Here is a 255,903-nt window from a genome sequence, read left to right on the forward strand (position 1 = left end):
TTGGCTGGGTGTAGAACATGATTCATAAGCCTTTCACAAACAGCAGGGAAATAACAGCTATTCTGACTGCTATTGCATATATTTTTGGCTTTAAAAGCCCATCTACCGTGTCAGTTAATAGTATCAATTTGAGCCAAAAATAGCTCTCACTTTTTCATTTTTAATTACTACATCTGTTACCCCATTTAATCTTGGCATAATAAGAAAATTGGACATTTCCAAAAATAATACCACACATTATTTCCAGGCTCATGACTGAACTGCCACTGCGTAGCCGGAACACAGACCCCCAGAAGGATTTGCAGCAGTAAACAATGCTTTTTCTTGCACACAAATGTTTATAGTGAATTGCCAGATGTTTTTCTAACTAAAGATGCCTTTCTGGCATCTCTAATTTGACTCAGTCACATAATTTGGCTCTGGTCCCTGAGGGGATAGGAGCTGCTGATGTGCCTGGGCAGCTCATGGTGGCAGACCCACGGTGTAGCATCCTTTGCTAAAGAGGGGCATTAATGTCACCCACGGGGCTGCTCAGCCCTTGCCCTGCTCCCTAGCAGGAAATGGCTGCATTTTTTGGAAGGGGTCGTATCCTGAAGTGCAAAAGGGCCATTCAGATGAGTGACGCTGGGTGTACGTGGAGCTGGGCTGGAAAGGCTGATGGGACAACAGGCACCAACCAGTGCAACCTGACCATGGAGGGGTGCAGACAACAGCCTCACTCTGCAGCCTGCTGTAGGAGAGCCCAGGAGACCTGGCAGAGGCAGAAAAAGAAATGCAAACCCTTGGGCTGGCATCACAGCCACATCCAGCAGCCTGTGGCACGGCAGCATCAAAATACTACACATGAAAGCAGCCCAGACATTCCTCATCACAGACAGACAGACAGACAGACAGACTGGTATCCTTATTATTAATTATCTGTGCTTGGGTTGGTGGTAAAAACAAATGGCGTTTGTTTTTCAGCACAGGACTAACAAATATCAACACAGGACTAGGCTGGAGAGAGAAGAGTTCATAACAAAAAGCGTCAGTTCAGAGGGCTCTTCTGATTCTGCAACAGTGCTGCTCTTGAAGTTCTTTTTTTTTTCAAGGAAAGATTAAAAAACCTTTTCCTTTGGTTTTCAGCACATAAAGGCACAGCAAAGAATGCTGGAAGGGCAATGGTTGTCTTTCCTGGCAACTTGAAATCTATTTTGACAGAGCAGCTAGAAAGAGTATTGTAACATTTTCTAAGTACAATTTATTTTATCAGTTGTTGCTGGGACCTCGTTAAGTTTTTAAGTAATTTTAAATGAAAAAAAATTCTAGAATTATTTGTGGCACTTACTTTTTGTTTTCATCTGCCTTGGAGTTTTTTGGAAGTTAATAAAATCAACCTGCATATCTCAGTAATTGTGTTTACAGGAAGCCAGGCTATAAATTATGATTTCTAGCTTAATATTCTAAGTTTACTGTCTTCGATCGCTCATTATCCAGCCAAAGCACTTTATTTTTGCTGGAAACTTCAAATAAATTCATAGATTTATTTGCACCTATCAAATATGTTAGATGAAATGTTTATTTTCCCTCCTTTTAGTATAATAAAGTCTGTGGGGAATGCTGGAAGATGGTTTTCTAGATAAAGCAGAGTAGAAGCAATGGCAGGGGAGAGGAAGCAAAATATTGAGAGCAGGGGGAAGGAGAGACTGAGCTTTGTTCAAATAACTGGCTCCCACTGGCAAAAAAATCCCAACAAAACAACAACAACAACAACAAATACAAACCAAAACAAAAAACCACCACAAACAAAAGACAACTCTCTTGCTGACAGTTTAGTGGTAAAAGCTTTGAGAGATTTGTGCCTTTGTGCAGTCTTGATGGAGTCCCTGTGTGCTGCAGCCAGCTGAATTAAATGGCCATATTCTTCACATGAGCATTACAGCTTATCTTTTGCTGAGTAGTGAACTGTAATAAGTGGATGTTGGATTTGAATGGGCTGCTATAAGGTGGCAACATCAAAAGAAAATAAAACATCCACTAGGAATCAAGGCTAGTTTATCTGACCCCAATATTGCCTTTATAAATGTTCTCCAAAAATTCTTGTCTTGATTTGCAGGGATTTGAAAGCTGCGTTTTTGATTCATCAAATGAAATTATCAGAAGGAAACTACTTCAGATAAATACATCACTTGAAATGTTGATGAGTGCATTTCTGGCATTCAGGGAGCATTTCAATCAGCAGTGAAAAACATACCCCTTTTAGGTATATAGAGGAAAGATTACAAAACTCCCCCATCATGGCATATCAAAAAGACAACTAATATATATTGGATTATCTTTGACAGTATCAGCAATCAGATACTGGTGATTAGCTGGAAAAACATATTTGATACATGCTACAGGCTGTGTCTATTTCAAGACAACATTTTTTAAAAACCAAAGATGCATTATGGAAAAAAGATGCTCAAAAAGTTCATTGGTTTTGAGCTCAATTGATCACCTGCTACAACATACAGTAGGTGACTGGCACAATGCCATGGGCCACATCCTGGCCCCCTCAAAGCCCAAAGAAGTTCTGAAATTCATTCAGTAAACAAAAAAACCCCCAACCCTAATTCTCTTGTTCAGGCAAGGCTGTGGCAGGGCTGAAGAGCAGGCCCTGACAGCCCACCTGGGGCAGGGATTGGTGGCCCTGGGCTGTGCTGAGATGGGCTCCCAGCCCACGGGCAGGGACATGAGTGCCCTCGGGACTGAGGCACATTCTCAAAGACCCTGCCTGTCACCACAAGATATAAATATGGGATTGAAATCTTCTGCTTTTACCATATAGGAAGCAGTATGCATCCTTACTTGCAGGACATGAAGAGAAAGAGGATTATAAAGGACTTTGAAGTGATGCTACCTGGTTGTCTCTCTTTTCCTTCACCAGGCAATCCCTTTTTAAGTTACTACATTTCATTGATGCATCATCGCAATTCTGTTCTTGCCTAAATCTGATCTTGTGCATGCCCTGCTGCTCCTTTTCTTTTTTTCTGACTGTGCTGTTTGATCCATTTCTCTGACAGTTCAAACTAGAGAGTCCTTTGTAACATCTGAGCTGAGAGTGTGTCTGCTCACAGAAAGAGTTTCCCAGGCTTTATCCATCCCTGTAAGCTGTTCAGCTTTTTTGTTTATTTGTTAGTCCCCTTTTAGGAAGGGTTTTTTTGTCTGCTGCTTTTCCAGAGGTGTGTAATGGTTACTAAACCTCACCTATTTCCTACCTGTAAAAACAATAAGACTTGAAAGCCACACGTTGCTTCTGTGGCCTTTGCGAGGAGACCAGAGAGCCTATGCATGCTGGTCCTTCTGCTACAAAATAGTTTCTTAAGTCATTGATGGTGACTCTGGGAGAAGCCAAAGCTTGGAAATGAAAAACATTAATAAACAGCCGAGAAAGCAGGGGATTCTTAATACAATGAAATCACTGATTTAATTACGATATTTTTCTTGGTGGCATTTCCCACATTTTGTCCAATGGGAAATAAATTAATCTAAAAGAGATTTTTTTAAAAAAAAAACCCTAACTAGTGGTTTGAGGCATAAGAACAAATTATTTTTATTTTAAACTATTTAATGAAATTCTGAACTCAAAAGTTCAAATATTCTTTAAAGCACTAAACTTCTTTATCTATCCTTACTGAGGACCTGCGGTATAAATATTCTGATTACTCAAGGATAGCATTTGTTTTGCTGGGAGCAGGGCTATGGAGGACATAAATAATACAGCCCATTACAGGGTCTGTTGTAGTGGAACGACACTGAATGGTGCAAACACTGACACATACAGTATATATTTTCTGGTCTTTTCACCTCCTCAGGTTCTACATGGATTCTGTCACAAATGAATAATACTTGCTAGACTGGGTGACCCCAGAAATATAGGGGTCTTCCCTTTGCATTATGTTTCATTCCACCTGCAGTTTTTCTTTGCTTTCTCTCTCTCTCTCTCTCCCTCTCTCTCTCTCACTCTCTCTCTTTCTTTTTAATGAGTTACTCGACTGAATTCTACTTTGGCTTTGTATCTGTGAAAGCACCTGTGTATTTTCCCTCTAAGCCAATGTCACTGCTCACCCAATCAGCCAGACTGGTGATCCAGTGCCATCATACAACAAATGTTGCACAAATCACTGTACTCACAAATAGTTAATGTCAAGAGAAATATGGACAGGAGCTTTGAAGTCTCTTGTCATGGTCAGGGCTGATGGACAAAATTTCTGACAAAATATTTAATTTTCTCAGAGAATAATGATTGTTGAGATTTCAAACTTGCCTTTCATTAAATTGCAGAGAAGTTCCACATATTTAAAGGTGTGATAGCTCAAGTAAAGGAGCTGCATAATACTATTACTGCTAACATAAAATAATTAAACTGAGGTGTTACAAGAAACCAGTGTGATTAAACTCCATTATTACTTATACGAAGAGATTTAAGTAAGGTTTAGAGGCGGCTGAACTAGAGTACCCTTGGACTAGACATCTCCATCTGAGTGCTAAGACTCATTTTACTGGTCATCCTGGTCACTACCTATTTCAGCAAAAGTTTCCTTCAGAGTTTAGGTAGAAGAGAAGGAAATTAAGGGCAATAAAAAGAAGAGGAGGGAAACTAATACAAGTAAAGGACATACTATCAAAATGCTGTTTGTCAGTCTATACAAGTGGCACTTTCAGGCAAGGGGGTCAAATCCACTTAAATTATTCCACACTGTTGCATGTTCCAGAAGTAAATCCAAATACAATCTTAAGACTTTGTGGACAGATAGCACAGACAGTTTTTTGAATATGTTTCAATGCACGGCACAGAGTGTAAATTCCATTAGACCTTTGCATTGTCTACAGACATGCTCAATGGAACCCTTTGCTTCCAAAGAAACACACATCTAACCTGTAGTGTTAGATGCCCACTGGCTAATCTAAAAACTACTTGTAAAAAAACTTCAGAAAATCTTTGAACTAGCAGAGTGTGGGATGTGAAGCCTGTACTACTGGCTACTACTCCCACTGTCACTGAGAATCCCAAGGGGCACAAGCACCCGTGGCTCTTTGGGAGAAAACTCACCATAGGGATCAGAACACAGAAATTGTTGTGACTCTCGTCCTGTTTGGTACACCCAGAGGCAGCCAGATATTTGGAAGAATATGCACCAAGTGCAGCTATGCATGGAAACATGCAAAACATAGCACACACAGGTTTTGAAAGCGTTAAATGAGCAGAGTGTGACATGAGCACTGTAGCTGCATGCTCTGCAAGATCTGCAGTGCCGGAATACTGGAGTCAGCTTAGAAACCACCTTTCAAAAGGATCTGGTAAACCTGACAGCTGCCAGTGACAAATGACATCTTTTTAAGAGCAAATACCCTGCTCTGAGTCCCCAAGTAAAATGTTAAGTGATCTGCTTCAGAGCATTTTTAGTAGAACAGACTGGTCAGAACATCTCAGAACAGGAGATGCTGAGCAAGTAGGGAGGGAGTGTGAGGGAATGGAAGGAGCACATATTTCTGTCAGACACAGAGATGTAAATAGTTTGTTACTGCATTCTTGAGTTGAGTGATTAAGCCCATGTTAAAAACTGTAATTTGTAAACAGATGGCTTTACAACCCTGCTGCTGCTGCTTGCAAATAAACAACACCAAGTACCAACATCAGCAGAAATAAGTTCTTCTTTCGAAGACCTTCACCAGAATAACAGCAAATGGCCTGTGGGTACATTCAGTCTTCCTTACCCGTATTGCTTGGGAATCAGTTGCCACCCTTCAATTTCTCATGTTTACAAGTTGACATGCAGCCTTTGACTCTTACTGGAAGAGATGTGCTTCACTGAAGATCAAAGAAAAGCTGGTTTCAGACTGCTTATTTTAGATTTGCAACCACAGGCTCAACTAGAGCAAACAAGAGCAGGAGGAGTGGCTTTTAGCCAGCCTTGTAGTAGGGATATTTCCCAGAGCATTTTGATGAGCATTGAAATGAGGTGACACGTAGTACCGCTACAATAAAGGCAGCCAAATATTCATGGTGACTCAGACAGATGGTCTTAGAAAAAAAAATTGTGTATATTTGAGCACATTTCAGAAATCTAGAATTTGTCAGAGTTAATTTAAACATGGGTAACCAAGTCCCTGGCCAAAGCTGATCTGACTTCTTAGGCTTGCAGAAGAGACATTGTAATTGCCAAATTCAGGCTGACCTCTGGGATATCCCTCTTCTCTTTTTCATCAAACACTTACAGTAAAATGCCACTTTCAGATTTTGCAATAATCCAGAAATGCACTCGCTGACCTGAGTGCCCCAAATGCCCCTGAAGAAGGCTCGCTTGTCACCAGTGGCCACATCAGACCACACCAAGACCAGCTTTCCATCTCCTTCCCTGACTTGGGACCTTAAAGACAGCATGAAATTGTGCTGTGGACTCAGACAAGGCATGACTCATTTCCCAGGTAGATGTTCCTTCTGACCTATTTCTCCTGTCACTTTATAATCTACCATCATCGGTTCAGGCCAGTGCCTGTGGCCGTGGCAGCGCCCCAACCTCAGTGAACAGCCTTTAGAAACAAAGTGGCTCCAGTGCCAACATCAACACAGGGTTTTTTCGTTAGTCTGTATAAACTGTCTGACACTATTTAAAACTCATTTTGACAAGACCTATGGAAAACAGGCATGCTGGAATAGGGAAGTAATTTAAAAACACACCTTCTCTGCTTCTTTCACCCAGAAATCCTGCCCCAGGAAAGCCCCTGTATCCCTCCCCTGACCCCCTGCAGCAAAGCCAACGTGGTCCTCAGGGCACTGGGGTGAAGGCCAGGAGGGACTTTCAGTTCTTTCCAGCTCTCCCGAGGAGAGGTCAGTGCCTCCCCCATCCCAGGCAGGGCCTCGCAGGCGGCACCCCCGGGGCAGGAGCCCCACTCCAGGGCCGGCACCTCCTGCACCCGAGGGCAATCGCGGTGCACAGCGGGTAAGTGCTCGCTAGCAAGAATACCAAAATGACAACTCCTCTCTTCATCCTTACTGCATAGATGAGAAAAACAGAGATAAAAAATCATGTCTCCCTGATAAACTCCCAGCCTTAATCACACATTTTCATCAAACACGGTGTTTACCTTCACACTTTTAAGGAGAGCTCTGGAAATGTGGTTTTTAAGTCTTGTAGATATGATGACACAACACAACACAGGACACTTTTTCCACTGTTCTGTGAATGATTAAAACAGAACATCCAAAGTACTACTTACTGTAATACTAATCTCCCACACAAAGACTGTCTCTCTTCCCCCAAAGTGAATTATAGGCTTTGTAACTAAAATAGTGAATCAATTTGCAGACACCAGAGTAATTGATAACTTTGCAATCTTCTAACTCTGTTAGGTTATTTAATGCATATATATAGACTCCCAGTTACTAGGCAGCATTTATATGTGAATCCATATTTCTTGCAACTATTTGTTATTTTATATTAGGAATATAATTTTTAGAGTTACCTAAGTTATCCTCTGGGATCCTGATGCTATTGACAAATTCTTTATTATTTTAGATATGCTGTACTCTGTAGAAAAAGAATACTTTAGCAAAGTTTTTTTGGCATACATTGCAGTCAAGGGGAGTCATAATTTTGAAAGAGAAATAAAAATGAAAACACAATTAATTTTCAATTATAGCACATTGCATTTGTACTATGGTTGGTACTAGATTTAAGGGTCGACACAAGAACCTGCAATAAAATACATAAATTAGATATGGTTTGAGCCCAATACAGCAACATCCTTGAAGTCCTTACAGGTTAGTCTTCAGAAAAGTGATTCTAATGGATGCTCATCACATTAACAGTGAAACTGTAGGACTTGTAGTGACTGTGTCACTATCAGCTTCAATTACAATATTTTGTCTCTGGCCAGGTGGATCAAAATCTGTGTGATTTTAGTAACCAAAGTTTGAGGAAGAGTATACTCTTTTTTTTTTTTTTTTAATCCAACAGAATCAGAAAGCTCTTTTTCCTGAGCTGCACAGTCACTTATTTTGAGAGATGGATATACTTGGAACAGCTCCTGATACTGTGATATGTCTAATATCCTGTGACATCCCATCCTTAAGGAGAAGGGAGCTCCTGAGATTAATAAATGCTCACTTGAAAAAAAAAAGACAAAAGTCAGAGGATCTGCAAAATATATAGAGTTTATTAGTAAATTACACACTTGCCATGGAAACTGGTTAGTCCTTTACCTGCCAGTATAAGCACACAACCAGCTATCAGCGTTTGAGACATACACACCAGCCCATTATCTTCTGGGCTTCTGCAGTATCAGAGGAAGTAAACACAAGGATAAAGTAAAAGTACCCTTTCAGTTTATTTTCAATGAACCTGGTATCTATTGAACAATTTATTTAAAAACAAAAACAAACCAAAGCTTTCTGAAACCATTTAAGTCATCATCTGTTACCTCTCCCTTGATTCTGACCACAAGAACATGACAGATTTATTTTCTTTGCATCTTGTTTAATTAACATGCCTTTGGAGAAGCAGTGGCAGTGTCAGCAGGGACCACACCTGACAGTCACTGAATTCCAGTAAGCATTTTCTGTCCTCCTGCAGACAGGCTTTATTTGACAAGTGATCCTTAATGGCTGACTAATATGCCTTGGGTCATATTTATGGCTAGCACAGATACTTGTAGAGCAGATATGACTTACTACAACATGTGCCACTTGTAATTTTGTAATGAAAATCTCATACTCACCAAGAGAGGGGAAAAAAAGAAACAAGCAGCAGCTTCATAAAGGAACATCTTTCAGGATGTTCTGCTTAGGCAATACCTAATTCCAAGCATAGCAGCATTTTATTTTCATTTGGACAGAAGATTATTACTTTTTGAGGCAGGAATGCTTTGTGTTACAGAAATGCTATAAATCAAATGCAGCAAGTTTCCAATAGTAACACACTCAAGAAACACTGGCTATTTAAGAGCAACACAGCCCTATATGTAATGAACTGAAAAATTGAAATGACAGAGTCAGTGCCAAGGTCTCAGCTTTTTCCTTATTATCCATGTTGTACAGTAATAGGTGAGATGAAGAACAAAAACCATCATTGTTTGAATCAGGAGCTCTCAGCACTGTGGCTTTCATGCATAGGTCACCTACCTGCTCTCAGGTTTAAAACTGTCAGCAATTATTTTAAGTTTCTGTGAAGGAAAAGGAGCAAAGAGGCCACACTGCCAGAAAAGCAAAAGCTGATAGGAGCTCAGCTCTTCAAGAAATACAGAAAGTATTACAATAGTTGTCTTGAATTCTTGAGCCCGATCATGGCACCACCGCTCACTCCTGCCAAGGAGCTCTTCAGAAGGAAGAAGCCATCTTACTAGAAACCTGGAAACTGAGAGATTGCTGTTGATAAACACATAGTACTCAGGCTTCTCTTCTTCATCCACCCACTTTGGATTCTTCTTTTTCTAGAAAAATCTATTTTCATTTATATTTTATTTGCAAGTGATTTATTTAATTTGAATGATAAAGAGAAGGTTTAATAGGAGCAGTAGGAATTATTGACTCTCATTGTCCAATAGGGGAATGAATCCAATCTGTGTTTTAGATTGAAGCCAAAATGTAAAGGTTAATTTTTACAACTTTATTTTAAAACAAAATCTCTTTGTAATTAATGATAAAAGATTACCCTTCAGTCTAATGTTTTTCCTTCCATGAGGACTTGTATTTTCTTAAATAGCTACAAAGAAAGAAAGCTATCCAATACATTTCCTTCAATAAACACTGGCAGTAATTTTTTGTTGGGTTCCATGTATTGGAAATATGTTTATCCAAAGCAATTTTTAAGTATTACAAAATAAATAAAGTATAGAACAAGAGGACAAGACTGATTCTACGTAAATAACTCATTGTCTGCTTATAAAAAAGCTTTGTAAAAAGCCATGAGATGCGGGGAGAAAATAAAGGCAACATACAAAAAATCAGAAAAATGTCCTTAACCACTAAGAGGAAAGGCAATGACACTAGTTTGTCACATATCACAGACAAAATGCAAAAAGAAGAAAGTGACTGGAAATTAGGGGGAAAAGCCATTCTCGAGTGCCATTTGACCACTATCAGCAGCTGCACTCACGCATTTTGAAGGACATCAAGCTCTAACGGGCCACCAGGGAACCTGTCTCACCATCCATTCCCAGGCTGAACAAATGCTGATGCTGCAACATCTCAGAGGAGGAGGCCAGGCTAGGCTAACAAATGACATGCAATTTTATGGCTGTCTTTAGTGCTTCTTGAAGGTGGCACAACACAGTCTGCTGAGCTCAGAGCTTTGTTACATTAGCTCAGGACAAGGCAAAGAGGCTATCAGCTCACCCCAGATAGAAAAAGATCAATCATCTGAAGAGGGCCTACTAGGAAAATCAAGACAAGCAAAACTTTCACACTGCAAATTTTGCTGATAGCCAAGGTAGGATGATCACACACCCCTTTTCCTGGGCCAGTCTTTTTGATGTCAACCCAATGAAGATGATGATGCACAGCCTACATTTACATCTCTTGAAATCCTTGCCCAAATGAACACTGAGTTTTGTTTTTCAGCAGCAGGAATGAGGTAAAGAAACAGTCTCAGCATGCCAGGGTGGCTGGGACAAAGCCAGATACAATGTGAACAGCCTGTGGCACATGCTTACATGGAGAAGAGAGGCTGGCACAAAAGGAAGAACAGCCAAGCAAAAAGAGTTACAGCCTATGGTGGGAGGAATGGGATCACTCACCCTAGAAAGAGATGAAAGTGGAGGCTGAGGGGCCCTTAAAATGGAATTTATTCCTGGCCTAAGCTTCCTGTAATGCACATAGCATTACTTTTAGCTTTTTCCTCCATGCAACTTACCAGGAATACTCTACCATTTTTTCTTTTATTGTTATCAAAATACAGAAGTCCTAGTGAAGATTCAAAGGAAAATATCAGATTGATAAAGGTATTTAGGGTTATAAAAATGCAGATGAGCACATGAACAAACAGATCCACCTTTTCAGATTTGGTGCACAGCTGCTTTCTACCTTATATGAGCCGGCAATAGAAAATCTGTCAAATCTTTTCAGCTTTGTATTCCTTGTATTTTTCCATTATTGCAAATATCAGATGGTAGTTTTACAAAAAAATCCACAAGTAGTCACTGCCCTGAGTTTTACTTTATTTTTTAACATTATACGTTCTATTGAATATACAAATCCAAAAATCTGTAAGGTCTTTATGCCTGTTCTTCCAGGTTGTAAGATTGAGAGCACACAGATGAAGCATTTCCAGAGAGTGTTATTATTTCTTCAGGGTGTAGTTTCTGTTGATTTATATCCTCCAATGTCCTTGGAGAATGCAGTGTTGAAATGAAAATAGATCCATCTCATGAAGTTGTACTTACTACAATATCAATTAAATTAGTGTGTGGGTAATGGAAAAGAGACTTGAATTGTAATTACCTTCTTCAACTCTGCCTTGGAAGTATATGTTCAAAGGACTAAACAAATTGTCAGTATCTACACATTTGCAGAGTAACATGAAAGATTAAATCTGATACCAAATTATCCTGTCTACTTTATGCTAGATTTAATGAGAAAATAAAGTATTGAATATATTCTGTCAATACACACTGTTAGCATTTTGACTGCAGGGTATAGATCCATTTGGTCAAAGTACTACTCATGTTAAAGCATAAACGCTTCTTTAATGTAATAAAACAGACATCCAAACCAATTTTTTTTATCCAAGAGGCAACAAAGCCACGTCAAGGGAAGAGGATCTTACATCGTGAAAGAAAACACAAAAAGCGCTGAAGAACATTTATCATGAGATCCATCACAGCAAAACCCCCAGAAATCTTTTAAAGCTCTTATGAAAGAGACTACAAGCTGATTTTGACAGGCTAGTTTTTTGCCAAGTAACTGCAGATTATCAGTTAACTTAGATGTTAGGACTGACTTTAAAGGCTTTTCTTGCTTGCTAATTCTCTGACAAACCGATGGGCAACAAAGTTTGAGAGCATCATGTATTCTATTGTGTGTGACTTAAATAACAAGGTAGAATCTTTGCAGGTGTTAACATATTTGATTCAGATTAATTCACAAATTACTTACTTCAACTGATCTTTGCTGTAACTGCATGCTAAAGTTTATAGAAGACTTAATTGCTAGTAGGATGGACAATTGTTTACCAGAAAGACTCTTTATTCACAAAGAAGTTTTAATTATAATGCTAGGATTTGAAAGTGCAAGAGGAATGAGCCCACAAATTGATGATGGTGGTGATTTTTATTCAAAATGAAAGGCTTCCTGCAAAGTTAGCTGATCTGACAGTTGTTTAAAACAATGCCTAGAGTCCTCTAGCCCTCAAGCATAGTCATTCCATGTATTAGAGAGTACATAGAGCCCCATCAGGACAAATGAAATTGAGTTTAGGCAGTACAAGGATAAGAAAAGCAGGCTTCCTTACAGAATTCTCATAATCTGAATACCTTTCTTTTTAATTCAACAGAAAAGGAAATTTCCTGTGGTTGAACTCTACAAAGAAGCTATGTCTCAAGGCAAACACGGCCAACCTCTCAATACTACAGCAAGCTACTTGACTTAGCTCCGGCTTTAGAGATCAAGACAGTCATCAACCAATTACATTTGCCTCCACAAACATTTAACTTCAAGGAGCTCTACAGGAAACAGCCAAGCAGCTCAGCTGAACTGAAACTTCACATGCCCTAGCTACTATTAACATAGTCATAACCAAGGAGAAGCAAGCAAACTGTTGCGTGTATCTCCAGCCACTTCACTAATAAAGATTAAAGCAAGTGTTACAAGAATAGTTAATCTATTTCTTTTGGACTGATTTTTCTGTTAGCTTGACTTTAAAAACCAAAAACTGATGCTTCATGTACAAGCTAGCCAGCATGTTCCTCACAGTAAGAGTATCCATGCATAACAAGGTACCCCAGACATTGTTTCAGCTAAACAGAGCAGGGTGCACAGGTCTAGATAGATGATACTTCTTCCTTATAGAAATCTTCAATTATATTAATCGTAACTTCATTATTGCTGAAAATAAAGCTAGGGAAAACAATCTGGGATGCCAAATTCTCACAGCTCTGTAGGTCAGTGGGTTAAGAGGCTGTTGTGTTGGGAGCTGCACATACCAGCAAAAATTATGCCTATCTGCACAAGTGGAAGAGGAAAATGGGGAGAATTATCTTTGCACAGATGTAGCAAAAAGATCATAACTAGAGAGAAAAAGTTCCTAAGAGTAGAAGTAATTAATCCCTGCAAAAGCTCATCTAATGACACGGTAAATTCATCACTACTTGACTGCTTTAAATAGTGTGTTTTCAAAAGATGAGCTCCATTTCAGCTTCAAAATATTAAACTCTACAGGATTCACTTACATAAGTGGAAAGTAACTTTTTCCTTGGTAGAAGTTCTTAGATAAAGTTTTGTGGCCTCCTGTCAGGCAAACAGCCAGACCAGGCCATTGTAATTCTACCCCCCTCTTCCAGCCTCACAAAATTTAAGCAATATATATTTTATAAGCAGTGTAGGAGGGAGAAGTGAAATTAGTAGTATTTATCTTGAAGGCAAACTTAAAGCTTCTCTCAGGCAGCTGTTTCCAGAATCCCAAATATATTTTCTTAATTCTTAAGAAAAATGCCAAAGGCCTAATTTCTTTTTTTGATTTTAAGCAAACTATTCTTCCTTGTTTCAGAAAAGAAGGCAGAAAATTCCATCCTAGTAATAATTAAGGGAACAAAACTCATTGTTATTGAAGCAAATGTGCTCTGATACAGTATTAGCAAGGACACATACAACTCTTTACTATAAACAGCAAGTAAATTCCTTTTCCTTTCAGGTATTACTGTTTCTTTCTCCAGGGGTTGAAGAGAGAAGGTAATTCCACAAGGCTTCTCAAGATTTTAAAGCAAGTTAGCAACACACTGGATTGGGCTGAAATTTTTGAAATTTAGCTAGCAGAGTGGTTGCCAAGAAAATCAGCTCGAACACTGGTCATTCTGGCCTCAGTCTTGGATATGAGGCTTCCCCAGCCCAGGAATGCCCTGCCTGAACAGGCAGCGCTCTAGCCAGCAGCTCACACTAGAAGGTGGCTTCAATGAGATGTCTGGAAGATGAATTCCCACCTTCACAACTATCTCTAATGTAAAATAATGCTCTTGGTAGTAAGTAGGTAGTGCTGTAGCAGCTCAGGATGCACAGAGCAGCATGTAAGGAAGGAAGGAATCCCACATGCAGCACACAAAACACCCTTGCTGCCCTTCACTAGGACTATGCTGTGCTTACTCCCACTCACCAACAATGTGGTGGCATCTGATCAGCACTGACCCTGAGGGTGGTGCTACCCCTGAAATCGGTGATGTTCCCATCTGCGTTTTCTTTGTTCTTTTGAAGCTGGTCATTTATATTTCAGTTCAGCCAGGCAATGCTTTGAGATTTGATGGGAACATAGGAAAAATGCAGCATGATTTACATGTACTAAACTTGCAGGTCTGAAGTAGTGCCCTAAAATTAGACTCTTGCCAGTGATAATCACCATTCCTTTCTCATTATATTTTCACAAGATTATTTCTATGACAATACTTTTAGGAGGGTTGATATGAAAATGTCAAAATGTAATCTCATTACAGAAGATGGGAATGCAGCTAAGGACATGAACTCTTGCAATTACATCTTTGAAAAGGCATAGACTGCTGTTATTAATAGGAGTTCAAGCCAATTTGAATTAAATGCATTGGATATTAATTTACATCTACTTAAAACCAGGATACAAAGCACATAGGAAACATTGCTTTAACAATGTTTATTTTTTAAGACACATCAATTTTGTATTATAAACCCACTAAAGTATCCAGGCAACTAACAATATGAAAATCAACCACACAATGCCTTGTTTGAGATTTGATGGGAATCAAATGGGAATCGCAAGAAAATGCAGGAAAATGTATTTTACATATAAGAAATTTATAGGTCTAAAAGGGGTGTCTGAAAGTGGTCACTGAAACAAGGTTGTAGCAGGTCAGGGTTTATTTCTTCTCCCATGTAACAAGTGAGAGGACCAGATGAAATGGCCCTATAAATTTTTTCTTCATGGAAAGGGTAGTCAGACTTTGAAACAGGCTGTCCAGGAAGTGGTGGAATCACCATCCCTCCAAGGTTTTAAAACTGCATGAAAGTGGCAGCTGGGGATAAGGTTTAGTGGTAAAAAAAGGTGGTGCTGGGTTGATAGCTGGACTCAGTGGTCTTGTGAGTCTTGTCCAACCTTAATGATTCTATGATTCCATAAAAATGAAAGCAACTCCTTCCCTATTTGCGACACACAGCTGTGCCTCACGTAAGCTCACATTTCCTGAACACAGCAAGAACAGTTTTTTATTTACAAATGCACAGCGAAGCACTAAACATCTTCCACCAAAGCAGTTCACTGTCAGATTTCAGCAGGATCATTCTCCCAGAGATCTGGGCAGCTCTAGCAACAAGCAGATTCTCCTTGCAGCTGGAGAAGACATTCCCACTCGTGCATGGCAAGGAGCTCTCCCCTATCACCAAGCCAGCCACTGTGCTCTGCTAAATTCAGTGATGCCCTCTAATCCCCAAAAGCACCCACTCACTCCTGCTCCTGGCTCCCTTGCACACTCCCAGCTATGGCAGCACTGCAGTGACAATGATCTGCAGAAATATTTTTCCTCTTGCTTCCTGCTCCTTGAATCCCAACTATCCGTGAAGCTGAAGAACAGCATGAGGTCCTGAACATATTCTGAGATCAAGCAGAAAAACTGGCAAATTAAGGGCATTTTAGCTACACATGGCTGGGAATATTAGCATTTCTGTCTCATAGAGATCCTTTTTGTTTCCAAAAGGATGTTTGTTAGCAAAACTAATTATCTGCATCATCTAAAGCATACTTTTAAGAAGAATGTTTTTCTATAAAACATGCCTCAGGTGACAGGAAAATGTCACTGAATTGAAAATAAAAAGCATGTCTTATCTAACAAGGGATAAGCAAGGAGAGTCAAGTTTTTTTAGGGGAAAAAACCTAGACTACTAGAATACTGAATATAGACAAAGTTTAAGATAATTAGAAGCATTTTCATGGACTGGGCTTTACAATTTTTCATTAAATGAAAACCAGATGATGCATTTAAAAGGTGGTACATTGACTACTATAGGGCAAAGGGACACTTATACTTCGAACATGCATCACACAAATAAGAGTGAATATTTTAGAAAATCACCATGATTCTGCTTTTCTCAATTTGTCTTTCAGGGTTTTTTTTTTTTTTTCTTCTTAGACAGAAATAAATAGAATTAATATGCAAAGAAAGTAAGAATACTGTGAAATTTAATAATGAAACACCCAAAGGATATCTGCTAATCTCTGCTAAAAAAACATCTTTACAACAGTAGGATTTCTTTCAAGTGTTATTTTGTTGTCTTAGAGCAGACATGAAAATTTCACTAACAGAAAAAAATGACGGAAAGACACTTTAAGGATGAACAAAACTTGTCCTAGTAAAACTTAACATACTATATGTATTTAAAAATAGCAAGGATATTATAGCTAAATCAGTAACTAAAATAAGCAACCAGCCATGAGAGAACTTGAAGTTTTCTAATTATCAGAGTGCTGCTGGAACAACATCACGATTTCAAGCAGCATTGCACTAAGCACTTGGTCACCTCAACAAGACAGCACAGGACTGCCACCTTGTGAACAACAGGAAACAGCAAAGCTGCATTAACAGGACAAAATTCAACTGCCCCCAGACAATATAGAATACTTTTTCCTTACTTTCTAACAGAAGTAATCCATCTTATTTATCAACCCTCTACAAAATTAACAGAGAAAAAATATTTCAGCATCACTTATACTATAAAATTCTTGCTAATTTTGAACAAGAACATGTTATCAAAGTTAAAAGGAATGAAATATAGAATGCTCAAAAATAGCAGGAAATGCAGTTCACAGCACAAAGGATTATCAAACTTCCCATCTTGCTAAATAACAACGTATTTTTAAATAAAAATAAAAAAATATTCAAGTGTTTGTATTTTCCCCACACTTCAAAACAATTCAGCCATGCTGTCACTTCAGCTATTTTTATTATGGCAACAGTTACTGAAAATCATCTTATTTCTAAGAAAAATTAAAACTGAGCCTTTTTTTCAAAGTGGCCATTATAGAAATGTTAGCTGTGCTATTTTTTGCTTTACCTTGAATACTTCCAGACATGAGTGTGATTTTATTCTAAAATAATAACTAATAAAATTTACAAAAAATTAACATTTAAAAGCTGTGGTAAGAAATTTCATTTACACCTGCTGAGATTTAACCTAAAGTCATTACTGTTCTATTGAATTTAGAAGACCTTGGCAGGATAAGCAGGATGCATACAGCCCTTTCTGCATGTCTTTAAGGAAAATGGCTAATAAATTAGAAACAACTATAATGGAAATATTTCAGTGGCAAAATACTAAAATCCACTTTTCAATGAATTTCAAGTGTTACTGCTATTTGTCAAAGTTCTAGGAAATATGATGGAATTTGAAAACTTTTCCTTATGACCAATTCTGATACAAATATACCCCCTCTGATTTCTGGACTGACTTGGCTAACATTCAGTATTACCTGCAAACACCCTCAGGCTCACAGGCAAAAGTGAAAACGTAGCTTTATTCTATAAACAGTCTTCTCTCATACTCTAGTAATTCATCAACTTCCCTCTTTAAATAAACTTTTATAAATTCAGCCTGCTTTCAAATGAGTAAAACATATTAAGCATAATTGTACTTTTAAACTAAAACCTGTAAGTATAGTGATAAATTCCATTATAAAATATTATGCTATTTCATAGTACTGGTGAAACAGCCCCACCAGGCTGCAGACATCTCTTTTTGTGTAATTTTTCCTGTGTCTCCTGGGGTGGAGCTCATTAGAAAGGTACTGTGCTCTAAATTTTGGTGGACTTTTCTGCACTCACTTTTCACAACAACAAAAAAGCTTTAAAATTGTACATATTTAAACTGGTGCTTTTCACCTGAAACACAGCTGCTATTTCTGTTAAAAACAGGAAGCATGAACAGTCTCACCAGAGTTCATCATGGATGGCATTTGAAACAGTAAAAATGGACATGCTGGATAAAACACCTGTAGATTACACAGGGATCTTTGAAAGGGAATTTTTTTCCTCAAGGGAATTAACACCTCCTCCCCTACATAAAACCAGAAAAAAACTTTGGATCTAAGATACAACTTGGAATACTAGACAGAGCCCCATGCCTTTCCATGTTACCAACTCAGTATTTCACAGCACAAATGAAGTTGCATTTAAGCAGGCAAATGCCCTTCATCTTATGATTTTATTGGCATGGCATACAAAAATCAAACTGGAAGCAGAAGGTACACAAGACTTCCCCTCCCAAATCCGTGATACTGAAATCACAACACAACATCCTGGACTCTGCCAGAACCACGGTGGATTCTTCAAAAGCAATCCATTTCAGGTTTCATTGTCCCTTCAACTTGAAGAAGCAAATGGGGACTGATTGAATAACTTTCCCTATAGTATACACTTACAACTTACCAGGCTGGCAAAAGGCCAAGAAGCAAAAAGGGACCTGGAAAATACCTTAAATTCAATACAAACACACCTACTCATTGAAGAGTGGCTCGAGGGTTTCCTTAGGAGAAACAGGGTTGGAAAGGCGTTGACCAGAATCTGAGCTCACCACACCCATCACAGTACTAGGACAGGGAGGGAATTAGAGCCAGGACACAGCTCCAAACTACACAGTACTGAAGTTTTGGACACTGCTCTCCCCTGCCACATACTTTAGCAATCAAATATTTTTGAGACTTAATAAAGTAATTTACTGACAGGAACCATTACAGCCTTCATTTACTCTGATGATAATGCACACCAGATGCTTTTAAATATATATACATACATACATAGCATTTTACCTTTGTCAAACAAAATATACACACCCAAGTTCCATTAAACATGAAAAATACTTAAAAGAATACTTCAATAATGCCATTATTACTTCTTGAAGATTTTACATTAAAGATCTTTGAAACACTTAGTGCAAATCAGGAATGCACTCAGAGTCGATTTCAGCAGAAACCTGTGAGCACAGAACCACAGGACATAAAAGCTCAAATATTCAAGAGGGCTGCAATCCACTGCATGTTGCAGTATGACATCTGTAAACTACTCCCTTTCTAACACGTCACATTATCAAGTGCCATTTATGTTTTATTGTACAGTAACATTCATTCCTCCAAAGAAGGTGCATACACATAGCATCCACTGTGTTTTCTAACTATCAGTTTGAAATAAAGTGTTCAAAGTGCTCTAATGATTTAAGAGCCTACATTCTGCTTACAAAACTAATATAAGCATTTACTGACAAAAAAAGTAATGAAAATTCAGTGAGATGTAGGAGGCTTTCAAAACATTGTACTTTAGTGTAGTGGTTCATACTTTGACCACTAGTAAAACTAAAAAGAAATGGCCTAAGGAATAAATATGCGTACAGATAAATAAACAAAAAGGTTGAACAGGTTGAAATTCTTCATTTGTAAAAGAGAAAGTTCTGAAACATACTTATAAACTATACCTTCAAGGGCATGTTACATAGTATTTTATTACCATGAAAAATGACAGTAAACATCTCCCTTATTTTACATTAATTACAGAAAGGTGGCCTTACATTTCCCCTCATACTGAATTTTAAAATTCTCATAAATTCAATATATGGAGTATCTTCACACCATAACAGATATTGCATTTGGTTGCAACAAAGAGTTTACTTCCCAATTCCAGCTAGGGAAAACAGTCCTTACATGATGCAAAACATTGTATCATTCCAGAGTCCAGTCCTGAAACAGAACTGTGTTTTACTACAGATATAAAAGTATCAAAAAAAATTACCACATAAACCTCTGTACTTCATCACTATTTTCCCATTTGAACGTTCTGTTTAGAAAAAGATAAAAAGTTACAGCATTTACTAAAATAAAAAAAGCCAGCTCCAGAAGTTGTCTATACAGAGACAGAAATGGAATGTTGAGCCTATATATTAAGAATGGCAAAATAAAGTAACGAAATTCTAGCAATTTTTGAGGAACTGTGACTGCTAATAAACATACAAAATACATTAAGATCCAGAATATTGATTTTGATTTTAATGTATCAGCAAAACTCCAGCCAGCAAATATATAGAATGGAACTAACAGGTATTTTACAAGCTCATGTCTTTGGAACACTTTTCTCCAGACATAAAATGTATAATGTCTGTTATCTGCTAGTAAATACTTATGGACATAGGTAAATCTCCAGATCAGGAATAAAGAGATGACAGTGATTAAGCTATACTGCACAGGGTGCTTTCGCAATGACAAAAGGAATTTCCTGATTTTAGTAGGGGTCAATAAATGAAGGAATGAAAAAAAACCAGTAAAGGACAGAAAATAGAACAGCTGAGGAAAGTGCAAACAGGCTTCATGACTACTTCTATCACCAACAACTATTCCACCATTGATGAAAACAAAACCAAAGAAGATAGATACTAATAAGATGTAAGGCCAAGTTAAAGCAGTAAGTGTAACTAAGTTTTTAGGTGACAAGAGATATTCAACAAGAAACTGAAGCATTCTGGTCAAATCTGAAAATGATCCTTTCCTGGAAGAAATCTTTTCGTCTTTCTTTTTCTGCAATTCAATCATCCAGGCTTCATTTAGCTTCTTGGCAACAACATTTCCAGCGCAAAAAACTGTCCACACAATATTCGTCTGACGAAACATGAAGCCACAAAATCCAAGGAGAGCAGAAGTTTTATGGTTACCATAAAGGCACATTAAATAGGAAAAAAGAGTGAAAAATACTGACCCTGGATCTGTATAATAAAGGAATGTAAAAAAATAGAGGGTGGGAAACATTGCAAGAGTTAATGCCGACAAGATTCTCTGGAAGCCAGACACAGCCTAAAGAAGAAGCAGAAAAATGTGGTTAGACAATGTCCAAGAAAATAAAATAGCGTATTAAAAGAAAACTAGTATAATTCCATTAAAACAATTTAACATCTCCTATGCTCTTTGTTTCCATTACTGCACAAATGCTACATTTTTCTTAAGCTCCTGCTATGTTAATACAGTCACACAATGTTAAAACCCAAGTGAAAACTACAGAACATTACTGAAGGTGAATTAAAAATATGGCAAAGAAAAATACACCAACTTCTTTCATATGTCAGGTGTGCACATATTTGTGGCATTAAAATCATGGCGGGAGCATAATTGCTCCCCTACCTTGGATAAAAAGGCTGCACTAAGGGGCAGAAGAAAATAAAATCAATGGCTTATGCCCCTGCAATCTCATCATCAGAATCTTTTTATCTGTGAGACAACACCATTCTGTGCCTCTACTGTCACCTCTTTTGAACCCAGTCCACAGAGAGTCCAATTCCAAGTTTCTAATCTTTGATGCAGCTGTTATTGTTTATAATCATTGTAATTCATCAGTCAGAAATTTTAAAAAAGGTAGGAGACCGTGCAGTTAAAAACTCTTCCCAATTATTCCATTTACTACACAACACCACCACAAATCACAAGGCTAAAAAATGTTGCATGATGCTCCTGAATGATGTAGTGCAGGGTGAAACAGCCACTCATCACCTTACAAGAGGAATTGAGAAAACACTCAGGTCAAAGAAATGTCCAAGTACCACTAAACGCTTAGCCTACTGTCATTAAACTTTTTTCTTACATTTATGTTTCTACTTCCAAGTATAAAATTGAAAGTGGAAACTATTTACATAATCTAATTCTGTACAGTGTTATCATGTGCTTAAAAATGAAGAGGTTCTTCCAAAAGAAATTTTCTTTATAGTAAAGGAATCCTTCAGTTATCAGGGAACAGGAAAAATGTTTTAAAGTTAAAAGTCAAACTAAGCTACTTTACTAACGTGAAGGATTTTAAATAGGCCATTAACCACTAAAACGATTTCTATACTGCAGTGGTGGATGCTCCAGAATTTTAAATATACAGCATTCTTGTATCCAAGCTGAGCTGTTATGGTCTGGATGTATGGATAGGTAAAAACTGGCTGTATGGTGAACTGGTCACCAAAGGACAGTAACAACCCAGGTACCACAGGGATCAATACTGGGACCTGTCCTGTTCAATGGCGTTATCAAAGACAAGAAAGCAGCACTGTCACCAAGTCTGTAGTTGACACTGTATGGACAGGACCAGGCAATTTGCTCATGAGCACAGGTGCGATCCAGAGTGACTCACACAGGCTGGAGGAATGGGGTAACAAAAATATGATGAAATTCAACAAGGACAAATCCAAATGCCTGCAGCTGAAAAAGAAGAAATCCCCCTAAATGACACAGGCTGCTCACAGAGCAGCTGCAGAGCTGCTGTTTCAAGTTTTGTGAGTACTCTTAAGCAATGCCAACTACATGAACATTCAGACCTTTGTAGAGTTAAGTCTGCATATCTACTAACTTTCAATAAGACTCCTTCTACATATGTACAAGAATGAATTTTAAGAGGATTGCACTTCGTGCAAAAAAAAAAAAAAAAAAAAATTAAAAAAATATTAGAGAATAGGAATGTGCCATCTTAGCCAAACTGGTGGTGGTACTCGCAGTTATATAAAACTGAGAACATCTCACATACGTAGTGAAGGGAACACATACCAAGCCAATAACGTTGCTTGTACAAGTGCATAAAATTATTTCACTTTGACCGTACCTTACTCTTCTGATGGATTTTGAACAGAAGCAAATACAGTAAATAGAAGTTCCCAGCACTGAAGAGGAGATTGATAAACCTGAGCATTCCCACAGAGCACACCACGCTTCCCGTCCACCCGAGGAGCCACGCCGCGGGCTTCACCACTCCCACGGAGAGCAGGTACAGGCCGGGCAGCGTGGTGATCATGGGGTCCCACTGCAAAGCGACACACACAGCGTCACGGAGCCGCCGGTGACACGGGCCCCGAGCCGCGCCACGGCCCCACCGCCCCGCCACGGCCCCTTCGCCCGGCCCGGAGGCTCAGACAGCTGCTGCCATTGCTGCCCTGACGGTTCTGAACTCCGTGTGCGCGGCCCGGCGGCCGCTGCTCCACCCGGTACCAAACCCGCGTTCGGCCACCTCGGCCCCGAGCGGCCGCTGCGCTGCTGCTGCAGGGCTGAGTCCCTCCCTGACCTGCAGGAAGCGGCCGTGGCAATAGGCCTGCGCCTGCGGGACGTGGAACACCTCGTCCATGTAGGGCCCGCGCTGCCGGCGGCTGACGGCCGCGAAGAGCAGGCAGGACAGCAGGAAGGCGCCGCTCATGGCCCCCGAGAAGCCGTAGGCCTCGGCCCGCTCCATGCCGGCTCCGCGCCGGCCGCGATGGGGCCGCCCTTCCGGGGCGGGGCGAGCGCGGCACCCGGCCGGGCGGGAAGGAAGGGGCAGCGGCTGCAGCGGGGCCGGCACTCGGGGGATCGCTGTAGGAAGCGCTGAGCCCCCGGTGTGAGTGGCCGCGTGTTGTTAGCGCTGTTTTCCACGGGCCGAGCGGCGCCTCCGTGCCGCCCATACCCTGAGGCCGCCGGGCGCTGCCGGGATGGAGCGAACGCACCGGCTGGAGCTGTTCCCTGACCGCAGCGTCACGCTGCTGCTCTTCCAGCGCGTGAAAAATGCCGCTGCTCTGCGGAAGAAAGCCATGGAAGGGTGCATTGACGGGGCACTGATAAACCCTGCGATGGTGAGGGAATGCGTGTGCCGCCCTGTCCGAGTGGAAATGCTCGTGGGAGCTCAGGGAAGCTGGCCCGTGCTCGCAGTCGCTGGCACTCGAGCTGCTTTGCGCGACCTCCGGGCTCTGCTCAAGTGCCCTCATTTGAGTTCATTACCGTGTCCTACAGCGGAAGGGTTTGTCTGTGTAACACAGAGCCTTGGCAAATTTGGCCGAAAACATTGTTTTGATTAATTTCACATCCTGCTTCGTGGAGTTTAAGTCTGCTTCGTGTGTAAACTCGAGTGCTAATTAATTCATGCTGTCAGAAATTTACTACTTGGTGCCTTTGACCTGTTTAATCCATAAATAGTTTCAAGATTTAGGCGCTTTTTTTTTTTTTTTTTTTTTTTAGAATTAGGCTATCAAAATAGGGTCAGGATTTTTTCCAGATTTCAAAACAGTAGGTTAAGTCTGTATAACTCTTTCTGTTGTGTTTTACAGATTGTAGATCCTTTTCAGATTCTTGTGGCAGCTAACAAAGCAGTGCATCTCCAGAAGATAGGTAAAATGAAGACCAGAACACTCTATGCAGAAATTATTTTCAGCCTTTCACCAAGCAACAATGTAAGATTTATTGAACAAATTTCTGTTTTGCCAAACAAGCTTGCTAAGATCCACACAGCCAAATTAAGTATATGTATTCCTTTAGCACTCTACCTGGCTACTAGTAGAAGGTTTTAATAGTTATTTTTAATAATACTAATGTGCTGTTGTGGTTTGTAGCTTGTCAGAATTCCATTAATGTAAAATGTCTGTCAATTTATACTGTTGGCGTATCTGGCACAGTAACTGAAAAGGTTCCTTATATGTAGTAAGAAAGTGACTCACAATATTTTAATTTTTCTCTCTTTTTTTCAGATTTCAGATGCGTTTAAAAAGTTTGGCATTTCAGACAGTGACACAGCAGTGCTCATTGTGCTGGTTGTGGATGGAGACAAGACCGTAAATCTGGCAGATATAGCATCTCAGGTGGAAGGCCAGCAGGTTTCCCTAGATGAACTCCCCCAGCTAACAGACACTGCCAAAGTTAAAAAGGTGTGTGGCCAAAAGAGAAGACTGACATAGAGAAAAAGGACAGTTTATTTAGTTGTCTGATTAAATATCAACAGATATAATTAACTTAGGATCTGAATTTCTTTAGCACAACTGCAAACTTGTTTTAAGTGGACCTTGCTTATTTCTTAGAGTTTTTTCGTTGAAACAAGTTTTAGTTGTCACACTCTAACATCATAAAGTTTAAGTCTTCAAATTATTAATGTAGTCAGGGAATTGGAACATAAAAATAAAATCCTAATTGCTGCCTACCATCCAATCACTTTTGATTCCTGTTTTTCAGGCAGATATTCATTTAATTAAAAAATTCAGTCATGAGCAGTTTCATAAGCTTAAGTACATAGATAGTCCCAGTAGGGTTGGTTGAAATAAAAACAGGTTAATTAGCTGTTAGGAGCTGTGTTGGGGCATTTGTGCTCTTCATGCTAAATAGGTATTTTGAAGCATATGTCTCCTACATGATAAAATTCAAGTAACTTAAATCTTCTTTGTCATGTCTGTCAAACTATTGCTAGGAGACATAGGAATAAAATTGGACCAATCAGCATTTAACATGTGGAGCTAAAAGTGCTGCTCACCTTCAGTTTTGTAGCTTTCTTTGTTCTTGCTGTTTCAGAATGAGCTTCAGTCCAAATTTTGTCTTGCAGTCCCAAGAAAATAGGAATTTCCAATGTAAAAGTGGGGGAGAAGGGAATAATCTTTTCTTGTGTACAAATTTTTAGAAGGTGTGTCATCAGTTTTTTTCTTCCTTATACATATTTCCTGTTTTTCTTGCTGTTTTTTTCTGCAGATCTACAAAGTTACTCCACAGGAAGAAAAAATCGGCACTTTATTGGATAGTGTTGTTTGCAGAATGTCAACAAAAGATGTTTTGTGAAAATGTGGAAATAAATTCCAGAGGAAGTGAAGTGGTACTGAGTAATTTGATGACATCTGAGCTTTAACCAAGCTTGGACACAAGGGTAACCTGAGCTGTGTTATCAGCACAGAGAGCATGCCAAGCAGAATTTGCTATTGGCATTTCTTCCTTTTTCTTGACAAGGGAAAATTGGCAGTACTTTAAGCTGGAAATCTATACTTTTGTCTTTTGTCAAATGTTTTGGTAGTCCCAGAGAGGGTTCAAACATTGTAAATAATTTTTATTGAATGTGCTCTGATTTGTTTTGTTTTGGCAACCTGATGGAAGATATACTTTTAACAATACTATTGCCAGAAAAGTCATCTTTACAGCCCAGGTATTTCTGATGGGCTAGAAAGAAAAAAATTTCCATAAACAATCAGCAGCATCTCTCTCTTTGTGCTGCTGGGACACAGTTGCTGCCCGCCCTTTGAGGACAGGAGGAGGCAGAGGAGCACCGTGCTGGCCAGTGGCAGTGTGAAGCAGGGGCATCAGAGATGTGCTCAAGGAAGGACAAGGACTGTGTGGATAATGCTGTGGTGGTGTTAGCACCTGACAGTCTGATGTCATCCACTGCTGGCTTTAAAGGATAAGGAGTGGTGCTTTTACTTCATAACTGATATATGCATGGTGATGTTGAACTCCTAGAGCCTGGTTCCAAGTGCAGAATTCATGGACAAATTTGCACCATAGTTTGTATCCACTTAAATTGTCAATAGAGCTTACACAACATTCTGAAAGGACATAAAACTTGTCTTGGTTTTTTGAACCACTGCTAGGAAAGGCCATCAAAGAGAACTAGGAGGACTACTGATTTCCAGTAGTCACCAGATGCAACAGCTGTGAATGTGTTATCATTTAATCACATGTATGCATCCTATTAAGTAAAACTACTGTCCTAATTAGGTAGAAATCCGTACTGTTTGTTATTTTTACGCTGTATTGTTTTTCTGTGATGTGCATAAAACTATAGCTCTCTGCATTTTTTTCCTGATGTTTTCTGAGGTATTATGATTTTTGTTCTTAAAAGATCTTTGAAAGAGAATGTCTCACATTCTTACACATACATTTTGAAGGAGAGGTAAGTCTTAGAGTTGAAATGTTGTCCCAGACAGTAAACAGACCAGTGAACTGACAGACAGACCTGGTTTTGTCTGTTTCTGTGTTTAATACAGAAATGTACAGCTTCAATTTTTGCATTTTGATTTTAGTTAAGTCTTCCCTTAGTTAAAACACAGTAGTACAAATACCATCCTATTCTTACCAACCAGACCAATGGCAAATTTAGTTACGAAGTACTAAGGGAATTACAAGGTTTACCAAAGGATTAGGGACAAATGGCTGTGCTGACTTCTTGCATTGAAGATGGCTTTACAGAATGCATCATCCTCTCTAAAGGGAAGTGTGAGATGGTAGTAAAAAATGGAGCTTAGAAGAAGTTGAGTCTTTAAAAACAAAAGTGTGTCACACCAGCTTGTGAGAATGACCATGGAAAATAAGAGACTTGTTTTCCATTTCTGACAGTCCAGTTGGTACATGGAATATATCATAAGATTTACTGGCTGAACTACAATGTTTTTGTTAGTTTAAAATAACAGCAGACAGGCTTACTTAAACCACTGCCTTTTTTGAACACATGTAAACCATCTGTCTGGTCTGTTTAATACAGGAGAAATAGTAATAAATGATTGATGCATAAAAGTTTTGACACACAAGTTCCAAACTTGGGTTCCCAGTTTCTACTTCTCCATCTATTTAGTTGGTGTAGAGACATTAAATAGCTTGTTACTGTTGACATAAGTTAAATTGTGATCTACTGTGATACCCAAATGAGGTACTCTCATGGGTGCATTTAGAGGAAATTATTTTGGAAGCTGAAGTCCCAAAGTGTCATTCAGTCAGGCAGATGATTTGGGTCTGTTTGCATTGAAGACTATGCCCTGCAAGACAACAGGTTTTCCCTAGACATGGTTGCATTATCCAAGGTAAATGAGATATTTACAGAAACTGGTAATAAAAGTAGATTTTGTTCACCCTGCAAAGATACAGTTGTCTTTCTGAAAACATTAAATATTATTTAATTTAGCTCTCTAATGTTACTGTTAAATCAACCAAGGCTGTTTTCCAGGAAAGCAAAAATTTAAGAAAAAATATATGTTTTTCAAAACATTTAATGTTCCGCAGCAGTCTCTTCTGAACTTTCATAACTTACCTCCTCTTTCACAAGGTGAAAGAGGAAACTGAAGTGTTTTCAATACCTTATTTCAGCCTCCAGTGCTTCAAAGGCATGATTGTACCTGCAGAATTTATGAATTTAACAAGTAAATGCTACATCATGATATGTGGTCAGTTGTTCTTTTTTTTTTTCCCTTGGTGGGGGTGCATTTGGGATTTTGTTTTTGACTTCCAGTACACTTCCATTGCCTGTCCCACAACCGTGATCACCAGGGGTTTTTGTGCTGCTGTCAGAATATGTAGGTCCCTTTCCCATCTCATGTACTTCAAATGTATATTGACAAGGGAGAGCCCATCTTTCTGTGTTCACTTGTAATGTTCATGCTACATGTTTAATGACTGGGTTCCTATGTTCTATGACAATGTATTTAATGTGCTAATCATCTGTTTTCTCAAGTATTCCTTTGTGTGCTGCTCTTTAGGGAGCATCCTCAAAGCTGCTCCCATGTTAAAGCATGCTGAGATGGTGTCTGCCCAGGTGGGGTAACACTGGAGTTCAGCGTCAGTGAAGAAACACCAATTCCAGCCACCTCACTGCCTGCTGAGAGCTGACATGGGGGTCTCTGGTGCTACACAAACACTCTGGAGCTCTTCTCAGACACATTTCAGTTTATATACCCCTCCTGATTATGGATGGATACCAAAATGGGGTACATAATACTTCTAAGAATTGCGTTGTCTACAGGTACTACCTAATTACAAATGTATCTGAGTGTGTAAAATGTATATCTCAGTTTATCTGAGACGTCTAAGTACCTTGCAGGGTGTTGTTTCTTTTTGTTTCTTTTTGATGGAATGCTATGTATTAGTTTAGGCAATGATAAAATTTGGTGTTTAAGCTGAGTTTAGGCTCCCAAGGCTTGGACTGTTGTCTCCAACAATAGTCTCAGAGCTGCCAGCACACTAATGTATGCTCCTCAGGAGTAGATAACTAACAAAGAGTTGAACAGAAACTGACAACTGGCTCTATGTCCAGAAGGCTTGCAGTTAGTCTGAGTGGCATTACTTCCCTGAAAATGTGGCAGTATGGAATGCCCCCCATCAGTGATGGGCTGATGTACGTAGAAGCTGGTGCTGCCATGAGATATTAATGAATTATGGAAAAGCAAGTGGTGGTTACAGATAAACATAGACAAGATGAAGACTGAGGCAGCTGGTTCTGTGACAAAAGATTCACAAAAGCAGCTTATTTCATAGTTTTATTCCTGAATTTACAAAGTCATTACCATAGGTTAAAAATAATGGATGCAGGGTCCCATATAAACTCTCTTCAGCAGCAGAGATGAGAATTCGATTTTTTCAGTCTTCTTCCTTTGCCAGCAGGATAGCTGGGTTTGTTGATTATTTTTTTCCTGTGTTGTTGTGACACGGCAGATTGTTTCCCTTCTTATAGTGTATGTTTTACCACGGCTTGGGACAGACTTAGCAGAGGTAGAGACTCGACAGGTTCACAAATGGAAAGCTGGGGTGGACATACAAAACATTGACCAATAAAACAGAAGTTGAACTCTTCTTTCTAGAATATTGTGCTTAAAGTTTCATACACATGCTGAGGGTAATAAAAATATGTACAGGTCAAACAGGCCTCTCTTATTCACAAAATCATGTTCTGTACATGGCTTGTTAAATTGCTTCATAGATTCACCTCCACAAGTAGCAGCCATTTAAGCGGTTTCAAGTAAACTGAAATATGCTGAGACCATTTTTTTGTAGCTCTTGAGTATGGATAATTGACACAAATACTTCTTTAAATATTTGACAAAGAAAGTTGCTATATTACTGCAGTAAGGATGAATCCTTTCTTGACCAGGCTCCCCAGAGTGCCAGTAGAAGGATCATGATGATCACTGTGTAAAGGGTGTGCACTGTAACAAGATCATCTCCATGCTGGTGCTTGAACCCAGAGGTACTGTGCCAGTTCTCACTTTTGTTTCCGTTAGTTTTCTGTCTGTGAGCACGGAGAGAATGTATCCTGGCATAACAAAAAGCAATATTAAGGTTAAAAATTATTATTCTTTATTAACAGTTCAATAATGTTTGTAATGAAATCCGGAGTGTGCACTGAATCATTAGCTAGATTTGGGAAAAAGCTCTTCAAACTGTCTGGGCTAATAAAATATTTTCTATAACTGGAAATGCAAAACATTTACCAGCCATTTGGTATTTCTCTCCCACTGACAGGCACAGAGACTGGGTATGGGCTTGTCAGAGAAAACACAGTGCTCTTACTCCTCACTAATGATACAGATAATTGTATGAGAAAAAACATACCTTTTCATTTTGCAGGATCATGAAAATGGAAGGGTTCAAATAAAAAATTACCAAATCTGTAATCCAAATCTGTAATCCATGGGAATAAGCACAGCATGTGATCTTCCCATTCTGTTCTGGCATGGTTTTTTATCTGTGCTTTTCAGAGGCTACTTTTGTCAAGGTATTCATTAAGCGAAGATAACAGTCAGGAGTAACTACGCAGAGCATATCTGCAGGATTCTCTGCAGTAACGTTTGACATTGCTTTGTCACCTTTCCCTAAGGGTTTGAAACTAGAAGTATTCACCTATGGCAACAGACCTCCAGTTATTACCTTCACTGAAAATTGCCTGCCAAGCCCCCCAGTGCTATTTTTTTTTTTTTTTTAAGAGAAAAGAAATGAAATGAGAAAAGAAATGTGCACAATTACATCTGAACTGGAATGCCAAAAGGAGATTAAGTAGCTTGTGATTTTCACGTTCATTAGTAAGGGGTCTGAGATGGATTAGATATATTGCAGGTCTGGTTCATACGTGTTCCTGCTGTTAATATGACAGAAGAGTAGAGATTACCACAAATGTTAGCACAGATAGAGCTTATGACTAAAAAAGAACTTTAAACCAAATATTACATACTTAGGCACACTGGGAAAAGAGCTGTCAAAACTGATTTGTTAAAACTGAAAGACTAGGAAATGCAACCAAAAGGGAATTCATCAATAAATCAGAAGTTCTACTGTTCAGCTTTTACAGAAGGTAATTGCAGAATTAGACATTCAACATTTGTATCAGGACAATCTGTCATTTGTAGTTACAAATCAAGTAACACGGTTCAGGATCATTTGGGAGCATCATGCGAAGACCACGAGAGGAATATTCTGCCACTAGTTTGCTTTTCTATTCCTACCTGAGGGAAATGCAGTATATGGAGCTTACCTTCTGCAAGCATTCATGGTGTCTGGGTGATTGCGTTCCCACTGCGTCAGATTTCTTCTTGCAGAGAGGAAAAAAGCCTTTTTTATCCTCTTGCTTCCTTGCACAAAATGAGAAAATTTTCTCTCAGTACCAACAAAAAGAAAATTCCTTCCAAGCCCACCAACTTGATCAACAATAATCTTGGAATGCTTCTTATGTGTCAATGAAAGCTCTCAAATTAATGGTTTCTAAAGCTGATTTTGACACAGTTCTTCAAGAAATTCCCTTAAGCAGTTCACAAGGCAGGTTATGAGTAATCCAAATGACTGGCTTCTTTAAGCTGCTGGGATCTCTTGTTATAAACAGTAGCTTGCTGCTGAAGTGTTGCCAAATTCATAACAAGACAAGTAATGCACAGATGGAGGGTGGTGGTGATGAAAAATGCAGGATGAGCTGTAACTTAGAATTACTTTCTATGAGATCACAGGCTATTTTGGGGTAAAAGTTAGCTCCTTTCTACAACTGCAATTTGGTTGAAATTGCCTGGAGTGAAATTGCAAGCCACCATCACTTACATGTGCTCTAATACTCAAATAATTTTAAGAAAAAGCAGATGCCTTTAAAAAAAAACTTTGACTTTTATAATATGATCACATTCAATAAGTAGTGAATAAGCAATATATCACCACAAACCCCCACATTTTGACATCTAGGGTTAGCAACAGAGTCACATACATCCTATTATTCCCTGACCACCTGGAACCATTAATTACTAAGGGCTGTGCCAATGCAGAATTTCTCCCAAGCTGGGTGTTGCATGATCAGCTGGGTTAATGGTGGGTTGCCCTGTAATGATTTGTAGGGCTTGTAAACAAACACATATAAATTTGCAATTTATAAAGACAGACCAAAACCCTTCTTTCCCAAAACACTTAATTGCATCATCTTTAACTTTAAAATAACTGTATTTCTCATTTAACGGTTACTTTCAGCTTATTGCCATATATAATTGCTATTAAGACAAATCTGAACTTGTAGTTCTGGTGCATTAGCCTTTCCTTCAGATATGTCCTGGTTACAGCATTTATGTTTTTATATAAATAAATCTGGTTCCTTTAGTTTTACTAAAACAACTACTAATTTCCAATGTGTTCTGGAAAAATCACTTACGCTCCAGAAAATTAAGAATGAATTTATTGACCCATGTGACTAAAACTGTGTTACTGGAACCAGTGAAGCTATTGAGGACAAAGATTCATTCTTCATTATTAGTAATATATTAAATATAGAAAAAACAAATATTACAATGACTTGGAAGAAGAAATTCAGACATCAGTAAAGAATTACTGACTTGAATCAGTTTTAACTTTTTCAGACCTGATCCTGAGAATACAGGAAGTTACAACTCTTGGATTGGGTTTTCTTAAATAACATATCCAGGGATAGGTGCAACAATAAAAGCTGTATACTGTTCTAAGGATACTGCAACCACAAAAGCCTGCCAAGGGGAGCACGGCACTGCCCCGGGGTTGCTCCATCCACACCTTTCTGCTCAGCACCACTCGTCTGCTTGGCAACTCCAGTCCATTTGTTTCACTTTTTTTCTCTGACTTTGAGATTCCATTTGCTTTCATGAAAGGAAATTCTTCATTTTGTGAGAGGAAATGAAATCTTGCGATTTCAAACTATCAATTCGGCAAGGTTTGGTCTATTTTCCTGCACTTCATCCCATTCCATTTTCATTTTTCCACTTTGGTTCAGAAATTTCAACAATGAAACCTTGAAAACAGAGAAGAAACTACAACGAACTCTGGAAGGGAGATATGATAAAGTGCAAGTGAAAAAAGAAAGAAAATTTGGGAATGCAGTGACTCGAACCAAATCAATTGGGACGAAAGGAGGTGCAGTTGCATATATACTGCTTGTGGGGCTCCCATGAAAGGTAAACAATTACAAATGGTCAACTGGAGAAAGGATTTGAGTGTATCTTACCTACATGAAAATCTGCAGGTTATGATTAACTATTCTTATTCAGCTGGTAAATTCCAGCTGATTGATTTAGTCATCCCAAAATACTTAAAACAGAATACATCACGGGCATGCAATTTCTCATGCCATGCACACAGTATGAGAAAACCCTAAGTGCTGCACAGCGTTAAATGTTAGAAGAAATGCGAAGAGTGGTGTTTTCCTAGTGGTTTTTACAGACACGGTCCTACTTTTAAAAACTATTCTAACAGGCTGCTTTAATGGGACTGACAATAATAGTCTGTAGCTGGGACTGACATCCACAAATCTCTATTCCTTATGCCACTTTAGGATTATCTATATATCCCCTTCACAAAATCACAGAATCCATTAGGCTGGAAATGACCTCTGAGTCCAACCTTTGACTGAATACCACCTTGACACGGAGACCGCGGCACCAGGACCCACAGCCAGCCAGTCTTTCCTTGAACACCTCCAGGATGCCTCCACCACCTTCCCGGGCAGCCCATGCCAATGTCTAATCATGCTGTGATTAAATTCTTCTCATGTCCAAGATAACCCTCCATCTAGCTTCATTTCTAAAGTTAAGCTACTAGGACAACCATATCCTGCAAGGGTGTCAAGGAAACCAAAGGAAGCCACGGCAGCCGTCACGGCGGCTGTGCCTGGAGTCACGGCACACGCCGGGACGGCCTCATGGTGAGACCCTCTGCAACGCCCACACCCTGCTGAGGCTTTCCCTTGCACTGCTGCCACCACCGCGGCTGCGTGGGCCGGCCAAGCAAGGACGACCCGCGGGGTGACGCACCACGGCCAGAGCCCGCGCAGGGGTGAGAACGAGGCGCAGGGAGGCGGTGCGGCCTGCGCAGAGCAGCACAGCAGCTGTTGGAAGCCTCTGCTAACTACAAGACCCAGAATGCACCGGAAGCGCCCGTGTATCCTTCGAACCTGCCAATGAGGGTGCGCGGGGCGCGTCACGTGAGCGGGGCGCGCTTTCCAAGTCCGGGCGGGTGCGCGGCGCGGCTCGTCCGCGGTGGCCGTGAGGGGCGAGCGGTGAGTGCGGGGCGGCCCCGGCGGCCCGGGCCCTTCCCCAGAGCCCCAGCCTGGTGCACGGAGGCTTATTCTCGTTTCCCGTTGCGGTCAGGGAAGGGGGGTGGGAACTGTACGAGCTCGCCTGAGGTGGGGCGTTGGGCTGTCGGCGGGATGGTGAACTGTGTGGCATCCCATAAACCACCTTTTCGGTGGTGCCCAGCGACAGGACGAGTAGTAATATTAAATTAAACTAAACCATAAGAAGTTTTATTTCAGCGTGGATAGGAACTTTACATCGAGGGTGACAGAACATCGGAATAGCCTGCCCAGGGAGGTCATGAAGTCTCCCTCTCTGGAGATATTCCTAATCTACCTGGAGGCGTTCCTGCGTAACCTGCTCCAGGTGACCCTGCCTTGATACGGGATTGGTCCAGATGATCTCCAGAGGTCCCTTCCAACCCTGACTACTCTGTGATTCTGTGTGGTAGTCCCTAAATATGAGAGTCTTCAAAGAGAATGTTTACCTCCTCACTAATTCGGCAGTATCATTAAAGTCTGTGACTATGTTGTTGGGTTTTGGGGAATTTTTAAACCTCTTGCACGTCTACTTCTATATCTTCCAGGTACTATGGAGGAAAAAAAAGAAATGTCAGCACATAGCCTGGTTCACTTGAGTGAAGAAAAACTGGATATTTGCATGAGCAATGGTAGGTGGAGAACATGTTAAATTATTCTCTAGGTAGTATATCCCCTGTTACAGGTCAGGAGAGCTCAGATCAGTAGACACTCTCTGCCTTTCATCATGTTCTGTTTACTCACTTTCCTTGGATGGGCTGCTGTTGCCAGTCTCGGAAGCCTCCTGAGGACCTTGTGGATGGTGCTAAAGCTTGTGTAATAGTGACTGATGTCATCAACTGCTCTTCTATATATCTAATCTGAGCTCCTTCTTTATCCATCAGCTGCTGACTTATTTAGTGTGTACATGAACTAATAAGAAAAGTAATCTTTCTCACTGGCTCCTGCTACTGTTCTGTGGTAGCCTGAACAGGAAGAGAACTGATGAATGGGATAAATGCATTGTCACATAGCTCTAGATTATATGTTCTCACTTATTTTGATTGGAGGCTGTTGTTAAGGTGCATTCCATGTTGCTGTTACAGCTGCTTAGCAATTACCATTAGGCTGTTTCATGATATTTGGGCATATCACAATTTTGATCATATTTGCAACTGTACCTTAAATTTCTTGGACCTAAAATATGTTTTCCTAAGTTTAATATTTTAAACTTGGTAGCTAAAGCTTTTTTGCCAGCTGACATCACTCACCAAATTGTTAAAGCATAATGCAATAATTTTCATTGTAAATCCGTGCTGTGACAAAACCCTTTTTATAGTTTCAGACTTTCCTCTTCTAACTGATGAAAAGTTTGATTTTGACCTTTCACTGTCTTCAACAAGGTAAGTTACTTAAGTACTGTGGACCCTTCAAAATTGGCACATGTAAGGTGCTGGCCTAAATTATTTTTCTTTGTAGTGGAAATGAAGATGAAGTTTTTGTTGGACCCATGGGACACAAAGAAAGATGTATTGCTGCCAGTATTGAAGCAAAAAAGTGTGTGTCTGCTTCTGATGATAAACTCACGTGGAGCCCACTTCAAGGAGAGAAATCTGTGGAAATTTTCAAAGAAGCTCATTTGTTGGCACTGAAAATAGAGACTGGAAGCAAGAACAAGGAGACCAAAACAAGTCAATCAGAAGAACAGGAAAACAAGGTTGTAGAAACATTCGTGGAGGACTCAGAGTCAAAGCTGAAGATACTGAGAAACAAAAATATAGAAATAACTCCAAGGGCTGTTAAACGGGAGACATACTGTGTGCAGGATAGCCCAGCATGTCAGCTGCCGCCTTGTTTTCAGAAGGCATCGCATAAACTTGTGTCAGATGGCGAAGTACATGCTCTTGCTGCTCCTCCTAACAGAAGCCCTGTTGTGTCCCCTACAAAGCATGCCGGTTTGCCCCTGACAGAGGAACAGAAAACTAAGGAAACGAATACAAAGGCGATTGGCAAACCACGAGTGGCAAAACTGTCATCTACTTTTGGAAAAAGCAATTTGTTGACAATTGACAAGGTAAAGTCAGGTTCTGGGTAACGTTTTCTTCAAGTCAAGTCTGTGTTTTAGGAATATTTAACCTGTCTATGATCTTTTATTTTTAAAAGTGAACTTTAATCTTCTGACACTGCTCTACCTCTTAAGATCCTTGGTCAGAAAACATAAGAAAAAAGAGAGGGCAGGTACTATGGTATAGTAACCAATTACTTTGTCAATTATGACAATAGAGCATTTGCAGGTAAATTTCTTTTGAGTTGTGTTCTTGTTTTGTGAATACTATAATTCTTGGCTTCTTTTCTAACTGGATTCTGATACTGCTGTGTTGCTGGTAAAATTACTACGCTGTTACACTTCATGTGTAATTTTACACTTAATTTTGCACTTAATGTGTAAAAGTGGTTTTATTTACTGTTAATCCTTGTCAATGGAAGTGTATTCTGGGATAACAAGGAAATAGTTGTGTGAGTCACCTTGTGAGCACAAATCCTAGTCTTTAGATAGAATATCTTTTGGATTTTATTGCTCTACACTTTATAGCTTAGGCTATAGTATATATTACAGATTTTACTGAAGATGTGCGAGGGGCTTCTTAAGTACATATAGAAATTACACGACTCTGATTTTCCTTTGTAGCATAAATTTCTTCTTGATTTTGTGTGCTATAAGAAAAGACATTATCTTAAATGCTTTAAGTGGGCAAATTACACCATGCTGTCTGAACAGTTTGCATGATGCAGTCTGCTATTGTAATGTCTTACCTTTTGGAAGCCAGAGTAAAGTAGAAGAATAAAAAATGGAAAGTCCAATATAGTTGTAAGGTACAGCTGTTACAGTATGGAGATGAATGTATGATGAATATGATTATACGATTTGTAATGATAAATTGTTGCAGAACTGCCCTTAGGTTGCTGTCCAGTATCTGAGTTCAAGCATGTCCTAGAACTTGGCAAGTACACTCACTAGACTTATTCCAGATTGTATCTGTCTGAAGACTTCACTGGATTTGGAGGTTTCTTCATTGACTGTTGTCTCTGTTTCTTAAAAGAATCAATGTTAAAAGCTTTACAGTGATTTCTAGAAGCACTAGGAGCTTTTAAAATGTTGTATTGAAATTTGCAGCTCAAACAAGGAAAAAATACTAGCATTTCTACAAAAAGAGACTTGAACAGCATGGGATCATCTGAAGATGTAATTTCTGATAAATCCAGTATTGCTTTAGATGTCGCTGAGTCCTCGCTCAGTAGCAGTTCCTCAGTGCAAGACACAAAAGTCCTTCCTGCACCAAGTAAGGTAATGGCAAGCCTCCTTAATATGAAAAGAACTTCTGTAGTATTTGTGATGAAAATAAATGGCATATAGTTCACTTTCTAATTTAATTTAAAGCTGTTGTGTAAAATGATTTTAAGGAAAATTAATCAATGTTTTATATTTGCCATTCGTAAATGTGTGCTCTGAGTCTGTAACACGTGAATGTACTTAAGAGCAACTACAAATTGGTTGGATTAACAAACAAGCCTTTGTTTTTACAGCACTAGCTGCAGGTAAATGATGAGCAGTTTCCTGTAAGAAAGTTTTTGATGTGTAGTTAACTATACCATATGAAAATATTGCCATAACTTGCAAGAAGGTAATATACCTACAGCTGTGTCAGTTGCTTTGAAGGTTTAAATGCTTATTTTAATGCTGGGTGCCACTTCACTGAACCACGGAGTTGTTGAGGTTGGAAGGGACCTTTTGAGGTCTTCTGGTCCAATGCCCTGCTCAAGCAGGACCACATGGAGTCATTTGCCCAGGCACATGACCGGACAGCTTTTGAATCTCTCCAAGGGTGAAGGCTTGGCAACCTCATAGGGCAGCTGGTGCCAGTGATTGGTGACCACTGAAGAAAGAAAAGTGTTTCGTGACGTTCAGAAGTAGAAACTACTGTTTTACTCTGCCCATTGCCTTAAGTTATGTCACTGGGCACCACTGGTTACTGTCTTTTCAGCTATTCCTATGTATTGAGAAGCTTCATCTTGAGCCTTATCTTCTCCAGACTGAGAAGTCCCAGTTGAAAGCTCCTTATGTGGGAGATGCTCGAGTCCCTTAATCATTCTAGGGGTCCTTGGTTGGACTCTTTCCAGTTGCTCCAAATCACTCTCATACTGGGGAGCCTGGAACTGTATGGAGATCTTCAGGTGTGGGCTCTCAGTGCTGAGCAGAGAGCAGGATCACCTCCCTTCACTTGCTGCCAATGTCCCTCCTTGTGCAGCCTAGGATACTGTCAGCATCCTTTGCTGCAGGGGTGCATTGCAGACTCATGTTCAACTTGTCCACCAGCGCTCCCAAGAGCTTGGCCTGCAAAGCTGCTTTCCTGCTGGTTGGTGCCCAACATATACTGGTGCCTGGGCTTTTTATTCTTTAATTCCTTTAAGTCCATACTCAAGTTTGTGGCAGGAATAAAAATAACTGCCTCCTAGATCTGATGTTCCAGTTCTGTATAATAATCCTGATACAGTGATCTGTCTCTAAGAAAATTCACTTTTTAAAATGTAATCTGAGTTAAGGAGCTCCTCTGTAATTCACAAGTTCTCAAAGTTACAATACCAAGACAAATAATGGCAAAATAATGTGTTAAATAGGCATTTTCTTTTCTTTTGATTCAGCCTGGCTTAAGGAAGATGTCATATCTGAAATGTCCTGGTGTTGCCAGTGGTCTCACAAGAAAGACTACTTCATCATCATCTTCCTCATCAGTTTCTGGCATGAACTCAAGTCTTAATTCAAGTTTACCCATTTCTCCTATAGGCAAGAAAGGTAATCACTTCTACTAGATTTGTGCCACAAATCACTTTTGAAATAGCTAAAGCATTTTCTGGACTTTGGATTTGGAAGTGTTTTAATGGTGTTCAGTACATTCAAGCCCTAAGAAATGTTTTGTATGGAGAATAAAATTTTCTAGGCTAGCCCAGTAAATCCCTGTGGACTAAAGAAAAATGTTAGACAACCATAATTTGTAGATTGACTAGATTGATACAAACCCGATGCCTACATGTGAGCATCTGACACAGCTAGAAAGGAAGAAATGCTCCAGGAATTCTGTTCCCCTTATGCATGATCTCCTCTATTATAACCAAGAATGTGAGCTTCTGAATGCTCTAACGTCTGCCTGGAATTAAAAGAAAAAACAAAACACCAAAACAACTGAAATTTGGAAGGAAGGTGGAAGGCATTATTCCACATTTCTGTAAGCCTAAATAAATGATGAGCTTTGTTCAAGCAGATGAGAAAAACACCTATAGAGAGATGACACAGCTAAGAGGCTTGTACTGTACTGAGACCATCAATTTGACCATTTCAGTAAGCCTCAAAGGATCAGAAAAATAGTTTCCTAAAAGTACTGACATGTAAGGACTAGAGTTCTGGTGCATCTATCAAAATACCAAGTTTGAGCAAATTTTTATTTTGCACCTTGTTTCTGGGAGATCAATAACATATTTTTAAAAGCTTAGTGAGAACTATTTTATGCAATAGAACTAATCAAGATTCAGCCTGCTGATAAAAGTAACCTACAGAGTAAAAGTAAGAACTTTACAGAAATCTGGGAAAAATGCTTGTGTGGTAGTTTAGCCTGTGGTGTTAATCAGTGTAACTCAAACTATTAGTTCCTTGAAAAGCTGCTTAAGGGAATAGAGCCAGCTCTGCTGGGAGTAAATGCTGAAAGTAATTTGTATCTGCAAGCTGTTTTGGCATTCCTTGAAGAATATTCTTTCACTTGATTGCAGTAATTCAGGAATTTGGTGAGTAGACTGTAAAATAAAATTGCCACAAAATTTGAGGAATAAATTTTCAGTAGTCATATATATTCTCATTAAACTTGAATTGTTTGAGCCTAAATTTAAATGCTGCAAATTGCTATTTTTTCTTTCCTGTGTTAGTATAATTATTCTGCTTAGTCAAAAACTCCAGAAGTACAACTTTCTATTTCAGGAAAATCAAGCATGTCATCAAAAGCTAGTGTGAGTGGCTCTAAGCTTTCATCTGGTACAAGCAGGCTGGCCCTTATCAGACCCACCACAGTGTCATCTCTGCAGGCTGCCAATACTGAGAAATCCAGGAAGCAAGTGAGATCAGCTAGTACTCCTAAAATATCTAGTGCTGTAAGCCTGGCTAGATCTTCAGCTTCTGCAGCATCATCTGAACCTGCAGGCAGTGGAATTCAGAGACCAACTTCTGTTCCCAGTCTGCAGCAGCTATGTCAGCAGAATAAAGATGGGAGTTCAACAAAAGCAAGCCTGTGTCCAAAGCCCAAAGCTAGAAATTTGTCTGTGTCCACAAGTCAAACTAAGGCTCCTGTGAAGACTCAAGGTAAGCACATACTTTGTACTATCTGTCTTCTATTTTGATTATTAAAAGCAGATATTACCATGAAGATTTATTTGTTTCATTACATTTCTGCCCACCATTAGGAAGGAGTTAGTATTTAACTGAAAGATAACTACTCTAAAAAAAGAAAAGAATCTGATAGCAATTAACAAAACTTTTCTCTTTAGATGCAGCATCAAACAAATTGGCACCAAAAGCAACACCGTCTCTTGGATTAACATTTTGTGGCACACCTGGAAGGTATGGCTTCACTGAAAATTGAATGCACTGAGGCATCCTTCTTAGCATGCAACGTGGTTGGGTGTTGCAACAGTCTTTTAAAAGTTCTAACTTCATTGTCTAGTCCCTTGAGACCAGCCAAGTTAGATGTGTTGATGCCTCTTGGAACCGATTTAAAACAAGTCAAAACCCAAAACTAAACCAAATAACTCCTCCCATCCTATTCAGAAGAATTTTCTTTTGCAGTGCTAAATAGACTAAAATAATTCATAATAAAATTCTTATCAAGTAAAGCCTTTATTATGCTTTGATTATCAACTTTAAGGTGACTACTGTTCCCTTACTGACCAAAGGGAAATGGATTCTTTATTGTTTGGTAGAACAGTGTTACTCAGTTTCTAGAAGGTTTTGGCTAAGGCATGTTCCTCTTCTAGTGCCGTGGCAGTCAGCACTCCTCTGAAAGCCTCAGAAGATAAGATCTTCCAGAGTTTTTGTTTTCCTGAGAAGTCCACCACCATGACTCCTGCCAGTGTGAAGCGGTCTGGCCTCCCTACACCTGTGCGTCGGCTCTCAGGGTTCCCAGCAGTGACTCCTAAAAGTGTACCAAGAATGGCGTTTTCTCCACATACTGCATCTCTTCGGCAAAGCTTCAGCTTTTCTACCAAAAAGGCTTTTACAGCATGGTAAGACAGAAGTCTTCATATATGAAATGAGTATTGTAGGCACACTGCCTCTGGGTGAATTCTAGTGATGACTCTTGGGTTTCAAGGCCCTCTGCTAAGTGTTAGAATAAAGCATTTGAGCATAGAAAAGCTGTATAGGCCTAATAAAAATAACTTGTGACTGGTAAAATGCTATAAGCCATACTGAGGTGAGTCAATATCTAACACTAAAGAATTACAGCTTTAATAGGAAATTATTTGTATTTCTTGAGCAAGGGAAAAATTTAAGACTTGTGTCTGATGCTCTGGTGTTACTTTGCTATTACCTTCTGATGAAGGGAAATAGCTGATTAAAATGCATATTTCTTTTAACTTTTGTTTTATATTGTTGCCAATGGCCTGTAAAATTACTTTTAAAGCATCAGTCAAAAAGCCAAGGATTTTATTGACTTGAACTTTATTTTCTGAGCAGCTTTACATATGTTTTAATTCCGTTTTTTCTGTGAAAGTAATGTTGCCTACTTCATATTATCTGCCCAGCATCTTCATTCATGTATATGTATGCAGGCTTGTCTGGTGGCTGGTGGAGAGGAACTGTGTTAAAGTAGGAATGATTCATGGCTAGAAAACCGTGTCATGTTACTTAGGCCAAAGGTCTCAAGTAGTCTTTTCTCTCAAGGAAACAATTATTTTGTCTACAATGACTTTATGCTAATCAGATTACAGCCTCTTGTCCTCCAGCCAGTGTCAGTACCTCCTTTCAGCAGGGACTGAAGTGGGTTGCTCAGTGATACATACACAAAATCAATTTTTGCTAGCTGTTCCAAACTAAAAAAAAAATAACATCCAAGAAACCTTGTGTGAAGTTTAGGCTGGATGGAAATGTCAAGCAAGATTAAATTCTTCATAATCCCATATTTTTTTTGCATGGGTAGGCTACACTTTTTCTGTAGAATGAAATGTTTTGTATTTTGTGGGTAACTAGCATATATTTGAGAAAAATATGGGAAGTGTTTTGGTCATTAAAGCTTGGGGTAAAAAAGGAGGAAATGAGGTTAGAAATCGGCTTGTCAGTCTTTAGTAGTTAATGCTGATTAAAGAAATCAATTACCACTGCTCTTTTCCCTAGTTCTAAACAGAAACAAGAGAGTAAGACACAGACATCTTCAGAAGATGATACATCTCCTCCACCTGTGCTACCTCTTGTACTTAGCTTCTCACCAGAGAAAACTGCTACAGAAGGAGTAGAAAATGCACTAAAAGAGGTGAAAGTACAAAATGAGCTGGCTGAAGTACAAAATGAGCTGGCTGAAGAGAAACAACCTGAGGTAAGAAATGACAATACATTTTCCTACAAAACTACTAAGTAAACTGCTTGAATTACTTCAAGATAAGGGATAAGTAAGGAAATCACTTCAGTATACATGAAGTTAAAATGTGTTAGGATAATGAAATAATAGAATATTCTGAGTTGGAAGGGACCCATCAGAATGAAGTCCAGCTTCCTGCCCTGCACAGGGCATTCCAGGAATCACAGCAAACACTTTTTGAATTGTCAGGCTGGTTACTGTGACCACTTGCCTAGGGAGCCTATTCCAGTGCCCAACCACTGTTGGCATGCTGTTTCCTTGAGTCTTGTCACTGATCATGAGAATGAAGAGATTGGCACCTGCCCCTTTGCTTCCCCTCGTGAGGATGTTCAAGACCACAGTAAGGTCTCCCCTCATCTCCAAGTTGAACAGACCAAGTGCTCTCAGCTGCCCCTCGTAACGCTTCCCCTCCAGACCCATCACTATCCTTGTTTCCTTCCTCTGGATGCTCTCAAATAGCTCAATGTCTCTTTTTATATTGTGCTGCCCAATTGGCACCACGTGCACCCTCTAGTGCCTATATTTAGCACTAAGCATCATATGTTCAGTATTTCTATTAAGTGTGTTCCCATCTCACAGGCACTGTCAAATACTTGCAGATTGTATATTAAATTTCCACTTTTGGAAGAGTGCTGTGAAATCCTTGTAGCTTCAATTAGAAAAGTAGTGTTGCAGGGCAGTTTGTGTTGCACCCATAAAGCTCCAGGGATTTAAAAAACCCTCTAAACCCAAAACCCTGCTGTAGCTAAATTCAGTCACCTAAAAGGAGCATAAATCTGCATATAATGAGGGAGGATTAAACCCCGAAGTCCACATAGCAGTAAACTTAAGTGTCAAGTTAATAGTTTAGTGAACACTTCCCCTCTCTCAGAAAAGTAGTGGCTTCATGTTGAAGCCACAGGCATTAGGAAGAAAGGACTGAAGTTGCAGTTCTGAAATATGAACCTGACCAAGTGGCTATTGATTTACAAATACTGAGGCCTTTGGATTGATTGATGTAATTGCATAAGTATGTTCCTTGTTAGCTTACTTGGTGGCATAAAGTGTGTTTTAGACTTGGTGGCATAAAGTGTGTTTTAGAATTGCTTAGTACATGAATGGGATTGTTAAACTGGACAAAAGGATAACTAGAGTATGAAGCTGTAGAGAATGGTTTATATGGCTAAATAACACTGCACAATAATTATAATTAAATAATTTAAGTATTAATCTTCTGTTTTAAATTCAACTCTACTTTTAAGTGGAAAAACTGTTTTATGCCCCAAGGGATCTCTTTTGCTTTGTCTTACTGTATTTTCCCTGCAATGCCAGGCACTGGCAGAGCAGGAGCTGAGGTTTTTACACTGTGTGCAATGAATCCTGCCTGAAAAATACCAAGCTGTAAGTTAGGTCTGATCTGTGATTATTACAGCTGTATAAGCCAAATTGATTGCCTCAATGTATATGAAAGAAACTTTGTAATCAGGAGAGAAGACCTGATTTTTTTTTTTTTTTTAAAGGCTTTACTGCTAGATATTGGAGCAGACAAATCTTTCCCACACACTTCTGAATGTGAAAGTAGACCTTTGATTGACCTTTCCAATACTCCTGAAGTGAGTAAGATTGCTTCTCCAAAGCCTGTGTTATCTGGGCAGATAAAGGTAAGTTTTATTCAAGTCATCTGGTGAAAGTTATCTTAGCAGAGAAATGTCAGCTGGCTGCATACCCTTGTCTGCAGAGCAGTCCCACAAGACTGTAGGAATTATTTAATATTAGCTTAATATGATACACATAATTAGGTGCTCTTAAGAGAATGTCATGTTTAAAAACAAACAATGTGTTCTGAGCTAGAGCTCAGTGAGCAATCTGTGAATAGGAGGAGGATGGAGAAAGAACTTAGTACTTAAAGCAGTTGTTATAGAATAAAACTGTTCTGAAACAGGAAGTGAATGCTGCCTTCTGTAGAGTTGACATGCTTATTCTTGTTTGACCTTTCTTGCACATTTTAATCAAAAAAGGAAGGATGCTTCTCCTGTTTAGCTCCTGTCCTTAACTGGAAGATGTGTGCTGTTGGAATCTGCTCTAAATTTTACAATAATTTGTGGGCAAGTTATTTTTTATACATTAATGGCCTTTAAGATCATTGTCAGGTGAACACTGGTAACTATGAGGATGCAGCCTTTGACAAAAGATGTAGTTGGGCTGAACTGAGTTATCAGGCTCTTCAAATTTTGTCAAAAGAGGAGTGTTGCAGGACTCTGACTTTGGGGGGCATGTTCAGAGGAGTTCAGAAGTGCTGTGTCCTTTCTGGATGGCACTGTCACTAGAATATGCATAGTAGTTAAACTTACAGAAGGCTTTCAGGTTTTTAAGGTAAGGATGGGCAAAACCCACCTTGTGAGAAACTTGTGCTTGTCTAAGAATGAACATGTTTTTAAAAACCTGAGTACAAAAGCTTGAGTGTGGTGCTCGTATTTGTGTTCTAGATACTAATAGGAACCCTAAGTACTTCAGAATGACATAGATTATAGCTGCTAGTAGCTAGGCACAACAGTTGACTACACTAGCTAAATTTTACTGTTTTTCTTTCAGCTAATTGATTTGAGTTCTCCTCTTATCACTCTGAGCCCTGATGTAAACAAAGAAAACCTGGATTCCCCTCTACTCAAGTTCTGAATTTGAATTGAAATGAAGAATTCTTAGCAACTGTGATCTTTGAAGTGTTTTTGGTGTTATTCCTCACTTGAATAATTTTTTGAAGATGGCTGTGGAGTGTCTGATGAACTGCATTAACAAAATCGAATTTTAACAGTCTTGATAGAGTCAGAGTCTGATAATGGTTTTGTTCATGGATGTGCTGCAATGGATGTGTTTAAACTATGTTGCACAAAGGCTAAAAAAATCGAATTGGAATTACAATTTCTGAATTGGAAACCTGTCTTCTTACTTCCTACCGATTGTCATTTGATTCCTTTCCTCTATGTACAACAAAGTTTTAATTTAAAATAAATGATTTTTTTTTTGCTAAACCTATACAAAATAGCTACTTCTTATCGCATGCTTTGCATAGACTTTTCTCGTGTTTCACTAAGAACCGTGTTAGGTAAAAACTAGTGAACTTCAGGGTGGCGTAGCAAATTTGGAAAGAAACAGTTTAGTATTGAATACCAGTAGAATAACTCAGCAGCACCACCTGAATTTCTGTGATGCAAAGGAGAAGATAGCAGCTTGTTACTGCCAGATGGTTTAGTCGTAGCTGCCCCCAGCTGGGATAAACTTTGCCTTATTCAGGGATAACTGACATGAAGTAATCGAAGGTAGATGTTTTCTTCTGCGTTTCCCTTTACCAAGTCACGGTGCTGCCCCGGGGCAGTGGGAGGTGTCGGGCCGATGACGAGTGCGTGTTCGGGGCGGGCTCCCGTGCTCCTTGCCCGCCGCTCTCCGCGGGCCCGCGCGGTGCCGCCTCTGCCCGGCGCGGCGCGCAGGCGCGTTCCCGCGCCGCGCTGCGGGGAGCGCGGCCGGGCGGAAGCGGCGGCGGGGGCGATGCTGGCGGCCTATGGCCGCCGCGTGGCCTGCGCCGTGTCCGGCGGCGTGGACAGCGCCGTGGCCGCGCTGCTGCTGCGCCGCCGAGGTGCGGGGCTGGGGCAGGGACGGGGACGGGGAGGGAGTGAGGGCGGCGGGGCCCGGCCCTGCCCTGCCCTGTGTCGTCCTGCGGGGCCCGCGCGTCCCCCCTCGGTGCCCGCGCAGCCGGGTCCGGGCGGCGCCTCCGCCGTGCTCGGCCGCCCCTCGGGCCGGTGGGGCGGCCCCGGGCAGGGCACCGCGGGGGCCGCAGCATGGCGGTGAAAGAGGGGCGGGGAGATGCGAGTTACCGTGGCGTGAGGTTGTGAGAGAGCTTGGGTTAGCCATTACCTAGAGAAAAAAACAACTATACAGTAAATGTACTGTAAAACGTAGCACAGGGCTACTCGCATCTTCGGTAAGATGCAGTTACTAAAGCCATTCTTAAGAAGCACAGGTTTTGTGTCCAGGCTGGAAGAATTTAACTTTCTGAGTCATTCTTGCCTTCATTTCCAAGGCTATGAGGTGACAGGTGTGTTTATGAAGAACTGGGACCCTCTGGATGAACAGGGAGCTTGCTCCATTGACAGAGATTGTGAAGATGCTTATCGGGTGTGCCAGAAGCTTGATATCCCATTTCACCAGGTTTCCTACGTGAAGGAATACTGGAATGAAGTATTCAGGTAGAAACGCATTTACAGTAGCTGGTCTTTCAGTATATTAGTGTGGTATTGTGTTACAATGAAAAGTAAGAATGGACAGGTAATGAGCAATGGCAATTCGTTGCAGTTTTATCAATGCTAAGAGAAACCCCTGCAGCCTGTTAAATATTGAGGGATTATTTATTCTCTCATTTGTATTTAAGGTCAAAACTTATATTTTGCTTTAACATGTTCTTGTGTGAGCGTATAGAAATTGCTTTGTTGCAGCTTATTTCTTCCACTACTGATTTACTGGCCCAGCCTTACTGCAACTTGAAAAAAAAATTAGTGGGGTACTGTTATTGTGTGTGTGTGTAACTTACATGGTGCATTTTACATAATGGGTGCTGAATCCAGTTTAGCACAAAATGATTGTGACCTACCTAGCCTTGCTTCTTTAAACTTATAACAAATCTGAAACTGTTCTCCAAAGAGGGTGCTCAGATTTTCTGTGAATTTGTTGTACTTTCTATGAATTTGTTGTACTTTGGGGAAGTTCTACACAGGAAAAGCTGAGGAGTTTTTTTGGAAGGTAGGACAAGAAGGGGCACGTTGGTATAACAGTATGGTTTATTTTTATGCACTGGACTTACGTACATAAAAATTGTTCCCTGATCTTCATCATCCCCCTTTAAGTAGAGCTGTTATCCCCTTATGTGAAACCGAGGAATAACCTGGTTATGCTACTTGTACTCCATGTTGAAATGACATCAAGCTGAGCACCAAACTTTCGGACAAGTCAGTGAGGAAAACAGCAAAATAGCTCTTTTCTGGGAAAGTTCACTCCATTTTCCCCCTTTTGGTGTGAGAATAATTAAGTGCTACACAACTTCTTGGGGTTTATTAGTACAGTGTTTCCTAACATTCTGTTACAGGTGTCTTGGTTTGTTTCAGAATCCCTTTTTCTTTACTATCATCACTGATCTTAATTTTACTTTTCCTCTGTATCTCTCTTTAAAGAGTTATTCATCATAAAATAACTTTTGTAACAGTAACTGTTCCAGGTCTTGTTTTTTCCATGGTTTGTGCAAAGCCTATCTCAGTTCTTTCTGTTAGAGAGAGATCCAGTAGACACCTTTCATTGCCCTTTCTCTGGTTCTGTGCTTTGCTAGAAGGTCTGAATTGATGTGAAGGTGGCTGTATGGTGACTCCTTTATAGAACGCCTAGGGTGCCATAAGAGTGTGGTGTGAGGCAGCTCTGGGTAGACCCAGGTGATTTAATTATTATTACGAGTTGTAGAATTCAGAACTTTTAAAAAGTTGTTAGAGAAAATAAGAGATGTGTTGCTTTATTTTCAAATTTTTAATGTAGTGTCACATGATAAGAAAGAAGCAATTTATTCTGTTTCAGATGGGAAAAAGTAAAACCAAATACTAGGATTACTAGATTCTTTTAAATCTAGTCTGTGCCCTCAGTTCTTCTTAAGTACAGTGGCTACTGACAGCAACCTGACAAACAAAATAATGTAGTGATAAGGCCTTTTGGTATCTCGGGGTAGTGTTGTATGCTGGTTTAATTTCATTAATTATTATTTCAATGTTTTCAAGTGAATGATACTAAGTAATTATGCAGCAGTGTAAAACTTCAACATAACTTCGAGAAGCTTAGAATTTCTAGGAAGAAAGAAAAAAAAGGACAGGAAAAATATCTAAAATTAACCCCCATGAGTGACTGCTTATGGTGACATTATTGCAGCTGAAGTTACTGTCTGTTCAGTTGAGACACTCCTGGTGTGTACCACCATATTGTCCCACTGAAAAATTAAGCAGGGTTGTTTAATTCTGAGGGTAAGTATTCCATGAGTGATGAGTAAGATGTGCACAGTAGGCAGCCACATCTGCCCAGAGAGAGTATTAGTTTAATAAAGCAGGGTTACAAGATTGTAAGTGATAATTTGTCCCTGTCCTCAGTGCACTTGGGAGAAAATCTTGCAAGCATTGTTTTTTTGCACGTTAAAAACTAATGGGTATTTTATTTCTAACATAAAATGTTTATAGTGACTGGGTCTTCTCTGGGACTCAGCTTCTCATATTTAAATACTGTCCAGTTTCTGATAGTATTATGCATGTTAATGATTCTGGTAGACATTTGAGTCTTTATTTTACAGTGACCTCTTAAAAGAGTATGAATTGGGAAGGACACCTAATCCTGATATTTTGTGTAACAAGCACATCAAATTCAACCACTTTCTGCATTATGCTATGGATAACCTTGGTAAGACATTTTCAAGTGTGTCAATACAGAGTGTGTGCCATGGAAGTGCTTAAAGGGGACAAACTCTTTAAAGGGTGGGGAAATACATGAGTTCACCTGCATGCTTATCTCATATTATTGACTCATGTCAATAATAGCGAAGTATTTGCTTTTAAGACTGCTTTTACATAAAGAATCATGGAATGGTTCAGGGTGGGAAGGACCTTTAAAGGTCATGTAAGTCCATCTCCCCTGCCCTGGGCAGGGACATCTTCCACTAGATTAGCTTGCATATATGTAGGAACAGACTTACTTTGTGGACATGCATTGACCTGACCATTAAGTTTTACATTCTTAGGTGGTCCTTAAAGTACAAAAGCACAAGTGCTGACATGCTGGTGAATAGTTTTCATTATTTAAATAGCAGGAATACAATTATTGTCTAAGACTTCTCTATAGGTTTTCTTCTTTCATTGCTTTCTGCTTTTCTTACTGTATGTTTGCAATCATGTTTTCAACTGTGAATTTCAAATTTGTGCCTTTACTTTATATTTGTTTTTTCTTTCCTTAATAGGAGCAGATGCAATTGCTACTGGGCATTATGCCAGGACCTCACTGGAGGATGAGGAAGTGTTTCAACAGAAATATACTAAAAGACCGCAGAAGCTTTTCAGAAACCGTTTTGAAGTTAGAAATAGTGAGTTGTGTCTTCATTTCATGTTTTGTCCTACATATGAAAGAGAAATTTAAACTGCATTTGGTGTCACAGAATTTGTGACCTCATACACAATGATTACCCCAGCCTTTGTAGCTGGTTTTTTGTGCTAAACAAGGTATTTACATTACTGAAAATGACCTTGACTTTTCAAGCAGTACATACTCTTGTTTTAAGAGTCAGATGAATGTCTTATATATGGTGAGAAGCATGCTATACCCAAAGGGAAAAAAAATATGTAAACTAAGGCTATGCAAAGGTGCCACAGTGATGATTTTACATTACAGATTCCCTGCTTTCATTTGTCCACCCCTAGACTTAAAGGGGTTTATTTGTTTCTTTGTTTTAATTTTACTTCTGGAAAGTTGAAATGGCCCCAGCTGGACCTATGGTGTACGTATGTGACAGACTGTGACATACAGATGTTGTGTTTTGTGGTGGGCTTCCTTACCCTGTGACTGAGATTTTGTATCACCAGTTGTGACTGAGCTGTTGGCCTGTAGTTTGTGTTCAAGCCTAAAAACACCTAAGTATTGTTTGTACAACAGCAGAGCTATTAACTTTTAAAGAGAAGGGGCAGAACGTGATTGAAAAACTATACTGATTTTATTTCATCTGGGTAATCAGGAGATTTCATCCATTTTAAAGAAAAAGGTGAAGCTCTCATCTCTGAGCATTGGTAATAACTCCTCTGATTGATCAAATTATTGATTTCTGGTAGGGTGATTTCAGGGCAAAACAGTATCTTTCTGAAGAACAGTATACAAAAACAAAGTATTTGAATCTTCATTCTCTCTTTCACAGGAAATGTGAAAGTTGTTTTTTTTTTTTTGTATTGTCAATGTCCTTGCCAGTGACACATGCACTATTGAAATAGATGAGGCAGTGTAAGTCTTTGTAAGATTCTGCATAGTACAAAACCAGAATCTTCTAGATATTTTTAGTGATGAGAAAATATCGAAGTGTTTCTGTTAGATTTTGAAAAACATGTAAAATACTGTCTCTAACATGTATTTGAAAATAATTAATCAGAGATGTTGATTGTCAAACAAAATACTGAAGTAATTTGAATTATTAATAGTAGTTATGTTGAGATGTTTTATGTATTTCACTTTGCAGCTGTGAAACTCCTTCAAGGCGCTGACCTCTTTAAGGACCAGACCTTCTTTCTAAGTCAGATTTCGCAGGATGCTTTGAGGAAAACCATCTTCCCTTTAGGGGATTTAACAAAAAGTTTCGTAAAGAAGATAGCAGCAGAACATGACCTTCATCATGTGCTAAAGAAAAAAGAGGCATGGTAACACTTAACACTTTTGATTTGTATTTATCTGTAAAACAACTTTCCTGAGCTTTTTGAACTTTAACCTGTGACAAGGAGTCTGTTTCTTATAGAAAATAATAATACAATAGGTTGGGAAGTATTTTTCATAGCTGGCTACTTCCTTAAAAGTACTTTTAGGAGCTTGTGGTTAGTTGTGTATTTTAGTTTGCTGTTTTATCTCAGAAGAACTAAGATGAAAGTGAATGTGTCGGATGCTATGAGCCTAAAGGAAAGCATCCTCTATCACAGCAAGGGAGAAACTTTTGTTCTTTATTCTCCATAGCTTTTCAAGCTTCCTCACTTACAATTATTTCTCACTGTGTCTTTAGAAATTGGATCATACTGCTTTTCCACAGTTACTCTTTAAAAAGAAAAGTTATGTTTCTCTGAGAACTGAAATTTCATGAGTTGATCTTAAAACCTGTAATGCAGACAGTAGTTATGTTGCTGATGCTGCCTTGATTGCTTTTCATGCTTATATTCAGCCTCAGTAAATGGATGTTTGAAGAATGTCAGCAGTAACTGGAAGGAAAAGAAAAGCCTATTTGGTTCTAAAAATGCTTGTCTCCAAGAGATGAACCATCACTGTATCATTTTGTTACTTTTGTACTTTAATATGAAAGAGAAGTCTGTTTTTAATATACATACAATCTAGTCACCAGGGTTAATGTTTTTATTGAACAGATGTTTTACTTCCTATTATCCCTCTTACTTCTGTGCTTACAGCTCTCACTGATTCTGTACAGAATTAGTTTATCTATGTTGCAGCAGATGTTGTGGATTTGTTTATGAGATGCCTAAGATAGTTTGGGATACATGGGAGGGCAAAAAAGTCTTGGGCAGTTTATTAATAGACATTATTTCAAATGCTTTTCTCTGCTTTTGTGTACTCAATTCCATGTTTCTTTTTCAGAGTATGGGGGTCTGTTTCATTGGTGAAAGAAACTTCGAAAAATTCCTTCTTGAGGTGAGCAACACTAAATCTCTGACAATCTTTTTCTTCTGGTGTTCAGTTTTTAAAACACTGTCTGTAGAAAAAATCTCTAGCAGTTTGTGGCCCTCTCTAAGTAGCAACATGCCACCTCCCTTTGCAGTCACAAGCCTAGTTAGACGCTGACACCCACAGCCTGTAGGAAGCATCTTACCCCTCTACCAGCTGTCCCTCATTTTCTGGAGCAAAAGAGGGAACGTGCACTCCTGTGCCTGCCAGGCTCTGACAGGTGGTTGGAATGTGAGAGGGACAGGGTGCTGGATCCTGCTGTCTCCTGACATTTGTGAGGATAGGGGAAATGAAGCCTAGAATAACTGCTCATAGGGACTGACCTTCCTGCTTTTCTCTGAGAGCAGCATCAAGGAGGAGTCAGTAAGCTGCTTGGGCAGAGTTTGCTTCTTGAAGAGTTATTTTTCAGCTTTGAGAGAATGTAGTGACAGAATTTGAAATATACTATGAGGTTTTCTTGGGCTGTCTTGTGATTTAACTTTTCCTCTTTGTTAGTATTTGGAACCTCAACCAGGTAACTTTGTTTCCATTGAAGATAAGAAGGTGATGGGAAGACACAAAGGTAATTGGCTTACCCACCTTAATAACTTACTTTTAGATACATGGAACAATACCACTTATATTTGGAGGAACACGTTTTGGGAAATTCCAGAGGAGTCTACAGGTTTTACCTGGTTTGTTAAACCATGGAAAGTTTGCTGTATACAATAGTAGAGCCTTGAACTATTAACTGATTCTTGGTTATTTGTTCCGTATTGCAAGAAATCAAATAATTATTAGGGTTACTCTGTTGATATTAAATAGTTGTTATTTTAATACCAAGAGACCACTGTTCATTTAATACCCTCAAAATGACTGCACTTCAGTTGCATGTTCTTTAGTGCCTAAACTTTGCAGGAGGAAATGCACCTCAGTGATGGAGGTGCAGGACATCATCAAACATGGGCACCTTAACTTTTCCTTTTCTCCTGTGTGTTATTCCTTTGCTGTCCTCAGTTCAAGCTGCCAGAACGGAGTTCCTCTCCCAAGTAATTTATGATAATAGGATGTTATACTGGTACATAAAAGTAAGGGAGACTGGCAAGACTGAATGGTAGTTAACCCACAAATTGAAACTGAAATAAATAAATGTATGTCTTTTATAAGACCTAAGAATGCCACAGTTGAAATTGATTGATTTGTAATCTTCAGTTTGCGTTTCAGGTACAGACGAAATTTCAAGTAGATGTTAGTTTAGTCTGTGGCTGGCCCTCTTCTCTAAGACAGCTTGGTTTGTCTTTCTTTGTTTAGTGGTAAAGTTCTGGGGAAATGATTTTAATGTGTTCTTCTGAAAGTAAAAGATGAAAATTTGCTAGCAGCATTCCATTTTCATGTTTCTTTAGGTTGGTTCCTCTTCACAATAGGCCAGAGGGCTCGGCTGGCAGGCCTCAAGGATGCTTGGTTTGTTGTAGACAAAGATGTCAGCACTGGAGATATCTTTGTGGTGAGTTAATTAGCACTGGGTTTGCAAATGACTCATGCATGCATTTTGTGACTGCTGCTGTATGGAACTTGAGCCTAACCTGGGCAGAATTCTTGGCTTGCCTCTTGGGGAAACCAGAACCAACTAGCATAGCATCAGCAGATATGAAACATCTTTTCCAAACAGGCTTTTCATGAGCACCAAGTTGTTTTAGATTTTGGCAAAGAGCTTTTCCAAGGAAAGGGGAAATACTGAAAAGAATCAGCCAGTCTCTGAGCTCTCATTTTCTACTCTGAAGCATGAGGGTTTTATCTTAGTTATTATGATGTGGTTTATAAAATGCATATTACCTTGGTTTATGATATATTGCTGCTTTGCTTTTCTAATAAAAGAGTGAGGAGCCAGTGACAGAGTTTTACCATTTTGAAAACTGAGGCAGAATATATATATATGAAATAATAAATAATTGGTGTGTTAATGGCTAATTATATGAGGTGATGCAGAGTTCTGCAGCTTGCTAGCATTTCTTCCTGTTCGTGCAGTTGTTATTCTTCCTGGATACTGATGTGATTATAATGAGGTGTTCTGCTACTTGCTGATATGCCAGTGCAGGGGACCATAATCAAATGAGAATTGAGAAGAAACAGACAGGAACACTAAGAAAAATGTTTACGTCCTGCAGCAAGTTTGTCAAAGGCAATGCCTTTGTTCATTTGGGAAGCTGGAGAAGAGGGAGGTAACATCTTGTTGAGATAGGGTAAAGAAGGTCATATTTCTGAACTTAGCCTGAAGAAGGCAGAAGTGCAATTGGAGGGAAAAGAAGAGAGACATGACTCTGAGCAGAAGACTGAGAAATCATTCAGGCTTGCTTTAGCCTTATTTAAGTGCTATGGCTTCTTCTGTATATCATGCTTCACTTTGCAAGTTACATGCTCTTTGGCAAAAACATCAGAAATAAATAAACGTATTTTAAGGCACCATCAAGAGATCACCCTGCTCTGTACAGAGACCTCCTGAGGACGAACCGAGTGCACTGGATAGCAGAGGAACCCCCGGCAGAGCTCGTTAGAGAGAAGATGATGGAATGTCATTTCCGATTTCGGCACCAGATGGCACTGGGTACTCAAACCTTGTTTTTCTTTTGTCTTACTCAGTTGGTGAAACTCTGGTAGTGCATTCATGTATCTCTGCAGTAATAGTGGATAGCTTTTGGCTTCGCCTTCCTGTTTCTGCAGTGTTGTACAAAACAAGTCTGTGCAGTAGTCTTGACTTACATCTGTTTAGCCTTGGTTTTCCAAATTCTTTAACGTGAACATAATGTTTAAATGTCAGGTGTTTGATCATTTTCTGCTCTAGTGCCTTGTGTCCTGACTCTAAACCAAGATGGGAGTGTGTGGGTAACACTAGTGAAGCCAGCAAAAGCTATTACACCTGGACAGGTAAGATATTAGTAGTAGTTTTCCTTCCATTTTTGTGTTTCACCTTATCTGGCTAATAAAACAGAGTAGTTTTTTTGTTAGCTGGAGCAAAGTAATTAATTTATTTACTTGTGAGAGTGGTTAGTTCTATTTTGACTATCAGCTATTTTCAGGGAGATTGTTTCTAGTTCTAATGATCGGTTGTTACCGGTATAGTCAAAGAAACTGGCTTACAAATTTAGAAATACTGGTAATCAGTTGTTTATGGAGAAATGGAAGCTGAGAAGAGGTGCTGTGCCTAAAAGGGATGCCTTTTAACATTGCCCATGTAAAGATATTCCATCACATTCCAGCACACTGGCTCTCATGCATTCCCTGCATCCCTTCTCCCAGCATGCATTCTGCCCACCCTCCCCAATACTTGGGGGCCTGTGGGACACATCAGGAAGGAAATATCCTGAGAACTGTTTGTAGTGGAGAGAAGCTGAGAGGAATCCAGCCAGAGCTTATGAGAGGCATGAGAAGCTCCTGAGTGAGAGGAGCTGCTGAGCCTGTAGCCAGGTTCTGTACTGCCAGGTGGTGTGACAGGGCAGGAGACCTGGGCACCCCTCTCCTGCAGCAACCTGCTGAGCACATCAGGGAGCTCCAGTTGCTTCCTTGCAGATGGTCTGCTGCCATAGTCCTTGGGGCCCTGGGGAGGGTCCAGTGAAGATGCAGATGATATTACGTATGTCATCCCCTTTGGAAAGGAAACTTTCCAGCACAATCTGTTCCACCTCAGTAACTGAAGAGTTTTGAGATAGCCTTGTAGAAGTTCATGATGAAATTTCCAACATGTTCATAAATTTACACTCACATGAGCTTACAAATCCTCTGTAATTTGGGGGGTTTTGTTTGTTTCAGGGTTTTTTTTAAGATTTAGAACAGATACAAATTGCTCACTGTCCAGTGGGTCTTGCACATCCTGCAGTTGCTCACCACGGTTTTTGCAGCTGCTAAAAAGACTTTTCCCTGTGTTTATCTTGTAGTTTGCTGTGTTCTACAAGGGAGACGAGTGCCTGGGCAGTGGGAAGATCCTGAGGATGGGCCCATCAGTGTATACCTTGCAACAGGGCAAAAACCGAGAGGAAAGCGCCAAGAAGGAAGAGATTGACAAAATAGAACCAGCAACATAACACCTGGGATTGTTTATTGAAGGACTTTGGAGAATTTGCTGCCTATTATCTATAATAAATGCAGTTCTTAAGGCCAGTTAACCAGACAGTCCCAACTCTTGACTATTAGCACTGAAGGAGTTTAAAATTAAAGCCAGTCTGGTGCAATTTTGCTGGACTGTATGGTGCTGTTTATATTAATACATATCAAGGGATGTCCTAAGGTGTTCTGTAATAGTAGTTACACATGCAAGAATTTTAATATAAAAATCATGTCTGAAATAATAAATCTCTTATGCATAAGTGAAATGCTTTTTTTCCCCTTACTTAAATATACCTGTCCCTAGTAAAGTACATATGTTATTTTACACTAAATCTCTGTTTGTGCTTTGAACTGTGGAAGTAGAATGAATGATGTTTAAATTCAGCATTCGGAATGGACTGGGGCAAAAGATAACGTGTTTTTCATTTTGGATAGTTTTATAAAAAATGCTTTGGAGTCTTAAACTGTATTAAGTAGTTGCTTCAGATGTTTACATAAATCAGAATTAGAAATCTTAGGGGCTTAACAGTCTTGAATGTTAAATGTTTTCATACAACTGACTAATTTTCTGTTAACTGCTGAGGTCTGAGGTTGTTTCGTGTCTCCTGGAGAAGAGAATGCATTGTTGTGCTTGAGAAAAATGCAAATTCACTGCAATTTCCTTACTGTGGATCAAGCTTAAGATAGACCTGATAATGATTGGGTCTTACCATATCTTAAAATGGAGTGCTCTTAGGAAGAGCTGAATACTCCAACCAAATTAGATACGTTTATAAAGACTGGGTACATATTGAGGATACCCCAAGCTTATCATAAAACTTCATTGCAGCAAGTTAGCAAAAATGAATTCCTGTCTTTCAGCATGATAGTAGAAGGTAGCTGTTCCTGAAGGACAGTTACGCAGGAGCAGGATTTCCTGGTGGTGTAGAATTTTGAGATTTTAACTGGCAGTGAGATCCCAGCTTTGCTGAGAGCTGCTGAGCCAGTGTCTCATAGCAGGAAAGGTTGACCATGTCCTGCTTGCATCTCTCCCCAAGCTGGCATTGGATGCAGTGAATGTCAGCTACAGCACCTGCAGAACAGAGGCTTTTTACTACTGCTGCCCGTTTTTGTTTGAGCATCCTTAACATTGGACACAGCAGTAATACAGGATGGCTAATGCAGAGAATTCAGAAGTTAACTTGCTGCTCTTTGGTAGAAACCTCTCCAGTTATGGTCTCCATTAACTTTGTAGGCTCAGAGGACTTAGATTTTTGTCATCAGAAGTGAACCTCATGGCTCTGCTAAAGAATGCTCATCTGAGGTGGAGGTGAATATGGATAATGTTTGGTTAGTACAGATTCACTGTCTGAGAAGGGTGCAGGCTGCAGCTCAGCCTCTTGCCATGATGACAGCAAAGCCCTTTGACTTGATGAGGTGATGGCTGCTCTTGCTCCCAGTGAACCTCACCACACTGCTGTGAGTTGGAGTTGGTGGGTGTTTGTGAATTTCAGATTGCAAATAGCTTCTTGCTTGGGATGCTTCACAAGAGGCTGCATGTGTCCAGCAGCACCACACTTCCATGTTGAAAGCAGCATTTCAAAGCAGCTTGGAAACAGGGAGGTAAAGGAGTGAGGTGAGCAGGGGTTGGTGCTGGGTCAGGCTGCCATGTGCCCTACAAGGCTCATGACCATCGCTCACATAGCCTTTGCCAAGGCTGGAATTTGCCAAGATCAAGCTTGAATGGGGTAAGAGCACTCTGGCAGGTCCATTTTCTTTTTAAATCTATAGCAGAAAATTAGCATCAACATGCTTTTTAAAATTCGTTGACTTTTCACTTTTTATTGGTCATTTCTTCTGCCACTTGGGCAACAAATTGCAAGCAGGTGATTTCACTTTCAAATTGTCATTAAGCTTTTCAGGTCTTGAAATACTTGGTTTCAAAGACTCATGTGCATAACTATTTAGAAAAGGACTTTTTCCTTCCAAAGTAGAAAATGTGATAACAAGATTAGGATCATGTAACTGAAAAACAACGACTCATGCCAGCTAAGGCTGGATCTGAATTGAAATATCTGTTGTGCCCCTTGAATGTATTTGAAACCTGTGTTTCTAAGTGTAAAACGGCTGAGAAATTGCACTCCAAGTGCAGTTTGATTGCAGAAGTGCTTGTGTAAAACCTGTCTTAATTGCACTCCTGGTTTTGCTCCATTGTGTCAGTGTTCTTGCCCCTGCTCATGCTGGAGGACAGAAGTGTCCCCATGCAGGGAGAGCAGGGCTCTCCTGTGATTCTGTCTTCACCTGTTTAGGATCTTTGGAGCATTGAGATGTTGCACAGGTGTGGTGAAGGGTTTCATTTGCACTATGGCAGCACAGTACAGTCCGGCAGTAAAAGCATTGGCTCTTAGTGTTTGCACTGGCTTTTAGGGCTGAGAGAAGCTGTCATCCTCCCATTTCAAACTGAGTGTTCACTCTCCTTAGCTGTAGACCACAGGGAACAAAGCTACTGTTGTTTTTATAAAGCTTTATTCCCTTCCTCCTTATTAGAGTGACTCTATATTTTTAGCATACTTACAAGTGAAAAATAACATATTTTTGGATGCAGCGTTTAAATTTGTGCTTTTGTATATGTGAATATTGAATCCAGCCCCTCTGGACAAGGCTGAGCTCTCCCTGGAAGCTGGGAAGGTGATGTGTGCAGCCTCCTGTGCAGACTCTCCCCCGAAGGCAATGAGATGGGGCTGGAATGAAGGTTCACAGCCTCTGCTGCTGGATTTCAGGATCATGCTGTTTCAGTGTAAAGGATACAATTTCCCCTTCCACCTTTATTCCCAAACCAGAATTTTCTGGCCTCTCTTTGTCCAAAAGAACCCTTTCAGCTTGGAGGCTTCAGCACAGGAAGGGCCGATGGAGGGTCTGTGCTGTCCCTGCTTGCGCGGGACCCTGTTGGGTTCTGCAGCCAAGGACGGCACCATGAGCTGCAGGAGGATCTCAGAGCCACCAAACAGCCTCGGGCTTAATTTTAAAAACGCTTTCTCTGCATTTATATGTATTTACATACTTTAAAGCATTGAACAAAATGAAATTATCTATGATAAGTGCGATAATCACGCCAGTGATGCAGGGAAGTGGTGTGCCATTTCCAGCTTCAGCACCAGGAGGCACCAGGGCATCACGGTCATCCCTCCCAGCCGTGGGCACCATCGCCGGGAGATGGTGGCAATTAGCACACCAGTAATGGTGAGTTTTCCCCTTTTGTTTTAGATTTCTGCTGAGCCAGTCCGTCGGAAGAATTGCTCCTCGGTGGGTTTGCTCACGGCAGGGATAAAGCTGCCCAGAACTGTCAGCACAGCCATGAGCCGGCTGAGAAGCAGCACCTTTTAAGAGCCAAGCTCTCACTGGGGCTGTGCAGAGACCATGGCACAGGTCAGGCCAGGGAAAACACTTTTTCATCAGAGTTCAGGTCCTGCCTGCCCGCTTTCCCCTGTGCCATGCTGTGCAGGTCATTTGGTTCCTGGTCACCCTCAAATTTCTTGAATGGGTGGAGGTAAAAGGGAGATGTATTTTTTTTTTTTTTTCCTGTTGAGAACTAATACCAGATTCTCACACTTCTTTGAGTATGTGAAGGTTCTGATGAACACTGACTTTTAGGGTTTTTCTTTTCTAAAATGCCTTGCTTTTTACTACAGGCATAGCACCAGCTACAGAGACTTGAGAATGCAACAAGTGAATGGACTCCTCGTTCTGTGCAGGTTTGCAGCATACAGAGTAATGTTTTAAATGCAAAAGAGTGCAAAAATGCAAAAACTCATTGTGCAAGTTTAAGGTGCTAGAAACAATGAAATACATGGACAGATACCCCTTAAACAGACCCTTCCTGGAGAAATTAGTATTTTTCAGGTGGCTGCCCCGCTCTGGACTTTGATAATTCGGTGGCATCTTTCCTGTTCAATAGTGCCATTTTTGAGGAGGCTCCCAGGAAAATATCAGTCTTGTAATTACATCATATCAGTCCCTGTGGGGAAAAAAGCAACAGAAGACCTACTTCCAGTAAGATGATTCATCAAGGGAAAAGTGACCTGACTACTCTGTCCTGGATTTCTCCAGAAGTGCTGTGGGGGCTCAGGACAGAAATTCCTCTGGTGCTTTGCATTCCTACAGGGCTCCTGTGCTTGTGTCTCTGGGGTTGCATGAGCTGGATGTAGTCTGCAAACAGCACTGGTGGCAGTTCTGGCTGGCAGATGGGACATCTGGGTTGTATCAAGAAACTTCAGGTTGGACTCCTAGACAAATGGTGAATTCTTCCTTTTCTCCAAGAATGCCCGTAGGGAGGAAAGAGAGTCTAGATGTATGTAGCACTGAGTTTGTGGGAGCCAGGTGTTTCATCCCTCTGTGCATCCAGTTCTCTTTTTATTTCAATGAAATTTGATCAGAGCAGACACAGGAAGTTCATCCACGTCCTTGGGAGTAGGGAAATTGCTCGATGTACTCCTCTTGCCTGTGGCAGGTACTGTGGAGATTTCCTCTGTCTGCCTCCCAGTCTGCTGTGCTCTCCAGGGCCAAAGAACACCAGCACAGCAGGAAAATCCTGGGCTGTGCCCACTTCTCATGCAGCACAGAAGGAGAGACTGAGTGAAAACCAGTGATGGAACATTTCTTCTCTCATTTGAAGGACTTCAGTGAAATTTGCATCTAAAAAAGGGCAGCACAGATCTCTTTGGAAATCTGTCCATCTCAAAGGCTGTGTCCCCAGCCTTGCTGCAGCTCCTGCCTGGTGGCAAAGCAAATTCAGGTGATCTGGTGTGGTCTCATTACACTGGACGAGGCTTTGAATGAAACTATAAACATCAAAATAGGATGGACTGTAAATATAAAATGGACTGGTATGCAAAAAATAGGATAACCAGCCAAGTAGCATCTGGTGGATTTCAGATTGGCGCTGGATTAAAGATAGTTTTTATTTTAATCTAGTCACTTAACTACTCTTCACACATTTTTATCTCTCCTCTCTGAGAGAACACTAAGGACTCAATAGGCCACGTCACACCAACAGCTCCATGGCTGTTAGCAAATTTGCTATACGTAGTGAAACTGTGTGATCAGTCTATTACAAGTTTGAAAGCTGTCAGGTGAGGCTTTTAATTTGAAAATAATTTTACCTACTATTAGTACTTATTCATATAGTAACACCTTTAGAAATAAATCAGAATAATCTACACTGGGTTTAAATATTAAAGGTGTTTTATGATACAAGATTGCTACACTTAGTTTTACGCCTACCTTTTAGGGTGAAGGAGACAGCACAAGAAGAATCTGTGAATTGATTAGTAGCCAGGTGTTGAGCCTTATTTAAGACACAACCATTTCATGGAGCAGAGACTGTCCTCCTGTGGTGTGTCTCCTCTGCACCACAATTCAACAGCGGTGCTTGAACTCCAGAGCAAGCAGGGGAACTCGATACCGAGAGGAGAGCTGAAACTGATGGCTTTGAGAGCAGGGACTGATGACTTTTAAGGTGGCTCCCTGCAAGCTGCCAGAGGAGAGCATCACTGATGGATCAGGAGAAACATGTAAATACTGTCTAAGCACAATAGATTGATCCTGGGAATTAGAGCAGGCAGCTCTGCTCCGGTGCTTCTTGCCACAGCTGCCCAACCCTTTAATTACAATGGACTTCTGTAGCTAATGCTGCTGTTCTGAGCCCCTGCCATCAAAAGCCAGCCCAGTGGAGGCCGGGCTTGAAGCTCCTGTGTTAAACCTCCTAAGAGGCATGTTTAACACAGATGGAGCTTGCAGAAAATCCCCAGGGATGCACAGTGTGTCTGTATCACCACAGAGGCAAACTAAACACTCTGCAAGAGACAGGAGTGCTCTGTTGCTGCCCTGCTCCAGCAAAGGAGCAGCCTTGGCAGAAGCTCCTTTGGGTTTACCTCAGCTGCGGTGGCACTGGCTCTGTCACGTATCTGCCCACAGGGAAGCGATGCAGACTTCCCTGTGGATGCTTGAGGACCTGCCCTGTCACTGAGAGAGCAAGAAAGAAAATATACAAGCTGCTTTTGGGTTGTGCTTGGCATAACCCAGATAAGATCAGCCAGGAAAATGTTTTTCCTTGGACAGCCTGGTGGAGAAATCTGTGTGTCAGGTGTGCTCTGATGGCAGCTCGGTCCCTCCTGACCACCTGCTCACTCCCATTCCTTTGGCCATTTTGTGCCAGCAGTATGAACCCTAACCCCTAAAGCCCCTAAGCCAATTAGGCTTTTCCCTGATCCCTTCTATCCCTGAAACCTGTGCTTCTGCAAGTGAAGGAGTTAACCATTCTAGGCGTTTCTGTTTGTTTTATTCAGGAAATAAACATGTAATAAAAGGTATTGATTTTTCTCAAAATCAATGCCCAATTTACTGTTTCCCCTGGAAACCTGTTCACTTTGCTGGCTCCCAAGCACAGCAGCTGCTGCTTTCTGTGGGATTCAGTGGGATGTTCCTAACCTGAAGGGAATGGATCATTCACGAGGACCCTCTGCTTCAGCTGCCCTGTTACACAGGACTTCCCATGCTCACTGTTTTCTTGAGTATATGAATATCTTACAAAAACACAGACCCAGCTCAGTGTTCTCCACTTGGGAAGCACAATACAGGCTGAACATGCAAACAAGACCATTTAAGACGAACTTCTGAAGAGCTTCCATCAAATGACCAAAATCAAGAGGTTTTTCCTACACACTAGCCCAAGGGGTTGGTGGTTTTGCAAACTGTTATATCTTTAGAAGGGAAAAGCCCCAATCTGTAAGAAAAAAAACACAGCAAACCACGCAGCTGGTTGCACTACAACTATTTTAATGAAAGAGTGGCAGCACCTGGAAAGGCAGAGCTGTGAGCTCATTTCTATTTCCTGGGTGCATCTCATGTAAAATGATGGCGTTGTGGAGGTCAGGAGGGGCTCCAGAAGTCAGGGCGTGCTGGGCAGGGCAGCCCTATCCCAAGAATGGTCCTGGCACACGTGGCAGCTGTCAGAGAGACAGGGAACCTCTCATCTTAAGCACAGTTCTCTCCCTAAGAAGTGTCTCCTGACCCAGTGCAGAGGCTGGGCTCCCACAGCACCTCCATGAAGCATCAGTCCACAGGGAAATCAATCTGGGCCTCCCTTCAAATAAAGGCAATACGTTCAGACTGTGCAAAATTAGAGTTTGAAGGAGTGGATACTCTATTCAGAAGTATCTTTGAGCAGAGGGATGGCAGCAGCAGATGTCTGACCGAGGCAGAAGGGGACACACCAGAGCAAGCACAGGGCTCCTGGGGGCACTTACAAATGCTCTGAAGTATTTAGAGGACAGTCATGAATTGACACAGTCTCTTTGCCACACACACTTCAGCTTAATCTAATTTTCTTTAATACAGTGCTTGGCACAGTGGATAAAGGAGCAGCAGATGGAACATGTCTTCAGTAAATGGCTTGATACTGCCCCACACTCTATTCCCATACACAAAACGCTGTCAGTGCAGCTGACATTAATCAATATGAGGTAGGTGCAAAACTTGCTTGGTGAGAAGTGTTACAAAAGCCCTCTTGGGCTTAGTTTTAGTTGGCATTTTCATTCATGGCTTGAACGACAAAATAAAAGGTAGCTTGTAAAGGTTGCAGATGCTGCCTCCAGGCATCCTCATGGGCAGGACCAAAATCCAAAATGAGTATGAGAAACTGGAGGATGGATCCAAAAATCAATAGACTAAAGTGAGTTCAGTACAAATTGCTTCCTTTAGGGAGGAAAAGTGAATTGCACATGTGCCAACAGGAGCATAAAGGCAGGGCAGAACCTCTGCAGAGGAGGCTGAGGCCCAAATGCATCCCGGACTGCTCCTGGCACTGCAGGTGGTGGACAGTGGTGATATCTCACCAGGGATGCTGGGGATCTCCTTTCTGTGATCCCCCAGACCTTGGCAGGAGCATCCTCTGCAGCTGCTCAGGCTGTGTGCCTGAGCATGGCCTAAGGATTCAGACAAACTAACTCATCATCCTCGGAAATACTATTGCAGGCTATTGGCAATTCTACTGGAATTGTTTAGGACTTTTAGACAGATCTCCGAGTGTATTTGAATATATTTGAGTATGTTGAGTTGTTGAAGGGGCTGGGCTACATGACTGCTTGTGTTACTGCAGCCTTACCATGCCATGCTGCTGCCAGTGGTGCATCTCCTATGGAATTTTTTTCTACAATTTGCTTAGGCCAAATATCATTGTAAAGATTCAGACAGGAAAAGTGAATGAAATGGATAAGTTTTTTTAAATTATTTCCTTTTTTGGGGGGGTGTGTTGGCAGGCCTACTGCTTGCATTTTGTGGGCTGCTCTGGTCTCTTCTCTCCCTGCCACCACCAAAAAGGTTATAGGTGACCCAGTAATGGGGTGAAGAAGGGCAACAAGGAAGGCTAAAAGGTACAGCAGTGTTTCTACTGATGGAATAGAGATCCAAGCTGCCCCGATGGAAAGAGATTACTCAAGTGCTCTAGGACAGAGCCTGTCTCTCTCTTTGACCTGGAGAAGGTGACTGAGAGATGATTCTCACTGCCTCTCCTGCTGCAAGCAGCAAAGGTGTCCATTGTAGGGGACAGGAATGAAGCTGAAGGAAGAAATCCTCTTGCTGCTCGTGACTGAATCACGCAGATTCAGTTGCAGATTCAGTCACAGATTCAGATCAGATCAGAAGTTTAAATGGATCCAAAACAAGAGATGTATGAGGGAAATACGTGAGCTGCTGGAGACAAGCACAACCCCTCCCTCTGGGAGGCCCTGAGCTGCAGAGAGCTGGGGACTGTGGAGCCTGCTGGGGCCACCTTGCCATGTAACGTGTGGCTGATAATCCTCTTTTCCTAAACATATGCTGGAGGTTGCTGCTGGAGACAGGATCACAGGCTGGTCTCTCCCTTAACTAACCTGCTTATGTAAAAGCCTGAGGCTTATTTCTGCTTCTCCACAGAATGGTGAACTAACACTTGAGAAAAAAACCTCAGTGTTCCACCAAATAATTCATTTGTACAATAAAATTAAAACCAGTTTCCCTTTGGGAAAATTATTTGAGTTTGTTTAGTGGCAAGTTTTGGCAGAGCTGTTTCCAAACTGAAGATCCTGAAGATTTGATTTTGCTCCAAAATCAGTAGCCACCCTCTCTCCACCTGGCTTCACACTGGCCAGTTGACACGGAGAAATACTTTTATTTCCAGAAAGCTGACAGGACGTGCAGGTCACACGCTGGGGGATGCATGAATGAGGACTTGCACAACAGCCTGGAAAAGACAGAGCCTCAGCTGGCTTGGGAGAGCCCAGGGTGGAGCCCAGACTGTCAGAGAAGGCGCTTGTCACTCACTGCAGGCTGTCGTGGGCTGGCTGCCGCTCCCCTCAAGCTGCTCTCACGTGTCCTTTTCGAAATCTGATGCTTTCCTGGAGATCTGCTTTGCCCCAGGTTAGCAGAGGGCCTTTCTCTTCCACGGACCATTTCCCACGTCTGAAAAATTCTGCAGTTTGGACTGAAATGCGATGCACTCTGTGGCATCCTGTGCCAGCACGGGGCCCTGGGCTGCAAGGGGGGTGTGCATTGGCTGGTTGGTGCTTTACAGCCTCTGCTGCCTCAGTGAGAGATGGCTCCCTGGATGTTATTGCTCCTGCTAATCCCCAGGAGATGCCATTTGGACCCTCATCATCTGCGCTGCACTGAAAAATAAACCACCAGTGAAAGAATACAAGTTCAAAAAATTTCTTAATTTATTGTAAATTCTCCTTTCATCTGTGCTGCAATTCCAGTGTTCCGCACATTAATAAATATACATTTGTTAAAAAAACAAACAAACTTCCAGTGTCTAATCTGCCATAAAGCTTTTAAAAAGTCATAAAAATAGGTTTTAATTTTTTCGTCATTAATACAACTGACCCTCATTTACTGCGACAATTCCGATGAAAATAAAAACTACCTACATCTCACTGGGACAAAATATACATACACAGATGTAAGAACAACTAGCATGGGTTATACACAACGCCTGAGCACACAGCCAAGTGCCAGACCCTTAAAACATTCAAAATTTCTCTTCTGTCAGAAAATGTCACACGGCATGTTGCATAATTTTTAAAGGAACAGCCTTTCTTTCCTCCCTCTCCCCTTCCAAAGGCTCCTTGACACTTTGAAAATGCATAGGAATATAATGAAACTGAGATTAGAGTATACAGCTTCTCATCTTTTCCTCAAGTCCTACATTTGATTTAGCCCCGTTTTCTGTTTCTTCCCTTTCACACACATCTGCACAAACAACAGCCAGTATTTTCCCAACAGGGCTGCTCTGGTGAGCAAGGAGCTCCTGAGAGCCTTGTTGGCAGAGAGCAGGCACGGGCACACCGCTGTCATCCTTGGAGTCACCTATTCCCACCACGGCAGCCACCAGCTGAGCTCTGCCTCACACTGCTGGATGCAAGCTTTCACATCTTACTTTTCCTCTTTTTGTAAACATTGCAGGAAGGTGAAGACAGCAGACAGGTCACATTTAACTTTCCTATACTCCTGAAACCAGCACATTTTGTGGGAAACATGAAAACTTAAGCCTTCCACGAGCTTTCTGAAATATCAAGAAGGCCGGGGCTTTGTCAAAGAGCTGGGCAGTCAAATCTGGACATCTTTTAAGTCTTGTAATTGCTTTGATTAGCAATGTGCTGAATCCAGTGAGCAAAAAAGGGAAAAAAAATACTGCACCTGAGGCAAAACTTAAGCCGTGGAAGGAGGGCCCTCTCCTTGGGACATGCAGAGTGCTGGTTTGTTGCAAAGCCAGACCAAGGTCAAAACCTACCATACAATCACACCAATTATCTTCTTGTTCTTGTTAAGGGAAATACTGATTCGATTTCTTCCGGACAAGGACTGTGTTGAAACTTTACACAAAGATAAGTGTAGGCCTTAAGTTCAGGTCCTGAATACTTCAATGCACTTGTGAGAAGAGATCAAAATACCAAAAAATGAAAAAAACCACAAAGTTTTGCGAGTTTTAGAAGAGGTTAGGAGAAAACTATACTGTGCTCTCAAAGTGTTCCAAAATCTGTTAACAAAACTTATAAATTATAGTCACGGATTTTGATGTAATCTTTACTGTATTACTTTGACAACTGCATTGTGTCTGAAGGTGGCCTCCATGCGAACCTCAGTCACTTATCAAACGCCAAATTCAAGTAAAATTGTGCAATGTTCATATAAAAAATATCAAAACATCTTTTTAATTGATTTCCTATTATCAAATTAAGATCAGTATAAATGTAAAATATACAAAGGAACTTTTTTCTTTAGCAACACCATACAAAATATATAAAAGTATCTACACTTTTTATATATATATATAAAGGATTTTTTTTTCTTAAGACGATGTGTCCATCGGGGTGTGGGCAGAGACGCTGGCTTAGAAACCAAAGGACACTTGTTGCGATATTCCTCCCTAGAGCTCAGCAACCTCAGGGGTTCACGTTGTAGCCATCAAAACTCCACAAGAGACACCTCCTAGTGCTTGTCTTCAGGCTTATTGTAGGTCCACTAGGAAACAGTGTGTTTTTCCTTGGTTCTCCCCGGTAACAAGCAACCCCTGCAGCACAGTCTGCACCGTGCACAGGTATCTGTCCATGGCAGTGCATCCCTGTGGCCATTTCCATGTTTTAGCATGGGTTCCTGTGGGAGGAGCGTACCACACAAAGCCCTTATTGCCAGTGCAGCTGGGCACTGTGTCTGTACCAGGAGCAGTCAGGAGTCTGCCAGAACGTGAAACCACGTGGGAATCGATGCCCACCTCATCCTCCTCACCCTGTGGCCACTCTGACGAAGTCCGAGGCGGGCAGGCGGTGACCCTGCGGCGAGGAGTCGGAACCGTGCAGAGGTGATCACAATTTCCTGATGGTTCAAATTGAAGTTTCATTACTGCCTCTGTTAGTGAGAAGAAGCGATCATGCGGACTTAGGGTTAAACAGGCACAGGCAAATCACTCCACCCAAACCCACCTAATTGTTTTCAGTAAGGGCTCATGCTCTATAAAGTTGCCATGCCTTGCCAATCCAATGCTTACAAGGGGGATGCTGTCCTGGAGGGGAAGACCAGCTTGGAGAAAGTTTCAGGTAGTATACAACAGAAATGCTTTAGAGGAATTTCTACAGAGGACTTGTATTTGTCTAATGCTTTGCTGAGGATGCAAGGCTCACACACAGATCTTACAAGCTGTTAGAAGCCTGGTGAATCAGACAGATTCATGCAATCTGCTGCCAACAGCAGAGCTTTCCATTATGCCAAAGCTCTGGAGATAACACAGTTGCTTAGCACAAGCTGGTGAGTTATTCTCCAGCAATCACTGTGTTACCTGGTAGCAGCTTATTCAGTAATGGCTTATTCAAAACATCCATGTTTCCTGGCTAACCAGGATCTATTTCATCAGCCAACTCCCAGCAATCCAGAGATGTGCTTTTAAAGTGAGGTGGGAATGGTCTGTGCACCCAGACAACAGGACTATTTAAAGCCTGGTGGGACAGTGCCAGAATTAAAGCTGAATGAGAATTTTTCTCTTGGTTTGGTGAAAGAATAAGACTGTTATTCATATTAATAAAAAATGAGACTATATGTGTAAAATGCCAAGAGAGACTTTACATACGGCCGTTGTCTTAATTCGAAATGCAAGAATTATGATGAGCAATGAGGTTTCTGAGAATTCCCTTTGGCTGAGAGCTTGCTCAGCCTTTTGTTTATATTTGATTCAGTTTACAATGGTAGATTCACACACTGATTGCCACGCAGTAGGTGGGAATCACACACCTGGTAATTTAGGATCAATAGCTTGGTTTTCTCTCCAGCCTTGGAGTCTCCCGCCTCAGCCATGGTTTCCCTCTGCCCGGATGGACACTCACACCATGCCCCCCACAGCCTTGTGCCTTTCCCCACCCAGGTCCTGGCAGGGTGGCAGGGCAGAGTGAGGCTGCTCCTGTCCAGGTGTGCCAGCACCACATCAGCCTGCCTGTTCCGAGCATGCCAGGGTGACCCAGTAGCAGGTGTCTGTCACAGCACCTTGCCCGTGATACCTGTTTTGGCCTTCTCATGACTGGAACACCATGGCCTGGGGACATGCTACAGGCAAACCATCAAGACAGTCACTGGTGAAGGGCTCTGGCCACTCACCAGAGGCAAGTTTTGCTCATGTGTGAGTCTGGGGTTGGCAGGTGAAGGGTGAGAGCCGGAGGTCAGCCAGAGTATCCTGATGTGGCACTTACTCTGAGTCTGAGGTGTCAGCATGTCCCGTTCCCACGTGGAGGCTCATGGCCACGCCGTTGAGCTGGTCTCGAGACTGCTCCCTCCGAACATTTTTTACTGTTACCCCTGAGTCCGAAGGAGAGCGGACCCCCTCATTTGTCCCTAGGGAAGTAGTCCTGGATGAGACTGTGCTCTGATTGTAATCCGACAGCTTTTCCCGCAAACGATTCTTCATATTCTTATCCACCAGTGGGGGAGGGTAGGTAACTTTATTTTTTAGGATGCCTGTTAAGGAAAAGAGGGAATAATAAAATTTTTAAGTGTATCAGTAATTTCATTTATCAAGTTAACCACATGCAAAATGTTACATTCTCTATTTCCTACTAAGATTTCTAGTTTGGCACTTCATTTCATAACTCAAAGATTAGATTTCAGCAGCTACCTACTACCTGGGTGTATCTGGCTACACAGGTTAGAGTGATTTGGAAAGTATTTTTCCCTGACAGAGCTACCTTTTAAACTAATTAATGCTTGTTAACCCCCCAGTCTCCCAATCCAACTGTGAGGCTGGGTGGGCTGTGCTACCTTTCCTCTGTTCCGGCTGCTGGTTATTCTGGTGGGCCAGAGGTCTGTTCTCCTTCTGCTGCCCTTCGTTCTCCTTGTCCTGTGGTGCTTCATTGCTGTGGTTCACCTGGTTTTCCCTGTGAAGCTCTACGTTGACCTTGGTCTCTACTTTGAGTTTTTGTTTCCTACCGGGGTCCTCGCCATCGCTGGCTGTTACGCACTCTGTGGGCCAATAGGGTTTCACATGATTGGGAAGGGTATCAACTGCAATGCAAAAAAACACTAGCTCAAAAAACACTTTTGGTATTTTCTCTCAACCACTGCCTGTCCTCTGTGGCTGGAGAGGAGCTGTGTATCAAACCAGAGCAATCCTTCAGTTGGTTCTTGCTGGACTGCACTGCCCTTGGGGTACATTAAATCCCCAAAAATTCACCTGGTAGGATGGCAGGGTGTCCAAACCCTTCCCAGAGTGAGGTTGTCAGCTCCATTATGGAGAATTGTGAGGCAGACCTGTCCTCTCAGCTGTCCAGGGTCAGAGATCCCTCCTTGGGGAGGTTGGTTTCTGAAGGCTTAGGGCACACCTCAGCCTTCAGAAATTATGTTTGTCATTCAAAATTGCCTTTCATTAGGACAGGATCAACTATGTTTAGAAATGCCTGCACCCTACCACACAGAAATTATATTAAAGGTCAGTGATTGCCAACTCTTTAGGTCCAGGCCCTCCCCAACACCAATGCCTTTATTGCATGAGGAGAGGCAGGCATTTCCTGCCCTCAAAAGAAGTGACTTCCTTCTCCTCTTTTTCATACGAGATTTTTCTGTTTTGGTAATGCCATGTCCAAGTGCTTTGGGGACCTGCCTGCAAAGCTCACTCTGCCTTAAGGCATTCAGCATTCTGTGTGACTCTGTGTGACTCAGAACTCAGTCACCCCTGTGAACCAGCCTTTGGAAGAAGAAAGGTCTTGAAGCTGGAAACAAGGATCTCTACAGAAGCAAGGCACAGAGGTAGAGACGCTGCCTCGGTTGCATGGTAGTGTGGCAAATTCATCCCATCTAATCTAAAGCTATTTCAGAGCACCACTGCCCTCCCCTCGCACTGGGGGTACCTTTGGGTGTGCTGTGAAGTGGGCCATGTTCATTGTTTTTGGAAGTAGATGTGTTCCACTTCTTCTCTGTCTCGAGGCCATCCTCCTCGCTGTCCGATGAATGGGAGGAGGCGTAAGAACTGCTGTGCTCATCAAGGGACAGCTCGCTGTCAGAGTCTGAATCGTGCTCTGCAAACATGGAGGGGGAAACACAGTGCTGAAAGTGTAAATAGGAGCTGAACAAATCTACCTGACAAATACACAAGGAGAAAGGAAAGGCAGGCATCTGGTTCAGGCCATGACAGGAATGAGCTCTTACATCTCTAAGTGTATATAGGATAAATTCAGAAGGACTGCAGCACAACCACTGGGAAGCACAACCACTCAGTTCAGCTAGTGGGCAGGATCTTTTACACGTACAGGACATGCAGAATAGAGAGGGAACATATTTTCCTCTATTTAACATGCAGCACAGTAACTCTATTGGATCTCAAGGAACACAACACACAGGCAAAACAAGGTATCTAGAAATACCAAGAACCTGAAATGCACTTTACTTAAAAACTGCTACAAGGAAACAAAATGGAATGTTAAGACCAAAATGAAAGGAAATCAGACAAGAGGCACTTATTTTTTTGTACAAACCACAGAGCGGTAAAGGAGAATATTGCCCCAAGGTCTCAAACATTAAAATCTCTCCAACCAAAAATCAAGAGCAATAGTATGTAATTTGTGAAAAAGAAAGGGGACTCCATAAACTGTCAACAGCTGTGACAGTATCAGATAAAAATTAAACCATCACAAGGAGCAGACACATGATACTTCTATTCCAGGATTTCCTTGTAAGGCAGCCATTGCATAGCTTGTTATGCCAATAGCATAATGACAATGAGAACATTGAATTATTCTAATTATTCTTCCTGTTACAGAAGACTTCAAAGAAAGTGATGAGAACAAGGTGCACAAATGGGACAAAGCATTTAGAAATTATTCTTACCATTGGATTTGGATGGATTCCTATGGAAAATGGAGGAATCTGCTTCAGTCTGACCAGCCCTTGCTTGACTTGAGGATCCACTGAGTTTATGAGCAGCCTCATCCCTTTGAGAAGAAAAACAGAGAACAACCTTCCTGGTCACTTTGCTGTTCTCAACAACAAGGCAGATATGAGACAGCTGCAGGGGAAGCCAGCCAGCCTGTGCTTGACTGCACAATCACTTTATAGAGAGACAGAGGTGTATCTATCTGCCTTCTAGCACATGAATCACACTCTGAAAAAGCCTAAAGCTAATGAGCTAAACTGTGCTCCTTGAGACACATCTGAATTATAACAGGCAAGCAGCACGGCCCATACAGGTAACATCACTCTTAGGTTAACAGCTGTGCTGTTGGAACCCTGCCCTGGAGACACATGCAACAGAAAATGCACCAAGGAGAACGACAGTCACATGAAACAGAGTTGTTAAGACATAAAGCACGTAGCATTTGAACCGGAGTGCTGGTTTCCACAAGAACAATAAAAAAAGAAAGGCAAGCACCTGAAAGCCATGCACCTGCCACCGGATTACCTGAGAATATAAGCAAGGTAGCTATTGTGGCTCTTGGCTGACCTGACGGTGCTTTCTAGGGAGACAGTGGATTCCCCCATAGTTGTGCGATACATGTTTGGCTCTTCTATGTATGTGTTGTTACAGTTGAGAGATCGCTGAAAGGGAAAAAAAAAAAGACATAAAGAATAGTGAATGATCCTTCCAGAAGCTCATGTTGCCCACAAATGTATTAAGTTTCAAAGAACCAAATGGGTTTCGATGCCAGGGAAAATAATTATTTTCTCTCAAATGTTTAAATTAAAATAATAGTCCAAACCTTTGAGAGAAGCCATTAGTAATCTTTATATAAGTAACTGAAAGCAATCATTCAGTTCACTTAATTACAGACAAGCCACCCATAAGTTTATTTTAGGTAACTTCTACCAGCAAGAGGAAGTTTTTTCTCCTAATGCTTTTTTCTTACAGTTAACAATGTAGCTCTTGTAGCAGTGGAATCATCTGGAAGAGGTTTCTTGCCAGTTAAAGTGTTCTTCAAGTGCTTTCTCACTTCTTTATTAAATACGCAGTGGAAGAAGAAAATGAACAGCCCCTGGATAATTTTAGAGAGAGGAAAATGTAAATGCTTCACTAGTACCACATTGCAAATATAGATATTAGAGAACAACCATTTTGAAACAATCCCTGAATTCTAGTTTGTAGTCCATGATGGTGAATTTCAAAAACAATAACTATTTTCTTTCTTGACTAAAATGGCATCCTAGCAGTTCTTCATAATTTGATTCCAGTTTCAAAAGTGCATTCAAGACCTGGGAAATAGATACAAAAATATGCATTTCTCCAGAATTTACAGAGCACAGCTTGATTTGGGAAGAAATCCAAAGGGAACATCAATGTCCCACTAGAAAACATTGCAGAGATTTTAGAATTTGGGATTTCGGAGCTTTTACACAGATGATGACAAAAAATCAATAGCAGCACATGAAAAATATCACAGCCTTTAGTGAAAACCTATGGATACAGGCAACTTCTGTGAAGGGAGCTCTTAATAGTGAGTCTAGGAGAATTTTAGAAAGCCTTGTGAGACATGAAGAGGAACTGGAAGCAAAGAGTTGCCTAAGTTCCTTGGTTAAACTATTGCTCTGGTGGGAAAATCAGTAAAGTCCCCAGGGCTGGGCAGTTTTTGGCTGCCAGGAACACACATTAACAGCTTCTGCTGGGGGCAGGGCACACACACGTGTGTGCCTTCAGATGTACTTGCTCTGAGGGAATAATGCAGCTGCCAAATTGTTATCAGCTTTGGTTGGACACACAGGATAGAAAAGCCAATACTCATGAAGCTGCAGCTGTACCAACATCATAAGAAGCCTGAATTTCATGATTTCAGCCAAAGCAATTGACTTAGAGTAACTTTAAACTTCAAGCTCACTTTCTTAACATTCAATCAAATGCGATCTTAGCTGGCACTAGCACTTTGGGATTATTCATTAATAAAATTCACATAAATGTCTCTTTAAAAATACAAGTTCAAAGAAAGCAGTGATGTGAAATGCCACATACCACTGTGCCTCCCTGGGCAAGTTTGGAGAATTCCAGCTGCTGACCTTTGTCCCTCTCATCAGCTTTATCTTTAATTTAATTTTATTTTAGATTTGTGGAAGCCTGGTTTTACAGCCTGAGTAGGTGCATTTATTTCAGAGCACTCTAGTTGCAGTGGCAAAATAACCTTGCTCCAGGCTGACCTATCTGCTGTGCTTCCAGGGCACTGACAGCTGTTTCCAAAGGAGACCCATCAGACTTTGTTTTCTCCACAGCTGCAAGTTCTGGCTCGTGTGCTGCAGCTGAGTGTCCTGCAGAAGCTGGGTTGGTACTGCAGGCAGTACTGCAGTTACTGTCATCCTTGGTCACATTCAAATTGTGACCACGTGAAGCACTGTGACTACATGCTAGACCTCCTACAAATAACTATTTTCTGCATCTTTAATCAACAACTGTGTAAACTGGGACAGGCAACCCAGGAAAACTCTGATACAACTCACATTGTATTTGAAGATCCTTATTTGTCTCATTTCCTTGAACAGTAACTTAATTTGTGAAAGCCTTGAACTTGGAGTCATTGACTCTGGGTGAAATATAGAAGTCTCTCTTTTGTGATAGCAACAGCATGACTTAACAACGAGCACACAGAACAGGGGAACAAAGACTTTCTCTCTAGAAAGACTGAAGTATAACTTCTGTGCCCACTGTCACAGGTTACTGTGGTACTGCACTTACCTTTAGAACGACTAAAAGCGAGAGACATAATTACTCAAAATTGTAGTTTTGGTGAACAGAATACCCTCTCCTTGAGAAGAGAAAGCAAAAGTTGCCCTTGAGATCTCTGTTCTTCTTAAGTTAGGTCATGCTGAGCAGGTTTTTGGAGGTCTGGGTGTGGCAGTGTGCTCACCAAGTCTACCACGGACAATATGCTACCCAACTTACCTGCAGGCAGCTGAAAATGGCAAAGAGATAGTGAAATGTCATGACATCGCTGTTGACTGCCATGAGCCCCAGCAGCCAAGTGGCGCTGATAAGCAGCAGGAGCAGGAACGCTGTCCGCAGCACAGAGCTGTAAAACAAACACAGATGGACATTTGCAATGTGATGGGATACAAGAGAACAGCCCAACTTCTCCCCATGCGTGCTGTTATGTGCCCAACAACTTGGCAACTGGAAAAGTTGGAGTTTTCCCTTTGGGAAAATTAGGGCAGTGTTCACCAACTCCCAGTTTACAACTCTCTCGCAGCAATACTCCACAGCTTAGCATGTTCATGTTAAAAACGTGATTTCTTTCCAAGTTCATTTCCAAGACTTTCCTCAAACAAATCTGACTGTTTTACAAGCCCATGCTGTTCAGCTTTCATGACTCTGAGGAACACATCTGGGCATGTAAATGGCCATGTCCATCTCATTTCAGATTGTCAACTTCACTCTCACATTTCTTCCCAACGTTACTACCCAAGGTTTTGGATTGAGGGCACTCAGGGAATATTTATTTGCTTAAAAAATACAATTTCCACAGACACTTTGAAAAGACAAACAAATCTAGTGGCAAAAGTTTTATATTATGAATAAAATTGCTGCCATTAGGTAGCAATTATACTCCTTGGTTTAGGGAGACTTACACCTCATCCTCAACACCCAGACACTATCGGGGTCAGGGTTCAGAACGCACAAAGCTGACAGCTGCATGGAAACTGGGGCTGGAAAGGGCACGCCAAGGAGAGCATGGCACTGCACCAACATTGCTCCTTCCACACTTTTATTAACTGGACCACCCATGCTGCTGGGGAGCTCACCCTCAGATTCTAGTTTTCATTAAGCTTAGTGTTAGTGCTAGGGTTCAGAGAACCACAAAGTCTAACTCCAGGGACACCAAGGGTGGAAAAGCCATGCCAATGTGTACACAGCACCCTACAGTCAGAGCTGAAAAAAATAATCAAAAGCAGCCATTTGAAATCTCACACACTACCTCGTTGGGGAAAAAAAAAAACAAAACCAAACACAACAACAACAACAACAACAAAAAATCCAAGGGGTTGTACTACCACTACCTAATCACATTTGAGTTCACAGGTAAATTCTGAGCTTTGGGCAAAACAGATGTTAATGAGAACAGGCTCAGGAAGGTGGCAGGTTGCAGCTTGTGATGAGCATGGGATGCAGGGAGGCTGGCCCTCAGCATGGGAATGTCAGTGGGTGTTTGCCATGACACAGCTGGTAACCCAGACACTTGAGAGGGGAGACCTTTCTGAGCCATGGACAAGCACAGGGAGACCCAGAATTATGTCTACATGGGCATGCCATGGGCAGAGGTGAAGTGACAGTGTAGTAGAGACTATAATGAAAGATCTGGAAGGACTGCACTGATACCACCTGGAGGATAGATCTTTCCCTTCTCCTGCCTACACTTGGTGGTGCAAAGCATCATCGTGGAAGTTTTACAGGCTCTCCAAGGGAACCCCAGGAGTGGGCAGAGTGAAGCTCCAATTGCCTCTACCAACACTCTCTTCCAGAAAAAGCATTTCTATTTCCTCCTCCAAAACTTGATTTTAGGCAATTCTGTCTTTTATTATTTCTGGTCAGAACTTCTACAGGTGTTTGAACTCAAACTTACATGACTCCTGTTTTTTCAAATGAACGTTGCCTTCTTCTGCATGATGCTTTCATTGCTAATATAAAGATGACAGTGTTTATCTGAAAGGGAAATTGAAATAACAGCATGGATTCTTTCTGCACATTTGCTACAGTTCTATTTTCAATAACAATGCCATTTTTATCCTAAAATGGTTTGTGGCACAGAGAATATTTTTTGTTCAACTTACAGGTCTCTAAATTCCAAGATTCACCTTGTTTCAAGGCAACATAGTCAAGGACATCCTGGCACTTGATCTGGATGAAACTCAGTAAGACAACCCTATACAAAGATGCTTGAGGGGAAGATAAAGCCTCAAGAATGGCTGTCCTTGTCCAAATCAGTGCCCCCCTCAGCCCAGCATCTTGTTTCAGTTGGGTCAAACCAGAATTTAGGAATATATACTAGCAGAGCATACAGTGATAATCACTCTGAATAAACCTCCAGTCTCCACTGATTTCCATGTCAGCTGGGATGTACTGGGTTGGTGGTGCATTTGTACTTAATCACTCCTAGTGAATATTAATGCTGAGAATTTGTCTCATCATTCACTTTCCAAAACAGTGTAGAGTTTTTACCACTGCCATAGTCCTGTTTCTAGGAATTTCTAACTTAAAATGGTGTGGAGAAATGATGCAGCTTGTCCTGTTTCTGCTGGATCTCCCACCTCCTGCTACTGCTTGTGTTGGACAAGACCTTGAACGGTTGGGTCCACAGCCATTTTCTCCAGACTAACACATTATTACAGGCTCTTTCTTTCCTTCTTCTCTGCAGCTTTCACTTCTCTAGGCTTAAGACTCCTAGTCCACTTGTTGGTCCTCCAGTGAGGGCTGTCCTGTCTCTGATGACTTGTGACCATAACCTACACTGCTTCCAGGTCTACTTTTTGAGGCAAGGAGACCAGAACTTGCATTTGGCATTCAAGATAAGAATCAAACCATGAATATTTATCTTCTGATGTTACTTTGAGGGAGAAGCTGTAAGGGAAAAGTTAAACAGCAGTCCATTCTTTTAAATTCCTAAAAGTGGAAATATTTAATATTCTCTTAGGACTTCTGGATGAAGTGACTTGTTATGGTTCATTTTGTTGATTTGTTTACTAATCTCACAGACCAACCCTTCAAAAATGGAACAAAGCAAATGAGAAATATGTTTCTGGTCATACAGCCATTGCTCTACAAGCAATCTTTGTACAGGCAAGCAGCCCTCTGACTTGCAGAAGCTTAGCTCATACCTTATCTATTTAAGCAAAAGATGCAAGCTCGAGTACATTTGCTTCAGATGTAAAGAACAAGGTTGCTTTGCATGACTACTGTCTGACAAAACTTACGAGAAAAGGTAGCAGTAAAGAAGAGACAGTTCTGGATGCCAACTCCCGCTACTTACAACGACAACCATTACGATGGGCCCAGCGAAACTCCAGATCAGGGTGTCATGAACAGACAGCCAGCAGAAATCAGGATTCCCATAGCCTTGTGGATCTAGACCAACAGCAAGCCCTGTGTCACAAAATGGAGAAAAAGTAAATCAGAAAGGTGCAGCCTATAACCAAATGTAGTTTCAAATAAACGAAATTATCATAGCAAAAGTTATTCAACAGGAAATTCTGTGAAATCAAACTTTTGTAAATCAAAATCTTTGTCCTGATCACTTTATATCAAAAAATACTCAGAGTTTTGCCAACTAGAACAAAGCTCAGCTACATAAAAATGACAACAAATGCAAGTCCCAAGTTAATTCTGTTTCAGCAGAGTTTTATAGTCATTCTCACATAGTGTGAGCCTTGAGGGTAAGTGACATGTTGAGGAATTTCAATAAGCCTGTGCAGCAGAATGACATGAATCATAACTGAGGAGATGTCTACGCTATGAAAAAAGTGCATTCTTAACTTGCTGTCATTAAAATAACATCAGAGACAAAGGAATCTGGGAACTTATGGGAGTTAACTGCTTGAGCTCAGGTGGGATTCATTCTGAACTGCCATCCCAGGTACCTCACTTTGTTTTCTGCACTGTCTGAAATGGAGTTAATGCCCCAAGGCAATCAAGTTAAAAACACGCCTTTTAATATTTTATTTTTCAAAACCTGGCCAGTTCCAAGGGAGGGGGTCTCTGAGCCCAACATTCACCTGCTGATTTACAATGCTTAGTGACCTACACCTCGCCCATATGGTGATGGACTGGGATTTGCCCTTGACCTGCAAAATCATACAACTATAGAATTGTTTAGGTTGGAAAAACCTTTCAAGTTAGGTGTCCCCTGAGATTTCTTTTCTCCCCAGCTCCCTTAGCTGCTCCACATCAGACTTGTGTTCCAGACCCTTCACAGGCTCCTTTTGGATTTGCTCCAGCATCTCAATGTCTTCCCTGTAGTGATGGCCCCAAAACTGAACTGATTCACAGCGGGGCTTCACCAGTGCTGAGTACAGGGGCATGCTCGCAACATCCTTTTAGTCCTCCTGAGTTGCCTGCTTTTTCCTCCATTTTTCCCTTGGTTCCAGCAAAAGCTCCCTCTTCATCCTGGCTGTTCTTGCCCATTGGTTTGTCTTACACCACATGGTGATGGCCTTTAGGATTTTCTGCTTGAGGAATGTTCAGCCTTCCTGACTGCCTCCCAAGAGACTTTATGAGTTATACCTCTAAACTGGCCAAAGTCAGCCCCGTGGAAGTCCAAGGTGGAAGTTCTGCTGAATCCTCACCTTACTTGTAAGAGAATTGAAAACTATCACTTTGTATCACTGTGTCCAAGACAGTCTCCAGCCATCACATCACCCACCAGTCCTTCTCTGTTCACAATGAGCAGATCCAGAGGGGTATCTCCCTTTGCTGGCTCATTCATCAGCTGCATCAGGAAGTTCTCTTCCATACACTCAGGAACCTCCTGGACTCTCTTCTGCTGTGTTGTATTCCCAGCAGACACCTGTTAAGTCGCAGTCCTCCACAAGAACAAGGACTAGGGATGGTGAGACTTCTCCCAGCTGCTTGTAAAATATTTCCTCTGCCTCCTCATCCTGCTTGGATAATCTGTAATAGACTCTCACTGTGGTATCTGTCATCTCGTCCTTCCTGATGATTCATACCCATAAACACTCAATTCTTTTATCACCAGCATCAAGCTCTACACAGTCAAAACACCCCCTAACACAGGTAACCTATGGTTCCTACGGTTCCTAACACAGACACACCTGCATCTTTGCTGACACATGGATCTCCAACCCCTGCCTCCACTGAGATGGCAGAGGGAAGGACTCACTAGCACACTATCCCACAAACACTGGCATTCTGCCCTCAGTTGCCTCTAGTGAGCTTGGTTTTATCCTTTTCCCCCTTCAAACCTAGTTTAAAGCCCTTTTAATGAGCCCTGCTAATTCCTGTGCAAAGATCCTTTCCCCCTTTGAGACAGGTGCACCCTTTGTGCAGAGATCTTCCCTCCTCAGGACACAGAAACTGATCCCTGTGAGGCCGGTGCCATATGGCAGGTGGCTGCAGCGTGCTGTCTGGGCACGGGGCACCCACGGTGACGAGCGTATGGCTGTCTCAAGAGGCAGCCAAGGCTGATGGCAGGGCTGCTCTCTGCAAGGAGGGCTCATGTGCATTAGGAGTCATCCTTTTCTGAATTGAGGCCTGCATGCTTTGATGAAGGGACACTGAGAAAGGGAAAGGTAGCTGCATTTCACTCTTGCTGCTTAGAACTGGCCCACAGCCAATACTCACATCTGGTACAGGCCCATGGTCTATGAAAACTAAACTGGCTATTTGGCAAAGCAGTGGATATTGGATCTGTTTTCACTGAAATGTGGAATGAGATAGGACTAGTCTCCCTTCCTGCTCCCATTGGCCCTTCCACCACCCCCTTCAGCAGTTGCCATCCAGAAAGAATTAGCCATAAACGATTAAGGGACTATAAAGTATTTTATACAGATGTAATTCTGTGGATACAGTCTGTTTCCCAGGACTGGATTTCCCCATTAATGGGATTCTGGCTTTCTGAGTAATTGGCAGACAGCAACATTTTTTCAGTCTCAAAATCCTACCCTAAAGTTCTCCATTACACAAATGAGGCAAATTGCAGTGTTCAGGTACATGGTTCAAATATTACTGCAGTCAACAACATGTGAAATAACACTTTACTCAAAGGCAGAATTAAGCCAATGCAATGTAATACTGAGAAATATTTTGGCACATCAGTTGAATGCTGCAGCCTAGCTGCCCTTGACAGACTGAGCATGCAGGCTGAGTGATACCTTGCTGACGTTTGCAGGAACAGGGGCTGGTCCTACGGCCAAGAGTCCTGTGGGGACCAGCACCCATCCCCAGCACACACACAGGAGGGTGCCAAGGGATGCAGGAGAGGCACATTTTGACCCTTCGAGCTCCTGAGAGCCCAGCAGCCTTGTGTGACTCCGGCAGCTGTGGGGCAGCCTCAACTCTCTCCTGATTCATTGCTTTCCTTATGATTTGAAAAGTGCCAGTTTTGGGGGGTTATTAGTTTTAGGGCTGCATAAGAACCTGTTTCAACACAAGCACTGCAGTCTCCATGGCAAAGCAGTTCCTGCACACATATGTCAAGCAGTTAGCGTGCTGCCACGGAGACAGGCAGAACTGGGGGGGGTCTTGCTGAGTGCCAAATCCAGCCCTTTGCTCCTGTGGCAAGGAAGTCATAAAACCCCTCTCCAAGATGGATCAAACTACACTTTAAAATGAGCAAGCTTAAAGCGAATTTAAAATGTTCCACTATCACTCCCAATGGAGGACTGTTCCAGATCCACACTCTTTTTGATGGCTGTAAGCCTTCTTCCAACTTCTATTCTATCCTTATTCATGGAAATTTGCATTTCTATGCTGTGATTAAATGTGGTTCTTCCCCACTGGAGTGCTCCTCTGTAAGCATTTTACTAAGTTTTATCCCCCTCTAAAGGTTCCCTTCTTCAAGTAGCTTGGTCCCATCACAGATGCCTTAGGACCACTATGTCCCAACTTGAAATGAATATCAGTTCTAGCATAGAAAGTAGAAAAAAATAATACACAAAAAGCCACTGCTACTGTAGTGTAATTCTGGGTTGTTTTTTTTTCCCTTCTCAGGATAGCTATGGTGAAGATGAAATGGTGTTTATCTTTAAAATAAAAAAGTCCTCTGCATGTCCCAAGACTAAGATTTCTTCCCATATCTAGACTATATCACTACTAAGAAAAATAAACAATCCTTCTCCATAAAGCAATTTAAATAATGTTTAGGATTCATGTTATGAAGTTGGAACCTTTTTACTGTTTAGAAATTAAAATTTATAAAGAAGCTTATTTAAAATATGTACTGTAACAAGTTATCTAGAGGCAAGAAATCCTACATTGTGCTATTTATGATAAAACAATTTTCTCTCCAGATGATTTATAAGCCTGGAAGGACAAACTAAAGGCTTAGTTTTCTTTATTCTTCATTTCACAAAATCCCCTGACTTTCTCAGTAATAGGGATCTGACTTTTTACTTAAATAGAACTGCAAGTTCAGTAGATTCAGAGATTAAATTGCAGGACACAACCTGGAAAGTTTTAGAAGTGCAAAATAGTTCCATATCACAGAGAGCATATCTAAGTAGAAAAATGTAAAAATGGTATGCTTGTGATATTTAAATTGCATAATACTGCTGTTGAGAAGTATTAATCTTAAATTAATCTGAATTAATTTAGATTTCAAGAGAGAAAGTAAACCTGAAGCAGAAACTCCTTCAAAAAAATCTTTTGGAGATGAGTTCTGAAATGTAATTAGTTTTTGTTATTTAATGATGCTTCTTTTCTGCTAGAAATGATGCTGTCAAAGATCTGATTGCACTTCAGTGCCCTGAAAATACTGCATTAGTCCTGTATGTACTGATAAAAGTCACATAGGTCTGAAATGCTTCAGTTCAAGGACAATTTCTATTTTAAATATCTGGGGTACATCTAAATGGGCAGAGCCTTCTGGGCTGTGCTTTCTGCTATAAACTGATAGAAGTAGAAATTATTTAGGCACAAAATTATATGGAAAAACTTACCAGCTCCCTGAAGAGAGAATTAACCTGTACCGGCCTACGCCGTGATTTGGTATTACACTTTCTTAAAACACACAGAAAAAAAAGAACAAGTACGTATTTTTAAATCTAACTTGTTCCATAATATTTTTGCAAGTGTACATGAGTGATAGCTATTTGTTTGATCTCAGAGACATCTAAACCTCTGCCATTGCTGACAGTATGATATTATCTGTAAAAATAAAACTAACTGGAAAAAAGTTAACCGCCTGCCTATGATCTGTTTTCCCATATGGCAACAGATACATGCTGAAACAGTTGAACCAAAAAACCCCACTCCAACTGTTCCATGAAGCACAGTTCCTGAGGAGCTGTCTGCCTGAATTAACACAGCGCCGTGTGCTTAGGGAAACACTGGAAATGTCTACGGCAAAAATAGGCACGGCGAGGGCGGAGAGGGATGTGCTCCTATAGATCAGTCTGGATCGGTTTAAAAGATTACTGCCTCCAGTTTTTCATCCCTTTTCCTCAACTGGAAGTTACAGCCTTTGTATCTGAAATTAAGTAAAAGGCAGCTCGAGTATTCCCAGCTTGGTTTTATGCCAAATAAAACAGCCATTGAAATTCCCTTCAAGAAGTATTTGCTGCTGGTTGGCAGCAGGCAGTGGAATGTCCAGGGAAGGGCGGTACTGTCCTGTGGGCAGGCAGCACTGCTTCTGACACCACTGCAGCTACCTCTGAGAGACCGCGTGCCCGTATCTGGAGGCACCAGCGCAGGGAAGGAAAATTTCTGAAAGCTATTGGCAAAGTTGGTGAAATAAAAATATTGTTATTCCGAATAACAAGTGTGTGCAATTATGTTTCTGTTATTGGATAACCATCAGGATCCCTTCAGCTGCGGCAAACAGATATTTGGTAAACAGATCTGCCAAATGTAGGCGCGCTTCGGCTAGATGTGGCTTGGTGCTGCCCTGGTTCAGCAAAACACCCATAGCTGTCTGGGAATGGGGTAACTTCCCTGAACCTGGCCAGTGAAGATGGCAGGGAAACGAAGCTTTTTTGGGGTGGTTGAGGGTACCTGTTATGATGGCAGGAATGCCCCAGCCAACAACGTAGTAGAACCGCATGTGCCCGAAGTTGATGTTCCTCACTTCAGTCAGCATCCGGTAGATGTGGAGCTGCTCCACAAACATCCATGCGAAGGTGCTCATGTAGAAATAATGCAGGAGGATGGCAATCACAGTACACACAAACTGCAGAAGGGAAAGGGCAGGGAAATTAGAGTTGCTCTTCTGAATCACAACCTGGTGAGTCACCGGTTCCCCCCATGTAGCTAAAGGCATGTGTAATAAAAAGATTTTGGCAGAATTAATATGCTGACTTTAAGTAAGTTTCTCAGAGTTTAAGAAGAGCTGCTCATGCCATGAAAGATTTTGCTTTTTTAAAGTAAAGTGGATCACTAAGCTCCATCAGGCTGAGAGCATCAAAAATTAAGGACCTGCTGAAACCAGGAACCAGGTCCACAGTGTGACTAAAAGTAACAGCTACAATGGGCAAACTGGTAGCTGAAGTCATCTTTGTGATCTAATAGCCACCTTGAAACCTATGACCTTCAGATACTTGCATTTCTGTAACACCTACTAACCAATTTTCTCTCCCAGCTTAGCAGTTTGATGAGTGAAAACAAGAACAGACCACAAGCACCTGACAGCTAAATTGTAATCTTGCAATTAACCTTCTCCTTTCAGAAGCAAAGCAAAGGATTTTGCCAAGGATCTGTTGATAAGCCTGAATTAAGAGAACTTTGTGCAACCATTCAGTTTTTGTTTGAAAATGTTTTACATTGTGCTCTGTAACCTTTTGTTCCCAGGCAGTACTGACCGTGCTTTCAGACTTTGGCATGACTTTTTAGTGATTTTTCATGGTGTAATGCTCAGAAATGTACATTTCCCTGTTTAATGTACATTTAACCTCTTTGCTGAGCAAAAGAATCATACAAAGCCAGCTTTCTGGATTCACTTACCACATCAGTGTTATTATAACACCAAGCGTTATTGAAAATGTGGCTCACTAAATAAACTATCTTCCCTCTATGTAAGTAGTGCTTTTCTTGTTCCTATTCTCACATCCTAATGAGTAGAGTGCTGCCTTGAACGTTACCTTTTTCAGGTAAGAAAAAAGAAAGAAAATAAATCACTTTCTATCAATAGTCCAGGGAAAGATTAAAACCCCACCCAGAAATGTGACTGTTAATTTACAGAAACCCATAAAAGCCAGGCTGGGTGCCAAGCAGCACTGCATTATTTGTGCTCCAGCATTCTTAACCTCTTTATGTTCAACAGTGCATGACTCGTTAGACAACTCTCATTCCATACAGACAGATGAATAATTGTCTCAAGCAGACATGGCTTACAGCCCTCCTACCTTCTCAAATTGACTGGGTAGGCTGTAAGGAGCAGCTTTCTGCCATATGAAATGCATTCTGTACATTAAAGATCTGTGAAAATGGTTTAAAGGTTTGGGGTGTTTCACTGAGTCCTGGTAACACTACAGGACATGACCACACCGTGAGCCCCAAAGCATGAAAATGAGAAGGAGCAAAAGAGAACATTCTCACCAAGTGTAACCATTAGGATTTGTGGTATTGGTGTAATGAACCATTTCAGTACTTTTATAAACCTCTGCTTGGTGCTTCATGATACTATGAAAGGAATCTGGAAATGAGGAGCCATCATTTACTGCATAATTTTTGGTAAAATTCTGTAGGGATGTGGACTTGGCCCCCAACTTCTCAGTAGATATGCTGGAGAACTGAACAGTATCAAGCCCTTGGTAGTGAAATGCAGTGAAAAATGAGTGGTGTGCTCAGCAAGGCGTGGGAAAGGTCAAGTTACATGGAGTGCTGTGTATCAATTGGCAAGGTGAGCTCCTTTCAGCAAAGTTATTTTAGTATGCAAACATTTATATAATGAAACAAAGACAACACAAGTTCACACATGACATGAGACCATATCCCAGAGGGCAGGTCACTGCAGAAGATCTCACCACAGCAGCAGATAAAGGACCTGAGTTCCTGGTAAAGGGGAATATTGGTATATGGGATTAGAAGTGATGCAACCAGCTGGAAAGCTTTATCCAGTTTGGCATTCACAATTTTTCAAAAGGTACAGTGGGGGAAGAAGCCCAAAAAAACCCTCAACAGACTAACCTGAATCTTAGACTTTGAATAATTTCAGCAGCTTAGATTTATACAGTTTTCCAAAAGAAACACTATTAAACAGAGGTTTCCTGGCAAAACAATTTTTATAAGAGAGGTCTCTCAAATTTACTAGGAAAAGTTCTTGTCAGCATTCAGTTACTGGAAGCTGAAATTAGTCAAAGTCAGATACTTTTTAAAGTGCATGTTATGGCTCAAGTGGATATTTGAAGCCAGAGTGACAGTGTAGGATTAAGTTATAGAGCAAATGAGCCTGTGTGTTTAGGCACCACAGTGTCACTACCACGATGGTGATGATATTCATTGACTTTAGGCATATTCTCCTATTTCTGCTGCTTGGACCATGTGAAATCAGCATGATTTTTTTTGTTGTTGTTTTGTTTTGACCTCAACACTGTACATCCCCCTCAAAAATTAAATTGAAACATGTACAGTAATGAATTTCTAGAAGATAAATTTTCTTCACAGGTAATCCCTAGAGTAACATTCTGGACATTTTTCCTACCTATTAAGGACATACATTTTATTTCATGACATCCCCCATCTGTGTCCAGCCTGTTTGGCACAGGTGCCTGTGCAGCCTGGGAGTGCTGGAGCCCTTGTCTGTCTCTTACCTGTCTGAATGGCAGCCACGGCTTTTGGGATGGGTGCTACTAAGAAACAGCAGCAAGACTACATATAATGCCACATGGTTAAGAGACCAATGAGGTGTTAAGTACAGAACACACACATTTCATGTGTGGTTTATATCTGTCTTGTACTCAGTCTGTTCATAACTTGCATTACGTGACATGCACAATGCTGGAGATCCTTGCACTAAGCTTTTCCAACAGGTATGATGGGCTGAAGCCAACAAACACTGTGGCTGGAAGGCACAAAGCAAACTGACAGGTCTCCTAGTGAATCTTGGACGTAGCAAGCTGTCCCATGCCTGGCAAGTGGCTTCCCCAGAACGGTCAGTGGGTGTAGAATGTGCATATTAGCACCTGACCAGCACCACACTGCTGACAACCTGTGAGTCAACACCAGGAGCCATTTGGGCTTGGGAGGTATCTGCTGCAGGAGAACCTGGAGAGTTTCCTACTGAACAGACAAAGCAAGACAGAAAACACACTGATGGAAAGGAAGGGAGAAATCAGTATTCAAGGTTCAGTTCCTGGGATAAACCTTCAACAGGGCTGCTGCCATACATTCTCTGAAAATAAGGTATAGTCCTGTATAGTCCTATTGCCTGCCATTGCTATTAATGATATCAATCACACATGGATATACTAAAAATCTGATGTTTTTCAAGTAAGTGTTGAAGCCAAAAAGAAGCCAAAAGGAGAGAAAGTGAAACAGATGGGATAAAGCAAAAGCTGCAATATGAACCCCCTGATTTAAAGCTTGAGAGCAACTCCAGCAATGAACACAGAGTAAGGCTTACCGGGTTTTCAGTCTGGTTGATTCCAATAAGAAACACAAGCTCAGAAAAGAACAGGGCAGCCACCAGGTTTTTGTGGATGCTGTGCAAGTTGGAACGTAGTGTGCGGATCAGGACCAGCAAAATGAAGGTGATCAGCAAAGCCGCCAGCGAGATGGATACGGTTGTGTAAGTGACGATCTTCAGAGGAAGCACCTCCCCATTCTGTAGAGAGACAGCTTGACAGGTTCTCTTGGGGTTTCCCTTCCTTTTCCTCCAATCAAATCTACTACTCAGAATGCCAATGCTTTCATTACTACTGAGCCAACATACAGATTTACTTAGGGACCAAAAGGAGTGGGTGATGCCACCTCTTTCTTGCTGAATATGTTGAGTGTGTATGGGCAGCACCCAGAGCATGCACCAACCAGGTAGGAAGCTCCTTTCAGCAAACTCAATGGCAGGTGCTGTCAGGCATGGGCAAAACGCTTCTGACACTGGGACCTATCTGCTGACAATGCCCTGAGTCACACAAAAGCTCAAGCTCTGAGTCAAAGCCCTTGAAAAGCACAGTCTCTGAAAATCATGAGCCTGACATCACCCACCTCTCGTTTAGAAATGTCCATCAGGACAGCGAAGCTGGTTATGTGGTTGCACTGGCAAGCGATATGGCTCTGGTTTCTGGAAAACAGCTCACACCCTCTCGAGGACCAGGCACCTGTCCCTCCAATCCTGTGGGGAAAAAAGGCATTTCTGAACACCATTCTCTGAGCTCCCCTTACCTTTCACTGCCCTCTGTGGCAGCTTGTGCTGCAAGTACTAGGACAGAATTATTTATCGCTGTCACCTGCCTGAAACAGTATCATCAAATTAAAAAGGTCTTCAGTTGAAATAGTTTCTGATAAAACAGCTGGCTTTGATGCTCAGATTTTTTGGGTTTATAACAATCTGTTTTGAGTTAAAACAAGCAAACAAACAAACAAATCTAAAAATTTACTTTTGGGTCAGTGACCACACAACCAATATGGGAAAGAGATTGCATCGAACATAATGTCAGTAACTAAGGTAAATAATGCCAGAACCACAGAGGGACACATGTTTTTGAGTCATGTGAAATATGTTTCAGCAATAATATATAATTATAGAGTTCCTCTGAAAAGTACATAAAAAAGGTTAAAACCTTCTTAAATAAATAATATTTCATATCAGGAGATCTCTTATATTAACAATGGGGAGGAACTGCTGCCTCAAAATTCTTTCCCGTGCAGTTACAGTCAACTCCAGTAACTTCAGAAATTATTTTGTATCAATATTAATTATTCTGTTCTGAAGTTAATGATTAATAAAAATAGTCTTGCACTTACTGAAAGATTTTTCAGTTAGACATGACTAGACCTGTTTTTCATTCAGCAATAAAATATTTGTTAAATTTTAATATCACTTTCTCTCAAAAAGTACTCTCTTCCTGAAACTCTTTCATTACACGCCACGGAAGAGCTGCTTTTCAATTGTGGCTGTAGGAAGACGTAACACAGATAACAATGCCACTGAAATTGCCAGCAAATAGCTAACAGATGAATCACTTTAGAGTTAATGAGTTATTCAAGCTCATACAATGTTTAAATATTTATGGAAAAGGACTTGCTATTCCCTCACAATCAACAGATTGACGGAGTACATACAAGCAAAATCACTACTTCACGTGGGCAAATGGAAGTTTATTACTGTGAACATAAGAGATTTCTGTTGCATCCTCGATCCTTTAAATGACATAATCTCCTAAAGCCTTTAACTAGGAGGCACACATTCCCTAGATTAGTTTGCTGTTTTATTTCCAGCACAGGATATTGCCTTTTAATGGATTTTCCCATTGGTTTACTAGAGTTTTTGGGTTGATAGGAAACAAGTAACAGCTATTCCTTTTCCCGTGGGCAGACCATGTCATCCTCTTACTGTGTACCTGGGTTTGTAGCTGGAAATTGAAATATGTATGCAACAGTTACAATATTGTGAAAGCATAATATGAATGTGGTTACCTCTCAAAACATTTTCCTTTGTTTTATCCACATTCTTGAAATATCTCCAACAAGACTGTGCTGTTTCCACAATGCCATAAAACCAATGAAAATCAGCATATACAGTTCCAGCTCATATAATTTTTCTCATTTTCAAGAAAATGTCTTTATCTTAAACTTTACTGAATACAAAATACCTAAATGAACTATTTTCAGAACATTTCATCTTTTTCCTAACATTTCCCTCCTAGAGAGTCTAATACTCTGTCCTTGTATTCTGCTTCTATGTTACAATTGCTTTCCAAAAACTGAAAAGGTCTGATGTCCCAAAGAAGGCTGTCCCCTTTCCCTCCAATTTTTCACTAAAACAAATAAAAGCAAATCCACAATAGTTGATGAAATGAAAGTTTCTTACCCATGCAACTGCCTTTGCATTGACTTTTGATTCAAAAATTCATAATCTTTACTCCTAATTTTATCTGCATAACCTCAGACCTCTTTTCTCCCAAAATGAAGATTTGATTTTCTAATTTTTTGCACTGGCCCTGGCTGAGGCACGAAGGGTAGGTGCCTGCTTGCTATCTACTCTGTCCATGGTCACTGGAGTGTTACAGGAGAAGATTCAGCCCATGGAAGAGTTGAATCATCTCCCGAAAATCCTGACTTGAAGACCTCAGACAAGCCATGAATTCAGACACTGGAGTCGGACCATGCCTGTCCAGACATACATCCGTGGGCAAAAGCATGGGTAAATACAAAGTGTGAGATTTGTTATTTCTGGGTGAAAATGAACCCTGCAGAAAGACATGACAGCACTGTGTTTCTTAGAAACTGCATGGCTAATCCATTGTTTGAGGAGTTATGATAATTATTTTCATTTTTCTCAGGTCGGTGGGAAATGACTACATGGCTCTATTCCACCAAAAATCAGTTGTCAGTTGAATAGACAGACCAAGACAGGGTTTCCTCCAGAATTATCCTCCCAGGCAGGACTTTTCTGCTACTCAGTTGGCTGTCACTCAGAGCCCTAAAGTGAGCAGGAGACGTACATGATGGAGTGATTCCAGAAGACACAGACAGGCTTCGTTCTCTCCTCTGTTTCCAGCATGGCATACTCCACTATGATGGGCTTTTCCACCAGGTTGGGAGGAAATGCCCCATCACTGTGAATGGCTGTGCTCACTACAGGTGTGTTGATGATAGGGCGATTTGGCAATCTGCAAAAGGAGAAAAATTGCACAGTGATCTACACACCCAAATGCAAAGCTATGTTCTGCAAATGGAAGATTTCCGTTGCTTCTGCTCAGAAAGTGAGGCAGGCGTACCATCAGCCTTCCATAGAGACGTGTTTCCAAAAACTGCTGGCACTTTTGGCATAGTTATTCTCCCACAGTGTGCCAGAGGAGGACATGAGACAGTACTGTGGTGATAGCAGCACTGATGACATTTGGCTGGTATAAAAGCAGCTCTGTCCCCCCCACACATCCAGAGAGTAGAAGAAGGGATCTGAACAATTCACAAACATGTCTGAAGCTTACCTCAAGCTCCTTCTGTCAGGATCATAGTTTTCAGGCAGGAGGTGTCCCAGCGATCGGTATATAATGACCATGGCAACAGTATGATGTGTCTCAATGTCTGGGTGTCGCTTCTTTCTCTTTGCAAAAGCACTCTCATGGCTGAACACATCGCTGTTCAACTTAGAAGGTATTTTCTGATTTGAAGGTTTCATTGTAGGCACTGCTATGGACACAAATATTAAATTCTTCGCACACAGCTTCAGGGCTACCATTTAAATGGGTAATTTTGCTTTGCCAAGATACAATAATATTAGAGTTGTTACAACTCCAGGCTTAGAGCACTCAATATACTCCTAATGTTATATTCAATATTTTTAGCAAAATTTCAGCACAATTCATACTTATATAGCCAATAATCAAATAACCATTGAACAGTGAAAAGTCATTTAGTCTAGTTATAAAATAAGCAATTTCTAAGCTAAAAGGTCCATAAGTATGTAAGTACCCCATGCATAACTTAAGGAGAGCATTAAAACATTATGCATGCTGTTAAATTGCATGTACCTTTATATATGGCAAAACTAGCATCAATGAATACACCAACTATTCACATAAGAATTCTCCCTGCTAATTCAGTCATTTAATGAGCTTTCAGTTTTGGAAGAGTCTCTTAAAATTCCCATTCCCTTTTTTCTTACAGAGAAGATACAAATCAGAGAAGCAGATACACTGTTTCTGAGCAAAAAGTCATAGAGCTGCATTAGCTTATCATGTATTATTTTCTGAAGAGGTACTATTTCCCCATTCAGAAGACATTCAGCCATGGGACATGTATTGAACTTTGAGTTACCCTCTCTCCCTTTGCCCAAAAAACCTCCTGGTGCTTTGCAGCAATCCCGGGGTACTTCAGAGACACTGGGAAGCAGGTACTCCCCCATATATTCTCCCTTATCACCCAGCTCAAGGCTTTTTCATTGCCGCCTAGTTCAGATAGCACCTCTCTCTGCTCCCAGGTTTGAATTCTCTGTCTCTCACACCACCTCCCTCCATCTCTGCAGGGACTGGAGGAAGGCAGCTGTGGGACTGCAGGCGCTGGGCAGCCGTCCCATCCTGTACTGGTGGGAACAGAGGCAGAGCATTTCTCCTGCTTTGACAGGGCTTTGAGGGGCTGCAAGCGAGACCTGACAGACAGGTACAGCCAGTCCCACAGCCCCCATGCCTCCATCGCTGCCGGCAGGCAAAATGCCTCAGAAGTATGCACAGCTGCTCCATCCCTAAATAATGTTCACTTGTGCAGACGCTCACCCTGCTCTCACCCTAGGACCACTCTGCTCCCTGAGGATCAATCACACTCCCCGGGAGCTGGCCATAATTGCTCACCAAACAGCAGCAGAAGGCTTTTACCTTTCCTTTCTGAAGGTCTGAATAAAGTATCAGGGAAGACAACAGATGACTCCAGATCTTTGGGGTAATCTTCTTTAATCTCATGAAATCGCGGTATTCTAGCTCCCGTGAAATTAGACTTGTCAAAGATGTCAACGGCAATAACTAGGGGGGATAAAAGTTTCCGATCACCACAGTGAAACATTATTGAAAGGTTAAAATGACTGCACAATGCAGATAAAAAAATTGAACACCAAAATAGAAAGCAAAACTTTTTTTCCATTAACACCTTAAAGTTTATGTGTCAGCATTATGTTACATTTATCAAACCATATGTTTATTATTCAGTGGAAAAGAATGCACAAGACAGTATCTTATACGATGAAAACACTACTGCAAACATTGGAAATAAAGAATCATAAAACTGTTTAGGTTGGAAAAGATCTCCAAGTTCAAGACGAGCAGTTAACTCAGCAGTGCCAGGTCCAGCACTAAACCACAGCCTCAAGGGCCACATCTACATGTCTTAAATACCTCCAGGGATGCTGACTTCCCTGGGCTGCCTGTTTCAATGCCTGAGAACTGTTTCAGTGAAGAAGTTTTTGCTAATACCCATCTCAAGGTGGATCACTCTGCTGGTACCTCTCCAGCAGCAGCTGACTGGGGTTTCACAGAGGCTTTTCCCTGGCTGTTGTTCAGTGAGTGCTCCTCCTTCACAGAGTTTCTCCATGTGCTGCTGGCTTGCTCCAGTGTGTGCTGCATGTTCCAATTCTAGACTCGGTTTTTAATGGGAAGACTAAATCTACTGCATCAAAAACATAGTTCTACATCTGTTGGATTGTGAAGTCAGCTGAACAAAGAAAATAACATGCATTTTATCTGGGACTACTCCTTAGTCCTCCACTGGCAGTTCCTCCCTAGCTTACCTCATCATCTCTGCCTGTTTAACTGCCAAAATACTTAAAAGCAGTTCAGTTGGCTTTAACTTTCTCATTTAAGACAAGTCACTGAGTGCCAATTTACATGTCCTGGGGGTGACCCAACACCAAAAGGTGTGATCCTCTGCAAATTTCTGTGTGAAGAAATATCCACTCTAAGACCTGCAAATTCCCATTCCTTTCCTAGTTTCTAACTAACTCCCAGATGAGCCATTAGGAAACTCTATTAACACCATGTTCACCTGGAAAAACTGTTCAAAAGAAAACAGACCCCTTTCAGGCCAGAATTGCCTCATCCCTCTCAAGCTCACACCTCTTTACACAGGAAGAACTGGTTGAAAATAAATCATGATTTACAACCTGCAAGAAATTCTGGGGCTTGTTTTCATCTCAGTTCAGTTGGGTTAAAATCCTAAGCACACTTATTTTCTGAGTATGAAGATAAAAATATTTTGATTCTCATACTCCTGAGTCAAAAGAAATTATTTCAGTTTTGGTTTATTAAAGAAAAATCAAAGTGTTTCAGTTTGGCTTAGTTCAACAATAATCTATGCCCTGTTGAGGCAGGATGCTGCAGCCTTTGTAACTTGACTGCCTCATGCCTTTGATTTTCTGCCCCTGTGATTGTGGGCACAAAGCCTTCTTGGGACAAGGTTTGTAGCCGATTCAAATTCTTACTATAGCAGCAGGTGTAGTTGGGAAAATAAGGCAAACTTTTGGCACATAAGCTTTCTTCATATCTGAAATAAACACAACAGCTTGAAAAGCTAAACACAAGTTCAGGCTGATATAGTTTAGAGCACCTCTGAAAGAAAAACCAAACAGCAATGCTGCTTGTGAGGGACTTCTGAAGGTCAGCTGGCTCCATCTCACCTCCCTCTCAGAGCAGGACTATCACCAACACTCCCCCAGCTCAGACTGTTTGTAACTGGGAAGAAAATGAAATTCAGAGAGCAGGGGAGAAAATGAGGAAATAAGCTGAGCAGACTGTGGTTGCTGGGCTTCACCTGCATATGCACCTCAGGGATGTCCATGAAATACATCACAGTCCAAAGTGCAGGAGCTGCTGTTTGTTTGTCAGAGGAGAAATTTCCTGAGATAGGCAGGGAAGGTGTCTTGGTATGCCTGATGTTTCCTTCTCAGTTTAGACTAATTCTGGATATTTTGGACCCCTTGGATTTTGCTCTGATTTTGGGTTTTGCAAGACTGGAATGGTGTTTGAAGGATTGGTGATTCTGTGAGAATACCTTTCAGCACAAGAATCTCAACAGATGATGATTTTCTGGATAGGTTCCAGGTTAGGAAAGCATGTGAAAATCAGAGGCAGAATCACAGAATCATCTAGATTGGAAAAGACCTATAAGATCATTGAGTCAAACCTTTGACAGATCATTACCCTGTCAACTAGACCACAGCACTAAATGCCACATCCAGTTGTTTCTTGAACATCTCCAGGGCCGGGAATTCCACCACCTCCCTGGGCAGTCCATACCTATGCAAGTAAATTTGATAATATGCAATAAAGTCAATAGTAGGGTTACTTTTTTTTGTACTTCAGTAACTCTTCAGGTGGTGTTGGTGTGATTCCTCCAAAAATGAGATCTACTACATTCAACTATGTTAGCTGGTCTCAAAAGGCATTACCTTTATTTACAAACTTAGCCCTTCCTACTACCTCTATACTGCTATGACTGCAACAAAAACCCACATGAAGCAGTGGCATGGTCCAGAGGCAAAACAGATCAGACATGTCCCAGGAGGCCTCCACGGCAACTGAAAGATATGGATCAAGGCTCAATGGATTTGAAACTAATGCAATCATTTTTCTCAGTGGGTACTATCCAAACAAATAACTAGCACCTCTAACCAGCACATTTTTAAGACTGAAAAAAATGGCAGTTTTCAACACAGATACTCACTCATGTTAGCGGCAACAATGACAAAAGGTCTCAGGTAGGTTTTTTTCATGTTCTGGGCCACATTGTTGAAATACTCCTCATAGTGCCTGAGCAGGTGAGCGGTGCCACCCTCTGTCCGCTGAATTTGCTCCCAGTGCTCCTTGTTGCCAGGGTCCAGTAAAGCACTACCCACTTTGATAATATTCTGAGAAATAAAGTACAAGCCTAAATTATGAAGCACATGCAGAGCTGGGTTTCAAGTGAGAAGTATTGAAAATGATTGGCCTGACTGCCTCAGGAGAGCATACAATGAAATATTTAATGCAGGCATGTTCTACTGCAGCCATACAAAAATATGCACACTGGTTACTCACCCAGAGGTTTTTTGGTCATGTAAAACAAATCCCTCCATACTTTTTACAAGCAAAGTAAGCCAGAATTGGAGGCTGTAAGAGAACTGCCTACTTTTCTCCCCCTAATGACAGGAAATCGAGCAAGAAAACGCAGGAGGAAAACCTATCCATGTTTTCTTTGTTTCTGAGAGATCAGACACATGAAAAGCACAGCTCTTAGCAGGTACACTGAAGAACTTTCCCAGAGAAATCAAAATAATGTGGTTTTTTGAAAAACAAAAGAAAGCCATGGATAGAAATATCACTTCCTCTTTTACTTTAACTTTTTCTTTTACTTTGTTTCCTAGCTAATGAAGACAACTTACAGGGTGAAGAATGATAAGCGTATTAGCTTGCATAGACAAACTTGAAAATACATAAGAAAACTTGAGTTATGTTATTGTCTTCCCATTTATATGTTGCTAACAAATGGTATTAAAAAGGCATTTCTTTCTGAGGACCTGACTCTTCTGCCCTTTCTTAGAAAAATATGCAAAGGGACCCTCAGGCTGAATGGAAGGAGATTGACCCCAAAAGAGAATGCTAAATGGCTTAAATGAGAAAGATGCTGAGAAGTTTTTAATCTTGGTGTACATATGAACTATGTTGTTGTAACAAAACCTAACTCCTAACTAAGGTAAAATTGGCATAAATGATGGTAGGAATTAATCATCACAAACTCTAAAATAGCCAAGACAGATATTTAAGCTTCATTCAGAAGGAGCTATCTCCTAGACAGTTTCTCCAGAAACTCCCAATATGACCACCTTTACCTAGGGTGAGAAGCTCAACATAGTTCCCAAGAATGCAGGAGACACGCACTGTACTTGGTACCAGGACTCCTCTGTGTTTGTGAACATTATTTATGCGTTTTTATTATCTATTTTTCAGGTTTCTATGTGGGACTATTAAAAAAAACCCTCCTTCTCCCCTTGTGCTTCCTCAGCCTAGGATGTTACCTCCTTTTATTCATGAGCTGTACTCATTAGATTTCAAATTCCTGACCTATCCTAAAATATTTAGGGAGTTCTTGAAAACATCATCTGTATGAATTTCAGTGCCAAGTCCAGAGAATAATAAATTAAAGCATATGTTTCCAAAACAATTTTTCTTTTTTTTTTTTTTTCTTTTTTTTTTGCTTATTGTTTGTATTTCTACTTAACAAAACATGCTAGAAATTAAGTTCCTTTTCAAGATCTGATCTTCACAGCCCACAGGAAAGAAAAAACTGAGTCTCTTAAAATCTGCTGCATCTACAATGCAAAGTGTTTCAGAAGTTCTTCACTCTCTGCTGACTATACAGCCCAAGATACTAAGGAATTTTCTCAGCCATATTTCTTCCTGCTCCTAACTCTGCAGTGACATCTTCTCCTGGCGCAGCTTGGCTTTGCGCAGGCTCTCTAATTTCACCCCAAAGTCTGCCTGACCGGTCTGGTCCTCCTGGAATACTGTGAGCAGTGACCTGGGGGTAGCACACCTCCTAAGGGAGTCAAACAATCTCTGGCCAGCACAGATGCCAGTCTTGACCCATGGAGGGTCATTCCACATGCTGGTGCCCAAGCTCTGGGCTCTGCCAGCACAGACCAAACAGATATTTTAGCTTGGACTCTGTGTTGTGCCATGGTCAGGATCTTGGAAATAGTATGGGCAAGAGCGGAGAACAGTACCCCACTGTACACATGGGACTGAGGAAATCTCTGCGAGCCTGACATGGGTCATCCAGCCTCCACATTATCAGACCACAGGAAACTCCCAACTGCCTGCAAATTTCACATTTTTCCACCACAAATACATATTTTCCCAGTGAGGAAGGGTGCTACAGCTTGTTCTCTAGCCCTGGTCAGGTCTTTGGTCATAACTGGGTATTTCATGAATGCTCTGAGTAGCAGAAGCTCTCTGGCACACATTTTAGTATGTGCCTTAAAATACCAATATCATATGGAATGCCTCTCAATGTAACAACTCATGCCTCAAGTGTTCTCAAACGGAATTAGAGGAAACCTTCAGAGTCAGTAACAGGCTCAGACTTAGTTCGCTGCACATTTAAATGAGCATGATCACATTAGGCATGTTTTACAACAAAAATAAATAGAGTACACAAAACTATTTTAGCCAGGAAAAACACATTAACTTGATGATTTCTTTTCATATGGGGAATATTGCTTTTGGCTGTTACTATGACAGTATTTTTTAGAAAAGCACATTTTATTATATTTGTATTACACATACATCTGTGTGCATAGACACATGCATAACCAACTTTCCATTCTAATCTGAGAAGAAAGGCTTATATGTGGAACACATTAGGCAATTACACAATATTCGCTTCACCTTGGTCAAAGACAAATTTAATTACCCACTGCCACCTAATTTTTAAGGGAAACTGTAAGGGCTGAGCACAGTTTCTCTTACCTCATTGAATTCCACATCCCTTGTGGCTGCCAAGTCAAACCCTTGCTGCTGGCTCTCGTACTGGAGGACCCGGATCATTATCTGGTAAGCCGTCCTCACGTCGTTGCCATACAAGCTGTGTGTATATCTCGTGGCATTCTGCAGTGCTCTCACGATCCGTATGGTTTTGTCTCCATCCAGCTTGGTCTCATTGTGGTGTAACTTCTCATTCTGAATCAGATGAAAAGGAAGAAAAGATCCAATTTTACATACATGTAAATATATTCATTCTAGTTACAAAGACAATCACAATTTAGGGATTTTTGGCACAATGGAATAGTTTGGACAAAATTTTGTTTGTCTTAGAGATAGTTGGCAACAAAACTCAATGGCAAGTGTAACTGAGAGCCAAGAAAGCACCAGGATGGAAAATGAGGGTGTTCAAGGATGCAGTCAAAAGACTGAGTGCAGGGATATCAAACTGGAGTCCAAACTGGTCATTATTTACAAAATAAAGAGAAAACTGAGAAAACCCAGCTTACCATGATTTTTAGATCCACAAAAGTGTTGGTGGTGCAGTTGAAAAGCTCAGGAGGCAGCCAGCCCTTCTCAATGTTACAATGGCGAACGGCATTTCCTGAAGGGAACAAAGCATCAATGGCAAACAATGTTCTGAATTGTGCAGGCTAAATATTCATAGATTTCAACTATCCTGGACTTTCAGATTTCCTACAAAAAGCTACACATGTATTTCAATTTCCAAAGAGGGGATTCCTGTGAGAGAAAAGTTAAAGGCTACTGATCTTCAGTAATAGCTTTCCCCAGGCTTTGGAGAAAAGTCAGGCCAACTGCAAGCTCTGCCCTACTCCTCTCAGCCTCACCGCCCAATTATTCTTAAATTCATTCATTCACTTCTTTATACCAAAAAAGAGAAAGACTCTGCACTTCCTAAGTATTCCTGGAAACCAACCCCTGCTGAAGATTTCTGTGCAATAGCCTATATAGGAAGATCTCCTGCATTCACATCAACACATGCCCACACATCTGCATGCTGCATGTGCTAAACACTTCAGCCAACATGCATAATTGCCTTTTTGCCACTTGTAAATGGACTGTGAGCAGCTTACTGTTTAATTTAGCCTATTATATTTTGCACTATTTGTCAAATAATTTTAAAATGCAATTCTTGGCTGAGAATCCTTCACCATGAATTGCAAGTAATCAAATTCAAAATTTACATTTGTGCTAGTTAATTTGCACATAATATACTGCATGTGTCTAAGCCATTTAATTATCAATACCTAATAAGAACTATAATTTTACTGTATCTAATTATATTATTTCTCTTCCGTGATTAGGTGAATACAATCAAGCCTCAGGTTCTTCGTCTGAATATTCATTATTATAAGGCTTACTTTTTTGGATGATCTGTGAAATTTACTTAGAATGTGCAATTATTGTAAGCAACATTGCCTGCTGGCCTATCTCCTAGAAGAGACACTTGGGTCAACCATGAGAACAGTGCAGAAAACTTATTTTAATTCAACTTTCTACTGTTTAATCATGAAAATATTCTTCACCTAAAAAACCCCCCAAAACTATCTCCTAAAGCCTTTAGAACAGGAGCTAGGTTGACCACAAATCTGCACACCAATAAGCAGTGGCCTCCCCCTAGAAATAATCGGGGCAGTCACATAACTATTTATTACTTCCTGAGCCGATGGAGCACTCACAGCAGAGTTACCAGGTCCAGAACCAAGACAGAGTTTTTATTTCCCAAAGAACAGACTTTGGAAAAGATTGGGAACTCTATTTTCAAAAATCTGATACATGTTTTCAGAGGCATATATGAATAAGCAGATTGTCATTTGCCTGTTGTACAAAACAACACAGCTCATCTGCTTTATAAAAGGCATTTTTTATCTCTTTCACTTATGGAAAAGATGTTGTGTGGAAAAGTGTGAGTTTAGCTGCAACTCTCAGCTTTAGTAGGCTGCAACTCTAGTAAAGCAGTCATCAGGAATATGATTTTCCTCATTTTATCTTTGCCCAGAGGAACTGTATGGCTAAAGAACACTTATAATATGCCACTAGAAACTACAAGTTACATGTGTAAGAACTGCTTGATAAATAGAAAATAAAAAACCAGAAAATTGTACTCTGCTTTTTTGAAAATAGAGAATTTCTGTGTTATGTACATGTTTATCTGCTGTACCGTTGTATTTATTTATTGCTAGTATCCCAAATGTATTTTAACAGCTCTTTGATTTCACCTAGCTATACTTTTCTGTTCATGATATGCATGTTATGCTGCAGTCTCTAGATCAAATAAATTAATTCCATTCCCTATGTACACATTTTAAAAAAATTTTTTAAGAGTCATGCAGATAAAATAGGTAATTATTTACCCAGGGAACTTACCCACTGAGCCCTTAGGACAAGGCACAGCAGCTGGCTGGCCAAACTTGGTCTGTGGCCACCAAATACCAGCCTCGAAAGCTTTGGGACAGCCATTATAAATTACTGAAAGCAGAAAAAGAAATGATGCAATTTTTCTGACAAGATAAAAATCACAACAGTGAGACATTTCAACCTGCCTGAAGGACCTTCCTGTAATTCCAAAGCCCTGTCAGGATACCCGTCCTCTGCAGTGCCTTCCAAGCTGTAACCGATCAGTTGCTCCTTATCCAGCAGATTGGACAGACAGGTACAGGCAGAGGAGAGCTCAGGATGATTATGGGGCTCTGGATTTTGGCTCTGCCTATCTCTGCTTGCTCCTTTATTGTGGGAAGACATTTCTCCTTCATTTCACCCACACACTGTGGTGAGATGTCTGCTGCAGCAGCTTTGTGCTGATCACAGGAGGACAGTGGGTGGGTGAGTGGGTGGGTGAGAGGAAAGGCAGGATGAGCCAGATGGGGAAGAAAGGCAGAGTGCACGAGGTGCACGGCACAGCCTCTGCGGGCAAAAGGTGCGAGGGCTCTCACCTGCCTCTTCAGCTGCAGCTCAGCAATACAACACTGCACTAGCAGATGAACTCAGGTTTAAGGAAAAGCTGCTGTTAGTCTTTTGCTCCCCCTACTCCACCTCAGCTTGCTGTTATTTCCATTTGAGAAAAATTAAAGAGATAAGAGCTTTTTTCCCCCATTTGCTCAGCCCCCGTGACTCCTACTGGGCACATATCTAGGAGGGGTGTGCGCTTCGGCTGCTGCAGCCCCATTGCCCCCCTGCCGGAGCCACCCCGCTGGGCTCACAGCCCCAGGACGCAGCGGCGCGGCCACCGCCGTGTCCCCACGTGCGCGCCGCCAGCGGCTCTGGAGGCCGGCAGCACGGGCTGGCAGCGGGTACCTTCGCAGCCCCGCACGGTGACCTCCGCAAAGGGGTTGTCGCAGCGGTTGCACTGCCGCCCTATGACGCCGGGCTTGCAAGGACACTGTCCCGTCTCCATGTCGCAGGCGCGCGTGTGGGAGCCAGATGGGAAGCAGTCGCAGGGGTAGCAGGTGTCACTGCTTTGGGGCCTGTAGTAATTGGCCTAGAAGAACAAAAATGATAGACACGAGGTATTTGACTTCCAAACTGCTTACGTTTCTGAAACCTGCTCTAGAGGCACGTACATCATAAAAGGGCTCATTTTGCAGAGCACAGATAAAAGTTACATTACTATTATCAGAGACCCAGGGTTTGCGTTGCCATTTGCAGTGGAGCCACAGGGCCCACATTACTCCTCGGGCACTTGTTGCAAGTGCCCACCAAACATATTCTTGGAGGATTTACAGTTTTCTCAGCTTTGCAATTCCACCCTTGTATGGCATGAACGAGCCATTAAGGAAACTTCCTGCACTGTGCATTTGTGTTTCACGTAGAGGGCGGAGAGCACGCAATGCTCCCATATACAAATAGCCTCTGCACACGCTTTTGATCCGAGGCGTTACGATTGCACAGGAGCGCGGAGCTGGCACCCCACTGACTCCATTTAATGCAACAGTTGCTGTGTGTCCTGCTGACATTTTGGAAAGGAGCAGGGGGCCAGATTCACAGCCGCCAGTCTGCACAAACCCAGCTCCTCTGATGTCATTCAAGCTAGTTGTAAAACCTATTGTGAGAAGTCCTTTGTAAAACCTTCACGATAAGGTGCCTCCCCTCCCATGTCCCCCATCTGTCCCTGCCTGTCCACAGAAAACTCAGAGATGGCGGTGAGGAAAGCATTTAGCTCTCTCCAGCTGCCTGGCCTTTTACTGGCCATAGCACAGGGGAGAGCTTCACCCAGCTGGTCCGAGCTGTTTCATGGCTATTACTCACTCGTGATACACAAAACCCCGCTGACACTCCTCTGCACCCCGGTCTGATCTCCCCCGATAAACCAAGCTGCACTTCAGAGATCAGAGCCAGGCTATCATCCTCTCAGTCTGGTTTTCCAAACACAAATAAGATAAGAGCTGCTCAGTATGATTTAGAGAAGGGTGGTGCCAGCAAAATGTTTTAGGTAATGATTAACTCCACTGTGCACATACATATGTATATGTGATACAAAGCACAACTGTGTGCACTTTGTCTCAGATACTCACTTGTAATTATTAGTGGTACAGTTACTTTTTAAACTAAAGAAATTTTGACTTAAGACTAGTTTCTTTTGCTTACCTTGCAGTGGCATTCTCCATTGGTCTTATTGCAATCAGAATCAAACCCTTTACTAGTCTCACAATTACATGGGCCACAGATGGGATTTCCCCACCAACCTCTGGGACAAGGTAGGTCGATCCTATTAAAGAAAATCAAATTGAAAGAAAGTTATTTTAAGTTTCCTCTTAAAAAGCGTGAAAAAAGCTTTGGACCAAATCTGCATTCAACCGCATCAACTTACAGACAGTAACGTATCTCAAACAACAATCAGTACATATATAAATACACCACAATATGGGAAAATTTAGAATAGCAGTGCTATGAAACCTTAGAGGGAGTGTTTCTCTAAATATTTTCAAGTGCAGGTGGCTCTGAGCCTGTGCCCTGGTTTACCTATCACCACAAACTGCCTTGGGGTACAGCCCCCCAGCACTTTATATCCCACTCTCCATCCTCATCCTGCCCCAGCCCTGCTGTGGGCAGCAGGGTTTCTTGTGCAGCCCACAGGAACACCAGCTCAGGTGCAAAGCTGTCTTCAAGCTCATCCTATAAAGAAAAGCCACTACTTTCAGCCAACCTGGCTTTCTTGGACGGCTCACTACAAAGTCTGAAAAGCCCTCGTCTGCCACAGGAGAGACAGAGGACCCGTGGTTGGGGAGGTGGACGAGGGGAGGGTGGCAGCTTTCATCTGGACTATGGATCAAAGACCATGATTGAGACTGAGTGCAGCAGCACTGGAAGCCAAGCAGCAAGTCCAAGGCCACCTCTGCTGAAGGAAAACGCTCATCTTCACTGATACTACTTCTTCTGGGTGAGCTTCTGAGAGGTTACCCCACAGATGCCCCAACACTAGTTCTGGCAAGGAGACCTCTGATTCTCTGACAGTTAGGAGTCTTTGTCAAGCAATAGCCTGAAGGACAACAGCTCTGGGACCAGGATCATGGTAATGCACAGGTATCCCCTCCCTGCTGCTCATTTTAGGAAAGAAAAGCTATTTGTGTCTGTTTCAAGACCACTACCAGTTTTATTTATGTTAAATGCTAGGTTTGTACTTCTATGCTTTAGAATATGAAAACCACAATGTTGCACTTGACACGATGTCAGCAGATAATGACAAGGGACAATGTCTCTGTGTGCTATTCCAGAGGAATGAAAGACAAATCTGGCAACAGCACGGCCAACATTTGTAAGCCCACACAACAAAAGGCAGAGGAAGAAGCTTGTAGTTTTCAAAGGGAAGGAAACATCACATGAGCCATTCCTAAATGGGCAGTCAAATGCACTTCATTTGCACATCATGAATGGCCCATATTACAGTAAATCAAAGTGCCGCCTCTGGGATAAGGCTGGTTGCTGAATGCTTATCTGAGACCAGGAAGCTGCTGACGAGAGAATCAGCACGTTTCTCCCACAAAGCAACAGACATAGGCTCCCAGACTGTCCAGAAGAGATGGCTCTTTGCCAGCCCAGGGACTAGACCTAAACAGCAAAGAGACTTTATCTTGCTATAGGCCACCAAACTGGTGCATTGCTCTGTGTGCTGAGGAAACTGAAGGAGAGATGCAGAGGAAACTCGGGCCAAGCCCACCACAAAGTACAAGTGAGATGCAGTGCTGTGCAACACAGCAGAACTGGCTGAGCCCCTGAGCAGCTGGTGAAGAAAAGCAGCTCCTGAATAACATGGAAGATTGTCTAGTTTCTGGGAAGAGCTCAGGAATGCCAAAAGGCAATGGAGCCTAAAATACCACTCAAATTGTATCAGGAAAGTTTATCAGAGCAGAACAGAAAGTGGGAGGACTGCTGCCTTAGATGAAGAGCTACCTGGAAGGACCAAGAAACCAAGAACAAAATAATTCTCTTACTTGCTTTCGCAGTACTGTCCATAGTAGCTTTGTCCACATTCACAGGTGTAGCCGTGGGACGAGCTAGGTTTGTGCACACATGTGGAGACATGCTCACATGGGTTCAAGTTACATACATCAACGCAGTCTCTCCCAAAGTACCCTGGGGAGACAAGAGAAGAAAATTACAGCAACCATTTACAATTTGCATGTCTCCAAAAGACTGTCTGTCTTAAGCTTATACACTAACAACACATTTTCGATAATCAGTAGATTCCCCCGAGATACTGTCAGAAATTGAAGCACTCTTTCCCCTCTCAGACAAAATGATAGTAAGCCATTCTTTCTGAGAGTCTGTTACCATGCTCGAGACACCCTTGTGCCTTTGGTTCCCAGTTTTATATTTGGGGCATGTGCTACAAATAGTTTTGTATTCTCTGGCTGCATGTATGGGAGGTGACTGTGCTGGGTGCTGACAGCATGTGCTGGCTACATGCTCCAAAACAGAGAAAACATTCAAAGTATCTTGATTAGGATGCAGAGTGAGAGACTGAAATTCAACAGCAGAAAAGGCTGAGAAAGAAAAAGAAAAAAACCCCTCAAAACAAACAAACAAACAAAACCATAAAAAGAAAAGGGGAGGTGCACAGGAGTCCTTTGGACTTTCTGTTTGGTGGATACATTCCCTGGATTCTTAGCCCAGAACTGCAGCTTCCAGGGTGCTGCAGTAAGAGTGAGAAGGGTAATATTGATTGGAAGAGGAAGAATCAGAAGATGAACACTGCCAGCATGCTGCTGCTGCTGCTGTGCTGCTTCTGAAGGTGTGATCCAGCTTCTATATGAGTGGTCACCAGCTTACCTGGGTCACAGACACAGGAGTAGCTGTCCCAGTCGTCACTGCAGTAGCTGTGCTGGGGACACGGGTTGGAATCACAAGGGTTATCCACTTCACAGCCCTCCCTTACATTAATCTTGATAGCCTGTTTCATGTTGAGTGTTGCTATGTTTGTAGATGTCTCTCCCATTCTTACACCCTGGTGACAAAAGACAATTATTTTAAAATTAGAGTCACCCTTCAGAGTACAGTATAATGTGTTTCACGATTTTCATCAATCAATGAGGCTACATTTTAAAGAAATCAGCCAAACTCAGATTTTTTAAAAAATATTTTTCCCCTATGTGATCAGATTTGCACCTGGCAAAGCGGGTCGACTTTAATATTTTGATTCTTAGATATTTTTTATGGAGGAAACAGAAATGTTTGAGGGTGGATGAAAAAGAAACCTCCCACACTTTCACCTGGGTATTTTCTCACGAGTTCAAAATTTATTGCTATGCTTTTCTTTTCCTACCTGCATACATCCATAAAATCCCTGCTGAACAGAGACCTGGTCTCCAGAGACACCTCCCACAATGATGCTTTTCATTTTCAATCCAGGTAGTTGATTTCCAATCTGCACAGTGCTCTGCGAGGAAAAGGACAGCTGATAAGCACTAGCATCCTCTGTGACACAGCCAGCTTGCTTTCTGTAGTGATGGACTCAAGCAGTAGTTGACAGCAGATTACATAAAAAATACCAAAGCAGTGAGGAGCCAGACATTGGAATGTGTCTTTTTACAGAGTTCTTTGTAAGATATCATAAAGCTTCATAAATCAGTATCATTGATTAGGCACAAATCACTGCAGTACATGTCTCACAGCATAAGTACTTGTCCACACTCTTTTATCCTACTTTCTCCTAAAAGCATTTGCGCAGTGCTCAGTGGCAAAGTTATGATGCTGCCTTACCTGGTACATGCCATAGTCCAAGGACATGACAGCAAGGTACTTGAGATCTTTACCATCTTTTGCACTCTTCAGCTCTATTAATAAATGATGCCATTCCCCATCACTGACCCGTGACTGGCTCATCTTCAAACTAGCAACCTGGCTGAGGCCACTGTACACTTCAAACTGCACGTAGTTGTTCAGTATCTGTTGGGGGGAAAAAAAAAAAAATCATGTCTTTTTTTGCTACATATTTGTACTTGATGCAGAAGGAGGTAGAGGGCAAGATAATAACATTTCCTAAGACAACCCAAAAAGAAAAAAAGCTCAAAGAGTAAAGATGGGAATGCCTGCAAGAACTCCTTGTATAACTTTGGACATTCAGACTCCAACTTCCCTAATGGGCAAAAAACCCCCAAAGCAATAGACCCATTTTTTACATTATATCAATGCCCACTACTGCCTCTGACTAGAAAAATAATCTTAAATTAATACGATTTTTATAAGGATATTTTGATCATTCAATTTTTGATCTTTGTAAAAGTAATGATATATTTTTATTGACAGGAATTTAGTTAGGTGGATGAAGCTATGTAGTTCATCTGGCCATATCCACTGCTGGGGGAGTATTAATCCTTTTCTAACCAAAGGCAGCCACACTTTTACCTGAATGTTGATCTTGGATGCAGCCCCAGCATTGGCTTGCATTAGCATGCCATTGACTTTGCGGGTTCTGAACATCAGCCCGATGTACCACGGCACAGAGATGGTAATGTCAAGGTCACTCCAAATGATAATGCTCTCACCACTGAAACGCTGAGGAGAAGGCATTGCTGGGAATCAAAATACAGAAGAGAAACAGTTTTTATCCTTCAGGACAAATGTAAAGAGGAAAACTTAAGCTATGTCACAGTGGTGATACAAGGGAGCTAGTCCCTCTTCCACTGAGCTGTATTCAATCTACCATGGATGAAGAGCTGGATTACTGTGAAGCAGTTGATAGTGCTGCAAATTCACAACCTACCCTGGTTGTGGGGTAGGCACCTTGTCTTGGTGCCTGCACTCAAAAGCAGCACCTCCACACTGCTATGGCATTACCCACGTGAGAGCTGTTCCTAGAAAGGTAAGCTCAGGATCTCTGCTGATATAGTTCTGCTGGTGAGTGGGTGGACAGACCAGGAAGTATTAGGGCAACAGTTGCTGCAGATGTTTTCAAAATAGCCTTGATTACCTGCTTCTAATTAACAGATTGAACAGAGGAAAAGGCGGGGAGGAAAGAGGAAATATAAATTAATTATGAATACGCCAGGGCCAGATTATTCAACTGTCCCAGCTATGCAGCCTTTTCACAGAAAGAAAGTTTGTGTGGAATTGCCAGAATCATCTCCCTTAAATATCCTGGGGTGACAGCTGCAAAACTGCCCCCTCTCCAACCTCGCACAGGCACAGGTCCTAGAGGGTGACACCAATGACAGGCTTCAATAGAAAGCACTTTGCTGATGGAAAATAGAGGAACACACATCCCCTTGCACTTTTAAAGTTGTTACCCCGTGTCACAGGAGCTACAGTCCCATGAATTAGTTGATCCCACTGATTAGAAGCACAAATCAAGCTATGGGAGATCTGTGCTATTTGTAACACCTCATATGACACCTCCACCACATGTGGAACCTTCTAGCAGGATCTGCAGTCAGCCCCTGCCTGACATCCTTGCTCGTGGGCATGTTGGTGAAGACCATGGCAGCTTTTTGCCAGTGGAAGCAGGCCTTACAGACTGGGTGCAACCACCACAGATCAGCACCCAGACTTTAATTTCATCATGTGCTGAGTCCATGTTGGTCAGTGAAATGACAGGGCTTAACAGTCTTTCCCCTTCTGCTCCACACTACCACAACTGTTGACAGTTTTTGGATTTTTTGTAGTAGGAGAGATCATGTATATACAAATGTTTATGTGTTACTATGAAATGGTTAAGTCCTTAAAAAAAGGTTGAGGGATGACACCATAGCAGAAAATGGAGTAAAGTTGATGAGAAGTTGCATTTTTTTGAGGAATAAAGCCAACCCCCAAATTCTTGTACGTCTTCCTTGCTGGTGTCTATAAAGGGAGAGGCTGGGGTGAGGAGTGGAGTGTGGGGGTTGGAGTAAAGTGCAAGGCCTTTAGCTCCTTATTGGTGAGAAACAAAACGTCAGGGACTAGTGGGCTACCACTAGTCAAGCCAGAGGTGTAACTTGACTTTGCCCTTCCTTAAGATGTGGCTACCCAACCACCCCACATCAGGCTGAGGGCAGGCAGCCCCAAGGGGCAGCCCTTCTCCCTCCTGCTCCAGCCTCTGACCTCCCCTCTGCAGTCATACCACAAATGCCAAAGAGGGCTTATGGTGGAACAACAGCAGCATAGCCTGCTCTTGAAAACCAGATGTCAACTTAAAAAAAGATTGTCACCAGATATAGTGTCCTCAGCTTGCTTAAAACTTGAATGCAGTGCTTGAGTTCTGGCTGTCTGGGCCAGGGCACAATTCATCAGCCCACACTGCACCACATCAATGTAAAAGTAACCAGGACACCAGTGTTGAGCGGGATTATTTTCTCTTGCTCCGCCTGTGCAAAAGTCAGCCTTTGCCTTCCTCCTCTACCCTGCTGACCTTCACAATGACCTCAGCTTCCAACTTTGCTGCTGGTTTTCTGGGCTGTTGCTAAGATTTTTGAGCCCATCTGCTTCTGGAGCGCAGGGGCAGGATGCAAACTTGCGGGCTTCCCACCTGCCGGAGGCTGGGAATGCTGTTAGCAAGCATTTCGCCTTTGCTCCTGGGAGAACTGGACTGGCATGGCAATTAGCCACCTTCTTCCTTTTCTCACTGGTGGTGACTTTCTGTACTTGCAAATACCATTCCCTTCCCACACCTTCTCCCAACTTCCCTCCTTTCCCTGGGGCCAGGGTGTACCTTCCCCTGCTGGTTAAATAGAAATCCCCATTTGTCAGCCCCTCTGACCTCCCTCTTTCCCCCAGCCCCTCCTCATGCCTGGGACCAGGAGTCCCATGGAGGAGCTGGCCACATCTACTGTCCCCAGATGGGACCTGACCTCCCCTGTCGCCACAGAGGCCCACGTGCTCCCCAGCACCTCCCTGCCATCGGCGGCGCAGCGATGCAAACTAATTGTGTGCTTGGAAGCGCTGCCTGTGCATCTACGTTCACTCTAAAGAGACTCCTACATTTAACAGGACAGCAGGAAGACGTGAGGGCTATTCCCTGTGGAGACAGAGGGCCTGGGGAAACGTGCTGGATGTCACCGGCAGTGTGGGTGCTGGACATGTGGAAGCTTATGCTTAGCTGCAGGCCTGCAGTGTTCAGCCAGAGACTAGTGCAGCAATGACACTGGCCATCCAAGAGTGTCAGACACAGCTGCTAGATCTTCACAGAATTGCAACACCTAATAGTTTAAAAGAATTAAATTACAATAAAGGTGAAACTAATTTTTTTCTTAATTTTATCTCCCTTCTATATATCAGCAGAGGGAGATGGGAGCTGCCAGAAGGTGAGTTAACAGGTTCTAGGAGGGTGGTGAAGGTAAAACACCCCCTTCCTCACTAGTGTAGACCAGATCCCAGAGTTTTACAAGAGCAGGAAGTGAAAAAAGGGGAATTGGTAATTTGCCAAAGTGTCTATCCTCTGTTAGCCTGAAGCAGAACCAGCACCACCAAAGGGATTGAAGAAATGCAGCACTCCTACTCAAAAATGCAAATATCCTAAGACTTTTTAAAAAATAGCCTAATAACAGCTCATGTTTGTAGGATCATAGCTGAGCATTCAAATAAGCAATTTGAAAGATAGAAGTATAGTGTATCTGTGATTCCTTCTGACTTTAACTTTGTGCTCCTGAAATCCTTGGTCACATTCCATTTCTTTCTTGGCTTGCAATTTTTACAGAGGGACACTGGCCCACATATTATCATCAAAGAACCAAGCAGCCTGCTGCCTTCAGAGTGTCAGAAAATCCCCACAAACTGAGGCATCAGCAAGAACATGGGGTGTTTCAGTGACAAAGGGGACAAGCAGGAATGCACAGTGCTGGAGGCAGAGGTGACAGCTGGGACAGGGGGAGGCAGTGCTGCTGTGACTGCCATCATCTCTATCACCTGAATTTAAAATGAGTTTCCAGGGATGGCTACAGGGCAGCTCCTAGATGATTTTCTAAATCCCAAACTTTGTGGATTGGTCTTGAGTTTGGGATAAGTAAATAGTACATAAAACAAACATTTGATCAAATTCTGAATTTTCTTTCAAAAACATCAGGGAAGGATAGTCTTACCACGTGATAGCAGTACTCTCCATCTACACCTGTACAGGTCACACCATTACTGGGCCCTGGCACCCCCCTCAGGATACATCAGAGTGGGTTTATAGCCCAGAGAACAGCCAATCATGAAGAAAACACAAGAATTTCACCAACATACTTGACATCAGACACATGGAAAAATCAGATCTTCATACAAACCTGGGAAGCTCAAAATATTTGCTACTACAGAAAGCTGCTACAGAAAGCAGGTACCAGGCTAGAGGCAATAATAACATTTCTGGACCCTGTGAGATGGAGCATTGGAAGAGGTCTCCATCATTCCTTTTCCCTGTTCTTCACTCTGCAAACCTTTATCTCCAAGACAGTAACTTAACCATGTGTTATCTCCTCTTAAGCTAATATTGCTGCTTCTCAGAAAAGGGAAGAGAAACTTCCTCTACCTAGACCTGGCCCAGTAGAAGCACATTTTCTTTTCTGGAAGCATCCAGGAAGACTCCAAAGGAACAGCCACCTTACAGCACCAACCCCATGGGACTCCTCACACAGGCAACTCCTCTCTTCCAGGGAAAAAACTGACTGCAAGTTCTTCACACCCTATAAAACTCACCTGCTGCTCCTTCCTTATCCTTTAGTAATGAGGTTTTACACATATATGCACATTGTGTTCAGTCAAAGAGTAAAACTTCCAGTAAAACTGGAAGTGCTCTTACTTAGCACAGAATGCCTTCTTGCCAAAAAAGTGGTGATTAAAACAGCACATTCATCCCCAGTTTGAGTCAAAGCCCAGTAAAGTCAGCAGGATTCTTTCCACTGATTTAAAGGGGCTTAGGATCAGGCATTTTTTACTATAAACAAATTACTAAAGACAGCCAAGTTCTTTGGAACTGCTTTGCTTATGTAAGTAAATCAATGAAAGCTGCTCTTATTCATGACAATATGTCATCTACCACATAGGGGATCTCTAAAATTATTTCAAATAGATAACGGGTGGCACTCTCAACTGCAATCTTCTGTTACCCTTCAGCATCACAGCTGGACAGACATGCTGTGAGATGGCAACGACAGGCAATGCAATGTGCACACATGACAGCACAGAGAGCTCCTTGCAGCCTACCTTGCTCACAGTTTTTCCCTCCGTAGCGCACGGGGCACTCACAGATGTACGTGTTCCACTTGTTGATGCACGTGCCTCCATTCTGGCACCAGTTGGTTTCACAATAGTTCCTCTGCGCTGCACAGCCTGGAATTCAGGGCAACCATTACTTTGTGTGGTTTTCGTAAGAAAAAGGCTCTGAATGACTGTATTTGAGTTTTTATGTAAAAAGAAGATATGACTCTTATAGGTTTGGGTTTTTTTGCTTTTTTTAAAAAATGCCTTTGAAGTCAGTGAAGCAAAATGTGGATGACAAAAGTTTATGTAAGCTGATCATGTGTCAAATGCATAAAGACCAGTCTGTCTATCAATGGCATATGCTATGACTCCCTCCTTAATCCACAATCAGTGCAACATACTTTAGAACTGCAGTTTAGCTCTTACATAGACTTTCAGCAGAATGGACAGAAGGGACTTTCCATTTTTGTGTGTAAGCGCCAGTTTTAGGATGATGAGAACATTCTGTATACCTAATCACCAGAACTAATCCTGATCAGGGATCCAAGGACTGGAAATCAAATCAGAACCTCCAATAGGCTGCTCCATGAAGCAGGTTTCACATCTGGGGGTTGCAGAATTGTATTTACAGAACAAACACAATTTATTAAAAAGTCACTGTAAGTGTTGTCTTTTTCATGGACCAATCCCACCAGCTTTTAGAGCAAAATGACATTTAATAGGTGGTTAAAAAATAGAAGATGAAAAGTTAATTTCTGAGTAAATTCCTGGCTGAAACTTCCAGCAATGCAGAAAGTCTAAACAAGCCCAGTCCTTTCCAAGGTGCTGCTGAATCCTGGCACAAGTGTGGACTGTACCTTGCTCAAATGTGGGCCTGATATTTCTGGGTCTGAGAGATTTTAGCCTGCTAGCAGCTGCTAATTTTTCCCAAGGAAAAATTTCTAAAGAAAGCTTCTTCTCAAAACAATCTTGGCAAACAACTATCCTTTCCCAAAACAATCTTTCTTCAGGTGGTGTTTTACTGTTTCTCTAGTTTCACCAATGGAATTAGAGAGGTGTCGTTCCTGTTCACCAATCATGTTGTCTGTATAGTAACACCTTAAAAAGGTGGTAAGAATTAGACAATAAAGCCTTTTCTATACTCTTTGCCTTCTGAAATATTTGGAGTCTCCCATCTTTCTTTCATGTCCTACAATGACACTCAAACAGATGAGGTCTGGCCAGAGACACAGTGGCAGCACAATGCCATACAGCACTTGAAGTCCCTGTGCCATTGCTGCTTTGCCCTCAAGAGACTAACAGGGGGACAGGGGTATTTCAGAACCCTGTGTCCCCTTCCCCTTCCTGGGGCTCCTCGCAGCCTCCTCGAGGCCCTAAGCTGTGCCACACGCACAGCTGTGGCAGAGACCTTTCTGGTGCTGGCCCTTGGGGCAGCAGCTGTCCATACCTGGCAGAGTGCCATTATTGGCAATGAAACCAGCCATGTCGATGGGCTTGCTGTCGATGGAGAGGTTCCTCATGCAGCCGATGAACTGCCTGTTGTGCACTGGGAAATCCTCAGGCAAGTTTGGGACACCACCAAGGAGGAGAGGGCCAGTTAGGTCCAAAGATCTGAAGAAACAAAGAAATGCTCATAATTTCTTGTGAAGAGTTTGTTTTGTTCTTTATCTTACTGCTTCCACAAGGACATTTAGGCTGCATTTCCCTCTGCTACACGAGCACTTCCACAGCTCGTAATCAAAGGACTGTCCAGTAACACTCACTTTTAACTTAGGAGCTGTCATGTGCATAGAGAATCCAGTGACCTGTCCCTAACAATTGCTAGTATGCTAGAAGAAAATGAAAATTAGTGAAAAACTTGTAGCCACAGGACACTTCTTTCTGACCTCAGTCATGCAGGGATAGGCTGATGCTGCTCAGCACAAGGCTGAGAAGCAGTATATTTTCATAAAATGACCTAATTATTATATAGTGCCAACCCTTTTAAAACCCTTTGAAGATCTTAGTCTTAATGATATTTAGTGGATGTAGGTTCTACTAAATGACCCCACACTGCGTGAGAAGTGTTGTCATCTGGTCATTTGGATTGGCCCCAGTTTTTATAGTGTGCCCCTCTCTTGGGATTTTAGAGCACCATGTGTATCTCAGTGGTCTCTCTGCTACCACTCATTACTTTATATCCCCCTATGTTGCTTGCTGTTCACCTTCTCTTTAAACTCAAAAGTACTAATTTTTTTTCTTTCTTTCTTCACAGGAAACCTTTTCTCACACCCAATGATTTTCACTGGTTATTTGTTTATAGCCTTTACTTCTACCTTCTTTTAAGACAGGACCCTTAACCTAAATGATGGAAGTAATTCCATATCCCAAATTAAACTTTGTTACTTTTTCTTGTTACATCATGCCTGTTTTTCCAAATCACCGATTAGGAACTTAGTGCTCAGTGGTTAATTGCATCCCGTTGACTCTTCACTGGAAAAAGAGAATGAGTGGAAAACACAGATATATCAAATCCTTACTTTTTCGAGCCAGTCTGAGTCCCCTGGGCAGCGCAGGTGTAGTTTCCAATGAGGCTCCCGAAGCGCACGGCCACTGCTGTGTCACAGTCATCCACGGTCACCACAGCCACCTTCTCTCCAGAGGGCCCATGGGGAATACCCAGTCGACCAATGTTCGGCTTCAAAAAACAAATGGCACGTCATATACAGTGCCACACACACATGGGATTTAAATGCTCGTTCAGCTCAACAACATACTTCTTATTACCCCCCCAAAGAGGACAAAAATAGAAGATGTAAATAAAACAGCAGGAGTTAGGTTGTCCCACAACATTTAAGCAAGGAAAAACCTTGATGGATGACTTCATTTAGAGTCCCCACATGCCCAGTATGATAAAACAGAGTGGTCAGAAGTGGCTTTGGTCTTTTCCACAGCTGAACCACTTTGGCCCAAATCACACCAAACAGGCGTTTTCTCACTTCTGCATAGTGAATTCTAATAAATTATGCTTATTTCGCACCTCTTCACCTCAAGGGAATGAAAACCGTAAAATGATGTATTATTTTAACTAAGGCTTAAATTAAAGGCTTAAACCACATTTTCTCTGATGGGTGTACCCTGTCAAGGCTACCAGAAACTGACTTCAGGTCTCTGTAAAAGCTGTTGTGAGGGTTTGTCTGATGACTGGGAAGGAATTTGGATGAAATCTGCTTGTTCCAGCTACAAGATGGAGCGCATGAAAATCCACTTCCCGTTGCTCGGTCAGCTGAGATGCCCTCAGTGTCTAGTTACAGGAGAATAGAGACCAATGACCTGTGGAGCTGGACAATTGAAAATAATGGATGTATCTGTGCTTGCTCTGGTGCAGGTACACAGACTGACACTGCAGGTGCAGCATGGAAGATGGAAAGGAAGTGTGTTTTGGAGCAGCAATAAAGGCTCTGGCTTCTCCTCATCTCTGCTTCTCCAAGGCAGTAGGAAACTCCTGCCCACTCAATCACAATGTGCCCTGGTTAACAGGAGCCACAAAGTTAGAATTATCACACTCAGCTTCACACCTCCACCGTTAGTGGCTCACTCTGCCAATCATCTGCTGTCAGTTGTCGTTCTCCCCACTTCAGCACTTACTGAGTGGGGAAATTCAGTGATCCCCAAAGACAGGCTTTCCCATGGGACCACCAGGAATTCAATACCAGCACTCAAACTTCTGTGCTTCCACCATAAACAGATCCTTCATCATCTTCACTAATTTTGTCACTGATAAGATGTACCCCAGAGTGACTGACAGGAGATGATGTTTGCTGTGCAGAAACTCAAGAGACAGATTTGTCCAGTGGAGAAATACATTGTGACTGTTAAAAAGGGTGCCTGTATAAACAGCAGCATAGCAGCCTCAGTGAGGAACTAGCAAATCCTGTAAGAAAACTGTTTCCATGTTTAGTGTTCATATAGAGCCGAGGGGTCTTCATCTACTACTGGTGTAAGATCTCTGAGGACACCAAGGGTACAAGAGAAGCACTGAGCTGAACTCTTCTGGCTTTGCCAAGGGTCACTCCACAGGAATGAAGTCAGCAGGATCTGACCAGATACACTGAAAGTCAAAACAGGTTTATTGGATGTGTTTATCAAAAATAGCTGTATCCATATGAAAATGAAGATGACTGGGCATCTGTAGCTTGCTCGGCGCTTGCTTTAAAACATGTACTGCTTGACTGTGTTCTGAAATTCCTTATTTGAACAGCAAACAAGGAAGCAGTAAGGGAATAAATGACTTCTTTTTGTTTCACTTGCACACACATAAATCTGTTAAAATAATTCTCGCCACTTTCATCATCTGTATAGAGACAGATTTATTTTAAAGGTAATTATCCCAATGTATAAAAAACATTTTTAAATTATGTTTCCTGGTGTCAATTCCAGTTGGAAAGTATTTTCCATTTCCTCTACCAAGAACTAATGTGATCACATAGTTTGGCAGTTATTCAGTATAAGGTTTTGACCTCTCTTTAGTGATATTAAGGCAGATTTTATTTTTCCGATACTCCCTGGACTTTGCCGCTGCCTAGCTTGGAAAGACAGGAAACACACGTATTTGAAGTGCTGAAAATGTTATTGTATGCACTGATGGCTGTGTTAGTGAGGAGTTTTTCAAAGTAAATTAAAAAATACATGGAAAACTAAACAACTGACAGGCAGACATTCCCTTCCAAAATTAAAATGTTTACATTCTGGGTGCTACGTCTATTCATTTGGAGGAATGATTCGATTAACATTTATGTTCTTGTGCTTCACTGAAATAATCTATTGTTTCTTACATGGGAGCTTTGACAAAGGCAGGGTATTTATTCCCTCAGCAGGGGGGATCTGCCCAATGTTAATCATGATTGCAACCTGATGAGACTCAGCACTTTGCAGCTGCTCCTTCACAGTCCATAGCTGCAATAGCAAATTGACTTTTTTTCTACTTTTATTTAACATAGAAACTGAAAAGTGTTTCTGTAGATGTTGACTGTTCATTGCAGTACAGATCTCTGGCATCTCTTTGGCTCTGATGGCCACACAGAACCATGAAGAAACGGAATATTCCAGTGAATGAAATCAATTGGCAGCTCAAACCATACTTAGTTCAAACACCAGGTGATTTTCTGACCATGTTAAAAGGCTCATTTGACAGAATTTGACAGGCTTTTTCCAAATGTTACTGGAAAAGGAAAGAGATATTTTCTGACTGATTTAATGGGACAAGAACTCAAAATATGTGGCAAGTACAACACAATACTCATCTTCTCAACAGCTAACACAGGGAATACTCTATATTTGAAATAATGGGAAATAAATAAAAGACTTTATCAGAGAAAGCCCAAGTTAGGAGCTCCTTCAGCAATTACTCATGGAACAGATTTTACTCATTAAATATTTAAATTATTGTTAAATATAGGTTACTGGTGATGCAAAGGATATTTAGAATATCATGCACTAAAAAAAAAAAGAAAAAAAAAATCCCTTTGAATAGTTGCATGCAAGAAAGAGAATTAATCCCACAACATGAAACTTGGGATCTGATGACAGGAATTCCTATTGCAGACTCTGAGACTCTCAGCACAAAATGATGAAAAATAACAAAACAACCCTTATTAGCTACAAAACAATGAGGAACCATGGTGAGATTAAAAAGTTAAAAAGGCAATACAACACTGGGCTGTTGCACAGATGCATATGAGGAAAGTTTCATGACACTTAACAGGATAGAATGCTTGAGCAGTTTTGTTTTCATTTACTAAAAATACCTTCCAATTACAGCAGGTGTACAGAATAGCAACCAGAGCAGTGCCAAGTTTGCCATATGAAACAAGCAAAATGGACTTGGCATGCTTACCCTAGCAAAGTAAAGGCTGGAAAAGAGTTTTGGAAATAAGACGCTGTCACTGCAATGGACACAGTACAAGAGTAAAGGGGTATAAGATGCCCCTTGAGTAATGTAGGCTGATAATCACCAGGTGATAGCCACAGGAGGGATAATCTTTGGGAAAGTAGCAGGGGTGAAAATTATAAAAAAACCCCTTTATTTGTTTATGATTATAGAAGCTGGTGTTAGCAGAGGACTAGCCTATATTTGAAAGGAAATAAGTAACAGCAAGTAGTACTTAGAAAATGCACCAGAAAGTAAATCGCCAACACTAAATGACAGCACACACGTTCACATTTCAGTCATGATCTTTACCTCAATGAAATCCTACTGGAGCAAGACTGATCCCTAACAGTAGGAACCACTAACACTAACCAGCATTAATTCACACTATTATTTTCTGGAAATATGTTCAAGGAGTTAAAAGCCAGACTTTCATCTGGGTACTTAGCAGACCTTTCTGCCTGTCAGACCCATCTCCTGAAACACATGCTACCCGAAAGGCAAGTTTCATTAGCTGTGCCAATTCTGCACTCATGAGTAAATGTGCAGTGTGGTGTACAGGAATTTACCAGCATGACCCCCATTAATAGTAATGCAAGTCATGTAAGTGAGTTCCTGCTCATGAAGCCGAAAATTTACCTTTTGCTGCCTAACCCTAAAGGCTGCCTTTTCAGTTAGTGCTTCTCCAGAAAGAAGCTGGGATTCAAATTTCAAAGACCACATGCTGTAACACTGAGTAGCAAGAAGAGGTACCAAAAAGTGCCAGAGAGAAAACCTGGTCTCCCTTAAACAAACTATGAAAGAAGTGGATTATTTGGGGACTCAAATGAAAGGAAGAAAAAGCAGCCCTGAACGTTGCAGTGTTTTGTCACCATCGCATGATGATCCTTCAAATATCTTCTGCATCCCATAGTGAAATTCATTTTGTTTGTTATACTGACTCTTACGTTTTTATGTTATAGTCACATATAGGGTTGCTTGGAGATGAGAAAGAAACAGTCCTGTCTCAGGATCCACATTTGACAGCATAAGTCCTCTACCTTTTTTTCTATCTCTAAACCAAGATGAACCATATTTATGTTCCTCAAATGATCGCAATTACTACCTAAAACTGTAAAAAATGTAATGAAACTTAACTTTGCCTCACTGAGCTTTCATGAAGATCAGTGGTTCTGATCTAAGAGTGACTATCTCCCATCTCATTTCTAACCTGATACATTTAACCCTTGTCTAGAGACAGTCACAGGCAAAATGTGACTACAGGAATGACAGTCTCCTAGTCTTTTGTAAATTGCAGCCCCCTTTCTGACCATAGCAGAGATAACAGTGAGACTTCTCTACTGTCTTCAGCAGTTACCTGGAGAAGCAACCTTCTTGAGTGGGGTGTGGAACTCCCTTTGGCCACCTGTACTGACTTTCTCAGGTTGCAATAACAGAACACCACTCTGCAGGTATTTTACTAATGATGCCAAATCTGATTTTTGTGAAACTCAGTTATGGATCAATGCTTGGACTTCTACCCATAAATTCAACAGCAAGAAAGACATGTAGCTCCTCCCATGTGAAAACCCTGAGAAGCTTAATCTGTGAACTTGTGTTTTCTAAGTGGAGACCAGACAGAGGAGAGAAGTCATCAAAACACATCTGCTTATAGTTTGCAAATCTACTGCACAAACCCACTCTGATTCCACTTAGAACATCAGACGTGAATATCCTCATGTATCTCAGTTTCATTTGGATTCTCTATTATGTTAAAGTAAATATTTAAACTGTGAGAGTCCACACAGTTAGTTATTAAAGACACAGCTGGTGTAACGATGCACAGTGAATGGAAAAGACATACAGATCAACGGACAATGGGAGCCCTTGTCCTAAACACTTAACCCCTGTATTTTAGATCATATGTCCTACTGTTTCCACATCAGGATGCAAAATCGTTGGAGAGGTTTAAGCAAGTAGCCCAATCTTTGGCAGTCTTATTTTAAATTAAACCAGTCTAGATGGTGTTTGTACGTGTAATAGTAATACTACAAAGTTCAAATGTTTGTTTAGTAAATCAGCAGCAGTGGTGACACTCAGATTCCTGAATCTCACCCTTTTATTAGTCAATCTGCAAGATAATAGCCTGTTCCAGAGGTCTCACACACATTTCCTCCACCAGAAAACTTTTTTCCAACTTCCATTCTTAGATAAAAAACTTGCCACTCGACTTTTCTCACAGATAGGAAGAGGGAGAGTGGTTTTGGTCAGTCACCAGAGAACATATCAGATATTCCCTGAGCTCAGACTGAAAGCTGTGCTCTCCGGCCCAAAACTCAGCTGGGAGGTCTCCCGCCTGCCTTAGCCACTCCATTCAGTCTTTTGAAGGAGCTGAGGAGATGATTCAGCAGCAGACTGTAAGAATGGCCAAGACATAGAAAATGCAAATCAGTACTGCTTGCAGATGAGACACAACCTACCTCGTTACACTTGGCACCAGGAGGAGACCTATTTTCTTGGGGCTCAGATGTTGCATATTGTAAATTCTGCATTTGCTCAGCTCACTGTACACATTAAAATATATAATTACTTTAGAAAGTCTGTCTTTTAGCAAAATGTTTTGCATGGCATAGCTTAATATTCAGAGCTTGGCTCGTCTGTCTTTTCAATAAGTGCAAATGTGTAAGAAGAAAAGCCATCCTGAAGTCAGTGCCAGCCTTTCAGTGATTCCAAGAGTTTGCTTACCAGACAGTAAGTTACCCTTCTGTTTTTGTTAATTAGTAGCTAATGATTTATTGGCTATTTGAAGTGGTTAAAGGTTAAAAACAACCTGTTTCCTAGGTTTTTTGGTTTTTTTTTAATACTCTCCTCATCATTGTTAATGTGCTGGTTGAAACCCCACCAGCCCCAAAAGCACTGGGTGGAAAACGCCTTATACCTTTTGGGGCTCTTCGCTTTTTAACGCTTCCAGCTACGGGACTAATGGGGGAAATGGGAGCAGCTGGCCCCGGGTCCCGCTGGAGGCTGCTGCTGGCCGCCCCTGCCCGGTTCCCTGGCGCTCATTAGGCCGCCCGCCAGCGGCCCCGCCGCTTCGTTAACCCGGCGGCCTCCGCGGCGCGGCCCGGTGAGGGGACGGGAGGAGCCCCGGCCATTCCCAGGCCGCGCTGCGCTGCTTCGCTGCTCAGAAAGCTCATTAAGGGCCCACGGCGGTGCCGGTCCCCCCGGACAAGCTGCATGAGCCCAGCCCCCCTACCCACAAGGAAAATAAATAAATAAACAGGAAAAAAGAAACAGGGAAAGCACACTGCTTACAGTCCTAGGGGGAGAGGCTAGGAAATGCCAGAGGAGCTTAGCATGGACTTGCAGACCGCTCTGATCAATCGGGAAGCTCCAAATTAGGCCAGATTACAGAAACCACTAACGTTAACCTTTGGTTTCTAGAGTTTCTCCTTACAGTTTCCAGAACACCTTTAAAATAGGCGGTGTGAAGAACAGATCCTGATTAGTCACCAGGGAAAGGCAAGACAAGTCATTTCACATAACCCCCTTACTTCTTTGATGTATGTATCCCCTTTATTCGCTGAATATTTTAATGGCATTTCTTTATACAAATTTGGCTCAAGTCTGTACAGAAACAGGAGAGCCTGTGACAGTGAAAAGGAAAACCAAAGAGCTTCCCATCAGTGAGTGAAAAATGCAAATCCTGAAAAGCCACCAGACCAGTTCCTTTTCCTAGAGAAACACCCTGCAACACCAATCGTCAGGATCTGAGCTGGCCCACAAAGTCAAGCGAGTTTTACTGGCCTGATTTGTTATCTCCTTTAGAGCTGCATCTAGAGGCTAAACTTTGATATTCAAAGCAGGAGGCTTTCAGCACAGCTATGAGACCTGGCACTAGTGAACGGCACTGCCAGAATTGCCACTGCTCTTCCAGTGCTGGGGCAGAGATGAGGAGCAGCCCCTCCTGTCACAACTCGTGGCAATGGCACAGCAGGGCTGTGAAAAGCCATGTTTACACGGCATGACATCCAGATATTCTCCTTGCCTCTACAGCATCTTCACAAATATCATCCAGCTACTGCAAAGGGTATATTCTTAGTTTTGACTAATTTTGGCAAGGGCTGCTATAGCAATGATAGGAAGATGAGTTTTCCCTGCTTGCAAATGGAAATTTTATCCTCAAATGTGTATTCCCAGGTGCTTCTCAGGTCTTTGATGCTCAATCAGTGACACAGCAAGACAGACCTGTTTTGGCTGTCAAGAGACCATTCTCTCTCCCCTCAAGACAACATTCAGTTTTCCAGGTGGGAGACAGCTCTCAGCACAGAGCTCTGCTGCTGCGGGTGACCTCGTCCTTCCTCTGCAGCCCTCTCCTTGCTCTGATCTGCCCCTGTGGCTGACGTCCCTTCTCCCTGATCCTGCCCTCTGAACTCTTTCCCTGCCTATTTTGCTGTCTCCCTCTCTTTTCACCAACAAGGATGTTTCCAGCACCCCTGGAGAACTGGGAAAGAAGAACACATGCTTTGATGCTGGAAGAGAACCCTCATTCTCCTTCCCCTGCTGTCCTCTCCCAGTTCAGCAAATCCTTCTCTCATATGTTCTATGACATATTTTTGCATCCAGGATGTCAATGTTGCTTCTCTCAGAGTCCAAGAAATACCTGTGACACACATGCACAGCAACCAGCTCCTTCCTGGACAAATCCCTGGTGACACCTTGCCAAGCAAACTGCTGCTTAGTGTGGGTAATGGAGTCCCATTTCAGCCTATAAAATCCAGGAATCCCATGCTTTTCTATGGGCTCCCTCCCTGCCCCCACGGCTGGATCTTTGTGAAGGTCTCCTGGCACACAGAGATTTCTTCTGCTTCCTCTCACTACACAGACATACAAAATACCTGAAAAGTTACCGCAAATCAGTGAGCTACCGTAATTTACTACGTGATTTAATGGAGATAACAGTGCACTTCAAAGGACTCGCACCAAATTCCTGAGGTGCCATTCCAATGACTCCGCTGGCTTTGAGCAAGGCCTTGCCAGGCTGGGCTGCACAGCACCACCTTCAAGCACTGTCCCCAGGGCCTTAGGGTGAGCCAAGGACCATTCAGATTCTGCCAGGTCTCATGAAGGTCCCTTACACCTCCTTAGCCTTCAGGAGGAGCTGAAATCCACCGTTTTGGGAAGTGCCACTAAATGTCTTTGGATTTTTGCAGTGCAGAGGTTTGAATGGCTTGAGCATCGCTGGGTGCCCGGTTCCCCAGGATGACCTGAGAGCCCCACAGCAGGAGGAAAAGCCACACAGCTGATACCCATTTCAGGTGTGGGGTGCACCCCCGAGATGGGCACACAAGTTAAGCCTTTAGAACCCGGGTGATGTGAGAAGAGTAAGAACTGAACAGCCTTGACAAGGATGAGGCTTCCAAAAGAGGAGGCACTCAGGCTGGTTTTGCCAAGACACGGTCCCTTACTGTGCAGATGCTTTCTGAAAAGTTACTGTTTGTGTTTGCACATAAAATCACCACCACAACAACCAGTGTGTTCAGGTGGTGTTGCAAACTCTGTGAGAGCAATAGTTCCAAAAGCAGGCACGGAAGAGAACAAACCAGGCTCTGGGTATGTGCTTTCCCTCCCTTCCCCAGTCGCCAGAGATTTCTCAAAGCTGTCACTGAGAGCTGAGCTGCTCAGTGCCGGGGAGCAGGTCACACTTCACATCTCAATGACCCCCGAATGACTTTCACTGCTTTACACTTTAATTTCCCGAGACACAGATTTAGAGGTGAGTTATTTGTTATTTTGTGTCAAGACAATGGAATGTCGCTCCACAGCCAAATCCTGATTTCCTTTCCCAGATATCAATCACTTCACACTTACCCTCTACCAGGGGAAAGAAAAAAAAAAAAAAAAAAAAAAGGCAAACAAAACACCAACAAAAACAATCACTAATTGAAATCCACATGAATAAATATCGGTGGAACTGCAGGGAGGGGCTTTTAAAGTCCAGGCTCACATATCTCTGTTCGCAAGGGCAGATCAGCTGCCCACTCCCCACCCCTTTACACCCACTAGCACCTGCAAGGGCTCCACAACCAGCCAGAGCAAGAAAAAGTAAATATTAGCCAGGCAGCCCTCCTATGCTTTGCAGTAGATGTTAGGAATGTAAATGGTTGCCATAGGCCAGACCAAAGTCCCACTGAGGGAGTGGTAGATGCTGTGAAAGTGTGTAAGGACAGGGCAAATGAGCAGCAACATTTCTGTTCTCTCTAAGCTTTCCACCTGCAATACTGCAGGCTGGAACTCAAGACAGGTTTTCCCAGGATTCTGTCACATTTTCTGAATCTATGAGACTCATGTTCTCATCTAATCAGTCTTTTACTTTATACAACCATGGAACATAACCCAGTGAGTCCTGCTCAATAATATCATTTGCACCCAAGTAAAAATGTTCCTTTAGGAAGGGAAATACCGACTTGATTTAAAGCTTTCAAGGGACAGCAAGAACATCAGAACTGTGGGCAGGTATATTAACTCTAATCAGAATCTGTCAAGCTTCAGTTTCTATATAGCAAATCTATGGTCTTACCTAGAGGAGTACTTTAATTGATGATCCTCTGGATTTTGGTGGAAGAGGATGAATCTGACCTCAGCAAGGATGTGAGTGTCTGAATCATGAGCCAGAAAGCCAGGAAATTACTCATAAATTGAACTATTTATTCTGAGATTAACTTTTCTAATGGCTTTTTAAAAATTGAGTTCTGAGCATGTGGGAAATGACATCTTTTGCATTCAGACATGAAGACGTGTTTGACTAGAACAACATTCTGAACTTTAAACGTAAAATGTAGAATGCATTCAGTAATGAAAAATCTAATTTCTTTCCTTCCTCTAGCTGCTTGTAATTTTAATTGCTAGCATTTTTTAAAATGGTCATACCCAGTAGCACCAAAAATACATTGTACAGACACGTAATACAAATGCATAGCTACAAATTCCTCATACTCTCATATTGTACGTGAGCCTCCAGCACTACCTACCACATCTTTCACCAATATAACAAGCCTACCCACCAAAAGGCACAATAATCTGCTGATTACAGCAGACTTCTGTTCTTGTAAGAAAGTTGTGAAAAAACTGTCATAACCTGCTTCTGGCTAGCCGTCTTGGTATTCCAGTCAAATTTCCTTACCCTCTTGAGCTGAGAAATAAATTAAACTTGAATGTCTCTCAGGATGCTGCTTAAAAATTTTGGTTGTGGCTAGAAAAGAAAGTGACTTTTACACCTGAAATGCTTTTTTTCTTGTAAAGCTGAAGAAACCCTGGTAACTTTCTCTGTGAAGAACAGGCCCCCCAGTTACATGGGTGAGTACAGCTAAATCCTCAAAACCTTGAGCTAAAGAAATGACTGTGGTTATGCTCCCTGTGGTTTTGTGTCCTGCAAGCTCCCCTGTGCATAAGCCATGGCAGAACTTTTGATCCCATGAAAATGCTGTAGAAGGAAAGGCATCCAGCACAATTTGATGATCTGGTGAGGTGCACCATCCCTGCTCTGCTGGAAGTTCGCACCATCCACCACCTCCTCCTTGCTGTAACACCACTGACCTCTAGACCCTGCTGTACAGTCTGCTATTAAACAATTCACAATGAGATGGGTGATAAAGAAATTATAAAATTGGAAGAAATATGGTTAACTCTTAAGTAAGAACACATGGTTTCTTTTAAGAGGAATCATTACATTGTAACACTGCCTTGCATGCTTAAGAGAGCCTTTAAAAGATATACTGGCATTTCTGAGAAGTATTATGAATTTAGGTTTTGAAATGCCACAAAATTCTGTTTCTTTCTAGAAAAATATCCCAGAGGAGTAGGTTGCTCCTAACTGAATAAAATTTTCAGTATTTCCAGTACCTCCTCACCTCCACGGTTTGCTTGACATGGCAATTACTGTTCTGCATTTTTCTTTATCAGACAATGTCAAGCAACGTTGGAGCAGGTCTGTGTCAATCACAAATGCTGTAAACACAGCAAGTCAATCTGAGCCAGCAAAATCCAAATTCTGGCAGTGCCCACATTCGATCAACAGTGGCATTACCATAATCTTCAACAACTGCATTGTTTATTTAGAAAATCTCCCTCAATCCCTTAACAAATTAGTCTGGAAGCCACCACGAGGATTAACTTCAAAAATTCTCCCTCAGATCACAGTTACATTTGCTCAGTTGTCACCAGTGATAGACATTTGCATAAGTCGTAAGAAATCGTTATTGCTAATCGTTTTTCCGGTTATTTGACTTCTGTTGGGGTCTGTCTTTTCCAAGCAAGTTACAAAACTCGGCACTCAGCTGGGCAATCCTGCTCTGGTGCAAGAGGTGATCCCCAGCACAAAGGGTAATACCAAATACCTATCTAAGAATTTAATTGCCAACCACTTTTCTTGACCATTCAGATTAAGAAACAAATGATACTGGGTGGTGTCCTGGATACTGTGAGGGCAGTGTCTTTCACCCAGGGTCCAATGACTAAGTTATGCCTAGCTGGTGGCAGCTATGTGGCTTTTCTCCAAGGAGCTGGCAAACCCTATTCAGCTGCAGGCATGTGCCTGCCTCATAAATCACCCGCAGCGCTGGCAGCCTCCTTGGCAGGCTCAGCAGGGAGACCAAGAGCTGGGCAAACAAGGTGTTTGTGCTGGAATGCTCGCAGGAGGTGGGAGTGGGGTGGCACAGGGAAGCCTGTGCGTGATGCTGCCTGTTGGTCCTGGGGCAACAGAGTCCTGAGAACCCAGAACTTCTAACAAGGATTGGTTCCCTTTACAGGAAAGAAATCAGTAACCAGCACCATCCTTGTCTTTTAGCACAATCGTCACAGTCTGAGTTTCACGACAATGTTGTAGTGAAAGGCACTCTGCCTTTTTTTTTTTTTTCCCCCAAGGCAAACTGGCAAAATCATTGCCAGTTCTGGATATGGAATATATTTCCATAACAGGCAAATTTGCCATCATCAGAAAAGGTCTGTGTTTTCAGAAGGAAATGAGATAACCTATCTGTCAGCTCCAAAGGCACCACGTTTGCCAGAGGCAGCAGGGTCTGTGCTTGCCTCTGCAGCCCACAGTGAGAGGTTGCTGCACTCATTCTATTCAAAACAAATTGCTACATTCACCTCTCCACCACAGACCTGCACCACTCCCACTGCTTGTGACTGCCCCCGCCACTTGTGCTTATGCCCTTAGATTAAAAGGCACATCCTGCTTGCCCATGGCAGGGATTGCAAGTGGCCACCAAGCTTCAGTTGCCCATGACTACAATGCACAGTCCTGTAGATCTTGATTTTTGGGGTATGACAGTGTCACCCCCCTCTTGGTGATGGGTGGCTGCATGGAACTTGGTCTCAGCTGTCTCCCAGGTGGGAGAACAGGAGAACAGGGGTGGACCCGAATTTTTAAAAGAAAAACTTTGCATATGCATCCTCAAATTGTTCAGCAGTGCTCTGCCTCTGGCCACTGTTAGGCAGTTGTGTGACACAAACTCCCAGAATCAAAACAGAGGCTCTAGTAAAACAAAGGCAGTGATGAATGTCAGAGATTTGCTGTAAAGATAATCCTGAAGGTAATTCTGCCAACAAGTGGCAGACATAACACATGCAAGAGCATAAGAAATACAGGGGTTATACAGGACTGTACTTTGCAACTGGCTGATTTTTATCCTTAATTTAGAAAATGGGGGGATGCATCCTCAGCTCCCCAGAAATGCAAAAACTCAGCAAACTCCAAACCCAATACCTTTCCCTTTACAAATCCAAGCTTGCCAGGTAAACGTTGCATTTTTTATCTCAAGGTCTTTCCTTCTTAAAGAGGAATTATAGAAAGTCTTTACCTCGCTGCTCGCTCTTTCCCCACAAAAGGTTGAGGGAGAGAATCAGAAGGATAAAAGTGAGAAAATTTGTGGGTTGAGATAAAGACAGTTTAATAGGTAAAGCAAAGGCTGTGCATACATGCAAAGCAAAACAAGGAATTCATTCACCACTTCCCATGGGCAGGAAGATATTGAGCCATCCTCAGGAAAGCAGGGCTCCATCACATGTAATGGTGACTTGGGAAGACAAATGTCATTACTGTGAGCATCTCCCCCACTCCTTCTTCTTCCCTTCAATCATATGGCATGAGATACCCCTCTGGTCAGCTGCCCTGGCTGTCCCCTCCCAGCTCCTTGTGCACAGCCAGCCTCCTCACTGGCGGGGCAGTCTGAGGAGTAGAAAAGACCTTGACTCTGTGTAAGCCCGTCTCAGCAGCAACTCAAATGTCCCTGCATCATCAACACTGCTTTCAGCACCAATACAAAACACAGCCCATGCTAGCAAGTGCAGATAGAATCTGTTTCTCTGTTGTGAACAGCTTCCTTCCAAGTCAACCTAAGCAGGCAGCCGTCCCACAGTCACACCATCCTCAAGACCCTCAGCTGCCCTTAGCTTCATCAGGATGACAGCAAGGCACACAAACTCTGTCCAACAGTGCTGGAGAGCCATGGCATGAACAAACGGGGCTCACTGAGGTGTCCCAGATATGGGGGTGGTGGGTTTTGCCTAGAGGCTACCCCGGCATCAACAGCCAGTCTGTGGGCACTACTAGAGATCCGCAGTAGGGAGGATTTGTGCATGCAGACTTCAAAAAATAAGCTCTGCTGGTGCTACAGCACAGCTGTACAGGCATGGTAAAACAACCCTCCAGGATGAGCTTTGGCCAAGGAGCCCTCGGGTGAGGGAGGGAGCTCCTTCCCGCCCACTCGCTCACCTGCTGAGCAAGCACAAGGGGAGAGCTGCGGTACCCACCCCAGGTATGGAAAACAAAATCCAGTGCAGGACTTGGCACTGAAACACAGGGTGTTCTGCACCTGTAAACAACTCTCAGCCAGTGGATGAGGGATAAAACCTCCACAAGATGGGAAGGTACTGGCAAATACTAGTGCATGAGTGGGCTGAGAGCTAAATCTCTACAGTATAAACTCAGTTTTCAGTGATATTCAAGTTGCAGCTTGCCCCAGATGAAGGCCAGTTAACTCAAGAGTTAACTTTTGCCACAGATAAAGGCCAGTTAACTCATCACTTACCACAGACAGGAAATTTCTGAATTCATATGTGAGTCTGATTGAGAGAAATGCACCTCCTGTTCTTTGAATTCGCAACACACCAAAGATCAAGCCCAAGCAGCCCTCACTTCTTTCAAGTTTATCTCTAACTGAAGAATTTGCCTGTTTTCTCTGGCAGTTGTCTTCAGGCTAAGTGCAGATCTGGGTTCTGCCGGGTGGGAAGCACAGGGGGATGAGAATCAGCAGGTCCCTACTAACTCTAATCACTCTGAAGGGGTGGGCTACTCCCAAGACAGCCAAGTATCTGAAACAAAAACCATGGCATGTCTCAGTCTAAGACACTCAGGGCGGGAGAGAAAGAACAGCAGCTTACTGATGATTATCAGATATGAGAAGAAACCTCATCCCAGCTATGGAAAAAGAGTAATATTTGTCCTGAATAGCTCATCCTAGGAGACTGTAGGCTCAGGAGATCAGTACAATGGAGACACTCTCCTAGGCAGCCATCATTTTACACCTCCTGACCATGGAAGTGGATCCCACCACAGACACTGCCTAACAGCACACACAAGTTGTTACTTTTGTGAGTCATTCAGTGAGTCATTCAGGGCTTTGTTCATCCTCTCCCCCAGAATTACAGCACTGCACATCAGACACTCACTGATAGCTTGTTTCTATATGCTTTTCTCAGGTTTTCTGTCATTGAGGTAAAATTATTCTGTGCTCTCTTGAAGAGATGCAGAAGGACCTTCTGCCTACAGAAAAGTAAAATCCTTAAGCAACTTGGATGCCATATATGTGTAAGTAACACACAATATACAGAACATATAAATACAAATATATACAGGTACGTGCCCTCTATAATTAAAGGAACATGTCCATACTCAAAATATTTTCATGTTGTGCCAAGTGATGAATTCTACCCTGAGGTAATGAGTCAGGTAAAACATTAACATAAGTTTGATGGTATATCTCAAATTCGGAACAAAACTGTGTTTCTATCAGAAGTTTGTGAGAGTGGCTTGAACTTTGCACTTAATTAAAAACACCACTCACTACTAAGTTCAGTAAAATCTGCTGTTCCAAGTACTACCTACAATCATACATGATCCTGTATGTGCAATGAATGCCAGACAGTTCACGTGACATCATTGCTATTGAGCATCATAGCCATCAAACATGGGTTTGCTCCTATTCCACACAGGTATCAGCATGGCTAAGCCTGGTCACTGTCACTCATGCTGGCAGGCTCAGGAGAGCCAAAGGCTGAGGACCAAACTCCATCAGAGGCTGACTATATTCTCATCACCTGGAAAGGAAGTATAGTACCGAGGCAAATAGAGCAGCTGACACTGCTGCTGCCCCTTACACAAACTATCCTGGGACAAGCAGCAGGCTGTTTGTACTAATTTTTAATCGGTTTTATTTACCAGGCTGAAATCTTCCCTCTCCTTCCAAAATAATTTTTAAAATTCCATTTCTTCTAAATTTCTTATCAATATATATAGCTCTTGAGAAAGCAGGCCACCCATGGGTTACCTTTAATCCAATACCTCCCATTGATTTTAATGGCTGCAAGATCAGGACCCCACTAAATAATGTGTTTGCGCTATCAGAGTCAGCAAGTGGCCTTTCCCCACGATCAGCAAACACCTATAGTACTAAGTAACAGGTAAACTGATACTTTGCTGAAAAATTTCTAATATATAACTGAAACTAGATAATGGTTATAAAACATTCCTAGTTCGCTTCTGCTGTTTTATAACTTCTAACTTCTCTGCCTTGGTGTCTTCCCTTCCAGAAATTCAATACAGAGCCAGCACATGTGCTTCCCTCAGGCACTTCTACTGAAACCAAGTATGTCAGCTGGTTTCCTCCAATGCAGGGAGCATCCATTTCCATCTCTACATGGTAAATGAAATAACACTACTTCCCTTCTTCTGATGCAATCTGTTTCCTTACTGCAATGTTTTACAGTGCTGGCACATGGTAGAATTGGTAAGAAAGAATCAAATACTTGAACTAAGAGAGAACTGGTTTGATGCCTTTCTGCAAACACAGTGGAGCAAGGCAGCTCTGGGCTTCTCTTTTATTGATGAGGCTCCAGTCTTTGGCCCCAAGTGGCAGGAGACCTTAATGAAATGCAGTTAATTCTAAACCATCATTTTTCAACAACACGAATGCTAAATATTACCAAGCACATCACTTTTGACCTAAGTACAGAAAATCATTTACAGGAGTCGCTTTTACACTTGCTTGTTTCATTATCGTTATTAGCAAACTGACTTTGTGCAGGGTGATTTTGCACATCACCAGGATCTGTCTATTAAGAAAATAACTGCTGCTGAAGTTTTTCAATGCAAGAAAAGACAAATGAATTTGATCTCTATGGATATCTGCAATGATGATTATGCATTTCCCACAGACAACATTGCTAAGAGATGTCTAAAAAGGAGCAAGGACCAGAAGCTTGCCAGGCAAACAGCAGAATGGAAAAAGGGGTGAGGAGCGTCAAAGGGATGCTGGTCTAGATAGCCCCCGTGGCCCCGTGGCCAGGAAAAGACAGAGGCAGACAGGAGGAAGGAGAGTCCAGAAGGGCCTGAGGATCAAACATGAGCAGGAGACAGGGAAGAGGGAGACAGCTCAGGGGAGCTCTGCAGGCTCAGAAAGGTTGAGCAGTGTCTGAGCAGAACAAAGGGGCTGTGTAGCCTTGGGATGACGAACTGACACTGCAAGAGGATTTTGGAAAGTATGGAAGGATGCAGTACCTGCAAACTAACATGTGTGCATAATTTAAGGAAACTCTTGAATTTTGGTACTATGTTATTCAAACATCTCAACTGTGTCAAGTTTAGACACAGCATCCCATTTATCTTGGCACCACTCAAATCCCTAAATTATCTCTGTCTTTTCATCCTCCTCACAGGAACTTTACTTCCAGCTTTGTTAAAACATGAAGTAGCCAAGAAACTGTTGTACCAACAAATACCAGCTGAGGTGAAGGCTTAACCCTGGGGCAGGGTGCAGGGGCAGCCCGGTGGGCAGAGCTGCCTCCAGCTGACACTGCCCTGCAGCACCCACTCCCTCTTTCACTGCTGCAGAGCTGGTGCAATTCTCAGATGTGCTGGGAAGTCCTGAGAGCACGCTGAATAAGTACTGGTGAGCATATCCTACTTGTGCCGTTTACTCGAACCCAGCCCGGATTTTACCATCCTGCAATAAATGCTGCTAAGGGGAAGGTGATGACCTCAGTCTCTCACACGGACAGCAAAGGGCACAGCGCTGCTCTCCACACAGTGACCCTGCTTTTCATCACTTTCATGTCATGCAAGTGGCAAAGGTAGTGAAGTCAGCAGTGTTTCCTGGTGTTTCTCTCTGCTCCCCCTCTCTGCCCTGAATTTTGTGCTGTTCAGTGGAGACTGGCTCATTTCACTTCAAAAAGCTGGGGCGGAAGAAGAAAATGATGACAGGACATGCATGTTAACAATGAGAGAACACCAGCTGCTCACATGGCTCACCTACCAGTCTGCCTGAACCACAGCAAGCCCTTAAAATGAGTTGGGTTTATTTTTAACATCTGTGTCAGATCTCCTTGCCTTTTAAAGAGTGTTCCTCTGCTGCTCGGGCCCCTTATCTGCTCACTGGCACTTCAGTGAGCTGGTCCAGCAGCTCTCCCTGCAGCTGTGCCCAGGAGCCTGAAAGCTGGAGTGTTCCTCCCCTGCCTCAGCAAGCGCTGTTCACTCTGCCAGAGTAATCCTCTAAGAAATATGCACACATGGAAACAGAGGAAGAGCTTCACAGTGTCCACACGTGTGCATGGCAACACACCAAGTTTCACTTCTGTTTCTCTGGGTTCCAGATAGCAGAGAATATATTACGTATTTTAAACATAAAACTTAATTAAGTTTTAATTTTTTTAAAAAAAATATAGAATACTAATAGAAAGCTTTTCATTACCTTGATAAAATATCCTTAGGCTAGGAGATCCTATCTAGGAGTCAAAATAAAATTTTAATCCTCCCATTCAAACTGCCACACAAACTGTGATGAAAGGATGCAGCACTGGGATGATCATATTAATCCTTCATCTTCCATTCAGCTTCCTACACAAGTATCCTGTTTCCTTTTTAACAGCCAACAATGCTTCTCTATTTCCTTATGTGATCCCCCAAAAAGCTATCATGTCAGACTTATAAGCAACGCTTCTTAGTCACTAAATGAACACTTTAATTTCTGTTATGGTGTATAGAAGATCTCTGACATCTACCTGTAAACAGTGACACTGGACACTCAAAAGCCTGCTTTCTGGTTCATCATGAAATGGCTGCTCTGCACAGAGAGCCTGCAATCCTTTAAGTTCAGTCAGACTGACCCTGTTACCAAGTGGCAGTGACCAAGGGGGCAGGTGAGGGACAGGGACCCCAGAGTCCACCTCTGAGTGCCAAGGACTGCATGCAGTGACAGCTTTTGCATTTCTCTTGTGTATCCTTTTATATAGCATACAAATAATTACTTAGTAAGACAGTGCTTTATTACTGAAAGGTGTGAACCATTTAATGACCATTATTTCCAAACCAGAGATGCTAGTGCTTGCTAAACATGTCATTTGACAAGAAAAGAGAACTACAGAAAAGAATTTTCTTTGTTTCAGAAAATTCTACACTAATGGTTGGTAGTTATTACACTGAAGGCTCCTGCATAGCACAATTTTTTAACAAAATACAAGTGAATCAGTTGGTTTAGATACACTGACACTTGCAACAGCTTAAAAAACTGAAAATGAACATAATTCCAAGTACCTGAAGGTTTTCCTAGGAGTACTTCTGTAAAAAATCTAGTTTTGCTTTCCTGGGTCAAAACTCACAAGTCCTATGAGAGAATTTTTGTCCCAGGCAAGGTAAGCAAGACCAGTACCATTTGTGCAGAGCTGTACCAACGTGCCTGGTTAAACAAATGAAATTCAGGTCACCTGCGTTTGTCAGGTCAGAGCTAGATGAGCCACGCCTCTACTGCTGTACAAACAGTGGGGTTATCACCAAGACAATTAGTCTTACCTTATTGTAGTACTGCACCTGAACAGAGTGCCACTGCCCGTCACTGACCCCTCCCACAATGAACGGCGCCACTGTAGTGGTTGTCTCCCCTGCAAAAACGGGCAGAAGGGAAAAATAAGTCACCATCACTGCAAGAAACACAGAGACTCTCACTGGGCACAGGATGCAGCCACCTTGCTTCATCAGGGAGGAATTTGGGGTTGTCCTGCAAGACAATAAATATCCCCAGTTTCATGGGTGCACAAAAACCAGCTTCTGGCACAGTTGGGTGAAATATGTTGTTTTTTATCATGCTTCTGCCAAGCATGGTAGCAGATGCATTGGGTAGACAGCTGTTGCTGAACTGATCAGCTGAGAGAGAAATGTACATGAATTTTTCTGCGTTTTTGCCAAAAGCACCCTTTGAGGTTTTTTTAGTATGATGAGTATTGTGATGGGATATATTCTAGGGAAGAAAGCCCTGTTAGAGCTGAGAAAGCAAAATCCAAAAGTACCCTAGTATAAAACCCATGGTAACCTTGGGCTCAGCGAAATTTTACTGTAATTAATGAAATTATTGGCAGCCTTTCAGTATTTAAATTTGAAAGCAAGACTTTGCCATTGTAATTGGAAAGCTGAAGCTTTTAAGACAGGACTGAGTCAGCAGACACAGCTCAGCAACCAGGCATATCTGTTTCGAGGTAGCAGCAAAATAAACATTCATGTTGAAGGTACATAATAGGCCTGGCACTGAGAAGGGATTGCTCACTTTTTTTTTCTTTTTTTTTTTTAAACAGTTGGAAAATTCTACATAATAAACCAGACAAAGTAACTCCCCCTGTAAAATAACAAAGCTCATAGTATTGTTGAGCTTAAAACGTGCTTTCAACTCTCTATTAGCAACAAATACCTAAGTCAAGTATTATTCTTGTGTCTCCTACTCTGCTTTAACTCCCATCCCATATATTTCTGTTATTTAAACAATACATATTTCAGCTCAGCATGTATGACATCCTGCTGTGATGTTTTTATAATTTAGTGATACTATCTATACAAATAACTGGGCTTTTTATTCAGCTATCAAGGATCTGCAAAAGGAAGATCACTGTTCTGCAATCCTTTTGCTCTGCTTTCTCTGAAAAAGTTGTTGCGACACGTAACACAGTGAGATCAGGTGTCCGAAACTTGTACTGTTCGTTAAAAGCCACTTAAAACTATAAAACATAAACCATTCTCCTTCCAAAGAAAATACCATTTGCAATATGCAGGACCAGACCTGCTCTCAGGTGCAGCAGTGCAAATCTAAATTTAGTTTCATGTATCTTAAAGGAGTTCCTTCACGTTTAAATGCATCTAAGTGCAAGCAGAATTTATTTTTTTCCCATTCATCCTCAGGGTACCTTCCAAGCAATTTGATTCAAGTTTAGACAGGTGAAGCAGAGCTACAGAAGAAAGCACATCTCTCTGCAGCTTGTTATTTCCTTACACTAATCCATTCAGAAACCTGCCTTAAAATCTAATTCGAAGAACTTTGAGGTAATAAAGGGGAAATGTAACCGGATATCTTCAACCCAAAGGGCCCACATATGCACTTAAGCACCACTGGTAAATCAGTGAGGTCTCACAGGATTTACCAGGGGGTCTGAGGGCAGCAGCCATCACTTCTGATGAGTGTGCAACACCAACGTGGGCTATGCTTCTGCTTCTATGGCTTTACTGTTTGCAATGTCTCATGCTCCACAAAAATAAAACATGAGTTGGCTTGATCCCACGTGTCTATCCTGAATATGGATAATGGAAAATAGCCGGATTATTTTCTGAATTACATGCCCAATACAGAGGTACAAACATCTCACTTGACCTACACATAACTCCACTTGACTTACAGATACACCCCTTTCCAGATATTTGTTTTAGTCTCAACAGAAAAATACTAAAAATCTGTGACAACCAGAGTTTGTCTACACTTCTGAGATTTCATAAAGTCGCCAAAGCCTTGCCACCGAAAGCACAGATCTGCCTCTGGGCCTATGTCATGCCTGAACTTTGCTTGTCAGCCCTCTTCTTTCTCTTCTCCTACAAGCAGCAGAAAGCACTGGCTTAGTCCTAGTGCAGAAAGCAAGCAAATGCCAAAGCTGCCACTTGTTGTTTCCTGTAGCAATGAGCATACAGTTCTCCTAAATTCATTGCTGTTAATGGCTTCTTCCAAGAGGACGTGCTTCTCCAGTGCAGAAATGCATTCTGGAGACAGCACTGCTCCTACCCAACCCCTAATGAATGGCAGGCAGGTTTCACTTCTGCTTAAGTTTTCCTTTGGCTTGCATAGATTTTTTAGATAACATTTATGCACCTAGGTTCCTCTGATGGTGTAGTGTAAAAACGCATAAACACACAACATTTATCACAGCACGATAAAATGAAGTCTCATTTAAGCAAACATTGGCTTGGAGGCCAACATTCAGGCTAGTGCCAATCTTTTATAGTAGTCATAAACTCTGGCTTTTATAAGTGATATGTTGACAAGCTCCTGCCTACAACAGTGAGTGTAATCACCACAAACCGCTACAATCTGGAGTACACCCGGCATCAGTTATTTACTGTGCAATGTCAGCCAGTAAATTAATGAGGCAGCAAATAGCCGTATAAAATCACTGAAGTGCGTTTCCAAACGGCTTGAGAGGATCTCCTGACTTCAAGCAGAAACGCTGGACTCAAGTGAAACCTCACCTGCAGAGAAGGTGAGCTGGATCTGCTCCTCAATGATCTCCAAGGCAATGAAGTCGTGCTTCTCGTTGAAACGCCCATTGTAGAGGAGGAGAGCGTTCCTCTCCCTGGTTGCAAACCTAGAACACAGAGACATCGAGCTAGTTCTTAACAGCTTATGGATTAAAGGCTGATGGTCAAGTCACCCAGAAGAAAGACAGCATTGTGTTTAGCAGATAAACGAGCCTTTGACTCAATCTTCAGACAGAAAATTGGAAAGCTGAGGAGTCAGCCACAGGATAAATCTACTCTTTCACAAACAAGGCAAGCAGATGGAAATCACAGAAATCTACTCTGCAGAGATCTGCTGACCCTCACGAGGGCTAAAATTAGGCAGACACGAGATGCAACAGCAGTATCTGACACTTGCCAAACAGTAGCACTCACTACACTCCGCAAACAGTCTGACAGCCAGAAAGCATTTTCCCATCAAAGCAGGGATCCTTGTTGCCTGCTCGCTGTCTAAGTTCTACAGGCTCCTAGGACAGTCATCAAGTGATTAAAAAAGCCTGATGGGGAGGTAAGGGGAAAGAAAGATAAGAGTTACTTTAATAACGCCATGCAGAAAATCAGAGGCAGTTAATCAACAGGTCGGTAAATTGGAGGAAGGAAAAGAAACACTTAAATGATTTCACTAGATCAGCACCAATGGGTGCATTTGGGTTTTATTTTTCTTGTGCTATTAATACGGGATGTATCTTCCTTGCAGGAAAAGGGGCAACCCCAGTTTTTAAAAAGCCTTTTTTTTTTTTTTTTCCTTTTTTGTCAGCACAGAACATTTTTTTCGAATTTCTGATTCTTATGAGTATTTTATAATTTTAATTGAATTCTCTTATCTCTAGAGAGTTGTACACAGCTTTCATCTACTCAGAAATGTAAAAAAAAAAACAAAAAACTTTTCAAATAAACATTTTTACAAAGATTAATATTAGATAAAGAGAGAAAAACAGAGAAACCACGGGAATTTCTTGCATTTCCCAATGGCAATTTAGTCTGATTTTGTATCTTGAACTTCAGGAAATATGCCTGATTTAAATTAACCCACTTTTCCTACAAATGAATGAAATACTGAACACCGCTAATGAAAACTGTCTTCCAAGGACACAACAAGTGACTCTCGTGCCTGTAATATCATGTCTAATAGCAAGACAAAACCTGCATTTCACAGAATGGGAATGAAGCAGTATTTTAGAACACCAGGGTTGGTATTTGAAAGAAAAATTTCAAAGACACAGAATATTTTTTACCAGAAGTTTGTCAGACATATGTATGTTGTGGATCACACTGAGTAGAGACCTTTCAGAATTTGAGCTGCATGGAAATGGGAAATTTTATTCATATTTTTTAATGTTTTTGAAAGATAATGAATTGTTCTTGTTCAAAATAGAGAGGTCAAAAATTTGATATTTCCTGTAAAATTCAAATGTCAAAGAATATGCATTACAGTCCATCAAGACATTAATGTTTTGATTACTTTTAATAATTTTTGATATACATATTTATTTCTAGCTTTGTTTATCATAGTATAATATTATACAAGTAAAAAGCAAACTAAATTAATTATAGCAATACCATTGAAATATATCAATATTATCAAAACACGGATTTAGTTTTCACTTTTCACCATCAAACATTTCATCCAAAGGAATACAGTTCCTGCAAAACATTTCCCAAGACAATTTTTTCATGGATAATGGCTTCATCCAAATATTTTGATCACATCTGTCCAGAATACATACGAGCAAAGGAAAGGGGAATAATACTAGTGGTGATTCTTCACTGGGCAGGAAGATTTAGCAATAAAAGGAAGCTTAGTTCTGTTTGAATATATTTTCTCATATTCTTATAATTTCCTACTATGATTTTAAGCATGAAACCATTATTTATTAAACTATTACATTATTAAGCCATTTTGTATATTTCTTTACTCTACCTGTGCTCAGTTCCATTCTTTGCCACTAGTCAAAAGCAACTTTTGTATTATACTCATTAAAAACACTACTGCTTTTGAACTTTTCTGGTTATCACCCACCAGCTGGGGGAAAAATATACTGTTTTTTGACAGAAGGGATATGTTTCATTTCCTGACACAGTAAACAACAGACTCTCTTTCTTACAGAATTTTGCATAAATAATGACAAAACCTCTCCATTAACAGTGTCTCTTGGAGTGAAGGAGTAGTAAGTGTTGGAATTAAGCATGGATGACAAATAATGTTGGGAGCAGAAAGACATGCATGGTCAGTAACCTAAGTACTTCTAAAAACATTTTAGTTATGAGACTGGACAATGCAAATATTCTGCTCTTTGCTAGGAGTGGGTCATGAGTCACCTGAGGCTGAGGGAAGCTGGACACCCTGGGATTCTATGAATGCTCCCAAATCACAAAATACGTAATGGCAAATCATCATCATAAGCAGTCAAACTGCTAATTCTTGCTGATCCTCACATGACTTTTTCCTCCTCCACTGAAGGATAATAAAAGCCAAAGAAATAGCTAATGTAAAAAAAAAAAGATGAACTTCAGGTATGAAAAGCTAAATGTGTCACCATTCCAGACAGTGTGGGATGAACCTCCCAATGGCCTAGAATTCTTATAGTCACACTGAGTGGACTAAGTAGTGTTTAGCTCAAGACTAAATAAGCCATCATGGTTCTAAAGATGGTGAAGAAACCCTGGTGTAAGGACTACCTTTGTACAGTACTTTGCTATTTATCAATAACCCCTACAGGGCATTTGAGTAATTTTAACTTGAAGCACCCTAAACGTCAAAGCTCTCTTTCCAAAAGCCTGAAAAATGACACCTCATGGCTGAGGGGACAAGTCAAGGGTGCTGCAGGCAATTCATGCTGGCAGCCAGCCCAGATCACACCTTTGTTTGCTCTCACTGCGGGTCTGACAAATCCAACAGAGCTCCTCAGTTTTCCTGTGTACTTAGACCTGACACTCTAAAACAATCCTCACAGGAACAACTCTCCCTTGCCTTGGCTTGTGTGCAAACCACGACTGTGCTTTCTGATTTGACCAAAATTTCAAGATTCCATAAAATTGTGACTTTAGGATGAAGGATTTAGGCAGATGAAAGATAAAATGGTAGAAATCATAAAATGATAGAATGGTTTGGGTTGGAAGGGACCATAAAGACCATTTAGTTCCACCCCCCTGCTATGGGCAGGGACGCTTCCACTAGACCAGGTTCCTCCAAGTCCCATCCAGCCTGGCCTTGAATATTTACAGGCATGGGACATTACTTATATAAACAGAAGTATTACATGGGAAGTCTCTCTGGGATCTTAGCCCAGGAAAGTAAACTGAGCTAAAGGACAGTACTGAGAAACATGATGTACAAAAGTGACCTGGTTCCTGACAGCTGTGAAGCAGCAGGTAGTGGCTGGGTGCTGGAGAGGACATAGCCTGACACCTGTCTGACCTCCCTGAGCACTTTCTCTGCGCAGATACACAAACAGGTCTGCCTTTGCAGCTGCTGTTGTACCTATCAAAAAATCCCCAGCTCTGCTCTTTGGGGTCAGGACTAACACATTTTGTGTTGTTTACTCACAGTCAGCTGTGAGGGAAAGCCAAAAGTCAATCCTGACCAGCTAAACCATGGGAAAGCTGCAAAGCCAACCCCTTCCCAGAGAAGAGGCATCTATGCACCTGGAGCTCTGGCTCCACACCAAGCAAGCCTTATGTCTGACCCAAGAAGTCTTCTCTAGAAGAGGGGTTTTTCCTAGGTGAGGGAGAGCCCTTGCCCATGACCGTGGCTGCTATCATTGCTTCTCTTTGCCTACATGAGCACCCCCAAGGAAAAAGTGAGAGCCCAGAAGACTGCCCAACATGGGGATGTTGGGGCAGATAGGATGGGGCTAAGGCTGCTTGTGCCTGGGAGCTGGGGTGGGACCAGAAGCAGGACCTGGGTGTGAAGGCCAGAAGGAGCTAAGTGAGGAGCTGGATCAGTTGGGGTTGTCCCAAGTCCAAGGTTGGGAAACACTGGAAAGTAAGAACCTGAGAAGGACCAGACTGCGCTCAGCCATGGCCTGACACGCCCAGGTCCTCTCACAGGTAGGGAAACAGGAGATGGGAAGAGTGCTCCCAAAGAAGGAACATGAATGCATTGGTTCTGAAGTTGGGCTGAAGGTCAGGAGGAAGCCAAAGGCCTAGTTAGTAAAAGTGTCAAACCCAAAATCCACCCTGGCACTTCTGTGGCTGAAGGCTGCTGATGGGTGGCCAGAGCGGCCCTGGCGTCCCTTCTCCCCGCTCCATCACCCTGTGTTACCACAGGGAAGGTCATGAGGCAGCACTCAGAAACATCCACACCAGGGTAGAAAATCCGATGCTTTCAAATAACATGCCTGTGCTCTGCTTGCAGGAGTCACTGTCAGAAATCCCTGCAGGGGTATGTCTTTGGTGGGATCAGCAGGTGACTGCAGTCCCAAGCTCAAGCGAGAAGCCATCGGCACAGAACCCTTCACCCACAGAACCCCGCTGACACTTACATGAGGGAGACAGTGAAGTGGAAGCGCTGCCGCAGCCCCTTGAAGGTGATGAAGGACTGAGGGGGGAAGCTCCTGGTGGTCATCTCGCAGTACGGCCGCTCGTACTCGCCGGGGGGGCACTCGCACTTGAAGCCCCCGATGAGCAGGTTGACGCAGGTTCCTCCGTTCTTGCACACCCCCGGAGCACAGCGGCCGGAGCGCGCGTTCACCTCACAGTACTCTCCTGCAACGGGAGAAGCAGACATCAGGGAAGGTGGCACCTCAGCCCAGCACCAAGCTGTGACACTCAGCCACCCAAGCGGTTCTGCCACAGGTTTAGCTGCTTCCAAACTTCTACACCTGATCCCCCTAAGCAACTGAGGTACGAGCCTGTGATTGCTGGGGGTAAGGATGCTGCATCTTCGTCAGGTCTGAATTTTCAGGGAAGTGAGAAATAGGATTTGCCAAGCAATGCTCTTTGCTGAGCAAACATCCAACAACACTGGCCTATGGCTTTCAGATTCCTTGGCTGCTTCCAAACTTGGTGACAAATACAGAGCTGGTGACAGACAGATCTAGGTAGGAGGAGGCAAAAACCCTGCACGTTCCCTGTCAACCAAATTACGTGCAAATTGTTTTAGTGTTTCACTGTAGTTGGAAATTGTGTAAAACAGATAAATGGTTGCACTTTGTCTTGAATGGAATTTGGCTTTGCTGCCCATGGTGGCAGCAGGACATGGCTGAGCTCGTAACAAAGTTCTCAAAATGTCTATAGCAAAGAATAAGCAGGATACAGATGACACAGGGATTGCTTCCATCTTTTCCCACGCATGCATCCTGCACGTGTGAACCCTGAATTTTCTGAACCCTTTGGAGCAGGTCACCTTAACCCTCCACAGAAGTTATGGATTCTGTGTGTCACTTGCTAAAGCTCTTTCACCTCTAAATACTTTGTCTTTATTCATCCCCAAAGCATGCAGTAAGACGTGTTAAATACAATACTAAAGAATGTGGTGTCTTGCTTTGTATATATGCCGTGGGTTTTTGTCCTGTGCTTGCCCAAAATCTGAGAATTAATCCCAATTTTAAAAAAGTAATGTACAGAGGATATTAATTTTAAAAAAATCTGCTGCAGTTGGGACAAAAGCAGCTGCTGAATTATTCACTGTACAGAAAGCCAAACCCTCTGAGTGAGTTAAAGACTTAACATTAGTGTTTTGACGTGTGTCTTCCTATGGTATAAAGCAGGTTCACATCCCACATGTAAAACTGTTCAGAGAAACTGGAGGTGGCATATACAGTTGAATTTAACCCAGTAATGGTGTCTGACAAATAAATGCAGAGCAATACTACTCAATACAGCCAGCTGAAGGAGTACTTTTCTAACACTTAAGTGTCTGCATGATCACTCGCCACCAGCTGATACCATTACACTGGGACAAGCTCTCTATAGTGGTGCTCAGCAACAGGTCAGGGGGCCACAGGCACAGACTGAAAAGCAGGAAGTTCCATCTGAGAATGAGGAAAAACTTCTGTCCTTTGAGGATGACAGAGCACTGGAATGGGCTGCCCAGAGAGGCCGTGGAGTCTCTTTCTCTGGAGGTATCTGAAACCCATGCGGATGTGAACCTGCACAAATTGCGGTAGGTGAACCTGTTCTAGCAGGGGTTTGGAGGAGCAGAGACCCCTTCCGACCCTGACCATTCTGTGGTCCCGTGATTGATTCAAGCACAGTTAAAACCACGAAAACACATTCCTGGAGGAAAGTAAAAGCAGCAGGAGCTGTGGGCAGTGACTCATTAACAAAGGCAAATTTAAATGGAAAGTTCCATTTGCTGCCCCACAGCCCTGCTCCCGCAGGTTCCCATGCCAAAGCTGCCCACGCTGGGAGGCAGACTGAAGCCAGCAGTACTGCTGCACCCAGACCTGCATCTGCCTCTCCTTTCTGTGCCAGGCTGCAAACTGCCATGGTTTGCAGCTGGTTTAGCCACTGCCCCAAGGGCAATGATCTCTGAGACAAGGTGAGGTGGGCAGCTTTGTGGTTTAGGCTCTCCAGCTTTGCTGCCTTTTTCTTCTTGCATCAACATCACTTGCCTTTCAGACAGGTATGGCTTAAGCTGGCAAAATGCAGGAGCAAACACATGACTGCTATGATCAGGAGCCAGGCCTGGATGCACACCCCATCCAGGTGAGGCCAGCTCTGGAGGATGGACCTGCTCTGTGCACTACTCTGAACTATTAACCCATAGAGCCTTGATTCCAGCTTGTGCTTAGAGCTCTTCCCCTTCAGCACTGATGTTCCTCTTATTCTCACTTTACCATATTAAGTGAAATGCTGTGAAAATCACTTGATAAATATTTTCCTGTTTCCATTTATCAGCATTTCCACATATCAGATAAGATTATTGTGAATATACTTTCCTTAGTATTTTTAAATGTTCTATAATGTGTTTCTTTTGGAAAAAATTGTATATATCATCCAAGACATTCCTTGGTATACTGGATATGGTGCACACACACATCAGATGTTTTAAGAGGACACTACAGCAGGCACCTGCTGATGATCCACTGCATAAGCACAGCCCTTATACATGCATCTTGTGTACCAAAACTCTCAAAAAAATGGAAAAACAAAATTCCTACAGAAAGACAAAACAGAGGTTTGTTGCTTTAAAAAAAGTAGTAGGATATTTTGTGAAATAACTCTCTGACTCGGAGAAGAATGTAATCTTCAAGGCTTTCTGGGAACAGAATGATGTATTTTGTAAAAGCAAATAACACGAAGGCTTGAATACACAGAGAGAAAAGGGTGAGCTAAAAGGAGAGATTCCTAGCATTGCAGCATGCTGTGGAAATGCCATGGCAATACAGAGGTGAAATATAAAAGCCTAAGCTGGAAGTCAGTAATGGTTCTGTATTAATTCTGTGATATAACAAGAATGTATAGACCATTTGTTTAGATACCTATACAGGCAGAAAACTACTTAAGAGAAAAGCCTATAGAAAAGTGCTATTGTATTGTGTTTACTACTGCTTTTCATTATGATGTGTAAAGAAGTAAATTAAAAGAATACACTTCAAGGTTCTTTGTCCTATATTCATTCAGCCGTAGATCATTGATGTCCCAGATACTAAAATTAATCTGAATTCTCTTAAGTCTGTAATGTAAATGAGAACTGCATTTGATGCATATTCTTTGATGTTAAATTTTCATATTTTATGTGTATTTATCAAAATATATTAAAATAGGGGTTTTGAAATCTCTACAGTAAATCCAAGGTGTCACTGTGCTTCAAGGCAAAAAGGTTACCAAAAAACCTTTTGTTTTTTACACTTAAAAACCTTAATTACCCTTTTCTCCAGAAGTGCCTGGAATTATTTAGAAACAGAGCATTTTTTGCCTTTTGAAGTAGCCATCTGAGCAAGAATTCGAAGCACTGCTTTGATCAGGACTGGCAACAGAAGGCACTTTCGTGTCACCCTTGGGTTTGTCACTATCAAGGACAGCACCTACCCTTGGACACACCAGTGTCCCACAGCTCTGTCCTGCAGGAGTTCTGAGGCACAGCCTAAAAACCATCCTCAGAATTTGAACCAAAGCCTGCATGGACTTGAAGGAAGAGCTCGTTGCTGGCTGGAGCTGGAGTCAGAAGGCCCTAAGGGAAGAGCTACTTGAGGAGCAGAAAAGGAAGGGAGCTGCATGTGCCAGCCTTTGGGAATGAAAAGCGCCTGTGTGCTGGCTTGCAGCTGAAGGTCGGAGGGCTGGGACGTGCCACTGAAGGGGTGGCCTTACAGTCTGGTAGGAAAAAATAGTACAGAAGAGGGAGAGCTGCTGTGCAGAGAGGGTCTGGAGGGGCTGGGGTGATAAAAGCACAGCCCTAATAGCTGACACACACCCTGGGGTCAGTCTGTGATGCTGGCGACAGTAGCATGGTTCAGCCTCTCACCCAGCCTGTGAAACTCTCCTTTGCTCCTCACAGCATCTCCTTGACTAATATAATTTCATTTTTCACACTGGCTTGCATTTTAGGAATCACTGAACAAAATAGTTACGTATCACACCTCTGTGACATCCAAGCAGGGGATGTGAAGCTCAGGCCCTCCAGCTGCTGAAGCTAAAGCATGCACTCTCAGATAACACGGGCTGCCAGTTATCTGCCAGCAGATTCCAGGGCTTTGAAAAAATTCTGCCCTTGCCAGAAAATTATTTACTGGGACATGACAGTAGCTGACCTTATAAGCTTCCAATTAATATTGATGACTCCTAAAGCTATGAGTCTTGTGGCTTTCCTGCAGCCCTTTATGTAGTGCTTCCTGGTTTTAAAGACCTTGAGATCAAAATGTCATAGTCGCTTTTGACACTGCATTCTACTCACGAACATCCTATCTTTAATACATACCTATCCTCTTTGATTTTAGGACTAATGCTACAAAGATGTTAATCATAAAGTTTCTGTTATTAAGGTTACGTAAGTGAGGACAGCAGGTGCAAAATAACAAGAACAGGCAAATACAAAGGATGGCTAGATTTGGTCTTCCTCCGACCTATTTCAAATAAAGTAATGGAAGTCTAATTCTAAAAGAACTAATAAATAATAAATGGCGATGAAAAAAAGTGAAAAGAAATAAAAGTAAGATGTCTTAAAACAGAGACAATAATCTTGCAACTGCAAATGCCTTGCAAGCTGAACATTGTGGGTTTCAAGCAACACACTCCTGTGCATCACTCAGCCGGTCTTTGCAGAAATCTGACTGTGGTTCTGCTGATGAGTTCTTTGACCTTACAACAACAATGTAAAATGGTTGAAAGCTTGCTGGAAACAAGATGATGGCATTCAAATACATACAGTATTCCTCTTCACATCAGTTTACTTCAATGTGCTTCATCAATACACCAGTAGGAACTAGTCCTCAAAATCTTTTACTATTCTCTGATTGTATTCAACTGAAACAGTACATTAAATATATAATTACATGAAACAGCAGATTTGCACTGATTTTCTTTTTTCTTCAGTTTCCCTGGACACATTAATTTTTTACTTGCTGTCTGTTATTGTTTGAACTGATTATTTTCTCCTTTCCTCATCCTGCTGCTTGCTCTAGACACATATTCATTTTCTCTATGTTTATAGTTGCTTTGCTAGAATAAACGGCATTTTGAGAAGCTGATTTAAGCAACCCACCTAAATTATGTACCTTAAAGTGGAAAGGAGAATCAGCAAGAATTAAGGCAAAAGGAGAAACAGCAAGAAATAGAAAACTAAAATCTTCAAACAATTCCCATTGACTGTTTGCCCTAATAAAGAAACCAACTACATTAAAAATGTATTTGCTGTCTTGCACATTATGGGAAATCAATCCTCCTTTTCCTCTAGTAATTAAAGCACTACTAACCTTACATGACAATTGGCACCAAAGCAATCAGTGCACTAAGTAATAAGAAGGTTGTTAAAAACAAATTAGCTGCAGAATCAGCTTGGAAATCTCTACTGGGACAGGAGATAAAGAGGTTGGGATCCTGCGCTTTAGGGATGCTTTCACCATAGTTCAGACTGAGTGGGAGTTACCACAGTCCCCTCCTTTCCCCAAGCATGCTGCAGTTTCCTCCCCCTCCCTTGTGCTGGCATTCATGTAATCCTGCAGTTGACTGATTTGTAGAGCTTAGATGGCAAAACATCATTCATTTCTTTATTGAAGAGTTAGTGATCTTCAGATTAAGTTCCTTCTAGGACCGATGGGATGAATAGCACAGCAAGCACATGGGAAGGAGGCAGGACTGTGCACCCAGGAATAAGAATGAAGGGATGGTCTTAGAAAGGTTTAACTTTTATGGAAATACATCTTTAAGCTATTTTAGATGGCTCACGTGTGAGCCTGGTGGCTCAATCCTTGCCTTAGGTGAAATGGATCACCATCTCCAGTAGATACCCACGCCTCTCCACTGACTATACACGGATGTACTGCAGGAAAATTGGCCTGAAACATAGGTGTAATTCAAATAATACTGGATTTTGTCCATAAATGAAATGCATTACTTCAGTGGCTCTGTGGTGCATGTGTCTACCCTCAGAACCTACTGGAAGATTAGCCTTACCTCCTAGCAAATTGGCAGCAAATACTAATTACCAATGAAATGGGACACAATCAATCAATCAAACAAACAAACAATCAAATAAACAAACAAACATCTACCGGGTTTATGAGAGAAGTTAGAGAGCAGCTACCCAGAAACATTAGCCAACTCATTCTGAATGATGGAGAAGCTGGAACAAATGGAAGCTAGAAGCCACTGGTATACTAGTGACAGAGATTAATTAGGGGACAGGAAAATTCATGCACAATTTTACATGAGTGACTCAGAAGTATTATTTGAGCAACAGATGTAAAATCTGGGTTCTTTAGAAATCAAGGGCCAAATCCCTACTGCCACTTCAGGGAGGCCATGCAGACTCCATACCACTGACACTGATGGTCATGACTTTGTGAGGTTTCTAAATAACACTGCTAACCAAACCCTTAAACTTGAAAACACATTTTTGTCTTTTCTTTCACTCATTTGTTTATGTTTTTAGAACTGGGACTGATCTAGGTTAACTAAAATTATCCCAATCTTAGAGGGAGAAACACCAGCTTAAGGTCTATTTTAGAGTTTCCCTCCTTTCTTTTGCTTTCTGCTTCCTTTGCTGCTTTCTGACTTATAAAGTCATATTATGAGAAACAGGTTAAAGTAAAATAATACATAAATATCTATACAGACACACTCCACACATACACACTCAAACTGCTGACTTGCGGTGACAGCTGTCCTGCAGAATTTTGGCTGCTAACTATTCCAGATTTAATATTATATATTTACAAGAGAGTACCCTGACTGTAACAATAAGCAAAGTAACAGCAAAAACATGGCTGTCACACTATATGTATATAGCTTGCCACGTAGTTCTCTGAGGTGATATGTAGAGATGATTCTGTAATAAGATACTCTGGAAATCACCATCTTATCTCTGGATCTGCTTTAATTTTTCCATGGGCATAAGCACTAAATCCTGAGCTGGTGGGAAGAAAGTGTTTAGATTTACCACTGCTCTTTTGGATACAAATATATTTCTCTTATACCTCTCCTTTACCATCGCCCTTCTCACTTCCCTGTGCCTCTTCCATAAAGTTCCCCTTAGGCATCCCCAATAACTCACAATTCAGATTTTCAAAAATAATAATGAACGTGAGAGGCTTTTTATTTTCTTTTATTTGCCTCTGAAGCTGTGGCTGTGGGTCATCTGCTGGCCCTAAGGTACGTGAGAGCTCTTGGTGGTCAAATGGTCAAATTCCAGCCCAAACTGTCTGTTCTGAGGGAGCTCCCATTCCTACTCACACCTCAACAGGATGATGCTAATTGAGCCTTCTCAGTTCCTCTTCCCACCAGGGTCCTCAAGGAAAGCATCTGCACCCTGGCTGCTCTGAAGTCATGCAAGCTTCTGGGAGGAGAAGGAGGACCACCATGAAAATATCCCATGGGCCAAACAGGCAGGGGAGAGGCCAGGACCCCATTCTACTTGCTGATCCTTCCCCCCTGGAAACCAAGCTAACTGTATTTTACAAAAGCAAAAGCAGCAAAAGCAGCAAAAGCAGCAAAAGCAGCAAAAGCAGGTCTCCATCTCTCAAGCTGCTTCAGGCTGTGCCCGCTGATGCAAGGCACAGGCAGAGCAGCAGCAGTGCTGCAACAGTGCCTGACCCTTTGCCAGCCCCAAAACAAGCCCAGGATCCTAAAGCAGCACCAGCCTGAGCAAAGATGTTCCATTTTCCCTTCACTCCTCCCCTTCCCTGGTCACAAAACGAAGGAAAACAAAAGACACCCTGCAGCGAAGAATGGATGGATGGATGGATGGATAGATGGATGGATGGATGGATGGATGGAGCGAGGGAGGGATGGATGGATGGATGGACGGATGGATGGATGGATGGATGGATGGATGGATGGATGGATGGACGGATGGATGGATGGATGGATGGACGGATGGATGGATGGACGGATGGACGGATGGATGGAGCGAGGGAGGGAGGGAGGGATAGATGATTTGGGTTGTTCTGCGTTTTTGCATTTAAATGAGAAGGAATAATTGGGGGAGGTGGGAGGGAGAAGAAACAATACTGAGGAGGATTAGTGATATTTGGGGCACATCTGTTGGAGAAATTAATTCGTCTGTGGATTCCAGAAATTATCAGCACGTTCTCAAGATGATATATGCTCAATGCTGCATGATCACTGAACCTCATTCTCTTATGCAATTTCCACCAGTGCCAGCAAGAACAGAGCATAGATAAAAGTCACAAATGAAACCTGTGCCCTCTTCCTTGTGTATTTGTTGAGGATTAAAAATTTCCAGGCATTAAGTTTCCACTCTATCTACACCAGGCAACTCACCTTTCACCTTCCAGCCATGAGGCCGGAATGGTGTGAGCACCAGCAGTGCAACTGAGATTTATCCTGATTTCTTTTTCCTGACAGTGCCATGGTGAGCAAGGAGCCAGATGCCACAGTAAAATATTCTCCATTTAAGAAAACACCCAATTCTGAAGCCCACCTTACGGTTTGGCAAAGAAAAGAGGTAACTCATTGTTTTACAGCCCATGGATTGGTGCCAATACCTCCAAAAAAAGCCCCAGATGTTTGTTTTGCAGAGGTGGAAACGTCAAACTCATGAAGAGACATCTCTGTGTCAAACCTGGGCGCTGGTGTCCTGCAATGGGCCAGTGGACAGGGGTGCACACAATGTGTCTGGCTTCCCCCTGCTGCCTGCTCCCACAGCACCAGACATAATCACCCCCAGGCTTTTGAGGAAATGCTGAGGAAAAGCACTTTTTTGCAATACTTTAGATGTGGTGGAGGAGAGAAACCCATAGAATCACAGGATCACTTTGGCTGGAAAAGGTCTTTAACATCCAAGCCTTTAGCCTGGCAGCACTTACTTGACAACAAATTTTGCCCTGTGGGCTCCAATGGGTAATTTCTTAATGTCTTAACCTTTACTCTTGGCTGACTTGACAACAGTTGCTACACTCTAAATTATTGAACCATTTATTGTAATGTACAGGGCCTTGCAAGGTGTCATCTCCTTCTGCATTTGACCTGTAAGGTAAAGCTTTAGAGAGCTTTTAGGTTCTGTCTCTCTCACAGAGCTAAACACAGTACAATTCTACACATGAGAAAAAAAAATGCACAAAATTTTCCAGTTATGTTGAATTTTGTGGCAGGTTTACATGTAAGACAATTCATCATAATGCAAATTGCAGTGATTTGGGGTAAGATGTGATGAAGCAGTGCCTTTCAATAAAAGCCTAAGCTTTATCTCTGGATGTATTATCAGGGGGATAACATTGTTATAGATGTCAAAGATAAACCTCAAACTAGATTATGCCATTGTGTCTGCAATTTGCATCATTACTTGGAATAAATCTCTTCCTAAAAATCCCACCTTAAAACTGGTGAAGAAGCTGGAGGTGTAAGAACAAAGCATCCCTTTGCATAACACATTCATTTACAGAGGAATATCCCTCCCTCCACTTATTTTTAAGAGGCACAATCACCCTCTACCTTTATTATATTATCTGGTATTATATTTTGTTTTCTCAGCTCTCTGTGCCCCTTGATTCCTCTCCAGGAGTGCTACTCGAGGAGGGGCACATGGAGGGAACCAAAGGCTGGGAGAGCCATGATGGCTGGCAGGACAGATTCCCTTTGGGACAACCTTTGCAGGCTGATGTGTATTTGCATCTCTGCACGCCTGCAGGCACTTCGGCATGGGAACCACCTGCCAGGCCTAGTTCTCACCTCCTTCCATGGGCAGCAGTGAGACAGAAGAGGAGGACAGACTCACTGTGCTTCTGAGAGGACAAGAAAGATAATTTCATCCCACAGAGTCGTGATTTTTCCTGGCCACCAAATGCCACCACCAGGACCATTAGCCCCACAAGGCTGCTGGTCCGCAGGCTGTTTTGGCCTCATGCTGGGCTTTTCAAAATACATTAAACTGTTTATGTGAATGAGGAAAGCAAGCAAGGCGTGGTGGCACTGGCAGGGGTGTGTTGTGCAATAACATCTTTTATCAACAGGAACTCAGGAGCTGGAAAAGCAGACATGCTTTCAGGCACCAGCAGCCTTCCTGCTCACTTTCAGCCTGGTTTCCCCCTGCTTTCCATAGAGATCACCATAAGGTTGCAACTCCCAGTTCCTAAATTGGTGGGCAAGTCCAAAACTCTGCATTTGTTTTTGATCAAGTTAGCATCTCAAAGCAGTTCCAAAAGGCAACATATCTGCAAATAAGTGCCCTCAGAAAGAAGAAAAAAATGAAGGCTAAAGAACACACAGAAAAGATCAGTGTCTCCCTTTCAAGGGCAAGCATTGCTCTTTTCTTCAGGCGAGTTCAGCTCTTATTTCACTAAGATCCCACTTAATTTTCTCCATGTAACTGTTACAGACATGATGATTCAGCTCACAGGAGACAAAACACAGAAGAAGCCATCTCCCCTTGTCTCCAGCAGCCTGCTGGGACTGACTGCACAAGCAGCTAACTCCACGAAGGCTGGTGAGAGCCTGCATTTTGTTTTTTCCATAAATTAGAAGTTTTCACAGGAAAATCTCACTCTCCCATTTTCTATGTAATCCGATGCTATGGTAAATATCATGGCAATTTAGAACGAGGCAGACCTCAAATCAAATCATGCCCCTTAACATCCCAGGTGGTCCCAGAAGCTCTGGTGGAAAGAAGAGTAATGGCCAATTAGTGAGCATAACTGAATATAAGCCATAAAATATTAATAACACAACAGAAAACCATGCTGAAAATCAATCTAATAATGTAAGTACGTGTTAGGAAGCTAGGCATTCAGAGCTCTTTATTTTACATGAGAAGTATCAGCTTAAAAGAAGGATATACTTAAAAGCACTGTGTAACTGTCTTTGCTATGAATCGCAGTTCAGTGGTTTAGCATCATGGGATAGGCAGCACTGGCAAAACAATCCGGTGCTCATCAAATTTTCATTGTCATAAATAGAAAGAAAATTCTGGGAAAAAAAAAAATCAAAAATGCCCCATTGCTTGTCAAATTAAAAGGATTAGGGTTAAAAAATAATCCCATAATCTTATGTTTTGTTAGCTTCAAAAATATTTGGTACACAACACAGGAACACAAACTGAAAACAAAAAGCAACTTAATCAAGGAAAATGACTTTTTCTTAATGAGTCACGAAAAAGGGATTGTAATGCCACAAAACATCTCGCACAGAAAATCTCAAAATCCGTGTATTTTTAAACCTACAGAACAGATGGAGTTTCAAAAATTACTTTCTTAGAAAGTATTTTTAAATGGACTCATAAAAAATTAATCCAGACAGCTTCCACAGCTTGTACTTAACTCTGCTTACAGCAGTCCAGTGAATTAAAATTCGGCCTTTTTTGTTAAATACTATTCCATTTTAAAGTAACCTTAAATGATTACCATCTTATTAGAGTTAATACACTTCATTGTGTCAATTAGAATGTGTTTAATTATTAATATAAGGCACTGATCTTCATATCTTCATCTTTCCTACAATATGCACATCAGTTGCGCTGACCCTTTGAAGCCGGCCTATCTAATTAAAACATACTTTTTAATTATACTATATGAAAATGTAAAAGGTCTCATATGCTTGTCTATGAAGAATTTGAGAGACAGCCTGAAGGAAAGTATCTTCATCTTGATTTTTAGAAACTGAGCTTTCAGACTGGTGCCTGCTCTGGAAGCTGCATTCCGGGGGCACCGTACAGTGCGGGTCGCAGAACAAAACCCGCCCCAGGAGCAGCAGGGCTGGGATGCAGGCACTGAACCATGATGCTCTAAACAAAAGAGCATTTGCAACAACAATGAAGTTGTGGTTCCCACCACGCTCTGCACAACTGTAATTATCTGGATGTTCAAGGCCAAGTGCCTCAGTCTGGTGCTCAACTGTCGAAACTTTCAATCATCATAACACAAAGAACAGAGACACAAGAAACTATTTTATGCTTTTTTTGCTTCCTAACAGGATATCATCCTGATACCCTCATCTCTGCACCCAGCCATCCTTCCTGCCACTTTCCCATTGTTTATCCACTGATGAGAACAAAAATGTCTAATTCAGGAATTGTATAGAGAAAAATGCAACATGTTTTTCATAACTCAGTCCTACTGCTTCTCAGTTTTGTTTCCCAGTTTTTTATTTGCAGACAGCAGAAAAGGAGCCCCATTACCTTGATCCCTCTTTTTTTTTTTAGAAGATCTAGAACATTTCACTTCAGATGTCCTGGAATTTTTTTTGTCTTCACCTCTGATCTGCTGTGAACACTGTGAGGTGATTTTCAGAACAAAAGATATACTGGGAAAAAGTACTATCTTGTTATGATTTTATCTTCTGCACAAATAACTTATAGGCAAGTTTTTGGGGTTTCCTTCTCCGTTCTCTCCTCCGTTTTTCTTATCCGATTTGTTTTCAGTGAGAAAAAATCACCATCACTCAAGGGTAGTCTAATATATGGGTTAGTTTGGGTAGTCACTTAAGGGGTAGTCTATAATTTGAGTTGTTTTGACATTTACAAGTGTATGTTTGGGTAATGAGAATGCATTTGTGCCGCTTAAAATTTAATCCAGCTAACCTTTTTGAAATTAAACAATGGGAAAAAAACCCTAAAAACAAAGAAATCTTACATCACACAAGGTTCAACTTGGCTAAATTAATAAAAACACAATTGTAAACTACGGTCATAGAGAAATTTGCTGTTGTTTAATAAACTGCTATTTAAAATATTTTAATGAAAACCAACCTCCATGTGTGTAATTTCTGTCAGACCAACGATCTGCAATGCATATATATGTTCACAATTATGACAGTGTGTGGGAATTTAACTACATCAGTGAGGAGGGGCTCTACATGTACCTATAAAATTATAATATCAAATACCTCCACTTTGATTAATTATATTTTACTTCCCACATTTTTTATTTTAGTTTGACCAATGATGATAAGAAAAGGCACTATAACAAAGGTTTTCAAAAAGTCTGGGGAAACTGTGACTCTCATTTAGGTGTGGTAACAGAAATACCATCAATATAAAACCAGGAAAGTAATTCAAGAAACTGTTCAAAATCGACAGAGCAATATCATACACAATGAAATACAATAAAAGAGATCTCACATGCACTAGAATAAAGGGAATCCTAAACTGGGACCAGTCTGTTGTTAACCATGATGCCAACAGTGCTCACCGTGTATCTCTCTGTCACTGGACACCACAGGTAAGCTCGTACTCGGAGCACATTTCCTTGCCAGGGGGTGGGAAGAGGTCAGGTGCCAGGCAGGCAGGTACCCACGCCAGGTCAGCTGCTTGCCTTGCTCACACAAAGCAGCTGCCTGACAGCAAACAGGAGCTCAGCTGGGCGTGGGGTCAGGCTCACATGTGTTATTTTCACAGCAGGTATTTAATGAAACTTGACTTGAAAAAAAGAGACTTGAACCAATGTTAAGCCACGGTAGATGGGTTGGACGAGCTGATCTTCAGAGGACCCTTCCAACTCCAAACATCCTGAGGTTACACCTGGGCATCAGGGCTAGTACTAAACACCTGCATTCCAGAAGAACTGGGGCAGCACTTGTCCCACAGCTGCAACGCCGACCCACCACAGTGTGTGCTGGCAGCCCTCTGATGTCTGCAAGGCTTAACTTCATACTGTACAGCCCACAACCAAAAACCTGCCTTCTCTCCATATTGCACCATGATCTCACAGACACCAAGGGTATTAGGAGCCAGCAAGTGTAAAAATGTAACTGTGAGAATGGAGCCATCCTGAAAAAGGTTACTGCACATGTTATCTGGTTACTGAATTTTAGCTACATGCTACTTATACTTTTTTTGTTGTTTGTTTTTGTTATCAAAATCTGGAGAGAAAATGTAAAATGATCAGCGATAGACTCTTCAGCTGACAAATGAGGGGAGTGGCTAAATGAAGGGAAGAGGAAGCCAGCCCCACAGCTGTCTTATGGAGAAGCAAAAGAAGATAAGCAGTAATCAGTAAGGAGGATTTCCCACACAGTGAACTGTTTGGAAGAGCTGAATTCATAAGTATATTGGAAATTAACTACTGAGGTGGCTCCTGAAGCCAGAGCTAAGTGAGTACCTTGGTGTGTGATCTGCTACTTGCTTCTACAAAGCAGCCATCATGCCTCCACTGCAGTAGCACCCAGGAAGAACATGAGTCCTGTCAAATAATCCTAAAACTAATTAAAAAACCCAAACACAACATTAAGTGTGTAGCTAGGTTTCCACATGACAGCAAAGGACTTTGATCAGTGCAAATATTTCCATGGGCAAGGAAGATAAGACACAAGGCTCCAGATGAGGCATCTGAACCCCCAGCACTTGCAGCAGGGCAGCTGAATCAAAGCCCATCCCACATGCAGCACCGTGGGGTGAAGGCAAAGAGGGTTTGGACATGACTGAGAAAACTGTGGAACTTGAAACAGTAGCTAGTTTATGTACATCAGGATGAGGGTAATGCGATAAAACTCTTTGCCTGGGTTTAAGAAAAAGCATAGCAGATTGCTGTGAAGGCTGCAGGCCATGTACAGCATTTGAGAACTAAACTGTCAACAAATACACCACAGTAATCCAATTAGCAAAGGCTTTTTGCATCCTGACAAGTGAGTGTAGGTTGAAGATTAGCTGAAGGACATATCCTCCATATAAGAACGCACTTAGAGAAATGGCAGGCCAGTGTGTCCTGCAAATCTGATATAAACTCCACATTTGCAACATTCATCTCCTGTGACTTGGTGACAGACATGGACAGGGACATAATCAACGGGAGTATGACAATAATAGACTTCAGAATTTGACTGAAATAGTTTTATCTGTTTTTATTGCTTCACCTCTCTTCTGGAGGAAACAGTCGTGCAGTTGTTATATCTGGGCCACAGCCTCAGTGCGGGATCACTTGGATCCAGCCATAAGGCTGTGGTGTGCAGGCCCCATCCCTGCATGCACGAACAGCAAACCTCGTCACAAAAAGAAGCAGGGACCTGTTTTAACGTGCACAGCAAATCTCAGAGTCAAACACACCAGGTGAGTGGGCGTGCAGACTAAGGCTGAGAATCTGTGTCAGGAAAGAAAGGTCATTCACAGGGATCCCCCTGCTTCCCAGCCAAGGGCAGCCCAGGAATGGCCCTTCCTCAGCTGCTCTTGCAGCCCAGGACAATTGGCTTTCTGGGCTGTAAGAGCACACTGCCAGCCCCTGTCCAGCCCTGCATCCACCAGCAGGGTGGATGAGTTCTTCCTCTGAGTCCCTTCCTGGCAGGGCTGCCCTCGATCTGTCCATCCCCCAGACTGTGTTGATACCGGGGGTGCTCCAGCCCAGGTGCAGGACCTTGCTCTTTTGTCTTCTTAAACTTCATGAGAGTCCCATGGGCCCATTTCTTGAGCTTGTCCAGGTCCCTCTGGATGGCATCCCATCCTTCAGGTGTGCCAATTGCACCACCCAGCTTGGTGTCATCTGAGAAATTTTGCAGAGGGTGTGCTCAATCCCTTTGTCTATGTCATTGCTGAAGATAATAAATAACAATAATGATAGCCTTTTCCAGCTTTTACACAGGTCACGCTCTGAGAAGTGTTTGGAGGATTTAAGCTCTGCTGTAGGCACTTGGGGGCTTGGAAGGGGCTGGGAGGAAACAGAGGTACCTGGCTGTATACAACTGCTGCCAGTGTGGGGGCACAGCTTGCCATGTCTACACCAACACAGAGGCGTGCTTATTCTCTGATGAAACAGAAAGTTGAAGATGGATGGAAAAGACTGTGCTGGGATATCAGCCAAGGAGTACCAATTGTAAGGATGGATCTTACAAGCAAACAATTATTCATCTTTCCATCAGATGTGAAAAAGCTGCAGAGAGTCAGGTCCACAGCAATCAAAGGGAAGTGGTGATGTATTATGAAGACCTAGTTTCACTACAGGCACCAGAATAATGGCATGGCATAGCACTGCTGAAAAAGAAAAAAAAAATTTGAAAAATGCCTAAACCTCCAGCACTGTCCAGACCTTGGGATGCGACCACCCTCCACAAGCCTTTTCACAGTATCGCCGTACAGAAACTGCAAGGTAAGGCAACCAGATATTCTACTCGAGGCACTGAGAAACTATGAAAGTTAGTCAGCACTCTTCAATTTTTCCTGAAGCAAAATCAGCAGAAAAACTTAAAAAAAAACCCATTAAGAGTTCAAATTCTGGAAATACTGCAAATCATCCAGCACTCTAATAATTCTAATTGTATTTAAACTCTTCAAATTGACTATATGTCTTTTAGAGTATTAGACCTTGCCTAGATGTTTTATCTCTTTAGTATGTAAAACCACCTGGAATCCAGTAGCATAACTCTGAAGACCTAGACTAAAAGATACTGTTAAGGCAGCAATGATACAAAACATTTCAGTATCTTCATTGTGTTCCCTTAATACTTGAATTAAGTATCAGAGAGATGACCCAGGAAGCTGTCACATGGCAAGGACAATGTCCCTACATTCATGGCAGTGTTTGTGAATGACAGAATTTCGTGTTTGGTCTTTTGTATTAAAGAAAAACTTGGTCACAGCTGTTCGAAAGTGTTGTCAAAGTCCCACAGGCCTGTAAGCATAACCTTTGTCCATACTTGCTGTCACAAAACTACAGCCTTTCATAAGCTAAACAAGGAGTTAAAGATGCAGTGAGGAAGGAATCAAATTTAGATTTGCTGTACAGGATTTGGCTGTTACACACCTGTGATCCCACCAAGATGCAGAAGTGCATCTGAGCGTAGAATTTCAGACCTTCTTGCACAAGATAAAACACTCATTATGACTACTGTAGCTGCCTGAAAGCTGAAATTCCCTGAAATAGATCTCTCTGGCCTGAAAAAGGAGAATGTGCTATCAGGGTGAGTTGAGAAATTACTAACTGAAGAATGGATATAAGTAAAGATGAAGCAGAAGATATCCTCACATTTACTTTTATGTTCTATGTTTGCAAGAGCCAAACAGTGAGAACCTTCTAAGCAATATGATTAGGAACTTCTGGCAGGATGCTGAGGAACCAGCTATAATTACCTTCTCATGACACAACGTTTGAATTTATAGCAGGCACATTAGATGTCATGATTCCTCATGTCAATATGGTATCACAAATACAAATTAGGAGGGAAAAAAGTGCAACACACAAAAATCTCTAATTGCTGTATTTGATTACTAGAAAGATTTAAAACCATGTAAGATTTCTCCTCTCTCTGAAGTGAAATCCAAGGAGAGATGCAAAGGATATGGGGAATTCCCTGATGATCTTTTTCACCCACAAACTGCTCCTTGCCAGGGGTTGCATAGCAAAGGAGGCAGAGAGAATGTGATAATGCTAAGGAGAACTGTGGGAACATTAAATCTCTTCTTTATTTCAGGAGCTGGTGGGGTTTCTTTCCATTAGAGTGCTTTTGTTCTGTGTCAATTAAATTTTGCTTTTTGGGAACATGACCATAGAGGAGACCAGTCTTAGTGGCTGCTGAGCAGGAGGACCACGAGAATAACACTGGAGGAGGCACCCACCCATGGCAGGGCAGGACCAGTGGGAATTCACACCCAAAAAGGTGCTGAATTATGGCCACAGTGGTGTGCTCTGTAGAGGCACCAGGATGGGGCTGGGAGTATAGCTCATGCAGGAACTGCTGTGGCATCCATGCCCCCAAAACTGGTGTGGATGACATGATGCATTTGAACTTCAGGGGAGTACTCCCCTGGGGAGTACAGACAATTCCACCTGTGTGGAATTCTTGCCTGCTTCTGCAGCGCTCAAAGACACATGAAACTGGAAAAATTATAGAGGCTTAATATTGTGTTCAATAAATTTGTTTACTTAACTAAAATGACATCATTTAACTTTAGTCATGCACACAGCTCTCTGCCATCAATGGCACAACTATTAGTGTGTACATTGTTTGCTTCTCTACATTAATTTGTAAATTAAGAAATTAAAGAGTTTGTAAGTCTGAAAAAAAAAATTAAAAATGTATCTACTTCCTCACTCACCTCCTTACATCACAGGAAGTGAATTCCACATCACCCCAGCCTAGCCAGTAATCAGGTTTCAGAAATACCTTGTAGAAGCTCAATTTACCTTTGCACCCGTAACAGAAGACTCCTGAAGACAGAGAAACTTTCATCATGTATAAATGACTAACAATTACATCAAACCAAATGGAGGGCTTCAAAGCAGGGTGGAAAAATGGAGGGAAATTCCATCCTATTAAGATAGGACATAATTGCCTTGTACAGGAAATAAACACTATATTTTTAGCAGGTGACCAGTCAGATAGAATCAGTACAGGGTTATGATTGTGTAGTGATTTCTCATCAGATTGCAGCCTATCTCCCCAGAGAAATGACAGATCTTAGCATTTTCTTATAATTATTTTTCTGTGTAGGCTCTTAATTGGGAAATGGTAACATGAGAGTTCCCAAAGCAGGCTGCATTTCATAGACTATTACCATTCATGTTTCATCTTTATAATTAATTCAAAGATTTGTAAGTACCTCGTACTGGAATGTTACTATACCAAGTTAGTACCACGATAAAATATCAGTAATACCTGAATCTTCCAACCTTCAGACTTAGCAATTCTCTGCTCATTCCAATTTATGGCAGCTGCATTCCTTGAGCCAACACATACTGCTGCTATTGAAACCAACCCATGCTATTTACATATCAAATAGACAGAAAATCTGGGTTGCTGTAAACAATAAATTCACATCCAAGCTGAAAAGACAATATTATGATTAACAGATATAAACTGAACTTGCAAATGGATATGAATATATTTAAAGAAAGTATTAAAATATTGGGTAAAATAACAGTACTTAAAGGAGATTGGGACAAAATTCAGTAATGCATCTTCATGAAATATTTCTGGTAACATTACTTGTTGAAACATTTTCAACCTTGTTCTGTAAAGGGGATAAAAATCAAGAAACTAATGGCCACCATATGCAGGTAGATGTTTGGGTTTGATGAACAAAATATTGTTATGCAACATGGAACCTAAAGGCATCAAAGTAAGTTCAACCAACCACACAACAGATATTAAATCTCTACTGCTTTCGTCCAGTAATAATACAGAAATATTCAACAATTTTGTATTAAATTTTGGGATCAGGTATTCCAGAGCCCTCTTTATCATGGTTGGAAGTGTTTTTCCCTGGTCAATCTGAATGTGATCAAAAAAGAAAGTGTTTCACTCAAGTGTAGTTAACTCCGAAACCTAAAGACAGCAAAGCTATAAGCACTGTTCACTCCTTAACTTGTGACCACTTTAATATCCTGGCAGCAGGACAGTTAATTTTTAACTCAACAACTATGCACTGAAAATAGACTTACAGATCAAATATTTCTTTGTGTATGAATAACATAGTGCTCCTCTTCTAAATGTGTACTGCGTTTGTTCTGACTACGGCATTAAGTATTAAAAACGTTCATCCATTATTAATATAAGCTTGTTATCTTTCATTTTAAAAGTATATTTAGCCTTTTTTTCTGAAGATTTCTAGCAAGCGATTCTAAAAATGTGATGGCACGCATGTCATTCCAAAAGTAAGACATGGATGTATTAACTTCATTTTTATGCATATCTTGGGTTAATGAATCTTGCTACTTCTAAGCATTCCTATGTACAATAGTATACAAATGTTTTTAATGAAATCTACTGATCATAAAATCTATTTTGTGATGCCCAATTCTGTGTGTAGTGTGTATCTATGGGTAATGTACTTTAAAATGTATTTCACTGTGGAAGTCATACATGAGAAGCTTGGTAGGAAAGTAACTCAACAAACACCAAACATCCCAATTATCTCACAGTTCTCTTCAGGGTTTCTCCCATCAAAAAATTTGTCCCCATCTTCTTAGAAAGGCCCTGCTGTCCCAAGCCTTGCATAAATTGGGGGGAGCATCTCCTGTCCCCCATGCTGGGAAAAGCCCAATTCCTTTGCTGCCATGTCCTTGCTCACCAACTCCTGGCTCCTTCCACAGTCACATTTTTGATGACAGCCCTGAGGCAAAAGCCAGAGACTGTGAAGGAAAACCCTTCCACCTGGAGGGCTGGATCCACATCAACTAGATTTTTTTTACATCAGAATTTAAATGATTTATGTTTTCAATTTTTTATAACTTCAGCAGCGAGAGGCAGCGTTGGGAACCCACCCCCTCTGCTTCACCCCTTGTTTGCAGGGGTCACAGCAGACATTGATGAGCTGTCAGTGTAAATTACAGTTGGCAGCACATCGGTGCAGAATGCTTAATGTGTGTGCAATTTCAAATACATAAATAATCCCACTGACTTTACTGAAGCACCAGAAAACATTCACCTAATATTATTTCGTAACTTCTCAGGAGCATTTGAGAAGCAGCACTTTGATCTTTATTAGCTGTCGAGTCCGCGACGAGGCAAAGTACGTTCCTCAGCAGGCTGTGGAGACAGGCCTGGAAGCAGCTACGTCCTTCTGGAGTTTTATCTGAACATTTACAAACCGGAGCTGACTTAGAGTATTTCCCTTAAGTGTGTATAATTGCAGCTTTTTGGGAACAAGAACAATCCTATGGCTCTGTGCTGGCTGACGGCCAAGGGCTGAGGGGCTCCTGCCGAGGCTGTGCGCCCACACTGTGCCCTGGTATGCCAAGGGGCCTGGAATGGGTTTACGTGCAAACCCACGAACCAGGAGATGTGTCTCACCTTCTTCCTTCCAGACAGAAGAAATGTGTTTGCATAAAGCGTTTTGAGCAGAAATTCACACCGTGCAAATCCGTTCAGCAGCTGACAGACTCCCTGCCCGACCTGGCGCAAGGCACGGTTCCTACCACCGTGCACGCACAGGGATATGGGACTCACCCCAAGCGACACTCACAGCCCTTCTCCTGACCAGAGGGCAGCACCAGGAGTTTTTCTCCCTTTGACTAAGAATGCCAGCAATTTCAGCTTGACACAGAGCTGGCCTGGCTGTGGTCTAACATATAAATCATGGGCCAAAGATAAGATAAACACATACCGGTGTAGTCCTCGTAGCACTCACAAGTGTAGCCCCCCTCTCGGCTTCGGCAGAGCCCATTGCTCCCGCAGGGGTTGGAGTAGCACAGATCGATCTCCGTCTCACAGTAGTCCCCCGTGAAGCCCGGGGGGCACCGGCACCGCAGCCCGTTGATGGGGTGGATGGGGCGGAACAGGACCGTGTTGGAGCTGATGAACGGGGCCGAGCTGTCAAACTTCAGGACAGAGACACACTTCATGTAGTTCTCACAGGGCTCGCGCAAGCAGATGTTGTCGTCGAAAGGCAGCACCCTCTGCGTCGAAATCGTGGTCAGCAGCGTCCTGTTGAGGTAGATCTGCTCCTGCAGGTCCTCAGAGGGGAAGAACTTGTTTCGAATGCCACCAGGGAGCAAGGCCGAGAAGGTCACGTTCAGGATATTGGAGCTGACATCCGTGTCATTTTGGATGTTGAAAACAAAGATGCCGTCCTTGGCAGTGGAGAGCACGGTCGCCACCCCCTCCACAAACAGGGACAGGAGGGGAGAAAGGAACCTCTCCTGGGACATGTTCTCCAGCCGCACTGTGATGCTGTTGGTGAGCATGTCGTCTGTGATGATGGTGACGCGCAGGGTGCAGACGGCAGTGACGCTGTGAACACCATCTGAAGGGAAGAGAGAGAAATGACAGCCATGTCAGACAGCGGGCTTCAACCTACGGACAAGGAGGCTCCCACAGTCTCCTGAAAATGAAACAGACCTGCAAGGCAGTCAGTTCAGGGCACCGGGATGAGAGAGGGAAATGCATCCACCTTCTGCAGTTGTTACCATTGCCTTTTCTCAGGTAAACAAAATAAAATTTCTTAAGAATTGTAACTCAAAGGACCTGGGACATCTCAAAGAGGCCAGAACACCTGGAGAAGATCCCGGGCAAATAACTGGCAAGGGTTAGTGTGGAAACAGTCTGAGGGTCCTATGATGGCCAAGGGAAACCAAGAGGAAGGGAACTCTCATGGCAGTGACTGCTAGTCTACAACTGGTGCTGGGAAGCTGTTGCTTTTCACAGCACAATACCAAAATTATATTCTTCAGGTGCGGTCTCAGGATTAAGTAGCCAGAACTCTGCACAGACAGAGAACTGTGACCAGAGCTTCAGATATAAGTCATCTAAGGAAACACGTCTTCACATTTGAGTGCTGGAAGTACTTAATTTCTCACATGTAACTTCTTAAAAATATTTTATGAATACAAGAAAAATAAAATTAAATAAAACATGCCTGTAGTGAAAAGCAGACATTTAAAAAGTCTTCCATTTTATCCTTCCTTTAAGGCATTTCTGATACTGCTGTGGCTGTTCTGCAATAAAACCCATAATTATAAAAATATATAATACCTGACACTGGACTGAGAGATGCCAATGTAAAATTTCAGTACACCCTGAGGCTTACAGTAGTGCTGTGAATGTGCAAACTCTAGATTATTCTGTCATTATGGAAAATAATTATGACACAGTGAGTGCTAAATTTAATCCAACTTCAATGTAAGTACGGAATGGGAAGTTGCATCATCGCTGAAATCAAATCACTTACTTTAAATCTGTCTCCTTGCTAACATTAGGGACTCATTAAAATACAGATTGCATTACAGAAAATATGATTAGCATTAGAGCAGCAGCTAGAAATCCCAGATGAACTCAAGAGTGGCTTCCGATAGGAAATGTTCCTTCTGAAAGATGTCATAGTGTAAACAAACAACCTTAAATGGGCATAAGTTCATCTCATGAGAGAGATGAATTGGTTTGAGTGGCCAATATGAGGCCCAGAGTGGGGTTAAGAACTGAGCCCAGTTTCCTTAGACCACAGCTCAGTGTCACAGCCTTGGTCTGAAGTATCCCAGTGATAATTATTATACAAGTAACCTGCCATTAAGCCTGATTTCAATTAAACCACAAGGTACGTGCAGAAATAGATTTTGAATCACATCAGTGTAAAATCGCATCAGGAACTGCATTTAAATCAATCAGTGTGAGATCAAAATTCTAACAGCATAGACTGCTAAATGTCATTTTGCTATGGTTTGTTATCTCAAAGTGTAACTTTATGACCTATTACAGTCACGCAGATATAGAACAGAAAAAATCAGAATGATTTCTTTCTTACGCACAGTCACCAATTCATCTCAAGTGCGGTTTTGTTTTAAAAAGAAATGTTGGAAGATTTTCCCTCCAGTTTTATAGCAGCAATATAGCAAATCACAGCAGCTTAATTAACAAAATGCCTCTTGACTCCCTCCTCCTATCAGATTGTCTGTAAAAACTCAGCTGTTGACTTTTCCCCACTGAAGCAGCTTTTATGCAAAAAGAAAAATCTCTTCTTCTGTGTCCTACTTTAACTGCTGCCTGGCTAAAACCCATCAGCCAGGAGGGGTCATTGTCTGAAGTGCTCTGTTTGACTTCTCCCAGGTAACAAGCAGCAAGACGAGAGGAAATGGCTGCAAGTTGCTCCAGGGAAGGCTTGGATTAAGTATGAGGAAGAATTTCTCCACCAAAAGGGTGCTCCGGCACTGGAACAGGCAGCTCAGGGAAGTGGTGGAGTCACCACTCCTGGAGGTGTTTAAAAGATGTGGCCCTTAGGGACGTGGTTAAATGGTGGGCATGGCGGGGCTGGGTTTATGGTTGGACTCGATGATCTTACAGGTCCTTTCCAAAATAAACAATTCTATGATTCTATGTGCTCATCACAGAAGCTCACATACCAGCTTTCATTTTCTCCCAGGTTTGCAAAAATCTTTATCTTCTCTCACTCAAACTCATTCTAGAAATGTGTAGTCTCAGCTTCCATCAAGACCAAAACCAACCTTTACAATGATTAGGAGCCAAAATCCTCATTGCAAACTCCTCCTATATGGTCTGTGGATTTCTGCCAACAGACAATACAGGACACCAGTATTTTCATAAATGACATCCTCAGACTAGTTTACCCATGTCTATCATTTGCACAGCTCATTCTCCATGAAAACGATTCATTTTTTTTTCCTAAAGCAATTGACATTTGCCTGTTTGTCCCATAGGGTGCCTGAACTATTTTGCTATTTGTTGCACAATATGCTACAGAAGTTCTCTCATACCAGCCACAATGCTGGACAATGGGTCCTTTTTTAGAGAAAACACTATGATCTATAGCCCATGGTATGTATAGTAAGAAGACAAACTACGATCCACTGTCTGACAATGCAGTAGAGTCTACAAACTGTCATAATCAATATCAACTGTCACAATATGCAAGAGCTTCCCAGCATTCACAACAGCTATTCTGACACAGTTAATAAATCACTGGAAAAAAGCCTGGTGTCAGACACCACACAGCCTCCTTGTTCCATGGGCAGCACAAAAGAAAACTGGGCACACACATATAGCTGCAAAATGAAGTTGTGTTTTAAAAGCCAACTCAGCTTTTTCACTGCAACCCTGCTGCAGAGCATTAAAATAAAGAGAGTAAAAAAGGAGCAGAGCATGTGTACTATAGGCAACAAAAGAATGGCACAGCTATAGAGCTGGCTGGACAAGCACCTCTTTCATACCACCAGTTAGGCTGAGAGCAGCATCAGAGGATCTGATCATCTATTCATTCAGAAACTCAAGGAAAGTTGAAACAATCTGTGGTTTTATGAGACCAAATTAGTATCTATTCTACTTTCAACAGACAACATTCGCTTTGAGGTTGGGAACAAGTACAATAAAAAAAAGTGGAATTTTTTTTGTCTTTTTTGGGAAATGAATTAAGCCCTAAATACCCAGCAATGTATGTGTTTTGAGATTTACAATTGAAACACTCCATGAATGTTTAAAATGCTTCCTGCCAGAAATGCCAGAGAATTATCATTAGGAAGTACTATTTTGTGGAGTGGCAATACTTCGTGGCCTCCAGTGTTTGAGATGCCCACCATATGCAGCTACCAATCTGCTAAAAAGGCTCAAACTATCTGAGTTTCCAGAGGTCTTATGATACAGCTATAAGAAGTCCCTATCACGTTATGGCAGGCGCAAGATGGTTTCAGTCAGGGGTGTGAAACAACCTTCATGTTACCACACTGGAAAATTCTGGCTACACTTTACTCTTTGGAGCAGATCTTGGAACAGATGAGTGCACACACATTCCCCAGGCTTAGCTGTCACCAGTTCTCACAGCCATCATGTGGGGGCTTCAGCACACCAGCTGGATGCAGGAGTCTTCCTGAAGGAGCTCTAAACACTCAGATCATGCTGGCATCCTGCAAAGAGTGATTTGAGCAGACAGCCTGGATCTTAGCAGCCCAAGCCACCCAGATAGCCTGAGGAAAGGGAAACACAGAGCAGACCAAAGGGGAAAAAAAAAAAAAAAAAAAAAGGAAAAAAAAAGGAAAAAAAAATAAAAATAAATATTCAACCAATCCTTTTGTTGGCCTGGCTCCCTGTCCCAATGACTTCTGTCACTTTGTCCTCGAGTTTCTCTTCCATAAAATAGGGGTAATAGCACTTAACATGGACACTGTGAAGTAGGGGGTACAGATGATGAAATGGTGAGACACTGGAGTAACAAAAGCAACACAAATGTCCCTAAGAAATCATAAAAGGTTCTTTTAACAGCTGTCGCAGCCAAGTTTACCAAAAACAAGGTGGAAAGATTAAAACAATGGTCTTAATATCTCACAGACCTGGGAATGAACAAAGAGAATTCTGAACAGCCTGGTGGCTACACCAAAAATGTGTTCATTACAAACGCGGTCCCTGCACACTGAAGTTTTATTCTGGCAATATTATTCTATGTATAATTTCCACAAAAGTGCTCTCTAGAATGTGGAAATCAAAGCAGACTGTTGTCTTTTGAGTCATTGTCACTGCTGAAGAGGAGACTTAAAACTAGAATTACTCATCTTCATCCTTCATCAAATTAATGAAAAGATTTAATAGCGAACACATACCCTGATGCATTAAAAAGTAAAGAGAAGACAAAAAAGGCTGTTGAAAGCTTGACGCTCTCTAAAATACATTAATAACTAGAAAATTGACTAAATAGGCATTGTTTCATTATTACCTTTACTTTATAACAAACCTTATCAAATCTGATACTTTAATCTCAGTTTTCTATCTTCTGACAGTCCATAAACCAAAGGTTTTTATTATCTAGAATGTAAACACAGCAAAGTTTAACTGAAATGCATATTTGGCAATGGCAGCACCTGGCCAGAAAGGTTCTTTTGTTTCTTTTTAAATTTGCAGAAATAAAATAAGTAACACTTTTTTTAGCTTATTACATAAAAAGGTCTTAGTACCAATTTTGAAATCTGCATACTTTATACAAATATTTTAGCATCAGAGTTTTCTTTCAAAGATATACCACTCCAAACCCATTCTAATTCTGCTTTATAACACACCTGGAAATAGCAGGTGGCGGTCTTTACGACAGCCATGCAAAATCCTTGGCCAGCGATCCTCAGGTTCAAATAACCTCTTGCTCTTCCCAAATGATAAGCAGCAGCCGTGGCCATGGGTAGCAGCCATCGCTTGGTAACAGGTCTTGGAATGATCAAAACTGCATCTCTATTGCTTCCAGACATGTCTGTACATATGGGAGTTAATACCTACCCAGTCTAGCACAAAACCTGGAATTCCTGATGAGGATGCTGTGCTTTTAGCCTCCTCTCCACTGCTTGGGTGGCAGCGGCACGTCAGTACCACCAGGTCACAGAAATGAATACTGCGGGCTATGCTTGGCTGTCTGAGCAGGGCTGGCACCCAAACCACACTTCCCACTGAGCAAACAGCAGTAAAAAATCAGCAAATGTCAATAAAAGTGAGACAGAGTGCACAGTCCTGCACTGAGCTTTAGTTTGCCTCAGAGAAATCTGCCAGCATTGCAGGGCTGATCCTCTCCTTGCATTGTACTTCCACCACCATGGAAGCAGATTTAAAATGTATAAAATATCAGTGTGCTAATGTCATCCCTTCCAAACCATTGCTGTAGGCACTACAAAGCTTCACTTCCATAAGTAGAAATAAGAAGTCTATGAAGAGCCATAAGATAAACTCCTTAAAGTATCTTCTGTGTTACGGAAAAGTTTGGGAGCTTATAATGCAAAGAAAATACCCTGAAAGAAAGTAAACAGCACAGAAAATGGCAGGTGGAAACCTAAGATTCCTTGCTGAAACACCAGGAAGATGCCCAGAAAGGTAAAGGAAAATGGGCATAATTGTGAATTTACAGATACCCCATCTCAGGGTTTTCCCAGTTAACAAGCAGCCTCACTGAGGAAGTGTTTCAGGATAGAAAGTATGTATAATCCCAGTTTTAGTGTCCCCTCAGGGCATCTTGGAAAATAAAGCAGTGGATGGTTTTAGTCTTAGCTTTCCAAAAGACAAGAGCAATATCCAGTGGCAAATATCCTCTCTGTGTCCCTAAAGACTCTCTGTTTTGTAGCAGCAACAGCTCAAATTGCAAAGGCTTCTTTTACTAGAGAAAAGTGATCTTAAATGGTACAGTAACAGAAAAGTAACATCCATGAAAAAAAATCACTTGCTTTGTAAAAACATAAACATATTGTATATAAAATCCTATTATTTCTTAGACAGGCACTAATGAATTCTGTCAAAGCCTCCTCTTCCTTGGAATCGGAAACACTGCCGATGAGCAATTCTGTCATTATGTCAAGTTGGACGCAGCTACACGGAGATGACCATTCTTGGCCACACGAAGCTTATGTTATTGATTTTGTCCCTTTGTTTCAGGCTGCCAGTCAGCTCCCTGCATTTAGGAGCACTGACTGCCAACACAAGTTGTGGGCTTTGGAAACAATATATAAAAATAACTACCTATTATCCACACAATGCCAAAGGTTCATGCTGGAACCACTGCTCTAAAGAATGTCAAAATCCGGGTCTGCTCCCAAGCCCATTACGCCAACAGGAAGATTCTCACTGACTTCAGTGGGCTTCACTCCCTGCCAAAATTTGGCCTAGAGCCTAATTGCCAGAGTCACTGCCAGTGCACTCACACAGAGCTTCACTCCCAACCCTGCAGCCCCAAACAAGGACAGACTGCCCAGGAAATGGCTCGGGGTTGAAAAATCAGAACTGCAAGAGCAGAAAGCAAAACATGAGGGATGAGCAGGGCAAACATGTGGACACTATAAACATGCCACATGGACTGCACCTCCTGAGTTTTAAAGGTGGTAAGGGTTTTCCTAAAATCAGGTGTCTGAATGTGTGCCTCAACATCTCTTAATTTCCAGGAAGGATGAGCAGCTGCAGCCACCCCTCAGCAGATGCTCTGTTTTGAAAACAATGGCCAATGTTGCCCAGCACCATTTGGAGAAAAGAAGGTTTGGAGCACTCACAGGAAGAGGGAAGACGAAGATGTGTTACCTGGTGTTACGGGGTATTTTAGATTACAGGGTGAGGTAAAACAGGAGGCCGATGAGGTACATGGTGTATGCAAGTACCTTGGCATACCCAGTCCTGACTGAGCTGCAAGGAAGGGGAAAGTCATGTCTTTAGGGAAAAAGAAGGTATCTGGGATTAACTGCAGCAAGACTGGCAGACTGATGGAAGACAAGCAATAGCCCACACTGGCAGAGTGAGTGCCAGTGTGTGACTGTGCCAGTGAGCAGCTCTCCCTAAACCAGCCTTAACCACATTACCCTCAACACCTTCCTGCTGCCGCTGTGGCAACTCAGAGCACCCCAGGGGTCTGTCACAGGCCACCCAGGCCATGGGGTATGCACCCAGGTCATGGCTATGCCAGGCTGTGCCTTGTCACTGCACTGCCCCACGCCACATCCACGCTTGTGAAATGCCCCACCTGTGAAATGATGTCAGGGTCATTGCAAACAACAGGTTCCAAGAAGTGCATTCAGACACTTCCAGGCAAAGCCACCTCTTCTGCTCACAAGCTGCAAGCACTCTTAATTTCAAGTCAAACCTTAATGTACTTCTTTTTGCAAAGAAAATGAATATCTGGGACACCTGGGGAAAGAGGGCAGTGGCACTTGGGGCTCTCACCCCACAGTTCCCTTGGCAGCAGCCATAACTGTACCAAGCTAAATCAAACAGCTAAAAATACCCAAATTGTGGGAGGATAAATTGTGCATTGAGCAACTGTGAATTCCCAACACGCATAAGAGAAAAAAACAAACCAGTTTTGGAATCATTATCTTTAATGTAGCCTATGCTGTTCAGGATTATTTACTTTGTACACAAAGCTGAAAAGAAAAAGAGCGTATTTCAGTCTGCAGCTTGAACAGGGAATTAAGAACAAATTGATGCCAACCGGATTGCTCCACATTGTACAAGATTGCTGTACTGAAACCAGCACCTGCAAGCTGAGAATTTTGAAATGTTAATTGGGTTGATAACACTAGTCTGGGGGAACATTTCCGAAGGGTAGGAGGTAAAGCAAGTTGGATCTGCTGGCAGGAATAAGCACTCTTAAATTCTAACTGCAGCAAGGCTGAAGATACACCTAATTTCCTTGAACATCTTCCCACAGAATCACTTCTTGCTCTTCAGGTACCTGGTGCTCATGGGCTATAGCTTCTGTAGGGGATGAGATGCAAGCAGGGGATGCTGACAGGGATGTAGGAGCAACAGGTTGAACAAGGAAACAAGCCCCTGTCCTGAGCAGAAGGCACAAGTAGAAGGGATTTGGGATACTTAGAGGGAAGTATGATATGTGGGAAGATAGCGTGCGCATGCTAACAACCAGCTCCTTGCAGACTGTTTAACTAAAGAGATTTTCCTTCTAGCCAAAATGCAAAGCAATTTTCCTTCTGGGCTCTGCACACCTCCCTGTATCTCAGCTGGTTTTCCTTGTTAGCAAGGACTGGTCAGACTCCCCTGCCCGGCTGCGCTCGGCAGCGGGGCCGGCTCCCACCTGCACGTCCTGCCCTGCCCTGGGCCATGCCAGCCCCATGGGGTGCACAGGAGCCCTGCCCTGCCCTGGGCCATGCCAGCCCCATGGGGTGCACAGGAGCCCTGCTCTGGGCCACAACAGCCCCATGGGGTGCACAGGAGCCCTGCTCTGGGCCATGCCAACCCCATGGGGTGCACAGGAGCCCTGCTCTGGGCCATGCCAGCCCCATGGGGTGCACAGGAGCCCTGCCCTGCCCTGGGCCATGCCAGCCCCATGGGGTGCACAGGAGCCCTGCCCTGCCCTGGGCCATGCCAGCCCCATGGGGTGCACAGGAGCCCTGCCCTGCTCTGGGCCATGCCAACCCCATGGGGTGCACAGGAGCCCTGCCCTGCCCTGGGCCATGCCAACCCCATGGGGTGCACAGGAGCCCTGCTCTGGGCCATGCCAGCCATGGGTAGGGTACACAGCCCAGGAGCCCTGCCCTGCCCTGGGCCATCCCAGCCCCATGGGGTGCACAGGAGCCCTGCTCTGGGCCATGCCAGCCCCATGGGGTGCACAGGAGCCCTGCTCTGGGCCACAACAGCCCCATGGGGTGCACAGCCCAGGAGCTCTGCTCTGGGCCACAACAGCCCCATGGGGTGCACAGCCCAGGAGCTCTGCTCTGGGCCACAACAGCCCCATGGGGTGCACAGCCCAGGAGCTCTGCTCTGGGCCACAACAGCCCCATGGGGTGCACAGCCCAGGAGCCCTGCCCCGCTGCTTCTCCACAGCCAGCTGCCAGCCACAGTGCAGATTCCAGACTCCTGCTGAAGACAATGATTTCCATTTAATGCTAATGACCATGGAAACTGTGCATCTTACAGCACTCATCTGACCTGTTCAGCTGAAAAACCCCACTCCAGACCAGATAAATTCATAGACTGACTTGCTGGGGGCTCCAGCACCTCCCGTAAAGCTTGATCTTGTTTCATATATAATCAAAGCTATTGCTCAATTGCTGCCATAATTTTCTCTGAAGTTTAAAGGGAGAGGGGTTTAATATCATTCACATTTTAATTCTAATTAAATGCAGGGCTAAATGTTGCTAGCCAAAAGACAGTTTCCCAGCAGACTTGCATGGCTTGCAGCCTCATCTCGCAGTGTGCCACAGTGCTGGGCAGGCAGAGATGCCAGCCAGCATTGGGGTGAATGAACACAGGCCCAGGGAGCACTGTTGTCCACTCACCCCACAGCCAAAGGGCTTCTCCTGGGCTTCCAACTCCTCAGCTGTAACCAGTGGTATACAGGAGTCAAAAATCCACGAAAGCACTGGACAAACAACTGCAGTCACGGGATGCTCCAGCATTAAATCTCCATTCAGGCCATGGTCTTCAAGTAAATGATGCATTTTATACAGAGGACATAAGAGCAGTGTGTTTGCCCCATGATGCTTTTACGTCACTTACCCCACTTCAAAAGGGACAGCTCCTGTGTGGGGTGCCTGGCTGTGCTGCTGTGGGGACAACCCAGCGGTCAACATAAAGGCCCCCGTTCTCCTCACAGCCACACGTCCCCTGCAAACACTTCTACTCACTGTGTCTGATTAAAGCAAGAACTTCCCCAAGCAAGCCAGAGCTCTAGTCAAATCTCTCTTTGCAGTTTCAAAGCAGGGATGGATGAAAACTGTTTTGAGGATGGCAAGGGTGAGGTGGGGACCTGGGAGTTTCAAAACTGGAAGCAGTGATAAGGAAAATGCTTCTCGGCCTCACTGTTTGTGCCTGTACTGCATATTAGTAACCTCAAAGGTATCCTTTCAAAACAGCATCAGCAAAATTAAATGCATCAGGTTTATTTTTCTAAATGTCTCCATATTCCCATGTTGCTTTTGCCTGGAAATCTGCTCTGCTCCTTGCTGTGAGCCTCAGTGAAATCATGGGGTCACTTCCTGCTGGATGGGGTTCAGGTTTGCTATCTTGAGTGGAAAAAAAAGAAGGGAACAATGAAAGAAAGACAACAGTTATGTTTTTCTGATGTCATTTCTGTTTACAGACAAGCTTTCAAAACAGTTATGTATTGACTGAAGGTTGTTGATATATGGGGTGATGCAGACTCGCACAGCTCTCTGAAACAGGAAAACCACCAGAAAAATTCAGCCGTAGAAGCTCAACAAGTTGATGACCGGTGCCCGTGTGTCATGGAGGCCCAGCTTGGGGAAATAAGAGCGTTCTTTGGCATATGGGCACTTCTTGTTCTTGGTTTTCCACGGTTTCTGTCATCCTAAGGCATCTGCAAATTAATACAAGGTAAAACCAGGGCTATCTCTCTGGGACAGGGCAAGCAAAAATGGCTACATGTCAGCTTCCACATGCACCAGGCACAGGAAAAGTGGGTTCAGCTACTCCTTCTGCTCCAGGAGACTCAGACTCAAACATGAGGGACTCCCATAAACAAGATAACACTCAGGCTAGTTCAGTTCTCAGATTTTTTGATGGGAGCAACGATGGGGCATGGATGGCCCACCTGTAGCACACATGTCCAAAAGAAAAGGTTTCAGAGCCTTTATAACTCTGCCTTTTCTCTGTTCCTCTCTCAAGCTCAATTAATGTTCAAGAATTTTTAATAAGAAGTAGAATTCAAGAGAAGAGATGGGATCCATCACGGTCCATTTGCTGGAGTCTGACAAAAAAATACATCCATCTCCCACAATCTGAAATATTTAGACTTTCAACTAGCTTAATTCCATGAAAATCCCCAGAAAGAAAATATTCAACAAAATATCACACTTTCCTTCATTTTTAGTTTCAAAGGGAATAGATCTTCCTTCCTCTTACTAGATTTTCAGCTGACCAGTTTAGCTGGTCTTTTCTGTTAACTGAGGTCTGCTGACTTAAGCAGACTAAGAAGCAAATAAGCAAATCAGAAACTTGAGGAAATAAATGTAAGCAAATAAGAAATGTAAATAAAAAAATTGCTTGCACCATGTGATTAAAGAAGTAAGAACATAAGACAAAATAAACAGGCAAAACCACTCTTACCAAACTTTCACAGTTTTGGGAAAGACTCACCAGGCACTGGGAATATTTATAAGGAAAATGCTGTGTACTTTGTCTGGACTCTCTGTTGATAGGCGACCTACACAATCTTCTAAAAATGTAATGCAAAAACAACCCCCTTTTGATTAACTAACCACCTCCACTGGCCACTGGCAATGAGATCATGGTGGGTTTGGCTGCATGGTCAACTGAGATTATTCTTGGATCCCTGCCGTTAAAACTAGAATGCTGGACAAGAATCAAAAGAGAGAAAGCATTTGTTTCCTGTTTCTACAGTACTGAACCTGCAATGGGTATTTTACTGCCCAAAACTTTTCCAAAGACAAAAGCAGCCACCCATACAAAACGAGAGCGCTCCTATGGCTGTGCATCATCTCGGGAAGACGAAGCAGAGAAAGGGCAGGTCAAGTTATGACAGATGAGAGTGGGTAACACGGTGACTCGGAGCCACTGGTGAAACACAGAAACTACACTGATCTGCAGAAATGATATTGTAATCTCAAATGCCTATCTAAGGATTCCTATTCAGCTGAACTGTAGAAATGAAGTCATAACTACATGATTACTTCTTCAAGAATCAGATAAGATTTTCTGCCAGACATTTTGAAAGATACAGATCTGGAGCAAAATTTTACATTCTAGGACTAATGTAAGACTATCCAACAAATTCCATAAGGAAAAGATTTTCTTTAAAGGAATTTACTATCATGGATAAACAGAGAAAAAAACTATGCTCTCGATACATGCTTGATCTTAGCAGAGCATCAGCAGCACATCACCGGGAGGGTGCCAGGCTGGGCTCTGCCAAGCAGTCACATGCTTCTGGCTAAGGGCAGGATGACTGCGTGATGGCTCTTTTCTTCCTATGCTGCCAAATCTGCAGACAATCCAGGTGTGTTTTATTTGGTGAGATCAGGGTATTCAGCAGCAAACAGAGCCTTACTACAAGAGCATGGCAAGACCCAGCAGGCATGTGCCCACCACAAAGCAGGGCAGGATGACTCCCTGTGGCACCTGCATCGTGGACAGCACCAAGTTTTTCCAGTTCAGTGGGAATTATTTCACCACTTCCAGGTGTCCCATTGAAACTAATGCTCTCACCAGATCACTGGACATCTTAACATCTGTAGAAAAGACTTCTCTTTCAACCCAAGCAGAATTTCCAGGTGTAGAAGAGGACGCACACAGTGAAAGCTGGATAGATTATGATCTTAATGGTGCCAAGGAAGCAGCACTTTTCAACTAGCATGGAATAAACTACCCATGAAAAAAAAAGTTTCATTGTACATTGAGTTTTCCCAGGGCTGTTTGTATATTCTACAAGAATACAAGATACATACAGAATTTATGTATCTCCTTCTACTATAGTACCAGTAGATCCCTATTAATATTTCTTACATCAGTTTCTACCAGTGCAGTGAAAGAGGACAGACATTTGCTCACAGTGGTTTTGAGGGAGTGCTCAAGCTCCTTAGATAATGTAAACTGCTCTCTGCACATGCTAACATTCTTCCTTCTGTTAAGTCAGACCCTACACTCCTAACATAAATAGCTTTATTTTTCATTGTTTTAGTTATGTTTTGTGGGAAAATATAAAATACTGAGCATATGTAAAATATACCCAAAAACTGTCACCAATAATGTTGAGCCTTAAAATGTAAAAAACTCTGGTAAAACATGAAAATCTTCATTCTAAAAATCCCTACCCCTATAATCCCACTGATCTCAGCACAGCCTGAGCATTACAGGACTGCTGGACATGAAGCCTTCAACCTGAGCTCTGAGACTACTTTGGTACGACATCAAGAATGTGCAGCTTCCTGAGAAACCATTGAGTCACAAGGATGAAATTTCACCAAGCATTAGTAGAGGTTCATCGTATCACCTTTCTATAAAACATACCAAACCCATGTCCTCCATTTGTATGCATGCAATATGAGATAAATGTTTTCCCTGAGAGAATAGAAATACTAATTTTATTTTTAAAATATACTTTTTTAAAAATTTAGTAGTACACATTGTGAAAAGCAGCCCCCTGTAAATCAGGATTTTTCCATGCAAAGACCTTATCTGAATTCCTGCAGGATGCCTCACACTGTGGAGTCACTTCCCAAGAGTTCAGACAATTGCTGAAGTTTAACTAGTAGAAAGCATTTGTGCTTCAGTGTCCAGAGCACATCTTTTCACCTCCTAAGCTCTGAGGTCAGCTGTAGAGACAGGACCTCAGCTCTTTGGACCATGCCTTTGAGTCCAGACATTCATTCTCTCTCTCCACTTATAAAATTAGGCTTATGCTATGGCTCAACTCAACAAAGTTGTCAGAAGAAAAATGTATTTTAGCTATTTTTAAATTTCCTCAGTTTTCAAACACCTCTTTAGTCCTGTTTATATTTAGTCCAATATTTCTCTATTTAGTCAGTGCTGAGCATCTTTATGAAAAATCTTCCTAATGCTGAAAACCACGCAGTTTTAGCACCTGCAATCATTGCACTGCATTAGTGACCCCAAAAACATCCCATGTGGGAAGACACACTCCTTCTCTCTACAATGCCTACCAGAAACCCCCTTCTGCTTCCCAGCCTGCAGGAACCCTGCTGATCCCTGGGGTGGGGTCCTGAGACAGCCAAACCCTACTCGTAGTGGTCCACAGCTGCAGGGCCTCACAGCACTGGCTGCTGGAAGCACTGGCTGCTGGAAGCACTTATTTCCTTGAATGGCTCACAGGTGGGCTCATGCAAAAGGAACTAGAGCTTCAGTATTTGCATGCAAAGAACTATTTCTCTTTGGATGTGACAGCTGGTACTGGGGAGAATGGCAAAGCAGCTGTAACCCAGATGAATGAGGAGGTTTATAGGGCTGCCAGTGTGCCCATGCAGCACAGGAAGCAGCAGCTCTACACAGGCCAGTACTGGTGGAAAGGACAGCAAAGTTCACATAAATGTGTGCCAGGCAAGGGACGGCTCTGGCACGCTCCAGCTCAGAGGGAGCACAGGCAGGAGGCTGGGTGGGGGCAGCCTGGCGACCAGTGGCAATGCCCAGCCACCACCCAACCCAGCTCCACAATTTGTCACACACACGTCATTCTTCATGCCAGAAAACTCAGAGCAAGACGCACATGGAAGTGTCATGGCAGGTCACTGCAATGCCTGGAGAAAGCATCAAGTGGATAAACATTTCTACCAGAATCTTCCAAAACTGTAGAAGTTCTTGATCTCCAGCTCAGGCTGACTCCCGTGACTGCTAATAAGAAGTGGATGCAGCTCTTCCTCCACCACCCCTAGAAGAACAGAGAATGGTCCCAGAGAAGCTGGCTTTTACTCCTTTATTATTATTTTTTCCTTTCTGTGTTCCCAGGGAAAACAAACTGCTGCATTTGTAACTACAAGGACACGGAGGTAGAAGAGGACAGCTCACACAGGCATTCTACTCTGAGCAGTGATGCAGAAGCAAACCCCAACAGTGCACTTCATGGTGGAAAACTGTTCATGGGCATGAAGCCCATGGTGTGAGGTGGGTTTGGCCAGACTCAAGCTTTCATGAACTCTAACTTCATTACACTAAAATTTAAAAGTGCTTCCCCAGTTGAAAAGCGTATCTTCTATTTTGGTTCCATTAAAAAAAAAAAAAGAGCACAATCTTCTGATTAAGGACGGATGTAAAATTAAAGCAAAAACCCCTAAAATTTTAGGATGGATAGATCCATAATTAAAACAAACAAACAAACAACAACAACAAATGAAAATTTCAAAGAACGTTTAAGCTCAGAATAAGATATTCCAGCCCTGAAAAAATTACCAATTTGTCTTTGTGTCCTTTTCAGAGACCTGTTTGCCAAAGAAGACGTGTCACAGTCTCCTCTTATGGAAATCCAACTGCTTCAGGACTGCTGCTGGCTCCGTGTTTAGTGGATAAACCCTTTCACATTTGTCTTTGAAAAAAGCTCTTGTGAACAGGAAGCTGTGCTGTGACACCAGGTTCCTGTGCTCTTTAAAACAGCTCAGGCTCTGTAAATGACCTCTCTCAATTCGCTTTCTTGGCTGGCTCAAGATATCTCCTACACGTTGTTTCTCCAGCAGTGACCTGAGGCTTCAGAAAATGCTGTAACAGGTGGTCAGAGTTAAGTCAGCACCCAGAAAAAGGAAACATTTTAATGTTACCTACCTAATGCACCTTTTTGTCTTTACATGTTTACACTCATAATCAGAATTTAGGGGGTTTTTGTAGAGGTCCATGACTCATACCCAGACACTACTCGAGGCCAATAGATATGATATTACAATTTCTTAAAATACAGTATAATTTAACATCTGCTGCATTTTACTGACTGAGTCATCTGGAAAGCACAGGATACTCTGGAGATCATGGAAGTACAGAGGGGCTCCTTAAGTCTTTGAGTGCATCTTGTACCTTTCTTTCACAACTGTTTTTATTTGCCAATCAAGTAATGATATTTCTGTAATTACTGTAATTACTTTAAAGTACTGAGCTCACTTGGTGCAGGCTGTGCACTGCTGTGCAAGGCATCGGATTTAAATAATTATGCTGTCCTAGAAAATACCAAACCAAAATCCTAAGACACCAGCAGAAGCTGAGAAATGTCAAAAGAAATAATGTGGCAACAACAAGGCCATATGAGCATGAAATAGACTATTTCTCTATTATCACTCACCACGGTAAAATAAATTGGGTGCTTCCATCTCCTCTTTCCAAGCACCAAGTAACTCTGCAGTACTGAGCTCAAAACAGTCTCTATCCAAAGCAGCAAAGTAACTGCTCTGCTCTGGAACACTTTTGGTGTACTGGAGTTATTTTGGGTTTGCACACAGGCACCAGGAAGCAGAAACTGGCCAAATCACTTAAAAAAGACTGAACTGCTTGAGATAAAGACCTGGGAATCCACCTCTTAATACGCCATTGCTCTAATTTCTCTTCTTAAAGCATTTGCAGCAGTAATCAGAGGTGATCACTGAGCTCCATCCTGCACCTTTAATTAAAGTCTGTTTCTGAAAGCCCTGTCTAGAGAGACTAATCCCTCTCTACTTGGCTGCTAAACTCGCACAGCAGGGCAAAAAAGCAGATGCATGTTTGAGGAGGTGAACAGGTCCCAGTTTGGCACCCCAACATGTCACAAAACATCTACTGATACTCAAGCCAGCTACTTCAAATGCAAATTGCCAACAGTCAGTAAAGAAGTGGGCAGAGAAGCACATGCAGAGGAAAACCATGAATGCAGATATGAAAATTAGTCATTCAAGGGTAACTACATATTAGTTCTTGTTTGGTACTACCAGTGTGGGCTCAGGTCCTATCAGCCCTTGCCTGAAGCTGATGCTTCTGTTGGAGCACACGTTGCAAAGAAAACTGTAGGAAATCCTTCCTCAGAGCTCAAAGGATATGGGAAAGAAAGGAGAGCTGTCACACCAACAAAAGCAAATATAGTCCTCAAAGCAGTAGTGTGGTGGCTCATAGGATCCTCATGAGCTAAGGAATAACACCAGAGAGCTACTGTTCTGCTGTAGGATCCTCATGAGCTAAGGAATAACACCAGAGAGCTACTGTTCTGCTGTAGGCATGGCATATCGAGATTTACACTCCTTAAGGTCACTCTGCAGCCTTTAGTTGTGATACATTGCCACTTACCCTCTGCTCTGTCAGCATAGCAGGGTTCCAGCTCCCAGCATCAGATTTACCCTACAATTCATCTCCTCTCCGTGTCTGTCCCTTTTTCCACCTTCCAGAGTGACCACAAAGTCCTCCCTCTGTTTCTCACTACGAAATTCTCTCTTCTGAAGCACCGATGGGAAGCTGCCCTCCTGTGATGGCAGGTGACAGCAGGTGCAAGTGGCTGCAGCCTCTGATACCTTCTTCACACGTTAATGTGGATAAGGGAAGGTCTTAACTGCAAACCTAGGTGCAAATGTAGAGACAAATGGCCTTGCCCTTCCACCATCCCTCATCCTGAGTGAGCCTGGCAAACTTTTACCATCTCTTTTGTCAGCCCTAAGCCCAGCCTGTTGGTGTTGGTACACCTGGCTCTGGGTCTCAGCAGGCTGCTAAAATACAACAAGATAACAGTAACAGAGCAAAGGTATCTCTTGCAGAAAAGGATTTATGTTCCCAGGGCATATGTTTGTGGAGAATTTACGGTGTGGGCTTAGAGACTGCTCAGACTGACTGAGCTGCAGCTCCTGCAGAGACCAGCGCATGAAAGGGATGCACATAACCCAAAACTCCACAGTCAAGAAGTAAGTATGAGCCAAAACCTGGAGACAGAGAAATGACCTAAGTGACCCTCACTGGTATTTCACAGCGAAGAGCCAAAACCTGTAGTCTGTAACAAAGAGAATGGGATGTGATGTTACCTTCTGGGAGTTTAGGATGGGATTAATACAATAAACATATGGAGGGTAGATCAGCTCAAGAACACCGGGGAGTTTTCTGAGACAGTATTTTCAAGTGAAAACTAATGAGAAGGGCAGCAGGGAAGTCAGTGCTTAATAGGATCATGTTAGAAATGTGTGACTAGAACAGCCAAGAGGAAGGGCCCCTCTGCAACTGCTCTGGTACCCAGTGCAGGTCAGCAGAGATTGCACAGCAGCCAAGGAATGCAGGAGGGCCACAGAAAGGAACACAGAGCCCGCGGGTGCTCTCTTCAATGAAAGGTTCATACTAAGATTAAATGGTCTTAAGCAAAGAGGGTGCTAACCTCCCTGTGTTCACAACTGAGTGTTCAGAAGAGCTTCAAGATAAGTGCAAAACACCAGAGGAGGCACTTGGCTCAGAGGTCTCAGTACAGGCTCCAGCATAGTGTATTAAAAAAAATAAAAAAAAAATTCTTAGTCCCTAAATATACATTCTCACTTCTCAATTGTACACCACAATATACATTACAAGAAGCCAAGCCACACATGGCACACTGATGGCTGGTGTTTGCCTCCACTGCTGACAGGCCCCCAGTATGTAAACATCTTCCTAACACAGACATACCTCTCAGGTCTGTGTAATCTGGGTTTTCTGCAAGCCTGGGGAAATGCCTGAATATGTTACTCTGCAAAGCCAAATCTATGCTCCTTTTTGTGGCTTAAAGAAACCCTGAAAAGTCAAAACACTAATTCAAAAAGTGAAATATAAGTGCTTGGTGACAGCTACATTGATGTACACACACACAATGCAGAGGGTATGGGAAAGAAGTAAGCTATGCAAAAATGTTAATAAATGATGCAATTTGTGACCTAGGCAACATCACCAAACAGAGAACAATGATTCTTGGACTGGCATTGGAGAGAGAGAATGGAGGCAGAGGGGGGAGCGATGCAATGCTAGATGTTGCTAACAAAAATCCATATGACAATGAAGGAAATAAGGAGGTAAAACATTATGGGAGTGAATAAATGGGACAAACCCCAAAGCAGCTAAAAGAGGAAACCAAAGTTGGACACCAGGAACAGACCACAGCATAATATAAACTTGCTTGGCTTTTCACATCTTGTAAAGAGATAGGGAATTTTAACACACTATGCATTTCCACACATGCTAGATTCTGCTAGCAGATCTATAGAACAGCTCTGTGATACAGAAACAGCAGAATCTCACTACAAGAAAAGAGACTTGAGAGGACTTAAGAATTAAAGGAACAACTAGCTGGTAACGCAACATTTGGCAGTTTAGTGCTAGTAATGGACAAATACAGCAGTCAGCATAGTTAAAATTGATTTGCCAAATACAATTAAATTGTTAATTCTAGTAATGCTTCCATCTGCAGGATTCAGACATGACAGAAGCCAACTTAACCCAACATGAACTTCTCTGATTACACTTTTCTTAATATAGACTAGTTACTGATAAAAATGATACATGATAAAAGTGGAATATCTTCCGAGTGCTTTTTCTGGAATCACAGAAGTAACTTCCAGTCCACCTGGATACGAGAGACGGTCACAGAGTGTTGAGTTCACAACTGCTGCCTGTGCCAATCTAACTGGGAGCACCGCACTGACTTACTTTGACTCTCACCTCCATCCTCTCCTTTAATTCCTCTCTCTCCCCCATGCTGGCTGCAGTGCAGCATGTGGGCTTGGCTCCCGCGCTCCATGAAGTCATCTGGAGAACGCACATTCACCATTTCGAGCTGGGACTCCTCGCCGAGCGCGGGTTTTCCAGCCAAGCCAGATGCCTGCCCTGCAGCCAGGGCTGCTCACCCACCGGCAGCTCCCCCCGCCCTGGCCCCTCTGTACCAGTTTGTTCAGCTCAATTAAACAGCCCCTTGTCAATGTGCCTTGAGAAAGGACAAGCTTTCCCTCCCAGTGAATGACAGAGATGGAAGCTCCTGCCTTTATTATGCTCAGCCTGGTTTCAGAAGGACATGCGCCTCCGTTTAGCTCGGTGACACCTTGACAGGCATCAATTGATGTTTGGGGATTTCACAAGCAGGAAATATTTGGTTTCTCTTCTCGATACCTTTGTTACAAAAAGTTACTAAGTGGTTCACGTAAATCGCTCCAGAAATACCAGAACTTCTAGTTAATCTATTGATATATTGATAAAAGTAATAATAGATGATTTTTTAAAAAGTGGGTATTTACAATACTTCTGAATCTTCCCTAAGGTCTCCTCTTGAGCCACCTGATAACATCTCCCAGTTTTAAGCTCCATTTCACCAATAAAGGGTATTTTAAATTTTTTAAAATCAAATCCTAGCCTTCCAGAAGGCTCCATCTGACAGGCGCCTCATGCTTGGCAAACACACCATGCTGTAATCCTCCTGCTGCAGCACAGCAGCTCTGTCCTCAACCACGAGAAACCCTCTTCCATCCTCCCTCTACCTGACACGCTCGGGAGCCTGTTCCTCCTGACACTATTGCCCCAGAGGAAAAAAAAATTACAAACATTGGCTTACTAGCTGTAAATGGTTTAAGTGTACTCCTCCTCCTTGCAGAGCTGGGAGTGAGGAGCTGAAAGGTGATGTGCGTGAGAGTTCCTTTGATAAGAGGCCAAGAAGTGACATGAACAAGATAATCAGGCCTTCAAACCAGACATGCACATCTGGGACAACTATCTGCAGCTTCCATCTGACAAGAGAATAATCCTGCTAATAGGAGTCTTTCACACCAGGTTGAGTGCCCCGGCAAAAGAAAAAATTAAATGAGTTTAATTTAGCTTCTCTCTGGCTCCTACTGGTGTCTAAAACACAGACTCATGTCGTGCAAGAAGGGGTGGGATTTTGCTACAAGGGGTTTTGTCACGGGTAAATGAAATCCCAGTTTGGTCACTCAACTCCAACTATAGTAATTTTGGGGGCTAAGAAAGTGGCCTCTCAGACACAATTGCGGAACTGCACATGAACCATACAAAAAGCCAAGCCCTGCACACTGATCTCCAGCCTCCCATGGTGAGGGAGAGCAGGGCTGTCCCCCACCCTGTGGGGTAGGACTGTTCCAAACACCCTGTGTGGTGCAGGGTACCACGCACGGCGAGGACACCACCAAGGGCACAACCACAACACCTCTTGCCCAGTGTTACATCCAGCAATGGAAGCGTCCAGCTGGGCCTCACACCATGCTCCTGCATGGTGGATTCTGTGGGAGTGGTGAGCTGTCTGACACGACAGCAGAAGTACACCAAAGATCTGGCCCCAGCTGCTACTGGCAGGGAAGGAGGGATCGGCCTCCAGAGCGCAGAGCGGGTCGGTCGGGAAATGCGCCAGCTCCGAAAGAATGAGCAGCTCGGCTCCTGGTGGTTGATGTCAGCTGCTCCTGACTTCTCTTGCCTCAGGTGAGTTGATTCATGTGTTTCATAGACATGAAGTATGAAGTATGGAAGATGCTATTGAAGTTTCTCACAGGATGCAGCTTCCACTCTGGTCCTGGTTTTGCCTCCTTACCAATAGTGCCGAACCACAACTTTGCAACCCAATACTGCCAGTTTTTGAGAAGATCAGGTCAAGGTCATTCCCTGACTGACCCCTATTTTTCTTCTCCTGAATCCAGCTAACCACACCTCTGAGCGCACAAGATCATGGGCAAAAAACTCAACGCAGACCAAGCTTCTGCTTTCAACTCTCTCCCTGATCTGGTTCTCCTTGCTTCCTCGCCTTTGTTTTTTTTCTCACCAGTCTGGTGTGGGTAATGAAGACAGAATATGAATTTTGCCTCCAGCGAGAGTTTTTTTAGTTCAGATCAGCTGCCTCCGACCAGAGTAAATAATTCTGGTACAAGAATGAGATGCAACGCACAGCAAACCGAAATAAGAAAAACTTGTTGGTAAATTTACTGGCTGCTTCAAGGACAGACTCTACCCTGACCCTTTGTTGCCTGCAGCATCTCTGGTGCTTGACATACTGCTGCTCTCCCACAAAGAACAAGACCATACATGCACCTACCGCTGCTCCAGAGGTTGATTTGGGGCTGAGACACATAAATATCTGTGCTGCTGGAGACAGCTAGAGTCCTCCACACTGACCTAGTGAAGGCAACAGCTCCGCAGGAGGTTTGGCAGGACACTTTGTGCCTGGCTGGGACACCCTGCCTAGCCTGCATGGCAGCTGAAATCACCAATGTGCACTGCAGCCTCACCAGAGGAAAGCCAGAATTTGGATGAAACCCATTAATACCAGCCTAGCAATTAACAACCCACAGCTCTCAGCACAAGAAAATCAACTACTGCGCCATTTGAAGTGTAGCACATGTACATACATGAAAATACTCAAAGGGAGCTTCAAAAGATAGGCTGGGAAGAGAAAGAGGAGGAGGAGCTGGAGATGCTGAGTGCTGCCCAGAATAGGAGCCTACAGCAGTTTCTGTCTCATTGCTTTTGCCAGTTGCCTTTCATAAACAATGTTTGGGAGAAAAAGCCCCCATAAATGTCAACAATTGCAGTTTATTAGATAGTCCATGACCCGTTTGTAAACCAACTAAATTTCTTAATTATATTTGCCTTTAGATGGTAAGAACTACTCAAAAAATTGGTAGCTTTTGTGAAGCTATGGGAGAGCAAATTGCCAGCTTCCGGCACCTTCCTAACAGCTCAGCAACTTCTGGCACAAGCTCATTCAAGGAGGAGTATGGAAAAAAGAAGACGTTTGTGAGAAAGAATGTCTATCATCTGTTATTGCTGTATTTCTCCAAAGCAGAGCAAAGAGCCGAGCTCAGGTAAAGCTGAGACACACAGAGCACACCTTCTGAGGGCACTGCTGAGGGATAAAATTCAGCTGATTAACTTGTATAGACTAGCATTTAGAAGGTTTTAGCAATATTTTAAAACATGCTGGGAGAAGCACATCAATCTGTCTCCACTAGACTAATGCTGGTTAGCTCAGGGGTCTGCAGCCTTCCAAGGCTTGGCACCCAGGGGAGCTCTTCCTCCTTGCATTAGAGACTACCTTTGCCAAGAGAAATTAAGCAAGTTCTTGGAGAAGCTGCTTCTGCAAGGGGTGACATGCTGCAGACCCAGTGATCAATAGTACCACCAGGCCAGCCACTGGCCCCAAATTAAAGTTTACCTTACAAATTAAAGAATAATAAGACAGGCAAAATAATGTCTTCATAGAACATAGCAATTAAGCAATTTAAACAATAGAAAAATGCACTGGACATATTTAAATGGAAGATGGGAACAGCAATGTAACACCCTTTCCTGTATAAAGGTCGTTTCATTTACCACACCAGCTTATTTGGCTGATCATCATAATTCTACCATTTATTTCAGCATGTAAAAAAGGATTTTAAAAGAGAAAACACTTGCAGATTTTTCATCTAGCTCACAGTTTGCAGTTTATTATTAGGAGCTTCACTGCATTCCTCTACTGCCACTGACTCCAACACTGCCTGCCTGGGCTGCTCAGGTCCTTTACACTCCAGCACTAAACTTTGCTAACATGCTCCATGTACAAGTGTCCCCAGGCAGGGATTGGGGTCACTGCAGCAGCAGCTCCCACTCTCCTGCCCATCCATCCCCTGCCCCATGTCATGCCAAATGCTGCCCACCCACGGGCTCCTGAGCACCTCCACTAACTCCTCCTGGAGCTCCCACCAGGACAGGTTTGCAAAAGCAATGGCTGTGCTTCTTGGGCCACCAGGCTGAGCACCAAAATGCCACCTGAACAGCACGTGTTAAATTGAAAGCACTACACAGCTGCTAAAGAACACCAAAGGGTCTCTGCTGTTTTGGAGATCATTCACTCAGAAACAGGAGTTTGAGAGACTTCAAACAGCTGCATATTCTGCAGCTGAAGCCTCCACAGATCTTCTTCAGTGCAAGGAAGACAACTAAGTAATCCTTTACTCTGCATGAACACAGAAAAATACTCCTTTCTGGGATTTTTGTTTGGTGTGGGGGAGACCTGCAAATGCAGCTGATGTAGGGCTCAGAAACGCTATTTGCTGCGATCTGAGACACCTCCCAGTTCATGCCAAGCCCCCTCTGAAGAGTAAAAGACAGACAGAAGAGTAGCCATATTGAAAAAAATAAAATAAACAACTGGAAAAATCATTACAAGGTCTTGTATCCTATGGCACAACTTCAGAAATGCAGGAGAGGAGTCTCATTCTCCCTCTTGAATTGGGAGTGCCTTCCCAATTCAATTTACAGTTAATTTATACTTCTAGATCTCCTCAAATAATTTTTTTTTATTCCTAGAAAGATATACACACACACACACTAAAAACGTCCATTAAAAATTTGGGGATGAACGGTTTACAAGATTTTTTTTTTTTTTTTTTTTCCCCACCACGCAGAAAATCCCACTTGCTGCATTCTAACCTTTCAGCATTTTAGAGGGTCTTGTTGCAACCTGTTTGTGGTTCACCTCCGGTTGCTTGGGAAGCAGCAGCTAACGTGTACAAAATATAAAAAAATATAAGACTAGCACAGGAACAGGTATCTCCAGGGCAGGAGTGAGCTCTAGCCAAGCATCAGCCTTCAGAAACCGAGTTCCCCATCAGCAATCCGTGCTAAGGAGCTCGTAGAAGAGCCAAATGGCTTACCCTCTACTCAAACCTGTTTTAAAAATGCACCCGTTTGGGAGGTGGTTGAGGCTTTGACTGTTCCCCCAAAGCTTCTCCTCTTCCTCCTCCGTGCTCAGCTCTGCGGAGCTCACGGAGTCACCAGAGATGTGTTTGCAAACACGGACAGAAGAACAGCCAGGATTCTCACTGCCATCATGCACGGGGTACTCTTACCAGCTTAATTTCCTTTTCTCTGCTCTATACATGGCAAATGGCCTCACCAGTAAAGCCTTTATTTGTGAAGGGCGGAGACATTTGTTTTTACAGTGCTTACAGAGACTATTTCAAAAACATTTCTTACTTTCTGGCGTTATGTTGTGTAAATAAAGAGAAAGGATTTGCCTATCACTGCTTGACTTCAGCTGTTAGCAAGTAATCCACACCTTCACTAAGCCTTTTGTGAAGAAAATGATAAAAAAGTATTACTATCCAAACAACCACCTGATTACTATTTGAGCTCTTGCGTTCTGCTAAGCTTGTGCTCACCCACCTAAGAGGCCTCTCAGACAGTATAGGGATCAAGGGATTTTTTTAGGCAAGTAACACTCCAAACCAGCCACAGAAACTACGTGTCTCTCCTTTGAAAGGAAAAAGCAGAAAGTCAACAGCAGAGCCGCTGCTGATGTCCTTGCAGCTGCACCACGAGGGATCGCACCTACTGAAATCCCTTTGCACAGCCCGGAAACCTGCTGCGGTCAGAAGTACCCCAGATTTTGGTGTATGCGTAAAGGGGAATCTCTCAGGAGCTGCCCCTCCAGCCCCGGGTGCAGAAGTCACCCCAGTGCTTTGCAACAACTTCAGACTTGTCACCACATGCCATGAAATAATGTAAATTCGCCCAAAAGCAGAGCTCATATGATACTAGACCTCCATAGAACTCTCGGGTATTAGCAACTCTCGGGTGGAGCGTTAGAGGACTGCTGAAGAATAAAACCACATAGGTTCCATGCACATTTCCAGGCAAGCCCACCCAGCTGTGAGCATGTGTACAGAGCTGTTGCAAATCAAGGCAGCAGCAGAGCTCGAGCAGAGCAGCTTCACACCATGCTTCATGCACTGGATGAAAGACTCACGCCACCAAAACCCACTCAAAACTGTTCAAAGAAGAGCTGGTTGCTGCAAGACAAAAGAAACTTGCCCCTTTTTATCTGTGTATTTGAAGTCTGCCCAGAAGTAAAACACTGTCCTCATCCCTGAAGATGCCAACCTGACATAATTCCATCGATTTTGCTGAGGCTTACAGGGCTATTACTGAAGAGGGATCTTGGCATCCCTGGTCCCAGCTGTAAAGCTAACAGCTGAGTCTCAACCAAATGCTCAAACACTAATACATCTGCCCTGGGCATATGAGAATGATCTGGAACACCCATCCCAGCAAGACCCATCCCAAAATTGCCTTTACAGTTCAAATCGAGATTTGCATGTGGTCTAGCCTACTCAGTCTGGTGCCCTGTGAAGGCTGCACCCCCTGGTTCCCAGCCCTTGGCAGGCTGCAGGCTGCCAAATTCAGGTTTCATTGTCCCTGCATGCTGCTCATTCCTTTTGGCAATACCCATTCCTTTTGAAATGTATGCAGAATGAAATGTATGAAAAGAAGGGGAAAAACCTAGGGACAACGTGTCTCTAATGTTTCCATTAACTGAGTTTATCTAATGCTTCTTTTCCTGATCCAGACACAAAGGGAAAACACAGAAACATGCTCCTGCTCCCTGAGAGCCACCACAGAGCGCTGAGTGAATGCAACAGATTCCACAGCCCCCCATTATCCCTGTTAAAAACCTGTCCTGTCATAAGGACAGTGAAAAGTTTTGGAGGCCATAAATATCTGCTTCATTAACCAGCAAAGTCCTTGGCCTGAGCTTCACAGGGAGCAATGGGCTGCTGGGACTGACTTAAGATTCTGCATCCAGTGCTTGTGTGTCCTTGTGTACAGAAACATTTGAAGAGAGAACAATGCCTTTATCATACCACTATTTCCTTAGTATCTGTGTGCACTACCTGAACACCCTTCTCATGCAGGTAAGTGATAGAAATGTCCCAAAACAGATGCAGATTGCAGAACTCCCCTTGTTTGTGTCAGGTCCTGTTACTTATTGTGGACAGGAGGTTTTAGTATTCACTAAAGAGTTTTCAAATGTGGAAAATAAAAGCATTTTTCAAATTGTCTTTAATTGCCTGTCATTTGCTATGTGAAGTGGTCAAACAGTACAGCAATGCTCCTACAGTTGTCCTATGCAAAGGCTGGAGGCAAAGAATTCACATTGTGGAGATCCAAAACCAAAATGGCGTAAGACACTTTGGTTCTTCACCACAAACATTTTAGATGCAATATAGCAATTTTCTTCAAACCATATCTTTGCTCTCAGATCTTTAAATTCATATCAAAATCATCTAAACAAAAATAAACCACAATCAGCCTGAATGACAGCAAAGTTGCACACTGACAGCCTTCAGTATCTCCATCTTTTTCTACATGCAAATTCTGAGCCAATACACCTTAAAACCAAGTTTACAATTTTTCAGAATTATGTAAATACATCATTTGGAAGATGGCCATACTGAGGTCAACTGAGACAGAATTTACTCCGTTGACACTGACTAAGGCCTATTTATTCAGATCTACATATGATTCCCACATAGACACCTCCTATCACAGCCTTAGAAAAAATTCCAGTGAAAGAAGAAGAGATGTTGCTGATCCAGAACCCTCTGACACCTGGAGTCTCTTGCTGTCCCTACTCCCAAATCTCTGCTGCAGCAGCTTCTCCTGGGTTAAAAAAGGGTACTTCAGTCCTTTTATTTTTGTTTCCCTGTGGAGAGTCCATAATAGCAATTTCAGTGGCTGCCAAAATACAGAGGCCAGTTCTCCGTTCTGGACTGGTCTCCATCGGTTTGGGGCTGAGCGCTGCCAGGCATGCTCGATAGAGGCCACTGAATTAATTATTCTATTAAAATACAACATGCATAATCTGTTTAATTTTTAATTATTCAAGTACTAACTGTAAAACAACTGAAAGACCAATTATTTTCAATTACTTTGATACTCTACAAACCCCTGGGAAAAAAGGGACAATGAACTGAAAATTGATTAGCAAGCAAAAAAAAAAAAAAAAAAGTTTAGATTCTGTTGTTTGCTGCAAAGAGAGAATTTCAATTATGTGAATGTATTTTAATTTGTATCCATTTGCACAATAATTTAGGTAAATTAAGGTTTCTTTTTTTCACTGAGTTTTATTATACTGTGTTATAAGTCATTAATGGAACTGCAATGGAAAAAGTGATTGTTAGGATCAAAAATAAGAGAAGGAATTCAAACTGGCATGATATCAATAGAAGTCTTAATCCAGTTCCTAAGGAAAACAATAGGAGTTTTGGCATTCGCTATAATGGAAGCAGATCCGAGCTTAAGCGTCTGCGTTTAGGGACTTTGCACAATTTCCCGTAGCTTTCAACTTTAATGATACCATTCCACACATTCAATTTTTCCCTTGTGGATTCACACTTTCACAGGAAAATATCAGCATGTTTCACCTGTGGATTTGAGTTCTGGTGAGGAGCTAAAACATTAAGATCACAAGACAATTACTATTCTCAAAGATGTCAACATGAAATCATCCTGGTGGTTCTGAGGAGGTTTACACTACTCTGACTGTAAACAGACACATGTATGTATACTGAAAAAAGACAAATGCTTCCTCTTTCTTAGAGCATGAAAACTCAAACTTCTGAAATGATATGTTTCTGGACTTGGGATTCCCCTAACTCCTTCATTTTAAGGAAGCTCCACTTTCAGACTTGAAAGTGAAGCATTTCCATCTGCAGAGACTGAATACAATAATTTTGCATGTATCAGAATTGGATTTTTTGTTTGCTGGGGGGTGTTCAGTGCTGAGGTTTTTTTAACTCAAAGGAACTTCGTTGACTATCTTCCATCTATCTCAAATACTGCTAAATAATTATATGATAATACAAACAATTTTTCATTCTACACTCTCTTTTCAGAACAAAAAAAATCCCTATATATTACATAGACATACACACACGTAGGTAAATATATATACATACATATGGACTGAGGACAAGCACAATGAATGAGAGTCATATCTTTCAAGCAGGGAGTTTAATTCCTGTGTCCTTCACGTGCTGGGAAACACAAGTTCCCCAAGACACAGCAGGTGTTTTTCCCCTCCCACTCTCCCCTTTCACATATTCCCTCTCTTAGTAAAGCTGTAAACAGTACTCTTTACACCTTGAGAGACAGACATTTTGCCAGATCTGGGACACCGGGTATTTCTCACCCAGGAAGGCTGGGAGGAAACTCTGAGGCAGTCGGGAAATGAAAACTTTGCAGCTGAAGTAAGAGTGTCCAACTCCAGCAGCTTCCCACAACAGACAGCCTCCTCCTCTGCCTCCCAGCCCTGCAGTTCTCACCCCCTCACCCTGCTTTGCTTCAGAGCCAGTTCCTGACTCTGCCCATGGTTGCCAATTGAAGGAAGTCAGAATTTGACTTGTGTCTGAAAGAAAATGCACTTTTTTTCCTTTCAGAATATAAACCCAAAGGCCCTGGGACTTCACCTTTTCGAGGCTCTGTACATCCAGCTCTCCTCCCTTCAGGGCCAGACTGCTGTTTCTCTCCTGATTCACTAAGCGGCAGAGGTTTTCACAATGTTATTCAACACCACTTTTTGTGAACCAGAACAAAATACACTACTTGATTTCTTTTAAAGAGGCTTTATCATGAAACACTGGCTGGAAACACTTCACACATGTGTTTGTACAAAGTAGTCCATCACAAACTTCAAAAGACTGTCAACCAGAAAACTGTGTACCTAAAAACAGACGAGTCTTCACAGCAGTGTTATCTTTAAAGCTAAAGTAGCAGTGGTAATTTAGGCAAAAATTTCAAATGCTAAGGACCTGACATAATGTTCTTTTATATAGGCAAAGCCCTGTCTTTCTGCCGGGACAAAACTGCTGGGAAGGAGACGTGTCCAAGAAAACCTAGAAGCGTGATGACTTTGTAGATAATTTTTGCAGAATTCATAAGTTAATTTAAACAATTTACTACCTATCTGATTTGCCAATGCTTTCTGAAAGAGAGTGAAATTGAGAGAGCATTTAACATATTCCTTTTACAACTACTGTATTTAAATTAGAGAATTTCTACTACATGATGTATGCTTTAGAATAAAATCAAGGTTTAAATGCAAGGTTTCTGCTGTGAAAAACTCGAGAACATACGATCAGTTGTCAAGCAACTGATTCTGGATTTAATAAAAGGGGAATCTCAGTCAAGTATGCTGTTTTCTTTCTCTCAGCAGCACAGAAAGGAAGTTCTTCATTCACCAAGACAGCCCATCAATAAACTTAAATCCTAGGTTGGAGAAGACCATTGTTACAAATACAAAGATAAAGACCTCCCGGACTGAACAAAGTACCCAGCATTTTGACATATTAGGCTTTCACAGTCTTAATATTTTTCCTGAAAGTAAATCTCTCCTTTATACACTTTTCCCTATTATTGCATTATCAAAATTATCACGCAAGTAAATAACGCCTATGGATTTAGACAGGAGTGTACCTTTCCGGTATCCAAGGCTGTCACTTTTCCTGTTTTGGGCTTAAACAATCCCATGTAAAATAACTTTCTGAACTTATACAGCCAGTAATTGTTTAAAGTCTTGTGTCCCTTTTCTGGTGAAACAATGATAAATCATCAGACATTAGCTCACACCTTTCTGCCTGATCACTTCCCAAAGCTAAGAATGCATGGAATTGTGTTCCCCCAAAATGCCTAACAATGCCAAGAATGCATTGCTCCTGCCCAAAGGTTTATAAAAGCACCACAAAAAGAAAAAAAAACCAGAGGGGTACTCTTTTGAATTGAAGACAGTGAGTGGTGACCAAAGGAGATAGTTACATTTCCCCAGGTGCCAGACCTAGGAAATTGTTACATGGCTCTAACTGTATAACACATCCCATGTGTGGCTACTTCAGTTCTTAAATGTCTGTCTGCATATCTGACACAGAAAATTTATAAATCTCCTTATTAAACACTTTCCTGTTAATCTACTCCTCTGGTCCCCAAAACCTTCACACCCCTTAGGAATCTCACTGCAAGGCTAAACTGTGAGGAGCTAGGACCCATGCCAGAGGAGTCGCCTCAGGTCCACCCTGGTACGAGTTTCTCCTCAGAGTCACTCTGGTCTTGGTCTAAGTGCACAAACATGATGAAGTAAGGCCCGTAAGATCAAGCTGGTACTTGAAACAGCATAAGCCAAGCTCTTTTACAGCCGTATTTTTGAAAGCAGCGAGGTGGTCACTAGGATGAGAATTCAAGCAGTGTTTTTCCTCCGAGCAGCTCCCGCTGGCACTGCAGGAGCAACGGGCACCTACTTGATGAGCTGCCCCAAGCCGCCCCAGGCCATCCATCTGCCAGAGCAACGTGTTCTGCAAGAACTTTCATAGCTGTCACTCATCATCTTCAGGTGAAAATACTTACTCATCAAAACAGAAAAATACATCGATGACAGTTCTCTATTAATAATTGAAAGCGGTACATGGTGCACCATGAAAAACTTTATATAAATTCCTTTATTATGTTGTTCAAATAATTCTGTTTCAATAGATCTAAGTTTTAAAAGGCAATTTATAGATTAATACTTTTTCTATTTAACAGAGTGGGGTTCCTGCTGTGAAGGGGGACACATGCTTGTCTTTCCATTGTTTTCTACTTTTCAACACTTCAATGCTGCCTGACACAGAGTCCTCATCCAACACTTTGGAGAGGGCAAAAGTAATGAAATAATAAATCTGTTTCCCTCATTTACGAACAAGAAGCACCCAAGATATTTTTGTGGCACAAATAATGAATCTTCTTCCTGGCAGCTGCGCTGTGCAGGAGGTACAGTAGACTTGGTGTCTGCTGTATTCCAGCAACCTTACATTCAAATTTGGTAATAGATACTGCAAGGCAAACATACCAACACAGCATATGAATCCAATCACATCTGCAAGTCAGGCAGTAAAGCATCTGAGCAGATGCTATATAGTTAAGTAGGAGTACACTTTTCCTCTGAATTTCTCTGAATACCAAGGTAAGGCCCCAATGAAAATGCTATCCAAAAGGGCATAGCCTCTACAGGCATTTACAGTACTGCAGATTTTTCAAGAATTAAACAAAATTACTGAGCTGATACTTATGAATAAAGAGACCACAGATTATGGACTTCCCTTGTCACACAAGTTCTCCAGACAATGAACAAAACGATACACTGTGTAAGCCTCAGGATGTGTGGCTTGGGAAGCAAAGGCGACTCTAATGCTGGAGTTCTAATGGCTGTCCCTGCCCTTGCTGGGCTCACATCCTGCCCTAGCATTTCCAGGCACCCTTTCCTCACCAGGGCACATACTACAAGCCTGGCTGCAATAGTCATGTGGAGAAGGCATGACAGATAACCTGGTTTAGTCTGCAAACCAGAAAGGACTCAGTGAGGGAAGGAGGCAGATCCTGACGCCACACCCCATGCAACCAACTCCTAAATTATTTGAAGATAAATTGAACACGCACAAAGATCTCCTGCTCCCCTGGCTTCCAGTCTCAAAATCATCAGATGAGAAGATGTCCCTTTAGAGTTGGAAGCTGAGAACCCAGTTCTACAACTTTATAGAGACAAACAATAATCTATGGGCAGCAATACATCTTTCAAACAAAAACCTAAAACACTCAGTGAAGAACAACAGAACAAAATCAAGAAAATCCCATGAGCAGAGTGGATTCTTGACCATCTGATGAGAATAAACTGTACAGCATATATCTCCTCCTACCTGCAAATACAACACACTGACAGGAGTTTTGTCATAGGAGATTCTTGCCACTCCCTCTGAAAGAAAATCTGATAAAAGGTGCTTAGTGCATTATATGTAAACAGACTTGAAAGGAGAATTTTGCTAATGAAGTCTCCACTGATTAGTGACCAGCTGAGATCCTCAAAAGTAAGGTGTGCTTACAGACTGTTGGTCTCTGTCATTAGTGCATACTCTGCTTTTCTGCTACAAATCTCTTCAGATCCCAACATGCTAAAATATGGCGCACAACAGACATTATTTACAGCAAAGGATTATGTTAGTTAATTTATTGGTGTTAATTTAGAAGCATTTACTTGTTGAAGTAGTTGCACATTTAGTCCACAGGCTTACCGTGAGAATGTGACCAACGTGAGTTGTTTAACTGGTCCCTCAGAACTCAGCAAACTGATCTTTATCTTGCTCTTCACCAAGTCAAAGGAAAAATTCCCATTCCTGGGAACGGCACCAGCTCCAGCCCATACCACAATTCTTCCAGAACTGTGGCCAACTTTTCCCATTACATTTTTACAGTGAATTCCTGATGTTTAATTAGTACATTTGGTATTCAGGTAGAAAACAGCTTCATCTACTTTCACTAAAGTTCGCGTGTTAACATTTTGGGTCAATACTTCCTTTTACATCAATGAGAATCTCCCATGAGGTAATTAATCACATGCTTACTCATGGTGTACAGTAATGTACACCTGGTAATTGCCATACAACTGCTCCTGGAACAAAGCATTGCTTAATGCAAACATGGCAGAATTAGGCCCCAGGACTCTATTAAAATGCGGCACAACCGTCAGAGCATGGCTTTCTCATAACAACACGTGATTTTAAAATTAAATTGCTGCAAGTTGGGAAATCTTATATTAAAGCAATTAAACGTTTGCTCATTAAAGTGTTTTGGTTTTTTTAACCCCCAAAATGAAAAATTGATAGCTACAAAATCACAGGGCTCCAGGTGCGAGGGCATTCAGAAAACCAGTAAGCGTGCTTATCTGCAAGAGTTGCATGCCATAAGAAAGCGCTAATGCTGTCTCCATTACTCCTCTATTTCAGGACCCTGTTTTGCCATCCTGACCATGCCATGTCTGCTTGAAAGGGCAAAGAGCAGCCTGGAAGGAAGATGAGATGCAGTCTTTGTGCAGGAGGCACCCACGGCCCTTAGAGGCTGGACACTGACTTCTGCCAATGCAAATCTCCTGGAAACCTCAGCATCAATTTTACCAAGAAAGGGCAGGAAAATGCAAACAAGGAGTCTACAGTTACCAAAACAGTTTTATAATATGAACTGTCTGTACTTAAAATGAAAACAACATTTTAACTAAAAAAGGAAAAGGGAGGTGTTGAAAGGCCAATAATTCATATACTTCATTAATTTGTTGGCTGTGTGAAATCCAACAGACTCAGCAAGTCAAAACTTCTTGTGCATGAGTCAGGATTTGATTCACAATCTGACTTTATAACCCTGCTAATGCACTCATTACATTCTCATAGCCCTACTAAATCACTCTCCACTCACTGTATTTAAGCTAAATATAAGAAGAAGGCAACATGTTTGTATCTTTTAATAATACCATCGTTTGTCATTGCCTTAAAAAGAAAGACTTTCAAACTGTTAAAAAGAGAAATATATATATAGATATTGGTACATTCCCAAACATATACAGAAAGACAATTTATAAGGGAAAACACAGAGGAAGTGCAAGTCTGTACACTATTCAGAACTGGGCCATCTGCACTCCTTGGAAAACACACTGAACTAAAGTTAGAGTAAAACAACAAAGCAAATTCCCCTGAGAGCTACAGCTACAGTCTGTTGTCTTCTGTATTTGGGTACACAGAAGGATCCTGCTCCTAGATTGCCCTCCACATCCAGTGGGAAAGTGAGAAGTCCCACGAGGGTGCACTAATTAACAAGAGCTATGTTGGCACTGGCAATATCAGTAGAAGCTCTGGAAGGAAGCTTAGGAGAGTACTGAATACATGGGAGGGAGATTCTTCTTTTATTCTGACTGCAGTTAACGAGTGCATGTCACCTACCCTGAGGGAAATCATAATCAGCATAAGGCACCCATATTTTCTGTAAGGTCAGCTCAAAGGGCTCAGGCAGGAAAACTCTACTAACCTCAGCAAATTTGCAAGAGGATTATAGAAGTCTCTCACCTTCTTGATCCCATGACTTGGGTAACTGAAGTGCATTGTTTGAGCCAAGTCAGAAAAAGTAACATACTCTCCATAGTGAAAACAACTGAAAACTCACCTGACATAACTCATCCACTAAAAAATTTTCACATCATTTCTGAAGAACAGGTTCCATATAAAAATGGAAATGATCCATTCTAGATGGGACAGCCCTGACTTGTGGTTGCCATCTCTTCAACACCGTCCCTCAACTGTGTCCTAGAAGAGAAGCACTGATAACAGCTATCCATCACAGATTATTTGAATTATGCTCAGCCCAAGGAAGCTGCATTCCAAAAAAGGACAAAATGCACTTCAAAAGGGAAAAGAGGAAGACGTATTTCACAGCAGATCTACCTAATGCACATCCTCTCTGTAGGCAAAGTCCCCGTGACTGCCAGCCCCAGCCCTCTGCCTTCCCAGCCAGGCAGTGAAGGTCTTATCCTCTCCTTGAGGCATCTCCTGGTAAGAAGGCATATTCTATCCATGCACCTTCGAAAAAGTAATTGTACCCTAGAAAAGGGTTGTATCTACTACATTTGTGTGCTTTCTTTTTCTTATGGCCACCACTAGAAATGTCTGTCACTTGAAATACATGTACCAAGAACAAACTGTGCCTCTGATCTGTCCAACAACCTACGATGCAAGTATAAAATAAAATTAAGAAACACAAAAGAACTCATTGATTCCCTTAAGCAATCACACGAAGACCCCATTAAATAAACAAAACCAGCAAGATCTCAAACACCTTTCCAACTGTAAACTGCAGTACAGAAGACAGCCTGGATATTCTGGAGATTAAAAGTTTGACCCGGAAAAGTCCAAGTTCTCCCTATCCCAACGACTTTTGTGAGAGAGGGTGGTCCCCAAACCCTTCAAACTCAGACCATGAATTTTCTACTGTTTCTGAGTACTCACACACTATCTGTGTCTGTGATTTAGAACTGTCGCCGGTGCAGGACTTCCTAAACACGCTGCATTGGCCAAGATGAAAGCCAGAGACAGGCCCAGCCCCAAGGTGTTTACATGCATCTGAGGTCCTTAATGAAGCCGCCAGACAGGGCAGAAAAGATTGACAGATGTTCCTAGTGGCACAGCAAGAACAGTTAATCCGACAGGGAGACAAATACGTGAGACGTGGAAATCCATTGTACAATCAACCTCAGCACTTTAGGTACGCAAATCTCTGCAAGCAAACAGCTCCTACCAAAAGAACGAGTCTTAAAGGAATAGATCTCAACAGAGAAAAATGTTATAAAATCCACAGGCAAGAAAAATCCATATGGAAAGAGGACAAACAACAGGGTCTAAATCGCTTATGAAAACCAGCATTTCCTCCTAAAAAGGAACTGAAAATGGTAACAAGGAGTTTGTTACAATCGAGTCTAGTACCACATGGGAAAGGAAGTCAAACTGTTGACCTGGTCTTGCAAACCTCTTCCTACCCAGGCAGTTAGAATGAAGTTAACGAAATTGCTCAAAGTAGACAAGTTAGCTCACTCAGGCAAGAATTTGTAGTGTCAGTGCCTAAAGAGATATTTATGAGTGATAGAGTTTTCAAACCTGAAAATTATGATTTGGTGTCTCTGCTTTATAGACACTGTTTATACCTGAAAACTGTTTTACCACTTGCAACCAAATTATACAAATTCTAGTATTTGGGGCAGAAACAGCAAATGTGGTTGACAGCTACGCTGCATCATGCCAAATATCCCTGCAAATTCATCCTCATTAGCGCCGTCCTAAACAATCTAACTGCATCAGTTTGTTTGCCAACAGTTCCTCAGACCAATTTATTCTGAGAGTCAGCATTGGAGAGTCTGCTTTCTGCAATGATGGGTAATGGCAGGAGTGGGTATAAGCTGTGGTAATCTACAGGGAAACTGAAAGACCTCCACCAAAAAGTGCAGTTAAACCAGTATTTACCTCTCACAGCAGAAGGACCATTCACATGTAATTCAGGAAAAATATACACAGTTTTAAGATACTTTTACTAGCAGATAAAAGCTTTTTCATAGTACAGAGTTCTTCTAATGCAGCCAAAGCTACTAACATAAGAGTGATAGTGCCTAATATCTACTACTTTAATTTAGATGATATAGAAACTAGGATCTTGGGTGCTTTTTCCACTAAAGTAATGAATAACTATTCTCAAGTTCCTAGTCCAAAGTGATGTGACATTATAAGGACTAGATGGTGCACGCAGACAGTATTGTAACATTAACAACACAACAGAAAAGCTGCTTTCTCACAGTGTTCAAGTGGAAGAGATGGGAGAATTCTGTCTTTACAAATGAGATAGATGTTCAAAAATTACAAGAAAGGAGCAAAAGATTCCCTGTAAAGTCAAACATATCACAATGTCATTGCATCACTGAAATTTCACAGGTTCTAGGGCCTCACACCCCAGACCACTCAAATCTCTTCAATACACTTAATGTCCCACGTCACACAGGCTGGACAGGCGTTGGTCCCACTAGCAACCAAATCCTGCTCACCTCCCCACTGGGAACAGACTCATGGAATCATCAGGACACTGCATGACTCCAGGCTTGTGGGAGCTGGTTGTAGTGAAGTGACAGAACTCACTGTAATGTGAGCAAAAGTAAAGAGATGCATTTTAGAACAAAACCATATTAGACACTCTATATGATGCAAGGTATCCAAAATGTACTGCCAGCAGACAGGAGACAGGCTGCTTGGGAAAAGAAAAGGCTAATGGAATTCTTGGCTACACTAAAAAAGAACGCTTTATGCCGCAGTACAAGCCCCAGTGAAACTGTATCTGGCCTATCATCTCTGTTTGGGGCTGTGATCCCGCAGCACCACGGAACCCCCACCTGCTACACCTCCCTGACTGCCTTCACCCACATGCTTGCCTTGGGATGTCTCTCCTTGCAGCACCTCTCAAGATCTGAACACAGCTCCCAAAGTAGCAGGAGGGCACCCTCACAAGCTCACATTGTTTGGCCCTGCTGAATCATACTCACTTTGGGAGCTTCCCACAGTAGCAAAGAGGGAATTAAGAAAAAAATGGATGCAGGTTTAACTGCATGAATTCCCTTGGTTTCATTCCTGACGTCATTCAAGAGACCAGCTGTTCACCCTGTCCCTGAAACCTGGAGCCAACACAGCATGCCACTGTCACCCCTTCTTGTCCTCTGACCCAGGGGCAGGACCTCCACTGTTGGCTCCAGCTGCCACCTTCACACTGTGAGGGCTGAGGATCTGCTCAGAGCCATCACACAGATTTTAAACTCAGGCAGGCAGTAACTGCACTTTCATTAACTGCACAAGTGCCAGTGTTATTTTCCATTTTAGAACTGAAAGAATAGAGGCAGATAAGACCTGAACTCATACGTATGGGAAGAAGGAAGGGACTTCTAAAATCCTAAGAAGAGCTTGGAATGTGTGAAGCACACAGGAGGGGGGCGAGTCCCAGCAAGGGGGACAATCCCAGCACCTGCACCTCTTGCACTTCCCTTTCAGCCAGCACTGCACCAGCCCCTTCCCCTGCTAAACCCATGCCTTGAATTAAATTTTAAGCAATTCAAGTAAATAAAAATGTGATACAGAATAGATACATATAGCCTATGAGTACACCCCCCCCCCCCCCGAAAAATAAAGTTATTAACATAATGTAACAGTGAACAAGTGAGACAAAGTACAATGGTAAATGAAATTATATTATTGTGACTCCAGTGCTCTGGCCCCTATTTCTGTTATTCAGTGACCCATCAAGTTGAAACAAATAAGCAGAAAGTCCTGACTAAGAACACCCTTCTATAGGCAGGTGATCACAATCTTTCAGGCTAAAGCATGTTTATTGTCAGATCCTGGAGAAACTTATAGTTCATCTATGGTTTAGTTGCTGTGGCTACGCAGACAAAGACTCGAGGCTCCTTTTCTGCAAGTTCAGCCCGTAGCTCAGGGCATTCAACGCGTTCATTCTGCTGGGGCCAGATGACTGATACCCCGGAGCAGATACGATCTGGCTGCTACCGATGAAAGACTCATTAAAATTTTCTTGCTGCGAACACACAAGTGCAAGAACAATTTTGAGTGACCTTATACCTCTGCAAATGGCCGAGGGCCAAGCTCCTACCACTGTGTACGACCCTTGTACCGGAGCTACAGAAAACAAATTTAACAAGACCATAGCTGCAAGGGAATACGCCCGAAACTTTAAAATCTTCCCAACATTTCCCTCACTGCGAGGCAGAGGGATTCGCTTTCACACAGAACAAGCCTCCGCTTCATCCACCTTGTATCAGATAACCTTTTACATCCCGGCTCCCGGAGTTTTGTCTTCTCCGGGAGCTGTGAAAATTCCTCCGGTGCAGCGGCCGCGGTCAAAGATCGCATTTACAAGCGGAGCGCGATGCTGCCGGTAACCACAGCAACGGGGCACCCCCGGCCGAGCCCCCGGCCCCTCCGGTTGATGAGTAACTCGGGGACAATGGCTGCGCCCAGCGCTCCCGCGGGTCCCTAACGCGGCCGGGGACAGGGGATGAAAGGCTGCAGCGTGAAACAAACCCCGGGGAAGGGGCACCAGGGAAGTCTCCAAGCAGAAGCAGCAGCTGGAGGGAGAGACACCCGTAGCTGGTGGGATTAATCATAAAGAGAGTAGCGAAGCAAATTTTGCCAAATTTTGCCAAATGTCTTTATTATTCTTCCTAAAGGATTTTTTGAATGAGTATTCACAGCACTTCCTCATGTGGAGAAAACACATAAGAATTATGAGTTGGATCCAGATTTTGGTCCTCCTTAACTTCAGAGCTTTCAAAAAGAAAAGGCAGACAAAAAATTGTTCAAAACATTCTTTCAACCACCAGTTCACCTATAGCAATCCCTTTGCCAAGTGTAACGCCAAGTGCAGCCATGCTGAGCTGCTTGAAAAATCCATTACTAAACATATTTCAACATAGCAGTATTTCTGAAATATTTCAAATCAGCTGCATATGTGAAAAGCAAACAAACAAACAAACAAACAAAAAAACCAACAAAACCCCCTTTTCTATGAAAGCTGTAACCCAGCACCTGCTGCAGCATCCTAAGAGCAAGAGAAGGCAGACATGGGGCAAGCATGGCTGTGTGCTAAAATGACAAAACCTGTCTCCTGTTATCTTGTGAGTTTAGTGACCCTCCTGTGGATTCTTCTCACCTGATGAGACCCTGCAGACTTGCTCCAAGCTACTGCCTGACATCCAGACAAGGACGGACAACTGGGAAACTCGGGGTGATGCACATATTCCCCTCCAGGCTGCTGTGGCAGCACAGGGACACGATGTTGACAGGGCAATGCAACAGGATCTGTGAGCTGAAAGAGAGCAGGGGCTGACAGCCTCTCTGCATGCATTTCAAGGGCTCCTGGTCTCGCCTGTCCTGGCTCTGTCCTGAGAACTGGCTGTGTTTAAAGTGAGCACTCTGGACAAGTTTCATCTGGGAGAAGCCCAGTTCCTGCACTCAACAAGTGACTGCATGAAGCACATGGCAGTGCACCTCGCAGTGGATAAGTGGAAATGATCAGCAGATCTGCTTCAAAAGCATACTTGTGACCTGAAGTAAAATGCTGACACAGATGCACCTATGAGACAGATTTAAACTATGCCACAGCTTTCAGCTTTGTCCAACTCCCCAGACAACCTGATGCAATACAAAAAAATAGCCCCTGCTTCTCCGTCAGATGGATTTTCCCATACCAACAAACCCTGAAACTGGTGAACTCTCACGCAGAGAATGAAAGTAAAATAAATGGCTCCCAGGTCCTGCTCCTTTCAAGTCGATTGCAGAAGTCCCTTTGACTTCAGAGACAACAATAAGAACAATAATAGGTTCTCATTAGGCCTCATTCCCAGCAGGGCTTTGGGTACTTCCAGAAATAACAAGATCTTCCTAAAGGTCTCTTTCTTTGTCTCTTTCTTTAATCCCAACAGGATTGGAATTTGGGGTTAATTTTGTTGCAGGAGTAGGCATTGAAATCCAGTGCAGCTCACGTCAACACCTCTCATTCTGCCACTGTCTCCAAAGAGCTCAGGGTTAGACCTTTCCTGCTGGGTAGCCAGGTAAAAAAGTAGGTTCCTAACAGATGGCTCAGGGATAGCCACGAGTTTAGCTTTCATCTAATTAATATTCCTTGCATGTGCATGTGTTATGAAAGAATTGAAAGTAGGTGTATGGAATAAAGCACATCCAGGGACTCCAACTAGTGAAAGATATAATTGCCAAGAAACTTCTACAACCTCACCCCAGCCCCTGCACATATTTTATTCCTAGCTTAATTATCTTCCAATCTTTTCCCAGATTATCCAGCATACATTTTGATTCACTTTATATAGTAAAGTTCTCATCAAAGAAACATGTGCCTCCTCATCTTATTTTAGTCTTATTGAGAAATACAGCACAGATATAGCAGTGATTCAAATAAATAATTTACATCTCTCTATAAAAAATCCCTACCATACTGATTCAATATGGTATTTCTAGATTTAGCATAAAAATGATTAGCTCATGTTCTCAGCTCTCTCTTTTGTATCTGCATAGTTCTGTCCAGAGCCAAACACACTGAGGACACATTTGGATCTGCCTGCTCCAGAGGTAACAGTTAATTCCTGACCTTGTTTAGGTCTTTTCAGGCAAGAGACCAAACTTCTATAAGGAAGGATTTCCCAGGCTGTGCTTTTCAAGCCTGCTCAGAGCTGGTCATTCAGGGCTCAGTTGGAGTGTCTTCCTTGAATCTTTTCCTGTTAATCTAGGGAACCAAGCTGTGATCCTGGTTTACACCTAAAAACCTGGTGCCTTGCAATAGCAAGAAATTGGAACTTAATTCCCATTGAGTAATTTCTTGTAGAAAGTAATTAAAAGAAGCATTGATACACAAACAGCACTCCACAGTCCTATTGTTTTACAAGTGACAGAAATCTGCATTTAGACAATGAAATAGGCTCCTCAATTTAAAGGGTCCCTTACTTAAAAAAGGGACTACAAAGGTGCATCTTGCAGCCTACTTTTCCTAGGGAATGTCTATGAGGAGGTTTCAATCACTATGACAACCTCTTTTTAATGCCAATGATTTTCTAGCCCAGACAACTCTTTCTTGAGAAAGGGCATGTTTTAAGGCTCTGCCAAAACTGTGGTTAAAAGCCTTGCTGACAAGAGAATAATCTATGAGGTTACCATTTTGGCAAACGTGAGTTTTCAAAAAGAATCAAAAATTTTACATTATAGCTGGCCAAAAGATTGCTGCTGTGAAGGAAGAAAATAACAGAAAGAATAAGAAGGAAAAAAAAGACCACACCAACCTGCCATAAGCATCATTTGAGTAAAACATGGGCGTTCTGGGATCTAAAGGCTTTGGTACCTCATGAGTTTGTAAACTTAAAAAGATGCATCAGGACAGATAAGGAGAGGATTATATACCGCTGCACATTTGCATTTTATTTCAATCCACAATAGGGATTTTTAGCATTTGTCAGTCTTTAAATGCCAAGTCTCTGCCGTACCTCCATCAACAAAATCAAATGCAACCATTTCTTGCCACTCATATTTACACAGCATTTCTTGTACTATATGGACAGCTCTCTCTAGAATAAGCAAACAAAGGGCTTCCCTTTCATCAATGATTTGATGTTATTCCGTAAGAATTACCTCACCGGGAATTCGATAAAAGAGACTCTTCAATATTCACAGTGCAGTTCCCACCCGGTGCCGATTCAGAGGCACATTAACTCGCCCCCCGAGCGCTCGCCATTCCCCAGGGATGGTTTGGAGCCATGCGGCCGCTCTGTTTGCCCTTTCAGCGAGGATTTGCGCACACCTAGGTTACAGCGAGCTCATTTTCTGCTCTGACTTCTGACCTGTTACTACTTTCACAGGGAAATGAATAAACACGGCTACATGGCACAGCAGAAACAGTAAATCGCGGTGAATCAGTGGAGACCCTGTTGTGCACAATGAGGATTCTGGAGACTCATCCCGTAGAAATGGTCACGCTACCCAGGGCTTGCACGCAGCCTGCTGCAGGGGTGGCGGGTCGGCACCGGGAGAAACAGGCAGAGAGTGGTTTTGCAATCAGAGCCAGCACAAAAGCCTTAGCAGCTGTTGCTTTTGAGTCTGCGGGATGCGAAGGCTGCACACACCCCCAACAACCACCGGCATCAGCAGCTGACACCCAGAACAACGCGTTGCAGGAATTGCTCCCTTTACCACAGTGGGGTTCTTCACACGTGTAGGTACACACACAAGAAAGAGGTCTTCAGTGTTATCCAACAACAACACTATGTTATACAATACACAATAGTTAAAAGAAAGGAGCTAATTTTATGTTAGACACGCCTGAGTAGAATACAGTGCTGCAGGGTAGCCTTTGACTTGCTCAGAGCACAACTGCTCTGAGCCTTCTCTTCCAGAAGCAGAACATATGTATAAGAGAAAGAGATGTTACAAAAATACCCTACAACAATTAAAGGAGTTGGGGAAACACCTCTGTTTCTGAAAGAATCCACATAAACATGTATATCTGTTCCTCTGGCTCACCAGGATCTGCTTCTTCAGAAAACTGTTGAAAGGGTCAAACTAATACAAGATACTGTCTCAGGCTACTGGGTTAAATTTAGGGTTTTAAATGCTGGAACAATAGTGGATCTCTCAATATTTTTACCTCAAGAATAGTTGCAGTTATACATGGTCACATACAGGCACACAATAAACTTGAAAAATGTAGCAATGTAAGTCTATTTATAGGCCTCCTAGAGGTCCAGCCACCAAATACCCAGTAATACTTGTGTCTGTCATGCTATCATCAGAGAAAACAAACAAACAAACAAACAAACTCTGAAGTGTTAAGCCACAGGATCTGAGGATTTCTTCTAGAAAGCATTTATGAATGCCTATACATTTGGCTCGTGAAAATAAGCTTTGTCAGAAAAATTACATCAGTAAAGGGACAAGAAAGCAGATTTTACCTTCGAGACACAACACCCAGTTAAGGCTGTGTGTTCACAGCCCCCAGACTAAGCAAAAAGGACCTCTGGAAGTGGGCAGGACATACCAACGGGATAGGACTGGCAATGCTTCTCTCCATGAGAGCAACAAATTCCTTTCCGAAAATGCAGACTCTTGCTCTTAGGGCAGCAGAGCTATGAGAGCACACAGTTAGCCCTGGGCTACCTACAGCTTCTGTAGACAAATTACATTGTCTCTCAGCTAAGACAAAGGATGGTTCTTGTTTAGTCCTCCAGGACAGATGCTGGCCATGCTGGGAGTAGCTTGAGCAGTGACAAACTCATGCATCCATCAAAGTCAGCAGAGGCACAGGTGCAGAAAGTCAGGCTCAGCCTCCACAATCTGCTGACAGTGATGGACAAATCACCCCAGATGGCAACACCTCCCAGGCCAGAGCTGAAGACATAGGTCAATCAATCTAGAAAAGAGGTGAAAAGGAAAGAGAAGGTGTCACTTTTTCTGACCACTGACCGGGTTATTTCTTCTGTTAAAACTTCTGTCAGGATATTTTGCCACAGAGTACCAAGCTTCACCAGCAAACAAGCATGCAGCTCTCTAGCTGGTCCTCTCAGCATCCCCAGGAACACGTGAGAAAGATGTGGTCACACACTCAGGGCAGCTGCTGGTAATGTGTGGCTTTGGTATGAGTGAGCAGTTGGGGAAATCACGGAAATCCCCCCAGTCCCCACTGCCCTGCTCTCCAAGTGGCCTCTTACAGGCACCCTTCACACATTTCCCACCACAAGGTACAAACAGTACAACAGTCTTCAACTTCTTCCAGTTTCCTGGAGGGTGATCTCAACCTCTCAAGCAGCTGACAGTGAAGAACAGTTCCTGGTTCTGCTGCTGTCTCTGCTTCCTCTGCCTCCAAGGGTTTGGCAAATACCTCCTGAAATGATCTAAAATCCAGATGTTGCAGAGTCCAGATATTGGAATCAAGGACATCAGTTACTCAGTGGATGATGCTTTAAATGACAACATGAGAAAGAGGAGTTGTCCACACTCCAGACTCCAATTTGATATGAAAGGGTTGGCCTAATTCACAGAAGACCCTCAGTTCCTCAAGGCAACTGATGACATTTCAGGCTTTTCTGCTCCAGAAGAATCACAGGAGTGCAACATCTCAGATCTCTCAGAGCAATGGGGGCTGTACAGAGGAGGAATGCCAAATGGAGGGGACCCTCCCTCAGCAACCTGGAGGAGGAAACTGATGGCTGTGGAGGCCTGTTCCCCAGACCTCAGCCACACAAGGGTCCTCGCAGATGTCTCCATCACAGCTTTGCACAGCTTAGGAAAAGATTCAGAGCCTCCTCTAGATTGCTCAGGCTTCAGGGAACGGCTGTATTTCAGTGACATATCAACACAGCAGGGCCCAGCCTCAGCGAGATCGATGTCCAGCCCAGCACTGACGGCCCCGGCGCCCGCCAGCCATACGGAGTGGTCAGCCAGCAGTGTTTGGTCAAAACCAAGTTTGATGATTCAGGTGGAAACAGAGGTAGTCCACAAGACACCAGGAGCTTTGCGGTAAGTTTCCATTAAAGCTGGTAAGACCCAAGTCACAGCACTGCCAGGTTTCCTCCTAGAGGCTTTTGGAGACACGGGTAACAGTTTTAATATCCAAAATGCTGATACAGGGAACGGTAGCTAGGCTGTAACTCTGGAGCACAGAACTAGCCCTGCTTGGTTTAAACAAAATAGGCCTCCTTTGTGAGCCCTGCCTGAGGTGGTCAGCCTCTAACAAAAGACCACTGACAGTCCTCTGGCACGATCTCAAGCAATTTGAACTTTCTGCAGCTTTTGCAGTAACACAGTTCACTTAAAGCTGTCACAGGCAGGAACTTTCCAGTAATCCTCATGTTAACTCTTATGCTGGGTTAATAATTCCCTGCTCAATCATCTGCGACCAAGACACGACCGATACAATTCCGGTTAAGTCTAAAAGTGGAATCAAAAGCATATATGGAAAATCTGAAAAAAATAAATACTGCAAATGCTGTATCATACTTGTGTGCAAGGCAAAGCAGAGTTGCTTGCTTTTTTCATTTTATTATAATGATTTATAATCCAAAGTGGAACCAAGATCAAGGCCCTATGACCCAACAGCAAACACTCTGCTTTTTGTGTCCTTTGAACGATGTTTAAGATTTTCTGCTTTTTATTTTTGTCCCTTTTTTTAAATCAGTAAACAGAGACAGATTTAAATCCAGCAATTAAAAATGACATCCGATCTTGTTGCCAAGTGCTGAGGTCCCATTTTGGGTGAAGATGTTCTCCAATATGCCAAACAGGTATTATTCTCACTGCTTTGGTCTTCTTCAGAAGCCTACAGAAATCTTCTTTCTCAAATTGATTTTGACTTTGTTAAAAAATTTCTGTGTGTTCTGATTTTAGCAGAAAGAGCTCTTGTAAAAAAAAAAATAATCTATCCACATGCACTCACCTTGGTCTTTCTATCACAAAAGGCTGAGCAAGGGGGTCTAACAAACCAGGCACAAACACTTGCCCCACCTCAAAGCAAAATCCTGGCCAGGTAGACAGCACCGTTAAAGGAAAAAAGAGGGATTTTCCCTTAGCAATTCAAAGGCAATTCATACAGCAATTAAAGTATCAAGTTCAGATGTGCTCACAATTCATGTGGTTATAAAAGCAAAAGTATCCAGATGCAAAAACAAATAAATAAACAAACTGTGAATGGGGTAAAACGTTTAGAGGTCGAGTCAAGCCTTTCCCCAGGGATGAGAGAGCCCCGGTGGTCCCTTGCTCCCCGCTCAGCACCCAGCAGGGATCAGCTCGGCAGGTGCGATAGGCACACTCTGGCCGAAGGTGTGCAGAGACCTGATGTCATTGGGTATCTCCCACCCTCTCCTGGCTGATTCCACAACCAGTAATTCCCTGGAGATGGGCCCAAATGTAAGCCAGAGTCCAATGGGGATGAACATCTTGCTTCTGACAGCCCCAGGTCACAGCTCTCCTCTATCAGCTGCAGCACACGGAGGAGAACAAACACTGCTCAGCACAGCTCTCCTGCCCGCTCTTATGTTGACAATTTGCGGGCTAAAATGCTGCCAACAAATACAAATAGAAATGTCAAAATACATTTGCTGCACCTGGTTCTTTATTCGTCTCTGAAATATATGACTAAGCTTTGCTCTGACTTGAGTGGGAAGGCAATATAGCTACTATTTGTGTATTGAAATGGACATTAAAACAACCTGGTATCCAAAACTGCCCAGCTAGAGAGATGAGCAAAGAGAGTATGAAAAAGCTGCATGGGGTAGCCTGCAGCTCTTCAAACAGCAGCCTCCAGAAGCAGCTATCTGGGGACAAAAATGTTTCTATATCCAAAGTTTTGTAAAGAAGTTTTAAAAAATTATGTATACGCAGTCAATTCTTTTGCAGGAAAAAATACAAAGCTCAAAGCATCTGAGAACACTGCAGACAGTTACCACTTCTGCAATTTGTCTTTTCCCTGGAAATGGTTTGGCTATAACTGTACCCATATACATTGGGATGCTTTCATTTACACCCCCCTGGGCAAGTCAGGCACATCTGGAGAAATCATCTTCACAGTGTATTACAAGACTAGGAGCACTCACAGGATGGGAGGACAGATGCTAAGATGAAGTATGACAAGGTAACATAAAATCACAACAAGAAGGGAAACAAAAAAATAAGTAATCCCTGCCGCTCACAATATAAGAACTAAAGATCTCCCAGTGAGATGATCAGGAAACATGTTTTAACAGGAAACAATTCCTGCAAGTGTGTGCATCTGAATGGTGGAGACTGTGAGCAGGCACTGGGAAAAGCAGAAACTTCAGAGGGATTAAAGCAATTGAGAGCTGAGGGGGCCATGGATTGTGGCACTGACTTGTCCCATGGTGAGTCAACACCATGACTGGGGGGAACCTGTAGCCCCAAAAGCCCTTAAACATCTGCCTGCTGCGAGCTGGAACAGTGCAAGGAGGGGAGGATCAGTCTGTACTTGTCCTGTTTCTCATACACTTTCCTTAATATATGTTTCTAGGTAGGGCAAGAGTGGGGATATTAGCTTGGACATCCCTTTGGCCTCATAGCGTTTAGCAGGTCTGAGAGGTGCTTATGGCACTAAACAAAACAGGGCACCACAGACATACATACATACATCCATACATGCATACATATACACGTAGTGCTGCCACACAACACAGCAGTGTTAGCCCTGGACCTGGTGCAATTTTTGGCAGGTGCAGCAGCACCCTGCTGAGCTGGCTCACTTGCAGACAGGGACAGATCTGGCCACACCAGGATGGACAAAGCAAAGGGAACCATTCCAGCCCAGCCAGCCTCTGCCATGGAACCTGCAGGGCAGGGAAGCATACCTGTCTTGCTTAATGATCCTCTGTAAACATTAACAGGGCAGATCTCTAAATTACTTAAACATGCAAAGCAGTGGTTAAAATCATCCAGACTCTTTCTGCTGTCTGTATGGCAGTTGGGCTCACCGATCTCACACATCAATAAAAGGGCCACTCAGGTTAATTGGAGGATATATCTTAATTACCTATATGCCTGGAACTGACCAGGTAGTCCAGCCAAGTCCCGGTGGCCTTCTAGCTCTAAAATGAGCCATGCCAGGAGATGCCCTTACACTGTTTACCTGCCTCTCCTCCAGCCTTGCTTCCCCTGAAACAGAAGGAAGTCAGTGTACTTTTTGACTAACAAACTCACCCAAAGAGGGTGTGCTGTATCTCACAGAAATTGTAACTCACAGAGCAGGATACACCCGAAAAATGTCTCCAGCAAGCACCAGCTTTTCCCAGAGGCTTGTTTTGTGCATATTATATTCAAGACCATGCTTTCATGAGACTGTTCCTGTCTGCAGAGATCAGTGTGAGGGAGCCCCGGGGCTCCTTCCCGCCCACAGCCACCATCCCGGCTGCTCCCACGGCTGCTCCCGGCCACCACCCTGGCCCTGCACCCACAAGAGCTCTCATCTCCAGATCAAACAAGGTTCTCCTCCCAAAGCTTCACACCTGAGTCGACCTTCCCGTTCCCCTTTCCAGGAGGTTTTTTTCTCATGCAGGAGAAAAGCATCCCTGACTGGATTTCTTCTGATCAACCTCAGGGCGAGGGACAGAGTAATCCCGATGTCCATCTGGCCACCTTCTCCTGCCTCTGCCTGGTTCCTCCCAGTCCATTAAGTCCTGTGATTTTATGCCACAAGAGAGGTGGAGATTCCAGCATGTGGTGAACATCTTTAACACACAAATGCCCGAGAGAGGAGTAAGAGGGAAAACGGTGTCAAATCAAAACACAGTTCAAGAGACAGCAAAGCAGTGCCCCTCCTCATTGCACTGCACAAACCTGGCTTCAGAGAAGTACTTACCACACTTAAAACCAAAACGCTGAATAATTGCAGGCTGCTTAGCCCAGCACTGCCTACTGTGCAAAATCTTCCATACAGGTTTGCACACAAATGAGTGATTTGAGCAATTTTGGTCAATTTTAATGATAGGGACAGCAAAAAGGGAACCCCAAGTGCAAGCACACAAGTTTAGTCTCAGCAGTTGCCCTGCAGTAACGTGGCTGTCCTTGTCCTGGGCAGTTAGGTGTCAGGCACACACAGACTTTCCTCTGTGCCTGACAGGGACTTTATGGACCTTCCCCCATGGCTCCAAAGAGCTGCAAACCAAAGGGAGCTAACGATTTAACCACCGTGACAGCCCATTTCCCAACGCTGAGCATTTTTATAGAAACCATTGCAGGAACCTGACTCTCATGAGTCACCCTGTTCAGTTTGACTCCTCTCCTCTGCTCCTCAAGGAACACAAGCCAGCACAGGCCAAATCCTACCCAGTTGATACTGGCTGGTGAAATCAATTACAGGAAGCTGCTTCTCACATTGCAGGGCCCTTGTGTGCAGCCAACAAGCCGGTGAAGGAACACGTGCAGATACATCCTGCATACACCACTTGTCTCCATCCATTTTTTTCCTGCTCTCTCATGAGTTTTCCAAACTCGTGGATTTCCAGACCCATGGTTTGGAGGAATCAAAACAGGGAGGAAAACGAGAACCGGTGTGGACAAAACTCAAGGTAGCCTGAAATACCAGCAGTCCCCCCAGAACCACCTCTCTCCAACTGGTGAAGCTGCACCCATCTTTGCAAAGATAGAGGCTTTTTTTTTTTTTTTGAAGTGTAACCAGAGTTACCAGAACAATCCTCTGAAGCCAGCAATGTTTCTTAAAGTGTGAGAGAGGCCAGAGACCAGCCCTTTTCTATTCCTCCTCTTTGTCTGGATCAGGAATTTGCAATCCAAATCCCAGCCACACCAGAGCAGGCAATGAGCCTGAGTAAAAAGCATCTTAGAGAGTTCAGGAGGCTGTGTGCCAAGGAGCTGCTGCGACACAAGGTGAACTGAGTTAGAAAAAAAAAATGTATGCATATAATACCATTAAGATAGCAAATTAAAAACCTGTCCTGCAGTGCAAAGGAATGTGATAGTTACTGAGTGCTCCCCTATAGCTGCAAAGAGTCCTTGAAATATTAACAGGGTTATCAGCATTCACTTATCGGTTACAGTAGTGCATAGATAATTCAAAGGACTGAGCCAGAGCTCATAAATACATACACTTTCTCAATACAAAACTCTTATTATCAGAGAATTTGTTAATTTTTTAAACTGAAATTTGTTAATCTTTTAAATTAACAAACTTAGGCAGCAATCTACAGGAAAAATATATTCAGTTGTTTATTTTTGCATCCATTTATTACTATTTTTTCATGTGCTCTGTGTGTTTTCAAGACAGGGGTTTTTAAACATGTTTATTGAGGTTTTGATGTTAGTACAACACAGCTGCATTCTGTATCACAAAATCTGTGTTAGGTTCAAGCTGTAGAATTTCAAGGTAGCAGAAATTCACGCAAATGAAAGCTGGGAGCTTTGTACCCACAGAAGAAAGTGGTGAGTGCTGACACTCTTGCCTACATGGATTAGGTGCTGAGTATTCCATACACAGCACTGGAACAAATCCTTCACTTGATATGAGTCCATGTGGTCACACAGGCCTGAGGGAGGGACAGTACAACATTTTCATAACTTAAAATAACTTTCTAGAAACTTTCAATCTTTAAGAGGATCATAATGCAAGCATGGGCAAAATTATATAATATCTCCTTCAAGAAAAAACAGCAGAGAAACCACCAAGCCAAGGCCAGAGCCTAAACCCACCTAGTTACCCTCCTCATCAACACCATCCCTATGTCTGTCCAAACCATAAGGCAACAGAAATCCTACTAAAAGAAATAAAAAAAACAACAAAAATTCGTTTTGCTTTGGTTGCAAATGCAAAGCATCCCCAAGCTAAATGAAGGGCTGACTACCACAAGTCCTCTCCACCTCTGCACTGGAACTCATACTGCACTGAACTGTTTCTCCACATCAAGTAAGAATGTTTTTGTCTGGTTTTTTTTTTATTGCTAGTTTGGCTTTTTGTCAACTCTCATCCTCCCTTGCATTATCTTCTACCCATTCAATGAACTCAGCTGTTTCTTCATGCTAAGTCAGAAGCTTGTTCTGTTGGGGTTTTTTATCGGCAGATTGGCTTTTTAGAAACTTGGTGCATGGAAACAGCCCAGCACAAGGTCATTCAGGTGATGGGAAGCAAAGGGCTGTTACAGCCAGAAGCAAGACTGGTTCATTTTTGCTGCAACTTGCATCCTGTGACATTTGTGAGTAACTTCCAGCCCCATTCATGCATCTCTCGAACCATGTTACCTTGTGGATTCCTTACCTTCTTTTGATACCAAGTTTAGGAGAAGATAGCAATGCTGTTACCAACACACAGCAAATTACACAAGCTCAGGCAGTTTCAAGGGCTAATTGCTCTCACAATTTATTAATAGGTATGTTTAATTTCTGCAGCAAAAAGAGAACAGGAAATCATTTTTCCACCAGCAAGTTCAAATTTCTATTTAAGGAAGCTTCTGAAGGAAATATGTTGTATATACATAATATTACTTAAAAGAATGAAGCTTATCAATTTATCAAGCTTTATCTTAAACCCAGATACACTTCTTTGGATGCCTTCACAGAGAGCTTATCCCAGAAATTTGCTTCCCTGAAGGTTTCAAACTGCCTTCTAACGTCCCAGCTAAATTTATTATGTTCACTTAAACATTTTTTTCTTTAAACTGCTCTGCTCCTGTACTTCAGGAATATAGGTAGCAGTCATAGCCTTCTTTGGTTTTTATTTTGTAGTAAGAAGAATGCAATCTTCTACCATAAATGATAACTCCAGTAAAACAAATTCTCTGTTCCCCAATTTGTCCTCTTTACAATATAAATTTTCTTGACTAGGAACAATCAGAATTGGAGAGACATGAGATATTTACAGTGCCCAGTACAACAGCACATTAATACTTCACTTTATATAATAAACCCATCTCATTTATCAAGCCCCTGTGGTGGAAGCCCCATGCAACACTGCATTTTTTCCACTGGTCTGATGCTTCCATGTATCTGAACAAACTCAAATACACTGACAGAGGGGAGGCAAGAAAATTAAGTCACCTGAATAGTGCAATTTCAGCAAATGGAATAATTTTCCATCCCAGCATTCGACAAGCACTTTATAGTACTATATAAATTGATGGAGGGCCCATCTCCAAAGAGAGGGCAGAGTGACCCCGGCTTATCACACCCAGGTAACAATATACTGATTTCTTCATAGAAGCAGCAGCATTTCCTCTAAACAAGCAGCAACACATGATCCAACCAAAGGAAATGCAAGAGGTGCTGAAATGCCATCACATGGAAGCTGGCCTGTTCCAAGAGATTTTGTGACTCATAAATCATCATAGAGAAAATTAAATGCTACAAAATACCGAAGAACAGAAATAGAAAACAAATTAATCAAGATGTCTAATAAGGAACAGAAACAGTGGTGCCTTCTAAGTGTTGGATTATTAACTACTGTGCTTTCCAAAAGGGATTCTATTACCCCGAGGTTCTAATGGATCAGCTTCTCATTTGCCAGAGGACCAGCTCGCAGTTCCATACCCCACCCATGACCTGACCATCTCTGCAAGGTGCCTACACCCGGGGGCCCTTCCCACTGCATCACGAGGATGGAGCCAGGACTCAAGAGGGAAAACCCACCCCCAGGGCAGACCACCAGCTAACTGCCTGCTGACTGCCACGAGTGGGATGTAGGAAGGGATGACACCGGCCACAAAACTAGTCAGAGCCTTGGTTTTGATAATTATGGCAGAATAAAAGGGAGAAGTATGGCAAAAAGGAAAAAAAGCCCTGGAAACGCAAATACATGGCTGTGAAATGATCAGACTGAGCTCTCTGTTGAATGCATGGACAGATTCAGTGACCCTCAGGGAATCTTACCTGCTGAATGAGCCAAGAATACGCCTTGCTGGGTATTAGGCAATGTCATGTAATATGACTACAGCAGTAAACACAAAGGCTCTACAGTGCAAAGAACAACACTGGGAATTTCACAACTGCTGAAATCTCAGCCTGATTTCTTTAAAATTCAGTTTCATCACAGGAACAAAATTTAATTAGGGTTTTCTTATCATTAGTCACTTATATAAGTTCATTGAAATACCTGAAAATGCACAATATCCGAATTTTATGCAGCATTAAGCCATCCTATGTGACCAGTACGGCATGCGTAGAGCTTGAATAAAGTTGTTTGCCCCATGGGATACTTGCCAGTCTGAGAAAGCTTTCAAACTGGCCGTCAAAGTTGTCACTTTACTTTCAAACCTTTAGGCCTTGAAAAGAGCAATAGAATCTTTTAACAGCTACAGACTTATCAAAGAGACTCAGAGCAAAAACCCAGGGAGTCATTGACACAACCTCAGAGCAGGAGAAACTCTCCTGGAGGACTTGCCCCAGGGGAAAAAAAGGGATGGATACTTAACTGCCAGAAGTGGTGTGAAGAATTTTATCTGATCATCTCAGCATCTCAGCTTCAGCCCAGTCTGATGCAGGTTGGCTGAGATAAAGGAGTGAATCAGTCATCTCAGCTTAAGAAATCCCCACCACTTGGCAAAGGACATATTTTAAAAGCAGATCGCACAAAATTTCATAAAACTCAGTCATACAAAACAAGCATGTTCACTGCACAGAACAGAAAAATGTCCTTGTCTCTCAGTTCTCACTTGAGTTTATTGCCATTAATCAGTCACGTCCATCAATGCTGTTAGTAGTAAAGAGGAGTTTCTTAGTTTAAAGCCTCTTAAAGCTGAATAAAGTCCCAGACAGTGTTGTTATCTGGGCCACAGGGTAGCTGAGGCACAAGACAATAAAGGCAACTGCACCTTTTCGCAAGGGATAGGAAGAAAATACAGTCAACATCAATACCCTGGGCCACACAGGTGCTGCTCCCACGGACTGCAAAGACAGCAAGCACTGACACTCAGTGTGCAGCATGCCCTGCAATCTGGAGCTGCACACAGATATCCCACGACTGCTTGTGCTGGTGACCTCTGTGGGACCGTCAGCACCTTATGCTGTGGCTCCCTGGGCTCTGCACAAGGAGGGGGGCAAAGGATTGTGTCTGCAAAACCTCTGGAAGCTGCAACCAGCAGCCATCACTGGCAACCAGAACTGCCAGTGGAGGTGCAAGGGCTGCACGGGGAATGCGCTGGTTCACCAGGCACATCTCAAGGGGCATCCCAGGAAGGGATGGACCCTGCCCCTCGCCCTGCACCAACATACCCTCCTAAGTGACAGCACGCTGGTCTGGGTCAGAGGGTGTGGAGTGGATAAGAAATGTGCCCTGCCTCCCCAAATGCAAGAGGGAGGGCAGTGACAAAGGAGGCTGCCACACCATCAGCAAGCCCCGTGCCTGGTGGGCAGCTGCCAGCCAGCTCCCAGCTCCTGCCACAGACACCATGGGCCAGGCCCAGGACGTCCCCAGCACTGCCATCTGTTATCTCACAGGGCAGTCACTCAGCGGACGCCGGCTGATCATCCTCATTATTTACAAAATAATTACCTCTTAGGTATTTTGTATTTGTATTACAAAAGCAGCCCAACAAGGTCTCTGCTGTGCATGGCCCTGTGCAAACTTGCAGCAAACAAACTCCAGAGATGCAGCACTTTGCTGCACAACAGAATAGGGCAAGCAGATCCAGTGAGCGCAAAGGGGGAAAGGAGAAAAAGACACGGAAGAAGGAAAGAGGAACACCAGCATGTGTTGTGTAACAAGCTCTCACCATCTACCAGGTCCCAGAATATACCCAGGGTTCCCACTCTGCATAACCAGTGCAAACAGCCAGTGCCTGCTGTCAGCAGCTTGGTCGACAGACCAGGTGTCAGACCGCCAAACTCAATGCACAGTAATGTCAAGTCGCTTGGTCAGTAGGACCTAAAAGTCAATCTTACGTATAGATCAAAAAAACTCAGAGAAATTTACCCACATCACTCTAACTTGTACCAAATCCTTTTGCAAACACTCTGCAAAACTAACCAGAAGGCACCAGCAGGTTCATGAGCTTGAGAAACTGAAGTTAAGATGGGATTTAAACTAGCAGGCAATTACCTGCCAGATGGAGAGCTCATTGAGCAGAGCACACATCACTAAATTACACTGTGTCAGTAAGAGGAGGCCAACATCAGAAATACGCCCCATGAGAAGGCAAACTGAGTCAGCCAAGGGGATAGTTCAGCCCGGTTGCTGCTGCCAAGAGACCTTTACCACAAGTGTGGGGCAGCGTTGGCTGTCTACGGCATCGGCGAGCGCACCGCGGGAAGAGCCACCGCATGCAAGCGACGGGCTGCAACACGTCGGTAATTACGAGCAAGTCTATCATCATGGCAAACTGCAGTGAGAAAGAGGATTAAACTGTAGGTGAAGATGGGTTGGACTCCAAATATTTAGCAGCATAATTTAAGTCTGAGTCCATGAATTCTTCCAGAACCGACCCTTTAGCCCAGGTGGGGGCTGCTCCACATAGAATTAGAATACATTTACAAATAGTTAAAGCCAGGAGGCAAACAAATCATCTCTGATCAAGAGGAAAGTACTCCATGGAAATTCCCAGGGTTCTTGTTTATTTTACCTTTAAGTTCCCATGTGAGAAGAATTCAGTTCCTGGTTGCAACCAGAAGTGACCTAGTCCTGACATGGCCTGAATGGCTCATGATCCCACTTTTGTTATGGCCTAAACAGCATCCAGCAGCTGAGGGTAAAAGCCAGACTGCCCAAACTGCTGCTGAAGCAGAGGTGCCCATGCACATGAGCCAGAAAGCCTCCTCTCCCATGCCCTTCAAGAGTGAGCGTGATCCTGTGGCTTATGGCACTTACCAAAGAGATGGGAAATGTGAGTCCCACAACAGCTTCTGAACCTTCTTCAGCTCCTCTTTAATGTATAGCACAGTGAGAGCTCTTAGATCAAGGGCTGGAGCCCAGCCCATCTCTGCCCTGCTGAGTGTCCTGATCGCTGTGCTGAGTGAAGTGCCCAAGCTGTAGTGGGATGGTATTTCAAGTATTCCCACTTTATAGGACACTTAACTGCCTAAAACAGAATGTGGCTGCAGGGAACAGGCACCTACAAGTGAAATGCTGTAGCACTTGCTGGTTAGATCCAAGTCCTCTTACTAGACCTAAGGTGTGAAAGGTGCCAAATGCCTCTCCCTAGTCACACTGAGTGGTGCCCGCAGTGTCTGCAGGCGGCTGAAACAAGAAAGGCACTAGTGTGGGACAGCTTTTACATGATTTAAACTAAATGCACATAGCCAAATCAATTTTAAAACTAAAAATCACAGCCTGGATGTTCAAGGGTTTCCTTTAGAAACAGAGCCAGCACAAACAGCACTGCAAGCACACGAATGAGAGGCTGAGTTCCTGGAAAGTTCAAAAGTGCTGTGACAGGAGTTCAATGCAATAAGCTCAGTGACTTGCTAACATCAGTTTTGAATAGGATCAAGGAGTCTGATCTGTGGCTAGTGAAAGGAAAGAGCAAGCTCAACCAACCCAGCAGATCTTTGTGCCCACAACGTGTGCTCTGGTGGCAGAGCAGCTACAGAGATCCACCTTGAGTACATTAGCTTCCAAACCTAAGAGCCCCTTGGGATTTAACAGCAAAGAGACTGCTAGGTGCTGGCCATCCCATCCTGGAAACTCAAATCTAGTAACACAGTCCTCACTTTGCCCCTTTTGGTGGGGTCCAGAGCCTTTTGCTTCTCCCTGAAACTGGGCCTAGCCCACACTCCATGGCAGGCAGGAGAAGCCATGTTGACAGGAGTTGTTAATGAGGGATTTTTCTTTTGCCTCATCCAAAAAGCACTGAAATATTTTGACCACATGTGTCATTTCCAAAAGTGCTGGAGACCTGATGGAATGTAGCATCTATCTATGTGTCAGACAATGGTGTTGAAAACAGATTACTTTCCTTTGTATGCGATAAACATAACATGTCTATGTTTATCATGTGGTCCCCTGAGGATTTATTACAGGTTTGCTGTTCCATTTATTTGCTTTTTTTGTCCTTGGCAAGTGTAAACACTGGAATAAATATGAAGGTGGTTACAGCTTAGCAGCATTAACGACTTGTTGAAACAAAGTCCAACAGTTTTCCTTTCTCTCCAGCAAATCCTGCTTTTCTGTTCAAGTGCTTTTTTTTCAAGTGCGAAGATTATCTTTCTGAAGTATTTTAAAATTTTCTTTCTTTGTTGAATGCCAAACCCCATAAAAGCATACTTTCCCCCTTCACTCAAACCCTTGACAATATTTAAAGTATATCTGAACATTATTAATGGCAAAACATTTTCCTCTTTGCAAATTACAACCTCTCCCATCTTTTCTACCTAGTCTGCTAAGCCTGTTACTGCAGGTAGGTTGCTGTAACAGAAATAAGTACAATTATTACTCCAAAAGAAAACAAACCCTTCCGTTCTGGCACACACATTCAGGGTGGGTTCATCCCACTGAACTTTAGCCACCTAACAAGACAATCAGCCCAAGTCAGTCATTTATGCTCCCTCTTTAATCAGGGGGGCGAGATGGGCATTTCCAGTCAACAGCCCTCCTGCTTATCAACCAGTCATGGCTGCAACCTACATTTGAAGCATTTGAAGAGGTACAGAGGAGGATCACGGGACCAGATAGAGATCTGACCATAGAAGCCAAGCTGTACCTTTGATAATGCTGTTTTCAATCCAACAAGATCAACACATTGCAAGTCATTCTCAAGCAAAGTCTTAAGAATTAAAAAAAACCAAAACAACAAAACAACAAAACAAAACGAAAAAAAAACCCCAACCCCAACCCGCCCCCCCCCCCCCCCCCCCAAAAAAAAACCCCCACAACCAAAAAAACAACATTAGGCAGATCTCCACAGATTTAAAAATTTTTGATAAAGATTATATCCTGCCTCTTTTGGAAAATTGTATTACTTTTATAAATAGCTCAATGTTTTTCAATACTGGAAAAAGAGCTTCATGGGTGGGGGAATAATAATACTGTCAGCTGTCACAGAAATACAAAGTGGCAAAACTGAATTTAATTAAGTCTCAGATGTTCTTTGTTTCAAGTGGACAACCGCTGTGAACACATCTTTGAAGAACTGAACTCCTTGTCAGCTTCTTCTGTACTTTGATTTGTGCAATATTTTGTCCAACTAGTCTTAAAAAAGGAGCAGACAACAAGGAAGCCTATCATTCAGAAAAGACAGTACTACCATGCTTGTTTCTTGAACGGCAAAATAGATGTCAGAGTAGTTAGGAGTACTATATTACCTAAAAACATAATTCCCACAGAAACCAGGACAGAAAAACTGTAATGTGGAAGATTGCCAAAGACTGTCATTAGATCTGATCTGAATATCTTCATCTCTTCTAACCCTCCTACATTTCCTAAATACTTTCCATAGATATTTTTGGAAATGCCAGTCAGTAGGCCAAAGGAAGCCAAAAGAGATAGTTGCCCAAACCCTGTAACTTAGGCAATACTGAGGTAAGCAGGTAAGTTGTGTTGTTATCTCAAGTACTCACACATAGAGAGCTTGTCCTCACCAACTGACTCTCAAAACCCTGAGGGCTTACAAAAGAGAGGGTGAAGGAATGGAAAGCATAGATCTTGTGTCTTGACATTTGATCTTCTTACTCATCCTCCATGCATGAGCATTACTGCTAGAGTTGCCTGCACTGCTAAATATTGAAAAGGTACTTGCACACAGGTTTAAAGAGGTTTCTGCTTCACATTTAGTTGTTTCCTGCTCCAGCTTTCAGAGCAGTCACATTTGTATCAGTCTCACCTGACCCAAAAGGGAATTGAGGGGCCCAGTGAAACTGCAAGTCAAATCTGTGCCCAACAACTGCTGTACCCAACATAACCAGACAGATGTGAGCTCAGCTATGCCCATGTATGCAGCAGCTACACATCTGGCTGAACTGGAACCATCATAGGTGTGGCATGCTCTCACGTGCCCATGGACCCATGAACTCTGAGCACCCAGCCAGCCCAAAGACCGGAGACAACTTGTCAGCCACAGGGGTGCCTGAGACCTGCTGCACACTGAGGAGGAGGCAGATCACAAGTGAGTCACCCCAAACCCTCTGTGAGGATGCTGGGAGACACCAGGATGCCAAGATGCTCTGATCAAGATGCCCTGACAAGACTGGTTGAAATGTGAGGATCTCTGGGCTCCTATCCAGGTGTCTGCTAAGGGTCTCTCAATCACCTTACAGAAGAGCAGTCAGCAGCTACTTACTTCACCCAATGTTATACTTTAAAACCTCACATTATATTCCTCAGCCATGGGATGTCTGAGAAAATTTATTTAGTTCCAAGACAGCAGTCAGCAACGGATGGGAGTTCCAAGGTATTAAGTATATACGCCAAAGGAAAATGGACCATTCAATGAGCAGATGTAAAATGATAGGCTTTATCAGCAGCCAGACACTTCCTCAGGTAACGCTTGGGATGCTGGAGATAAAGAAGTATAAAATCCCACTGCTTCACATCACCTACTTTCCCCACCACTACCTCTCCTGCAGGTTTACTATCATGCTAACATCGAAACTTAGAAAACTGTTCCTGCACTCTAAACAAAGAGTTTGCTGTTACTTGGACAACAAATCAATGTTTATTCTGTATTTGGCAGTTTGCAGGAGGTTCTGCAATCCCAGCCTAAAACAATTCTGAAATGCCTGACCAGAAAAAGAGAACAAGAGAGGATTCCTCTGAACTCATGAGTGCAGGTCAGAAGGAAGAACACTGCAGTGATGTCTGAGATAGGAGCAAATCGCAAGAGCCTACACCAAGTAAACCAATTCTTTAATATACCCTGAGGCTTAAAAACTAATCAAAAAATATAAAACAATTACTAATCCAATTTTGAAAAATGCTTATTACAACTATCTCTTCATTTGCAATGAATGTGAAAATGAGAGGAAAAAAGTTTTCAAGGTAATCCCACCACCATACTTCTCTATATTTAATTTCTTTCCCATGAGACTTATTATCAAGTAAAGCCTATTAGATCTTTCTCATTGTCATATCTCAATTCTCGTTCTTCTTATACTTTCTCCTTGTTACCTTAGCTTCTCTCTTTCCCAGGAACTGCTGAGAAAAGTATCAACATTTTATTTACTGACAGAGACAATACCTTTTATCTCAGTAAGCAGTTCCTCTGTCAGTCAGACTTCCACTAAATATTTTCCCCTCATTGCCATAGATGTTTTCCTGTCTTTTGAAACAAAAATACACCACTCCTATGAAATCCAGGCATGAAGTGAAAGGAAGCAACAAGGCAACCACAGCTTTTTATCAGCTGAAACACATCATACAGCTGAAAACAGAAAATTACATTCCAGCAGGCTGGAAAGACACACATCTACAATGCACCCTGCTGTAACAGAAATTAGAATATGGAACATATATGGATGCAATAAAGGATACAGGTAGCCACAGCAGTTCCAGGAACTACCCGAACTTTAATGGATGGTCACTGTTCTTGATTTGCTATTTTAGGAAAATAAATGTATATGTTCAAAGTCACCACTATTAGCTATTATCAATCATCCTTCACTTCAGTCCCACCAAACACACCACACAACGACTGGGGATACAATCCTGCCATCTTTGTAAATGGGTCTCTCCTCATTGCCTCCCAAGCCGTGCCGCTGCCTCCTCCCCTCGCTCTACATTGGGATGCATGAGGGAGTGCAAGAGCCCAAGGTCCCTGGGACACCAGTGTGCAAAAGTCCTGCAGCCACACAACAGACTCCAACCCCTCTCCTCCTCCAAGGGGAGAACTCTCCACCCCTCCATTTCCATTGTTTCCTAATTGTATAACTCACAGGGATCCCTACACCAGGTGCCTGTAGGAATGTTGCCCTGGAAGGGAGGCCATGGAGAGCAGCCTGGGCACTGAGTGCCAGTTTGGGTGCTAAGTGCCCCGTGCTGTCCCTGGAAGCACGTCCTTGGTGGCAGCCAGAAGTAGCCACCGTGCAGAGCTGCCCCCAAAGCTGGCAGAGCCCCGCCTGCCCTGCTGCCCAAAGGTGGGGACATGAGGCTGGGCTGTGCCCTGGTGCTGCCCAGGGGTGCAGGACACATCCTGAGAGGCTACACCATGCTCACCCTCCTGCCCAGAGGTGCCCCGTACATACTAGGATAACTTCTCACTAGAATTTCCTTTTTCCTTTAATCTCAAACCCTGCCACACACAAGTAATGTCCCAATACTTTGTGTCTCAGGCACAGCTGTGGCCTCACCTTTCTCAGAAGGGCTGCACCAAAATATTGCATCATCTGTATTTGCATGGAGAAGGCACAGACCCAGGAGATTCAGGATCATTAGCAATAATGACTTTTAAATTACAATAATAATGAAGATTCTTTACCAAGCTCTGAGTAAAAATTCCCAAAGTTGATTGTAACACAAACAAGCTCTATGTTAATCTCTATTTGCTGATAGTCAATAGTCGAGTTTGCCTCTCTGAATGCCACTGGATATCTAAAGTAAAAGAAATGTAAAAGACATACTTGAGCTTGCACAGTCCTCAAAAATGCTTGGGTGTCTATCTCTCACTGCCTGAGGTGCAACACCTTCCCAGAACTGTATGCTGCATAATATTTTACATTTACCTGGACCACTCAAAAGCTGTAGCATCCAGCCTGTTTGGGTTTTGTCTGCACTGCTGATTTAGGCTGGGTTCCCAGAGGAGTTAGCACACACATCTATTGTATCCCACCGAGCTGTCGTTGATGATAAGTGGGACTACTTGTGGCAACACAGCCAAGCAGGTGCCAGCATTGTTTGCAATGTGATACCCAGGCAAACTTGAGTAACATTAGTGCAAAGCTGATGCTCATACCAACCTTCCCGCCGCTGCCCCAGCAAGAGCTGCAAAATAATGTTTAACAAGCAAATGCAACGTGACTTCAGCAATGTTTAACCCGTTTTTTGACCAAATAAATCCTGATTTACCATTATCATGAACATCACTGCAGACAAAAACTAATCATATTTAACTATCCTGTCAATTTAAGCCATGGATTTATTAGTAACACTGAGAAATCAGAGATTGATGGACTCTTGACCACCTGTGTTAGGTCAGAGTAAAATCCTGCCCCTCTTGGAAAGTAGAGGCAGGATTTCAGCAGAATCCAGATTTCATCCCAGTTGTTAAAAAAGAACACAATGTGGAGACGTGGGAATATAAAGCCAAAGCTCTGCCTTTCTGTAGGAAAATCTTGAAGGTAGACTAGAAAAAGGAGAATGTGTCTTTTAAAGGGACCCCTGGAGCACTTCTGGAACAGTTGCATGCAAAAGGGGTCCGGTTTGTTCACTCAGACGGGTCTCTGTACAACAGGCACAGGCAGAGGGGCACCCAGAAAGATTCACTTCAAAAGAGACAGACTTCAAAAGCTCCTTCCCAATCCAAAGCAAAATGCTAATATCCACACCACCCACACTCCTCCCTCCTCTGCCTGGGATGGTTCCTGACTGGCTGCGGGGGCACAGCCCACGGGTACCCCACGGGTACCCCATCACACAGGTACCCCACGGGTATCCCATCACACAGGTACCCCACGGGTATCACACAGGTACCCCACGGGTACCCCATCACACAGGTACCCCACGGGTACCCCATCACACAGGTACCCCACGGGTATCACACAGGTACCCCACGGGTACCCCATCACACAGGTACCCCACGGGTATCCCATCACACAGGTACCCCATGGGTATCACACAGGTACCCACGGGCACCCACAGCCAGACAAGGGCAGAGCCACGCACGCCCCGAGCCTGCCCCAGCTGCTCACCACCCCACGCAGCTTCTGACAGTGCTGACATGAAACTTCTGACAGCCTTATGAAGCCTATTAACCCCATTTGCGTGGTCTTCGTGATTCTTAAATTTTGTTTATCAGCAGAAGGCAAAAATTACCATGCTTATTTGAATAATCCGCAAGTCAAATGAAAGAGTGCTGCGTTCAGCCACGTATCAGAGTCTCAAAGTAACTCAGTGGAGCAGCAGGGCTCCTCGCTAGCCCTGCACACACTCATATGCCTCTGCAGCACAACACATCGCTAGATAGAAATAAGATTTTTACAGCACCGCTGTTATTTCCGACTCATATAAAGATCAAATTCCCCAAGTTCATGAAGAGTTCCAGTCCTTCCCTGACCTAAGAGCAGCTGTGAGTAGTGGAGGACTTTGTGTTCGTCTGGGTTGAGAGGTTAATGGCTACTCCATAGACATGTTTTTTTCAGCTAACTGGCAGGTCATTTTAACAGATGATTTGCAGGTGTTATGCAACACTTAGAGATAACCCCGTGTACTGCTTCTGTCTGAGCTTCTTCTCTGTCTCTTTTCTTTTTTGAACTGCATCAGATAAATCAGAGAAACCAGGCAGGTGAGACTTTCATGGACTAATCGCACAACGACAAACTGCCCTTCCAATTTCCACACAGTGAACTACTCCAAATAAATGTCAAATGTAGTTCAGTGCTTGTTAAAATTACCTTAAAATCCTAGCCGCTAAAAACTTTAATATTTCAAGTATCTCAAGACATGCAGCAGACAGTCCATTTTGATGAACATCACAGCACAGTTTCAAAGTTCACACCTTCACAAAACATTAAAATGATGCTGGAATAATCAATCTCCTGCACAAGAAAACAGGTCTTCACTCCTACTTCACTCCACTTAAACCGTGTAAACCATTATACCAAGAAAGGAATTGCTCATGTCAGCTATTTTTCTGCACTGAACACGCTCTTCACTTAGTCTAACAACTTTTCCAAGCTTTGTGCTCCAAGATGAGCGCTTATCTTCTGCTACCAGATAAAGAGCTACTGGTTCAAACAGAGAATGACCATGCAATCATCTGCACCTTAATCCAAATGTTTTTCTTTAGGGTCACAAGCTTACTGTCTGTTTTTCCTGCTAGTCCTCACAGGATATGGAAACAGCATTTACCTCAACCACATAAGCTGCACCCCAGCACTTTGGAAGAAACAGGAGTGGCTTTTCAGGAGATACACTGCAGCAAAATCAGCCAGCTCAGTTAATGTCACTTTCATTTTTCTGAACTAAAAAGAACCTCAAGCCTGCAAACAAAAGGGAGAGTGTGGCTCACTTTTCTGAGGCCTTGCTGCACGCTGTGGCCACTTTTACAGCAAAACAGTTGCTGCTGGGATTATGCCACGATTTGTTTATTATCTTTCTAATAATCTCCCCAAGTATGATTTTACATACCTAGTACTTTAAGTTTTTTTCTTTTTTACAAAAATAACACAAATCTTAGTTTTAGTTTGCAGAGAGAGGCAGCAAGGAAAGTATCTGGCTAAACCTTTGAAAGTCAACAGAAATATGGGATCAGGTCCACAGTAAACTTTATAGAGTGGCACCTGCAGAGGAAATTACTCATTGCATGATTGATGTCACAATTAGAGGCATAAAAAGTAATTCCATGATAAACAAGCAACTGAGCAGAAAAAGAATGATATCCTAAGAGCGTGTTTGTGCTCAAATAAAAGTACATATTGGACAGTATGGAACAGCATTCACACACACAAGTTCTCCAAAGAAGTTAATGGCACAGTATTCCTCCCTCTCCATTTCTCTGCCTCCCCATAACAGTCCTGATCTGGGGGCTGCATTTATCCAGCATCTGCCCCTAGTGCCACTAAACTCCAGAGCCATTAGCCACGGTACACAGCTATCACACCCCCATAACTGACTGCTTTCAGAGCTGCCATTTCCCGCAGGAGTGCAGGTCAGCAATGCCAACACCAGCAGCGCATCCACCTGGGCCACGCCAGCTCTGGGCTGAGGTCTAAGGAGCTACCAGCCAAACCTCTGGGTACACAGAAGGGAGTAAACATGCCTTGTTGCTGAAAAAGCAGAGATCAAATCTCAGCTGTTTTTTAGAGAAAAATAAAGAGTGGGGAGAGACAGCATTACAGATACACGTGCATTCCCTACATCTTTGCAAGTTTCATCATTTACTACCTTTATGGAACCACATCAGAAAAGCACCAGCCAAGGTACCACCTCAGCTGAGGGAGTATGCTCCCTTCTATGCACACTCATATTTATTTACTCTTGTGATCCACGTTTACTAAATAACTTCAAAGCACCACTTCAATCCACAGCAAATAGGCTTGATACATTTTTGTGGTTCCTCTCCAAAAATTTCACAGATAAATTGCTACTTCAGGAAACCAAGAGCTACACTCTAAACTGCAAGTGTTATTTCTGCCCATGCCCCCATACTGGTCTGACAAACAAAATCATGAACTCAAACGCTTGCTTACCTGAGACTGACACTCTCATAAGAGCTTCCAGGGGTCTGTTGTTGTCCAGATCACGACTCAGTTTGAGTTCTCCAGTGGCAGAGTCCAAAAGGAGCAAGTTTAACTCATTGCCTTGGACAAAAGTGTAGGCCAGGCTATCAGACACATCGGGATCATGAGCTGGGATCTTGCCAATTACGCCAGAGGGAAAGCTGTTGGACTTGTTAGTCACATAGTTATTGAAGAGGATCTGGAAGTCCTGCAGCACGGGTGGATTATCGTTCTGGTCCAGGAGACGGATGTGCACAGTTGCTCGGCTCACGAGAGGGGCTGAAGTGGCCTGCACCACAATAACATACTCCGTCCGGCTCTCATAATCCAGGTCCATTAGGGCTGTGAGGTCTCCATTGAGCAAATCTAGCTGGAAGACCTCAGGGATGTTCCCCTCTACAATCTGGTACATGATCTGCGCATTGGTCCCCTCGTCGGGATCAGCTGCACTGATCCGTGCCACAATAGAGCCCACGGGGCTGTTCTCCTCCACAAAGATATCAAATTCATCCTTCTCAAAGACAGGGGGGTTGTCATTAATGTCCAGCACAGTCACCTGGATGTCCACAGAGGCTTTCAGTGGTGGGCTGCCCCTGTCCACAGCAAAGGCCCGCAGGCTGTAGACGGCCACGTTCTCGCGGTCCAGCTTGCGCAGTGTGCGTATCACTCCAGAGGTGGGTTCAATGTAGAAGTCTCCATCTCCATCGTCACCACCTTGGAATGTGTAGAGGAGACGGCCATTGAGGCCTGAGTCACGGTCAGTGGCAGACAGCTGCAGGACACTGGTGGAGAGCGGCACGTCCTCAAAAACCGAGCCCTGGTAGCGGTCGCGCAGGAAGCGGGGTGCGTTGTCATTGGCATCCAGGATGAGGATCTCAACGTACGTGGTGTCCGACTTCTGGGGGATGCCATTGTCATGGGCTGTAATGGCCAATGTGTAGGAGGCCTGGTCCTCGTAGTCCAGCTCCATCAGGGTGGTGATGGTGCCCGCATCAGGGTCAATGCGGAACTGGGGGATATTATCATCCAAAACATAAGTGATTCTTGCATTCTCCCCCGTGTCTTCATCAGTGGCACTGATGGTGACAATAGAGGTGCCAATGGGCTTGTCCTCACTGACGCTCACTGTGTAGTGGGAGCTCTGGAAGACTGGGCGGTGTGTGTTGGCATCTGTGACATTGATGAAGACCTGGACGGTGTCAAAGCGAGTGCCATCAGAGGCAGTGACTGTGAGCACATACTGCCTTTCTTGCTTGTAATCCAGGGGCAAGGCCAGCGTGATCAGCCCTCCTCCACTCTGACTGGTGATGGCAAAACGGTTCCTGGTGTTGCCACTGGTAATCTGGTAAGTAACAACACTGTTAACGTCCCTGTCCACTGCTGTCAGGGTCAGGACACTGCTGCCCACAGCCGCATCTTCGTTCAGTCTGAGGTGATACACCTTCTCTGTGAAGGTGGGGTTGTTGTCATTCACATCCAGAACGGTGATGGACACGCTGGCTGAGGAGGTCATGACCGGCACGCCGTGGTCTCTGGCCTCCACCCCAAAGTGATAGTTTTCCACAGTCTCTCGGTCCAGCTCTGCAGCTACAGTGATCCACCCTGTGCTGTTGTTGATTTGAAAAGGGAACCCAGAGTCACCTGCTACAGGGGCACCTCCAGTGGACGGTGCCATCTCTATGAGTTTGTACTCCAGGCGGGCATTCTCTCCAGAGTCAGCATCCACAGCCTGGATGTGCAGCACCGAGTAGCCCAGAGGAACATTCTCCAGCACCGTGGCCTGGAAGGGAGTGCTAACAAAGATGGGGGCATTGTCATTCACGTCTACAACCTGCACCGACACCATACCACTGGAGTTGATCAAAGGAGGTCTGCCCCCATCCTGGGCTTTGATCCGGAGCGTGTACTCCCGAATAGTCTCGTAATCCAGAGGGTTGATGAGGTCGATGGCACCAGAGAAAGAGTGAATGTAGAACTGGCCTTTCAGGTTGCCACTCACAATGCTGTAGTGCACCTGGGCATTGCTGCCCCGGTCCCGATCTGTGGCCTGTACCTGAAGTATCTGGCTGTTCACTGGGGCATCCTCCGGCACCTGGACCAGGTAGCGCTTCTCACTGAACTGAGGGTAGTTGTCATTCTCATCCTCTACAGTGATGTGCACCATAGCCGTGGCACTGCGTGGCCCTGGATCCTTGCCCTGGTCGTTGGCTTCCACCACCAGGTGGTACTCGGAGACCTCCTCACGGTCCACCGAGGCTCGGGTCCTCACAACGCCGGAACGCGGGTCAATTTCGAAGACTCCGTCACCAGCTCCTGGCTCCAGCAGGCGGTACAGCATGTTGGCATTGGCTGGGGCGTCACCATCGGTGGCTCGGATCGTCAGCACCTCGTAGCCCACCTCCAGGTTCTCCCGGATGCTCTCCCGGTACTCGGGCTGCTCGAACACCGGCTCGTGGTCGTTGGTGTCACTCACAGTCACTGTCAGATAGGTGGTGGCCGAGCGGCGGCGTGGGGAACCGTGGTCAGAGGCGGTAACCTTCAGCACGTGGGTGTCCTTCGTCTCTCGGTCCAGGCTGCGGGCAGTGACCACGCTGCCCGTCTCGGCGTCGATGGTGAAGTAGTCGTTGGAGCGCTCGTCGAAGAGCGCCTCCATGGAGTACGCCAGCCGGCCGGCCTCACCCTCGTCAGGGTCCTGGGCCCGCAGCACGATGACCGCCGTGCCGGCCGGTTCGTTCTCGGGGATGGAGACCTGGTAGCTGGGCAGCTGGAACTGCGGGGGGCTGTTGAGGCTCCGCGCCCGCCGCGCCCCTCTCCGCCCGCCGTCCCCCACGTCCGGCGGCGGGGCGCAGCCGGCGGCGGCTCCGCGGGGCTCGGCGGCCGCCCGGTGCCGGGCGCGCCGCGGGCAGGGGCCGCCGCCGCGGGCCCCGCGGGGCTCGGCGGGCGGAGCGCGGCGCGGCGCGGTGCCCGCAGCCCTCAGGCGCCCGGCGGGCGGCAGCGCCGGCGGCTCGGCGGCAGCGGCGGGGCGCCCCGCGGGCAGGTGGAGGAGCGGGGCGGCGCGGGGCGGCCGCGGGTCCCCGCCGCCTGCCGACGCCAGGGCGCAGAGCAGCGCGGCCCAGGACACGCAGGCGGCGGCGGACAGCAGCCGCGGCATCTCCGGAGCTCAGCGGGCAGCGGGGCCGGGCAGCGGGCTGCCGCACAATCCATCCACCCGCCGGGCTGCCCGCCCGCCCGCATCCATCAGCCGGCGGCCCGCCCCCCCCACCGCCCTCGCCTCCCGGGCACCGCCGGTCCCGAGCCCCGCGCCGCGTCCCGGTCCGCGGGCAGCGGGCTGGAGAGCTCCAACTTTTCCACCTTAAACTTTGAAGTGAGTTCAAAATGGCTCCTCTCCTCCTCCTGCCGCCGCCGTTCCCCAGAGGACGATTAGCATAAACCTGCTGCTCCTCTCCTTCGCCAAAAAGAAGAAAAGAAAATCAAACACCGAGGTTCCCCCCCGCGGCGGGGCCGGCCCACGGGCGGCGCGGTCCCGCGTGGCTGCGCGACACGGCAGAGCCGCCGCGCCTCGTCCGTCCCGTCCCGTCCGTCCCGCTCCAGCCTCCCGGTTCGGCTCGGCTCGGCTCCGCTGAGCAGCGCAGGCAGCGCGGAGCGCGGCGGGCGCTGCCCGGGGCGGGGTTTCCTGCCGGCCCCGCCCGGCCCCTCCCGGGCGGCGGCGGCGGGGGCCGGGCCGATGCAGCCCCGCGGGGCTCCCGCTCCGCCGCCCGGCGCCCCTCGGCGGCCGCGGAGCCGCCCGCGCCGGCGGGGCCCTGCGGGCTCGGAGCACGTCCCGCTGCGGCTGCTCCGCTGCCCCACGCGCACTGAACTCCGCGGGCGGCGACTCTCGGCCGCTTCCCCACGCAGCAGCCACCTGTCGTCTCAGATCCGCGGTCCAGAACAAAGTTAAACAGAAATCCATTAAAATTAATTTTATTAATTTCTCGCTGTGGAGGCGGGGGGGAATAAAGTGAAACTGCTTTCCTGGGCAAAATGAGCATCATTTGGGGGCCCAAGGTTGGGGGGGGGCTGCCGGTATCCCGGCGAAGATCTGCTGCCCTGCTCACGCCTTGCTCGAAACACGCAAAGCCGCCGGCAGGATCTGCAGCCTTGAGTTAAAGATTTCTTCGGGGCAATCCCAAATAATGATAGACAGGACGCAAACTTCTGCGGGAAGAAGCAAAGCCCAGCCCCGCATGGAATTGTTGCGCTGGCGATTAGAATGTCAATTCTACGAATTTATGGGGAATTCCTTCTGTCGCGCTACTTTTCCCTTAGCGATGTAGACGCCTGAGCGACGCGCCCGAGCTGCGGCCGCATCCCCGCGGCTGCAGTGGCCCCTGGTGGGTGCGGCGGGAAGGCGCGGGGCCGCGGGACGGGGTCGGGATCGGGATCGGGATCGGGATCGGGATCGGGATCGGGATCGGGATCGGGATCGGGATCTCTGCTCGGCTCTCTCTGCCCGCCGTCGGCGGCAAAGACCGATGCTAATTTACAGCGATCCCGCGTATGAGCTCTTAACGCAGGGAGAAGACGCGGGGTGGCGAACAACGAGCAGCCCGAGGTTGCCGGTGGGGTTTTGCAAAACTTTGTTACTTGTAGGAGCTGGGAGGCAACTTTCAGAACGATCTGTTGCTGTCGGTTCAGGCTCTTCTGCACTTATAAGAAGACTACGAACAGAACAGATTCTTTCAGTGGCTTTCATCCCCTGAAATGCATTACTGCAAGGAAAAGAAGGAAAGAAAAAAAGAAAAAATACCCCAGAAAATAATAAAAAAATTCAGCTACCTGGATTATTGTCAGGACGTCTATCAAGAGGAAAAAGAGCTTCATAAATTGGGGTTTTGGAAGATGTTTTGCTGATTCAGCTTTACTCAATTAGAGATTTTTAAAAAGGAATTTAGAAGCTTATTGGGCTTTGCATATCCTCTGGCAAAAATGATCACTCATGAAAAGAAAGTTTAAAAAATTGAACATAATCTTCCATTTGTTTATTGAGCTTGAGTGGATGTAGTGACCTGCTTTATACTCCAGAAATAAAGCAACTCACTTGGTAACTGGGTTAATCAATATTAGCCAGGGGTTTGCATAAGGAAACTAGCTAAAGTCCCTACTTTTCTTGCTTTACTCTACATTTTCTTGCTGCTATTCTTAATACCTACAGTTGGAAAAATAACCTCTTGTTATAAAATAATCTCTTTCTTTGACTTTTCAAAAATTACAACCAAGTACATGTTTCAAGATAAAACAAATTGATAAGAAAATACAGTTTAAACGTCTTTCTTTTCTTTTTATTGCAATAAGAGGCAACTGTGAGTTGGGAAGATACTGTAATATCTTCTGTAATAATTCCCTACCAATATCTTCTGTATAAACCAATTTTCTGTATGATTGCACAAAATCCTCCATCTTTTCAGTATTTCCATGACCTGCCTTCTATTTCCAAATTTGTCTTGTTTCACTGTTCTCTAATTAAATGTATTATTCTATTGTTCCTGGCACGCATTACACCTTTTGTCATATTATTTTTCCATTAAAATAGATTTCAAATCCAAAATGATGAATGCAGTTTTTACAAACGACTCACTGCTCTAGCAAAAAGAATGGTTTATTTAACATTCTGGCAACTCAAATGACTTTTCAGTGGTGAAATGACTCATGTTCCAGGATCACTCTGTATGGAAACAGAGGTCACTGTTAGATCAGCGGTCCGGGCTGAGGGATCTGTTTCTGCTACTGCCTCTGTGGGTCCAGAAGAGCCAGAGAAGGCAACAGTGAAACAGAACTTTTGGTAAAGGCGACTCACGGTGGGTAACAAAATGGAATTACATGTCTCTCTTGTTTTAGCTGGCAAGTTTTTGGTGAAGGCTGATCCTTCAAAGAAATCCAGATACTTTCTCTATGCCTTTTGCATGAAGAAAATTTTGCAGATTTTCTCATATAAGCTGTTCTTTTCCTATAGAAGAAAACACACTGACATCACTATGATGAGCAACGTCCATAAAAAATGCAAATGGGTGAGGTTTTCCTTGACCCTTTGTTTCCTTAGTACCAATTGATGACATATTCATTTCACAGCTAAAAAAAAAAGCTCTGTTTCAACTTGTCTAGAAGTGAAATATTTCAAGTTTCTTTCCAAAGTGAATTGAAAAGAAAACTGAGGAACAAAAAAAACCCCAAAACCAACCGGATGGAATTGTTACCCAGCTTCAATCAGAGCTTAGCTTAAAAAACGGTAGTTAAACTGTAAGAGATTTTCCTAAAACTTGAAGTTGACAAGACCAGGGGAGAGATGCAGAACCATTCCTTAATTGGGACTGTAGCCCAGAGGAAGGCTTGTGCAGAGTTGGGGTTGCCTGCATCTAGATCCAGTAGTATTTTTAAGGCTGGGAATAAAGTGATTCAGTGTAAATCCATCCCTGTGGAAGAGGTGGTTTTACAGAAGGAGCAGGAGCTTTTCTAATCTCAACCCACCAGTACTTTGAGGAAAGACTTTAAAATTCACATTCAGTAATGCTGTGTTAAAATAGTTAGCTTTTTTTTTTTTTTTTTTTTTTTTTTTTTTTTTTTTTTTTTTCCCCCCAAGAACAAGAGTGGTGAAAAGTTTTTTGTCATTGGATTTGTGAAGCATTTTACAAGAAAGTGATATACAGTGCATACCCCACCCCTCCAAACCAGGGGTTTTATCTTCTAAACTCCCACTCGGGGAAAGAAGAAAATTTATCCTTAAATTTATGTATCCATGCAACACAACCCCTATCTTGTACAAGATCTCTATATTCATAGTGTTAACATGAATTGATACATGTATCACATTTTCATAACTGCATTTATTTATTTCACAAAAGAACCAATGTTCTATTCCTGCTAAAGTAGCACATGGAGAAAATAATCTAAGAAACCACAACAGGTAGTAATAAAAAACAGCCTTTAACCACAATTTAGTCTACAGCCTTACAAATTTCCAGCAAAGAAACCGGATGTTTTGCGCCACACATTAGAAGTGAATAATACTACATTTTGGAGGGGAACATTATTTATTACATAACAGCATATTAGACATGAAAAAAAAACCCCAAATCAAAACAAACCAAAACCAAGTAACAAATAACTTGCTAGTTTTTAGGCTATCTGTGCTGGTTGCTGTTACATTCTACCTTCACGGTTGGGTGTCTTCATTGTCTGGGACTGCACATCAGCAGAGAGCATTCTTCTGTGATCCCAGACAAAGCCTAATAAAAATGAAAGGGGAAAACTAAGAGGAATTCCTCAGTTTTGAAGGTTTCTCCTGCCCGTAGCAGGAGGCAGGTGGGAGCCCTGGTCTGCCACTGGCCAAGTCACCCCTGGCTCTCTGGGACAGTGCACCACAGAGGGGATCTCTGTCTGCTCAAAGCTCCTCCAGGAGACCGCATCCTGCTCCAGCGTGCAAACCAGTCTGAGGACAGGAGCCGGCAGGGTCATTGGAGTGAATTTAGGTTGGATAAACCCATGATTTTAGACTACTTCTGCAATCACTACAGAAAGCAAGCATGAGAAATTTCTCTGTGAACAGGCGTGTGGACTTCCAGTCCCCATGTGAATCTGTTCCATGTCCAGCCCAGGAATGGTCAAATGAGCAAAAGTAATTTATGCTTCCACGTTGCATCTGAGTTTATTTTAGGAATAGAAGAACAAGTTCAAGCTCCATATGCTGAAATTTGATGCTTCACCTATTGCAGGAACCACGAAGGTTTGGAATTGTTCCAGAAAATACTTTTATTGCTAACATTCATTCTTAAAGCCAAGAAGGGATTTCAAAATGCTGGGATCCTTATTGCAGGAATTATGTTCAAGGCTTCTTGGCTGTATGTAGCTTTTCTTTTCAGAAAGAGTAGAAACAGTTTAGAGCTCTCTTGGCATTTGTTGTAGCGAATCATGCTGTTGCCTCTTTTAAAATCCTCGGTGGATACCGCAGCGATTCGGTGTTGGAACTTGTTTATTTCTTTAGACTTCATACCATCCATTTATAATTTACCCTAAGGAGCTCAGCTCCACCCTACTCAAACACTGCCTGTGAGTTTCCTCACTCTAAATTGGTTTGGGTATTTTTTTCCCTCCTCACTTTAGCTAAAGGCTCCACTAGTTACAACATGCAAAATGACAAATAAACCAATAGAAAAGCAAAATTCATGTTCAAAAATTGCACAGCAGCCAAGAGCAAATAAAAGCTGAGTAAGCCTTGATTGTTATTTATGAAGGAAGTGATACAGAGATTAATGCATCAGAAACATAGTTCTACATAACAAGCAGCTCTGTAACACATACTGTAACAAACTAGTAAATAAAAAGTGATACGAATCAGCCAGTTCAAGTAAGCAGAGGAGAAAGCCCAAGTCTGCAAATTGATGTGTTTTTCTGTACTTTGCATGTCTCTCCTATACATTAACTGAAGTACTGAGTGAAAAACAAACCCTTGGAAATTACCTTTTACTGCTTGTTTTGCAGGATTTGCCCTTTCTTTCTCACAGTGTCTCACCTTATAATGTGCAAACAGATTAAAAAGTCAGCTCTTGTGGCTTTGCTCAAGAGTTTGCTGAGAGTTTGCTGTCAGCTCATCAAAATGAAGGTGCAGTAGAACAGATTTCCTTGCTTTGCCAGCTCCTGTTGTTTAATCAGGGGATTAGGGGACTAATTAATAAGAACAGAGTACAAAAGGGAAACACTGTCTCCGTAGTCATTCTAGCTTGACTGAGTGATGGGTTTGGAGCTGAAGTCTGACAACACGTTACAAACACCCTGATGTGGTCACTGGTGGTGCTACAAGATCCATGAGGAGCAAGGAGATGACACAGAAGATGAGTAGATTAAGTAGTAGAGTTCAAGTACTGATAGAGATGCTTCTGGCTGTGGAGAAGTCTGCAGGACTGCACTGCTCATGGGGAAGGCATGCTCTGGGTTTACATGGGAATATGGGGACACTGTTCCTCTACCACCATCAGTAGCTGCTCCTCAGTAACTACACGTGGATGCTTGTAATACAATGTTAGCATCCAGACTGCTCCAATTTCTGCCCTAGTATTTATTTCAGCTTTCTCTGCTATTTAGACACCCACTTCATATTGAAATACTCTTTTCTAGGGATTTTAATGCCTTTTTTTTTTTTTTTGTTAATTTTTTTTTTTTTCCTGCAGTGAACTAACATTTTCTGAACTTTTTATGATTTACGTAGAGACAGGATTAGGCTTTTTCCTCCAATCTCTATTATTTTGTTTTTATCAGCACCAAGCATCATCTGCCATTATATTACCTACTTGCTCAGCACCAAGAGATTCTTCTCCAGAAGCTGGTTTGATGTCATTAGATTAAACAGCACTGGTTATTTTTGTAACATCTACACACCCAGCCAACTTTCTGCTCGCCTCCTTCCTGGCAGTAGGACCTTGTAGCCTGTTTTTCATGGGCTTGCCATGGGCTCACTGGATACAGAAACATTTGCAGAAGAAAAGCATGCAGGAAAATTCTTTCAGCTACTTATCAAAGAGTATTCAAAGAACTTCTAGTGGATGGGCAGAAAGGTGGAGTGAAAGCAAGGACACTGTGACTTTGGTCTAACCTGTTCATTTTCCAGAAGTTCAGTTACATTCAAAGGGATTTCAGCCTCTTAGGGGAGGAAACACACAGCTCTAATGAAACACTTGCAGGCAGGGAATTAGTTGGAAAAATAAAAATATTAACCGAAATGCTTAATGTGGGACTATGAAGTCAGCATAACAGGCTGCTCAGATAATGGTGGGGGTTACGGCTTCGTGTCTGTTTGAGCAAGAGAGGGTGAAGTTGGCATTTAGCACCTTTCCTAAGGAGGATTTGCCTGTGAGGTATTATGACTATTGTTATATCCCCCCTTTCTTGGTTTTATTTCGTACCTAAAATTCAGTGGAAAGACAGAGACTCGGTTTCTAGTCCTGGACTGGAAGCATACTCTGAACCACAACTTCTTTTCATCTTTTCCCAAGAGACCTAGGAATAGTAATTTGTTTCTCATAGATACATTTTGTAACATATTTCTGAGCTTTTGTCAACATACCTGAGGCTTGGCAACTCTGAATGTTGAAAAAGAGGAAGTGTTTGAAAAACCACTTTAAAAAGCCTCACTAATACTGTGCTGGGTCTCAGTTTAGGCTCTCTCTGGCTCTGGATGGGTACACAGAGACACCATGTCCATCTTCAGACATCCAGAGGGATCAGGCCCAGGTTGTATGCATTGCACTGCTGCTGAGCTCCTAGGATGAGCTTTGCCTGTGCCAGCTCCCCTCTTTGGTCAGCCCATGCCAGGCTGGGTTTTGCACAGCCCTTGGGACTATGCTCTGTAAGAAATTTGGACAAACCTACCCTGTGTGTGTTGGGATAGGTAAAAGGGCTGTTGTCCGGGGGCAAACCATGCCATACCAGTTGGCCTCTGTGACAAGAAATGGCCCCAAGCCCTGATTTATTTCCCAGTTGAAACAAACTGAAAGACAGATTTCACTCCAAATGTATAAAACACTTTGTATTTTCAACATCTAGTATCTTGTCTGGTCTGTTTTCTTCTGCTCTGCTAGCTACTGAGCACCAGGGTTCATTGTCCTGCTTCTCCAGCAGCTTTCACCAGGCTCACCACTTATTAACAGACTATGTCTCTGGCTGCTGGATTTCTTCAGAGATCACTCAGTGTTGTTTCATAAAGGAGAGGAAGAGCATTTGCACTCTTAATGAATTTAGTTGTCATCACTTGTCAGCTTTGTGCTCTGAGGTCTCTCTTAGGTAGCGTAATTTTCATTGTATTTATATATAGGTAATTATAATCTGGGAAGCAATCCAAATTTTGCTTTTTAAGTAAAATTGGTGAAGCTTATTTGCAGTGACTGGAGCCCCCCAGCACACAGTAGCCTCACTGGCAGCACCACAGTGGCTGTGAGAGCATGTGCCACATGGATACAAGAGACCCTCTTTCCTGCTCAGTTACAGCCAGGAGTCATTTCCTGTTCTATCTGGCATGTCCCAAAACAGCCTTATCTCCAGATATCCTAGCCTGAACACTGTAGTCAGGAAAAAGGACAAAAATGATCCCTGGTTGCACAGGCTGGGGGAAAGGGAAGCTCATTATGCTGTCAGGCATGTTCTCCAACTCCACCTCTGCTGCCAGGCTGATTTTCCCTGTACCAACAGACGTGGGTCTCACAGCCCCCAAAGAATCAGGAGCCACACAAGATGGTTTCCACAGAGCAGTTTCAGCTTCGAATCCCACCATCAGCCATGCCACAGCAATGATCTCACAGGGCTCTGCAGAGCCAACACAGCACCGCTCCCACACCGCCTGCTTCTCCTTAACAATTGAGTAGTTTAGGGCTTGTAGTGGGCTGATGGTTGGACTTGATGATCTAAAAGGTCTCTTCCAACTTCGATGATTCTATTAATTCCTGACCTGACCTTTAGCTATAAATGCCATTTTGGGGATTTCATTGTCCTCAGGGACACAAAACACATTTTCAGGTGAAAAAATCCTCTGGGAATATCTCTAACCATTCCTACTGGAGTGTGCAGCATCACCCTTAACCGCTGCCTCTACAATGGTTTGCACCTTCTGCCACGTCATGTTAGAGAAATGCAGGGTGCCCTTGGGTTTTGCAGACTGTGGGTGAAACACTGGGACTCTTTGCTACTCATGCAGAGAGCATTGCTCTATCATTAGAAAGTGCTGGTCTCCATTTCCACCCACACTGGAGAAAATGAAATATTTTCTGAACTATGAGGAGGCTGAGAGACTTGGGAGTAAAAGTATTCCCACAGCTGCCACTGTCACTGATAAAAAGGGTTGTCAAAATTGGCTTATCCTGAAAATTTTAACCAACACAGCGTGGTGTAAGCACAGACTGGGACAGAGGAGAGTCCTGGGGTAGTCATGGGGCATAGTGCTGGGATGTTGGACTTCTCATGGATAGCACAGGGTGCTAATGGGTCGCTTCTTGGGAAAGGGAATGAAGGGAAGCCTTTGGTCTTGTTTGGAAGAGGATGTCCTCATATCCTTTCTTTGCTTTCTCACCCAGCTGCATGCTGTATAAAACCTGCAGATGCCAGAGATGTGTGAACATTTGGATTGCTGTATCTATGCTTTACTGTTCTACAGACACAATTGCCTCCTGTCCTAATCCATGACCTCCACCTATTGGATGGATTGAGGCAAGGCTCTCTTGGAAAGGCCTTGCCTTTTTCATACACTGTAACTTTTGATCAGATGGTTTGTTCAGCCTCAAGGCAGCATTTTTCTAAAATACAGAAGGGGTTAGCCTCACTAATCCATTGGTAGGAACTTGGTGGCTGTTAGAGCTCTTTCAATGAAACATCTCTTCTCAGGTGAGTTCTGCAGTGTTTTTCCCCTGGTCTTGCACAGAGGAGTGCAAAGCGAGCTGCTGGTGCCCTCCCAGGCTGCACTAGGCAAAGTATTCCCATGAGGAGGATGTCAGGAGGACCCTGCCCCTCTGCTCAGCACTGGGGAGCCCACACCTGGTGTGCCAGGTCCAGTTCTACACTCCACTGTACAGGAGAGACATGGACATACTGGAGACAGCCCAGAGCAGGGCCATGGAGAGGATGAAAGGGCTGGAGCAGCACTCCTATGAGGAAAGGCTGAGTGAGCTGGGACTGTTCACCCTGGAGAAGAGAAGGCTCAGGGGGATCTCGTCAGGGTATACAGATACCTGGAGGGTGCAGAGAGGACAGAGCCAGCCTCTTCTCAGCAGTGCCCACTGACAGACTCAGAGGCAATGGGCACAAACTGGAACACAGGAAATTCCCTCTGAACATTAAGAAAACACTTTCTCACTGTAAGGGTGACTGAGCACTGGCACAGTCTGCCCAGGAATCTCCATCTTGTGGAGTTTCTGTCCTTGGAGATACTCAAAGGCTATCTGACTATGGGCCTGGCCAACCAGCTCTAGACCAGAGGCGTGGACCAGATACTTCCAGAGATCCTTTCCAAATTCAACCATTCTGTGGTTCAAAACAGAACAGCAAACAGTGGCAAAAAGCAGGATAAAACAGGGCAAGGAAGATAGAATGAGGTAAATTACTGAGGCAGAACAGAAGAGAGGAATGAAACTGCCAGGAGGGAGCATCAGTCAGTGTTCCCTTTCTTCTAGCCCCATCTGAAACCAATATTTTAGGACTTACTGAGATATTAAGCTGGAGTAGAAATTGGTTGCAAAGTGGAAAATCACAATAATTTCACAATTTGGCAGGCTTCCTACCTGGTACTGAACTTCTCAAGATGGTTGCCATGGGTTGCAGTCAACCTGTGCCAAGCCATCCCATCCTCCTGTAACATCAAGCCAGTGAAACCTGGAAGTGCTGGAAGAGCTGCCCAGTATCAGCACTGTCACTGCACTTCATCACCCAGGTACAGAGGCTGCCTTTGGATGTGCAGGGTGATCCAAGAGACATGGCTGCTCCTAATCAAACATTTTCTGTGCTTTTCCCTCTCCCTTGGAGTCTGAATCCCAGCAACTGGAACTGCTTGAGCATGTTGGGCATGAGCTTGCAGTACTACAGTGGTCAATCGGAAGCAGGTGGCACATCAAACACATGGAGTGATCCAGGTGGATCTTCCTGGCAGCCCTCACTGGTGGTGTTCATCTAGATTGTCCTATTTTCCACTGACAGTTTTGATTTTTTGGTATCTAACTGAGATATGCTGGGATGTGACAGTCACAGCTGGCATGATGTCTGCTGGCAGGTCTGAGCCCAGTTTCTTTGTTGGGTTGGATTGCCTCTGTATTACTGTAACTAGCAGTGTCATTGCAAGGGTTTATCTGGTGCCATTGGCTTATCTGAGAGCCATACAGACCTGTTCTCTTCCTCTTGGTGTTGCTTGAGGCCGGCTGTGCAGTGAAGACCATGCCCACAGATGGGGTGGCCGTGGCAGGGGGTACTCAGCACCTCTTGTGTGGATAGAGCCATAGCTGACCTGTCATTTCTTTCTAGTGCAGCTAGCAAGCAATTTACAAGTTCCCATATGAAGCTATTTTGAGAATGAGAAGTTCCTTTAATGCAACAATCTATTCTGAGGACGAAAAACAGATTAACCTGTAGTAACAAAGGATTTGTCCCATGAGAATCAGTAAAGAGAAGATGTAAACAATGCAAGAATACAGAGATTTGACAGACAAGTACAATACCTTCTAGTAACCAAGAGAATAATTAACAAAAAAGCTATTAACCAATGAAAGTTGCCCACAAGGTTTGTAAAAAATGTAAAAAAGACAGCATGCTGCCATAATAAAGAAAGCCTTCTGCAGATTTTACCGTGTTACTCTGTGTTGTGTCTGCCCTAACAATGCCAATCCTGGGCTGAGCCTGTGGAGCACCAGTGCTCACCATGGACCATGATCAGGGTTTCAGTGCTGTGGGAGCACTGGCTGCCCTGAGACACAATCTGACTGGAAGGTGCAGCAGACAAGACCCTCTGATGGGTCGGTTCCGTGTCTGGGGCGGGCTTTGCCTACACGCACTGGAAGAGAGCAGCTTGAGCCACACTGGGGCTGATGAATGAAAATCACCCCAAACTGTAGAAATTCACAGTACAAATGTACAGTACAAATGTACAGTACAAATGTAGTCTTGATGGTTTTAAAATTTATTCCTACCAATTATTCACAGAAAAACACGCAGAGACCAAATTAAATGGACTTTACTGCCTTTGCAAAGTCAAGCTCACAACAGCATGCCAGAATTAAGGTGAGCTATACATGCTAGACAGACTTCTTAAGTACAGGTACTATGGGAATTTTTTGCAGTCTCTCAGTGTAGCACTCGTTGTACATTGTGGACTTAGTAATAGAAAGGATTTTAGCCCCCTTTTACATTTAGTTGAGGCTTTTCTGGGTAGCTGTCTCCATTCCTGTTATAGAAATCCTGTAGATTACTCCTGCTGAGGTTTGAAATGTCGTCTAGTGGGAGACAAGATGTGTTCCAGCAAATGTTTAGTAGCCTTTGGTGTTTTTCTTCAAATGTGGAATGTAATGGATATAAATGATACAAAAATAATCAAGACTAAGCAGATCAAAGAACTTCCTGGTTTGTTACCCTGTCTCTGGCAGGGAGGTCCTGCAGGCAGAATAAAAGGAGATGACAAGAAAGTGTTGGTGTTTCACAGAAGAGCTTGCAGACTGCAACTATTTGTGGTCCAAAGACTTTCAGACCAGAAATAACACCTTCATTTTTAATAGCACCAAATGGATTTTTCTTCCAGGAATTTGGCTGATTCCTTTCTGAACTGTGCAAACTTCGGCATCCTCCCACAAACTGCTGTGAAACTTCAGCATTCATTGTGTGAGAAACCCTCCCCTGCCTTCCCTGTAGCATCTGTCACCTGCTCAGGGTTGCAAACACCCTCAGACAACGTTCTCCCTTCCCTTTCTTCATCCTGCTCAAGACTTCATGCACACAGTTCCCACCCCCAGTTATTTATTTTCAGGGCTAATGGCTGCAGTTTTTTTCTGTAATATATTTTCACATTTATATTTGCCTTGAAATGGGGGCTCAGAGCTGTGCATCTTGTTTTGATTTGCAATAGCCTGTTCAGTCTTATCCCACATTGGAAGCTACAATTGGGTTTGCTAACTGGTTTGGCATAAACTATTGCCTCTTGTCTGCAATTTCACCTGCCATTTTATTGTCCAGTTTCTGTGTATTCTGAAAGCCTTCTGCAACTGCTGAAGTAACTTTTGTCATTACTATTTTGAACAGCTGACTGACTTTACTCAATATCCCAGGAGGTCTATTATTCACCTTCCTTTGCAGATTTGTAGAAACCGGTTGCTCACAGGAGCCGCAGCATATGTCAGTGTAGGTCTCCAGCTGGGACTCTCCTTGCCTGTGAATAATGCTGGTGTATTCCTGGGCTTTGCCAATTGCTTGCTCACATGAAAACACTCTCTCTTAATCTGTGGCAGCTATTTCACAAGCTGCTGTTGAAGGATTTCCCCAATGCCTTTGGAAAATCGAATTGACTGTATCTTTTGGGTTTTGCTTGTCTGTTAACAGTAGTTTGTAGATGGTTTCAAAGGAATCTTACAGATACGTGAATCATGACTGCTGATGCTAACTGTGATGAATGTACCTTATTTATTTACATATCCACACGACCAGTCCTTTCCAATATTTACTTGACCCAGCTGTGGAGTGGGAAAAGAAGATGAGTCCTCAGACAGTAAAAGCTTAGAGCGCTTTTCATGTTTACATATATTCTTATCCAAAAATATTGCCCACCTGCAACCAAAAAAACCCTTGTGAATCATGCAATTCATCTTCCAGCCACCAGGTAGAGGCAAAAGCCGTAGCAAAACAGCCACCCTGGTGATGAAACGCCTACTTCCAAAATAGCAGTCGGATTGACAGCAAAAGAAAGTTTCTGACCAATCTGTCTTCACGGTTCTTAAAATAGGCCTGGCCAAATTCCTATATAAAAATTAATTTTGAATCTCATTAGCTCTGCAGTCATCTAGGTAATTAGAAAGCCATTGCAGTCAATCGGTATGAAGCACACTCTAATTAACCCTTTCTACTCAATACGAGAAAAATTAATCATGCTAGAGTTGCTCTACCTTTTAGTACAATGATAACAACATTTCAACAACTGTTTGGTCTCTCAAAGGAAATACAATGAAGCTCTGTAGAGGAAGCTGGTTTTGTGGTTTTTTTGGGGGATGTGGTTTGTGGTTTTTGTTTGTTTGTTTGTGGGAAAATTTAATAATTTACCTGTAAAGCGTTTTCTAAATCACAGATTTTTCAGGTCTGGCTTTACAAAAAGAGTCATTAAAAAGGGGACAAATCCTGGCACCAATATTCAAAGCTATTAAACCTTAGATATCCACAACAGTGTATATATTATATTCATGATCATTTCATGCGTTTTTATCAGTTTTATTCACATGGAACAGAAACATTAGCAAATGTAAGTTAATGGAAAACTGAGGACAAAGTTTAAATAGATAATTTATTCTCTGTACAGGAGCAGCATCAATCTTGAACTTTCAAAGACATGAATCTTTTCTGAACCTTATATATCAGCTGTACTTATTATCATTCATATTGCAGCAGCTCACTGAAGACGCTCCTGTGGATCAGGACCCCATCATACCACAGGCCATGCACATATGAGCTCAAAGGAGAGCACTGATAATACGTGTCTGTCTTGGCAGAGCAAGCCTGCAGATATTCAACTGTCCCCCATAATTACACCACAAAGAACTGCTCTTTCACAAGTTCAAAAAAAAAGGCAAAGCAAACCAAGAACCCAAAGCACACACCCCCTGGAACCTAAAGGGTGTAGATGTCCCACATCTGAAGGGTGCTGGGACACTCTGGGATGAGGATGTGGGCTGTGGCAATGCCAGGCACGTGCTGCTGCAGGGGGTCCCAGGGGCCACCCAAGACCATCTCTGCCATCCCAGGGCAGCGGGCAGCACTGGCAAGCGCACATGAGTCAGTAGCACAACGGTGGCACTCAGCAGGGTGACACTGCTGTTGAGAAGCAGCCTCTGGGTTTCATTTCATGCTATTTCCCTGCCACCACAGATCCCCGAGAGCCTGGGATCTGGTCACCTCTCTGGACCACAGTGTTTCAGTCTGAAGCCCCAGGGCTTCAGATTCATCTTGTTCCATTAGCTGGGGATCGCTGCCTGTGCCTTGCAGGGCGAGACCAGCCAGCCAGGCAGTCTCTCCTCTGTGAGGTGTTTGCACCTGTGCTGTACTCTGTTGAAACTTTTTTGTAATCTGAAAGCTGCACAACAAAACTCGAAACTTCTTTTTTGTCTGATTCCTTGGTGGGAACAGACCAGAGAAGGGCAGGATGATCCAGCACTTACAGGCTTTATCAAAAGAACATACAGGCTGTATCTGTCTTTACAGATGAAGGAGAGGGGTGAACACATGATGATGAGCAGGAGGACAAGGAGGAGAAGAGCTGCTGGGGAGTAGGAGCCGTTTTGGGGACAGCCTGGGAGGCAGAAGAGAGTGCTCAAGGTCCTTGACAGCTGAGGAGGGAGGTGAAGCAGTGGGAGCCTGTGAGGCTGGTCCTGGCTCCCAGGGAATTTGAGCAATGACACTTGTGAGGGGTGGGGTCCTGGAGGAAAGATGGTAGAATAATAACAGTGTACAGGAAAGGCAGCCTGGAGGAAAGACCTAATTTTTTTTTTTTTTTTTTTTTTTTTTTTAGATTTTCTAAAACTTTGAAATCTTAGCTAAGTGATTAAAAGGATTGATTGTACATGTAAAATCCTTTACATCTGTTACACATAAATCATTGACCAATTTTGGGACTAAGTCTGGATCCAGCCATCTCTAAACTACCCTCCAAGTAGGAATTTAGGAAGCAAGAGAATCATTTCTGAACCTCAATGGGAGAGTCTCCCTGACAGTTTTGTCTTACTCTTTCCTCTGTGCAGTAAAAAACCAAGTGCACTTTGCCATCAAATTTGTTAAATCACTGTTGCATTCACTATCAAACGTTTTTAAACTTGTTTTGTATCAAGAAGAATATTGATACTTCTTTGTTTCAAGTGAAGCACATCACTCCATCTGCAACAAGGTGTGCCCAAGTTCTTCACAGTACTTAAAAATAAAGGGCATATTCCCACATTAAAGGCCTCTGTTGCCTGCCCGTCCAAAAATCAGCATGGATTTTATTTCTGTGCCCACTTTGCTCTAAGAGCAGGTGGTGTTGAAGCTGTCAGAGGGATAGAGGGGGAAAGCTGGAAGGAGTTGGGCTCTCCTCCCTTGGTACACACATTAAAGAGAACAAATATTTGTCATTAACTCGTGACTCTTCCAGCCTGAGTATGAGGAAGATTTATACTCCTCAAAGAACTGTGTCACTAAGTGCTACTAATCCCCCGGACTTCCCCTGTGGTAGGATCATGTCAGTTTTAGGGAGAGATGCAGCATGTCAGATTCTGTTCCCACGGGTACCTTGTGAAATGAGTTGCAAAGCACTTGATTTGACTTGCAAGAAGAATGGAAGGAACCCATATCTCTGGGATCTAAACACGGCTTGCTCTGCTGCATGAGGAAGGCACTATGCTCTGCTAGCTAGATTCTGGCTCCTTCAGCATCAGGAGAATGGACGCAGGCTTCAAAAATCTGTCCCTCGTCCCTCTGCTGCCTCTGTGTGAGTGTATAGGTTTGTCTGCCTCAGGCATCTCCAGATCAGGGTAGAGGAGGGAACCTGCAGTCACACCTTCAAAATTATGGCACTGGGTGAAGCTAACACCCACTTCATGGAATCATAATTCTGCTGCAGAATACGCCCATGGGAGATATGAGCACCATGGATTTGACCCGTGCTGTTAGGCAGAACACTGGATGGAGAGCAGGGATGGCTGAATAGAATGCTTGGTGAGTGTGACAAAATTTAATCACTCTCCATAAACTTTAGGAATCTGTGTGCTCCTTACTCCATTTCTTACGGGAGGCAGAGCAGAGGAAGGATAATTTTCCTGTTTTGTTTCTAACTAGGAGATGAAAGGATATGTGTAGGCCACGTAATGACCACTGGCAGTACATGAGAAGTTGTTGGTTGAATTTGCCCAGCTTTGTGCTGCTCCTGCAGCTCAGTGCAGCAGAAACCCAGCCAGGTGGCTAGTGATTTCTGTATGGTGACAGCCCCACGCAGTAAGCAGGTAAAGCTGAAGCTCCTGAAGTCCAAGACTGTTCCCAAGCTGCTGCCTGCGCCCACAATCTCCAAACAGCAGAGAGACAACTTCCAGGATAGATGTGGGAATGGCAAAAAACTTCTGGCAGCAGCTGCAGGCAGGACAGAAATGTGGAGCTGATGTCAGGTGCCTGTAAAAGCTGTCTGCAAAACTTGTGCACTGTATTTCTTCTTTTTTCCCCCTCAGATGGATTTATCTTGCACTCTGTGGGAATCAGAAACTGAAATCAGCACTGAGTTTTCTCTTTCAGTGGAAAGGTTTCCTGTGGGGAAGGCAAGACAGCTGTGCCAGCTGAGCAGGTGAATGAGAACAGATCTACAGGATGATCTTCTCAAGGGGCTCTCCACTTTTCCAAGAGGGCGTGACCCAAGTCCCTGACATCCTGCTTTCAGATAAACCCTGCTGAGAGGTGACTCAGGCAGAGTTTCTGCCCTGAAATACACAAAGAAGGTAAATGGAAGCCTGAAAGGGCTGTAGCTCAGCAAGGGCTCTTGGCTGTCCCTGTGAGCGTCAGGTCTGTGGAGAGGACGTGTCTATGCCAGCCTGAGCCGAATGAGCTTCGTACTGAGCTCAATCAGAGGTTGTCCAGCACCTTTCAGCCCAGCAGCTCACCATGGCAAACAGTTAATAGCTTACACACAGCTGCTGGTGGGAAGGTCGGGAACGTGATACACAGGGATACACAGCCACCAGACACTGCTGGGAGGACTCTTCATGGATCTGTGTTCCCCCTCAGCCATGTCTTACCTACTATAGCCTTGCCTAATTTCAGATATTGTTCTTCAAGGAAGGTTTTTAGATTCCTTCCATTGTAAAATGCGAGAAGTGTGCACTCCTGGGGCATAGGTCACTTCCTCCTAGTGTATGTCAGTCGGCTCACAGAGTGGAAATTGCTCTTAACTCCAGGGATGAGAGATACCAGCACATCTCTATCATGCAGGCAGAGAGGAGTAAAGCAAAATGATGTTCCTTTATCCATGCTGGTTTTTGCAGCTGCCAGCGTGTGTGTGAGAGACTACGACTCCTCCCTCAACAGTGCTGTAAAAACTTACTCCTCCATGCGGTGGCATGATGAGCAGTCCTGTGAGGCCTTTTCAACTGTAGGTTGTGCTTGGGGGCCTTTGAAATGGATAACGCCGTCCTTTCTTCAAGTTCAATCTACTTCTGGAGACAGGAGCTCAGAGGGAGAGGAGCTGGAACCTCCTCGCCTGCTAGGGAAGAGCTCGCCAAGGCCACGCGCAGTGAGGAGCAGGAGAGAGAGGGGGACGCCTGAGCGAGGCGCAGGTGAGGGGAGGGCAGCAGAGCCAGCAACGGGACCTTGCCCGCAGCGCCCTGGCAGCCGGCAGCATCCCTTGGCACTCCTCCTCGCCGTGCCTTGCCATGCTGCCAGCCTGTCCTGTGCCTGCGAGGACTCTCTCTGGGAGAGAAGCAGTTTTCTGCGGTGTTGAGACTTGCTCTCCTTTTAATTATTTTAGCACTGCTAAAATAAAATATTTGAGAAGAAACCTTTCAGGTTTATTTCAGGCCTGACACAAGTTGGCTGAGTTTCAGTTAACTGATTTATACCAAATACTGCTCTGCCATACCCACAGCTTACATTTATCTATGAGAATGAAAATAACTGTCAGCAGCAGCTTTCAGCCAGCTGATACAGGAGCTGCTGGAAGGAGCTGCGTGTGAGTTGCCTTTCAGGCTCAAGGCTTTGGACCGGATTGCTGGAGAGCGTGTTTGCTGTGGCCAAGGCCTCCTCCCCTCTGGCTGTCTCAGTGACTCAGCTTGCCAGTATGTCACAGGTGCTGTTTAGTTCAGGGCTCAAACCCCAGATGATATCACACTCATTCCTACAAGAACAAGGTGGTACCATCTTCAGCTGTGTGACTCAGCACCCTGGTGGAAGTGTCTTGGACGGCTGACTTGAAGGAGAGAAATAAATCTTAGATGATGAAAAAGGATTTTTTTTTTTTTTTAACCTTGCTAAAAATAATTTAAACTCTTAATGAAATCTCACTTAATTATAGCCTGAGAATCCAGCTAGGATCTTTCACTGGAGCTTACTGAGCACAGCAACTGAGCCTCTAGCAAGACACACAGGATATAGCACGATATGGTTTAGATTATGCATGTCCACAGCTGAAATCTCAATTGTGAGGGCTCATTGACAAAGCCAGGGAGATATCAGCACAGGAGAAGAGCAGCCCTGCACAGTGAAATGCAACCTGACATGCTGTGCCGTGAAATCCCACAAGTGACCAGAGATGCCAGCTTAACCATGTCTTCCAATAATTTTTTTACAGCAGGTGGTCAAACCTTATCTCTGGTTGAGACCAGGGGACAGAGAAGACTGTCTGATATGGCGGCTCCCTCTTCTGGGTCATCATCCGACAAGTGCAGGGATGTGACATAACCACAAAATGGAGAGGACACCATTTTCAGTGCTGGAAAGAGTTTCATTGTCAAACTGCCATCAAGGACAGGCAAAGGACCTTTTATGAAGGTGATAACAGCAACAACAGATGTTAATACTACTACTAGTACTTGGATCGTCAGACCCAGCTAACGTACCTGTTTTGAAACTAGAGAGAAGCAGAGGTTGGATTTTCATCCATTGCAGGCACTTGGCTGTGGTAAAAAGATGTGTGAGAGATTTAAATAATAGTACTACTGAGTCTAATCTCCAAGGAGTTCTACCCTTGGCTGCATCCTAATCTGATCTCTTTTCCAAAAATATTAGAAAGCAAAAGTGTACTTGGTGGGGAGCATGGAAGAGATGGCATCCACTGAGGAATGGATTTCTGCTCCAAGTCACATACTTCCTCACTAATCATACACATTAAAGAAACAGTTTCTAGGGCACTGATCTGTTATCCTTTGCTTCAGAAATGCTTGCTTCTTCATGTATTTTACCTGATTTTTTTTCCAAATAGCTGCCCAGCCCTCAGCAGTGGGGTAGAAAGGTGTGCTCTAGCGTCTTGTGTTGCATGTGCAAGATGTATTCTATTCCCAGTCTGCTGAGACCAGTTGAAGAGGTGTTTTTCTTTATCTCGTAACTCTGGGGAGGAGGGGGCGGGCGTCTTCTCCTAATGGGCCAGCTGCTAAAACCAGGTGGGGCAGTGTTCCTGTCCTTCCATGACCCATCCTCCCTTCAGGGCATCTTCTGTTAATTGTCTCACTGCATAGTCAGATAAAATTACATCATCCCACTGTGAGATGCTCCACCCAGGGGGAGGAGCCAAGCATCCCCACCTAGATAAAAACTGAGAGTCAGAACACCAAAGCAACCTGTTTCCACTGGAGTTCCAGAGGAAGTCTGGACTCATCTCCCCACCACTGGACCCTTCTACAGGATCACCTCTACTCCAACAGAACCACATCTGTTACTCCAAGAGGACTTATTTGGACTACTCCCAATACCCTGGCTGACAGGGGGTCAGGTCATATTCTGGCCCTGTCAGTGTTTCTAGGATTTTCTTGTTTGCTTTGTTTGTTTTCTGTCTTTTTATTTATTTATTTATTTATTTATTTATTTATTTTTAGAACTATACATTTGTATTTTTAATATTCTTAGTAAAGAACTGTTATTCCTATTCCCATATTTTTGCTCCTTAATTGCAAAATTATAATAATACTTTTGAGGGAGCGGGTTTACATTCTCCATTCCAAGGGAAGTTCCAGCTGTCTTTCCAGACCAAGACACCCATATTAGGAATAGGAGTAATGGCAGGGCTAGGGGTCATGTGTTGGGAAATTGTTGGAAAAAGCAGCAGGAAGAAAACATGAATAATTTTATCAAAATGGTAAATTATAAACAAAAGCAACAGCAAAAGAAACAGAAAAAAAAAAACAAACCCCAAAACAAAAAATAAAGAGGAAAAAAATCCCAAAATTTGTGTATTTCTTTCTGAACAGCCTGAGCTGACTGTTCATTCACACGAATAGGGCAGCTAGGGCATGACCTTCTGTTCTACCTTTGCCTAGGGAAGGCTCCTGGCCTGGACCAGCAGGCATGGGTTGTTTCTGAGGATGCTGCAAGCCCCGCAGCAGCTGGCAGGGTGGGATACGACCTCTTCCTGCAGTTTCTTTCTATCTAGCGTGACTTTCCCATAAAGCAGCGAGCGACTGTTGCTTGCAAACTTGCATCTATTTAGTCTTTTGTTATGCAAATCCTTCTTCCCATCTATGCACTTCTAATCCCTTTAAAATCTGGCTGAGCTTTCGGTTGCTGCGCTACCCTCCCTTTGGCATGGAGGACCTCCTGCTCGCCCCTCATGGCACGCAGCTGCCTGCACCGAGCTCTCTGCTGCACTTCAGGGGTGCTCGGTGTCCTGTCCTGCAGCCGCGAGGTATCACAAGAGGTGATCCATCAGCCACGCTGGGAAAGAACGCGCTGGCTCTGGAAGAGAGATGGTGCATGCAGTCCTGAGCTCTAGCTTTTCCATTTAAAGACACTTAAATGCCAGAAAGAGCTTTCCAGGCGTCTGTTCAGGGAATTGACAGAATCAGGGGTATGCAAGAACATTTGTCCCCTTGTATTTAAAACCTGAGAAGGGCGTGATGCGAAGAGGCGCGGGATGCCTGCTGCTGAGCTATAAAGGCTTCTCTGTGCTGAATCCTCCGGGCTAAAAAGAGCTCGGGCTCTCTCCTGCTAAGTGGCCAGTGACTGCTGGTGACCCCACTGAGACAGCTTTTGTTAGCCAAGATCAGCTGCGGAGTGAGGTGTCTCGGTCCTTTCACTACAAAACATGCTACAAAAGGCACTGAGTGATGAACTCCGATTTTCTGTTGCTCTACCGTGGAGTTTTCTACTTAAAGCTGCAGCGTTGGTTTGGTTAGAACCAAAGTTTGGTTCTAACCCAGTGCCAGAGTTCAAGTCAGTATGGGAACGGCTTGGACTTAGTGTGAGAACATGTGGATGTAGCATTTGCAGGGTGTTTGTGGAAGAGATGGAAGGATCCCTCATCTCTGAAGTCAGTACTCAGATGTGACTTTTTATGTGTGACCTTGATGACAGGAGAAATTAGCTGCGAGATACATGTTCATCCCAAAAAAGTAACCTCCCAACAAAGCAACAGCAACCATCTTCCTCTCAACGTGTTCAGGCAGCCCTTACTGTCGCAGGCTTCCCACTTTGCTGTAAGTTATGCCTCAGAAAGCTTTGTGCAAGGGACACTGGGTGCTTGTACCAACTGCACTCATAGCTCTCCTGCCTACAGTGAGTTTTTCAGAGGCAGGCAGGGTAATCATCACAGTGTGTGGAGTCCATGGGGCAGATTAAGTCAGAAACATCTCCTGGTTTATCTGAAAAGTTGTGCTGGACATTTTTCTGAGTCTTGGCAAATACAGATGTACTTTGTATAAAGAATGCTCTCCACACCTGATTAGAAGGAGGTTTAATGGCACATAAATGGCAACAGCGCCCAGAAGATGAGATAGTTTTCCTGTCCCAAGGCTGGATGTACTCAAATGATGGATGAGCAGCCACAGCATAGCAAACTGAACACAAATCCCTGCAGAAGGGTGACTTTGTCTCCTTATTGGCAGATGAAGTTACTTTAAAGCAGCATCCTCATGGGATGGCTGTATCCAAGCTGCCTGACCAGCACGCAGGATATGTGTGTCCAGCTTCGCAATTACTTTGAGCATGAGGGATGATGCCCGCACGTCTGCATCACAGTTCCTGTGTTGCTCTTGAATTGGTGACATGTGCTGGCTCTGGATGTGCCTTTTGTACCTTTTCTGGTAGCAACTACACTGTCCATCCTGCTCCACCCCTGGAGGAACCAGGATTCACACCCTGCCCTTCATTTCCTGTCTCCCAAACAGCAGCACAGTCTCTGTGCTGGTATCTTGGTGAGCTCTTCAGCGAGTTCCCACCAGCATCTGTCACTCTCGCAGCATTCACTTTCCATCTCCTGCCTTTGGTCCCTTCTGGTGCCTCACACTCACCCATTGCCATTCCTTTCTCATTCCTCCCAATCTTCCTATTTCTATTAGAATATTCTTCTTTTATTAGAAAACAGTTAAATCTGTAAGATTTTTTTTTTCTGAATTAATTTCTGTAAGAGATTTTTTTGCCAGGTGATGGAATTAGCATTATGGACATTAAAAGGCAGGAAATAGTGGGTTTTTTTGGGTTTTTTTGGTTTTTTTTTTTTTTTAATCCACTGCTTCAAGGGAGAAAATGAGAAATGTTTTTGAGAACAGCTTTCCATTATATGAGAAAGCAGAAGCTCCATTCCTCATTCTCACACCATCTGTGTTTATTAACCTTAACTGTTTTAGAAACAAAACATCTCTTACGTGTTTCATGTAAGCCAGGGTAACAGAATCCACATAACCATCAAAGCAAGTCTAGGATGTGGGAAATCAAGGCAGGGAAAATTCTCGGAACCTTGTGCATGCAGGCCCAAATGCAGCAAAGAATACAGTGTTCAACCTGAGACCTTGGAAAAGGCTTCCAAATTTAGAGACCATAAGTAAGAATGTGAGTTTGTAGTTTAAGCAGAGACATATTAAGTTAAGTACTGTAAAGTTTTAGAGTTTAAAGTTTAAGATATAGAAGTAGTTATAAGGATAATAAGAAATTTTAAGGTGTCGGAAGTAGTTTGAGTGTCACTATATGATTGGGTAGAAAAAGTCCCCATTGAGGCAGGATATGTGTGATACAGTTTTAATTAGCCATTGGTGTGAAAGTAAAAACAATGTGTGGAAGAAGATTAATGGTTGATAAACCTTTAAAAAACCACCATAACCTGTGGTCTTGTGACCACTGATGACCACTGACCACCAGCTCCTGGCATATGTGGTGAAGATATTCTACTCCTTGAGGCTGAGGCAATAAATCATGTTTTAAGATGTCTTCCAATGGTCTTATCTCTCTTAAAATCTCAACAGCAGGAGCCACATAGAAAAGTGAGGTTAAAAACCTTATTTTATGCTTAGTTCTAAGCCCCACAGGCCTAAGAAAACTCTCTACAGTTCATGTGTGTATGGAGACAACCTGGACCACCAGCCCTTTGGTGCATCCAACCCAAAATCTTGTTTCCAGCTGTGGCTGTGACAGAATAGGCAAGAAAGACTGTAGGAATAAGACAGACACATACAGTTGCTTCCTTTCTGTATTCTCTCAGCCTATAGTATTTTTCAGCATAGTTAAAGAATTTTTCTCCCTGTAGTTTGTCCTTGAGCCAATTCTAGCATCTTCAACAGCCATTGGCAAAGGCTCTATAGGTGGGCTACTCATTGCATGAAGGGCTGCTCCTCTTAATTCAAACATCATCCTCTCATAATTCCTTTTGATGTTCCTGAGTTCTTCTACTTGACTCTGCTGACAGCCATATTTATCTGGCACCTGAGTCCAGCTAATGGTCTTTGAATAACCAGTTAGTATTTATTAGATAACAACTGGATAATTAAAAAGTTATCTCCCAGCATCCTGGAGAAGCATGACCATAGGGTTATGCTCTACCTTTTATAACCTGGTTTGGGTCTTCTTGATACCCTGGTGTCAATTCTGTTTTGAAAGTGCGCTGTGGGTGTGTCTTTGGAAAGAAGTATCAAAATGGAAATCAGTACAAGAAGCAAAAATTAATTCCTTGGAAATAAATACTTCAGATCAGCTAGTTTTGAGTTGGGATTTTTTTCCCTAAATACTGATTTTCCCAATTATGTTAAGCTTTTATTTCTTTAGAGACACTAGAAACTTTTTTAGCTCTGATTTGTGTTATATGCCATATCTGAAGACTTAACTTGTTCCTCCAGCAGACAGTGTCCAGCATGGCACATGCATTTCTCACTCCAGTAAATGCATTAGGATGCTGATGTCCAGCAGGTAAGTGCTTTACTGGAGTGTATTTACCAATCATTCTTTGAAGGGAAGATCTTTTTCTCCCTGGGGTTTTCAGATGCTACATCTCATTCCATGTTTGTTGCCTATAAATGTCTCAGAGTCCAAGAAAAGATGTTTCTAGCATTAGCAATTGTTAATTCAGATCAACAGAAATTCTGAATGTGCATAAAATACTTCTTCAGCTACAGAATCTCACACTGTTCAGCCCAAACTGTTCCTGTTTGGGGGTAAATGATGGGTGCCAGGCAGAGCACACCCCAAACTGGAGTGCTGCAGGCTCAACTCTGCCCAGGACAGGACCATTGGAAGGGCTTGAGAAAAACAGATGTTTATGCTGCACTCATGTTTGTGGTGAGTGACCCCCAC

At 42.9% G+C, this 255,903-nt stretch overlaps 5 protein-coding genes and 1 long non-coding RNA gene across 15 annotated transcripts; 3 read left to right on the forward strand and 3 right to left on the reverse strand.

Annotated features, from left to right (window-relative positions):
* Nucleotides 1-16,349: 16,349 nt before the first annotated feature.
* ALG10 (ALG10 alpha-1,2-glucosyltransferase) lies at nt 16,350-23,432 on the reverse strand. The gene is made up of 3 exons (XM_040061990.2): nt 23,251-23,432; nt 22,795-22,992; nt 16,350-21,017 (listed from the first exon to the last, which is right to left on the reverse strand). The coding sequence occupies exons 1-3, from the start codon at nt 23,413-23,415 to the stop codon at nt 19,962-19,964; spliced, it is 1,419 nt and encodes a 472-aa protein (XP_039917924.1). The 5' UTR covers nt 23,416-23,432; the 3' UTR covers nt 16,350-19,961.
* A 26-nt stretch (nt 23,433-23,458) lies between these two features.
* On the forward strand, nt 23,459-28,108 carry TPRKB (TP53RK binding protein). Its single transcript, XM_040061991.1, has 4 exons — nt 23,459-23,788; nt 24,260-24,382; nt 24,677-24,853; nt 25,662-28,108. The coding sequence occupies exons 1-4, from the start codon at nt 23,648-23,650 to the stop codon at nt 25,746-25,748; spliced, it is 528 nt and encodes a 175-aa protein (XP_039917925.1). The 5' UTR covers nt 23,459-23,647; the 3' UTR covers nt 25,749-28,108.
* Nucleotides 28,109-29,190: 1,082 nt separating this feature from the next.
* Nucleotides 29,191-31,526, reverse strand: LOC120751996 (uncharacterized). Its single transcript, XR_005700568.2, has 2 exons — nt 31,192-31,526; nt 29,191-29,976 (listed from the first exon to the last, which is right to left on the reverse strand). It is a non-coding gene; the product is annotated as an uncharacterized LOC120751996 (long non-coding RNA).
* A 2,584-nt stretch (nt 31,527-34,110) lies between these two features.
* Nucleotides 34,111-45,928, forward strand: GTSE1 (G2 and S-phase expressed 1). Its single transcript, XM_040063453.2, has 12 exons — nt 34,111-34,212; nt 34,815-34,898; nt 35,585-35,648; nt 35,725-36,319; nt 37,421-37,591; nt 38,947-39,097; nt 40,271-40,648; nt 40,834-40,906; nt 41,320-41,568; nt 42,677-42,875; nt 44,417-44,557; nt 45,489-45,928. The coding sequence occupies exons 2-12, from the start codon at nt 34,820-34,822 to the stop codon at nt 45,570-45,572; spliced, it is 2,184 nt and encodes a 727-aa protein (XP_039919387.1). The 5' UTR covers nt 34,111-34,212; nt 34,815-34,819; the 3' UTR covers nt 45,573-45,928.
* A 511-nt stretch (nt 45,929-46,439) lies between these two features.
* Nucleotides 46,440-56,722, forward strand: TRMU (tRNA mitochondrial 2-thiouridylase). Its single transcript, XM_040063355.1, has 11 exons — nt 46,440-46,527; nt 46,972-47,137; nt 49,264-49,370; nt 49,924-50,046; nt 51,184-51,356; nt 52,299-52,352; nt 52,881-52,947; nt 53,768-53,868; nt 54,822-54,966; nt 55,204-55,286; nt 56,294-56,722. The coding sequence occupies exons 1-11, from the start codon at nt 46,440-46,442 to the stop codon at nt 56,438-56,440; spliced, it is 1,254 nt and encodes a 417-aa protein (XP_039919289.1). The 3' UTR covers nt 56,441-56,722.
* Nucleotides 56,723-66,175: 9,453 nt separating this feature from the next.
* Nucleotides 66,176-230,698, reverse strand: CELSR1 (cadherin EGF LAG seven-pass G-type receptor 1). 10 transcript variants are annotated; one of them, XR_005700567.2, is made up of 36 exons: nt 227,911-230,679; nt 162,201-162,839; nt 141,103-141,325; nt 136,571-136,686; nt 133,865-133,953; nt 114,374-114,531; nt 113,302-113,465; nt 111,858-111,983; nt 107,112-107,278; nt 106,467-106,652; nt 106,030-106,143; nt 105,537-105,711; nt 104,699-104,840; nt 102,855-102,975; nt 101,565-101,748; nt 100,638-100,739; nt 98,759-98,853; nt 98,238-98,447; nt 95,455-95,638; nt 92,619-92,762; nt 91,236-91,437; nt 90,747-90,914; nt 88,288-88,414; nt 87,707-87,907; nt 84,142-84,316; nt 78,446-78,558; nt 77,042-77,121; nt 75,367-75,493; nt 73,352-73,477; nt 72,907-73,043; nt 72,336-72,439; nt 71,360-71,527; nt 70,275-70,517; nt 69,710-69,974; nt 68,248-68,381; nt 66,176-68,129 (listed from the first exon to the last, which is right to left on the reverse strand). XR_005700567.2 is itself a non-coding variant. In XM_040062565.2 (35 exons), the coding sequence occupies exons 1-35, from the start codon at nt 230,591-230,593 to the stop codon at nt 68,357-68,359; spliced, it is 8,280 nt and encodes a 2,759-aa protein (XP_039918499.1). In that variant the 5' UTR covers nt 230,594-230,698; the 3' UTR covers nt 66,176-68,356. The 10 variants fall into 10 exon arrangements, 9 of the variants coding, with proteins under 9 accessions (XP_039918499.1, XP_039918496.1, XP_039918494.1 ...); XM_040062565.2 differs by having other exon boundaries at nt 66,176-68,381; nt 91,236-91,434; nt 227,911-230,698; XM_040062562.2 differs by having other exon boundaries at nt 66,176-68,381; nt 227,911-230,698.
* Nucleotides 230,699-255,903: the final 25,205 nt, after the last annotated feature.

Source organism: Hirundo rustica, chromosome 4, assembly GCF_015227805.2.
Source record: "Hirundo rustica isolate bHirRus1 chromosome 4, bHirRus1.pri.v3, whole genome shotgun sequence".
In the NCBI taxonomy this organism is placed as follows: domain Eukaryota; kingdom Metazoa; phylum Chordata; class Aves; order Passeriformes; family Hirundinidae; genus Hirundo; species Hirundo rustica.

Excerpts from the sequence above, each read along its gene's own strand:
- TPRKB (XM_040061991.1), top strand. The coding sequence starts at position 23,648 with ATGGAGCGAACGCACCGGCTGGAGCTGTTCCCTGACCGCAGCGTCACG. Across the intron at positions 23,789-24,259 it reads CACTGATAAACCCTGCGATG|ATTGTAGATCCTTTTCAGAT; the intron begins GTGAGGGAATGC and ends TGTGTTTTACAG. Across the intron at positions 24,383-24,676 it reads GCCTTTCACCAAGCAACAAT|ATTTCAGATGCGTTTAAAAA; the intron begins GTAAGATTTATT and ends TCTTTTTTTCAG.
- CELSR1 (XM_040062562.2), bottom strand. The coding sequence starts at position 230,593 with ATGGAGGCGCTCTTCGACGAGCGCTCCAACGACTACTTCACCATCGAC. Across the intron at positions 107,279-111,857 it reads AGGGAAAAACTGTGAGCAAG|CAATGCCTTCTCCTCAGCGT; the intron begins GTAGGCTGCAAG and ends TTTGATTCCCAG. Across the intron at positions 104,841-105,536 it reads CTCCTGTGTCTGTGACCCAG|GGTACTTTGGGAGAGACTGC; the intron begins GTAAGCTGGTGA and ends TTGTCTCCCCAG.
- ALG10 (XM_040061990.2), bottom strand. The coding sequence starts at position 23,415 with ATGGAGCGGGCCGAGGCCTACGGCTTCTCGGGGGCCATGAGCGGCGCC. Across the intron at positions 22,993-23,250 it reads GCCACGGCCGCTTCCTGCAG|TGGGACCCCATGATCACCAC; the intron begins GTCAGGGAGGGA and ends GTCGCTTTGCAG. Across the intron at positions 21,018-22,794 it reads AAATCCATCAGAAGAGTAAG|GCTGTGTCTGGCTTCCAGAG; the intron begins GTACGGTCAAAG and ends CTTCTTCTTTAG.
- TRMU (XM_040063355.1), top strand. The coding sequence starts at position 46,440 with ATGCTGGCGGCCTATGGCCGCCGCGTGGCCTGCGCCGTGTCCGGCGGC. Across the intron at positions 47,138-49,263 it reads TACTGGAATGAAGTATTCAG|TGACCTCTTAAAAGAGTATG; the intron begins GTAGAAACGCAT and ends TTTATTTTACAG. Across the intron at positions 54,967-55,203 it reads TCGGCACCAGATGGCACTGG|TGCCTTGTGTCCTGACTCTA; the intron begins GTACTCAAACCT and ends TTTCTGCTCTAG.
- GTSE1 (XM_040063453.2), top strand. The coding sequence starts at position 34,820 with ATGGAGGAAAAAAAAGAAATGTCAGCACATAGCCTGGTTCACTTGAGT. Across the intron at positions 34,899-35,584 it reads GGATATTTGCATGAGCAATG|TTTCAGACTTTCCTCTTCTA; the intron begins GTAGGTGGAGAA and ends CCCTTTTTATAG. Across the intron at positions 42,876-44,416 it reads CTGAAGAGAAACAACCTGAG|GCTTTACTGCTAGATATTGG; the intron begins GTAAGAAATGAC and ends TTTTTTTTAAAG.